The 287,816-nt window shown below is 43.8% G+C and overlaps 1 protein-coding gene across 1 annotated transcript; it reads left to right on the forward strand.

The window, feature by feature from the left end:
- The first annotated feature begins 61,089 nt into the window (after positions 1 to 61,089).
- SYT10 (synaptotagmin 10) lies at positions 61,090 to 226,392 on the forward strand. The gene is made up of 7 exons (XM_040345577.1): positions 61,090 to 62,039; positions 118,967 to 119,324; positions 138,044 to 138,608; positions 210,578 to 210,698; positions 220,280 to 220,451; positions 223,594 to 223,723; positions 225,835 to 226,392. The coding sequence occupies exons 1-7, from the start codon at positions 61,898 to 61,900 to the stop codon at positions 225,904 to 225,906; spliced, it is 1,560 nt and encodes a 519-aa protein (XP_040201511.1). The 5' UTR covers positions 61,090 to 61,897; the 3' UTR covers positions 225,907 to 226,392.
- The last annotated feature ends 61,424 nt before the right edge of the window (positions 226,393 to 287,816 follow it).

A 287,816-nucleotide genomic window follows, 5' to 3' on the forward strand; every position in this document is an offset into this window, starting at 1 on the left:
AAGAGTGAAATTTCCCTTAAGGGAGGGAACAAAGGCCCTGCAGTCGACAGCTCTGTGCAATGATATCCCTTCTCGAATGGAGCTGCCTGGAAGTTATATTGCAACATTATAATTTACAATTACCCTTTAACACAATAAAGAGCTTATACATGAAGTCGCAATTCTGATTCCAGTGATATATGAACCGCGGGGCCTTTGACAAAATAGTCTTTGGCAGCTGAGCAAGTCAAGTAGCAGAGCCTGTGTAATTATACCACTTAATTTGACAGCTTAGTAAGAAAATAAAAGCATTTCCATGGAAATTTGGAGTGTCTTCCACGCTGCACATTTTTTACTTGATATGTCAACACTGTGCCCACAGAATCTGCTGTTTTAATGTCTCAGGGGAAAATAGGGGGCTATTGTTTCTTGGAACCAGTAAACATCTGGGATACAGAGCTCCGTAAGTGAATTATATGTCCTGAGCCTGTAAGCCGTGTCGTGTAATACTCAAACATACTGCAAATGTGCTGCATAACTGAATTCTGCCTTTTATTATATTTTATTATTCATTACATGTATTTATATAGCGCCATCTTTTAGACAGTGCTTTTACATGCTGTACATTCATATTAGTCCCTGCCCTCAAGGCGCTTACAATCTAAGGCCTCATCTCACATTCATACATACACATATTAGGGCCAATTTGAATAGGATCCAATTAACTTACCAGCAGGTCTATGGAGTGTGGGAGCAAATCGGTGTGCCTGGGGAAAACCCAATCTTGCACAGGGAGAACATGCAAACCCCATGTGGGTAGTGTCTTGGTTAGAATTCAAACCAATGTCCCTAGTGCAACATTTTATGGCATTTTAAATATACAGATCAAATAAGGTGGGGTGGTGGCGCTGCCCTACCTATAAGCTAGTACAAACCATGAGGTGGATACAAGGACCCTGAAGGGTATATATAGGTGATAATGGGGATAACAGTTGTCTGTAATACTAAATGAAAGCAAGTGCATAAAATGTGAAAAGTGGCAATCAAACATAAACAAACACAAATGTAAAATAGAAACCACAAGCTAAGGTGGCACCGACAACTGTCAGTTAGCCTGTGCAACCTCAAAAGTGTATATTGAGTGCAATCCACTTAATAGATAAAATAATGTTGATATAGAAAAAATATGTAGAAAAAAAAAATATATATATATATATATATGTGTACAAAGCATAAACACGTGAATAGTCCCATCAATTATAAAAAATTAGATATAAGTGTAGATACGATGAAAAATACTTTTCTCCTGAGGCAAAAATAATAATGATAAAAAATATTAAATAATAGAAAGTCATGTAAAAATGGAGAAACTGTCCAAGGGTAGAGGTGGTTCAACCGGTGCTGTTAAAGGTGCACCTAAAAGGTGAGTGATCAGATATACAGTGGTGTAGTTCCACGCAGTGGTCACGGTGCTCCCCCTCCTGGGTCCCCACTCACCAGAGGCACTAACCCCTGCAGGGGTAAAGTGCACGTAGTTTTAGCCTCCTACAGCTCCTCTGCTCTGCTTAGGACCTCCTTCACTTCCCTGCCGAGCTTTCCGAGTCCAGGGGTTAAGATTCTTTAAGTATCCACAGTCCTTTTCAAAGCATTAATCTTCTCAAGCTTGCATTTTCTACAGGATTTATCTCGCTCTCCCGCACTTTCCACACGCTGAGCAGCAATGGCGGCCAATTTGAATAGGATCCAATTAACTTACCAGCAGGTCTATGGAGTGTGGGAGCAAATCGGTGTGCCTGGGGAAAACCCAATCTAGCACAGGGAGAACATGCAAACTCCATGTGGGTAGTGTCTTGGTTAGAATTCAAACCAATGTCCCTAGTGCAACATTTTATGGCATTTTAAATATACAGTTAGGTAGATTCACAAAGAGTTAGGCCGGCTTATCTACAGATAAGCCGACCTAACTCTGAATCTAAGCCGGCCTATGTTTAAGTGTATTCTCTAACAGAGATACACTGAAACATACCTAAGATAGGCTGGCTTGCGCCATTCTATCTTAGGCTGCAATGTTTCTTTTGCCCGCTAGATGGCGCTGCCATTGCGGCCGGCCTAGATTATGTAAATGAGGGGCTACGCCGATTCCCGACGATATAGCGCGCACCCCTAATTTTGACCCTAAAATCCTGTAAAAAAAACCATTTTATTACATTTAACTATTTACAGTTTTGGTGTCTTGCCCGGCGTCCATCGGCGGCCTCGTTCGGTCCGGCATCCGTCTGCGGCCTCGGTGGTGTCCTCCCGGCTTCTCCCACGCTGTCTTCATGTCGAATCCCTACTTCCCACGCTCAGTTTGAAGCCTCCGCCGACGTATACCGAGCGCAGTACACTCGGGGTATATTTGGCCAGGCTCGGCTTCTCACGCATAAATGTCACAGAGCGTGACTACGAGCGAAGCCGAGCCTGGCCGAATGTACCCGAGCGTACTGCGCTCGGTAAATGTCGGCGCAGGCACTCAAACACGGCGCGGGTATCAGCGTATATTGCGCACCCACGATTTTGCCCTGATTATACGCCGATAAATATGGTAAGTCAAAGCAAAAGCACATACAGTTTGTTTGTAGACGGTCTTCGCCCCAAATTTCAAAAGTCCTCACTGTATTCTTAACAGCTCCCAGCAGACTCCCAGCTCATCTTCACAGGTGCAAACCCCATACTCCTCCACACACCTCTAGCACCACTTCCTGTTTTATGGGCTGTTCTCTGGAAGTGTTAACTCCCTGTGTGCTGACTCCCAGTGGTCAGGGGTGGAGGCTCTTTCCCACCCGAATAGCACTTTAGAGCCTCCGAAATTCCGGGGCCCCAAATGACTCTATCAAGACAGAGAGGACTGCGAGCCAGTCCAGTTCCTGCAGGGGGGAATGTTCTCTCTTGTGGAGAACTACTTTTTTTTTTCATGGGCATGATAGGTGGTTTGTGCACCCCCATGCAGGCAGTCTCATTCATGTCTATTGGGATGCAGTGGCTGTACAGACACAGCTGTTGCTCCCAATCTGACATCTGTGTGAGTGTGGGTACACAGCCCCAAACTCATAATGCCTGTGTTTGTGGCCGTGCACCCACACAGAAGTCCAATTGAGAGCAGGAATTTGTGGCGGAGGTTCACCTTGCAGCAGGACAACGACCATAAACATACAGCCAGAGCTACAATGAAATGGTTTAGATCAAAGAATATTCATCATGTGTTAGAATGGCCCAAAGTCCAGACCTAAATCCAATTAAGAATCTGTGGCAGGGCTTGAAAATTGCTGTTCGCAGACGCTCTTCATCCAATCTGATAGAGCTTGAGCTATTTTGCAAAGAAGAATGGGCAAAAATTTCACTCTCTAGATTTGCAAAGCTGGTAGAGACATCCCCAAAAAGACTTGCAGCTGTAATTACAGTGAAAGGTGGTTCTACATAGTATTGACTTAAGGGGGCTAAATACAAATGCACTCCACGCTTTTTAGATATTTATTTGTAAAACATTTGAAAACCATTTATCATTCTCCTTCCACTTCACAATTATGTGCCACTTTGTGTTGGTCTATCACATAAAATCCCAATTAAATACATTTACGTCGATGTATGTCTCGACGAAACTGAACTACATGATCCAATGCAGTGGTGGCCCGTCCATAGGGGGCGCCCGGGCGCCGCCCCCCCCCCCTGTAGTCACAAAAAAAAAAAAAAAACGGGCCCTTTAAGAATTTTTATTTTACTTGTTCTGTCATTTTACTTTAACTTTAACTGCAGTTGTGGCGGCCGTCTATAGAGGGCGCTGCAGCGCCACCCTCTCTCGCAAATAACATACATTCATGTATTGCATGAATGTATGTTATTATTGTTGCCAGCTGCCTCTGCACTCTATTCATATAACCAGACCTTAGGGCGCCGATTACATGAATAACAGCAGCTGGTTGGCTGAGCGGAAGTGCCTATCAGAGCCACTGGCTCTTATAGGCTTTCCAAGTACAGCCCTCCGGCTCTCGGAAGTCTATGTAAGGAACGCAGCCTACTTGCGTTCCTTAAATAAGACTGACGGCTGTTTCAGCCAATCAGGTTCCCGAATTCTTGTTATTGGTAACCTGATTGGCTGAAGCATCACCAAGGCAGGAGAAGATTGAAGACATCGCTTCCTGTTTTCTCTCTGAAGTATGAGGACGGAGCGGACCAGTGGAAGAAGACACAAGGAGCCTGGAGGACAACACACGCAGCTGAGCTAAGTGATCTATTTGTCTCTCGTTCGGAGGCACACATGGTGCCGGGATGATTGAAGTATCTTTATCTGCTGAATGTTAAACTTTCTAGAATACACACATATATATATATATATATATATATATATATATATATATATGTATATATATATATCTCCACACCACCTTAGAGCTACGCCCACTATTTTGCTGAACCACGCCCATTTCCACCAAGTGGGAGGGGTCAAAAAGGAAGGGCGGGGTCTGGCGCCCCCCCATCCTAAAACTTTACCAGCCGCCACTGATCCAATGGGAACACGATTTTCAGAAGACCCTTGACCTTGAGGAATGGCACGCGATATCAGCGACAGATTCTCGATCGCTCATCAATACCTCTATTATAGAGGCTAACTATAAGGTCTTATTGAGATGGTATTAGGTACCGGCCAGACTGGCCACCTTTGTACCCGGAGCCACCTCAGGGTGCTTTCGGGGGTGCGGCCTATCACATATGGTGGAGATGCCCCAAGGTCAGGAGATTTTGGATCAGGGTCTACAATTTTATATATACCCTTACCCAGATTAACCTGACGAAATCAGAAAAACACGCACTCCTGTGTGGCAGGGTAGCGGAAGCATCCAGATTCAAAGACGGCTTCTTACATTTATATTCATTTCAGCTAAAACAACTATAGCCAGAAATTGGAGGTCCACTGCCCTGCCATTTGATCAGCTTAATCGCAAAATGTCATGACTTATGTTAAATGAAAGGTTAACAGCAATAGTACAAGATAAGATGAAGTTGTTCCACAAAGTATGGGATCCATGGATTAAATATCTGACAAATTACCCCAGGACGCTCACAAACTAGACCTATTCTCATGAGATGGGTCTCTGGGCACGGAGCTGCAGTCCCCCCCCCCCCAACTTTCCCTTCTTTGTCCTCTTCTCTGCACCTTTTCTCTACTTTGTTTTACCCCCCCCTCCCCTCTTTTATTAATTTGTAATTATTGGGTTTTAATTTTTGTTTTATTAGTTATGTTGTTTCTCTCATTCACCCTCAGCGGACCATTGTCTACTTGGGCTATGGAGGGAGACACGACAATAGATGGATGGGGAGCTGGTTCTTCCCAGCGGGTGGAACATGCGCTAAGGCCTAGGATTGGGAACATGCTTTAGGTCATGGACACAATGGTACTGTGTACAGTTTAAGATTCTTAGTTGAGAAAGGCATGTATACCACACTTATTTGAGCAAATAAGTTACAGTCAACGTCAGGAGGTGTTAATGGTCCATGTATGCTATAAGAGGATGATTCCTCAAGTATTTTAGAATATTCAATGTATTACTCCCTAAATACGTTGCATACTGCACAAGGAAAAGCCGAGATCTTTGTTTCTTGTACTGTAAAACTTTAATAAAAACTATTACTACTAAAATACATTTACGTTTTTGGTTGTAACATGACAAAATATGGAAAATTCCAAGGGGTATGACTACTCCCCCCCCCCCCCGATGATGGCCCTGGTAGTGTTTTGGCATCAGGTCCACTTTAATACAAGAGCTATCTTTTCTACATACTTGCGTCCCATTCTATTCACCAAAACTGTTCTAATAAGTCGCTCCGACTTAGAAAAAGGTACTTGTACGACTTCGGAGGAGACTCTGGGCGATTTGCATTGACTTCTATGCAGAAGTCATTTTGCTAATCGCCTCTGAAGTCGTCTTCAGGACGACTTGCCGAGTCGCCCCCGAAGTCGTGCCGCCCCAGTGTGAACCGGCTCTCAAGGCCCTGTGTGTGTCAGGGTTGTTATTTCAGCGATCATTTCAGAGCAGTGTGAATGCAGTCACTTTTTGGCTTGAAAGCTCGACAACCTGGAAGGACATTTTGCTGTTCAATAGACTTCAATAAAAAAGAATCACGAGCCATTTCCATGAACCATAAAGGAGCATTAGCGCGACAATGTCAGATCCTTTTCCTTCGGAAATTCTCAGCTGTAATTTCACCGACAAAAGATCTCATCTGGTAATGGAACAAATTTCTTAACCATACCCCTTAATCCAGTGTTTTTAGGTAACACCTGTGTTTTGTGTTTTTTCGGTAAATAAGATCAGCACATCGAGCTGCGGGGCACCCTTTCAATCTAGACGTAGTTACTTGCAGGTCTTGAAAATGACACTGTTTACCATTTGCTATATTATTAACTGCACATTATAAAGCTCCTACACTTCTTTTGCTCAGAGCCATTTCTTTGTATATTACTCAGCGCTACATAATAAACATTTTGTATGCTTAGTGGCTGTCACATTTGATGACTTTAAATTACTCATCTGTTACATCTTTTGTGTTACTGCAGATTCTGAGGTTTATATCATCCTTTTAAAGCCCAATCAAACTTTGAGCTTAACCACTTAAGGACAGGGCCTATTTTTCAGAATCTGTGGGGTAGATTCACGTACGGGCGCCTAAAATTAGGACGGCCTAGCCTACTTTTTTTTGGGCTACACCGCCTTAAATTATTTAGGTTAAAAGTGATTCTCAAACCACTTACCTTCAAATTTAAGGCGGCGTAGCCTAAAACGAGCGGGCGTAAGCACGCCTAATTCAAATGACTGGGAGGGGGGGCGTGTATTATTGAAATGAGGCTTGACCTCACGTTTTTTGACGTTTTTTACACTGCGCATGTGCCAGGCGACTACATTTCCCAGTGCGCATTGCGGCTAAGTAGGCCGTACTCTGCACTTGGGGGGGGGGGGTTGGGAAATAACACACTAGTTAGGAAAGCAGACACTATGGCCCGGTTTCACAAAGCACTTACCCCGACATATCTCGAGATACGCCGCGTAAATCTATCTATGTGCCGTCGTATCTCTGCGCCGTGCCCACAATCTGAGATACGCCTAAAAATAGGCTTCCTACGACCGACGTAACTTGCCTATACTGTCGTATCGTGGGCGCATTTTTACGCTGGACGCATTTTCCGCTCCCATTGATTTTCTATGCACATATGCAAATGAGGGTGATACGCCGGTTCACGAACGTAGTTGCGCCCGGCGCATAATATACGCGGTTTGCATAAGTCGTACGTCTGGCGTAAAGTTATTTCCCATATAGGAGGCGCAACTCATGCAAAGGTATGGACCAGGGAACACAAGCCGTCGTATCTTTTGTCGTTTACGTTGTACGTGAATATGACCAGGCATAGGTTACGTTCACGTCGTAGGCAGTGATTCGACGTATCTTAGGCAGTTGTTCCTACGTGATTCTGAGCCATTAATTTTAAGTACTCTATGGCGCTTGGCCCATCATTTGCATGAGGTCACGCCTCATTAGCATGGCTCACGCCCACTTCCACCTACGCTGTCTTACGCCGAAAAAACCCAGCATATCTTTAAGAGCGAGTGGGAGCAAGTGCTTTGTGAATCCAGTGCTTGCCTCTGTGCGCTGCGTAGCGTAAAAGCAGGGGCGGACTGACCATTGAGTCACTCGGGCAGTGTCCGAGGGCCCCATGTCACTAGGGGGCCCCATCAGGGTTGCCAGTAGGGTGACCACATTTCCAAACTACCATTCAGGGACACCCTCCCTTCTCAAAAATCACAGCACAGTGATTGGACACAAGAGGAGGGATTTATGATTTCTCCAATCACAAGCAGGGGGTGGGGATTGTGCTCCTCTAGGCATTCCCGGCCAGGACAAGTACTGTCAGTGAGTAAAGCGGTGATGTGGCGGCCTTTTATGGGGCATCGGATTGGTCTGGGGGGTGCCTGTGTCAGTTTCATTCCGGGACACTGTATTGTCCTGAAATTAATGAGCCTGGGACAGACCTGCAAAATGCGGGACTGTCTCGGGCAATCCGGGACACGTGGTCACCCTAGTTGCCAGGCTCAGTAAAACCAGGGACAGTATGTAAAAATCTATGTTTTTTTTTTACATCTGTCCCTGATATGTCTGAAACCAACATGCTTCTGATGTGAAAATCCAGAGATTTTAGCTGCCCCGCCTCTGCACTGCCTCCTGGCGTGGTGGCCATCTGTAAGCCCAGGGGCCCCATATTCTTCTATTGCCCGGGGGCCCCATGAGTTGTCAGTCCGCCCCTGCGTAAAAGAGATACGCTACGGCGGCATAAATATGCGCCGATGTATGTGAATCCGGGCCTATGATTTCATGATACAAAAACCCTTAAAGGGGTTCTAAAGGTAAAAAAAAAATTCCCTAAATAGCTTCCTTTACCTTAGTGCAGTCCTCTTTCACTTACCTCATCCTTCGATTTTGCTTTTAACCACTTCCATACAGGGCATTTTCACCCCCTTCCTGTCCAGACCAATTTTAGTTTTTAGCGCTGTCGCACTTTGAATGACAATTGCGCGGTTGTGCGACGTGGCTCCCAAACAAAATTGACGCCCTTTTTTTCCCACAAATAGAGCTTTCTTTTGGTGGTATTTGATCACCTCTGCGTTTTTATTTTTTTGCTCTATAAACAGAAGAAGAGCGACAATTTTGAAAAAAACATAATATCTTTTACTTTTTGCTATAATAAATATCATAATTTTTAAAAAAAACAAAAATAATTTTTTTCTTCAGTTTAGGCCGATACGTATTCTTCTACATATTTTTGACAAAAAAAAAAAGAAATTGCAATAAGCATATTTGATCGGTTTGCGCAAAAGTTCTAGCATCTACAAAATAGGGAATAGAATTATGGCATTTTTTTTTTTACTAGTAATGGCGGCGATCTGCGATTTTCGGACACTTTTGACATGTTTTTGGGACCATTCACATTTACACAGCGATTAGTGCTATAAAACTGCACTGATTACTGTGTAAATGTGACTGGCAGGGAAGGGGTTAACACTAAGGGGCGCTGAAGGGGTTAAATATGTTCCCTAAAGTGTGTTCTGACATTAAGCCCATGAATTAAAAGTATTAAAAGAATTAAAAGTAGAGGGAGGGGGGTAAGATCTCTGTTGCAATGTGTAACTGTTCTGCAAGACTGTCATGACTGACCTATGATTCTTGAACAACATGGCCGCTAGCTACAGCTTTTCTTGTATCCAGTATGTGATATCATAACGCTCCCCACAATCTTCAAACCAGTCAGTGACATCACAGTCATTTACTTTTCTTTCTCCGGCGGCGGGGGTGCAGATATTCTTCAAGTTGATCAGTCAAAGAGTACTATGAGCCCAGCCTGCATGATGACAACCCCCTTAGGAGTCATGTAAATGACAGGCCGGGCTCCAGGGAAATGGGCAGAATCACTGTTCTGTTCTGCCCTAGGAGGACCAACGGCATTGGACTGAGTGAGGAGAAAGCCAAGGGCACAGCTGAAACATGGAGAGTAAGTAGTGATTGGCAATATATTTTATTTTATATGTGTGTAGCGCTGGGTTACTTTAGGTACCGGTGCTATTTAAATTTACAGGGAGATCAGAGTGTAGTTAAACTCTTATCCAAATGGTTATGTGCAAAACAGGGTCTCTGTCTCGGCTTGGCTGTGCTGTGGGCTTATTCTGTTGTGCTCGAGTGTTCTTCCCACCCCTGTGCAGTAGGTGGCAGCAGTGGAGTCAAGGTTTGGGTGCTCTTCCCCAGAAGCGAATCAGGAGGGTTTGGCCTCGCTGTGAAAACTGGGGGAGGGTATTTATAGGGCAGACGCCATTGGTTCTGGGTTCTCCTTCGTCCAGTGTGGCACCCACCTTTAGGGTGGCCACATCACGGTGCCCTGGCGTTATGGCCTACCTGGCTGGGGCGTGCGTGCCACGCGGTGTTCCTGGTGCTGGTGAGCAGCAACGGGGACCCAGTGAGCGACTAGGTTCCCACTTTTGAGGATCAAAAGCATTAGTGCTGTTCGGTGGGGAGTCGGTCTGAGGAGCGCCATTGAGAGGCTGGCGGTCCAAAAGGGCCTCGACAAACCACCGGGGATCAAGGTAGCCGGACACTGAAGGATTGATCACCTGTCAGTCAGTACCTGGGCGACAAGTTGAAGGAGACCCAGGAGTAATTTACCTAAGGAGGATCTCCTCCGTAACTGCAGTCAGAGAGGGCCTGTGGCAGAGGTGTCTCCCTGAAGTTCACCAAGGAGGGTCTGTGGCAGAGACTTTTCCTCAAGTTCAAGTTCACCAAGGGGGGTCTGTGGCAGAGACTTTTCCTCAAGTTCAAGTTCACTAAGGAGGGTCTGTGGCAGAGACTTTATCCTACAAATGTTCGAGTGATACTCCGGCTGCCAGGTCAGTGAGAGAGGCCTGTCCGGGTACACTAATCCCACTCAAGCAGGAGTGGCGCAGAGAAGTGTTACGCTTGGGAGCAGGACTGTTTCCCTATCATTACGCCTGAATCTGCTGTTCTCCTTTTCTTCTTCAACTTTACTTTCCTCACCACAAGTTTTATTGTTTTTACCCGGCTGGGTAATAAAGAGCACAGCAAAGAGCACCTGTTGTGGACATTCCTTTACTTCTACTAAATGCATCATGCACCCCTAGGAATTTGGACGAGCCATGAGGTAAATGTGCCACCCAAAACAACCAGCAGCTCCTCCGGGGGTAGTGCTACATGTGAATAGAAAAAATATAAAAATAACTTTGGAGTTCATCTTTCAGTAAAATGGTAATGTGCACATAAGCAGTATCCTCTGGATGTTGAATGTGCACAGCAAACTAGGACCACATTATTATTCTGCATGCTGTTGGGATTGGAGTGGTGACAGTTGCCATGGGTTACTGTGCTGTACACATCCTTGTTACCCTCTCCTCTGCCTTACTAAATAAGACTAATGGTTCAAAGGGAAGAGCCAGAGCTGCTGGGCTGCCAGATAAGGCTATCGATAATATAGCTGCAAATCACGTTTTATTAACCTATAGATTTTCTGTCACAGGGAAGAAGCTTCAACAAATGAGAAGGCCGGAGCTTTCACTGGCAAACAACTGCTGAAAGACAGGAGGCATTCACGAGGAAGTCAAACATGATTGAAAAGGGGAAAAATTCATTAGTTTCTTGTCATGCCGCTAAAAGGAGAAAGGAGACAATGAGGAAAGTGCGCCGATCGGCATCCGAGCAGAAGTTTGGATCGAGTCATGATTACAGGGTTCATTTAAAAATGTCCCTTGACGCTGAAACAAAAACTCTGCTGGTCTACAAAGTTTTCTTTAGATACTATTTTTGTACAATGTATTATTTGAAATAAAAAAGAACATTATAGTTCCATGGCTTCTTTGGCTGAATTTCCATTATTTTTCATAGCAAGCATACAGATGAAACATGACAAAGTGGAAAAAGACACTCCGGTAACACACAAAGAAAAAAAGAAAGAAGTTAGATGAAGTTAGATGAAAAATAAACTTGTCAATTTCAACCCACCACCAATAAAACACATACCCACACCCCTTGCACTCAAAAACTAGTTAAAGTAAACAATCACCATGTAAACAACCCATTCAGTTTAACTGCTTGCTGACCAGACGCCGTCATACTGTGGCAGGTTGGCACGGCTGCGTAAACCGCCGTAGGTGTACGTCGGCCACTTTAAGAGCAATAGGTCATTAAGGGGACAAATCCTTCTGGAGCTGAAGTGGTTAAAATAAAAATGAAAGGCAAAACATTTTTGTATAGATAAAAAAATACATTATAAATACATAGGGGTATGTCAGGAACAGTCTGTCTCACAAATTTACGTACACCCGACGCTATTTTTTTACGTTGTTTACATTAGGCTTTTTCGGCGTAAGGTTGCTCCTGCTATTATGAGGCGTACGTAATGTTAAGTATGGACGTCGTTGCCACGTCGAATTTTGAATTTTTTACGTCGTTTGTGTAAGTCGTTCGCGAATAGGGCTGGACGTAATTTACGTTCACGTCGAAACCAATGACGTCCCTGCGGCGTACTTTCGAGCAATGCACACTGGGAAATTCCACAGACGGCGCATGCGCCGTTCGGGAAAAATGTCAATCACGTCGGATCACCAAGAATTAACATAAAACACGCCCCCTCATCCTCATTTGAATTACGTGCGCTTACGCCGGCCCCATTTACGATACGCCGCCGTAACTTAGAAGGCAAGTGCTTTGTGAATACAGCACTTGCCTCTCTAACTTACGGCGGCGTAGCGTAAATAAGATACGCTGCGCCGCCGTAACAATGCGCGCCCCTACCTGAATCTAGCCCAATATTTATAATCCATATATCACATAGTGGAGATTAAAGTGCATAATCCAATTATCACATAATATGGTAATGAAACAATATTGCAAAATATAAAGTGACAGAAATACTGAGGTATTGAAACAGTATTGCAAAATATAAAGTGCCAAAAATGTGTGAAATTATATAAAGTTATAAGGTGCATAAATGCTGTGCTGCACTAATCGCATAATGCGATGCAGCCCAAATCGCATTAAAAGTCCTTCTATGATTTGAGAACTATGATTCCATTGGTGTTGTTCAAAACGGTGCTGTGACATTCACATACAGGTGCCATACAGGGCTGGAGACAGCAGCACAAAGCACTTTGGGACCCAGCAATATATCTAGAATCCATTATGCAATTAGTGCAGCACAGCATTTATGCACCTCAGTACTTTATATAATTTCACAAATTTTTGTCACTTTATATTTTGCAATACTGTTTCAATACCTCGGTATTTCTGTCACTTTATATTTTGCAATATTGTTTCATTACCATATTATGTGATAATTGGATTATGCATTTTGATCTTCACTATGTGATATATGGATTATGAATATTATGTTTATTGAATAGGCATGGTTCTTATAAGTAATTTGTTATTTTATATTTAATTAGTTAGGACCAAGTTAGATAGCGCGGCATTTTGTTTTACATTTGTTACAACAACACACAGCTAATGAGTACATGATTAGTATCACAGCTGCTGCTCATCTACAGTAGTTTATTTTTCTCAGCAATAGCAGGTAGCTTGCAAGTTTTTATACACAGTTTTAAGCGTATATTGATTGGTTTGCGCAAAAGTTGTAGCGACTACAAAATAGGGAATACATTTATGGAATTTTTTTTACTAGTAATGGTGGCGATCTGCGATTTTTATCGATACTGCGACATTGTGGCGGAAACATCGGACACTTTTGACACATTTTTGGGACCATTGGCATTTATACAGCAATTAGTGCTATAAAAATGCACTGATTACTGTGTAAATGTCACTGGCAGGGAAGGGGTTAACACTAGGGGGCGATCAAGGGGTTAACTGTGTTCCCTAGTGTGTATTCTAACTGTGGGGAGAGAGGACTCACTATAGGAGATGACAGATTGTGGTTCCCAGCTTGTAGGAACTCATGATCTGCCTCTCCTCTCCTCACAGAACACACACGTCCCTGTTCTGTCTCTTGTGCCTGCAATCGCTCAAGGATAGTCACAAGCATTGGCACCCCCCTGCACTGCAGCGGGGGCGCACTCACGCTATCCCGCTTAAAGGAACCGACATACAGCTACGGCAGTTCGCGGGATCGTGCCGACATGCCGCAGTATAATGTTGATGGCAGGTCGGCAAGTGGTTAAAAAAAGGCATGAGAAGCTGGGTACTGCTATGAGGAACCTTTGCTAATTCCCCCACCAAAACATATATTGTACAGCGGGGAAAGCGTGCTTTTCACGCAGCTTCATATTCAACGTGGAAAATATGCAAAACCTTTAAATGACAGGTTTGGGGGTGCCTTAAAGGTGTATGGGGTGGCATGGAACTCTATGATTTTCACAGATAGCCCCAATGACAGTATACTTTAAATTGTTGTTAAATTAATCCTGTGTTCTTTAAAACATAACTGAAGGCAAAACTTCAGTAGAAGACCTATCAGGTTTTTATTGCTGTCTGTATCCCAGTTAGGGAGATTCACCCTCTCTATTTGCTATATTTACCATTAACACTGAAAACCAATGAAAAAGAAAATCGCTAATTTTGGGTTGTCCCCAGAACAGAAATAGTAGGGAAATCTTCAATTGAGGGCACTAGTTTTGGTGACCCAGGCGACTACCAGTGATTCCCTGACTTTAGAGGGATTTCCTCTCACTTTTTGTTTTGGCTATGGGGCAGAAAGTGAAGGAAAATTTCCCCAATGGGACACAGTTGACAAAAATAACCTTGCTTACTCTATTCAAACTTTAGTTTATTTTAACATTTGGCTTGGCTTGTAGAAGCTGAAGCAGCAACCTAATCCATTATTATTGGAATCATATGAACGAAATAAAGGCTTTGCAGTAGTTTTAACAAATAAAATACTGTATACCGCGCACTTTTTTGCCCTGAAAATCAGGGCAAAATCGTGGGTGCGCGATATACGCCGATACCCGCTTTCCCGCGCCAAGTTTGAATACTGCGCCGGCATATACCGAGCGCAGTACACTGGTGTCTAGTCGGGCAGGCTTGGCTTCTCTCGCGCTCACGTCCTGGACGTACAGACGTGAGCGCGAGAGTAGCCGAGCCTGCCCGACTATACACGAGTGTACTGCGCTCGGTATATGCCGGTGCAGTATTCAAACTCGGCGCGGGAAATCGGGGATCGAGCGGGGAGGACGCCGCAGAAGGACGTCGGACCCGACGAAGAGGACACCCGAAGCCGCAGACGGACGCCGGACCCGACGAGGCCACCGATGGACGCCGCGCAAGACACCAAAACTGTAAGTACTAAAATCTTTTTTTACAGGAATGTCGGGTCCACTTTAGGGGTGCGCGCTAAACGCCGGAGCGCACAATACCCCGATAAATACGGTACCTGCTTTGAGGAGGATATAAATTTGCCAGTAGTTTGCTTGGGCTGTCCTTGTTCTTTCTAATGCAAAACTGTCCTACCACTGACCAGTCAGCAGGCTTCTGTAATAGTGAGAGTCCCTGCCTTTGGGAAAATGTGTTTAAAATGTACAGAGGACTCTCAAGGAGTCGGTTTGAGAGGCTCCAGTGGAAGTTTTGTGAGCAGAGAAAACTATGTTTTAAGTTTTCTCTGGATTTGGTAAGTCTGGATCGGGGCTGGAAACTTGAAGACTCCAAAGAGCATTGGGTGAGATGCAGTCTTCCGGCTTGAGTCCAGGTTTTCCATAAATGTTGCAGGTTGTGTATGTGTCCAGGCGCACACACTTGTTATAAGGCAGATGTGAGCATAGCTTAAAGGGGGTGGAGTAGAAGTAGGAGTTGGTGTTGGAGCAGTTGCTGCAGCCAAGAAGGAGGTGTGATCCTGTTTAGGAACCAAGGTAATTAGAACAAAAAGGTGAATATATAATTTGTTGGCGGCTGCTCCGTCCCTAATCAAATGGAAAACCAAATGTATCTCGCATGGGACTTTGTTGCAACAAATTTGACACAAACAATATAGATTTTTTTTGTATAAAAGTAAAAAACATTTATTTTACAAGATTAAAAATGTCTCTAATCTATACAATCAAATTTCTGGGGATGGGAGTGGTGATACCATATACATAGTCTGTTCAAGTTCAATAACCACCAAACTGTCCCAACGCATTTTGACTGTATTCAGTCTTCCTCAGGGGATATGTAAGGTGGGAATATTCCTAAATAGATAGAAAAATAACAAGTATATAGATCCAAATATATTACAAAACCATAACGATGGTTTACAAGGTAATCAACTTTACCTCACGTAGGTATATTCCTGTGTGAATGAAAAGGGTCATGTAGCCAACAGGGGATCAGGGATGACCAAGCAGAGGCAGAAAATGCAAATCTAACCATATACAGTACTTGTAAATCTCAGAATATAAACATAAAAATAAAAAACTAGTCTATTGTGGATGTAATAAATAGATTATGATAAGCCAATCAGGTTCTATATAAAACATACACAACCAGTAGTAAGTAGGCATATGTGGGAAGTGGAATATGCTAGAATATAAACAGGGATTTATAATATAAGTGATCAATAATAAGCACTAAGGGCCAAATCCTCAGCCAGGCGGCGTAACTTAACTTTCAGCAGTTAAGTTACACTGACTTAAAGTTTTTACCTAAGTGCCTGATCCACAAAGCACTTACGTAAAAATTTCAAGCCGTGTAAGTTAAGTGCCGCCGTCGTAAGGCGTTCCTCCTCTCCGGGGGGCGTTTACAATTTAAATGAGGCGCGCTCCCGCGCCGGCCGTACTGCGCATGCGTGTGACGTCATTTTCCCGACGTGCATCGCGCGAACGTAATTGACGCCGGGCGGCTTTGTGGATTGCGACGGGACACTAAAGTTGCGACGGGTGAAAAAAAGACGCGCCGGGAAAACAAATAATTAAAAAAAAAAATGACAGCGTCGCTCAGCATGCATTCCTGAGAGGGAGAACTCCATGCCAATTTTCAACGAAAAAACCGGCATGGGTTCCCCCCCCAGGAGCATACCAGGCCCTTAGGTCTGTTATGGGTTGTAAGGAGACCCCCCTCCGCCGAAAAATCGACGTAGGGGGTCCCCCTACAATCCATACCAGACCCGTATCCAAAGCACGCTACCCGGCCGGTCAGGAATGGGAGTGGGGACGAGCGAGCGTCCCCCCCCCTCCTGAGCCGTGCCAGGCCGCATGCCCTCAACATGGGGGGGTTGGGTGCTCTGGGGCAGGGGGGCGCACTGCGGGCCCCCCCACCCCAGAGCACCCTGTCCCCATGTTGATGAGGACAGGACCTCTTCCCGACAACCCTTGCCGTTGGTTGTCGGGGTATGCGGGCAGGGGCTTATCGGAATCTGGGAGTCCCCTTTAATAAGGGGGCCCCCAGATACCGGCCCCCCACCCTAAGTGAATGGATATGGGGTACATCGTACCCCTACCCATTCACCTGTAGGCAAAAAGTAAAATGTAGTAAACACACAACACAAGGCTTTTTAAAATAATTTATTATTCTGCTCCGGATGCCCCCCCTGTCTTCGTTATTAGCTCAATTAGCAGGGGGGGCTTCTTCTTCCACTCTCCGGGGGTCTTCTTCCACTCTCCGGGGGTCTTCTCCGCTCTCCGGGGGGGTTTCTTCTTCCGCTCTCCGGGGGGGGGCTTCTCCGGACTCCGGGGGTCTTCTTCCATCTTCTCCCCTCTTCCGCTGTTGACTCGGCGAACCCCGGTTCTTCTGCAGCTCTCCGGTGCCTTCTTCTTCAGCGCTGGCTGCCTGCTATGTTTGTGTGTTAGCTCGATTTCAAACAGGCAGCCGGCGCGGTTTGAAACCCCCCCCCGGAGAGCGGAGAAGACCCCCGGAGAGTGGAAGAAGACCCCCGGAGAGTGGAAGAAGAAGCCCCCCCTGCTAATTGAGCTAATAAAGAAGACAGGGGGGGCATCCGGAGCAGAATAATACATTATTTTAAAAAGCCTTGTGTTGTGTGTTTATTAACTTTTACTTTTTGCCTACAGGTGAATGGATAGGGGTACGATGTACCCCATATCCATTCACTTAGGGTGGGGGGCCGGTATCTGGGGGCCCCCTTATTAAAGGGGACTCCCAGATTCCGATAAGCCCCCGCCCGCATACCCCGACAACCAACGGCAAGGGTTGTCGGGAAGAGATCCTGTCCTCATCAACATGGGGACAGGGTGCTCTGGGGTGGGGGGCCCGCAGTGCGCCCCCCTGCCCCAGAGCACCCAACCCCCCCATGTTGAGGGCATGCGGCCTGGCACGGCTCAGGAGGGGGGGGGACGCTCACTCGTCCCCACTCCCATTCCTGACCGGCCGGGTAGCGTGCTTTGGATACGGGTCTGGTATGGATTGTAGGGGGACCCCCTACGTCAATTTTTCGGCGGAGGGGGGGTCTCCTTACAACCCATAACAGACCTACGGGCCTGGTATGCTCCTGGGGGGGAACCCATGCCGGTTTGGAATTTACAAATTGCCGTGGAGTTCTCCCTCGGGAATGCATACCAAATGCCGTCGCTTGAATGGGCCTTTACAAGGTGTGACTAACTTTACACTTTGTAAAAGCAGCCCTAGTTTTACACCAGGCAAACTAACACTTACGGCGAAAAAACTAGGCACAAAAGCTTTGAGGATCGCCCTAAGTGCTAATTTGCATACTAGCAGAGGCATTTCGACTCGAAATGCCCCCAGTGGCGGATGCGGTACTGCATCCTAAGATCCGGCAGTGTAAGTCCCTTACAGATGTCGGATCTTCTGCCTAACTTAGGAAAACTGCTTCTGAGGATCAGTTCCAAAGTTAGAACCAGAGATACGACGGCTTACGCCGGAGTATCTCTTTTGTGGATTTGGCCCTAAGTACCTGTATATGAAAATATTATATGGTAGTACGTGCAAAAAGAATGCAAAACATACTGATGGACGAAATACACTTAAGATTGAATGCAAAACATACTGATTGAGGAAATACACTTATGATTGAGGTAGCCCCACATGGACCTAAATAAAACATAAATGGAGTGCAAAAAGTATCCACATGACGTTTGCAAATTGGGACTATTAAGGAACTATAAGCAGGGGGCTGTCCATAGGGCTTACCTTAAGAGATCATCACCAAGTGATCCTGATGGCTGGGGCAGAGAAACTGAACTGCTGTATTTATGCTGGTAAAAAGGTGGTGGGTAGATTTGCATAATTGCCATCAGCTGAAGCCATCAAAACGATCCCCCCTGGTGTCCTGGGCAAATCGCCCAAAGAACGCCATTTCTTCCGGGAGGCGTGCGGCCGCTACTGAACCAAGGCAACAATCTCGAGATGGCACTTCATGTGGGAGAGGTTCCAGATCAGGGGACTGAGAGTGTTGGACAACTGGGAAGGAGAGTCCTAGTCAAAGAAGAGTGAGAAAGCCTGGAGGTATCAGGAAAACTCCTTCCTAGAGGCCAGGAGTGGGCTTGTGCAGCTTGATACTGTGAACGAAGCTGAGTGAGCCTTAAGAACCAGGTGGCTTGGCATTTTTCATTTATTGTATTTCTGCTGGGGAAGAACCCGTGTTTGCAATTCATGCGTGTATGAAATTTCATTTTGTCACTTTTACTAAAAGTGGGCTACCACGCACTAAAATGGAAGTTCTTGTTTACCGTTAACATCACTGAAAAAAGCATCTACCAATGAGCTAAACACCCCCCCCCCATATTGCACTAATTCTTTAAGGCCACGTACACACCACCGGCGACGTGCGCGACGCTGGAAGATAAGTACTTCCACGCATGCATCGAATCATTACGACGCATGCGAGGGAGGGGAGCGGACGGATTGATCCGGTGAGTCTGTACAGACCACCGGATCAATCCGCTGGAGCCGATTCAAGCGGATAGATTTCTAAGCATGCTAAGAAATGTATATCCGCTTGAAATCGATCGGGCCGAGGAATCTCCGCGGATAAATATCCGCTAGGCCGTACAGACGACCGGATTTGTCCGCTGGAACTGATCCGCGGATCAATCCCAGCGGATAGATCCGGTCGTGTGTACAAGGCCTAAGGAACATACCAATCCATAATTTGTGTCTTTGCATTTTGTCCTGATCTTTTTGATAAAAATTTGACCAAAATTGTGAGAATTCTTTTACATTTCTCCTTTTGGCTAAATACATTGGAGCCAATAGAGAAGACAAAATCAGGGTGTTGTTTGGTGGTTTTTAAAGATGCAATGTGGCTCCTGAGGGCTACAGAAGCTTCTTTTAGCTAACCTGGACCTTTTTTTTTGTGTTCCAAAAAATCCCCCTCCTTAGTCTTAGGCCCCATACACACGAGAGGATTTATCCGCGGATACGGTCCAGCGGACCGTATCCGGGGATAAATCCTCTCGAGGATTTGCGCGGATTTCCATGCGATGGAGTGAATCGAAATCCGCGCCGAAATCCTCTGGCGATGATGTGTCATATAAGGAATTCCACGCATGCGTCGAATCATTACGACGCATGCGGGGGATCCCTTCGGACGGATGGATCCGGTGAGTCTGTACAGACCAGCGGATCCATCCGTTGGGATGGATTCCAGCGGATAGATTTGATAGCATGTGATCAAATATTTATCCGCTGGAAATCTATCCCAGGGGATAAATATCCACGGAAACAGATCCGCTGGAGTGTACACACCATAGGATCTATCCTCTGAAACCCATTCGCTGGGATTTTTCAGCGGATGGATTCTATCGTGTGTATGGGGCCTTACTGTTTTACTTCCAGAGTAAGAAAATATATTTTTTTAGAAAAAGAAGGTAACAGTGCTTAACCACTTCAATACAGGGCACTTTCCCCCTCTTCCTGCCCAGGCCAATTTTCAGCTTTCATCGTTGTCGCTGTTTAGACGACAATTGGGCGGTCATGCTACACTGTACCCAAACAACATTGTTATTGTTTTGTTCCCACAAATAGAGCTTTCTTTTGGTGGTATTTGATCGCCTCTGTGTTTTTTATTTGTTGCCAAACAAATAAAAAAAGATCAACATTTTTGAAAAAAAAATGTTTTTCTTCGTTTCTGATATAAAATGATGGAAATAAGTACGTTTTCTGCTTCACTGAGGCTGCACCTGACGGGCACTGATAAGGTGGCACTGATGAGCGTGGTTGAGGTGGTGCCAATGAGGTGTTACTGATGAGGTGGCACTGATGGACACTGATGATGGGCACTGATATGCGACACTGATGGACACTGATAGGAGGCACTGATGGGCATTGATAGGTGGCACTGATATGCAGCACTGATGGGCACTCATAGGCAGCACAGATGGGCACTCATAGGTGGCACTGATGGCCACTGATAGGTGACACTGATGGACACTGAAAGGTTGCACTGATGAGTACTTATGGGTGGCACTGATAGGCACTAATAGAAGTCACTGAATGTGGGCACTGATGGACATGAATGGGCACTGATAGGTGACACTGATGGACACTGGTGAGTGGCACTGATTGACACTGATTGATGGCACTGGTAAGCATCACTGATTAGGAGGTGCTGGTGGGCACTGATTGACATTTATGTGTGGGCACATATTGCAAACCATGGTGGCATCCCTGGTGGTCCTGGGTGGGTATCCGTGGGGGGGCTGTGCTAATAAACAAATCAGCACAGTCCCCCTGTCAGGAGAGCAGCCAATCGGCTCTCCTCTACTTGCATATTTTAGACGCGAGTGAGGAAAAGCCCATTGACGGCTCTTCCTGTTTACATCGTGATCAGCCGTGATTGGACACATCTAATCACATGGTAAAGAGCCTCCATCAGAGACTCTTTACCTAGATCAGAGTTGCAGTGTTTCAGAGTGACATGCCACAACAACGATCAGGATAACACAACCACTTTGCCGACGTAATTTTGCTATATGGCAGGCGACAAGTGGTTAAAGACTACATGTAAAAAAATAGAAATATACAAACTGCAGGCTTCCGAGGGTCGCATACATCGCGTCAAGAGTAGCCGAAAGAAGCCGAACGTCGGTGCGGCTCTATACGGCGCCTCCGCACCGACGTTAGGCTACTTTCGGAAAATCGTGATGCGATGAATGCGACCGTCGGAAGCCTGTCAATCAAATAGGATCGCCCAGTCCCGCAGCCCATACCCGGAAGCGGCGGAGAAGATCTATCTCTAAAACGGTAAGTACTGCTTCGATTTAAAAAAAAAACCACCCGATTCCCCTTGACAAAATGAGCGTCAATCTAACGTTACATTTTTTTTTTTCGGGGGAACTCCCGCTTTAATGTCATGAACATGAGCCAATTCATACAGATTACAGAAAATAGGTAAAATGATATTACAAGTAACTGTCCATATTAAAAAACACACAACTGGCCAGTTTTTGGCATTTTTTCACTACTTTCTCCTTCAGATTATATGTTCCTACTACCCTTGGCTCAGGTTTTTCATCCATATATAGATTTACATGCGTTTTTGTATGCTTACCTACCTTACTATTTCAATTATCTATGTACACATTACATGTTTGCATATGACTTACTTGGAGCATTTACCTGCAGCCTGTTCCTTCATTACCATCTTCACCACACACCTGCACTCTATTCCACTAGCCAAAAGAAGCCGAACGTCGGTGCGGCTCTATACGGCGCCTGCGCACCGACGTTTGGCTACTTTCGGAAAATCGTGACGCGATGTATGCGACCGTCGGAAGCCTGTTGGAAACCTGTCAATCAAATAGGAACGCCCAGTCCCGCAGCCCATACCCGGAAGCGGCGGAGAAGATCTATCTCTAAAACGGTAAGTACTGCTTCGATTTTAAAAAAAAAACACCCGATTCCCCTTGACAAAATGAGCGTCAATCTAACGTTACATTTTTTTTTTTCGGGGGAACTCCCGCTTTAATGTCATGAACATGAGCCAATTCATACAGATTACAGAAAATAGGTAAAATGATATTACAAGTAACTGTCCATATTAAAAAACACACAACTGGCCAGTTTTTGGCATTTTTTCACTACTTTCTTCTTCAGATTATATGTTCCTACTACCCTTGGCTCAGGTTTTTCATCCATATATAGATTTACATGCGTTTTTGTATGCTTACCTACCTTACTATTTCAATTATCTATGTACACATTACATGTTTGCATATGACTTACTTGGAGCATTTACCTGCAGCCTGTTCCTTCATTACCATCTTCACCACACACCTGCACTCTATTCCACTAGCCAAAAGAAGCCGAACGTCGGTGCGGCTCTATACGGCGCCTGCGCACCGACGTTTGGCTACTTTCGGAAAATCGTGACGCGATGTATGCGACCGTCGGAAGCCTGTTGGAAACCTGTCAATCAAATAGGAACGCCCAGTCCTGCAGCCCATACCCGGAAGCGGCGGAGAAGATCTATCTCTAAAACGGTAAGTACTGCTTCGATTTTAAAAAAAAACACCCGATTCCCCTTGACAAAATGAGCCTCAATCTAATGTTAAAAATTAAGTTTTTGGGTGAACCTCCACTTTAATGTATGTACTGTTTTTTACTTGAATTAAACATATACTGCAATTACTCCTGTTATTTTATTGGCTCCATAGTGCTCACCTCACTCAAAGTCCCAAGGGCAATTTTTTCTTTTTTAATGAAGAAAAGTGAGTGATTACTTCAGCAAAAAAATAGCAAATTTCACCACGAAAGTGCCTAGCTTATTTCTAAATATAGCAGAGGAATAATGTCTCTGTTACAAGTGATTTTATTACCTGCCTATAAGAAATTGTTAAAGATTTCATTTTTCTGTCATCATTTGGAACAGCAATATAATGAAATAGTTAAATGAATCACCATGCAAATTAAATCCAAGAAAAAAATTATGCTGGCAACATGACATATCAGCAGCAGCATTATTGCATGATCGATTGAAAACTACTCAAATATTTATGTAATGTCTGTAATATACACTTATTTGGAGTGTGGTTTCTATCACATATATTTATATAAATTAAGTAACATTGCATGCAGTGAGGAGAGGGAAATGAATAATTTATGGTAAACCTATTTCGTTACAACTTAAGAGTTTATTACAGTGACAAGAAACAGACCTGGAGCGTAATTCAGAAAAATGTTACATATGAATATACTGAATAACTCAACTGCATCTACAATATGGTTGGTGCGTTTAACCAGTTGATAATGGGGGAAGGGGGCTTTCAAACCATGACTGTGCTTTTGTAACAGGCGCAGTAAAAAATATTATTCTCCTGATTATAGTTAGGACAGTTTTGTTAATTAATTTATGTTCTTTCTTATAGTTTTTGTATCCTTTTCTTGATCATTATTTGGAACTATCCCTTTACATCTTATAATTTTTTTTCCCAGTTTTTGATTAAGCCCCAGTGCGAATTGTCATGTGATTTGACAGTTTCAAATTGCATGACAAGTCGGACCCTATTTGTGCCTATGGAACCGTTCAAATCGGTACGACTCCGACTTGCACAATTTTTAAAAGGCTCCTGCACTATTTTCGGGGATTTCATGCATAGACATCTGTGCATCTATTTCTAAATCACACTAACCGGCTGCTTTAAAAATCACACTAAAGTTGCGCGATTTCAAAGCCACATTTAGTATGAACCAGTGCTTACTATAAAAGCAAAAAAAAATTTTGGGCATAAGAACAGAACCAAGATAGCTGAAAGGAACTTCTTTAACCGTCAGGAGCATTGAAAACCTGTTAGGCCTCGTACACACCACCCAACATGTCAGATGAAAACGGTCCGTGGACCGTTTTCATCGGACATGTCCGCTGGGATGTTTTGGTCTGATGTGTGTACACACCATCAGACCAAAATCCCTGCGGACAGAGAACACGGTGACGTATACGACACCGACGTCCTCTGACGCGGAAGTTCAATGCTTCCACGCATGCGTCGAATCAATTTGACGCATGCGCGGGATTTCGGGCCGCTGGTTATACGACATGTCCGATGAGTCATACTGACCATCGGAAATGTCCGACGGACAGCTTTCCAGCGGACAAGTTTCTTAGCATGCTAAGTAACTTTTGTCCGCTGGAAACCTGTCCGGTCGGCCGGAAAAATGTCTGCTAGGCCGTACACACGGTCGGACATGTTCGCGGAAACTGGTCCGCGGACCAGTTTCAGCGGACATGTTCGGTCGTGTGTACGAGGCCTTACACTCCTAAAACCACCAAAACACACTGCAGGCAAATGTTTTTTATATATACATTCCTCAATGATCAATGCACCAAACCTAATTGTAAATCCTGTTTTTACTTAGTAAGAGTAGCAGTGGCATCATCACTGTGCTGTACATAGCTTGTGCAGAGCTGTGGGAGGGACTCAGCAAGCCCCACCCACTACAGGCTGCCTGTAGAAAACTACAGGAGGGGGCAGAGACAAGCCCAGTCACCCTGCACAAGTAGAGAGAGCTGCAATGACCGGTCTTTCTTATAGGAAGCTCCTGCACAGAGGTAACATTTCACATTGGATTACTGCACAGATCTGTACTGCACATTCCTCTTGTATATAGACAATATTTTCTGTGTTGATTTGATTTTTAATTTCACTGTTTACACTGACTCAAATGCATTTCTATAAAATGGTGAAATTTCTATAAATTCAATTTTAAAGTAATGTTTCATTAAAATGTTACGCTCACCCCCGAAGGAGCCGCTGGATAATTTGGGGATCGGCGTATTAAGTTACCAAGTTCTCTTGTCTAGGGGTACAACTTGTGAGTGTGGATAGGAAGCAAGTATTCGGACAACAGTGTGAGTTTCTAATGCTTTATTCCAAGGCCAACGTAGCCAACATCAACATGGCACACAATAGGAAAAAGGGTTGATGTGCAGAGAGGAAAGAAACTGTAGTATCAGGCCTTGGATATCAAGAACATGGAGAGCAAGCCTGCTCTCAGCATAGACAGTTCAAACGTCGCCACTCCCGCCGGAGTAGGTAAAGTGCCCCTGGACAGGTGGCAGCCAGAAGGTCACTTGCAAATAAAGTCAGTGGGAGGAAAAAAACAGGGCCCCTGCACAGGCCTGGTATATATTCAAATATGGTTAAATGGTAGAACTAGCGAATCCTCCCAGTAAGTCCAATTTAGGGTCACCAATAGACAGCTGAAATGTACCTGTCATGTGGCGTTGCGACCGGATCCCCGATGGCACGCCCAGACCTCGCAGACAACCTCTGTATCTAGGTTCTCCCGAGCAGACCCCCCATTGTACAGCTCCCAGCTTAGGATCTGGGACCCAGCGAGCCGCATCAAGGTGAGATTTTGCTTGGTGCGTAGCTTCGGCCAAGCAGGCCTTGATGGCGGGGCCCATGGATGCGCGCACCCTGAAGGTGGATGCCGCACCTGGGACTCAGGCCCCGCGTAGAACAGCACAGCACAGCCACAGATATACCCTCCGCCAGCATGCCCGAAGAGGGAAAAACCCTCTGATTAGCTGCTGAGGAAAGATAGGTCCGTCAGAACCCCTCTAGCGCCAACTGTCGCCCAGGGGTGATAACACACCTCTGGCACGCAGACTGACCCACGAGGCAGTACCAAACTGGCAACAGCATAAACGAAACAATTTGTGAGTGGGAGCAACTTAAATCTCCCACTCCTCACTAACTTTAGGGTAACGCCCCACCAACTTTAAAGGGGGGGGGGGGCGCTACAAAAATATATTTTCACTTGTGTTCACATGGCATAACTTAAAGTGTTACTAAGACCACAACAGTAAAATCAGTCTGTATCTGCAGTAAAGCATGCTTGTTATGTTCACTGTGGAACCTAAGGGATTAAACCTCTGCATTGTGTCTTCTCTGATCCTCCTCTTCTTCCACAGTCCCAAAACCATCTCCTGATAGAACAGAGCCTTGGGGGAAAGCTGTTTGGTGTATATTGTTAGAAAGCTTCTTTTTTTTTTCTTGGGAGAGTGCATGTGATCAGCACAGGGCCAATCAACACTGTCCAGACAGAGGGTCAGGGATCCTGCAGCCCCATAGAACAATCAGGGGAGAATAAAAACTCCTTCTACAAACTTTTACCAGACACTAATAGAAGTCACAAGACTGCTCTAACTGCTAATGGGAAAAGGTAATTAGCAGTTTATATTTATTAAAACTATTGCATTACCATGTTCTGTGTACTGTGGGAGACCAGATATAGTGAATGCAGGGTCCTGGGTTTAGTAACACTTTAAAGCTAAAATTTAGGTATAGCAATTTTTACATTGTTACATTGGTCCAACATAAAAATGTATGTGCCAAACTTGTGGTATCCATGTGGAAGCTGAAAATCACTGTGGTAGGCACTGTACTACAGTGAATGCCACTAGCTTCCACATCCTGTGTTGAGCAGCTGCTGTGCAGCATAACTCAATGGGCACTATTCAGAGAAAATGCAAGGTGTTCTCTGATTGCACAAAGTGGAGGTTGTGGTGTCACTGCCCCACCTTTCCACCTCATCCAAATGACAATGCTTTGCATTTATTTAAAAAATGTAAAGTTTTCTCCTAAATAGCGCTTGTGCCAAGCAAGTCAGAGACCACTGTAGTAGTGGTCCAAACTGGACTAATATAAAATCTGCTATACCTAAACTTCAGCTTAAAATACAATGTAAACCTCGGCGGTTGATGTAAGAACCGCGGAAATGAACTTTAAATGCCTGACGGGATGGTACGTCACCCCAGACAAAATGGGTAAATTCAGAGAAGGAGAGTCAGAGGAATGCTGGAGAGGATGTGGGCACAGGGGAACAATGGCCCATTTGTGGTGGAATTGCCCAAAAATAAACATTTATTGGAAAAAAATCCTGTCCCTGATAAAAACCATAACAAAAAAAGAAGTAGAAGATGACCCATGGGTAGTCCTTTTTCATGGGGGGGAGGTGTCAGTTAAAGAGTATAAAGCTTCACTGATCCCCCACTTGTTGAACGCAGCGAAACGCTTGATCCCGCTAAAATGGAGGGAGCCGGATACCCCACAAATGTGGGAGTGGATCGACTCGGTTGAGGATACATATAGGAGGGAGAAATTAAAATTCGGTATAGATAAAAACAAGCAGGAGTGCAAGGGCAGCTTGGTTTCTTGGTTAGAATTCAAAAAATCTTGGAGTTGTGCAGAAAACCTGAAAGAGGATTAGAAAAACAGTCGGAATAAAGGGAATAGTTTCTTCAGGTGGAGTCATGAGATGGTCGGGGGGGTGGGGGGAGGTTGGGGAGAGGGGATGTTTATATATTTTTATTTTTTTTGGCCCACTGAGGATAAATACATTTGGTAACTATGGGCCATATTCTCAGAGAAGTTACGATGGAGTATCTCAGGATACTCCATCGTAACTCCCTTTTTTGGCCAGTGTATCTATGCTCCTGATTCTCAGAATCATTTTTGCATAGATACACTTAAGATCCGCCATCTGTAAGTCACTTACACTGGCGGATCTTAAATGCAATGACGCCGGCCGCCGCTAGATGGCATTTACGTGAAGGAGTCATTTGCATATGCAAATGATCCTTCTACGCCGATTCCCGAACGAGTTCGCGTCGCGTAACCGTCGCTAACGTCATTTGCGTAAGCGGAAACTTACCCCTGCTATATGAGGGGTAAGTTTCCGCAAGTCTCGCGTAGGCCATGTTACGGATGTCGTCGGGTCCCCGTCGTGTTTTTTCGTCGGATACGTCGTTTACGTAAGTCGTTCTTGAATAGGACTTTACGTCAATGACGCACACGTCGGCGTCATTGACGTTTTCCGCCGAGAACTGGAGCATGCGCACTGGGCTTTTTGCAGCCCGGCGCATGCCCAGTTCTTTTGCATCGGGGGCGCGCTTCATTTGAATAGAAGCCGCCCCCTTGGAGATCCGCCAGGCTACGCCGGGACACTTACACTCCGCTGTCCCAAGTTATGGAGCAAGTGGTTGGGGAATACAACACCTGCTCCAGTAAGTTGGGACAGCGGAGTGTAAGTGCCCTAAGCGAAGCAGGCGGAGATTCTTTCAGAATATGGCCCTCTGTCTCTGTGTTAAACGCCTTAGTCCCAAGTAGAGGGGCAATGAAATGATGGACATAATTAAAAAAGAAAAAAAAAAAAAAAAAAAGGAAATAAGATATAAAAAGTAGAACAGCATGCATAATAACATGTATATAAACCACAAATGATGCAAAACCGGAAGTAGAGACAGAATTATGAATAAAATCATGAGCAAGTCTCTTGCTGGGGTTAGTCTGAAGTGGAAAAAAAAAAAAAAAATACAATGTAAAAAATTGCTGCTTACATTTTACTTACACTTTTATGAAAACTCTGAAGCTGAAGTTTGCTTTTGCTATGCTGAGGGCGCTGGGGAGTTATTATTTAACATAATTAAAAAGTCATTACAACCAGACTATGAAAAACTCTCATTACATGCCATAGGCGTGTGCACAGGGTGTGCTGAGTGTGCCTGGGCACACTGGGCCAGATCCACAAAAGAGATACTCCGACTTAAGTGCTGTTCAGTCTGTGTGTAACTTTGGAAACGATCCTCAAAAGGCTTTTTCCAAAGTTAGGCAGAAGATCCGGCATGTGTAATTGAATTACACTGCCGAATCTTAGGATGCAGTACCGCATCCGCCGCTGGGGGCATTTTGAGTCGAAATGCCGTTTCTAGTATGCAAATTAGCACTTAAGGCGATCCACAAAGCTTTCCAGCTTCGTTTTTGCGCCGTGTTATTTTGCAAGTGTAAAATTAGGGCTGGTTCTACAAAGTGTAAACTAGTCACACCTTGTAAAAGCCCATTCCAGCGACGGCATTTGGTATGCTTTCCCGAGGGAGAACTCCACGGCAATTTGTAAAAACAAAACCGGCATGGGTTCCCCCCCAGGAGCATACCAGGCCCTTAGGTCTGGTATGGGTTGTAAGGGGACCCCCCCTACGCCGAAAAATCGACGTAGGGGGTCCCCCTACAATCCATACCAGACCCGTATCCAAAGCACGCTACCCGGCCGGCCAGGAAAGGAGTGGGGACGAGCGAGCGCCCCCCCCCTCCTGAGCCGTGCCAGGCCGCGTGCCCTCAACATGGGGGGGTTGGGTGCTCTGGGGCAGGGGGGCGCACTGCGGGCCCCCCCACCCCAGAGCACCCTGTCCCCATGTTGATGAGGACAGGACCTCTTCCCGACAACCCTTGCCATTGGTTGTCGGGGTCTGCGGGCGGAGGCTTATCGGAATCTGGGAGTCCCCTCAAATAAGGGGGCCCCCAGATACCGGCCCCCCACCCTAAGTGAATGGATATGGGGTACATCGTACCCCTATCCATTCACCTGTAGGCAAAAAGTTAGTTAGTAAACACACAACACAAGGCTTTTTAAAATATTTTATTATTCTGCTCCGGATGCCCCCCCTGTCTTCGTTATTAGCTCAATTAGCAGGGGGGGCTTCTTCTTCCACTCTCCGGGGGTCTTCCACTCTCCGGGGGTCTTCTGCTCTCCGGGGGTCTTCTCCGCTCTCCAGGGGGGGCTTCTCCGGACTCCGGGGGGCTTCTTCCATCTTCTCCCCTCTTCCGCTCTTGACTCGGCGAACCCCGGTTCTTCTGCAGCTCTCCGGTGCCTTCTTCTTCAGCGCTGGCTGCCTGCTATGTTTGTGTGTTAGCTCGATTTCAAACAGGCAGCCAGCGCGGTCTTCTGTGGCGTCAGGGTCTTCTCTTCCTTTCTTCCGATGTTGCCTCGTCGCCTGTTGTCGCTGTAATGATGGAAGCGCGCCTTGCATCCCATTTATATAGGCATCACCGTCCCATCATGCTCCGGCAGGTACCCACGTGGTGGGTGCCTACCCACGTGCACCCACCACGTGGGTACCTACCGGAGCATGATGGGACGGTGATGCCTATATAAATGGGATGCAAGGCGCGCTTCCATCATTACAGCGACAACAGGCGACGAGGCAACATCGGAAGAACAGAAGACAAGACCCTGATGTCACAGAAGACCGCGCTGGCTGCCTGTTCTTCTTTCTCTAAATTTTTCTTTGTCCCCTCCCCCCACCTCTCTTTCTCCAGGACCGGAATTCACATCTCAGGAGCCTATAGGCCAGGGGCGTACCTAGAGCATTTGGCACCCGGGGCGGATACAATATCTGGCACCCCCCCCCCCACGTTAAAATGTAAAAACACCCCACTGTGCCCCCTGCATACCTCTGCATCCTTCAATATCTTTTTGTAACTACTGTGTACCCCTCTCCACAACTGCACCTCTGGACCACTTTACATTGCACAGCACCCTGCATCACTGGACCCCTTTACATTAAACAGCCCCCTGCATCACTGGACCACTTTACATTACACAGCCCCCTTTATCACTGGACCCCTTTAAAATTACACAGTACCCTGCATCACTGGACCCCTTTAAAATTACACAGCACCCTGTATCACTGGACCCCTTTACATCTCACAGCCCCCTTCACCTCTGGACCCTTTTACATTACACAGCACCCTGCACCTCTGGACCTCTTTACATTACACAGCCCCCTGCATGTGACATCGTGGCCACCAGGCACGCGCATCGGCATCTCAGTGATGCGACGGGCATGCGCTCGCCGCCGTCGGCGGCGCTCGCGCGCCCCCCAGTGGCTAAAGGCCGGAGGCCGTATATAGACGGCCTTCCGGCAATTGGCATCCACACTGCAGCCGTACAAAGTCGTACGGCCGGCAGGAAGTGGTTAAAGTGTAAGATCCCACATGCATGGCTCTCCTAAACCTCTTGTTTTGAATTGTAGTGTAATTGTACCAAAATAAATACCAAAATAAACCATCCGGAGCAGCAGCACCATGCTAGTACACTGAACACTGGACTCAATAATAAGACATGTGCACTGTGTAAATATTTTATTGTATCTTTTCATGTGACAACACTGAAGAAATTACACTTTGCTACAATGTAAAGCATCCCTCAAAATGTAAACTCGCCTGCTCTCATTTTGTGAGTAAATTTTGAGGGCTGCCTGGGAGCAGGGGGGTGAACAAGGAGAGGAGAGTCGCGTCGCCGATATGGCTGCAATGGGGACATTTTGCTGCAATGGGGACAATTTGCTGCAATGGGGACACTGGCTGCAATGGGGACACTGGCTCCAATGGGGACATTTTGCTGCATTGGGGACATTTTGCTGCAATGGGGACACTGGCTACAATTGGGACACTGGCTGCAATGGGGACACTGGCTCCAATGGGGACATTTTGCTGCATTGGGGACATTTTGCTGCATTGGGGACATTTTACTGCATTTGAGAACACGTGGCTGCACTGGGGACACGTAGGTGCACTGGGGACACATGCTGCATTGGTAGACATGGGCAGGCTGCATTTTTGGGCACGGATAAAGTTGTTGTTAATATTTATTTTTATAACTTAATTCTGCATAAAACATTTAAGTGTCATTTCATGAGATAATTTATGAGGGCGTGTCTAGGGGTGGGTTTAGGGGGCGGGACATGGTAGGGGTTGGGCGGGGCAACTGGTGGCGAGTACGCCTTGAGGCCTGGCTAGTAGCTCAGGACCTGAAATTTTGAGCCCTGATGTAAAGTAGTGAGTGTACAGCTTGTATAACAGTGTAAATTTGCTGTCCCATCAAAATAACTTAACATACAGCCAGTAATGTCTAAACCGCTGGCAACAAAAGTGAGTACACACCTAAGTGAAAATGTCCAAATTGGGCCCAACTCACCCTCACTCTCTCATACTAGTCACTGGAAGTTCAACATGGCACCTCATGGCAAAGGACTCTCTGAGGATCTGAAAAAAGAATTGTTGCTCTACATTAAGATGGCCTAGGCTATAAGAAGATTGCCAAGACCCAGAAACTGAGCTGTAGCATGGTGGCCAAGACCATACAGCGGTTTAACAGGACAGCTTCCACTCAGAACAGCCCTCGCCATGGTCGACCAGAGAAGTTGAGTGCACGTGCTCAGCATCATATCTAGAGGTTGTCTTTTGCGAAATAGACGTATGAGTGCTGCCAGCATTGCTACAGAGGTTTAAGGGGTGGGGGGGTCAGCCTGTTAGTGCTCAGACCATACGCCGCACACTGCATTAAATTGGTCTGCATGGCTGTCTTCCCAGAAGGAAGCCTCTTCTAAAGATGATGCACAAGAAAGCCTGCAAACTGTTTGCCGAAGACAAGCAGACTAAGGGCATGGATTACAAGAATAAAAACCTCAAATTGTGGGATTTTATAGGCAATTGAAAAAGAGATAATTCATTGTTTTAAAATAAATATATATATATATATATATATATATATATATATATATATATATATATATATATATATATATATATATATATATTTATTTATTTATTTATATTATTACAAGTAGAATTGAATAAAATTCCATATTGGAAGTAATATACAAAACAAAAAGTGATATCACATTACATGAATATTGATATGATCATAAAGTGGTAGTCCCCAGCTACTTGCGGTTTCTTCATCGATGAATTACAAGAGTAGATGGGGATATCCAATGTGTTTCAAAATATGCAATTATAAGAAAAATCTTCTTCAGGGAATAATAATACTTCGGAAAAAAAAAACAATTTAAATTGAAAAACAAAAATATAGAGGTGATTGTATATGACTATATATGGACAAGCATGTGCACATATACATACATACATACATACATGTGCATGCATACCCACATATAGATTTACAATGTTTGAATTTTCTTAAAAGCATCCTTGAAATGCCTAGAGGACCATATGTCATTATATCTTGTACTCTTAATAAGCTGCAGAGACCAAACAAAAAAGCCCAGCTTTGTAATACCCCGAAGGGAGACGGAAGCTGCACTATAGAAAGGATAAAAAAAAGAAACAAAAAAATGATAAATCCCCCGGAAGATAATTAGTATCTATTACATGGGATACTGGGTCAACCTACATGATGTTCATCAACAAGCTGGCCCAGTAAACACCTAAACCCAAAATGGACTTACTTGTAAAAACCTTTTTCCAATCTCGCAATAAAAAGATAGACCCAATACATAGCTCCCAACTGTCCCTGATTTCGAGGGACTGTCCCTCTGTCTCTCATTCCTCCTCATTTGTCCCTGATTTTGGTCTGATCTACTGTATATAAAATGCACTTTTTATCTATCAAAAAGTGTTTTCCAGTGCTAAACCTTTATCTAAAGCTTTCCATACATACTACTCTAAGGCCTTGTACACGCGGTCAGACAAAACCGATGAGAATGGACCGAGGTTCAGTTTCATCGGTCCAAACCGACCGTTTGTATAGCCCATCGATCTGTTGTCCTTCGGTCCAAAATTTCAAAACATGCTTTAAAATCGAACCGATGGACCGCTGACCAATCTGGCCAAACCGATGGTTAGTACACAAAAGCATTGGTTCAAAACCCGCGCATGCTCAGAATCAAGTCGACGCATGCTTGGAAGCATTGAACTTCGTTTTTTTCAGCACGTCGTGTGTTTTACGTCACCGCGTTCTGACCCGATCAGTTTTTGAACTGATGGTGTGTACACACATCAGACCATCAGGCCACTTCAGCGGTGGACCGATGAAAACGGTCCGTCGGACCATTCTCATCGGATGAACCGGTCGTGTGTACAGGGCCTAAGTTATATAATTTAAACACCCAATAGGAAAATAAAGAAAAAGATAAGAAAGGGGGAGAGATTTGCAAATATATAAAAGATACAGCTCTACCGGTGTGTTCAAGAGAAATAACAGAGGATCTGGAAAAAGAAATATCATTAGAGGAAATCCAACAGGCTATCTGCGATCTGGTCCCGGGCAAGAGCCCTGGACCAGACGGATATACTTCAAGGTTTTATAAATCATTTCAAGATATAATAATACCCATTCTTAAAAAAAAAAAACATTTAACTCTATATCTAGAACAAAAATCTTTACTTTACAAAGTATGGAAGCTCATATTGTATTAATACCAAAACCTGAAAAAGATCACACATTATGCAATAATTACCGACCAATTTCTTTGAGAAATTTTAATATAAGATTAACACCTATATTACTGGGGTATATAAACCTAGATCAAATGGGCTTTACGAAAGGTCGAGAAACAAGAGACAATATTATAAAAACGTGTTCACTAGTAGAACATGCTCAGAGAACTGCCATCCCAACATGTCATATTAATTGATGCTGAAAAAGCATTTGACAGAGTGGGAGGAAACATTAGTTCAGATAGGAATAGGCCCAAAAATGCTTAGTAGGATTGTTGCATTGTATTCTAATTCACGGGCCAAAGTAAGAACAAACAAAATGCTATCGGAGTATATAGAAATCTCAAATGGAACCTGGCAAGGATGTCCACTATCTCCCTTATTATATATACTATTGATTGAACATCTTATACAAGCAAAAAGGAAAAAATAAAGATATACAAGGAATTAGTATTAAAGACAAAGAATACAAAACAGCAGTATATGCAGATGATTTATTAACCTCCCTGGCGGTATGATTCTGTCAGAAAAAACATGCTAAAAGCGGTACCATTATTTGCAAGGAAATTTGGCGTTTTATATTGTAGGTCTGTAATTTTTAGAAATAACTCACTTAAATCTGACCAAACAAGCTTCTAATAGGCATCCCGGGTATGACATTTTTTTAAAAACAAAATTATAAATTATAATATAATAAATAATTATAAATAATTATAACAAATAATAATATAATTATAATAAAAATTATTCAATAATGTAATCAAATCAAAATCACTGAAATTTGCTCAGTTGCAGAATTGTTGCTGTCATTATTTTTTTTTTTTTATGACGAATTTCCCCACAAATCGCTATCGCACAATTCTGCAAGTGATTATAATTTATTATCGCTGTTTTTTAGCTGATCTAAAACTATTTTTGACATAAAGGGACACTTTTGGTTGCTATGGACAATCTACAGTTTGCAGGGAGAAAGAAACGTTTTTATTATATAAAATGACATGCATGACACAGGACAGACCACTAGGGACAGGGGGGGTGTGTTTTTTTTACATACAGTACTGTAATCTATAAGATTACAGTATACTGTATGTAAGGTGTTTGTTTACTTTTTTGAATTTGGCGCCGTTCTCCGTCCCCGTGCGTCGTAACGTCGCAGGGAACGGAGATCGGCGTCACACGGAGGCACTGTGTGAATCGAGCGAGGTCCCGCTCGCTCACACAGCGCGGTGGCATCGCTGGATCCAGGGACAAGGTAAGTAACTTGTGCCTGTGGATCTAGCGAGGCAAGCCCGTGGCTGACACAGGGTTACCGCTCGCAGCAGGAAAATCTAACCCCGTGTCAGACACGGGAAGACCGCCAGGCAGGTTAATATACAATACTAACCCCATTATAACAATACCTAATTTGATAAAAGAATTCAAAAGATTTGGGGAATTGAGTAACTTTAAAGTCAATTATGATAAATCTGAAATGCTAAATGTATCACTAACAGAAAAAATACAAATATTATTGCAAAAATACTTTCCGTTTAAATGGCAGCAAATAGCAATTAAATATCTGGGAATTTATATCCCAAGAGACTTGAACAAATTACAAGAATTGAACTACAATGCAACAATCCGAAAAGTAATACAATTATTACAAAGATATGAAAAAATAACACACTCATGGATTGGAAGAATTAATATAGTAAAAATGGATATATTACAAAATTATTATATATATTTCAAACTGTTCCTTTGGTTATTCCAAAGAAATTAATGAACGAATTAAGGAGAGCATTAGGAAGCTTTATCTGGGCCCATAAAACACTACGAATTAAAAGGGAAATTCTAATTAGAACTAAGAAAAAGGGAGGATTAGCACTACCTGATTTCTCAAAATACCTACAAGCAGCCTCTCTGACTAGGATAGTAGACTGGTACCAAAACAGGGAGAACAAACAATGGGTTACATTAGAAATACTGTAGACATTATAGGCATTCAACTCAAAGGGATCCCTTAGATAAAAACTCACTTAAGACCTGGAGATAAAAAACTAACAATTTTTATAAGAGCCACATTAAAAATATGGGATGCCGAATTAAAAAAGGGGAACCTATGTGTTGGAGATGTAAGGTCGAAAGGGGGACATTGGACCACATTTGGTTTAGTTGTCATTTAGTGAGAAATTTTGGGGAAAAAGTTCACTAGATATACTGGAAAGTGTCGGGAGTAGCGAGGATCCTAAACATAGCTATTTCATTGTTATCTTTGATTCCAGACTCAATAAAGAGTATAAAGAAGGATATTTTTCACCATATGACTACGGCAGCTAGAACAATAATAGCTCGCAATTGGAGAGAAAATAAAAGCCCAAATATAGTAGATTGGTTATGTGAAATGAACGAAATACAATATATGGAAAGACAGATAAGAAAAGAAGGATACATAAATAATCAAATGCCAGAAATATGGCAAAAATCTGATACATTTCGGCTCTCGAAAGGAATGAAAGAATATATATAAATGGAAAATCAGGAGAAAATCGAATGTGAAAAGTAAATGAAGCGGAAAACGTGAGAGAAAAAGGGGAAGGTGGGGGAGGGTGTTCTTTTTTTTCTTGTATGAATGGTAGTGAGGATGAATGGATATGTAGATAATAGGAGTATATGTAGATAGATGTTGATTGTTTTAATGATAAAGTAACTGATACTTATGAAGATTCGGTTTATTGACAATTAATGGGAATAATGTGTACTGGAAAATTAATCTTGTGTAAATGTAAAGTTTTTGTATCTGAGAAAAAGACTAATAAAAAGAAATTGAAAACCAGTGCTAAACCTTTCACCTGATTTCTAAATTGCTGCATTTGTAAATTCCAAAAGCCAATATAAAGCAATAGTAGTGGTAAAAAAGCACTTGTGGGTTTAACCAATCGTGTTTGTTTTGTACAATTCTCCTTTAAAGGGGCGTGACAGGGGGTGTGTACTATGCCTACATACTTTTTCTGATAGGTGTCCCTCATTCCCATCTCAAAAAGTTGGGAGGTATGCCAATATATAGGTGCATACGCTGGCAGTAGTCCACTGCAGGATGCTAATGTACGGCTGGCGATCCTATGGTGTATGGCATTACTTCACAGCGGGTGGAACGTCCATACCCTGCACTTGTGGAGAAGGAATGGTGCCAGCTGACATTCCTGGCCCTCCTATATACTGCACAGTATGTAGGAACCCCGGGAAGGTCAGCTGTTGCACTTACAATTAAATGTTCAGTAAACACTATACCTAAAATGTTATAATTAAAAATTCATGTGCAATAAAAAAAAAAAAAATGAATGAGAATCAAAATGAATAATGTCCAATATATATATATATATATATATATATATATATATATATATATATATATATATATATATATATATATATATATATATATATATATAAATATATAAATATATATAAATATATATGTATATATATATATATATATATATATATATATATATATATATATATATATATATATATATATATATATATGTATATATATATATATATATATATATATATATATATGTATATATATATATATATATATATATATATATATATATATATATATATATATATATATATATCTAGTCCAAAAAGTTATTACATGCAAATAAATAATCAATATAACTCAGTCCAGGAAATAAATGTGAAAATAACTAAATCCAAACTTCAAGGAAGGTCCCAGCTCTAGCAGCTATGATAAATTCAGTGATAAAGTGCTCGCAGTGCAATTAGCAATCAAACTGCTCCAGTGTTAATGTGCAACTCTCATGCAAAGCAGCTTACCAGAAGCAAAGATCTCACACATCTAAATGTGCTTGTGAATATAAATGGTAAGAAATTCCACCCACCAGCTCAGGACGCCACCTGCCTCATGAAGATCACAAACCAGAAACTCCAGTTTCACATGTCACTCATAGTAATGTACACTGGTTAAAATGAAAAATATAGGAGAAGCCTCATTGTACAGTAAATTCCAATAACATTTTTATAAATATTGCAATTATAGATTCAGTAGTGTATATAACAGTATATTAAACAGCATCCTGCTCTAAGCACTGTTGAGAGCTCCAACAGCGTGAATGCACAATGACATTGCATGATCATCTTGGCCGACGCGTTTCCCCCAAAAAGGCATCTTCAGGAAAGGAGGCTGGTCTTAGGAAATCATATGCAAGGTATACGTAAACATGTCAGAACCAGAGCAAACCGCTGTTAGCCATTCCAAATTTAAATATTTAAATATGAATATCATTAACATGAATTTAAAATATTAAAAATGTTACATTTAAAATGAATAAAAATAAAAAATAATAAATCCAATAGTTGACCCAGAGGGAAATACAACCTCTAGTGGCCCCTAACAAGAACAGCGATTTACTCCGAAATGTACAGACAATACAGAAAGTGCATGTGACAACCTAAAAAAAAAAATTGCAATTGTAACATTAAAAATGTAATTTAAAAGGCAGACGATGTTCTAAATGTAGCTATTATTATTATTATAGCAATTGATGTCCCAATCTATATTTATCCCCCACTGAGCAAAAGTTTTGAGGTGAATTATCCAAGTGTCTTGTCCGGATATGTGTCCTAAGATCCTAAGATTACTACTTCACCAATGAGGGGGACATTTCTCAATTGCCATTAATTTCAGGAAGGAAGGATCCTTATTGTGACACCTCAGAAAATGTTTGAAGAGACTATGTCCCCTGATTCCGTTAAGGATGCTGGTAAAGTGCTCCCCAATCCTTACACTCAGTGCCCGTGTGGTCTGCCCCACATACTGCAGACCACATGGACACTGAAGCAGATAAACCTCACTCGTAGTAGAGCAGGTAATAAACTCCTGTATGACATATTATTTAGAAGTAGCATGAGAAAAGAAAAGTGCTGTTCGGACGGTCTTACAGTTCCTGCATAGTGTTGAGCAGAATACGCTATATTCGATTTCGCGATATATCACGAATATATAGCCGAATATTCGAGAAATATTCGCTAAATTCGAATATTCGTGATATTTTATCTAAATGAAATTTTTGCGAAATTTCGCTATTGCGAATGCGAAAATAATTGCGAAATTTCGACAACAGCGGAAGGAGCACTCTGATTGGCTCAGAATATTCGTGATATTTTGCACTCTGATTGGCTCAGAATATTCGTGATATTGTATCGAAATTTCGCAAAATGCGAATGCGATATTGATGGCGAAATTTCGGAAGGAGCACTCTGATTGGCTCAGAATATTCGTGATATTGTATCGAAATTTCGCAAAATGCGAATGCGATATTGATGGCGAAATTTCGGAAGGAGCACTCTGGTTGGCTCAGAATATTCGTGATATTTTACAATACAAAATAATTGCGAATATTCGGCAAATGCGGAAGGAGCACTCTGATTGGCTCAGAATATTCGTGATATTTTACAATACAAAATAATTGCGAATATTCGGCAAATGCGGAAGGAGCACTCTGATTGGCTCAGAATATTCGTGATATTTTACAATACAAAATAATTGCGAATATTCGGCAAATGCGGAAGGAGCACTCTGATTGGCTCAGAATATTCGTGATATTTTACAATAGAAAATAAAAAGTGTTTTGCATTGGTGGTGATTCTTTACTCTATCCATCTGTCACAGCCGTTTGTCAATCAAACACCTTGAAGATTGAACACGTTCATGCTGCATGCTTTGGACTTTTTTTCACTTCACATATCAAAGACATTTTTATGAAAGATTATTTTTCTATTATTGGGACTATATTTCTTTATATATTTGTTTCACTGTGTATTTCACAAGTTATTTGCGCTTGCTTATTTTATAATTTGCCCACATGTCTTGTCACTAGACATATTTTTTATTCTTGTAGAGCGACTCCATTTTCTGTCTTGTATTAATTTATGTTGTATAACATTTTTGAGTTGCTGCTGTATTCTCCCCTTTTTTAAGGTATGCGCAATTTTTTCCTTCTTACAAAAAATAATAATATCAAACATACAAATATTCATAACATACACATACACAAAGCCCCCCCCTTTTGCATCAGAGACAATCAGAGTTCTCCTACCACAGTTATCGAAAATTCGCAATCATTTTCGCATTCGCAATAGCGAAATTTCGCAATTTTGTTTTTTTTATATTCGGCAACATAAAAGGATCGCCTCAGCTTAGCTACTCGGCCCAGGGTCTCTAATCATACCAGCAATGCTTTTAGACGTCGATAGGATGTGATCTGTTTTAAAAATAAAATTGAAAAAATGCGAATATTCGGAATAGCGAATATTCACCGCGAAATTCGAAATATATCGCGAATACTCGAATATGCCATATTCGAGCCGAATATTCGCAATACGAATATTCGTGAGCAACACTATTCCTGCATATATTGCAAATTCTACAAGGAAAAAATCCCTTAAGGTTGCCAAACATCTCCATTTTTGGGGTCTGTCCACAAGACTGGGAGTATTAGCATCCCTCAAAGTGTGTGCTTTATTGAATATCACATTAGGTATAGGCCTAATATTTTGTCATCCTTAAAAACACCAGTGTTTTCTCAAAACCCTATTTATTCACTGATGTTGGGTGGAAAACATCATCAGAAAAGCCCATTTGTTTAAACTAGAACCCCCTTGGGCCTTAACTTGGGCCTTAACTTTAGGGGCTAATACAAGATCACAATACATGTTGTATAAAGTCACGATCTCAACATTTGTTCTTTATAACCCTTCTAAAGGAATCTTCCTTTTAAAACCTCGGCCTGAGCAACAAAATTCCTCCTGATCCTCTGGAATTGTCTCGTCGGAATGGCTCTCATCCAGGAGGGATGGAGGGAGGAAAGTTAATTGATGCATCACTCTATTGATCAGAAAAATATATCCCCCCAGGAGCTATTATTCATATCATGCATATACAATTTTGATTATTTAAAGTGACAAGTGCACCTGTTTTATTACATGTAATTGTACTGTCTCCCTTAATTTTGAAAAGTGCTCTGCAAACTGTTGGCGCTATATAAATCCTGTATTATTATAATAATAATACTAATAATAATAATAATAATAATAATAATAGTAAAAATAATAATAATAACATGCATGTTTCAATACAAGGACAAGCTGCCCTTTATAAATTTGTTGTGCAATAAACAAACAATAATAATAAAAAAATATATATTTTAAAATGAATGCATTTAAAAATAGGCCCACTAAATATGTTCAATATATTTTTCTGGAGTTGTTCTTTAAATTCTATTATTTATACTCCTCCTGTTGCTGTGTTTGCTTTATTACCTCTATTGCTCCCTCTTTCTCCCTCTTATCAGATAGAGGTAATGTAGACTGCCTGGAGATATTGACAATCACTTGTGTTTTATTTGCTCCACATTCCCACTGTTTTAAGGTTTTGCATGCAGCTCAATTGCTGATTCTGCATTAAAAAGTTATTTTCTGTAATATTTGCATATTGATGGCGGTGCTTATGCCATAACACTATCAGAGAAAAAATTGTCTTTGCAAAAAAAAAAGTAGCGAAATAATGCTATGGAAATATTACAATAAAATAAAAAGCTTATTTCCAGAAAATAGTAGATATAAACAAAAATAGAAAAATAAGAAAACAGTACAATACAGGGGCCTTTTAATACAGTCATGCAACTTGCCTAAAGTTGGGTACACACGGGCCAAAAATCATCCAAAAATGGTCGGTTTGGCAGCAACTGGCCGACAGCACCCGGTCTGGCAGAAGCTAGTCTCACAAATGACTTCTGTCAAATGAGCATGATGGAAAACCAGCATCAAATGGCTGTGAGCGCTCATCAGTGTGTTTTGGTGGGGGGGTAGTCCCAGGGATGGACTGGCCATAGGGACTACAGGGAGTTTCCCGGTGGGCCGATGGCTCAGTGGGCCATTTTTTAAAACAGAGATGCTGCTTGGAGATTTTTTTTAACGCCCTGGCAGCGCCCCAGTGTGAAAGCACTCAGGCTTTCACACTGGGACTGCAGCGGAAGCGTTTTTCAGTCACTTTACAGGCGCCCAAAAGCGCCTAAAAAACGCCTCAGTGTAAAAAGGGGTCCTACACTCACCCCCTCTCTTTTACACTCACTCTCTTTTTCTTACACTCACCCCCTTTCCCTCAACCCTCCCTCTCTCTCTCATTCCCCTCTCTCTCACCCTCTTGTGATATACAATAATGGATGTAGGGGCCTTTTGGTGGGCGTGATTTTTCGGGGTGGGGGCAGCATTTTATTGAATTCAAGTGGGCCGGTCTGGCTGAAGTCCAGGGCCAAATTTTTGTCCCAGTCCAGCCCTGGGTAGTCCCCCTGAAGAAAACAATAGTTCAGCAAAGAAGATCGCTGCACTAACATCACTTGTGTCAGTACAGCGATCTGTACATTTTTTCTTCACTTAGCCTGCTGGGTTTAATAAAAAAGAACTTATGCTGCATACACACAATCTAATTTTCCATTGGAAAAACCTTGGATGTTTTTTCCGACGGAATTCCGCTCAAGCTTGGCTTGCATACACACGGTCACACAAAAGTTCTTGTCCGTCAAGAACGCGGTGACGTGCAATACTACGATGAGCCGAGAAAATTAAGTTCAATGCTTCCGAGCATGCTTTGAATTGTTTCTGAGCATGCACCAGAATTTTGCGCGTCGGAATTGCTACAGACGGTCGGATTTTCGGATAAGAATTTTTTCATTTTTATCGGCTCGTCGTATGTCTTGTACGTCACCGCGTTCTTGACCTTCGGAATTTCCAACAACATTTGTGTTACCGTGTGTATGCAAGACAAGTTTGAGCCAAAATCCGTCGGAAAAAAATCAACAGTTTTGTTGTCAGAATGTCCGATCGTCTGTATGCAGCATAAGGCACATGAAAAGCAGACAAGAGGACAGGACAAGCACATTAAAATTCAAGAGAGCCAATTTTACCAAAAAAAATAGAAAATGGCAGAGACTGCTCCAACTCTAGTATTCTGAATGACAATTACGTTCACTGTAAAGCATAGGAAAAGCAGACAAGTGGACAGGACAAGCATATAAAGGCGGTCCTCTACTTACAAACATCCGACTTACAAACGACTCCTACTTACAAACGGAGGGAGACAACAGGAAGTGAGAGGAAATCTACCCCTGGGAAGGGAATTTCACTCCTGTAAGAGTTAATATGGGAAAAAGGTGTCTCCTCTGATGCTTTATGACCAATCCTTGTTTGCCTAATAACCCAAAATTATTCAAAATCCAATTGTCATTGGGACAGAAAGTGAGGTGAAATCTTCTGAACAGGCGAACAGACAGCAAAACAAATGATATAGGGGTGATAACCCTTCCCTATGCTATCCAAAAAGCTTAAAAATAGATATTTTGGCTGTAGCTACCCTTAAAAATGTACCAGTTCCGAATTACAAACAGATTCAACTTAAGAACGAGCCTACAGTCCCTATCTTGTTCGTAACCCTGGGACTGCCTGTACAATCTCAAGAGAGCCAATTTTACCAAACTGCTCTCAATACTTCATAACACTAATGCCGTGTACACACGGCCGGAATTTTCAACAACAAATGTTCTATGTGAGCTTTTGGTTGGATATTCCGACCGTGTGTAGGCTCCATCGGACATTTGCTGTCGGAATTTCCGACAACAAATGTTTGAGAGCTGGTTTTCAATTTTTCCGACAACAAAAGTTCTTGTCGGAAATTACGATTGTCTGTATGCAATTCTGACGCACAAAAATCCTACACATGCTCGGAACCATTGAAGTTAATTTTTCTCGGCTCGTCGTAGTGTTGTACGTCACCGCATTCTTGACGTTCGGAATTTCCAACAACATTTGTGTGACCGTGTGTATGCAAGACAAGTTTGAGCGAACAATCCGTCGGAAAAAAATCAACGGTGTTGTTGTTGAAATGTCCGATCGTGTGTATGCGGCATAAGGCTTGATTCAAACCTATCCAGTTTTAGTGCTTTGCAATACAGATTGTGCTCAATAGGAAACCATGTAAAATGGACTGTAGTGCAAATCTGCAAAATGCAAAAAGCACAAAAAAATGCATAGGTGTGAATCCACACAGAGGAAAACAAGGAGCGCTTCAAGAACATTTTAGGTAATGTCATTAGCCAGTGAATTCCAAAGGGCAAGAACTAGGGCTAAATCTGGGTGGCTAAATTCAATAGTGAAAAGGCACATTAGAAAAAAAAACTGTCCCCTAGTAGTAATCATTATATCATTGTATTCAGCCTGCTGGGAAGGCTCCCTGCGCAACCCCCACCTTCCTCCAGTCACTGAATGCAATAGCGCTGTGAGAGGCATTCCCCCCATCAACACTGACTGTGTTGATGGGGCAATCAAGTGATTTTCTTTCCTTTCACCCGTTGGTGAAAATAAAGAAAATCAATTAATTTATAGCTTGCCTAACATGGCGTATATCAGATGTACAGTAGCCTGTTCCCATCATTCCTCTGCCTGAGAACCTTCCCATACCTTAGATCAGGCCTCGACAAAATCCAGGCGCCCGGTCGCAATTGCGACAAGAAATCGTGACCTGGCGCCTGGGGAAGCTTAGGGCTGCAGAAGGCCGCAAAGCCGCGGCCTCAATTACCGCCCGGCGTGGGGCGCGATCGCGGCAGGACCCGCGCCTGCCGGTAATTAAGGCCGTGGCTTTGCGGCCCTCACAGAAGGAAGCTGAGGCCTGCAGAAGGCCGCAAAGCCGCGGCCTTAATTACCGGCCAGCGCGGGCCGAGAGGTAATTGAGCCCGCAGCTTTGCGGCCTTCTGCAGGCCTCAGCTTCCTTCTGTGATCTGGCGCTATCCTGTGGTGGTCGTTGGCATTACAGGTTACATTGCATTCCATTACAAGTAGCAAAACAACAGTTCTAATGTGTTTCACTGTTTTCACTGCCATCTCCTTCCCTCTAATTAGAACCCCCAAACATTATATATATTTTTTATTCTAACACCCTAGAGAATAAAATGGCAGTCATTGCAATACTTCCTGTCACACCGTATTTGCGCAGTGGTCTTACAAGCGCACTTTTTTGGGGGAAAAATACAGTTTTTTAAATAAAAAAATAAGACAACAGTAAGGTTAGCCCAATTTTTTTTATATTGTGAAAGAAAATGTTACGCCAAGTAAATTAATACCCAACATGTCACGCTTCAAAATTGTGTCCGCTCGTGGAATGGCGACAAACTTTTACCCTTTAAAATCTCCATAGACAACGTTTAAGAAATTCTACAGGTTGTATGTTTTGAGTTACAGAGGAGGTCTAGGGATAGAATTATTGCTCTCGCTCTACCAATCGCGGCGATACCTCACATGTGTGGTTTGAATACCGTTTACATACACGGGCGCTACTCACATATGCGTTCGCTTCTGCGCGCGAGCTTGGCGGGACGGGGTGCTTTTTTTGGCTCCTAACTTTTTTATCTGGCTCCTAGATTGCAAGCAAATTTGTCAAACCCTGCCTTAGATTATAAAGGGGTACAGTACTCCACTCACTGGATCCACCCAAAGGAGGGACCATACTAAAAGAAGTACTAACCTCTGCTTGTATGTATATGCTAGTTGCTCACTGCAAAAAAAAAAAGAAACTGCGCTAAGATCAATAAAAACAATCTAGTATGAACACAAGAAATTCCTGGAACACAATTGGAAGCAGCAACTTTTCTGTAAACATCAAAACCAGTGAACAAGTGAAAAGAAAAAAATAAAGTTGCGTTAAACCTAAAACATAAACCCTGTGTATGGGTGATGTGTAATAAATCAAAACGTCACATAAAAACACATGATACCGTGAATGACCCTAGATTCAAAGTGATATGAAATAAATGTGATAAAAGGCTGAAAATCAATGTGAAATGGATCAATAAATTAAAATCAATGAATTGAAAGCACATAAAGTTCATAAAGTTCATAAATGGATGGTCTGGGTGTAACACCAATAAATAATGAAAAATTTAAAAACACCCGTGCACAAATCCAGTAAAGTCCAAACTCTTCAGATGAGGACTGAAGCCAAAGTGATCTCCACCACCAAATGACAAGTTAATCCGCTTACCAGAGCCCTGTGGTCCCCTATAACGGATTACCCGGTGACGCTTGTAATGTGTCTCGGCTGGATAACAGTAGCACCTTGAATCCACAGCCTCGCTAGTCAGCATACTCCATGACAGCAAACCAAATTGCAATGGTGAGGCATGTAAGAAAAAAAAATGCTTCGATAGTGTAAAACTTATGGTATTTATTTATTAAAAACATAAAAAATATGTTGCACTCACAAATGTAGTTGACAAAAACAGCCTTAAGCCTGCTGCGCCGACCGGACGCAAGCAGGCATATCCGTCCGTCTGGAGATCAAGCAGTGGTGGGTGGTGACGTCAGCACGCTGCTCGTTCCGCCCTACGCGTTTCATGATAGGTCACGTTGTCCTGCCCAAGAGGCTCCTCCCCTCATCATCTTCAGTACAGACTCCTTCTCCTCATCCTCTCCAATTACAGGCTCCTCCTCGATCCTCTCTGGTACAGACTCCTCCCCCAATCTTTCCTGAAACAGACTCCTCACCTAATCTTCCTCAGTATAGAGTTCTCTTCTTCAGTATATATTCTTTCCCTCATTCTCTCAATTACACTCTCCTCCACCCAAACTTTCCAGTACAGGCTCTGCCCCCTATGCTTACCAATAAAGGATACCCCCCCATCCTCACCGGTACAGAATCCACCATTCCCTATCAGTACAGTCTCCGCCCCTATTTTCTTCAGTAAAGATTCTACCCACCATCCTCTACAGTACAGACTTCTACCCCAGTCTATTTCTCCTATCTTTACAAGTACATGCTCCTTTACCATCCTTTCTAGTACAGACACATCCCCCTATTCTTTCTACTACAGGCTTCTCACCCCATGTTTTCCAGTAGAGGCACCTCCCCATCATTTGCAGTCCAGGCTCCTCTTGCAACCATTCCAGTTAAGGCTCACGCCATCCTCCTCAGTAAAGGCTCATCCCCTTATCCTCTCCAATACTGGCTCCTCGTGCCATCCTTTCCAGTTAAGCTTCGTTGCCCCATTTCTCCATCTTTCCCAGTATTCCTTTACTCATTACAAACTGAACCTCCAATGTACTGGCCCCTTCCTTGGCAGACCCTCTGCTGCATCAACTCATTCTGCTTCTGCCCAATGCATTATCCTTATCTGTCCATGAGTATCTCTACATTCCCCTTCCACAGTTTTTTCTGAGATATTAGTATTCTATAATGCTCGTAATAGCGTACCATTTTATAGAAAACAAAATAAAGATGTTTTCTGAAAGTGTCCTTGTATAACCTCCTCACCTGTCCATCAGCATCTCTACATCTGCCTTTCACGTTATACGATGTAAGCATAATGCTCATAGCAGCGTACCCAGTTATAGAAAAAAAAAAGGAAGATGTTTTTTGAAAGTGTCCTTATATAACCATTCCTATTTATTGAAAGCTGTAAGCTATACACATAAAACATGAAAACTGAGTCCAGTTACAAAGTTCTAAATCAGCAACTATACAGAAAAAAGGAACACTTGCTGCGTTTAATAGGCTACAACAACATATATAGTGGAGAGTATGCAACATGCCACTTAAAACACAATTATAGAATACCAAAGAGAAATATCCTGCACGTAACCCACTCTTAGTGTGAATTAATCAATTATGTGAAAAACATTAAATGTGAAAAACATAAATAATGACTAAGAGAGCTACAACTCGTTGATCTCTCATTATTACCATCATTTGTGTAAAGAAAAAATATATGTGAAAATAATCACAGTGACCGTTTAAACATTGCTCAAAAAACATATAAATATAAAACATGTGACCAGAAAGTAATGACCAAAAAGTCACTACAGTATAAACATAGTCTTTGGTATCATAGAAAAACAGTTATAGACCTTTGGCACTTCCCGGCCTACAAACGAAGCAAAAACACACCGGATCCTAATAGATATCTTGTGTCTGCCTGTGTCCAAAAACAAAGACGAGAGTGACGGTGATCAGATGAAACCTCACAGATTCCGAGATCTCAAGTTATAGAGATTATACACGCTAATGCTGTAACTCAAGACTGCATCTGCAACAAGGGAGAACTATTCCGCTGTGTGGGTGTGCATATTAATCTGAGGATATCAGACCAACAAGTTACCATTTAGAAAATACTCCCAACATATATAGAGAGAGAGTGGAAGGCTTTAAAGAGTAACCAGTTAAAAATAAATGAAAAAAACATGTATTCAAAATTAAGTTGCACTTACAATTATGAAGTTAAAAATCAGCAAAACAATAATAAAGCTCAGCAGCGGTCAGCTCTAGCCTGCTCGTGTCGGATAACGTCTCAGAAATGGCTCCACCCGACGCATTTCCCCATACTAGGCGTCTTTCTCTCTCTATATTATGGATGAGGCCACAGTTTGAGTGTTTTTTTTTGTTCTAAAACAAACCAAACATATGGGGCATTCGTGGGAAATGCGAGAACGCAGTGCATTGCTATATGATGATTGGCCAAAGCATGCACCTGACCTGCATGCTTTGGCCAATCAAAGCGCTCTGCTGAGAGAGCCATAATTGGCCAAAGGCAGGGTGCCTTTGGCCAATAATGGCTCAGGGGGACTCTGCCCTGTCGGCGCTGTGATTTACGAGGGATTTACATTGCGGGACACATTTATTTATTTTTTTGTTAATAAAGGAATTGTCAAAAACTGCCTGCTGTTGTTTTTACTTTTTGACAATTTTACAATGTACCCCTACCCATTCACATAGGGGGGCCGTGATCTGGGGGCCCCCATGTTAAAGGGGACTTCCAGATTCCAATAACCCCCTTGCCCACAGACCCCCAAAACCCCCTTGCCCACAGACCCCCAAAACCACCGGGCTAGGGTTGTAGGGATAAAGCCCTTGTCCCCATCAACATGGGGACAAGGTGCTTTGGGTGTTTTTTTATATTTTGGCGTGGAGTTCCCCTTAATATCCATACCAGACCAGAAGGGCCGTTTTTTTCAATGATTTTTTATATATATTGCCGGGATCAGAGAATACATTAAAGCCGCAAGCATTTTTGAATTACATTTTTTCCTTTAGAAATAAAATGTTGCTGAGGTACTGTTATAAACATGGGAAAGAGGCGCTACTTTACAGGCAGACTAAGGGGACCCCCAGGCACGATATTTAAAGGAAAATTAATTTTTTATTGTTTCACTTTAGGCATTATTAAAATCACTGGGCCAAATTCTCAAAAAGTCTGCGTAACTTAAATTTCAGCAGTTAAGTTACACTGACTTAAAATTTCTACCTAAGTGCCCGATCGTCAAAGCACTTAGGTAGAAATTTCAGGCCGTGTAACTTAAGTGCCGCCGTCGTAAGGCGGTCCTCCTCTCCTGGGGGCGTTTAAAATTTAAATGAGGCGCGCTCCCGCGCCAGCCGTACTGCGCATGCGTGTGACGTAATTTTCCCGACGTGCAGCGCGCGTACGTAATTAACGCCGGGCGGCTTTGAGAATTTCGACGGGACACTAAAGTTGCGACGGGTGAAAAAAAAAGACGCGCCGGGAAAACAAATAATTATAAAAAAAAATGACAGCGTTGCTCAGCATGCATTCCTGAGAGGGAGAACTCCATGCCAATTTTCAAAGAAAAAAACGGCATGGGTTCCCCCCCCAGGAGCATACCAGGCCCTTAGGTCTGGTATGGGTTGTAAGGAGACCCCCCCACGCCGAAAAATTGACGTCGGGGGTCCCCCTACAATCCATACCAGACCCGTATCCAAAGCACGCTACCTGGCCGGTCAGGAATGGGAGTGGGGACGAGCGAGCGTCCCCCCCCCTTTTGAGCCGTGCCTGACCGGCCGGGTAGCGTGCTTTGGATACGGGTCTGGTATGGATTGTAGGGGGACCCCCTACGTCGAATTTTCGGCGGAGGGGGGTCTCCTTACAACCCATACCAGACCTAAGGGCCTGGTATGCTCCTGGGGGGGAACCCATGGCGGTTTTGAATTTAAAAATTGCCGTGGAGTTCTCCCTCAGGAATGCATACCAAATGCCGTCGCTGGAATGGACCTTTACAATGTGTGACTAACTTTCCACATTATAAAACCAGCCCTAGTTTTGCGCAGGCAAATTTGGAACTTACGCAGAAATCACAGTGCTGAAATGCTTTGAAAATCTGCTTAAGTCCTCATTTGCATACGCAAAGCTGCATTTCAATGAGAAATGCCCCCAGTGGCGGATGCGGTACTGCATCCTAAAATCTGACCGTGTAAGTGTCTTACACATGTCAGATTTCCTGCCTAACTTTGGAAAAAGCCTTTTGAGAATCGTTTCCAAAGTTAGGCACAGGGATACGCAGGCTGAACAGCAGTTAAGTCTGCGTATCTCTTTTGAGAATCAGGCCCACTGCTCCTAAAAAAAGGCAGTTTTTAATAACTTTTTTGGCATTGATACCGGGTCCCCAAACACTTTTTATGGCAAATCTTTAATATGAACACTTTTAATTCTTCATGTTTGTGCCCCATAGACTTTAACGGTCTTCACATGTTCGCACAAATTTTTGTCTGTTCGCATGTTATGGTGCAAACCGAACCGGAGAGGGGGGGGGGTTGTTTGGCTCATCCCTACTCTATATATATTGGGAGTATTTGATAAATGGTATCTTGCTGTTCTGATATCCTCTGATTATTACACACACCCTGCTTACAGCGAAACAGGTCTCCCTCTTTGCAGCTGTAATCTTGAGTTACATCTTCAGCGTGTATAATCTCTATATCTCCATTCCTATTATTTGAAAGCTGTAAGCTATACACATAAAACATGAAAACTGAGTCCAGTTACAAAGTTCTAAATCAGCAACTATACAGAAAAAAGGAACACTTGCTGCGTTTAATAGGCTATAACAACATATATAGTGGAGAGTATGCAACATGCCACTTAAAACACAATTATAGAATACCAAAGAGAAATATCCTGCACGTAACCCACTCTTAGTGTGAATTAATCAATTATGTGAAAAACATTAAATGTGAAAAACATAAATAATGACTAAGAGAGCTACAACTCGTTGATCTCTCATTATTACCATCATTTGTGTAAAGAAAAAATATATGTGAAAATAATCACAGTGACAGTTTAAACATTGCTCAAAAAACATATAAATATAAAACATGTGACCAAAAAGTAATGACCAAAAAGTCACTACAGTATAAACATAGTCTTTGGTATCATAGAAAAACAGTTATAGACCTTTGGCACTTCCCGGCCTACAAACGAAGCAAAAACACACCGGATCCTAATAGATATCTTGTGTCTGCCTGTGTCCAAAAACAAAGACGAGAGTGACGGTGATCAGATGAAACCTCACAGATTCCGAGATCTCAAGTTATAGAGATTATACACGCTAATGCTGTAACTCAAGACTGCATCTGCAACAAGGGAGAACTATTCCGCTGTGTGGGTGTGCATATTAATCTGAGGATATCAGACCAGCAAGTTACCATTTAGAAAATACTCCCAACATATATAGAGAGAGAGTGGAAGGCTTTAAAGAGTAACCAGTTAAAAATAAATGAAAAAAACATGTATTCAAAATTAAGTTGCACTTACAATTATGAAGTTAAAAATCAGCAAAACAATAATAAAGCTCAGCAGCGGTCAGCTCTAGCCTGCTCGTGTCGGATAACGTCTCAGAAATGGCTCCACCCGACGCATTTCCCCGTACTAGGCGTCTTTCTCTCTCTATATTATGGATGAGGCCACAGTTTGAGTGTTTTTTTTTGTTCTAAAACAAACCAAACATATGGGGCATTCGTGGGAAATGCGAGAACGCAGTGCATTGCTATATGATGATTGGCCAAAGCATGCACCTGACCTGCATGCTTTGGCCAATCAAAGCGCTCTGCTGAGAGAGCCATAATTGGCCAAAGGCAGGGTGCCTTTGGCCAATAATGGCTCAGGGGGACTCTGCCCTGTCGGCGCTGTGATTTACGAGGGATTTACATTGCGGGACACATTTATTTATTTTTTTGTTAATAAAGGAATTGTCAAAAACCGCCTGCTGTTGTTTTTACTTTTTGACAATTTTTTGGTGAATGGGTAAGGGTACAATGTACCCTTACCCATTCACATAGGGGGGCCGTGATCTGGGGGCCCCCCATGTTAAAGGGGACTTCCAGATTCCAATAACCCCCCTGCCCACAGACCCCCAAAACCACCGGGCTAGGGTTGTAGGGATAGGGCCCTTGTCCCCATCAACATGGGGACAAGGTGCTTTGGGTGTTTTTTTATATTTTGGCGTGGAGTTCCCCTTAATATCCATACCAGACCGGAAGGGCCGTTTTTTTTCAATGATTTTTTATATATATTGCCGGGATCAGAGAATACATTAAAGCCGCAAGCATTTTTGAATTACATTTTTTCCTTTAGAAATAAAATGTTGCTGAGGTACTGTTATAAACATGGGAAAGAGGCGCTACTTTACAGGCAGACTAAGGGGACCCCCAGGCACGATATTTAAAGGAAAATTAATTTTTTATTGTTTCACTTTAGGCATTATTAAAATCACTGCTCCTAAAAAAAGGCAGTTTTTAATAACTTTTTTGGCATTGATACCGGGTCCCCAAACACTTTTTATGGCAAATCTTTAATATGAACACTTTTAATTCTTCATGTTTGTGCCCCATAGACTTTAACGGTCTTCACATGTTCGCACAAATTTTTGTCTGTTCGCATGTTATGGTGCAAACCGAACCGGAGGGGGGGGGGGTTGTTTGGCTCATCCCTACTCTATATATATTGGGAGTATTTGCTAAATGGTATCTTGCTGTTCTGATATCCTCTGATTATTACACACACCCTGCTTACAGCGAAACAGGTCTCCCTCTTTGCAGCTGTAATCTTGAGTTACATCTTCAGCGTGTATAATCTCTATAACTTGAGATCACTGTCACTCATGTCTTCATTTTTGGACACAGGCAGACAGACACAAAATATCCATTGGTTTTTTTACTTTGTTTGATAATTGTCAAAGGACTATTTTTTATTCTATGATACCAAGGACTATGTTTATATTGTAGTCACTTTTTGGTCACTACTTTTTGGTCACAAGTTTTATATATTTATATGTTTTTGAGCAATGTTTACATTATCACTATGATTATTTTTACATACGGTATATTTTTTATTTACATATATTATGGTAATATTGAGATAAGCGTACTAGTTTCACCTTGTTTTACATTTATAGAATAAGCTAGCATGGTTTGCCAAAAATCAATACTACATATAGAATTTAAAAACTAGCATACACAGCTTGACTACTACAATAAAACAGAAAAAAAAAATATTACAAAATAAACGTTTACCACAGCATAATCTACCAAAAACAAAACAATATATGAAATAAAGAAATACAGTATATTTTGTAATATAATATGGTGGACTCAAACCATATCCAAATATGTTCTTGGTGTCACTATAGTTGGGGTGTGATGGAGTTTTCTTCTTTCTTCTTGAGCTTGAGTTTTGGGATCTGATTTAATTGTTTTGCGTTTTTTGTCTCCATTGATTGGCAAAAGTGCCTGCTAGTCTAATTGGTTGGCATGTTGCAAACTCTATTGTTTTTTGCACTCATATACCCCATGGCATCTAATGGTTAAAGTCTGTTTCCTTGTGACATATATTTTTGTTCCCATAGCCTGATGTCTGTAATATGTAAGGCCCCTTTCACACATGCGGACCGTTTGTCCGCTTTTTCATCCATCCGTTTACGGATGAAATGGGAACATACATTAATCCCTATGGGATAGCGGGTGTCAGCAAATGAACATCTGCTGACACCCGATCTCATCGGTGTCCGCTATGCTCCGATTCTGCAGATGGAGGAAAATCCTATTTTCTATCCGTCTGCAGAGCCGATTGGGTGAACATGGTCCGTGTTCATCCGATCCCCCCATAGGGGAGAGCGAAGATCTGACAGGGCGGTCCCTGCACAGTGTGCAGGGACCGCCCTGTCATCTGCCGGCTCAGCGGGGATATACGGATTGATTCCCGCTAAGCAAGCGGATGAGACATGTATGGATCCTCACGGGATCCATACGTCTGAAAGGGGCCTTATATTAAACTGGAAGAAGCCTTGAGCGATCGAGTTTGGAGGTCAAAGTCTCCTATAAAATGTTCTAATTACACCAAAGGTGGGGCTTTTTAATGGAAGCTACCTGTTTACACATACTACAACCTTGGGGGACACATGACAATGTTGGTCTGCAGAGAGAGAGTGAGAGAGAGACTGTGGGATTGCAGCCTTGTAAGTACAAGAAAGGAAGAAATAGATCCTGTTAATGCTTTGCCATTTAGAAAACCTACAATTGCAGCATCATCAAAGGCTGCATTTTTGTGTAGCCAAGTGTAGTCAGAGAAGGAGACACAATACCAGAGCTGCTGTCTATCATACTGGCAGTGCGGCAGGGCCGGCCCTACCATGGGACCCAATGGTACCATTGTACCAGGCAGCACTTTCAGGGGGGCAGCAAATTTCCTGCCCGCACGCCATCCCATTCCGCCAGCTCCACTCTCCACTCCACTGTGGGGCTAATTGCCGCCCGACCGCTCCCCCCGTTCCGCTCTCCGCTCCACTGTGGGGTTAATTGCATGAATAGAGCCATAACAGGTCCTTTTTATACTCCTATATACATGTATAGAGCCATGATAGGTCCACTTTAGTTATCATGATATAAAATAATGGATGTGGGGGCATTTTGGTGAACGTAATTATTTTTTGGGGGGGGGGTGGGCAGCATTTCATTCTTGGTACCAGGCAGCACAATGTCTTGGGCCGGGACTGCAGTGCGGATGTCTTTGGGGGTGTGGAAGTAAAGAGGAGATATACAATCTGCACACAAGGGCCCTCTAGCTGCTGTGCATATGTTGTGATTTTTTTTTTTTATTGCTGTCTTGGTCACTTTTGGAAAAAAATGATCTCACATCCTGTGCTGAAATAGTAGAAAGCAAGGAAAAATCTATATATTGGTGCTTACACAATTCATGCTGAGAGGAGGAGAGAACAGAGTGATAGAAAGATAAGGTCATCACTGTGCCACGTCTTCTTCACTGTCCAATCACAGGCTGGGGATAAGTCCGGGGCAACCTGGGCTTAGTGGATGTGGGTTGTCCAATGTTGGCCATAAGACTGAGGACATCGTATGGCAGAAAAAAAGTACTGCAGGGAAAATCTCAAGCTTGAAGGTGAATATTGCAGCAAGTTGGTTTTATAATTAAATTTTTAAATTGGATATTCATTATTATCTTATTTTGATTTCTGCTATAACTACTGTACCTTTCTTCCTCTGCACTCTCTGTCCTCTTACCTATCTCTCTCATCATTCTCTCTTTTTATTTTCTCTATCTTCTTTTACTGTATATTCTATCTCTCTCACCATTCTCTCTTTTTTCTCTCTCCCTCTCTTCTTCTACTGTATATTCTCTCTCCTTTTATGAGGGGGTTTCACTATCCCTGCTTTGAGTTCCAGAGTCTTTATATTTGCTGTAGCCTTTATGAGGGGTTCTGACCATCCCTGCTTTGAGTTACTGGGTCTTCACACTTGCTGTGCCCATAATGAGGGATTTCCACCATTTCTGTGCTGAGTTCCCAGATCTGCACCCCTGCTGTACCCATTATGAAGAGTCCCCACCATCCCTGCTATTAAATTATGGAGACTGTAACAGGAGAATTTGGAACACACAAATGTGAGCAAGAACAGCCAGAGCCCGAAAGGTGTGCAGGAACATATGCATGAAATATGGGCTAGAAGTCTTGCTGTTGGAGTATCCGTGATATATAAGAAGCCAGTAATCATCATGCTAGGCTCCACCTTTAACCACTTAAGACCCGGACCAAAAAGCAGCTAAAGGACCTTGCCCCTTTTTGCGATTCGGCACTGCGTCGCTTTAACTGACGATTGCGCGGTCGTGCGACGTGGCTCCCAAACAAAATTGGCGTCCTTTTTTTCCCACAAATAGAGATTTCTTTTGGTGATATTTGATCATCTCTGCGGTTTTTATTTTTTGCGCTATAAACAAAAATAGAGCGACAATTTTTACTTGTTGCTATAATAAATATCCCTCAAAAATATATAAAAAAAAATGTTTTCCTCAGTTTAGGCCGATACGTATTCTTCTACCTATTTTTGGTAAAAGAAAATTGCAATAAGCGTTTATCGGTTGGTTTGCGCAAAATGTATAGCGTTTACAAAATAGGGGATAGTTTTATTGCATTTTTATTAATTTTTTTTTTTACTACTAATGGCGGCGATCAGCGGTTTTTTTTCATGACTGCGACATTATGGCGTACACTTCGGACAATTTTGACACATTTTTGGGAGCATTGTCATTTTCACAGCAAAAAATGCATTTAAAATGCATTGCTTATTGTAAAAATGACAATTGCAGTTTGGGAGTTAACCACAGGGGGCGCTGATGGGGTTATGTGTGACCTCAAGTGTGTTTACAACTGTAGGGGGGTGTGGCTGTAGGTGTGATGTCATCGATTGTGTCCCCCTATAAAAGGGATCACACGATCGATGATGCCGCCACAGTGAAGAACGGGGAAGCCATGTTTACACATGGCTCTTCCCGTTCTTCAGCTCCGGGGACCGATTGCGGGACTCCAGTGGCGATCTGGTCCGCGAGTCCCGCGGTCACAGTCACGGAGCTTCGGACCGGGTCGCGGGAGCGCACCGCGGGCGCGCGCCCGCGACCCCACGGCTGGGCTTAAAGGACAACGTACATATACGTTGATGTGCCCAGCCGTGCCATTCTGCCGACGTATATCGGTGTGAAGGGGTCCTTAAGTGGTTAACAAAAATATAGCTTTTGCATGACACTTTGGGGTTGATTTACTAAAGGTAAATAGGCTGTGCGCTTTGCAAAGTGCAGTTGCACTCTGTAAGAGAAGTTGTTCCAGAGCTTAGTAAATGAGCAGAAATTCTGCGGACTTCCATCGTCAAATCATGTGCAAGCAAAAATGCTGTGTTTTTTTTCCTTACATGTGATTGGATATTCTTTGCAAAGTGAACCTTTACCTCATTTACTAAGCTCTGGAGCAACTGGACTTGCAGAGTGCAACTGCACTTTGAAAAGTGCACAGTCTATTTGACTTTAACCTTCTGTCCACCGCCCGCCATCAAATGATGGCGGGAGGAAGACTCTCTTGTTCTGGGCGGACGTCATATGACGTCACGCCTTCACAAGACACTAGGGGGTGCGCCCGCCGCGTCACAAATCCACATCCTATCAGGGAGAGGAGACCGATGGTGTGTCCCTTGTACATAGGGACAACCATTGGTCACCTCCCTCAGTCAGTCCCCTCCCCCCACAGTAAGAATCACTCCCTAGGGAACACATTAACCCCTTGATCGGCCCCTAGTGTTAACCCCTTCCCTGCCAGTCATATTTATACAGTAATCAATGCATTTTTATAGCAGGTATTGCTGTATAAATGTAAATGGTCCCAAAAATGTGTCAAAAGTGTCTGATGTGTCAGCCGCAATATCGCAGTCATGATAAAAATCGCTGATCGCCACCATTACTAGTAAATAAATAATAATAAAAAAAATGCTATAAATCTATCCCCTATTTTGTAGCTGCTATAACTTTTGTGCAAACCAATCAATATCCGCTTATTGCGATTTTTTTTTACCAAAAATATGTAGAAGAATATGTATCGGCCTAAACTGAGGAAAAAATGTGTTAAAAAATAAATAAATGGATATTTATTATAGCAAAAAGTAAAAAATATTGTGTTTTTTTCAAACTTGTCCCTCTTCTTTTGTTTATAGCGCAAGGAATAAAAACCACAGAGGTGATCAAATACCACCAAGAAAGCTCTATGTGTGGGGAAAGAAATTATAAAAATTTCATTTGGGTACAGTGTTGCATGACTGCGCAATTGTCATTCAAAATGTGACAGCGCTGAAAGCTGAAAAATGGCTTGGTCAGGAAGGGGGGGAAAGTGCCCTGTAGGCAAGTGGTTAATAAATCAACCCCTTTAAGTCTTTCTATACAATAAAACTATAGTGGGGGAGATTTATGAAAACGGGAGCACTCAAAATCTGGCGCAGCTGTGCATAGTAAGCAATTGACTTCCAAAAGTTGTAGTCCTTGTTCACGCTGCTGCTGCTTCAAAGTTGCACAACTTTGGCTCCATTCACACCTAGGCGTTTTTTCGCCTGTAGCGCGACGCTATTGCAGCCTGAAATATGCTGGAGGGGTGATTTAACATTGTCAGCTACGGAGATGGTTCACATCTCCACGCCGAACACCGAAACGCCATACGCCTGAAGCTCAAAACAAGTCCCGGACCCTTTTTTTCAGGCGGCTTTCGGTGTTCGGCATAGCCGACAATGTAATCACCCCTCCAGCGTATGTTAGGCTTAAAAAACACTGCGCTTTGCCGCGGCAAATCGCGGGACAAAACACCGCAATTTGTCGCGGCAAATCGCGGTAAAATACGCCGCGTTCAGGTGTGAATGCAGCCTTAATATCCAACAGACGTCAATGGAAGTCGTGTTGAGGTCGCACCAAAGTAGTGCAGGAATCTTTTTCGAAGTTGGAGCGACTTGAGTCGCACTGATTAGAACCGTTCTATTGACGTTAATGGAGCGTGACTTGCCATGTGACTTTTAACTCTCGGGTCGCATGACAAGTCACGGCAGTGCGAATCAGGGCTTATTGTCAAAGCTTAATTGAACAATCTGAAGTTAGAAGCTGATTGGTTACTATGCACGTTTGCATCAGATTCTGTATGTACCAGGTTTAGTAAATCAATCCCAGTGTGTGAACAGCATTACCCATATTTATTCTGGTTTGTGTCCTCGAATTCTACAGGTTTTACACACATTAAAAAAAGAAAGAATCTGTCCAGAGCAGACATTCAGAGCATTCAGAACCCCAATGCACTTACCTGCTGGCTATGTGATGTCCTGAATCACATGGACAACTTTTAGCATATCCTGAATGTATTTTGTTGTAAGTATCACCCCATATGAGCTCATGCAGTTACAACCTTTCTGTACGAAATTCTTTAGCAATTTACACCCCTTTGTATTAATTTTTTAGGCATTTCTTCCCATGTAGAGTCCTATAGATACCACACCTCCCTCCTGGCATCATCTCCCATTTTATAGGATCCAGGTGTAATTATCCAGAGTAAGACCCTACATAAGTATAGTCCTTTACTAATGATCACATCACCCTCTTGTACTCAGCTCCTTGTATAAGATCATATATGGGAGAGAGACACCCCCTTCCTCCATGACCTGCCCCCCCCCACTGAGTCACCCCAATGTATAGCTATATAGCATGTGGCTCCATCCCTGCCTCTCTGCTTGCCTGCCATTGGCCAGCTGTGTAGTGTGCCGGCGCTGCCGGGAGCCTCTCTGCCTGCTATAAAGCGTTGCTAAGTACCGACTGTGAGTCTCCGAGGATGTGAGTACCGGTCCTCTCTCCATCCTTATCATACTTCTACAGCCACTTCCAGAGGATGTGTGCAACAGGCTCTCTCCATCCCTGAGACCCTCCTGTAGCCAGCATCACCCCTGCAACCCTCATGCAACTGGCACTATCCCTGTGCCATCACTGATACCTTCTAGGAGCCTGTACCATCCCTGATACCTTCATTCAACTTGCACCATCCATAATACCCTCCTGTAGCCTGTACCATTCCTGATACCCTCCTGGAGCCATCACTGACACCCTCTTGGAGCCTGTGCCACCCCTGATACCCTCTTGGAGCTTGTACCATCCCTGATACCTTCATTCAACTTGCACCATCCATAATACCCTCCCGCAGGCTGCTCCATCCCTGATATCCTCTTTCAGCATGCACCATCCATGATGCCCTCCTGCAACGTGCACCATCCTTAATACCCTCTGCAAAAAAAACAAAGGCTCTGATACCCCCGGCAGCCAGTTACAGGGGCTGTGAGCTCCAGCCTCTCCATCCTGCTCTTCTTCTGGAGTCTGACATTCATCTCTGTTGCTTGTGTGACTTTCAGCTCTGATGCGGTCTTGCCCAGTTCTGACCCAAACCACTTTCAAGGCTCTGAGTGCCAGTGTGTTTTTCATCAAGGCTCCAAATCTAGCATCAGTGTTGAAGCCAGTACTTATCCAGTCCTAAGTCCAGAACCAGCGCTAACCCACTCCTGCAGCCAGAACCAATTCTGCAATACCAATGAGCTCTGACCCACGTTTACAGACAGAACAACCTTTGACCCACTCCTGCAGCCAGAACCAAGTCTGACCCAGTTCTGCAATACCAATGAGCTCTGACCCACGTTTACAGACAGAACAACCTTTGACCCACTCCTGCAGCCAGAACCAAGTCTGACCCAGTTCTGCAATACCAATGAGCTCTGACCCACGTTTACAGACAGAACAACCTTTGACCCACTCCTGCAGCCAGAACCAAGTCTGACCCAGTTCTGCAATACCAATGAGCTCTGACCCACGTTTACAGACAGAAACAACCTGTGACCCACTCCTGCCAGCCAGAACCAAGTCTGACCCAATTCTGCAATACCAATTAGCTCTGACCCACGTTTACAGACAGAACAACCTGTGACCCACTCCTGCAGCCAGAACCAAGTCTCATTTACACTGTCAGCTTCTTTCTATCCACTACTGCAACAGGTTCTGTACATCAGTCTCAGCAGCTAAGACTTACTTCTGCGCTCATCGCCATCCCTGATCCGCTCCTGCAGCCACAAGCAATTTGGTTTTATTTCAGCAACAAGTCTGCTGCGATCCTCTCCAACAGCCAGGAGGTCCATTCCTTACATTTTGCTCCACAAGTCACCCTATGACTCTGGTCACCGATCTGCCGGATTGTGATCCACTCTCTGAGCCAGTACCAGTTGTGTGCACCACTCCGACCCACACTGCCCACCTGTGATCTCCTACAAGCTGTTGGCATCTGTCTCCCTGACTTTGAGCTCTTCTTGCAGCCTGTGCCAGCTGTGCCCCTCTCCTGCAACCAGCACCAAGTGTGCCTACTCTCCAGCAGGGAGTGCCAGCTGTTCCCCTCTCCCCTGCAGCCAGTGTCAGCTGTGCTCCTCTCCCCTGCGGGCAGTGCTAGTCTTGCGAGACTCCCTGTTGGCATCCAGTGCCATCTGTGTCAGTCTGATGTGTGCCGGTCTCCGTATTTTATCCTGTGCTGGCTGAAAGCAACAGTTTCTACTGGAAGAAGACCCAGTGCCCTTCGGCTACCCTCTCCAGGCTGCATCCCGCATGCTGCCGGTGGGTTTCTACTCGTGTCCGGGACTGTGGATGACCATGACATAGAGCTCTGGAGAGCCAGCCACATTGGAGATGAGTTTCCATAAAGAGGACGGTGTGAGCTTGTGCCAGAAAGCTTTGCAGATCGTGTCGGAGCTTTGCCTAGGAGGGCAGGTGGAATGGGACAAGTGCACTGGAATCTTTCCCTCTACCAATCATGGAGCAGGCAGTACAGGTAGGTGACCCCACTACTAAACCTCGGGGAGATCCTTGCTCTTCAGGGTGCAACCAATACTGACCCCGCTGCTAATTTGGGCAAACTTATACCATTCACTGCTGCCAGCACCAACCCAAAAATGAGGGAGACCCAAGCCCTATATTGTGTACCCAACATTGACCCGACTGCTGTTCATGGGTGAGACCCCTACTCTTCACTGTGTACCCAACACTTACTGAAAATCCAAGGGAGAACTTCTTCACTGTGTACCCAACACTTACTGAAAACCTAAGGGAGACTCTCTTTGCTGTGTTGTGTACCCAACACTCATTGAAAACCTTAGAGAGACCCATGCCCTTCACTCTAAACCCCAGACTAACACCACTGCTGAGTCTGGGAAAGACCCCTGTCCTTCAATCTGTACCCAAAATCGACTCCACTGCTGAGCCTAAGGGAGTCCAAGGGAGAACATATACCCATACCCAAAACTGAAACTTAACTAATATTGCAACCCAGTTTCTCCATCACCACACTGGCAGGACCCTGTTTTTCCAATTATTGTAATGTTACAAGTTCCACTTCCTTCATGCCTTGCTAGCCAAGGAATGCTGGAACATTTCCTTCATTGTCAAGTTGACAGCTAAATGTTGTCTTTAGGTTAATCTTTACATTTTCAGACGCTCTTATCTGACACTAGCAGTATATGACGCCTCAAAATGTAACCCCCTAATTCTGGTACCCCCAAAACCCCCTCTTCATTCTTTAATTCTGGTCTCTGAAAACTCTAAACTTGATACCCGGTTGTGTGATGGCCACCATACCCCAGAACCTTATCATTAACTTTCTGATACCCCCCCCCCCCCAAAAAAAAATATATATATTTTAAGTTAATTCCTCCTGTTGTTCCCCTTAATTTTGTCCCCCCACTTTAATTATCTCAGTATCCTCTATCACAAATCCTTGTTTATCCCATTGTATGGGTTAGCTGCCAGTTGCACACCATAAACGTAACTGACACCACTGACTCCCCACTACCAGAACTCCTAGACTATCCATGGACTCCATGGTAACTGTCTTTCTCCGAATCCTCCATATATCCTAACCCCTAACCTCCATACTCTAGTTAGTGAGGGTATAAGAAGCATTTTTTGTTGAACCCCACCCACATAACTCTCCACCTCTAACCTTTCCACTAAGCCAAAACTAGCATTTAAAACACAAATTTCTCACAAATGCAAAGCCTGAGATCATTTTGCTTTGTTTTCTTTCCAGAAGCAAAAGGATTTAAGCATTGCTGGGCAACCGATTCACACATACTGGAAACAAGTAGGTTTTCTGCCAATAGCAATCATTCAGATTTTGCATTTAATTTTATAGGAAAAAACAAGAATTATGATTGGCTGCTACTCCTCATTTCCTAATTAACCCTTCCACCTAACCAGCCTGTTCCCAACACCCCCCCCCTTCCCCCAATACCACCTTATTGATCTATCTCCAATTCTCCATCCTTCCCTTGGTCCCCTCTCCTCTTCAAGCTCTCAGCTCCTCCATCCTGGGTGTCTTGCTGGATGCTGTGTGGTCCCTGTCATCCTCAGTCAATAGAGACTGGAGGAGTCTGCGATCTGGATTAATAAAGCTGCAGACTGTGTGGGCGTTAAGACAGTTCAACTTTTTCCCCTTCCACATCCGAGGAATCTCCTGAAAGGAAATTATTTCACCTGATATGTCAAGGTCTGAGCGTGCTCTGCTTTGCTGATAGAGCACAGCGGTTTGCCCATAGAATACCCACCATCCCAGTGTTTTCCATCACTGTGCACCTATGTATGTATCACCCCCAACATTATGCTACTGTGTACCTCCAGAAAATATACATAGCCACGATAAACCCCCCTATGTACCCCAAAACATGTCACTTATTTTATGTATCATTCACCAAACATTCACTGTAGGTGAATCTTCCTGCTGCCTACGTTTTATAAATATACCCCTTAATATTACGCTACAGTTTGTTCCAATAACCCACTGCTATGTATTCCAATAAATACAAATCACCCCAATATTACATTATTGAAAATCCTTGCAATGTACATATCATCCCAGTATTATACTGCTTGTTCCCCAGGGAAAGACTCATCACCCCTTTATTATGCTGCTTGTCCTTTTTGAACATTCTAAACACCCCAATATTACCCTGTTGTTCGCACTGAATGAACCAATCACTCAAATACTACATTCTGCTCCTATACTATTAAGCCTCGTACACACGACCGAGTTTCTCGGCAAAAACCAGCAAGAAACTTGCTGTGATTTTTTTTTTGCAGAGGAAACCGGTCGCGTGTACATTTTTCGACGAGAAAACTGTTGAGGATCCCGTCGAGCCAAAGAGAGAGCATGTCTTCTTTTTCCTCAACGGGAATGGAGAAACTTGCCTTGTCGAGTTCCTCGACAGCCTAACAAGGAACTCGACGAGGAAAACGATGTGTTTCGCCCGTACGAGGCTTTACTGTTTGTTCCCATTATTATTACCCTAGCATTAGCCCCATCATAAATTGTTCATGTTGAATGTATTGCCTGCTATAGGGAGGTGAAAATGTATGGGGTGCTAAAGGCCATTGAATGTCAGCCTGTAGGAAAACATCTACAGCATGTGTGGTCTCAAAATTGCAGGTCATATTAGCAAAGGTGTGCACAACCTATTGCATTAGGGTGTGCAGCCCAAAGATATGGACCTGGCACATTGATCTCCCTGCCAGCACAATGAAAGAGACGTGCATAAGAACTTTGCTTATGGCAGAGCCAGTAAGAGGGAGATCTTTGTCATCTCCCTGCTGCTACACAGAGCAATAATGCTAAAGGGCACTGGTTGATTGGGGTGTGCCCAGGCACATCCGGCACACCCTGTGCGCACGCCTTTGCATATTAGTTGTAATCATTAATTTAGCAATGCTACAGCTATAGTAAAATAATAGCTTAGAGTCAATTCCTATGGGGCCAGTTTTAATATGTATTACTTACCATTGCCATAAATCAAACTAAATGCTTACTACCCTGTTTTCATGCTTAGGAAGCCCCGTATAAGACAAAAGTTGGGTCCCCTGGCAGGGGCGGCACTGCCCGAGGGCCCCATGTCACTAGGGGTCCCATCAGGGTTGCCAGGCTCAGTAACACCAGGGACAGTATGTAAAAATCTATGTTTTTTTTACATCTGTCCCTGATATGTCTGAAACCAACATGCTTCTGATGTGAAAATCCCTAGATTTTAGCTGCCCTGCCTCTGCACTGCCTCCTGACGTGGTGACTATCTGTAAGCCCAGGGGCCCCATAGTCTTCTATTGCCCGGGGGCCCCATGAGTTGTCAGTCCGCCCCTGTCCCCTGGATTATAGCATGCAGCACTGCCTGAGAGCTTCTCCTATGTAATTATGTTGTGATTACAGATTTTCTGTATCACTAGAACACTTGTTGCTTTGTAGACTGAGTCACTTCTTCTGCAGTCATTGCTGTGCGGTGTACACGCCAGGTCTGATCACAGAGGACCTTCTTGCCCACTCCACCATTACTATAGAGGTTTGCAGTCATCAAAGCCAGTTTTGTGAATGGAAGGCAGAGAGAGTCAATGTAACAATGGAATGTACATTTTTCTTCCACTGGAGCAGAGGCTGTGTAGGAGTCTGCCAATATCCATTCATACTTCAGGCTCTGTTCTCCTAGTACAGGTTAGAGAATGAAAAGGCGTTTTTTTCATGTACTGTATATCTTGGTTTTCAGTCTGGCATTGTCACATATTGTTAATGGTAAAGTAGATGTAATCTAACGGAAAAACATTATTTTGCTAAAGCAATGCATATCAAAAACAATCACCATGTGCTTTAAATAATAAACAATTTTCAATTATTTTTTCATCCTGAAAACAGAAAATGGTAACTTTTAAAGTGGCTGCAAACCCACTTTTGCAAGTTACACCTACAGGTAAGCCTAGATTAAAGCTTACCTTTAGGTGTTGGCAATATCTCCTAAACCTGCACGGTTTAGGATATATTTGCTGAATGACAGGACCGCTGTCTACGGCGCAGGCACACTTGCAAAAGCCGCGGTAAACACGGCAATGCCGTGTTTGACAGCTCCCGCGCGCATGCGCGGGAGTGACGTCATCGCCGCTCCGGTCAATCACAGCGCCGGAGCGGCGATTACAGGAAGAAGCTGTGCATACTAGCTCATTATGACTTTATCTTGCAGGGTATTTAAAAAAAAGAAAACAACAAGGGTTTACTTCCTCTTTCATGCACAGTATTTTGTAAAGCTGTTTAAATCTATTTAAAATTGACACAGTGGTTGCAAAAACAAATAAACAAAAAATGACCCCAGTAAAAGAAGAGGTAGAATACTTAGATACATACAAGAAAGTTTGACCAGCTGACCCTCAGCTTACTTATCTTACCCTTTCTTAAAGAGGATGTCCGCTGAAAAAAAAAATTAAAAGCCAGCAGCTACAAATACTGCAGCTGCTGACATTTAATATTAGGACACTTACCTGTCCTGGAGTCCAGCGCGGTCCGCAGCAGAGGACGAGCGATCGCTCGTCACTCTGTTGCCCCCCCCGCCATCCTCGGTGAGGGAACCAGGAAGTGAAGCGCTCCGGCTTCACTGCCCGGTTCCCTACGGCGCATGCGCGAGTTGCGCTACGTCTGCCGCTTGCCTCCTGCTGTGTACTGGGAGCCGAGTGTTCCCAGAACACAACAGGGGGGGGGGGAGGTGACGTCATGCCCGCAGTCAGGCTCGGCTTCACTCATGCTCACACATAAACATCACAGAGCGTGAGCACGAGCGAAGCCGAGCCGGCCCGAATGTGTACTGCAGTCGGTATATGTCGGCACAGGCATTCAAACTGAGCATGGGAAGCGGCTATTCAACGTAGAGACAGCGCGGGAGAAGCCGGGAGGACACCACCAAAGCCGCAGACGGACGCCGGACCCCACGAGGATGACACCACCGAAGCCGCAGACGGACGCCGGACCCGACGAGGAGGACAACAGCGAAGCCGCAGACGGACGCCGGACCCGACGAGGCCGCCGATGGACGCCGCGCAAGACACCAAAACTGTAAGTACTAAAATGTTTTTTTTTACAGGAATGCGGGTCCACATTAGGGGTGCGCGCTATACGCCGGAGCGCGCAATACCTCGATAAATACGGTACATAGTAGGTGAGGTTGAAAAAAGACACAAGTCCATCAAGTCCAACCTATGTGTGTGATTATATGTCAGTATTACATTGTATATCCCTGTATGTTGCGGTCGTTCAGGTGCTTATCTAATAGTTTTTTGAAACTATCGATTCTCCCCGCTGAGACCACTGCCTGTGGAAGGGAATTCCACATCCTTTGCCGCTCTTACAGTAAAAAAAACTCTTCACAGATTAATGTTAAACCTCCTTTCTTCTAATTTTAATAAGTGGCCAAGTGTCTTATTAAACTCCCTTCCCAGTATGGTATTTGTAAATTGAAATCATATCCCCTCTCAAGAGAGAATAAGTTCAGTGCTCGCAACCTGTCACACCGGGTATGATTGAAAGAATTGGGATTTCATATTCCTGATATGTGCCTGCTGTACCATGTACTTGTATGAGAAAGTATCCTGTTCTTTTTGTATTGTTTCCTTTGTGTGAAATCCCTGGTACTCCTGCCAGTCCCTCTGCTTTCCTATTGAAAACTGACCACACTAAGCAGAAGAACACATCATGGTCAGTTCTCTAGCTATGCTGGGAACTCAGTGTGCTCTCCTCCAATGATCAGACTTTTCCTGACACGCCCCCGCTGCACAGCCATTCACTGGGAAGTTCAGTGTGCTGTTGCTTCTCCTCCCCCAGCTCTTATGCAGCTGAGAACAGAGGAAATGTGATCACTTATAAAAAAGGGAAAAAAGGTTATTTATAATCATAGGTGTGCACAGTCTATTGCATTAGGGTGTGCACCCCAAAGCTCAAACACATTTGCTTGTCTGACAGCAACGCAATGGACGGTGTCAGTAGGGCAGTAGACGATGTCAGTAGTTTTAATTTTTATTATTTTATTTTTTATTTTTTACAATTATATTTTTTAGGGGGCTTGGGTGAAATATCAGCTGTCTGAACAGGGGGAATCTGCACCACACTGGGTGTTTAGGGTGTGCCTGGGCACACCTGACACACCCTGTGCGCACGCCTATGTTTATAATGTATTTTTATATCTATATATAAATGTTTTGCCTTTCATTTCTATTTTAAACTGTTTTACAAGGTGATCGTTTACAATCACTTTAAAGCCCATCTTGCTGAAATCGTGCTGAAAGTAATACATTAACTATTTCTCAAATCGCACTACTTGAAATCGTACCTATAAAGACACTGCCATAGAAACACATTAGATGCTACTTCAGGTATGATTTGTAAATTGCAAGTCGTTCCCGAAGTTGTGTCAGGTACGACATATACCAAAAACATATAATATGAGGCCAAACCTAAACAATTTCAATTTGTATGCAATCAGGCAGGCCCTTAAGCCGCGTACAAACACCACCATTTTTCATGTCATGGGAAAAACAACATTTTTCTCGATGTGATTCTTGTCAAGCCTGCCCTGCCTACACATGATCGTGAAAAAAAAATGCTGGAGCAAAGCGCGGTGACGTACGACCAGGGGCGGACTGAACATTCGGGCACTGTCCGAGAGCCCCATGCCACTAGGGGGCCCTATGAGGGTTGCATTGTATTGTGTGTGTGTGTGTGTGTGTGTATACTGTGTGTGTATATTGTGTATACTGTGTATGTATACTGTGTGTGTGTGTATACTGTGTGACCCCATAATCTGTTGCCTGGGGCCCCATAATCGCCTATTGTCCGGGGACCCCATAATCTCCAATTGCCCGGGGGTCCCATAATCTCCTATTGCCCGGGGGGCACAATAATCTCCTATTGACCGAGGGCCCCATAATCTCCTATTGCCTGGGGGCCCCATGAGTTGTCAGTCCGCCCCTGCGTACGATGGCACTATAAAGGGGAAGTTCCATTCGGATGGCACCACCCTTTGGGTTGCTTTTGCTGATTTTGTGTTATTAAAAGTTTGGTGAGAGACGATTCACGCTTTTCAGTCTTCGTGCTTTTCAGTCTGTTACAGAGTGACGAATGTGCTATCTCCATTACAAACACTAGTTTTACAAGAACGAGCGCTCCCGTCTCATAACTTGCTTCTGAGCATGCACGTTTTTTCCCGTCATAAAAGCCTACACACGACCGTTTTTCACAACGTGAAAAACGACGTCGTGAAAAATGACGAGATAATTTAGAGCAGGTTCTAAATTTTTAATGCCCATTTTTCATGTCGAGAAAAATGCTCTGGAGCCTACACACGATCGTTTTTAATGAGCAATTTAAAAAATTGCATTTCTCACGTCACGTGTGTGCGCGGCATTACACTACATAGTTGAAGGTAAATTTAAAGGAAATTGAATAAGAGAATTTTATATTGTATGGCCAGCTTTACTCATAAGTTTACTCTTGTAATATATCTTGTGGGCATGAACCACATGCACCAAAGCGTAAACCATCTATCAAATGTGTAGAGATGATCAGCACTTTCAGGTAAAAGTTCAATGCAATGCTTTATATAATCCATTAAAAGCAATGTATTTTGGTGCAGAAAAATGCATTTGTACAGAAATGGCATTTCAACCCACCAAGGAGTCAAAATATACCCTATTTTTAATGGTTGAATAGAAACTTAAATTTACTAGTGCTAATCATCTTTGCAAGTTTGATATGATCTCTGGTCAGGTGAGTCTTCATTCCAATATGCTAAAGCTTAAAGCGGAGTTCCACCCAAAATTGCCCCTTCCATGCCACATTTGGCATGTAATTTTTTTGGGGGGGAGTGGGGGCTTCAGGAGGAGTTGGACTTCCTGTCCCACTTTCTCCTTTCGCCGAGAGGTTGGTTAGGCGATTAAAGTGGGGGTTCACCCTAAGAACATCAAGCATACTAGCGCGAGCTAGAGTATGCCTTTATTTTATTTTTTGGCCCCGTACTCACAGTTTAATGCCGTGGTGAAGTTTCAGACTCCCTCGGGAGTAGGCGTTCCTATCAAGAGGGGAACATGATTGACGGCCAGCCATGGCGCGTCTCGCTTCTCCGGAAATAGCCGAAATAGGACTTGGCTCTTCACGGCGCCTGCGCCTAGTCTGTGCGCAGGCGCCGTATGGCGCCGTGAAGAGCCGAGACCTACTCCGGCTATTTTCGGGAATCGTGACGCGCCATAGCTGGCCGTCAATCATCTTCCCTCTCCATAGGAACGCCCATTCCCCGCGGGGAGTCTGAAACTACACTATGGGATTAAACTGTGAGTACGGCGCCAAAAAAATAAATAAAGGCATACTGTAGCTCACGCTACTATGCTGTATTTTATGGTAGAATGTTGTTATTTAGGGTGAACCACCGCTTTAAGCTTAATCGCCTACAGCAGCCCCTCCCTGTAGGCGATCGCCTAGGACACGTCACAGGTCCTAGGCGATCTCCTGTCCAATCAGACGGCGCAGCGCCGGGCCGCGCTGCGCACGCCTGCGCAGTGCCGCGCACGCATGCGCAGTGGGTGCCCGGCCGTGAAGCCGAAAGCTGTCACGGCCGGGTGCCCACAGTTGAAATGAAGACGCCAGCCGGGGAGGGGGGGAGAGGAGCGGAGCCCCGGCCGGCACGTCGCTGGAACGCTGGAGCAGGTAAGTGTATACTTATTAAAAGCCAGCAGCTACACTTTTTGTAGCTGCTGACTTTAAATAAACATAAAAATTGGCTGGAACTCCCCTTTAATGGTGACTGAAGCATCTTCAGCATCAACTCACCTTTGGCTGTTTTTCGGATTCATGAATCCCACTGTGTGTTGTGGCTTCCTCCCCCAGCCCCTATATCATTCTTGTTTCTATTTACTTCGGTGATCAAGTGTTGTGGTTAGAGATAGAGATGACCCCTAAAACCTAGATGACGTAATATGTTACCAGTTTCCTGGCCACCAGCTCTAGTTGACTCCTCCATCCACCTGTTCCTCAATATTAACCACTAGAGAGACTGCTCATCACAGTGATCGTATCTAGTTTGTGCTGGAGACGGCGCTGGACTGACTAGATCAGTCACTGGTAGTGGATGGGTGGGTGGTTGTGTGGGCAAGTAGGTAAGAATTCCTTCTGTAGGTTGTGCCCAGTTTTAAAGTGGATGTAAACCCAAAAAATGTTATTTATTTTTTTGATGTCACAATGTAGAGTATAAGATTTCCTATCATCTGTGCCCAGTCTTGCCACACATAGTTAATCCAGCTCTGAGCAATCCTCTTTTATTGTTCAGTGAAAATTAACAGACTTCTAGATAAAACCCTGTCTAAATAAAAAGTCCTTTCCTCTCTCCTTGCTTTGAGTGACAGGTTATTTAAATATCTAGCTTGGACATGTTTATCATATGTTATGTTATGTTTATCATAATATGTGGTGATCCACAGTATAAAAAGAGAGAATTCCACCCCTCCCCCACATAACACATCCTGGTAATATACAATGAACTGTGGATCACCTCATATTATGATAAACATAACATAACATATGATAAACATGTCCAAGCTAGATATGTAATCAACCTGTCACTCAAAGCAAGGAGAGAGGAAAGGACTTTTTATTTAGACAGGGTTTTATCTGAAAGTCTGTTAATTTTCACTGAACAATAAAAGAGGATTGCTCAGAGCTGGATTAACTCTGTGTGGCAAGACTGGGCACAGATAATAGGAAATCATATACTCTACATTTTGACATACAAAAAAAAAATTGGGTTTACATCCACTTTAAGTGATGGTAATGAAACCTCTTGGGGTTTGGGCTGCTGGCTTTTGGTACAGCCTTATGGTCATTTCCACATATACTTGAAAAAGTAGGAAGGAAAGAGCACCTGGTGTCCAAAAGAATGTGGATTTTAAGGTAGGTTAAAATGTATTTATTGGGGGAAGTGGAATGTTAGGGGTGGGACGGGGTAGATTGAATGGTGGCTGATGGTAGGGGGGAGGGGGGGGGTTGGTTGGTGGATGGGATGAAATGGATGATGCCTGGTGCTGAGGTGGTGGTAATGCTGGAAACTAGAATATTGTGAAGTCGCTGCAAAATGACTATAAAATCACTGTACAATTGCCGTAGAAAGCATTGTAAAGGAAGCGTTAGCTGGGGGGGGGGGGGGGGGGGGTGGATTTAGGTACCAAGAAGTGACTGGGTAATGGCTCATGTGGGGGAAAGATAAAATGTTTTCTTGGTGGGGGGAGAGAGGAAAAGTGAATGTAAGCAGTACAAATAATCAGTAGCCATGAAACTGCTACTTCAGAAAGGAGGATTTGTCATCCCACTGAATTAGCGGTCACTGTGATGGGATAATTGTAAGGTGCAGGAGGAAGGTGGACAAAGCTGAGGACTATGTGAGGTCATTGCTAGGGATGGATTTCCATCATTGGAGTCACAACCTTGTGCCCATAAAACCTCTGTTCTAGGATCATCTTTTTTTTTGTTTTACTGCTATCCTTCCACCTTAAGACTGCATTCACACATGAGCGTTTTCAGCTCATAAAACGCTTGTAAAAAGGCTCGAAAAAACGCCTGGAAAAAACGCCTGGAAAATGCCCAACAAGCAAAATCCAATTAATTTAAATGGCTTCATGGCTGGGCACTCAGTGCGCATGCGCGAGCGGCGCTGCGCACTGTGATTGGTCAGACGATCGCCTCGGACCTGTCACGTGTCCCAGGCGATCGCCTACAGGGAGGGGCCGCTGTAGGTGATATGACGTATTGCCTAAGCGGTCCCTGGGCAGAAGGAGGAAGTGGGACAGGAAGTCCAACTCCTCCTGAAGCCCCCCTCCCCCCAGAAAAAAAATTACATGGTGGAACTCCGCTTTAAGGGCTGATTGAACAATGTTGACAATGCAGGTGTGACCTACGTCATGCTAAATGATCGAAGTATGGATCCCTGATTACTTTGAATACTGTACAAAAACACGCTGAGATTCTTTTGTTTTGTTTCGAAAATCTTTAAGAAACATTATTGAAACAAAAAAAATTTAGCTTGTCTTGCAAAACGCTCTCAAACCAAGTTACTCTCAAACCAAGGTTTTACTGTAGCTGCTCCATAGGTCTATAGTACCTTATGGCAACAGTTGCTGGTCATTTGTTTGTGTTTCGGAGCATTCTGGCCATTGGGGCTCCCCGGTGCTAAACTGACTATTCAGTAACAGGCATTTTGATGTGATTTCTGCCACCACAGACAAACTTGAAAAGAGGAAATCAGGATATACTGCATTAAATCATGCCATATTGTAAATGTAATATAATCTATCAATAACTGCTAAACTGATTACGCATGAATCGCTACAGCAATATTTCTGCAATAATTAGAAATTCAGATTACGTTGTATTTGATTACAGTGGCTGGGTAGAAGGGATTACATAGAGAGGTGTTCTAAATAGGACTAATTTAAATTCATATGGTAGTTAATCCTTGCTTGTGAAACAGGCTGGTTTTTACTTAATAACAGTGTGCAAAAATCAACGGTGATATGCAAAGTGGGGCATTGCTGTAGCTAAATTGATAAACACTCCATTCTTGCCTTGAGTGCAGGTTTCAATTCCTGCATGGAGTTTGTATGAATTACCTGTATAAAAGTGTGTGTGTGTACATTATTTGGGCTTCCTGAAGGTGTGCTGGTTTCCTTCCCCAATACAAGAACATACTAGCAGGATCATTAGCTTCTAAACAAAGTGCCTCTGGATTGTGCGTGGCAATAGTAGTGAGAATATTGGGGCATTAGACAATGTATATGGAATCTGATCTATTGGTTTATTAGAGCACTGCGGAGGCTGCCTTAATTCCCCAAGCAAATGTAAGCACAGTCTATTGTCGTTAGAACAATTAGAAAGTATTTAAATTTTTGTCAAATCGTTTTTTATAATTTTTTATCTACCTTCCTACTGACCATTATTATAGTAAACGGTCAGTAGGGGGGGCTGTTGTTCTAAGTGGACCTTTAAAAACATCCTGAAGTTTACAGTGGGTGCGCACAATGCCTATGACTAGGTAAAAGGCACAGAGATGATATAACGTTAAAACGGGGGTTCACCCAAAAATAAATTTTTAACAAGTCACGAGTTGCCGAAAGAAGCCGAACGTTGGTGCGGCTCTATACAGCGCCTGCGCACCGATGTTCGGCTTCTTTCGGCAACTCGTGACGCGCAGTATGCGACGGTCGGAAGCCTGTCAATCAATTAGGAACGCCCAGTCCCGCATAAGACATACTCGGAAGCAGCGGTGAAAATAAGGTATGTCCGAAAAAAAACCAAAAAAAACAGCCGATTGTCATTAGGACAACTCGGCTGAATGTAATGTTAAAAAAAATTTTTTTTGGGTGAACCTCCGCTTTAATTTACAGTGTTGCATGACTCAGTAAATGTCAGTCAAACTATCATAGCATTGCACTCAGTGGGCCAGATTCAGAAAGAGATACGACGGTGTATCTCCTGATACGCCGTCGTATCTATGCGCCTGATTCATAGAATCAGTTACGCATAGATATCCCTAAGATCCGACAGGTGTAAGTGTCTTACACTGTCGTATCTTAGGCTGCAATTTCACGCTGGCCGCTAGGTGGCACTTCCGCTTGTTTACGCGAGAAATATGCAAATTACTATTTACGTCGATTCAGAAACGAACGACCGCCCGGCGCTTTTTTTTTACGTAGTTTGCGTTCGGCTTTTTCCGGCGTAAAGTTACCCCTGCTATATGAGGGGTATGTGCGGCGTATCCTATTTTAAGTATGGTCGTCGTTCCCGCACTGAGTTTTGACATTTTTACATCATTTGCGTAAGTCGTTCGCGAATACGGCTGGACGTAATTTACGTTCACGTCGAAAGCAATGACGTTTTGCGGCGGATTTTCAAGCATGCGCACTGGGATGTTTTCACGAACAACGCATGCGCCGATAAAAAAAAAACGTCAAATACGTGGGGTCAAGCCAAATTTAAATAAAACACACCCCCTGCATGCCCATTTGAATTACGCGGCCTTACACCGCAACACATATGTTACGCCGCCGTAACTAAGGGCGCAAGTTCTTTCTGAATAAAGAACTCGCGCCCAAAGTTAGAGCGGCGTAACGTATCGGAGATACGTTACGCCGGCCGGACAGATACGCTCAGGTATCTGAATCCGGCCCACTAACTCTAATGCCGCGTACACACGATCATTTTTCGGCATGAAAAAAACAACGTTTTTAAAAAATGTCATTTAAAATGATCGTGTGTGGGCTTCACAATAACGTTAAAAACCTGCGCATGCTCAGAAGCAAGTTATGAGACGGGAGCGTTCGTTCTGGTAAAAACTACCATTCGTAATGGAGTAAGCACATTCATCACGCTGTAACAGACAGAAAAGCGCAAATCGTCTTTTACTAACAGGAAATCAGCTCTAAAGCAGCCCCAAGGGTGAGTTATCCGCATGGAACTTTCCCTTTATAGTGCATCGTACGTGTGTACGTCACCGCGCTTTGCTAGAGCATTTTTTAAAACTGATCCTGTGTGGGCAACGTCGTTTTAATGATGAAGTTGGAAAAAACTAAGTTTTTTTCTAAATGCTGAAAAACATTGTTTTTTTCATGCCGAAAAATGATCGTGTGTACGCGGCATTAGTCAACCTATCACAGAATAATTGCCAGTGAACTATAACAGCACTGATAACTGAAAAATCCCCTGGAAAAGAAGGGGGTTTTAAAGGGGAACTACACTGCACCTGAGCACCACAAACCAAAAACAGTATTTAATTCATCTTTAACCACTTAAGGACCAGCCCATGTACATATACGTCCACAATATGGCACGTTACAGGCACATGGGCGTATGGGTACGTCCTCGCCTATTAGCGGGGGGGGGGGTCCCGATCGGACCCCCCCCGCTACATGCGGAGGTCGGGTCCGCTCGGGGAGCGATCCGGGACCACGGCGCGGCTATTTGTTTATAGCCGCTCCGTCGCGATCGCTCCCCGGAGCTGAAGAACGAGGAGAGCCGTGTGTAAACACGGCTTCCCCGTCCTTCACTATGGCGGCGCATCGATCGCGTCATTCCCTTTATAGGGAAGACACGATCGATGACGTCATTCCTACAGCCACACCCCCAAACAGTTGTAAAACATACTAGGTGCACCCTAACTCCTACAGCGCCACCTGTGGTAAACTCCCCAAACTGCAACTGTCATTTTCACAATAAAGAATGCAATTTAAATGCATTTTTTGCTGTGGAAAATGACAATGGTCCAAAAATGTGTCAAAATTGTCCGAAGTGTCCGCCATAATGTCGCAGTCACGAAAAAAAATTGCTGATCGCCGCCATTAGTAGTAAAAAAAAAAAAAAATAAAAATGCAATAAAACTATCCCCTATTTTGTAAACACTATAATTTTGCGCAAACCAATCGATAAACGTTATTGCGATTTTTTTTTACTAAAAAATAGGTAGAAGAATACGTATCGGCCTAAACTGAGGAAAAAAAATGTTTTTTATATATGTTTTTGGGGTATTTATTACAGCAAAAAGTAAAAAATATTGCTTTTTTTTCAAAATTGTCGCTCTATTTTTGTTTATAGCGCAAAAACTAAAAAACCGCAGATGTGATCAAATACCACCAAAAGAAAGCTCTATTTGTGGGGAAAAAAGGACGCCAATTTTGTTTGGGAGCCACGTCGCACGACCGCGCAATTGTCTGTTAAAGCGACGCAGTCCCGAACTGTAAAAACACCTTGGGTCTTTAGGCTGCATATTGGTCCGGGGCTTAAGTGGTTAATATTTAAAGCAAACTTACTCATCCATTCATGTCGCCTTGCTTTATTTGGCTGAGAAATCACCTTTAACCCCCCCCCCCTAGAAATTTTGTCTGTGGGCAAGTAAGCAGATGATTCATATAGCATTTATTTCCTGGAATCCATCTGCCCTTAGCTCAGGCATGCAGACAGGAGGGTATGCTTAGTTCTCGATCGGGAAAACGACGGAGGCGACATCTAGGGGCGAAAAAAAAAATTGCATTTAAGATCCGACAGCGTAAGAGCCTTACGCCAGTCGGATCTAATGGTTATCTATGCGTAACTGATTCTAAGAATCAGTCCCATAGATACGAAGGCCCAGATTAGGACTTACGACGGCGCACATGGCGTTGCGCCGTCGTAAGCCCTTTCAGAATCTGGGCCATTGTGTATAATAAACAACTGTTTTTTTTTTTTAATAAAATATCTTGGGGAAATCATAAATAATTTTGATGACACTACAGATTCATGTACAGTGAGGAAAATAAGTATTTGAACACCCTGCTATTTTGCAAGTTCTCCCACTTGGAAATCATGGAGGGGTCTGAAATTGTCATCGTAGGTGCATGTCCACTGTGAGAGACATAATAAAAAAAAAAAAAAATCCAGAAATCACAATTTATGATTTTTTAACTATTTATTTGTATGATACAGCTGCAATAAGTATTTGAACACCTGTCTATCAGCTAGAATTCTGACCCTCAAAGACCTGTTAGTCTGCCTTTAAAATGTCCACCTCCACTCCATTTATTATCCTAAATTAGATGCACCTGTTTGAGGTCATTAGCTGCATAAAGACACCTGTCCACCCCATACAATCAGTAAGAATCCAACTACTAAACATGGCCAAGACCAAAGAGCTGTCCAAAGACACTAGAGACAAAATTGTACACCTCCACAAGGCTGGAAAGGGCTACGGGGAAATTGCCAAGCAGCTTGGTGAAAAAAGGTTCCACTGTTGGAGCAATCATTAGAAAATGGAAGAAGCTAAACATGACTGTCAATCTCCCTCGGACTGGGGCTCCATGCAAAATCTCACCTCGTGGGGTCTCAATGATCCTAAGAAAGGTGAGAAATCAGCCCAGGACTACACGGGAGGAGCTAGTCAATGACCTGAAAAGAGCTGGGACCACCGTTTCCAAGGTTACTGTTGGTAATACACTAAGACGTATGGTTTGAAATCATGCATGGCACGGAAGGTTCCCCTGCTTAAACCAGCACATGTCAAGGCCCGTCTTAAGTTTGCCAATGACAATTTGGATGATCCAGAGGAGTCATGGGAGAAAGTCATGTGGTCAGATGAGACCAAAATATAACTTTTTTGGTCATAATTCCACTAACCGTGTTTGGAGGAAGAAGAATGATGAGTACCATCCAAGAACACCATCCCTACTGTGAAGCATGGGGGTGGTAGCATCATGCTTTGGGGGGTGTTTTTCTGCACATGGGACAGGGCGACTGCACTGTATTAAGGAGAGGATGACCGGGGCCATGTATTGCGAGATTTTGGGCAACAACCTCCTTCCCTCAGTTAGAGCTTTGAAGATGGGTCGAGGCTGGGTCTTCCAACATGACAATGACCCGAAAGCACACAGCCAGGATAACCAAGGAGTGGCTCTGTAAGAAGCATATCAAGGTTCTGGCGTGGCCTAGCCAGTCTCCAGACCTAAACCCAATAGAGAATCTTTGGAGGGAGCTCAAACTCTGTGTTTCTCAGCGACAGCCCAGAAACCTGACTGATCTAGAGAAGATCTGTGTGGAGGAGTGGGCCAAAATCCCTCCTCCAGTGTGTGCAAACCTGGTGAAAAACTACAAGAAACGTTTGACCTCTGTAATTGCAAACAAAGGCTACTGTACCAAATATTAACATTGTTTTTCTCAGGTGTTCAAATACTTATTTGCAGCTGTATCATACAAATAAATAGTTAAAAAAATCATACATTGTGATTTCTGGATTTTTTTTTTTTTGATTATGTCTCTCACAGTGGACATGCACCTACGATAACAATTTCAGACCCCTCCATGATTTCCAAGTGGGAGAACTTGCAAAATAGCAGGGTGTTCAAATACTTATTTTCCTCACTGTAACTGACGCAGACTGACGCAGACAGGTATGTGAATCTGAGGCATATACTGAGTGTGAAAATGCACTGAAATTGGAATGTCCATATGGACACCGCAGCTGCTACGCTACATAGTAACTGAGAAAAATTGAAGCTGGGTGGGCATAGGATTCCTTCTCCTTTTCCCCCAATCACAAGAAGAGAGTAGACCTGATGGGGAACTGATAAGTAACTTGCAGCTCAGCTTCCCCATAAGACTTCACCCACTACAGCATCACTGTTTGCAAGAAGGCTGTCAGTTGTGAAGCTGACAGCATCCTTAACCACCAGTGTAAGTTAGGAAGGGGATAGTGGCGGCAAACATGCCGCTCATCTACACTGTGTACAGAGACAGGCATTCTGCCTATCTCTGTATGGCAACATATAGTTGGCTGTAAAGCGTAACTAAACTATTGATTTAACCGATTCCCAAAACAGTTACATTTTAGGCATGCCCGAGAATGATAAGTGTCACAATTGCCAACAGGGATGGACTGGCCATTGGGACTACAGGGAGTTTCCCGGTGGGCCGATGGCTCAGTGGGCCGGCTTCAGTGCCGCCCCCCTCCGCTCCTCTCTCTCCCTTCCCGCAGCGCTCACCTGGGTGGAATAGAGAAGCACGGGGAGGACCAGAGGAGCAGGGACGACGACAGATGAGCATGGGGGGAGGGGACAGACAGCTGACTCAACAGCTATAGCCTGGGAGTTTCTCACTTCTGCCTTATCTTATCCCATAAGGGGGGGAAACCGAACTGATTCTTTGCCCCGGGTGAAATAATGTCTAGCTTCCCCACTGGTACTGCCTATAAGAGTACCAGTACCAGCCGTTCTACTCTAATAAAGTAGAATGGCTAGTGGCTAGTGAAGGGGGGAAAGGGGGCTTGGGGGGTGCGGGAGTTGTCCGGCCGCCATGGGAGAGACCTGTCAAAGTGGGCCAGTCTGGATGAAGTCCAGGGCCAAATTTTTGTCCCAGTCCAGCCCTGATTGCCAACCAATCTGTCAAACCATCAACTGTCTGGTGTCATAAATGGTCACAAGTGCAGTATCATGGCAACTGCAGATCAGAGGCTAAGAAGATGGCTTCCCTGTTCGTTATAGGACAGAAAAATTTAGTTCCGCTTTAATTACCTCCAGTTTCGTTATCTATGAACTGGCGGCAAATATTTTTGAATCCAGTACATCAACCTGAGCTAGGAAACTACCAGAATCTGCAGCATGTGTCGGTAAAGTTACTGACACAAGGGTCACAGAGTCTGTAGGGATTTAAAGTGGAGTTCCACCCATAAATATAACATTACATCAGTAGTTTTAAAAAAAATTCATAGTCCTTTAAGAAAAAAATGTTTTTTTAGATGCCTTCAAAGTGTTGTTGCTAGGCAGAAGAGTTAATCTTCCCTCTTCCTGCACCTAGGTGCTTAAGCTTCCTAACCTACACCGCACAGACTCCTGGGAATGTTGTGGGTGTAACTTTCCAGGAGTCTGTGCACTCCCCAGTCTCGAAGAATCATGTGACTTGGACAGTACAGGTGCTGAAACCTGATCTGAAACCTATTACACTGCTTGTGCAGCACTGAGCATGTGCGAGATCTGCAAGGCTGAAATCCAGGAAGTCATACAGCCTGGCTTCATGATGCCCACACTTAGATGGCCCCAGTCAATTTCTATTTTATAAAGTGTCTAAATGCTGTAACAACCTAACAAAACGGACCTTAGTTTACAGACTAACTTTACTAGAATACATTAAGCTTGTGTATTACAGGGGTATTTATATTTAAAAAGTGAAATTGTGGCCGGAACTCCCCTTTAATTACTTTTCCCAACTGCTTTAAAAAAATGTTGTCATCCTTTGTTACATCCCAGGGCTGCTAATTTTATACATTCTCTATGCAGCCAGTTCTACAGGCACTGCAGCGAGTCTCCTCCTAATGGTGACAACAGTGGACCATGTCTGTGTAATTAAACTGTCACTTGTAGTCTCCATTGGAAACCTGAGTGACACAATGACAATGTAGGAACACAGATGGGAGTCATGGATAGAGTGTTGTTTGGAGACTGGAGATTTGTCTCTGCAACGTCTCCTGTTGAGTCATACTCATACCTCTGCAATCAGCAAATCTAATGCTCATTGCTGATTGGAGAGCTCTAGCTTTGACTGAGCAATTGGCATGTTTGACCTCTGCAGGGAGACCACTGCTTCTACACAGAATAAGATCCCTTTTCTGTAGCATGTGACAGGGGACAGGTTTTTCTACTCAGGTTGTAAAATGCACTGGTAAGACTTTGCAGATCATTTATTTTGATGCAGCTGAAATATATTTAGCCTATTTAAACTTTAACAACTTCACGCCTAGCCTATAGACAAATGATGGCTGGGCAGTGGATTTACATGCTGACTGGAAATCATATGACTTCCTGTCATGAAGTGCCGATCGTGGGACTAAGCTGATGACTGATCAGAGTACTGGCTCGCTGCCTGTACCATGTGACCGCTGTGACGAATCACAGCAGGTCACATGACAGTTGTACATTATGGATAGCTTCCTTTCATGTCATCCATGGTGTACAATTGTGTTGCAAACTGTGATTGGTCAATTTGATTACATGGTACAGACAGGGCCAATCACAGCCTATCTGTACCATGTGATTACTTTTGGCCAATCACAGCTATTCACAACAAAACAGACTGAATTATTTCGGCTTCATTCAGTAAAATGCTTGCTTATATCAATGTAATGCACTGCTATAAGCAAATATATTGCTAAACTTTATTTATTTTTTCAGGCTTTAAAAAAAAAAAATATATATATATATATCTATATATCTATATCTATATATATATATATATATATATCTATATCTATCTATATATATATATATATATATATCTATATATATATCTATATATATATATATATATATATATATATATATATATATATCTTGATCACTTCTCCAGATCAGTTACAATGGTACTATGGCAACATTATATTGCTCTGATCAGTGTGTTAAAAATAAAATATGAAAAAAAAAAATTGAATAAAAAATTTGAAATTAATAAAAAAAAAAAAATTATAACATTTCTTAAAAAAACAGTGGTGGTGATTAACCACTTAACCCCCGGCCATATTGCTGGTCAAAGACAGAGCACTTTTTGCGATTCGGCACTGCGTCGCTTTAACTGACAATTGCACGGTCGTGGCAACGTGTCTCCCAACAAATTGGCGTCCTTTTTTCCCCCACAAATAGAGTTTTCTTTTGGTGGTATTTGATCACTCTGTGGTTTTTAGTTTTTGCGCTAATAAACAAAAATAGAGCGACAATTTTGAAAAAAATAATATTTTTTACTTTTTGCTATAATAAATATCCCCAAAAATATATCAAATTTTTTTTTCCCTCAGTTTAGGCCGATACGTATTCTTCTACATATTTTACGTAAAAAAAAAATCGCAATAAGCTTTTATTGATTGGTTTGCACAAAAGTTATAGCGTTTACAAAATAGGGGGTATTTTTATGGCATTTTTATAAAATTTTTTTTTACTAGTAATGGGCGGTGATCAGCGATTTTTTGGGGGGTACTGCGACATTATGGCGGACTCTTCAATTTTTGGGACATTGGCATTTTTTATAGCGATCAGTGCTATAAAAATGCATTGGATTACTATAAAAATGCCACTGGCAGTGAAGGGGTTAACACTAGGGGGCGGGGAAGGGGTTAAGTATGTTCCCTGGTGTGGTTCTAACTGTAGGGGGGGTGGACTGACATGGGGAAATGACTAATCTTCTGTTCATACATTGTATGAAACAGAAGATCAGCATTTCTCTCCCTGACAGGACCGGAGAGCTGTGTGTTTACACACACAGCTCCCGGTCCTCGCTCTGTAACAAGCGATCTCGTGTGCCCGTCGGCGATCGCCCAGCCAGGCACACGCACGGGAGTCGGGGGCGAGCGGGGGCCCACGCGCCCCTAGTGGCCGACGTATAGCTCCGGGCTCTCGCGCAGGGGAGCCGACCTGCTGCCGTAAACGACGGCGGTGGTCGGCAACCAGTTAAATACCACAAAAGAAAATTCTATTTGTGTGAATAAAATGATAACAAATGTTGTTTGGGTACAGTGTTGCATGACTGCGCAATTGTCATTCGAAGTGCGACAGCGATGAAAGCTAAAAATTGGCAGGGGTAGGAAGGGGGTAAAAGTGCCCAGTATTGAAGTGGTTAAATAAAGCCAGAGCAGCATTACACAATTAGTACAGAGGGATTTAAAAATACTGGTTACTTTTGATGCATTGCTTTGTTATTATCTGGCCCTGCAGATCCCTGATGAAAAGACTTATTGGAGTTTTATCCATCCTATGAAATTAGCATACAATGTACAATGATTGATATGTAGAAATGCAATTCATGTTTATGTGGCTGCTATGGAAAACAGAACTTGTAACGACAGGCAGTTTTCATTGTCAATAAGTTGCTCCAAGCGCTGGGATTTTCCGCTAGATACAATTACTTCTTGAATCTTCCCCCCTTAAACTACAAACATGTTACATAGGGAACAGTAGATTTCGAAACAAGCTTATGATTTGTTAACCAAAAGGGAGCTTCCATCTTAAGGCTGCATTCACACCTGAGCATTTTCAGCTCTTAAAATGCTCGTAAAATGCCGGAAAAAACGCCTGAAAAATACCCAACAAGCAAAATCCCATTAATTTCAATGGCACCTGTTCACATCTCAACGTTTTATCACCTGAAACAAAACGCCTGAAAAACGCCCTAAGCTTAAAAAAGAAGATGAGCTTCTTGTGGAAAATTACAGGTGTTTTTCTGCCTTTTACATTGGTGACCTGAACAAAATCGCGGCAAAAACCCGGCAAAATAATGATAAAAATGTGTCAAAATCAACTTTGAAGCGCTCAAGTGTGAATGCAGAACAACTGCACTACAGAAAAGAAGAAAATAAAGAATAAGTTCCATGTGTTTTATTCAGATATAAACTTTACCATCAAATGAGCTAGGGGTTTTAACCATTTTATTGGGGACTTTAATGTGGTAGACCAACTATAGGATGGGAAAAAGTTGAGCCAGCCATATACAGTTCGAATTTTTGGATGAACTTCTGAAATTCACTTAGTGCAGTGGTTCTCAACCTTCTAGTGCCGTAACCCCTTGATAACATTTCATAAGTTGTGGGGACCCCTAACAGTAAAATTATTTTCGTAGCGTGGGTTGGCAGCACCCAAGGCAAGATAAGTCATTTGCGCCCCTAACCCACAGACATTTAGCGCTCGTTAAGTGCCTTCCACTCATACAGTATTAAAACCCATTATGGTACATTTTAGGATGTACCACTCTTTCTCTTCGTTCTCCTTTCTTTCCCTTTTATCTCTATCCTAATTCCTTGTTTTTTTCCTCCATCTTTCCCTCTAACTATCTTTCTTGCTCTCTATTTTTTCCCTTTTGCTCCCTTTTCTTTGTTCCTCCCCCTCATAACATCTCCCTTCCTGGGAGAACAGTGCGGGCTTCAGGAACAGCCCAGAATTTGGTGACCCCTGGCAAATCATCATTTGACCCCTGAGGGGGTCCCGACCCCCAGGTTTAGAACCACTGACTTAGTGGGAAGCTCTGCCTGCTCCCTCCCACCTTTGATTGGGAGCCATGTGAAAAAATAGTTAGCATAAGGCTGCATTCACACCTGAGCGTAGCTTGTTTGGTCGCGCAAATTCATGCGTATTTGCGCGTTTGCATACAGCGTCGTCCGACGTTTTTGTAGTTTTTTATTTTAGCCAATAGGATAAATTATCATCTTTTCATCACTTGTTGCTATGTTGGTAGATTTTATTTATCTTCTGCCTGGGTGAAATGTTCTATTGATTAAAGCGACAAAACGCCCGTAGCAAACGCTCGTTGTCGCGCTAGTCGCTTGAATCAAGCGCTTCCATTACTTTCTATGGGAAATACAAACGCTCAAAAACGCCCAAACCACCCGATTCGCGTGACAAAAAAGGGTCCGGAACTTGTTTGAGCTTCAGGCGTTCTGCGTTTTGGAGTGGAGATGTGAACCATGTCCATTGAGAATAATGTATTTTTTCCCCTTTTTGGAGCGTCGCGCTTCAGGCGCCAAAACGCTCAGGTGTGAATGCAGCCTAACAGGTGCAGCTGGAGATTTGCCCATTCACACTTTATTCGTGTGGATGGAGGCATCAGTTAGATTTTTTTTGTTCGGCCCACATTCTAAAGAAAAAATAAAATCTAATCTAAAATTCCGACATTTGCTCTCTCTTACCCCCCTCCTTCCTCCGGACTGTTCGATGCACAAAGTTGCTAATGCCCAGGACCAGGCAGGGAGCCGTTTAGGTGGCATCAACATGGCGGCACCCTGACTTAGAAGCGATTCATGCACCCCAGTGTCTCTGTATCAAAACCTGAAGCTGTATACAGGTGCCTCCTGGTCCCACTATACATACACCTGTTCAGGATGCAACATTCCAGCTATACTCCACCACCCACCTCTCAATGACAGAGCGGGTCCCGCAGGAACCAGCGCAGGCCCTATGCGTGCGCATAATTAACTCTTCCAAACCATACTGATAGGTCCCTAGGCTGTCCACTTCCTTCACTATGTTTGAGACCCGTCACCCCTGCCAGTACCATTCTCCTGTTTTCTGGCTGTCATATCAGCCTTCTTTGGTGCCTCTAGCAATGGCATGTCACCACTTTACGCCATGTGGGTTCATTACAGTCTCATTTTTCTATATGCCATTACCACCGTTCCCCAAAAAGGGAAGCTTTTTTGCCCCCCCCCCCCACTGCCACATGTGGCACTTTTTGGGGGGGAGTGGGTACCTGGTTTTGACAGGTATCCGCTCCCACTTCCAGGTCAGATCACTGGGGCAATCTGTGCAGATCTTTTTTTTTTGGTCAAGACTGGAGCGCCTCTTTAAATAACTTCAGACCAGGTATGGAAATGTTTCAAAAGCTTTAGGCCATGTTCACACTGATCCGACACGAAAGTCACAATCTGTGACTTTGGATCTGACTTCCAAGCAACTTTAATGAACAGGATCCTATTTTGATCCGACTTTGAGATGACTGTGACTTGTCCTTTGATCAATCAAAACAATTCCATTGGCTCTAAAATCTATACCAGACCCTTATCTGAGCTTGCAGCCTGTCAAGTCAGGAACGGGGGGGACAAGCGAGTGCCCCCCCTGAACATACCAGGTCACATGCCCTCAACATGGGGGGGGGTTGATGGGGACCAGGGCTTCTTCCCCACAACCCTGGGCTTTGATTGTGGGGGTCTGCGAGCAGGGGGCTTATCAGAATATGGAAGCCCTATTTAACAAGGGGGTCTCAAGATTCCGACCCCCCCCTATGTGAATATGTACCCATTCACCCAAAGTAGTGTAATTGTAGCACTACCCCCGAAGGAGCTGCTGGTTTGTTTTGGGTGGCATGTTACCTCATGGCTCCTCCGCGGTCTAAGGGCGTATGGTGGATGAAGCATTAATGGAATGTCCACGACAGGTGTCTTTTTCTGTGCTCTTTATTACCCAGCCAGGTAAAAACAATAAAACTTTGTGGTGATAGAAGAGTTGAAGTAGAAGGAGAAATAGCAGATTCAGGCGTATCAAAAAGGAAACAGTCCTGCTTCCAACAACACTAATGCCGCGTACACACGATCATTATTCGGCATGTAAAAAACAACGTTTTTCAGCATGTAGAAAAAACAAAGTTTTTTCCAACTTCATCATTAAAACGACGTTGCCCACACACGATCGTTTAAAAAAAATGCTCTAGCAAAGCGCGGTGATGTACAACACGTACGACGGCACTATAAAGGGGAAGTTCCATTCGGATGACGTCACCCTTTAGCTGATTTCGTGTTTGTAAAAGACGACTTGCGCTTTTCTGTCTGTTACAGCGTGATGAATGTGCTTACTCCATTACGAACTGTAGTTTTACCAGAACGAGCGCTCCCGTCTCATAACTTGCTTCTGAGCATGTGCGGGTTTTTAACGTCGTTTTAGCCCACACACGATCATTTTTTACAACCCAAAAAACGACATTGTTAAAACGTTGTTAAAAAATGCAGCATGTTCGAATTTTTTTTTTTGTCGTTTTTCAGAACCCGAAAAATGATGTGAAGCCCACACATGATCATTTTAAATGACATTTTTTTAAAACGTCGTTTTTTACATGCTGAAAAATGATCGTTTGTACGCGGCATTAGTCTTCTTCGCCACTCCAGCCGGCGTGGGTATAGCGTACCTGGACAGGCCTCTCTCACTGACCTGGCAGCCAGAGTATCACTCGGAACTTAGAGGAAAATCTCTGTCACAGACCCTCCTTAGGATTGAGGTAGCGGAGGTAATCCTCCTTAAAAGACTTTGGCCTGGATCTCCTTCAGGTAGTTTACAGGTGACCGACTGACAGGTGACCAAGGTCCATCCTTGCAGTACTCGGTTCCCTTGATCCCCGGTGAATTGTCAAGACTCTATTGGATTGCCAGCCTCTCTTGGCTCTCCTCAGATGGGCTCCCCACCGAACAGCTATCTCGCTTGGGAGTTTCTCAGGATTGGGGACCCAGTCTATTACAGGGGCCCCGCCACAGCTTTAAATGTTCAGGACCAACATGGTCCCGGAACCAGGAACACCGCGTGGCACGTGCACCCTAGCCTGGTAGGCCATTTCGCCGGGGCGCCGTGATGCAGTCACCCTAAAAGTGGGTGCAGCGCTCGAAGAAGAAGACCCAGACCAATGGCATCTGTCTCATAAATATCCTCCCCCCAGCATGCACAGCGAGGAGAAACCCTCCTGATAGTCTGCTGGGGAAAAGCACCCAAACCTCGACTCCACTGCTGCCACCTATCGTCCTGGGGTGGGAACAGCACCCCAGAAGCAACAGAATAAGCCCACAGCACAGCCAAGCTGAAACAGAGACCCAATTTGAATAGATTAACAGGATCAGAGCTAACTAACTCTTTGATCCCCCTCTAAATTTAACAAAGCACCGGTACTTGGAAGTAACCAGGTGCTACACAATAAAAACATGAGATGGTTTTTGACAAGTCCTTTAGAAATTACTAAAGTCCTTCATGACAGCTCCAACATGAATCATGATGTCTTCCTCTGCTGCAGCCAACATCCTCCCACCATGCTGTCAGCTCTGGTGTCTGACAGTTCTCATATAGCTATGGTGCGTGGCCAGATAGTGATGTACCTCTGAGACCCTGCCTCCTTGTGACATCACATACCCCTTATGCGTCACATGATTCCAATAAGTCCACTGCCTGCAGACCCCTAAAACTACAGCCCAGGGTTGTGGGTAAGAGACCCTTGTCCCCATCAACATAGGGACAAGATGCTTTGGGATGGGGGGGCAGAGTCCCCCTGCCCCCAAAGCACCCCCTCATTGTTGAGGGCATGTGGCCTGGTATAGTTCAGGGGGGGGGAGGGGGTGCTGGTATTAATTTTGGGGGGGGGACCCAATGCTGTTTTCTTTATAATATTGGTGCGGGGTTCCCTTTAAAATTCATACTAGACCTAAGGGTTTGGTATGGATTTGGGAGAGCCGGGGAGCCACTCCATTTTTTTCCATTACATTTTGCATTGCTAAAGTCACAAGTCAGATCAGTTAAGATGCTGATCCGACTTGGATGCAAGTTCAATTTAATTCTATGTAGACTGTATTTTCTTTTGGACTAGACAGTCACTGAATCTCTTAATATACCCTTACCAAATGTATCAGCGCTGCAGTTTACACAAGCTATTCTTATGATCTTTCCAATGCTCGATAAGTTGTATATCCTGATTACATTCTTATTTTATTTTGAGATTTGAAAGTTACAATCTTTACCATTGTGCTTATTCATGTTAATAATATTTTTTTTATTTATTTGACCAAATTTTCCGTTGTACTTTGCATGCACAATTTTGTTCTACTTTTGCTAATAAACTCTTTTGTAAAAGAAATCTCAGGAAAGCTTGGTGTCCAATTGCAACACTGAGCTCTCCAAGATGCCACCTGGAACACATAGAAGAGTACAAAATAGACCTGTCTTTATAGAAAAGTTTCTACACCAGTCTTTCTCAACCAGGGTTCCTCCAGAGATTGTGGTGGGCTCCTTAAGTAATAAACAATGTCAGCCTCTCAGATAAATAACCACTAACAACAATGATATTTTAGGCTACCCATATAAAAGGGATTATTTCTAATGACTGCAATATAAGGGGGAATTCTTCCTTTCGACCATTACCGTGAGATGTAGATATGAATAGCAGGGTTTCCCTGAAAGTTATTTCAAAAGTTCCAAAGTATTAATAACTTTGAGAAGGGCTGCCCTACTTATTTTTTTAATTGTGGACATGTAGAGACATCTAATGTCGTTGCAGCAGAATTTCACCAAGGAATTACAAAGGGGTCCAAACACCTTGCTACACAGTACTGAACGTATCTCTGTCTCTGTTGACATGATTCTGGTTGTGTCAGCATGGTTGACTGTATTATTGTGGATATGTTTGGCGTTGTTTCAGTGAGGAAAAGATTGTGTCTCTGTTGAACTGTTTCTGGTTATGTACAGTACTGAGTGTGTTTCTGCTAAGGTTTCCAGTTGTATCGGCACAGTATTTACGTTGTCTCTGGGGACATGTTACTTACTGGTTGTTTTGGTTCAGCTCTTGTAAGAATGGGGATGATCTTACTGAATTTATATTCAAAGTCTTTGTGATTTAGTTTGCAATTGTAGCGCTATGCAAGTTACTCACTCACTCACACTCACTCAATGAACACATGATATATAGAAAAATTTGAACTTGTATATGCCATTATGATAATTTTCTTTGGTACACCCAGGGGTACGTAAACCTACAATTTACCAATGACAGGTAATAACATATGAAACGAGGAAGACATAAAAGGCACAATAAATTGAGGGAATACAAACATTGAGACAGAAATGTAATATAACTGTGAACATGAAGAATGTACACACCGCTACAGGTGGAAAGAAACCAATTATCAGCTGCTCTCTTGCATTTCAGGGCATTTAACGCAACCAGATTTCTATGTTCCTACCTAAACTCTACTGGTAAAATATCACAGCAAGCATGCCTGAGAGATATAATAAACCAGTGGAAGATTCCATTGGTCCGGGTCCAAACAAGACTGAAATGGCACTTTTCCATGGACCTGTTTTTTACGAACGAAGAAAAATAGATTTTAATAACTAAAATCATTTACTCACCCGTTAATTTATATTTATACATTTTCAGACAGTATTTTTTTTCCTTTGGCATTTGCAGAAGATAAAGTGAGTTAATGAGGTTTTATTAAGTGTATATCCCTGCACCCAGTATAGAGCCTTGGCTGTCGTGACAGCAAGATCGATTGTTAATGAGCAGACCTTTAAATAAACCAGTTTTGAAGTTCGAGGAGCTGGTGATAATTCTGTTATGACAAGCATTTGGTGAAAATGTGAATTACTTCAAGTTCCCCAGGCAACAGGTGAGAGATGGAGAGAGGGGGCAAGAGAGAGAGGGACCGAGATACCAAGAGAGTGAGAATGGCTTTGCTAGATTGTTAGTGAAATGTACTTCCTCAGAAAAAAAATTGGTACATGGATAATGCACTGAAAATTGCACTGTCAAATGAAAGGAAAGACAACATTTCTTTAAAGCAAGGGTTCACCCTAACAAAAATTATATACCATCCCATCCAGCATACTTGCGTAAGCTACAGTATGCTGTTTTTTATTTTTTTCGCTGTAGTTACTGTTTAATCGTTCATTTTCTTTTCTTCATCCCTCGGGGAAAAGGCGTTCCTATGAAGGGGCGTCGATGATTGACGTGCGGCTAAAGCGTGTCACGCTTTCAGAAAATAGCCGGACTAGGACTCGGCTCTTCACGGCGCTACACGGCGCCTGCGCACAGACTAGGAGCTGACTGCACAGGCGCCGAATATAGCCGAGTCCTAGGTCGGCTATTTTCAGAAAGCGTGACGCGCCTTAGCCGCACGTCAATCATCTACACCCCTTCATAGGAACGCCTATTCCCCGCGTAGAAGAAAAGAAAATGAAAGATTAAACTGTAAGTACAGCGAAAAAAAAGAAACAGCCTACTATAGCTGACGCAAGTATGCTGGATGGGATGGTATATAATTTTTTTAGGGTGAACCTCCGCTTTAACACTGTTTTACAGAATCCCCTATCTACAATATTGCCCCCCCCCCTTTATTTTATGGGTATATACTGTATATACTACTTTTTTGTGGGTATATTTTATGGGGATAGATAGATAGATAGATAGATAGATAGATAGATAGATAGATAGATAGATAGATAGATAGATAGGTAGCAAAAGAGCAATATTAACTTCCCAGTTAATCCACCATAACTGGCATTCACTGGGGACCCATACCTCAGATGTGTCCCCACCCATCAAATTCCAGAAGTCTATTTACCAATGCCTCCAAAGACCCAACCAGCCTTGTGTCCCCAAATGCAGCCATGTCCCCAAATGCAGCCTTGCGTCCCCAAATGCAGCCATGTCCCTAAATGCAGCCTTGTGTCCCCAAATGCAGCCATGTCCCCAAATGCAGTCATGTCCCCAAATGCAGCCATGTCCCCAAATGCAGTCATGTCCCCAAATGCAGCCATGTCCCTAAATGCAGCCTTGTCCCTAAATGCAGCCATGTCCCTAAATGCAGCCATGTCCCTAAATGCAGCCTTGTGTCCCCAAAGAGAAAGCCAAGCCCCCCCGCCGCTGTCATCTAGTTGATTAGCGCTCAGGGAACATAACAGCTTTCATTTGAATAGCTGTGTGTTCCCAGCCGCACTTCGTCATGTATAGACACTCCCCCTTGCTCGGGCACTTTGATAGACAGATCACCCATCCAATCGGACGGGTGATATGTCTATCAAAGTGCCCGGACAAGGGGGAGAGGCTATACATGACGAGGCGCGACGCGGAACACAACTATTCAAATGAAAGCTGTTATGTTCCCCGAGCGCTAATCAACTAGATGTCGGCAGCGGCGGGGGTGCTTGGCTTTCACTTTGGGGACTAGGCGGCAGCGGCAGCAGGTCTCCTCTCCTTCATACCCGAGGACTGCTCTGCTCCAGCCGCTCTCCGCCCCCTCTCCACGCGCTATCCGCCCCCTCTCCACCCGCTCTCGGGGGGGGGGAGTATCGGGGGAAGCATCGGGAGCATTTGCGCGAGTACAAGTACTCGCGCAAATGCTCAGTATCGGTCCCGATACCGATACTAGTATTGGTATTGGGACAACCCTAATATATACTATATGTATTTAGTCAACCTCCCCTTCCCGGTCATGCTCTTCAGCCTCCTTCTATCCTCTTGTCAGATAGATTCAGCTTCTGAAGGGAACAAAATAAGATCACTGAAGGAAAAAAAAAAATCCATCGAGAATATTTTACAGGAATTCCCTTGGTTTTCTCAGTTGATAATAGTGACCTTTCCACCAAGCAGAAAATGAAGTAAGGCAATGTGCTCTACAGATCATGTTATTGTTTCAACAACTGTTTATTTTTTTTCCAGGAAAGGGTATATTAACAATCATGCCCACACATGGGCTGTTTGTTACATAGTTACATAGTTATGTACATAGTTACATAGTTAGTCAGGTTGAAAAAAGACACAAGCCCATCCAGTTCAACCATAACAAATAAATAAATAAATAAATAAATATCGTACAATCCAATATACCCAATTCTATACCCACAGTTCGTCAGCAGAAGGCTTACACTATAGACTATTAAAGCCCGGCAAAGTAACAGACAGTAACATTTTATGTTTCAACTTGTTCGAAGGGCGGCGTTGAACATTTTCATGGCCATTGGGGGCCTTCTACTCACAGATCAGGTCATTTTTCAGCATAATGCATGACCCATCTGTGGTTTCATGATGGATATTATGATAAAAGAAGGATGGGAGCCAGGACATTCTATAATAAATGCCCTCACTGTTGACAATTGCCTCGGAATCTGCAGAGGATCAGCTGCTTTATGTGTTTCTAGGAAACCAACCAAGACTATTTGTGGCTGGTTTCCAGGATTCTATAACCGAAGGCTTGAGGAAAACATTCCAGACCTTAAAGGGACACTCCTGCTAGATGTGAAAGTGGATAGGATGAAGCTGTGCATAAGATACAAAAATTAAAATGAGCAGCATATAGCTGAGAGTAGAAGCTGTCAGTATGAATACATACAGTGGCAGGAAAAAGTAAGTGAACTCCTTGGAATTAACTGGTTCTCTGCAGTAATTTGTCATAAAATGTGATCTCATCCTCGTCACAGCAAAAGACAAACACAATGGCCCGGATTCACAAAGACTTATGCCGACGTATCTAATGATACGCCAGCGCAAGTCCACGGATGGGCCGTCGTATCTATGCGCCTAATTCACGTACAAGATACGCCTGAATTTTGACTTCCTACGACCGACGTAAGTCTCCTACGTTGTCGTATCTTGGGTGCATATTTACGCTGGCCGCTAGGGGCGCTTCCATTGATTTACGTGTTGAATATGTAAATGAGCAAGAATACCCCGATTTCACGAACGTACTTACGCCCGTCGCAGTAATCTACGCCGTTTACATAAGGCGTACGTTCCGGCGTAAGTTTACCCCTCATAAAGCAGGGGTTAAGGTCAATGTTAAGGTATGGACGTCAGAAACGTCGAAACAGCCCTCGTATTTTACAATCGTTTACGTAAGTTGTACGTGAATGGGGCCGGGTGGCGTAAGTATACGTTCACATCGTACGCATTGAGCCGTCATATCTTCGGGAGTATATTCAACGTGATTCTGAGCATGCGCGCGCATGCGCCGTTCGTACGGCCATTCATTTACATGGGGTCACGATTCATTTTAATACAACACGCCCACTACCTGCCTACTTTGAATTAGGCGGGCTTACGCCGGCCTATTTACGTTACGCTGGCGTAAATATGGGAGCAAGTGCTTTGTGAATACTCAGCTTGTCTCTCAATGTAACGTCGGCGTAGCGCATATGAGATGCGCTACGCCGGCACAAAGATACGACAATGTACCTGAATCTGGCCTAATGTGCTTAAGCTGGTGTAACTCCTGGTTACTTCCAGAACCAGTGCTAGTGTAAATTTAGAGGGGGTCAGAGAGTCAAGTGACTCTGACCAGGTGGATTTGTTCAAATTCTTGAGCCTCTGTCTCAGCTTTGGCTGCACTGTGGGCTCATTCTGTCCTTTCTGGGGTGCTGATCACACCCCAGGTTGGCAGGTGGCAGCAGTGGAGTCAAGGATTGGGTGCTCTTACCCAGCAGCCTATCAGGAGGAGTTTGCCTTGCTGTGCATGCTGAGAGAGGGTATTTATGAGGCAGACGCCATTTTCCTGGGTCTTCTCCTCGTGTGGCGCCCACCTTTAGGGTAGCCACTTCACGCCGCCCCTGCAAATGGCCTTCCGAGTCAGGGTGTACGTGGAACGCAGAGATCCTGGCTTCGGGACCACGTTGGCCCGGAGCAACTGATCTGCCGCTAGGGACTGAGTAATCGACTGGGTCCCACCTAAAGAGGTCCTGGGCTGCCCGTCCTGTTGGGGAGGAAGCTGTTCGGTGGAGAGTCTGCCTGAGGAGTACCAAGAGAGGCTGGTGTTTTAATAGGGGCCTGACCATCCATCGGGGACCAGGGGAACCGGACACTGAGAAGCTGGATGTTGGCCACCTGTCAGTTGGTACCCTAATGCAAAGCTACCTGATGAAGATCCAGGTGTTAAGTCTGCTAAGGAGGATTGTCTCCGTTGTTTCAACTGTGGGGAGGGTCTGTAGCAGAGACTTATTTTCCCAAGTTCTGAGTAACATTCTGGCTGCCAGGCTTGTGAGAGAGGCCTGTCCAGGTGCGCTACACCCACTCATTCTGGAGTGGTGAAAAAGAAAGTATTGTTGGAAGCAGGACTGTTTCCCTATTGCTCACACCTGAATCTCCACTTTCGCTAAACCTCCATTCTTCACCAAGTTTTATTTTTTTTACCCGGCTGGGTAATAAAGAGCACAGAAAAGACACCTGTTGTGTGGACATTCCGTTACTACAACTTTCACCAAATACCCCTAGACGGCGGAGGAACACGAGGTAACATGCCACCCAAAACAAACCAGCAGCTCCTCTGGTAACACACAAACAATTCTAATTTCTTCCATTAAACATTCATAGTACTGGAGGAAAAAAGTAAGTGAAACCTTGGAGTTATCAGTTAGTCGAACCACCTTTGGCAGCAATGATTTCAAGAAGGCGTTGTCTCTGGATAAGACCTGCACAACATTCAGGAGTAATTTTTGACCATTCTTCTTTACAAAACTGCTTCAGCTGAGACTCATGTCTGGTGTGAACGAATCTCTTGAGGACATTTCACAGCATCTCTATGGGGTTAAGGTCTGGGCTCTGACTGGACCACTCCAGAAGGCATATTTTCTTTTTCTGAAGCCCGTCTGTGGTAGATTTACTTTGATGCTTAGGATCATTGTCCTGCTGCACATCCTATAGGTGTAGGGTATATTGGTAAATTCAGGAATTCATTTTCAGCTTGATGATGGCAAGTAATCCAGGCCCTGAGGCAGTGAAGCAAGCACAACTCATGGTGTTCCCTCCACCATACTTCACTATTGGGATGTTTTGATGTTGGTAAGCTGTGCCATTCTTGCACTATATATAGTGCAATGTATTCTTGCCGATCAATTCAACTTTTGTTTCATCAGTCCATAGAACATTTTCCCAGTAGTGTTATGGTATGCCAAGGTACTCTTTGGCAAACTTCAGGCACACAGCAATGTTTGGTTTGAGAGTAGTAGCTTTCTTCTTGGTATTCTGCCATGGACATGCTGCCTGTTCAAAGACTTATGTATGGTAGACTCGTTGTGAACAAGGATGTTCCCAGTTCTAATGATGTTTTCAAGCATTTTAACTGTTACTTGTGGGTTCTTTATACCACATTAAAGATTTCTGCGCTTGGGACTCATCTTGGCTGGGTGAGCCTGAGCCAACGTCTAAGGGTAGGAGTAGCCACAGTACTGAAACAGTCACTCCCAATTATCGACAATTTGTTAGAACTGATTCGACTGATGTATAGCCTTAAAGGTGGATGTAAACCCCTCACATATACCCAGTGAAGCTGAACAGCCTCAGATGATACACAGAGATTAAACAAATCCTCCTACATAAGTTTACCCGTATATCTGCTTCACTGTCCCCCCCCCATTTCTATATTCTTTAGAATTTTTAGCATTATGTAAAAAATAGATCTTTACTTCTTCATTCTGCATTCAGTGTAGCTTGGATTACACTGGCAGATAGCTGATTGGAGGAAAGGCACACACCCCCTCTCTATATGGGCAAAGACTTGCAGAGCTGTGCTGTGAATCGTGCAGCTCTGTGCTAATCTATTTATAGCAACCGCCCACGACACAAACTTCAGGCTCCCATCTTTAAAAACTTGTCAGAGATTATGCTGATAACAGAGCTACCAAGCAGGAGGAAGCCACGGAACTCAGTGCTTTGGAGAGAGAAAAGAAAACACTACCGATATATATGTTCCCAGCTCATATTTCATGAATCGGGTTTACATCCATTTTATCACTTCCAGATTGCTTTTTATCCTTTTCCAACCTTATGCAAATCAACTACTCTTGATTGGATGTCTTCAGAGAGCTCACTTTTTGTTAAAATGTTGTTAAAATGTGTGTCTTTTATCAATCAAAGAAGCTCTAAATCACACCTCTAATCTCATTTCATTAATTGGACTCCAGGTGTGCAAATTACTGACTTCAATTAGCTTTTGTAATTAGTCTGTCAGTTCACTTATTTTTTTCCTCCAGCACTGTGAATGTTTAATGGGTGTGTTCAGTAAAGACATAAGAAATTAAAATTGTTTTTGGCTTAAGCATAATGGGGGTTATTAACCAAAGGCAAATCCACTTTGTACTACAAGTACAACTGAAAGTGCACTTGGAAGTACAGTCGCTGTAGATCCAAAGGGGACATGCAAGGAAAATAAAAAAACAGCATTTTAGCAGAGCTTCCCCTCAGATTTACAGCGACTTCACTTCCAAGTGCACTTTTAGTGCAATTTCAAGCGCACTTTGCACTTATAGTTTGAACTTGTAGTGAAAAGTGGATTTGCCTTCAGTAAATAACCCCCACTGTTTTTTTTTTATATTATTGTGACTTAGATGACGATCAGATAACATTTTATGGCAAATTACTGCATAACACCAGTTAATTTCAAGGGGCTCACATAATTTTTTTGCCACTGTATATTGTTGCGGAAACTCCAAATCCAACTCTAAATGGTGCTCTTCAAAGCTGCTATGTCATTAACCATTTTTTCAATCGTTACTTGCATAAGCATTAACACACCTACAACATTATACATTGTTCAGACCCTGGACATTGCACTATTAAATGAGAGCAAGGTGAAGCAGGTATAATCTCCCTTACTAGGAACAAGATCAACTTCAGGTAGTCTTTGCAGCAACAGATATGTGCTGACAGCTTGTGCAGTTCACAGGGCAGAAACACTGAGAAATCCGTGGACATCTCAGCATTAGAGTTGGGCAAATGGTTTGGGCCAAGCCAAAGTTTAATTTGAGCATCACCTGTTCGGCCATTTGGCGAAGACCCAAATTTGCAGGCAAACATCCTGTCAAGCGCCCCCCAATGCACCCCCCAATGCACTTCACAGTAAGTTTCAGGGCCCTAATTGGATAAAGCAATGCACTTGACCACTGGTCAGGTGTAGGGCTTTGCCCAATCAGGCCACAGTCATATTGACTTTGCCAAATCATGGCTCACTGCTCAAAGTCCCACCCCAGACTATAAAAGGTTCCTTCCCACAGGAAACTTTTGCAGTGTGTTGTTGGAGGGGAGATATATAGAGCAGGGTTCAGTTTGCTACTAGTGAGTTAGTGTGTTAACTTATTGTGACACTGAGTGTAGAGTGTTAGTGTCAGTATAGTGTGTCAGTATAGTGTAGTGTCAGTATAGTGTGTCAGTATAGTGTAGTGTGTCAGTATAGTGTGAGTATAGTGTGTCAAAATAGTGTGAATATAGTGTGACAGTATAGTGTAAGGGTACGTTTAGTGTGTTAGGGAAGTGCAGTGTTTAACACAGCAGTACATAACATTTAGTACTGTATACAGTACTTTATACCCTTTATATTGTCAACCACAGTTTTTCTAACTGCAATGCTGGTGTTCCCCCCCCCCTTTTTTTTTTTTTTTTTTTATAGTTTTTTATAGTTTTTTTTAATAGTTTTTACATTCCTGTCAGCAGCAGTCCTCAATTTAAATTGCACCAAACACCACTTTTCATTCAATAAAGTGCATCCAATCACACATTTCCCAGTTTCTATTCAATTTGGGTAATAAGTCCCCCCTCCATTATGTCTGGAAGGCCAACAATGAGAGGCAGACATTCCCATGGCACTATGAGGGGGCCAGCAGCGTCTGTGTCCACAGGCAAAGGTGGATGTGGTTTGGATGTGACAGGGCATGTTTGTCTCTGTTTAGTGTTGTTGCCCATGCTATTCAGCCACAGCATGCAGGAGGTGGTGGTGGACTGGCTTACTAAACCATCGTCATCCTCCTCATCCTCTATGACCCAAGCTGACAGAAATGCACAGTTCACCACAGGCTTATTCTGCCTCCTTGTCCACAGCTACTTCGGCCAAAGCCCCAGCATCATGCATGGAGGAGTCAGCTGAATTATTTGAACACAGCATCAGCCACTTGCCTCCTGAGGATGCATAGACTTTACTTGATTCTGATGTTGGTTCTGAGGTACAGGAAGGGAGTAACATGAGCCTACAGAGAGGGGAGAACACAGATAAACAACAAATTGACAGTCATGTTCCCCCAGCCGCAGTGTATTGCCAAGTTGGCTCCAGTGATGAAGAGGATGGAGGGGATAGTGATGATAAGGTCACTGACGTGACGTGGGTGCTGGATAGAGCAGAGGAAGAAAGTGAGGGGAAGGCACAACCCCAACAAGGCAGGATGACTTCCAGAGGCAGCCATCATGGGAGATTAGAGAGCAGCCTCCCTATTTCATCAGATTGTGGAGCTGTTATCCCCTGGCCCACTTCCCACCTTTCAGTTGTGTGGGATTTTTTTATCACTTTTGATCGCACTGTTGGGATTTTACAATCTCTGCCGCAAGCAGATCAAGCGTGGCAAAAACACCAGCCATTTGGGTTCCAAATGCTTGGCAAGGCATTTAACCTCCCACCACTCCCGTTGGCAAGAGCACCTGAAAGCCACACACAAGTGACACAATTGTTCTTCTCCTCACTCCTCACTCCCCACATTTTATGTCTACCCCTGCTATATCTCATGACCTCTCAGCAGCCTCCACTGAGAGGGATGATGGTATAGCAAAGGGTGTCACAGGTTTTTGCAACATGTCTGCCAGCAGCACACCACCAGCTGTAGAGTATAGCAGGCACATTTCTCTGCCCCAGCTGCTGCATCGAAAAAATAAAAATACACTCCCTGCCACCCACCAGCCCAGGATCGAAATTCTAGCTTCTCGAAATTGCTGGCTTTCCAACTCCTGCCTTTCCGTCTGGTGGATTCTGCCCCTTCCATGAATTTTCAGAATGTGCTGTACCATAATAGCAGGTTCCCAGTCGCTATTTCTTTGCATGTAAGGCCATTCCAGCTCTGTACTTTCACGTGGAAGGCAATTTTTTGGCAAGGTCCAGATTACTGCTGACACGAGATCCAGCAAGCATGGTCAGGGATGATATATTTCATTCACAGCACACTGGTAACTCTGTTTGCAACTAGGAAGGATACAGGGCAGAGATCAGTGCTGGAGCTTGTTTTTCTGCCATGTCGCCATACAGCTAGTGGTGATGATGCAAAATCTGTCAGCTCCACTCCTCCTCCTCAACGCCCTCCTCTGCTGAATTGTCTTATGAACCACCAATTCCCCCTGAGCGTTCAAGGGGCTGTTCAACAAGTCAGGCTAAAAGATTGCATGAAGTGCTTCAGCTGGTCTGTCTAGGGGAAAGGATCCACACTGGAGCAGAGATTCTTTCAGCTCTGCAGGGGCAGGCCCAGAGGTGGTTCACACCACGGAAGCTTGAGCCAGGAATAATGGGGTGCGATAATGGCAATAACCTGGGGTGCGATAATGGCAATAACCTTTGACAGGAAAATTTTACCCATGTACAATGCCCAGCACATATCCTCAATTTGGTGGTGCAGTGTTTCTTAAATGGGTACCCACAGTTGCAAGATCTTCTAAGACAGACCAGAAAAGTCTGTAGCCATGTCAGGCAGCGGTCATACGTAGCCAGTGTTCGGTTGGCTGAAATTTTGCAGAAATTCCATCTGCCCCGTAAATTGCCTGTTTTGTGACATGCCCACCAGGTGGAACTCAACTTTGGTAATGCTGCAGTAGCTGCACATGCAACATAGGGCCATCAATGAGTTTCTGTGTGATTATGGCACAAGAACAGGCTCAGGGCAGCTCGGCTTATTTTCCCCACGTCAATGGCTGCTGATAAAGGATGCATGTACGGTGCTGTCACCATTCAAGGAGGCGCCAAGGATGGTGAGCCGTGACAATGCATGCATCAGTGACACAATCCCTCTTGTGTTCCTGTTGAAGCTTACTCTGTGTGGCATTATGAACTGGGCACTCGAGGTAGAGCAGAGGGAGGAAGAGGAGGACTTTGCCATTCTTGTGACGCCACAGAACACACAAGAGGAGAGGGAGGAGAATTCTGGAGGTTTCAGAGGCATTGAAGCAGAGGAATACATACATCAAACCTTAAGAGATGATTTTCAGTCCCCAGAAACCCTAGGAGTAGTACATGGCTGGAAGGAGACAGTTCCAGATACTGTAATCCTCAGCGAACCCGAGGACTCTGCTTCTCATGCCTCTGCAAACTTGCTTTGCATGTGCTCCCTTATTCTTCAAAGCCTGCGAAAAGACCTTGGAATTCGTGGCATCAAGAAGAAGGATCATTATTGGTTGGCAACTCCTTGACCACTGTTACAAGGGGAAAGTCTTGGAATGCATCCTGCCCTCACAGAGGGAGCACAGGATAAAATAACTTGAGCACGCCTTAAAGAGGAGTTTATGCAACACCTTTCCAGACTCTGGTAGGTTACATTCTCACGGAAAAGGTAGTTTTGAGGCTTCTGTTGGTCTTAAGAGGAGCGGTGGAAAAGAAGGTCCTCTGCACCCAGGGTCATGAGAATAGGACACTGTCTAGAACTTGCCCAGTATGCAATTGAGCCAATGGGTGCTTTCTGCACAGTGATTCAGTGCTGCTGGAGGTTTTGTGACAGATAAAAGAGCACGTCTGTCCACAGACTCTGTTGACTCCATTGACTGGCTGACATTTGTCAAAGTGAATTTAGTCATGGATTAGCAGCAGCTATCAAGCCCCTGATGCCGATGTCGCTGATTAAGTGTTTCTGGAATCTCTGCAAGACTGTCTCGGCTGCCTAGCTTTGTGGGTGTTAATTTTATCTTAAAGTAATTTTTTGGGATAGGTTTCCTGGGCACAATTAACACCCAAGGACCAATTATTTTGTTTACAATAAGGCCAATTCTTGCTTCCATCAAGAGTATCTCTATAGGGTTACAGTATGAAGGCACCACCAACACCCAAAGAAAAATGTATCTGCAACTGTTTGACAGGGGCATCAAATATTTTTGTTTACAATAAGACCAATTCTTGCAAGAGTTCCTCTATAGGGTTACGGTATGAAGGCACCATTAACGCCCAAAGACCAATTTTTTCTCAACTATTTGACTGAGGAATATAATTATTTTTTTTGCAGCAAGGCCAATTCTTGTTTTTATTAAGAGTACCTCTATAAGGTTATGGTGTGAAGGCACCACCAACACTCAAAGCCAATTTTTTCCGCACCTATTGCTTCTATCCAAAGTCTGTGAAAGAGACACCAGACTTTATCCACTTGACAACTGGGCACTTAGGGCCAAATCCTCAGCCAGGCGGCGTAACTTAACTTTCAGCAGTTAAGTTACACTGACTTAAAGTTTTTACCTAAGTGCCTGATCCTCAAAGCACTTACGTAAAAATTTCAAGCCGTGTAAGTTAAGTGCCGCCGTCGTAAGGCGTTCCTCCTCTCCGGGGGGCGTTTACAATTTAAATGAGGCGCGCTCCCGCGCCGGCCGTACTGCGCATGCGTGTGACGTCATTTTCCCGACGTGCATCGCGCGAACGTAATTGACGCCGGGCGGCTTTGTGGATTGCGACGGGACACTAAAGTTGCGACGGGTGAAAAAAAGACGCGCCGGGAAAACAAATAATTATAAAAAAAAATGACAGCGTCGCTCGGCATGCATTCCTGAGGGAGAACTCCATGCCAATTTTCAATGAAAAAAACGGCATGGGTTCCCCCCCCAAGAGCATACCAGGCCCTTAGGTCTGTTATGGGTTGTAAGGAGACCCCCCCTCCGCCGAAAAATTGACGTAGGGGGTCCCCCTACAATCCATACCAGACCCGTATCCAAAGCACGCTACCCGGCCAGCCAGGAAGGGAGTGGGGACGAGCGAGCGCCCCCCCCCCTCCTGAGCCGTGCCAGGCCGCATGCCCTCAACATGGGGGGGTTGGGTGCTCTGGGGCAGGGGGGCGCACTGCGGGCCCCCCCACCCCAGAGCACCCTGTCCCCATGTTGATGAGGACAGGACCTCTTCCCGACAACCCTTGCCATTGGTTGTCGGGGTCTGCGGGCGGAGGCTTATCGGAATCTGGGAGTCCCCTTTAATAAGGGGGCCCCCAGATACCGGCCCCCCACCCTAAGTGAATGGATATGGGGTACATCGTACCCCTATCCATTCACCTGTAGGCAAAAAGTAAAAGTTAATAAACACACAACACAAGGCTTTTTAAAATATTTTATTATTCTGCTCCGGATGCCCCCCCTGTCTTCGTTATTAGCTCAATTACCAGGGGGGGCTTCTTCTTCCACTCTCCGGGGGTCTTCCGCTCTCCGGGGGTCTTCTCCGCTCTCCGGGGGGGGCTTCTCCGGACTCCGGGGGGCTTCTTCCATCTTCTCCCCTCTTCCGCTCTTGACTCGGCGAACCCCGGTTCTTCTGCAGCTCTCCGGTGCCTTCTTCTTCAGCGCTGGCTGCCTGCTATGTTTGTGTGTTAGCTCGATTTCTAACAGGCAGCCGGCACGGTCTTCTGTGACGTCATCTTCTCTTCTGTTCTTCTCCCCTCTTCCGATGTTGCCTCGTCGCCTGTTGTCGCTATAATGATGGAAGCGCGCCTTGCATCACATTTATATAGGCATCACCGTCCCATCATGCTCCGGTAGGTACCCACGTGGTGGGTGCACGTGGGTAGGCACCCACCACGTGGGTACCTGCCGGAGCATGATGGGACGGTGATGCCTATATAAATGTGATGCAAGGCGCGCTTCCATCATTACAGCGACAACAGGCGACGAGGCAACATCGGAAGAGGGGAGAAGAACAGAAGAGAAGATGACGTCACAGAAGACCGCGCCGGCTGCCTGTTAGAAATCGAGCTAACACACAAACATAGCAGGCAGCCAGCGCTGAAGAAGAAGGCACCGGAGAGCTGCAGAAGAACCGGGGTTCGCCGAGTCAAGAGCGGAAGAGGGGAGAAGATGGAAGAAGCCCCCGGAGTCCGGAGAAGCCCCCCCCGGAGAGCGGAGAAGACCCCCGGAGAGCGGAAGACCCCCGGAGAGTGGAAGAAGAAGCCCCCCCTGGTAATTGAGCTAATAACGAAGACAGGGGGGGCATCCGGAGCAGAATAATAAAATATTTTAAAAAGCCTTGTGTTGTGTGTTTATTAACTTTTACTTTTTGCCTACAGGTGAATGGATAGGGGTACGATGTACCCCATATCCATTCACTTAGGGTGGGGGGCCGGTATCTGGGGGCCCCCTTATTAAAGGGGACTCCCAGATTCCGATAAGCCTCCGCCCGCAGACCCCGACAACCAATGGCAAGGGTTGTCGGGAAGAGGTCCTGTCCTCATCAACATGGGGACAGGGTGCTCTGGGGTGGGGGGGCCCGCAGTGCGCCCCCCTGCCCCAGAGCACCCAACCCCCCCATGTTGAGGGCATGCGGCCTGGCACGGCTCAGGAGGGGGGGGGGCGCTCGCTCGTCCCCACTCCCTTCCTGGCTGGCCGGGTAGCGTGCTTTGGATACGGGTCTGGTATGGATTGTAGGGGGACCCCCTACGTCAATTTTTCGGCGGAGGGGGGGTCTCCTTACAACCCATAACAGACCTACGGGCCTGGTATGCTCCTGGGGGGGAACCCATGCCGGTTTGGAATTTACAAATTGCCGTGGAGTTCTCCCTCGGGAATGCATACCAAATGCCGTCGCTTGAATGGGCCTTTACAAGGTGTGACTAACTTTACACTTTGTAAAAGCAGCCCTAGTTTTACACCAGGCAAACTAACACTTACGGCGAAAAAACTAGGCACAAAAGCTTTGAGGATCGCCCTAAGTGCTAATTTGCATACTAACAGAGGCATTTCGACTCGAAATGCCCCCAGTGGCGGATGCGGTACTGCATCCTAAGATCCGGCAGTGTAAGTCCCTTACACATGTCGGATCTTCTGCCTAACTTAGGAAAACTGCTTCTGAGGATCAGTTCCAAAGTTAGAACCAGAGATACGACGGCTTACGCCGGAGTATCTCTTCTGTGGATTTGGCCCTTAAACACCCTTAATAACCAGACCAATTTTCAGCTTTTGGTGCTCTCACGTTTTGAATGACAATAACTCAGTCATACAACATTGTAACCAAATGAAATTTTTGTCCTTTTTTTCCCACAAATAGAGCTTTCTTTTGGTGGTATTTGATCACCTCTGCGGTTTTTATTTTTTTCGCTATTAATGAAAAAAGAACGAAAATTTTGTAAAAAAATGAATTTTTCTTCATTTCTATCATATCATTTTGTAAAAAAGTAATTTTTCCTCATACATTTGGCCTAAAATGCATACTGCTACATATTTTTGGTAAAAAAAAAAAAATTTTGGATATTATTTAGTCTGGGTGAAAGTTATAGGGTCTACAAGCTATGGTACCAATTTCTGAAAATTGAACAATTTGATCACACCTGAAGTACTAACAGCTTCTCTCATTTCTTGAGACCCTAACAAGCCAATAAAGTACAAATACCCCCCAAATGACCCCTTTTTGGAAAGTAGACATTCCAAGGTAGTTAGTAAGAGTCATAGTTAGTTTTTTGAAGTTGTCATTTGTTCCCACAATTCTTTGCAAAATTAAGATTTTTTTTTTTTTTTTTTTCATACCAATATTGTCATTATAACAGGTTATTTCTCTCACATGGCATGTATATTCCACAAATGACACCCCAAAATATATTCTGCTGCTCCTCCTGAGTATGGCGATACCACATGCGTGAGACTTTTACACAGCGTGGCCACATACAGAGGCCCAACACCGAAGTAGCAACTTCAAGCATTCTAGGAGCATAAATTACACATCTAATCTCTCACCCACCTATTACACTTTTGAAGGCCCTGGAGCACCAGGACAATGGAAACGCCCACAAAGTGACCCCATTTTGGAAAGCTAACACCCCAACGTATAATCTATGAGGCATAATGAGTCTTTTGAACAGTTCATTTTTTTCCAGATGTTCTTGGAAAATGTGGAAAAAAATAAAAACGCATTTTTTTTTACAGAAAGTTGTCCATTTATAGGATATTTCCAACACATAGCATGTACATAGAAAAAATTACACCCCAAAATATATTCTGCTGCTCCTCCTGAGTATGGCGATACCACATGTGTGAGACTTTTACACAGCGTGGCCACATACAGAGGCCCAACACCGAAGTAGCAACTTCAAGCATTCTAGGAGCATAAATTACACATCTAATCTCTCAACCACCTATTACACTTTTGAAGGCCCTGGAGCACCAGGACAATGGAAACGCCCACAAAGTGACCCCATTTTGGAAAGCTAACACCCCAACGTATAATCTATGAGGCATAATGAGTCTTTTGAACAGTTCATTTTTTTCCAGATGTTCTTGGAAAATGTGGAAAAAAAATAAAAACGCATTTTTTTTACAGAAAGTTGTCCATTTATAGGATATTTCCAACACATAGCATGTACATAGAAAAAATTACACCCCAAAATATATTCTGCTGCTCCTCCTGAGTATGGCGATACCACATGTGTGAGACTTTTACACAGCGTGGCCACATACAGAGGCCCAACATCCAAGAAGCACCATCAGGTGTTCTAGGGACATAAATTACACATCCAATTTCCTTACAATCTATCACATTTTTGAAGGGCCTTCATATTTCTAACACAGCATGTACATACCAAGAATTACACCCTAAAATACATTCTGCTGAGTAATGGGTAAAAAAAAAAGAAGATTACCTGTGGTTTTAGTAGTGCAATTGTCCACAGAAGGAGAGCCCCGATCCAGGCAGCAGGCAGGGACGTGGTCACTGGTCAGCGACAGTGAATGGAATTGTCCAGGCAGCAGGCAGGAATATTGTCCATAGTCAGTACAGTGCCAGCAGTGGCAAAATATTTGTCCTGGTAGGAACATGGTCCAAGTAGCGGGCCATGGGTAGGGGAATGGGGACAGGGGTAGAGGCTTCTCCCACCCAAATCTCTTTGAAGCCTCCGGGCAACCAGACCCTAATCCGGGAATGAGAAAACTAAAAAATTAGTTTTTTCATCCAGAAAAACAATTCTGGAGCCCCTCACATATGTGAGACCCCTGTGTTCCCACTAGTATAGCAGGGTAAAAGATCAATCCAAGGGGCAGGCAAAAAACGTGGTCAAACAGTCCAGGGTCAGTTCCAGAGCAGGCAGAGGTAGGTACAGTTTAGGGTTAGGCAAAAGAGTGGTCGTATAACAAGCCAGGGTCAGTTCCAGAGAAGGCAGAGGTATGTTTAGGGTTAGGCAAAAGAGTGGTCGTATAACAGGCCATGGTCGGTTCCGGAGAAGGCAGAAGTATGTTTAGGGTTAGGCAAAAGAGTGGTTGTATAACAGGCCATGGTCGGTTCCGGAGAAGGCAGAGGTATGAGTGCAGTGGCATAAGGGGTGTAGGGGGGAAATTACAGGAAATTAGAATTGCGTTTACCATACGTCCCTAATAATGAAGAAACGTATGGTAACGGCGGAAACATGTTCCAATACAGAGGCCTGGTTGGGAAGGACAATCGGGACAGTAATATGTGGTGTCTTTTCGAATTCCTCTTCTGGAGCACACCCGGCACCTCTTCTGATGTCTGTTGCCTGTTTCACGGGAGGGGGTTTGCTCAGGAAAGTGACGCTCGTGCAGTCTGCTCACAGAATCAGAGCGAATATTTTCCGGTGGGTTTTCAGGGTACAAAAGGGCGGTGATGACTTCTTCTTGATAGTCCAGATATGATACGGGGTTCTCGGATGATTTTTTGTAAATTACATAGGAATTGTAGAAGGCCAAACTAAAAAAATAAATGGACACTTTCTTATACCAGTGGCAGGATTTTCTTGTGGGCAGGTAGGGTTCTAACATCTGGTCATTGAAGTCCACTCCCCCCATGAACAAATTATAGTCATATATGCATTTTGGTTTTTGGATTGGGCCGGTTCTTTTGGGGACTTCCACGTGGGTGTCATTGTGGATTGATGAAAGCATGTGGACGTTCCGTTTGTCCCTCCACCTGACAGCCAATATCTCCTGGTTCCTCAATGCTGCAGACTCCCCTCGTCTGAGCTTTTGATCCACCAGTTTTTGCGGGAAGCCTTTCCTGTTGGGTCTTATTGTGCCACATGCTGGGGTATTCTGAAGGTAAAGACAGCGAAACAGGGGCAAGCTGGTGTAGAAATTATCCACATAAAGGTGGTATCCCTTTCCAAAGAGTGGATACATCAGATCCCAGACCACTTTTCCGCTGACTCCCATATACTCTGGACATTCAGGGGGATGCAGTTGGGAGTCCTTTCCTTCATACACCATGAATGAGTAGAGGTACCCTGTGGCTCTGTCGCAAAGCTTGTACATTTTGACCCCATATCGGGCCCTTTTGCTGGGGATGAACTGCTTGATGCCCAGCCTGCCTGAGAATTTGACAAGGGACTCGTCCACAGATATGTTCTGGTCAGGGGTATATAATTGGGGAAATTGTTGAGCGAAAAAATTTAGAAGTGGCCGAATTTTATATAGCTTGTCAAAAGCAGGGTCATTTCGGGGAGGGCACTGGGCGTTGTCGTTAAAGTGGAGGAACCGCATAATAATTAAATATCGTGATCTTGGCATAAGGGAGGAGAAGAGTGGCATGTGGTGAATGGGTTTGGTGGACCAGTAGGAGTACAATTGTTTTTTTTTTGAAAGTGCCATAGTAAAGGTTAGGCCTAAGAACATTTTAAATTCGTCCACGGTTAGTTCTCTCCACTCAAAGGGGCGGGCATATCTGGAACCAGGGTTACTTCTTACGTACTGTTGTGCGTAGAGATTGCACTGGGCCACAATGGAGGAAAGGAAATCTTCGGTGAAAACTAAATTAAAAAAATTTATCATAGAAAAGTTTTCTGTGTTCACCTGGACACCTGGCTGGGCAGTGAAGGGGGGGATATTTGCTGCTCCGGAATTGGGGGGAAGCCACAGGGGGTTTTGAAGGCCATAGGGAAGGCTGGCATGGCCCCTATCCCTTTGGGGCTGAGATGACACCCTACTGGTGCCTGGGCTTTGTTGCAGTGGCACATCGCTTGAGGTGGACGGCACAGCTCTTGAGGTGGACGGCACAGCTCTTGAGGTGGACGGCACAGCTCTTGAGGTGGACGGCACAGTTCCTGGGGTGGACGGCACATCGCTTGGGGTGGACGGCACAGCGCTTGGGGTGGACGGCACATCGCTTGGGGTGGTAGGCACAGCGCTTGAGGTGGACGGCCCTGCGCGTCTGGGAGTAGGCCGCTTCTCCACGCCAGCACCCCTTTTTTTCCTGGGCACATGTTCTTCTTCAGACTCTGAATCGGACCCACTGTCTATAACGGGTTCATAGGCCGAATCAGAATCGGACAGAGACTCCTCGCTGCTCTCATCGCTCATGGCAAGTAGAAGATGTACGGCCTGCTCGCCGGTAAAGAATTTTTTTGCCATACTGGTGGCTGGTGAGGCTGTACTGCAGAGTACTGTGGTGGCACTGGTGGACACAGGTGGGCACAGGCGGCACTTATGTGCACTGTAGTGGCACGGGTGTGGCTCTGGTGGGCACAGGCGGCACTGGTGGGCACAGGCGGCACAGGTGGCTCTGGTGGGCACAGGTGGCTCTGGTGTGCACCGATTAGCAGCACTGGTGGACACAGGCAGCACTGGTGGGCACAGGCAGCACTGGTGGGCACAGGCGGCACTGGAGGGCACAGGTGGCCGTGGTGGCACAGGCGGCACAGGCGCCACTGGTGGGCGCAGACGGCACTGGTGGGCGCAGACGGCACTGGCGGGCGCAGGCGGCACTGGCGGGCGCAGGCGGCACTGGTGGGCGCATGCGGCACTGGTGGGCACAGGCGGCACTGGTGGGCACAGGCGGCACTGGTACGGCACTGTTGTGGCAATATTATAGGACTCTGGTGACTGGTGCGGCTCTGGTGACACTGGTGCGGCTCTGGTGACACTGGTGCGGCACAGATGTGGCACTACTGGGCACAGATGTGGCACTGTTGGGCACAGATGCGGCACTGTTGGGCACAGATTGGGCACTTTAGGCACAGATTGGGCACTTTAGGGCACAGATTGGGCACTTTAGGGCACTTTAGGGCACAGATTGGGCACTGATGTGACACTATGGGCACTAGAAAACTCACAGTTTATCTCCTCTTCTCTCCCGCTGATACTGTGTGAGGAGAGGAGAGGAGGTAAACTTTCCCTGACCTCCTGTGTTTACATTGTGATCGCGCCGTCATTGGACGGCGCGATCACAAGGTAAATGACCGTTGTTGCTGGTCATTTACCTAGATCTGTGTAGCGCCGGGTCTCATAGACCCGGCGCGCACAGAAATTTCTGTGTGCGCGCCCGAGGCGGCGCGCATTGCTGCTTCTGCGGGGCGCCGTTTCAGAACGGCGACCCCCAGTTAAGCAACCACCTTGCCGCCGTTTCCAGACGGCGGCTGGTGGGGAACTGGTTATCTAATAAAAAAATGTTAATGTTGGCCTGAGTGTACTATAATTTGGCTTTTTCACATAAGGCTTGCTGTAGTGCAAAACTTTTATTTCCATCCAATGTCTGTGAGACACCAGAATTTATCCCCAAAATTTCTAATCTTGTTCTGAGCGTGCTAAATTGTGGCCTCATCATAAAGACTGGCTCCCCAAGCTGTAGTTTACAAAATAAAGAAAGCTTGCAGGGAAAATCTATTTAAATGTCAGTTTTGCTGCAGCAGGTTCTATACACGGTACGTGCAAAAAAGTGGATTGTATCACTCAGGGAAACTCTAAAGAGCAGAGAGTCCCCGGGGATATAAGGGGCTACTATAGGCAATAACGGACAGTGATCAGGGTATATATAGAAAATATATTTAAATTTATTGTATGAAAATCCTTAGGTAGATAAAATTACAACATAATGCTAGAAATAGCAAATCACAGAAACTAGCTACTAATTGCCGGCAAGTGTTGCACCAATAAATAGAGCTTATTGTATATGTGCAGACAAACAACACATAAGGACATAGACTAAGATAAAACAAAATAAACAGAAGCAGTCCGGACGCCTAGATGTCCGCACTTGTTGGGTTCCCAAACGGAAATACACTGGGCCAGATTCACAGAGATCTGCGGCGGCGTAACGTATCATCTTTACGTTACACCGCCGCAAGTTTTCAGCGCAAGTGCCTGATTCACCAAGCACTTGCGTATAAACTTACGGCGGTGTAACGTAAAGCCGTCCGGTGCAAGCCTGCCTATGGGGCGTGTGTCATTGCACATGCTCCGTGTGAAAATTTCCCGCCGTGCTTTGCGCGAAATTACGGCGCCCCAACGTATTTTTTGAACGGCGACATGCGTTACGTCGTTTCGTATTCCCGGACGTCTTACGCAAAAAAAAAAATTGAAATTCGACGCGGGAACGACGGCCATACTTTAACATGGCTGTTCTAAATGTAAGCCATGAAAAAGCAGGCTTATGTTTGCGACGGGAAAAACCGACTAGCGACGACGTAAGAGAATGTGACGAACGCGCGTACCTTCGTGGATCGCTGTAAACAGCTAATTTGCATACCCGACGCTGGAAAACGATGCAAACTCCACCCAGCGGCCGCCGGAAAATTACACCTACGATCCGAAGGTGTACGAAGCCGTACGCCTGTCGGATCTAGCCAAAAGCCGTCGTATCTTTGTTTGTGAATTACAGATAAAGATACGACGCGGCAAATTTTAAAGTACGCCGGAGTATCAGTAGATACTCCGGCGTACTTTTTCTGTGAATCTGGCCCACTGTGTATCTTAATTAAATAATAATGGTGATAGTATAGGGAACAACCAGCATGTGCGTCCCCGCGGGGGATAGTTGAGGAATAACGGCTGTGTAGAGATGGAGCTTAAATGCTAATGTCCATTTACTGATGGGTGTGACACTAAACAGGTATGACAGGAGCAACAATCTTGTGGCAGTCCTTATTCAGTAATGCTGCAGATAGTCACAGTGATTGGACAGTTTTGTATAGAGATGCTATTCAACGATAGAATGTCCCTCTGTATATGGATAGCTCCAAGTACTCCAAAGACTGGCATCTGGTAGGCAGTAAGTCACTAAAAAATCAGCAGCACTCCTATGCAGGAGTTAGTATCGTGACTGGGTAGGTATGCTGAATGCTGACTGCTATTAAGTGTCGCTACTAACGGCAAATACCCTTCGGGTTAGTCCACTTGCCTGTTAGACTTGGATGTCTATTGAAAATCCTCATAGTGATGCACTGAACTGTACATGAACACTCAAACATCAGCCTGATAACAGAAAATGCATTCCACCTTACCGCCTCCGCATGTCATAGGGCTATGCTGTGCAGACTCATCCCCTACCTCCAAAGTGGGATGTGCCCCGTACACCGGGGTATATCTTGTCTTGATACACTTCTGCTGGGGGGGTAGGTGAATTGACGAGCGCTGGGTTGTATATCGCGCTTACTTGCAATCCTTTCTCCCATATGCCGGGCACGTATTACCGTATGGTGTCACATTGAAGCCGAGCCTCTATGTATCTCCCACTAAGCTGTGGAATAGCTTCAGCTGCGTCCTGGAGCTGCGTGACGTCAACGCGCTTCGCAAACTTGATCGCGTAGCTTCGTCTGGACAGAGAGGAGGAGGTGTGCATTGCTCCCTTATATCGTATCGGTGCACACCTACTCCTCATTACAATAAGTATTACAAACAAAATCAAGGAGTTATAGCGAATAGGTTTCTCCCTTATGTGGTGGTTGTCACGTTCCCTTGACAGATGAAATATTCGATACTGCATATAGAGTCATTCCTGCACATACTTCTTACGTATTGCTGGCACAAGAACAACAGCTGCAATGAGCATAGAATGTTACCTTTCATTACACATCCGTTATTCCTGTGAAAGGGATAATGACTTCACATTTAAAAACCGATTTATAGAGGCATATTTCAAATGTCACGTGTAAAACTCTCTAGATTTCTTCATTTCTATCTTCGTGGGGAGAACTATATAGAACAGTGCTATGTACATGCTCATCGATACTCCTCCCAGTTACAGGAGGTACATCAAGGTTTGTTGCATATATGTTATTATCTCATTTGAAGTGACATTTACATAGTAGACAACAGCGCAGTGGACCAATGTGGAACAGGCTTTTAATTATTCTAAAAAAGATTGCACGTTCAGTTCCACATTCATCCCTAGCGGTGCAAGGGATTTTAAAGTAAAAATCCACCACTTTTCTTTTTGTAATAGGATTTTGTCAAAGTCCCCTCTTCTGGCTGGTAGCTTGAGAGCATAGATGCCTTTTACCTTGAGGCTGTCCGGTTTGCCCTGATGGTATTTTGCAAAGTGATTTGCAACCAGACTTTCTTGGCCCTTCTCAGAATCTCTTTCCTTTTCTTTTTTTATGTCCCTAAGGTGCTTCCCTATTCTTACCCTTAGTTGTCTTTTTGTCTTACCGACATACATTTTCTGACAGGGACAGGTTAGCATGTAAATTACTTTGTCCGTAGAACAATTGATCAGATCTCTGATCTCATATTCTTTCTGCCCCATTGCATCTTTAAATACCTTAGTTCTGTCGACATATAGACATATTTGACATTTGGATCAGGGAAACATTCCCACTCTCCGAGGATACTCAGATAGCCAGGACGTGTTCTTCTGTCTGGTGAATTCCGATTAAATATGTATGTCGCCTACGTTTTTGGCTCTCCGGGCTACCATCTTAGGACCTTCTCCCAGAATGTTTGCTAGGGTTTTGTTACTGGTGAGAATACCCCAGTGTTTTTCTAATGTTTTTCTCACGGTCCCCCATTGGGAGCCGTATGTGGTAATTAATCTCACTGGGCCGTATTATTTCTTTTTACTAGTTTCATTTGAGTCCATGAGGAGCAAGCTATTTCTGCTACGTTTCGCAGCTTTGCGTTTTGCATATTTCATTTGTTTATGGGAGTAGCCCCTTTCACGGAATCTCCCATATAGTTCCTTCCCCTCCATATTCAACATGGAGGGTTCTGAGCAGATTCGCTTGATCCTCATGTACTGGCCTGTGGGGATCCCGTTTTTCTGCCATGGTGGATGATGGCTGTCTGCCTGCAGTAATGTGTTGGCCGCCGTTTCCTTTCGAAATGTGCAAGTTGTAATTTTCCCATTTTTTAGGCCTATCTTTAGGTCCAGAAAAGAGATTTGTGCCTTATCATATGTATACGTTAAACGTATGTTGCGGTCATTGACATTGAGTTTATAAATGAAGCCGTGGAGGGCGTTGATGTCACCCTTCCAGATGACCAAGACCTCATCTATGTACCTCAGCCATGTATGAACATGGCTGAAGTACTGTGGAAGACAAAAAACATCCTCCTCTTCCCAGAGTCCTAGATGCAGGCAAGCATATGCCAGGGCCCATGCTGCTCCCATCGAGGTGCCCTTAATTTGCTGATAGTAGTGGGACGAAAATTGGAAGAAGTTGTGAGAAAGGGCAAATTGAAGCAGCTCAATCAGAAATTCGTTCTGATGCTTCTAAAGCCTAGTAGACACAATCAGAAAATCGGACATAAAATAGTGCTTTTCGAAGCGACCGATGATAATCTGATTGTTGGTACACAGCTTTCGAGAGCCGATCACAACAGTTCATGCAGAATATTTCCTTATAATAACAAGGGACAAACATGAAAAACATGAAAACAAAACATTTTATGCTCGGGAAAGAAAGAATACATTACAATACAATACAACACATTACATCACTTCTGAAGTTGTATTCTGTCGTACGAGAATTTTCGTAAGTTTAATAAGCTCTTCATTTTAGATATGAGACTAGCATGCAAAAAAAACAAACAAAAAAATGAATGATCATTCATTTGATATTTTCATCATGTGTACGATACACTTGTAGTCATTGGAAAGAATTCACCTCTTAGGCCCCGTACACACGAGGAGACATGTCCGATGAAAACGGTCCGTGGACCGTTTTCATCGGACATGTCTCCTGGGAGCTGTTGGTCTGATGTGTGTACACACCATCAGACCAAAATCCCCGCGGACAGAGAACGCGGTGACGTAGAAGACACCGACGTTCTCAAACACGGAAGTGCAATGCTTCCACGCATGCGTCGAATCAACTGGTTACACGTCATAACCAGCGGACATGTTCGATTAGGTGTACTAACCATCGGACATGTCCGACGGACATGTTTCCAGCGGACAAGTTTCTTAGCATGCTAAGAAACTTTTGTCCGCTGGAAACCTGTCCGCTAGGCCGTACACACGGTCGGGCATGTCCGCGTAAAACTGGTCCGCGGACCAGTTTCAGCGGACATGTTCGACCGTGTGTACGCCGCCTAACAGATGACTAAAAATATCAATGCATAAAATTGGGGGACCAGCTACACTAGAGCCTGCCTAAAAAACCGGACTCCCTCAGCAAGGGAGACAAAACAACATTTATCAAAAATAGTAACTTTATTAATACAGATTAGGAACAAATTCATAAAAACAGAGTCTTATCAGTCTATAAGAGATCCACTTATATTATAATACTGTTACATTATCTAATACTTATTCACACACTTATAGCCTTCTGGTACCTAGGTAGAGGTTTTCTTTGTAATATTTATGTGTGGATCACTTATAGGATGATAAGCCTCTGTTTTTATGAATTGTTAATCTGTATTAATAAAGCTACTATTTTTTTATAAATTTAGTTTTGTCTCCAATGCTAAACCTTTAAAGTCCAGTTATTGGTGTAGCTGTTCCTGCAATTATTTACATGTTCTGGTTTGGATGTGGCTTTTAGCTAAAATGTACTTCCTAAAAACATTAATGATGTCAGTGGGAAATTATCTGGGAGGCAGAAATTGCTCATTGCTCAAGGAACCCCTAGCAACCTCTGGAGGAACCCTACGTTTCCATGGAACCCTGGTTGAAAAACCCGGTTCTAGACATTAGTACACTGCTTGCTTTTGCTATTTTATATTTCTGGTTTCTGAGCAACTCTTTCATCCATAAAAATTTGATGTATTCCACAGTAAGCAACAAAGTGCCTAATTAGACCATTTGATGACAGCAGAAAAGGTCAGCAAAATAAACTGAAGGGGAAATAGCTAATAGTTAGAAGATGAAATTGGTAAAGCTGAAAATGACTTTCATAGTGATGGTTGTGAAAAAGTCATTATGTGCAAGACAAGCTGGTCCTGTATTTCTGCTTATACAGAGCAGGTGGGATATAAATCTATCCACTGTAGGACAATAATAAACACTACCCAATTATGCTAATATATTAAAATGTCACAGGATATACCTGTAATATAGCACTATGTATAAATTGTATCTCTGCTACCCATGCTCTGGTACCCAAATATGTTTAGCCCTATTGTTTCATTGTTTTAACATTATGATAATGGGTTGATTTACTAAAGGCAATTAGACTGTTCACTTTGCAAAGTACAGTTGCTCCAGTGCTTAGAAAATGAGGTGAAGCTTAACTTTGCAAAGAGTACCCAATCACATGCAAGGGGAAAAAAATAACTGTATTTTTGCTTGCACTTGATTGGATGATGGAGGTCAGCAGAGCTTCTGCTCATTTACTAAGCTCTGGATCAACTTTGCAAAGTGCTCAGCTTATTTGCCTTATTTGCCTTTAGTAAACCCTTATGTGCCTATATTCTGTCAATAACCTTTAAGGTACGGTAATTTACTTCTTTGAAATGTATTAACACAAGTGCGTCAACATGGGGTATGTTGTGTGTTAAAGGGGTTGTAAAGGTACAATTGTTTTTCCCTAAATAGCTTCCTTTACCTTAGTGCAGTCCTCCTTCACTTACCTCATCCTTCCATTTTGCTTTTAAATGTCCTTATTTCTTCTGAGAAATCCTCACTTCCTGTTCTTCTGTCTGTAACTCCACACAGTAATGCAAGGCTTTCTCCCTGGTGTGGAGTGTCGTGCTCGCCCCCCCCCTGGACTACTGGAGAGTCAGGACACTCTCTACGTTGTAGATAGAGAAAGGAGCTGTGTGTTAGTGGGCATCCTGACTCTCCTGTAGTCCAAGGGAGGGGGCGAGCACAACACTTCACACCAGGGAGAAAGCCTTGCATTACTGTGTGGAGTTACAGACAGAAGAACAGAAAGGGAGGATTTCTCAGAAGAAATAAGGACATTAAAAAGCAAAATCGAAGGATGAGGTAAGTGAAGGAGGACTGCACTAAGATAAAGGAAGCTATTTAGGGGAAAAAAATTGTACCTTTACAACCCCTTTAAATTATGTTGCATAAAGGCAGCCAATGCATCCTAACTTGCCTGAAATTTCACATGATTATTTTCTGTAATGCAACATATGGCAACGCACTACCAGGAACTTTGCGATGATGCCGGTAGTAACAAACACATTACCAGAATGCGGAAGTTTGAATCCAACCGTAATCAATTTATTAGTAAACTTGTACTATGTCCCCCATTAGAGTTTGGCGAATGGTTCGGCCCGAGCATTGACTGTTTGCCAAATGCATTACACGCTGCATAGTGCATTTTGCACCCTGACTGGGCAAAGCTTTTCCCAATTAGGGCGCAATATAAGCTGGTTGGTAATGAGTCATCGGCTGTCAATGGGCTTCCCAGCTAACAGCTGAGTAAAAAAAAATTGCCAGTAAAAAAAACAAACGGCGTGGAGTCCCCCAACAAAATCCATACCAGATCCTTATCCGGGCATGCAGGTCATGAAAAGGTGGGGGGATAAGTGAGCACCCCCCTCCTTAACCATACCAGGCCACATACCCTCAACATAGGGAGGAGGGTGCTTTGGGACAGGGGGGAGGGGGCAAAGCACCTTGTTCTCATATTGATGGGGACAAGGGCCTCATCCCCACAACCGTGGCCAGTGGTTGTAGGAGTCTGCAGGCAGGGGGCTTATCTGAATCTGGAAGCCCCCTTTAACAAATTGTTAAAGGGGGCACCAGAACCTGCCCCCCATGTGAATGAGTATGGGGTACCCTTACCTATTCACAAAAAATTAGTCAAAAAGTAATAAAAACACACACATACTTACCTATATAAGAACTGTCAAACGGCTTAGCCTGCAGTAGGTGGCCAGCCTTCATGTTGGCGAGACCGTTTTTATGTTTTTAATTTTTTTGGGTTCGGCATGATTGATGGATTCATTTACATTGGAGAATGCTGTTTTTTTTAAATAAAGAAATTGTCAAAAACGAATCGGCTCCCATAGACTTCAATGGGGTTTGCTGTTTTTTGGGTTAGAACTTTTCCCCTGTTTCGGGGTTCTGCTGCAAACTTACTGGGGGGGGGGGTCAGCTGATCTCTAGTCCCCATACAAAATAAAGGATTTTTTTTCTTTATATATGCAAGCAAGACCAGCTGCTTATACTTATACTAACTCCAGTGGTGACATCTTGGTGAATTTTTTTTGACAAAATGATCTAGCACAACGAATCACAGTAGCTGGCGGGGAAACAGCTACTGTCGCATCTATCGCGTCGCGATTTTCCGAAAGTAGCCGAACGTCGGTGTGCAGGCGCCGTATAGAGCCGCACCGACGTTCGGCTTCTTTCGGCTACTGGTGACGCGATGTATGCGACCGTCGGAAACATGTCGGAAGCCTGTCAATCAAATAGGAACGCCCAGTCCTGAAGACCATACCCGGAAGCGGCGGAGAAGATCGCTCTCTAAAACGGTAAGTACGGCTTCGATTTTAAAAAAACTACCCGATTCCCCTTGACAAAATGAGCATTAATCTAAGGTTAAAATTATTTTTTCGGGTGAACTCCCGCTTTGAAATACAAAGGCTACCTGTATGTAAGTATATTTATATATCTTTTACACCCTGTGGTTTGATAGGGTTGCTTTAAATTGTTCCTGAGGGTTTTAGAAACTTCTTTTTTTTTTTACTACCCAGGACCTGTTCTTGTGGCAAAAAGTCCCTTATTGACCTCATTATTTGAAATTTTTTTGTCATAAAAAGAAAAGAACAGACAGACAAAATTACAAATACAAGGGATTCAATGCTCAAAAAAGGCAAAAGGCAAAAAACACAACAGAAAATAATAAAAAAAACTACCCTAAATACACCCCTAAAAACCACGCCCTCTAAATAAAGAAACCACAAAAAGTAGATTGATCACTTAGGTACCCAGCCCCCCTCAAATAAGAAAGTGCCACACGTAAAAGACTTCCAATATAGCATCCAATATAGCAGCACCAAGTGCAGTGAAATTTTCAAGGAGACAGAAGCATTTAAAAAAAACATTTCTCTTTTCACAGATATATCTGTCAGCCTCCTTGCCGTGGTGGTCAGTTTCTGTGGGTTGGCACTGTTGGTGGTCTCCCTCTTCGTCTTCTGGAAGCTGTGCTGGCCGTGTTGGCGCACTAAACCGCTTACTTGCACCGTGCAGGCTGCCCCTCCCTGCATCCCCAGCGCCCCACCTGAAATGGTGGAAACCAACGAGAAGAAGGAAATTAAGCAGAATGGCAAGCATTCAGTGAAGGTGCAAGAGGCGGCAATGAAAATCAGCCACACTTCACCCGATATTCCTGCTGAGGTCCAAAATGCCTTGAAGGAACATTTGATGAAACATGCACGAATGCAGCGTCAAATCACTGAGCCAACATCCTCTTCAAGGTAAGAAATGTATTATTTTGTGTATTTATTCAGCAGTGAAATACTACACAACTATTTGCTGGGGAAACTGCAAATCTAAATAACAAAGTCTAATATTTATGTATGTATATCTATATATGTAAATATATATATAGGTATATATATACAGTATATGTATATATATATATATATATATATATATATATATATATATATATATATATATATATATATATATATATATATAGATACTGTATATATATATATACCTATATCTATATATACACACTATATTGTCAAAAGTATTGGGACACCCTACTTTAGACGCACATGAACTTTAACCACTTTAGCCCCGGGCCTGTTTTTCAGAGTCGGTGTTTACGAGACTAAAACATTTTTTTTTGCTAGAAAATTACTTAAAACCCCCAAACATTATATATTTCTAACACCCTAGAGAATAAAATGGCAGTCATTGCAATACTTTTTGTCACACCGTATTTGCGCAGCGGTCTTACAAGCGCACTTTTTTTGGAAAAAAATCACTTTTTTAAATTAAAAAATAAGACAACAATAAATTTTGCCCAATTTTTTTATATATTGTGAAAGATAATGTTACGCCGAGTAAAATGATACCCAATATGTCACGCTTAAAAATTGTGCCCGCTCGTGGCATGGCGTCAAACTTTTACCCTTAAAAATCTTAATAGGCGACGTTTAAAAAATTCTACAGGTTGCATTTTTTGAGTTACAGAGTAGGCCTAAGGCTAAAATGATTGCTCTCGCTCTAACGATCGCGGCGATACCTCACTTGTGTGGTTTGAATACCGTTTTCATATGCGGGCGCTACTCGCGTATACGTTCGCTTCTACGCGCGAGCTCGTCGGGACGGGGCGCTTTAAAAAAAATTTTGGGGGCTTTTCGCATTTATTTTTATTCATTTTACAATTTTTAACACTGAAATAAAAAAAAAATGATCACTTTTATTCCTATTACAAGGAATGTAAACATCCCTTATAATAGAAAAAAGCATGACAGGTCCTCTTAAATATGAGATCTGGGGTCAAAAAGACCTCAGATCTCATATTTGGGCTTAAATGCAAAAAAAAAAAAAAAAAAATTTGGAAATGTCATTTTTTCAAATGACAAAAAAAAAAATGTTGCTTTAAGAGGCTGGGCGGGACTGACGTTTTGACGTCACTTCCGCCCAGCAGAGCTATGGGGACGGGCGAAGGAGATTTTTCCTTCAGTCTCGTCCCCGCTCAGCTGCCGAATGGTCCGGGGCCCCTCTCCCGCCACCGATAACGGCGATCTCGCGGCGAATCCGCCGCGGAGACCGCCGTTATCGTGTACCGGACCGCCCACTGAAGAGATGAATATCTCGATTGTGGCAGCAGCTGCTGCGGTTACCGAGATATTCATCTTTAAAGTGATGACGTATAACGGCGGTGGGCGGTCGGCAAGTAGTTAACCACCTCAATACTGGGCACTTTCGCCCCCTTCCTTCCCAGACCAATTTTTAGCTTCCAGCGCTCTCGCACTTCCAATGACAATTGCGCGGTCATCATGCTACACTGTACCCAAATTTAATTTTTATGATTTTGTTCACACAAATAGAGCTTTCTTTTGGTGGTATTTATTCATGACTCCATATTTTTTTTTTTTTTTTTTTTCGATATAAGCGAAAATTTGGAAAAAATATATATATTTTGTCTCTATTTAAAAAAAAAATCCAATAAAATCTAATTTTGTCACAAATTTAAGCCAAAATGTATTCTACTACACGTTTTTGGTAAAAAAAAAAATCCGTTAAGTGTATAATAATTGGTTTGTGTGATTACGGACAGATGTACGCAAATGATCGTGTACAGATGTGCGCAGGTGATCGCGGACATATGTGTGCAGATGATCATTGGGACATGTGATTTTACTGTTACATATGTGGGGAGCAGGTGTTTTTACTATGTGGTGACATGTGTTTTGGGGACATGTGTTTACTTTTCTGTGTTTTACACTGTGTGGGACACTAGACTGGTGATCAGTGAGTAAAAAGCTGAAAAAACAGCTCATACTCACTGATCACCAGTCAGCTGCAGCAATCCACCCTCCTCTCCTCACCGACGACTGTGTTAGGAGAGGGGAGCCGATCACCTAGCAACCGTCTATTTGTTTACATCACATGACGGCTGTGATTGGACACGGCCGTCATGTGATCAGGAGGGCCAATCACAGAGCGCGCACGATCCCCCTCCTATTGAGGGACGTTCCTGAATGTCCACTCAGAAGGAGAGAGCGCACACCCGGCCGTATATGTGCAGTGGCCGAGTGGGAAGTAGTTAATGACATCCCAGTCTTAGTCCGCAGGGTTCAATATTGAGTTGGCCCACCCTTTGCAGCTAAAACAGCTTCAACTTATATAGGAAGACTATCCACAAGGTTTAGGAGTGTGTCTATGGGAATGTTTGACAATCTTGTTGCACTGATGTTGGATGAGAAGGTCTGGCATGCAGTCTCTGGTCTAATTCATCCCAAAGGTGTTCTATCAGGTTGAGGTCAGAACTTTGTGAAGGCCAGTCAAGTTCCTCCACCCAAGCTCACTCACCAATGTCTTTATGGATCTTGCTATGTAATGCTGAACAACCCATGAGGGTAATCCAGTTGAATTATATGAACTTTTCTTATAATAAAAATGGGCAAAACAGCTTGTAAATTAAGTTTTGGTGAGAAGACTGTTAAACTCTTTTTATGATTCTACCATTCACGCAGGCTTTGCTCCAAAGGACCTTACAGGCCAATGTTTCTAGTCACATTATATTGTAAACACTATTATTATTAATTATTATTAATAATATTTGTTCAGTAAATAAGCCACATTCTACTGAGCTTCACAGTAAACATGGAGCTATTTGCAACGCTCCACGCCCAAGAGGAGTTACTGTTTCTTTTAAAGCCGTCATATCGTCATAAATACAGCCCTGATTCAGATTAAAGAGTGCCTAATCAACTGGGTTTGCCATATGTTTTGAACAATAAGACATTAACCCAAATCCTGCTATAAATTATATATATATAAATACTTCCTTCATCTATTTTAGCAGTGGCAAATGAGATTTACATGCAAGAATTCCAATTTATTACAAATATTTTAAACCTGAAGATGCATTAAATTCAACAAGGAGCAGTGGCGGCTGGTGCTCAAAATTTTTGGGGGGCGCAAACGAAAAAAAAAATTGTAGCCTCACTGTGCCCATCAAATGTCACCACTGTGCCATGCCATCAAACGCAGCCTCTGTGCCATTAATTGTCATCATTGTGCCATGCCATCAAACGCAGCCACTGTGCCATCAATTGTCACCACTGTGCCATGCCATCAAATGCAGCCACTGTGCCATCAATTCGCACCACTGTGCCATGCCATTAAACGCAGCCACGGTGCCATCAATTCGCACCACTGTGCCATGCCATTAAACGCAGCCACTGTGCCATGCCATAAAACGCAGCCACTATGCCATCAATTGTCACCACTGTGCCATGCCATCAAACGCAGCCACTGTGCCATGCCATCAAACACAGCCACTGTGCCATCAATTGTCACCACTGTGCCCTTTAATTGTCACCACTGTGCCCTTTAATTGTCACCGCTGTGCCCTTTAATTGGCGCCGCTGTGCCCTTTAATTGTCCCCACTGTGCCTATTGTCGCCACTGTGCCCATTGATGTCGCCGCTGTGCCCTGTAAAGTGCCCCTCCCCCCCCCTGCCCGGCACTTACCTTTACTGGAGTCAGCCATCCACGTCCCTCGATGTCTTCTACCGCCCTCGATGACTGACAGGCGTCTCAGCCAATCAGGTTAAACTAGCCAGAATAGGCCAACCTGATTGGCTGAGACGCCTGTCAGTCTTATACATGGAGCACATCCCTAGTACGTTCCTTGTATAAGCTTCCGGGACCCGAGGGCTGTACTCGGAAAAGCCATTGGCTCTGATAGGCACTTCCGTACAGCCAACCAGCTGCCGTTATTCAGATGGCTGGACATGATCGCCGACCATCTGAATAGAACAGCGGCAGTGGCGATAATATCATAGATTCGTGCAATGCATGAATCTATGTTATTAGACTCAGTGGCGGTGAGAGCCAGAGGGGGCGGCGCTCCAGCGCCCTCTATGGACGAACTGCCACTGACAAGGAGCATGCTAAATAGCCACCCATATTACAATGCAATTACCAAATCTTATTTTTTAACCACTTTCTTAGCCTTTTTGGCTTACTATCCACTCTGATACCATGCTATTTGCAAAGCAGACTGACTTGTTCTAAACTAGTTGTGCTGCAGCATCTGTTTGATGTAATTGGAAAATAATGTATCGCTTCTGTGTGCTGTGAGAATGAATGGCTGTTTAGTATTTTATTTAGAAAAAAGTACACTTGCCAATCTCTTGATTCTTGTCATTATTATTAATACCATTGGTGTCAGTACAGAAGAATCACAATATATTATAAAGGCATTAGTGGCACGTTGACCTAAAGAAAGCTGCAAAAAGTACATTCACTCGAATGCAGTAAAAGGTTCATGATGACTCACTGACTGCTATGGTTGGAAATGAAAACATATGTTTGTATTCAGAGTAATTGTATTTGTGATAACGATATAGCAGGGAATGCCTGAAAATCAGTGGGTGGTTATATTATACGTTAAAGGTATATTCCTATACTGAGAAATCCTGGAGTGAAATGCTATGGTCTGATAACATACAATAACATACAGCTGTTTTTTTCAACTTACTGCCTGTGAAACCATGACATCAAGGCCAGTGGCGGCTGGTGCTCAATATTTATTTTTTTTGGGGGGGGGGAACCGACACCAACCCCCACCGCGGAAGATGGATGGGAATGTGGCGATTCGAACAAGTCCTAAAACTCCCTGGCCAATCGGGTCTCAGGAACTGCTTCCTGATTGGCCAGGAGGAGAATCAGGAAGACAATAGTGAATAGTAATTCGGTCTGGCCCCCCTGTTTTACTCCCCTGAGCCCATTCGTTCCCTCAGTGGAGACGCGCTCTACCTCTTTGCCTGTTGTCTCGTCTCTTGATTGGATAGATTGATAGCAGCACAGCCATTGGCTCCCACTACTGTCAATCAAATCCAATGACGCAGGTGCTGGGGGCAGTGCCGAGTCCGACATTCTGGGCCAGATTCACAGAAAAAGTACGCCGGAGTATCTGCTGATACTCCGGCGTACTTTCAAATTTGCCGCGTCGTATCTTTATTTGTAATGCACAAACAAAGATACGACGGCTTTTGGCTAAGATCCGACAGGCGTACGGCTTCGTACGCCTTCGGATCTTAGGTGTAATTTTCCGGCGGCCGCTGGGTGGAGTTCGCGTTGTTTTCCAGCGTCGGGTATGCAAATTAGCTGATTACGGCGATCCACGAAGATACGCGCGTTCGTCGCAATCTCTTACATCATCGCTAGTCGGTTTTTCCCGTCGCAAACTTAAGCCTGCTTTTTCATGGCTTACATTTAGACAGCCATGTTAAAGTATGGCCGTCGTTCCCGCGTCGAATTTAAATTTTTTTTTTTTTTGCGTAAGACGTCCGGGAATACGAAAGTTCGTTACGCACGTTGCGGTTCAAAAAACACGTCGGGCGCCGTAATTCCGCGCAAAGCACGGCGGGAAATTTCCTAACGGAGCATGCACAGAACGTTTGGCACGGGAACGCGCCTAATTTAAATGGTGCCCGCCCCATTTGAATTAGGCGGGCTTGCGCCGAGCGGATTTACGTTACACCGTCGCAAGTTTACAGGTAAGAGCTTTGTGAATCAGGCACTTGCGCTGTAAACCTGCGGCGGTGTAACGTAAATGGGATACGTTACGCCGCCGCAGCGTAACGTATTTGTACCTGAATCTGGCCCTCTGTGTCTATAGCACGCTCGCACAATACCCCCCTGAAAAAGAGCTTCTCCTGAGGGTTTCTAGATGCGGGGAGAAGCTGCGAGCGCCACCGGGGGACCCCAGAAGATGAGGATCAGGGCCACTCTGTGCAACACTAACTGCACAGTGGAGGTAAGTATGATATGTTTGTTATTTTTTAAACAAAAGTTTAGTCACCCTTTAAAGCAATATTAAAGCCAAATGCACACATTCTTAGATGTGATGGCTTAGCTTCCTTTTTTAGACTTTCTTTTTTCATCTGGTGATCCAGCCAGCAAGTCTGCTGTGTTTCATTTTCTCTCTAGCAGAATGTATTCATTTACATGGATGAGACAAACCACTTATTTTATTTATTCATGCAAAACCTTTACCCCAAAAGGAAAAAAAAATAACAATTTGTTATAAAGTGTGATCTGGAGTATGGCTTTAATTTGTAAGTGGTACCGAAATCTGCTAATAGATTTAACACTACCCCCCCCCCCCCCAGACAGACAATGCTGCAGTCTGCTGTGTCTCCTTTTCTCACTCATCCAGAGTTGTGTCTCACTACCTCACTAATATTAGGTGTGTTACTGGCTCGCTAGATCATTAGGTGAAAACAGAGGCAAAAAAAGCCAAAGAGAAAACAACTTATGCAGCCACCTTATCTAATGACTGCTAGGTATGCTACAATATAATACATTTCTGTTTTTTGGGTTTAATACCAATTTACGTTTACTTTTAGCCTGAACATTATTGTTCTTCTGCAATCCCAATGACTGGTTGACCTTAATTTCCAAACATTGACATTGAGTTTTGTGGAGGGAAGTTAAAAGGGACATATTATGGGATCTGACTACAAAAAAAAAAAAATGTTTTCTGCAACCATTCCTCACTGTGATTCATTTTTAGGAATAGTCAAAACATGTCATTTTTTGCTGCGTTAGTCAGTCTTAAGTGGTTTTTTGGGTTGTTGTGCTTTGAAATGTTTAGCAAGAAATTATTTGCAATCTCTTACCTGAACAATTTAACGCTTGTACCCAACTGGGTGATGTTTTCCTAAGAGTCTTTTTCCATGGATATATTTAAAGGTGGATTTCAAGCATGGACAAAAAACCCTTTATTACAGTGCTGCTTACACGATCTGCAAATAATGATTTTTTTGCATTCAGAAAAAGACTGTAAATACCTTAATTTTTATCATAAAGTCCTGGGAATATGCTTTTTTAGGTGCCATTTACTTTACATTGTCTAAGTTGAATGATGCCGCTGCTACATCACATTTCAGTGACAAGCAACTCGGATAGAGCAAAATTGTATGATATTATATTATACAATATATATATATTTTATTATATATTATATTATATGAAATAGATTTTGCTGTGAAATTACCAATTTTGCTAAAGCAGAAACTCTCAATTTTGCTCATTGAGCTACTTAGGAAAACTGCCAAACCCGCAGGCCAAAAAAAAGATAACCAGCTGTCTTTTTTCCCATCGGGATTCCTGATGGACTTTTTCCTGTCGAAAATACAGAGCGTGTGTACGGGGCATGAGGCAAGTTAGTTTAGCGCCCCCATAAAGCGGCTGCACTGCTTCCAGTATGTGGGTGGTTGGCATTCCGCAACTATGGGGGGGGGCACCACTTCTAATTTTGACTGTCCTATCATCCTGGACCACAAACCTTCCTCACTGATCTATATGTTTTCTGCTGCATCATTGGCATGGTTATATCTTCTTAGTCCTCTCTATAAAATTATCAGAAATTTGTGCTTGAAGTAGAACTATAGGCAACACATTTTCACTTTTTTTTTCATTTTGGATAGAGTAAGGGAGGGTTATAGCCCCTGTCCATTTTTTTTTTACCATCCCTGTCCCATTGCAGAGATTTCCCTTCACTTCCTGCCCCATAGCTAAACAGGAAGTGAAAGGAAATCTATGCAAATTAAGGTAATCCATTGCCCCCCCCCCCCCCCCATTGCCCTAAGAACTAGTGTTCCCACTTGAACATTTCAGGGCGGGTCTTAAACAGCAAGGGGTGTGGCCTTGACAGAAAGGTGTGGGTCATATTTAAATTAGAGGGTGCACAAGTTTAGTCAGGCCTAGGGCAGCACAAAACCTAAATAATTAAGTAAAAATAATGGAATCCAACCTGGGGTGTATTATTTATATTCCAAACCTCTGATACGTCTATACAAGACGGGATGCCTCCCAATAGACACTGAATAACAGGTAAAAAAGAGAAGGATGAGACAGAGGTCTCAAATAATGTCTTTGAGGGAGAATCAGCAACAGGGTCAAATGGAATGGTAACAAAAACTTTATTGATGAATACATATACAGTTTAATAAAAGGGCAGCACAACATCTAAATACACTACTGTCTTGAGGGGTATACAGTGGGATAGCTGTGGAAGAGCTCAGGGGATCCAGTGACGACTGGGATCTGGAAGTCTAGTGAGAGACTGGGAGCTCAGTGAGTGAAGATCTACAGTGGGATACTGTGAGATATGTCAAGGACTTTTCTGTGTTACCGAGAGTTATGTACAACTACCTTTAGTTGCAAGATTAGTTGGCTCTCCCTAACCTGTGAGGTTACCATTAGGCCTCTGGGGCCCTGGTACCTTGCTACATTTGGAATGACAAAAATTTGGTGTTTTGTGTGGATTTTCAGGGTTCAATGGGATTTTATCCTTATGCCGCGTACACACCATCACTTTATGTGATGGAAAAAAACGACATTTTCTGTGAAGTAAAAAACGATGTTTTTGAAACTTCAATTTTCAAAAACGACGTTACCTACACGCCATCGTTTTTTCACAATGCTCTAGCAAAGCGAGGTTACGTTCACCACTTTTTTCCATTGAAGTTCGCTTCATAACTAGCTTCTGGGCATGCGCGGGTTTAAAAACGTCGTTTTAAACGTCGTTTTTTGCTACACACGGTCAATTTTTGTGAAACAAAAAGCAACGTTTTGAAAAACGACACAAACAATTGAAGCATGCTTCAATATTTTTTTGTCGTTTTTCACAAGGCATAAAACAACGTTTTCCCCCACACACGGTCATTTAAATTGACGTTTTTAAAAACGTTGTTTTTTTTCATCACATAAAGTGATGGTGTGTACGCGGCATTAGGGTTATGAATTCTCCTTATATATTTATCAACAACCTTTAACAGAAGTATTTTTAGGTGCATTTCAAGGTCTCTCAGAAAGGCATGTGGTGACAGCTTCCAATCGCTGACATATGATTACCATATTTGCACTGACATGGTGATGAAGGACTGTGTTGCTTAAAAAAAGCCACTGATCATCAGCAATAAGACATTTTTTTTACCAGAATAAAGCCACAGATCACCAACCTGGTGCTGACGTATTGATCATATTGCTTTATTAGTAAACAAAGGGTAATGGTTTAGATTACAGTAAAACAAAGTCCATTCAGCATTATGACCTCTTAAGGCCTGTGGATAATTAAAGGTCCATGGTGGGTTGGTACTGCAGAGCCAAGTAATTGAATGAAGAAGATGCCACCACACCAAATTTACTTGCAGCAGAACCCTTGAATATACTTAACAATAAAGACCAACCAGTTTCGAATAGGGTTAGCATCATGGTAAGCATTAGGGTCCTTGTTTAAAGCTTGGCAGTGCAAAATAAAAAGTGAGCATGCACAAAGTGAACCACAAAAAAGTGCAAAGGGTGTACACCTGGTCCTCCCTTAAAATGAAAGCACTCTGGCCCTGATCACCTGGGGCGCAAGACTCCTGACGGGGACTGGACTACTCATTGTCCACCTAGCCGAAACTAAGCAGATCCCATTCTTCAGGAGACCTGCCAAGCCAAGGTCCACCAAGTACTAGGTGGGGCTCCCCTCAAGGGTAACCCCCATGGGATAACCTGATCATGAGGCTACATGCTCCCCCACAAGACTTCCAGGGCAAGCCCGAGGAACTACACTCTATTAAAGCATTAGAGTTAGTATTCTGAAAAGCATTAGTGTTGGCAAAGGCCTTACAGTATCACTAGGAAAAGCATTAGGGTTAAGGTTATCGTTAGGGTTTTTTATAATTCTTTTATTTTTCAAAGAAAGTTACATATAACAGCTGAAGAAATCAATGATTACAATATCACAGTCAAATAACAAAGAGGTACTCGAAGGCCGAGTCAGGAAACAACAGGCCCAGCATTGCACGGAATATGTGGTCATGACAACGAGTACGGTTGTGAAGATAGTGCTCAGTGCATCACGCTGGGATGTCCAGCACACATTTATATAGAGGACCAAGGCAAAAACAAAACAGCAGTACACATGTACAGATGTAGTAAACAGACAAAAGTAGAAATAATAATATGAACGTGCCTAATGTATACAGTGCAAGTGGGGGAGGGAAACCGACCTCCGATCTTCGGCATTACACATTCCAGCAGCAATAGCAATGTCTCAGATAAACTATGTAGTTTGCAGTACTCTGATACTGATATCTTACTTAAAGCGGAGTTCCACCTAAAAATGGAACTTCCGCTTAATCCACTCCTTCCCCCCTTACATGCCACATTTGACATGTAATTTTTTTGGGGGGGTCAGGAGGAGTGGGACTTCCTGTCCCACTTCCTCCTTCCGCCGAGGGGCTGGTAAGGCGATTAGCCTAATCGCCTTATTGCAGCCCCTCCCTGTAGGCGAGCGCCTGTCCAACCGGACGGCGCCGCGCCGCTCGCGCATGCGCGGTGCCGCTCGCGCATGCGCAGTGGGTGCCCGGCCGTGAAGCCGAAAGCTGTCACTGCCGGGTGCCCACACTAGGAATGAAGACGCCGGCCAGCGAGGGGGGGCGAGGAGCGGAGCCCCGGCCTGCGCGTCACTGGAACCATAGAGCAGGTAAGTGTCTGTTTATGAAAAGCCAGCAGCTACACTTTTTTAGCTGCTGACTATTAATAACCTTAAAAAAAGGCTGGAAACACCCCTTTAACTGTACAAAAAAAATGAGAACGAGAGAAAAGAAAGAAAGAAGGGTGGGAAAGGGAAGGGAAACAGATAGGATAGGACACCAAGGTACCTCGAGACTCTGTCGCCGGCTCATAACGGGTCCTCCGAGAATGCCACAGCTCCCCAGATACCGTTGTGTTCATCCAGTCGTTCCTGTATCCTGGCCCTAATTTTTTCCATTAACTCTATGTCTTTGACCCTGGCGTAAAGGGTCTCCTGAGGATGGGGGCACTGTTTTGTTCCAGTGAAGGGCTATTAAGCACCTTGTAAGAATGTTGTAAGAACATGCCTGGAGTCGTTTTTTATAGGGTTTAGGTTATTTTTGGTTGAGAGAAACCTAGGAGGAGGAAGAGTTTCGGGGGCAGGGGTATGTGTGCTTCAAGAGGCGGTCAGTAGTCTCTGTTTTGAGGTTCAGAACGGGATTATCAAGGGGTAAGTCCAATAAGTATGCAAAACAGTTCCCATGGCTTGCTGTATGCACACACTCCTGCATGCATATTGAACGAAGTGCGGAAGTAAATGCTACATGAATCATTTGCCCTTACTCATGATGGCCACAGAACAGAAATGCTAGGGGTGTTTTTCAAAGTGATTTCTCACCAAAATAAACATCACAATGTCACTTCCGGTTTACTCAGCTGCCAATGACGCAGATTTTTAAAAAATTACAGTATTCAGAGTCGTTTTTGGCAATCTGAATACTATGAAGTGCAAAGGAGGGATTTGGGGTCTTTTAGACCCACGATCCCTCCATAAAGTGTCCCAGTCACCACCTATTACTGTCACAAGGGATGTTTATATCCCTTGTGACAGCAATAAAAGTGATCAGAATTTTTTTTTTAGGTGACAATGTAAAAAAAAATATATAAAATAAGAAACATTGGGCCAGATTCAGGTAGAGCGGCGTACATTTGAGCGGGCGTATCGCAGCTCATTTGCGCTACGCCGACATAAAATAGAGAGGCAAGGCCAGTATTCACAAAGCACTTGCTCCCTAAGTTACGTCGGCGTAGCGTAAATGGGCCGGCGTAAGCCCGTCTAATTCAAATTAGGATGGTAGTGGGTGTGTTGTATTAAAATTTGCCGTGACCCCATGTAAATGACTTCCCGAACGAACGGCGCATGCGCGCGCATGCTCAGAATCACGTCGAATTTACGCCCTAACATACGACGGCTCAATGGCAACGACGTGAACGTAACCTACGGCCCAGTCCCATTCACAGTACGACTTACGGAAACGACGTAAAATACGACAGCTGTTTCCATCGTCCATACCTTGCATGGGTTGCGCCACCTATAGAGGTGTTTTATCTTTACGCCCGACGTACGCCTTACGTAAACGGCGTAGCTTACTGCGACGGGCGCAAGTACGTTCGTGAATCGGCATATCTAGGTCATTTACATATTCAACGCGTAAATCAACGGAAGCGCCCCCTAGCGGCCAGCGTAAATATGCACCCAAGATACGACGGCGTAGGAGACTTACGTTGGTCGTATCTTGCCACAATTCAGGCGTATCTGATTTAGAGAATCAGCACATAGATACGACGGCGCACAATTGGACTTACGACAGCGTCATCCGCATGGAACTTCCCCTTTATAGTGCCGTCCTACGTGTTGTACGTCACCACGCTTTGCTAGAGCATTTTTAAAAAACGATGGTGTGTGGGCAACGTCGTTTTAATGATGAAGTTGGAAAAACAACGTTTTTTCTTCATGCCGAAAAACGTTGTTTTTTTTCATGCCGTAAAATGATCGTGTGTATGCGGCAATAATTGTACCTGGTAACCGTTAAATTTTTTTAAAGTGTCGCCTATTTTTAGGTACCGTAGTTTTTTGCCATTCCACAAATGTGCACAATTTCAAAGCATGAGATGTTAGGTATCTATTTACTCGGCTTAAAGCGGGGGTTCACCCTTAGAGGGCACTTTTCCCCCTTAGATTCCTGCTCGTTATTACTAGGGGAATCGGCTATTTATTTTAAAATATGTGCAGTACTTACCCGTTTACGAGACGCATCCTCTCCGTCGCTTCCGGGTATGGGCTTCGGGAATGGGCGTTCCTTCTTGATTGACAGGTTTCCGAGAGGCTTCCGACGGTCGCATCCATCGCGTCACGATTTTCCGAAAGAAGCCGACGTCGGTGCGCAGGCGCAGTATAGAGCCGCACCGACGTTCGGCTTCTTTCGGCTACGAGTGACGCGATGGATGCGACCGTCGGAAGCCTCTCGAAGAAATGTCAATCAAGAAGGAACGCCCGCTCCCGAAGACCCATACCCGTGAAGCGACGGAAGAAGATGCAGCTCGAAACGGGTAAGTACTGCACATATTTTAATATAATAGCCGATTCCCCTAGACCGAACGAGCAGGAAGCTAAGGGAGATTTTTTTTTTTTTTATAAATGGGTGAACTCCCGCTTTAACATCATCTTTCACATTATACCCAAAAATTGGGCTAACTTTTACTGTTTTGTTTTTTGAATTCATGAAAGTGTTATTCTTCCCAAGAAAGACCACTACGCAAATACCGTGTAACATAAAATATTGCACGATCACCATTATTATTCTCTAGGGTCTCTGTTTAAAAAATATATATATAATGTTGGGGAGTTCTAAGTAATTTTCTAGCAAAAATACGGGGCAGATCCACAGACAGAGTACGCCGGCGTATCTACCTCAAACAAAGATACAACGGCATCTGGGTAGATCCGACAGTATACGTCCTCGTACGCCTTTCAGATCTAAGATGCAATACTTTGGCGTCCGCTGGGTGGCGTTCACGTCGTTTTCCGCGTCGGGTATGCAAATTAGCTATTTCCGACGATCCACGAACATACGCGCGGCCGTCGCATTCTCTTACGTCGTCTCTAGTCGGCTTTTTCCGGCGTATAGTTAAAGCTGCTTTTTTGCGGCGTATAGTTATAGCCATGTTAAGTATGGCCGTCGTTCCCGCGTCGAAATTTGAATTTTTTCTTTTATTTGCGTAAGTCGTCCGTGAATCGGGATGGACGTAAGTCACGTCTAAGTTTAAAAAATTACGTCCTTGCGACGTCATTTCGCGCAATGCACGGCGGGAAATTTAGAAACGGAGCATGCGCAGTTCATTCGGCGCGGGGACGCGCTTCATTTAAATGAAACACGCCCCCTAATCGCCGATTTCAATTCCGCCGCCAGAGATACACTACACCGCCGTAACTTACGGTGCAAATTCTTCCAGATTCGAAACCAGCCAAAGAAGTTACAGCGGTGTAACGTATCTCTGATACGCTGCGCCGATCTATTTCTATGTGAATCTGCCCCACGGATTTTAACTTTGTTAGCAACAAATGTCAGAAATAGGCTTAGGCATGAAAGGGTTAAAAATGTAATTAATAAATAATGTTTTGGGGTTGCACTCAGATGCACTGAAGATAATTTAAGAGAATTTAAGATAATGGAAGGATAGATCCCACTGCTCATCATTACTCTTCACACTGGTACCCACCTCTGAGTAGTCTAATGTCGTATAACAATGATAAATCTGTACACTATCACTGCTGAAGTCCTAGGGCCGGATTCACGTACATCCGCGTATCTTTGTGCGGGCGTAACGTATCCTATTTACGTTACGCCTCCGCAACCGTATTCTCAAAGCACTTGCTCCGTAAGTTGCGTAAATAGGCCGACGTAAGCCCGCTTAATTCAAATGTGGGACAGGGGGGGGCGTGTTTTATGTTAATGTTATGTGACCCGTCCGTGGACATATCCCAGTGTGCATTGCTCCAAATACGCCGCAAGGACGTATTGGTTTCGACGTGAAGGTAAATTACGTCCAGGCCCATTCACGGACGACTTACGCAAACGACGTAAAATTTTCAAATTTCGTCGCAGGAACGACGGCCATACTTAACATTGGTACGCCGCATATACGCCTCATATAGCAGGGGTAACTTTACGCCGGGAAAAGCCTAACGTAAACGGCGTATCTGTACTGCGTCGGCCGGGCGTACGTTTGTGAATTCCCGTATCTAGCTGATTTTCATATTTCTAAGCGTAAATCAGCGTACACGCACCTAGCAGCCAGCGTAAATATGCAGTTAAGATCCGACGGCGTAACAGACTTACGCCGGTCGGATCTAATAGAAATCTATGCGTAACTGGTTCTAAGAATCAGGCGCATAGATACGACGGCACAACTCAGAGATACGACGGCGTATCTGGAGATACGCCGTCGTATCTCCTTTGTGAATCCGGGCCATAGTGTCTTCTTTATTGGTCTCTATATCTATAAGGCTAGGGGGATGGTAGGGTAGAAGGTTATGGCAAGCTGCTGACAGACACAAACCGTTTATGAAAAGTAATTACTCTAGAACTCTACGAGTTCAGACAGTGTGATAACGACGAGAGGTAATTTATGCAACACACAGACAATTTCTGTATGCAAATTTGGCAGACAAAAGAACAAAATTAATTGAATCTGGGAGAAATGTCATGTCAACCTATATATAAGCATTGGAAAATGATTTCATATATAATGGGCTTTATACATTCCACTTTCGGAATGATTTTAACTGGCTATCGTTAAACAAAGTGTGACATGTTCATTGAAGAAGCGGGATGCGGTTCATGGGAGGTAAACAGGAAAATGAGATGGAAAATGAGAAAAGATCTATGTTTTATATTTAATTAATCATCTTTAATATTCCAGAGTGCTTTTCTTTGTTATGTCTGATGTAGTCAGTGACAGATGATCAGTGCAACACAGAAAGACATGAAATCAAGAATTGGTCAACAGTTTGCATCTGAAAATAAGCCAACATATATAAAAATATCATATAAGCTTTAATACATAAATGTATTTTTTATTTTTAGTATCTTTAACCACTTTCCCTACCGCTGGACGTCATATGACGTCATGGACTTTAGAAGGGGGATATCCGGTGTTTCTTCGGGCTCTCCCGTGCCATCGAGGACCCGGAGAACAAATCGGCAGGCGCCAGATGACCGTCGGATGCCTAGGCGCGACGTTATGATGTCGGAAGTCGGAAGTACCCAGAAGTAAACAAAGCCACAATCGCGGCTGTCAGCATGAGATGGGTGATTTTTTTTTCCCGATCTCATGCTTTCCAGCCTGGAGGAGAGATGTGGGGTCTTATTGACCCCGCATCTCTCCATAAAGAGGATCTGTCACAATAGATTCCTATTACAAGGGATGTTTAATAAAGTGATAAAAGTGATTAAATAATTTAAAATGTAAAAAAAAAGTGTAAATAAATAAATTTAAAACACCCCTGTCCCCAGTAGTTCGCGCTCAGAAGTGAACACACACATAAGTCCCGCCCACATATGTAAACCCCGTTCAAACCACACATGTGAGGTATCACCGCGTGCGTTAGAGCGTGTTCAACAATTCTAGCACTCGACCTCCTCTGTAACTCTAAACTGGTAACCTGTAAAAAAAATTAAAGTGTCGCCTATTGAGATTTTCAAGTACAGAAGTTTTGCGCCATTCCATGAGTGTGTGCAATTTAAAGCATGACAAGTTAGGTATCTATTTACTCGGCCTAACATCATCTTTCACGTTATACAAAAAAAATGGGCTAACTTCACTGTTTTGTTATTCTTTAATTCATAAAACAGTTTTTTTCCCCCAAAAAAAGGCGTTTGAAAAATGATTGCGCAAATACCGTGCGAGATAAAAAGTTGCAATGACCACCACTTTATTCCCTATGACTTTTACATGAAGGAGAGAAGTGACAGAATAGGCTTGGTAGGGAAATGGTTAAATCTACAGATTTCCGTGACATTTGTTAATGTTCAGTATTTGAAGTGTCACTAAACCCACATCATATAAAACTATTAGGGATGGGCCAAACACCCCCCTGTTCGGTTCGTACCAGAACACCACGAACAGTCAAAAAGTTCTAGCGAACATGCAAACCCTATTAAAGTTTATGGGACACCAACATCAAAAATCAAAAGTCCTAATTGTAAAGGCTTATATGCAAGTCATTGCCATAAAAAGTGTTTGGGGACCTGGGTACTGCCCCATGGGACAAGTATCAATGCAAAAAAAAGTTTTTAAAACAGTTGTTTTTTCAGGGGCAGTGATTTTCATGATGCTTAAAGTGAAACAATAAAAATTAAATATTCCTTTAAATATCGTGCCTCGGGGTCCCCTAAGGTCTCGTACACACGAGAGGATATCCGCTGGAAACGGTCCGCCGGATGCGAGGGATGGGAGCGGACGGACTGATCCGGTGAGTCTGTACAGACGACCGGATCAGTCCGCTGGACTGGATTCCAGCGGATAGATTTCTTAGCATGCTAAGAAATTTTTATCCGCTGGGAATCCGTCGGCTGGATTTTTATCCGCTGGGAAATGTCCGCTAGGCCGTACACACGACCGGATCTATCTGCTGGAACTGATCCGCGGATCAATCCCAGCGGATAGATCCGGTCGTGTGTACGGGGCCTCAGTCTGCCTGTAAAGTGGTGCATCTGTACCATGGGTAGAACATTGCCGCAGCAATAATGGCATTTCTAACGGAAAATATGTCATTTAAACTTGCTCACAGGTGTAATGCATTGGCACCTCTCGGCAATATAGGTGAAAAATCAATGAAAAAACGGAGTGCCCCCCCAAGTCCATACCAGGCCCTACAGGTCTGGTATGGATTTTAAGGGTAACTCCACTGCAAATTTTTTAAAGAATTGTCGTGGGGTACCCCCTAAAATCCATACGTTTTTTTTAATGTCATTAAAAACGATCATGTGTGGGCACCAGAGCATTTTTCACGATCTAAAAAATGGACATTGAACGTGTTCTTTTTTTCACGACGTTTTTAACGTTGTCGTTTTTAAGGTTGTAAAAAATGGTCATGTGTGGGCTTTAACGACGTAAAAAACCTGCGCATGCTTGGAAGCAAGTTATGAGATGGGAGCACTCATTCTGGTAAAACTACCGTTCGTAATGGAGTAAGCACATTCATCACGCAGTAACAGACTGAAAAGCGCGAATCGTCTTTTACTAACACGAAATCAGCTAAAGCAGCCCGAAGGGTGGCGCCATCCGCATGGAACTTCCCCTTTATAGTGCCATCGCACGTGTTGTACGTCACCGCGCTTTTGCGAGAGCATTTTTTTTTCACGATCGTGTGTTGGCTGAGCCGTTTTAATGATCAGATTTGAAAAAAAACGTCATTTTTTTAGAACCCCGAAAAACGGTTGTGTGACCTGAAAGTCTCGCAAATTTCCAAAAAATTTTGCCACCTTTGCGTGATTTTGACGCAACTTGAAGCAATGCCTGTGCAATGTTGAGGTCTAGGGACCTCAAGTCGCATCAAACTCGGACCAAAGCGGTGTAGGGACTACTTTGATGTCGCTGCAACTTGAAGTCGCACAGATATGAATGGTACTCGTTGAAAATCATGGAGTACGACTTGTCATGCGACTTGCAGTCCCAAGTCGCAGGACACGTCGCACAAGTGTGAAAGGGGCCTAAAGGGAAAAAAAAAAAGTTTGCTGTAACTGCTAACAAAGTATTAGCTGGAGTTTGGCTTCAATTTGTTGGTGTATCCAAACTTACAAGTGCAACTAACACTCCCCTTACCCCAGACTGACAATGTTGCTGTCCAAAGGTACTCCTGTACTCCGTCATCCAGGGCATTGTAATACAGGAGGTGCGTTACTGGCCAGATCACCAGGTTAATGCAGAGGGAAAAAGCCTAAATAAAAGAAAACTAATCTAACCACATTTGATGATTGGTAAACTGCAATATATAAAATATTTGTTTTGGGGTTTTGGAGTACATAACAAATTTCTAACACAACCAAATTTATTTTATTACAATTGTTTGTTCCTCCTTCAGACACAATTCCTTCCGGAGACACTTGCCACGACAGATGCAGGTGTCCAGCGTGGACTTCAGCATGGGTGTGGAACCATTACAAAGAGGAGAGACTACCACCAGCATCGGCCGAATCAAACCGGAACTCTACAAACAGAAATCCTTTGACTCGGAAGACAATAAGAAAGAGGACGCTAAAACATGCGGCAAACTAAACTTCACCTTACATTACGACTATGAGAATGAACTTCTTCTTGTGAAAATCGTAAAAGCCCTGGAATTGCCAGCCAAAGACTTGTGTGGTACCTCAGACCCCTACGTGAAAATCTATCTTCTCCCAGACAGAAAGAAGAAGTTTCAGACAAGGGTTCACAGGAAAACCCTGAACCCCAACTTTGATGAGACTTTCCAGTTTCCCGTGGCCTATGACCATCTGAGCAATAGGAAACTGCATTTCAGCGTTTACGACTTTGACCGATTCTCCAGACATGACATGATTGGGGAGGTCATTTTGGATAATTTATTTGAAGTGTCAGACCTCTCCAGAGAAACCACGGTGTGGAAAGACATCTATTGTGCCACAACTGTAAGTACATCATCTCTAGATCCTTGTCATGGTTGTACTAGTGTATTTGGTGTCTGCAGCTAGTACTAGTTAGTTTCATTTAACTAGTCTTATTCTGATGGAGAAGAGAGTTCACCACTCATCAAGTAGATTTCTCGGTTCTAATATCGAAAGCATACCCCAGCGATTGCAGCCACACAGGCCACTCAGTCATTTTAAAGACCTTCTTCCTGCATAATTAGTAGTCCTGCTATCCCACCCACTGACCTCTATCCCATTCTTTATTCTATTTTTGAAAAAAAAAACTGTTTCCTAAACTTTTCTAGTGCCACTGTCAGAGTCTTCAGGACCTTGAGAGAATTTAAATGATGGGCCCAATGGGAGACGTCCACAACTCCACATCACCAGTCAGTGATATGGACACCCTAAAAAGACCCTCCCACTCTGCAATCTAGAAGTCTAGTCTGCATCACAGAATAAGTCTTGTTGAATATAATTAATAGAGTAGTGTCAAACTGAAATGTCTGTGTTTTTGGAAGTTAGTATTCCCACAAAGTTTCCAAGGTAAAGGGACCAAAGGCTGTTCTAAAGTCTGTTTCTGCCATTTATCTGCTTCTGCTGTTACCTAATCACCCTTAGCTTGACTGCCAGTACCACTAGGTCCCACCCTTATATCTTAGTATCCTGGCTGTTTTACCATCATCTTATCAGTTTAGGCTGCCAGCTTTCCAAATCTTTCTGCACAATCTTTATTTGCTGCCATGTAATACACTTTATTTCGGAGCCTGGTTATTTATTTATTTATTTATTAAAATGCTTATAAAACAACAGCGCAGTCTTACACACGTGCCTCGATGCGCTGGCGGGATAAAAACAGGACAGAAAGGGGCAGAAACTACATCGATCAAACAAGTAACAATAAAACAATAACAATCAGCGAACAAGAAAATATATAAAAACATACAAAGTTAAAAATATAAAATTTAGAGCTATTAGAATGTTTAATTTTTAAGTCACCCCGAAAGCCTGGATATATAGCCATGTTTTTAACAATCTCCTAAACTTTAGGAGATCATTCTCAAGTCTTATATGAAAGGGCAAGGAGTTCCAGAATTGAGCTCCTTGAACTTCCAGGGTCCTGCCACCGCATTTGTTTTTGGCAAATTTGGGGATGTTCAACAAAGCCAAATTCTCAGACCGCAGCGATCTGGTAGGCACATGTCTGACTAAGGGTGGGTTCACACCACGATTTTCTATACAGTTTTTGGATACGTTTTTTCTTTAAAAAAACGTATGCAACCGTACAGAAAACCGTGGCCATAGACTTTACATTAAAAACCGTATTTGCCATAAATCATACGGTTGTATCCGGTTTTCAAACCATACAGTTTTTAACTTTTTTTTCCCTGGAAAAAAAACGTGGTCTACCACGGTTTTTGGTCCGGTTCAAAAACCGTATTTCAACCGTATACGGTTATTTTAACATAGGACTCTATGAGAACTGTATGTCGTTGCGGTTCTGTCCGTTTTTTTTCTATACGGTTTAACTGGACAAAAAGTGAATCAAAAGCACCAAGCCTAGGCCGAATGGCATTCACCGGGTGCACCCAAAACCTACGTGAAAATCTCCTTCACATAAGCTCCCTCTGACGCTCCCGCAGCTGTACCAGCTTTAGGCGCAAAATGGGCACAATAGGCATGGTTAAATGACTGAAAATACACACCAAATCACTAGCTGTAAAAATAACCTGCGCTCTCTCTCTCTCCAACCTAGCAAGGCAAGGCTAGTTGGCAAACCCCTCCTACTTCCCTTGAAATTTCAATAGAACAACTGAAACTTTATTGAAAAATAAAAATAAAATAAAAAAAATTCCGTTTAAAAAACGGATGCAACCGTATACAACCGTATGTAACCGTACTACTTATTTGTAACCGTTTATGGTTTTAAACCGTATACGGTTGCTTTTTGAAGCATACGGTTGAGTACGGTTGGGTCCGTTTTTTAGAATACGTTTTTAAAAAAAAAAAACGTATCCAAAAACTGTATAGAAAATCGTGGTGTGAACCTACCCTAACTGGGGCTTTTAGTTTAAAAGATAAGTATGGTTTATTTTTTGTTTTATTATTCACACTTACCTAGGTGAATGCAGCATCGATCCGAAGTAAGCAGAGACCTGAATGTAGCATAGCGAGTAATAGGACCTACGGCGTTTACACCCAAGGGGCACAGAATTACAGCAAAACTTTACTAATCCTAGCATGTAATCATCCCAGTAAATTGCTTTTTTTAAGCGTAATTGCAATCAAATGGGATATTTTTCAGGTTAATGCTTACACAAAATTTCTGCTACACTCTTATCAAATCTTCAATTTCTCAGTTAATTTCAACTTTAACCAGAAATTTTTAAATAAGCCTATAGGTTATTAAAGGGTGGTTTGACTTTCATGGTTTATTCAGACACTTTTGAGGGTCAGTATTTTCTGAAAAAGTATATTTACATGAACAGGCAGCTCATCCAAATACTGGGATCAGAAACCTCTTGTAGACAGAGGGTTGTCACCCAAATCAAATAAAAACAGCCCATACCGCTCTCATTCCCTGGATCTTCGCTTTTGTGCATAGCTACAGTCTTACACCTCTGTATGTATTGGATGCTTGTGTACCTTATAAGGCAGGCATGTCCAAAGTCCGGCCAATTGCGGCACCCCTGGTGATTTGATATGGCCCCCCTGGGGATTTGGATATATATATATATATATATAGCCATTGCAGCCTCACATGTGCCCTGGGGGCCACAAAAGATATATACCGTATTTATCGGCGCTGCCTCGGAGGGGACAGGACGTGCTTCGTCAGATTACATAAAGACAATCTCCTGTTTATTCGGCGGCATCTGTAATAGGAAGTCCCGTTTCCTGGGATGCCATTGGATGTTCTGTTTATCATAGGAGGCGGGACTTTGTATTAAAGAGGCCACAAGTAGACAAGAAATTCTCCTGTTTGTAAACTGACAGCATTTATCCCTCCCCCTCCCTGTCCCCTCCGAAGCTGCAGATGGGCATCGATCAGACTGCACTGATAGCAATGGTAAGGCTGCATTCACGGCACATGTGAGGCTGCATTGATTGCAATGGTAAGGCTGCATTGATTGCAATGGTAAGGCTGCATTCATGGCAATGATGAGGCTGCATTCATGGCAATTGTAAGGCTGCATTCATGGCAATTGTAAGGCTGCATTCATGGCAATGGTGAGGCTGCATTCATGGCAATGGTAAGCCTGTGCGTGTTATATGCTGATAAATACGGTATATCCAAATAACACGCCCAAAGCTCAACCTTAGTCCTGAGCAGCGCTCAGGGATTTGTTGGGGCCACAAAAGAGATATATACAGTATATCCAAATAACACGCCTAAGCTCATCTCTTCACCACACACAGCTATGAAGGCAAGAGAATTCTTGTTGGGCAGTGTATTAGTGCTCGGGCAAACACACTTAGATCAAATTCTATTGGTTCAAAGAATGTCAGGCAAAATGGTCGGCCCTCGAGCATGTTCACTTCATCAAATGTGGCCCTCTTTGAAAAAAGTTTGGACACCCCTGTTATAAGGGGTAGGTGGGGTGTGATAGCCGTCATGTTTTCCATGTTTCGCCAAGCAAGGGCCACATGAGAGGCCTATCCCAGGTCGGATTCTTTGGGCTATGCCAGGTGATGAACAGGGTCACTGACCCTTGCACATTGGGTAACACTTCGCCCGAAGGCATGCTCACCAGTGCCCAGGACCAGGTAGGAGCCACTGCCATGAGAAGAATCAAACATTAAGGTGACTCAGAGATGAGACATTTTTGTGCAGTATCCAAAGTAGGGAGTTCCTATTTAAACTGCTTCATACCACGTTCTACACACTTTTGTACTGGTTTATGTGTTGCATTCAGAGGGGCAGGCTGAGCCTCTGCCTACTCCACCATTCAGTGTACATCTGTTACCTCCAAGGATGAGCTCCGGCGTGTCCGCTCAGTCCATGTGCTATACTCTTATCAAATCTTCAATTTCTCAGTTCATTTCAACTTTAACCAGAAATTTTTAAATAGGCCTATAGGTTCTCAAATGGTGGTTTGACTTTCATGGTTTATTCAGACACTCTTGAGGGTCACTATTTTGTGAAATACTGCAGCTGCTGACTTTTAATATTAGGACACTTACCTGTCCTGGGTGCCGATCTGTCCCTTGGCTCTCAGGTGGAGGCGCCATTATCTTTGTTAAGGGAATCAGGAAGTAAAGCTTTGTGGCTTCACTTCCCGGTTCCCTACTACGCACGTGCGAGACACACTAGGCGATCCCACTGGTCTCTGCTCTCTCCTAGGACCTGTGTGTCTCCCAGAAGACAGTGGGGGGGACGAGGTGCCACACACTGGGGGGGAGAGGTGTCAGGCCAGTGCCTTCCCACGAGTGAAGCATTGACAGTGGGGCGGGCTCAGGCAGCGTAGTGGCGCTGTAACAGGGCAGGGAAAGCCTGGAGAGGCAAGATGTGACAGGGTGCAGAGGTGTCCAGGCTGTGTGTGGACTGTACCACTACCAGGGTGACCCCAGAGCTGGCCACCAGACTGACAGAGTGGAGCAAGAGAAAGAAAACACTCTCTCTTCTCCTGTAGCGCTGCAGAGAGAGAGAGAGACAGTGAGCAGCGCTGAATACAGGAACTACTGGAGTTAACTTTTTATATAAGCCAGCAGGTGATTGGTTGATAGGTGGTCCTAGCAACCAATCATTAACTCCAGCAGTTCCCGCCCTCTGTTCAGCGCTGCTGTGTCTCTCCCTCTGCATGATTAAGGTAGGAAGGGGCAGAGCTGTGGGGGTCTGTGTGACATGCAGGGGGTCCAGAGCTGTGGGGGGTGTCTGTGTAACATGCAGGGGGTCCAGAGCTGTGGGAGGGAGGGTCTGTGTAAAATGCAGGGGGTCCAAAGCTGTGGGGGGGGTCTGTGTAAAATGCAGGGGTCCAGAGCTGTGGGGGAGGGTCTGTGTAACATGCAGGGGTTCAGAGCCGTGGAGGGGGGCTGTGTAATGTGCAGGAGTCTGGAGCTGTGGGAATGTGTAATAGGCAGGGGTCCAGAACTGCAAGGGGGGCTTGTGTAATGTAAAGGGGTCCAGAGGTGCAGGGGGCTGTGTAATGTAAAGGGGTGCAGGGTGCTGTGTAATGTAAAGGAGTCCAGCGCTGTGGGGGCTGTGTAATGTGCAGAGGTGCAGTTGTGGAGAGGGGGTACACAGTAGTGACAAAGAGATATTGGGGGATGCAGAGGTATGCAGGGGGCACAGTGGGGTGTTTTTACATTTTAACGTGAGAGGGTTCCAGATATAGGTTCTGCCCCAGGTGCCAAATGCTCTAGGTACACCCTTGGATATATGTGCTGTAGGTCTCTTAGACCCTGTGCTTGTTTCCTCTGCCTCCTTCTCCTCCAGGCCATTCACAAAACACACAGCCCCAGGCTTGGTTTTCTGAATTACCAGGAGAAGAAAGCAGAGACCTGACTGTAGCATAGCGAGTAATAGGACCTACAGCGTTTACACCCAAGGAGCACAGAATTACAGCAAAACTTTACTAATCCCAGCATGTAAATGAATACATTTACTGACTGTACAATCAGTAGTGTATTTAGGTTTTGTGCTGCCCTAGGCCTGACTAAACTTGTGCCCCTAATTTAAATATGACCCACCCCTTTCTGTCAAGTCCACACCCCTTTCTGTTTAAGACCCGCCCTGCAATTTTCGAGTGGGGACACTAGTTCTGAGGGCCTGGAGGGGGAGGGGGAATGGATTCCCTTATTTTGCATAGATTTCCTCTCGCTTCCTGTTTGGCTATGGGGCAGGAAGTAAAGGGAAATTTGTGCAATGGGACAGGGATGGTAAAAAAAAAATTAACTGACAGGAGCTAGAACCCTCCCTTACTCTATCCAAAACGAAAAAAAAAAAAAAAGTGTTGCCTATTGTAACGGAACCCCCAAATGGGACAGGGGTTAAATCCATTTAAGATATTCCATTCCGAACCCAAGACAGCTATCGACACTCCACAATCCGGCGAACAAGACCCATATGGATTCCCCCAGAAACGAGACACACAGCTCTGTTCTCTGGTTCAAAACGAATAGCCTCGTTAATGAGAAAATCAGGCTCTTTATATAGTCAGTAACCAAATATGAATAAATAACTCAACTCCACCCACAACATGACACAAGGAGCTCAATACACATCTTTTTGGTAGACCTTCTGGCACCAGCTTTTGATCTAATTTACATGAGCTAATTAACTAATCATTTACCCAGACAAGGTGACTCCGAGATATGACCTTTCAAGATAGACACCTGATATACAATACACATTCCTTTAGTAGACATAATTTACATGAGCTAATTAACTACAGCTGATAAGTCAGACATCTGACCTTTAGACTGTATTAACTCACAATCCACATTTATCATCAATAGAACTTCACACAATACAGTGTCCATTAGCACAACACTAAGATACTAAGATTCATTTACATCACAGTAGCAGACGACATTAACACCTAACAGTCAGTGTTCCCACATTGAATGAGTCACTCTTTCAATTAACCTGTAGAGTTCAGAATCAACAACCTGTAAATAGTTATTACAGACATTCTTGAATATATTGTGGATTACAGACCCATGTTAAAGCAATCCAAAATATGTCCATTATTTCCTGGCTCATACTTTGTAAGAGCTTCTGCGTCCCACGGGCCTTCCCGTTACATGTCTCCCCTTTCAGCGGGAGACTAACACAGGAGGAGACCCCAGACAGGTTGACTCCGAAGTTAGTCCATAGTTCCATTCCTCTAATGCCTGGACAACCCATCAGCATTGCCATTTTGCTTACCAGGTCGGTAGCTGATGGTGAAGTTGTAAGGTTGCAGCAGGGTGAATAATGGAATTCAGTTCTGGAACAGTCACTTGCTTTGCTCTCTCAATGGCTCCCAAAACTTGTTGCTGATGCTCTTGGAAGAGATAAGGCACAATCTGGATGCAAATCCCATTTAACCTTTTGACAATTTCAGCCTGTTTGTGCATTTCAATGTTCAAGCCACGGGACATCTCATAATACATGACGTAGTGTCGTTGCATCTCCGATTTCTCACTGGCCAACTTGTCACATTCCAATTTTAGACTGTGATATTGTGCCTGATCTAAGGTACATGTCGGGGAAGAAAGTCTTACCCGGGTCTCAGCAGCAAGCCGGGTTGATCCAGCAGCACGGGTCTGGGCACAGGTAGTCACTGGGTTGGCTTCAGCGGGGCACATCGGGGCGTAAGCAGAAACAAGGGGGGGCCAAATCATTCCCTAGTAGTACATCCACTGGCAAATCCTTCATCACCCCCACATTCACGTGTCCCGAACCGACCCCCCAATCCAGGTGAACATGGGCAACGGGTTTCCCGGAAGACGGTGCCTCCCGATACTCTTACGGCTACAGTGTCTCCGGTGTGCTGGCTCTCTGGGATGAGGTTCTTCTGTAGCAGGGTCATGGTGGCACCAGTATCACGTAGGCCATTGGCTACCTTTTCATTGACCCAGACAGTCTGCCTGTGTTGCTGCCTGTTGTCCTGGTTAGCTGCTTGTATTGGATCTGCCTCGTGCAGGACGCCCCAATGTTCTTCCTCCTCAACGCAGTGGGCCGCGGGCATGGATGTGTGGGGGTTCCCCCTTTCTGGCTGTCTCCATGACTGTAACTGCCTGGGTGGATTTAACGGACAGTCTAGCTTTTTGTGCCCTAGCTGTTCACAACCCATCAAGTGTTTTGAGTGTAAGTAACCCTGGGAGTTGGACCTGGGCTGCTGAGAATAAGTGGCTGCTGGAGGTGGTGCTGTAGGACGGTCCGACTGGGGTTTGTAGGCAATAGGCGGCGGGGGTGTCGCTGATCGATAATCCACCCGAGCTGTTGTCTTGACACCAGAGTTATCCAGTTTGCGGACATCTGTGTATTCGTCCGCCAGGCGAGCTGCTTCAGACAAGGAAAAAGGTTTTCGGTCCCGGGCCCACTCTCTGACTTCCAGCGACAGTTTGTCAAAGAAGTGCTCCAGCAGGAACACCTGCAGCACCTCTTCCCCGGATTCTGCTTGGCATCCATCGACCCAGTGGGATGCAGTGCGGTGTAGGCAGCATGCCCACTTGGTATATGAGTCTCCAGTCTGCTTGCTCGTCCCTCGGAACCGCCTCCGGTATGCCTCTAGTGTGACAGCATACCTGGCCGAAAGTGCTTCTTTTACCAGTCCATAGTTCATAATATCCTCGTCTGGGATGGCCCTGAACTCTTCACTGGCATGGCCGGACAATTTCCCAGACAAAATGGTAACCCATTCCTCTGTGGGCACCCGGTGTAGGGCACATTGCTATTCAAAATCAGCAAGGTACCCATCAATCTCCCCTTCAGTTTCAATGAAATTCTTAAAAGCAGCAAAATGTATCTTTCTCCTTTCAGTTGGTGCTGCTGTGACTTCTGCTGCAGAATCTCTTTGCCATAGCCAATTTGCCTCCATAGCAGCTATAAATCTGCCTATGATCTCGGGTGGAGGGTTAGGACCATAGTGTGCCAGTCTTAGTTTAACAGCCCGATCAAAACTTTCCTCCTCGGGTGTCCTGTCTGTTACGTTGGGCCTTCCTGTTAAGTTGGGTCTTTCAGCTCCATCCATTTGGACTAGTTCTGTGATCATGTCTCTCTTCTTACGGTTGCTGGCCGGTCTGCCACGGTTCTCCAGTAAGTCCTTGAGGGTAGTGAGCTTTAGCCGTTCCTACTGTGTCTCCATTGTCCTGTGTCCTCTTGTAGCTGTTCTTCTGGCGATGGGAATCATACAACTGCTTGCCAACAATTGTAGCGGAACCCCCAAATGGGACAGGGGTTAAATCTGTTTAAGATATTCCATTCCGAACCCATGACAGCTATCGACACTCCACAATCCCGCGAACGTGACCCATATGGATTTCCCCAGAAACTAGACACACAGCTCTGTTCTCTGGTTCAAAACGAATAGCCTCTTTAATGAGAAAATCAGGCTCTTTATATACAGTCAGTAACCAAAAATGAACAATGACTCAACTCCACCCACAACATGACACAAGGAGCTCAATACACATCTTTTTGGTAGACCTTCTGGCACCAGCTCTTGATCTAATTTACATGAGCTAATCATTTACCCAGACAAGGTGACTCCAAGATATGACCTTTCAAGATAGACACCTGCTATACAATACACATTCCTTTAGTATACATAATTTATTTTTTTATCTTAATTTTTCTTTATTGTTTTCCAAAGAATAGACATATCTACAAGTTTATATGTTTACATATCAATAGTTTACATTGTCTGGTACAATTACATCATGGGGGTAATCCACAAAGCCGCGGCGCAACGTAACTTTTCAGATTTAAGTTACTCCGCCGCAAAATTCCCAAGTTAGGTGCCGATCCACAAAGCACTTACCTGGAACTTTGCGGCGCTGTAACTTAAATCCGTCCGGCGCAAGGCGTTCCTATTCAAATGGGCGAGTCCCATTTAAATTAGGCGCGCTCCCGCGCCGGACGTACTGCGCATGCTCCGTCGGGTAACTTACCCGACGTGCATTGCGCTAACTGACATTGCTCCGACGTCATTTGCTTAGACGTTAACGTAAATGGCGTCCAGCGCCATTCACGGACGTCTTACGCAAACGACGTAGAATTTAAAATTCGACGCGGGAACGACGGCCATACTTAACATGGCTTAAGACAACTAGGGCTTAGCCCTAGTTTTACACGGCGGAACTCGACGTAAACGACGTAGATTTAGAGCGACGGGCCCGTCGGAGCGTTCGTGGATCGCCGTAACTGGTCATTTGCATATTCTACGCCGGCCGCAATGGCCTCGCCACCTAGCGGCCGGCCTAGAATTGCATCCTTAAGATCCGACAGTGTAATTCAATTACACATGTCGGATCTTCGTCCTAACTATGGGAAACTGAGTCTGTGGATCAGTTCCATAGTTAGGACCAGGGATACGACGGAGTAACAGCAGTTACTCCGCCGTATCTCTTTTGAGGATCTGGCCCCATATTTCTACATATAACCAAGCATATATTATTTAAATTCCTTAATTTACCCCATCCCCTCCCTCTCTTCTCCCCCCTCCCACCCTCCCTATTAATATTATAGACATGTTATAAAAAAGTAGAGGCAGATATCTTAGTCTACATTGTCTTTTGATTGGTTGACAAGGAATAGAATAAAGGGGTAAAAAAAAAAGAAAGAAAAGAAAAAAAAAAGAAAAGAGGAGAAAAAAAAGAAAAATAGAAAAAAAAAAGCGACAGAGGGGAAAGAAGAAGGAAAGAAGAGAAAAGAGAATAGAATGGAAAAGAAAACAAAAAGAGAGAAAAAAAAAAGGGAGAAAGGGTCCAATCTCAAAGACATGGAAAGGGAATCCAGCATGTCCAGAACTGAAGAGAGCAATATTAGATTAATTTCTCCTTGTCATTCGGCTTTACCAACTACTGGGATAAGGGGGGGTTTGTGGTCCCCCTATAGAGACTATCTCTCCACGGGTATTCCCATTTCTATCAGCCAAGGCTCCCACACTCTTCTAAACCTGTTGTAGTTTCCTTGCTTAATAAAGGCCACCCTCTCGCACCAAATCAGAGCATTGATGGTTTCAACCCAGTTCTCGACTGTTGGAGGAACATGCGCTTGACATCTCTATGCTATTAGCTTCCGAGCTTGGAAAAGGCACCTAAGCACGCTTTCCAAAGCTCCTGCAGGGATTCTATGATCTTCCATGTCTCCTAGCAGGCAAGTTCTGGCCTCCGGCTCTAAAGAGGTCTTAAAGATTTTATTAATCCTATTTATCACTTCTATCCAATATCTAAAAAGCTTGGGGCATCTCCAGAACATGTGGATAAAATCCCCTGTTGCTTTGCACCTGGGGCATTCATCACTTACATTCCAGCCTAGTACGAACATTTTTTTAGGGGTGTAATAGACCCTGTGCAGTAGGAATAGATTGGACAATCTCTGTGCAGGGGCAATTGACACCAATGTTCCTCTCTGCAAGATTTGGTTCCACTGCTCAGAGGTTAACAATCCAATGTCTCTTTCCCACCTTTCTCGGCTTTTAGAGACCCCGGTTTGACTTATGGCTTTAGCCCCCAATTTCCCATACAGTACAGAGATTTGACCTTTTGTGATGTTAGTCTGAATCATTTTAAGAAGCGCAGGGGTATGGGTCCTAACCATCGGATGAATCTTAAAATGGGTTTGGAGGGCGTGCCTGACCTGTAGATAATTAAAGAATGTTTTATTTGGTATGTTGAATTCACCCCTCAATTTCGAAAACGTTTTAATTAAGTTTCCCTCATACATGTGTAATACCCGTGTTATCCCCTGATTCTCCCAGATCTTAGGAATTTCAATATCTTTAAGTTCTGTCAAGTTTTCATTGTGCCCAAGGGGGGCATACTCAGTTACACCAGTATATCCCAGCAAAGCTTTAGTAGTTTGCCACACTTTGTTGATTAGCTTTACAGTTGGGCACTGATGGTGAAATTAGTTTGCCTCCAGTAGTGTTGCTCACGAATATTCGCATTGCGAATATTCGACTCGAATATAGCATATTCGAGAAATCGCGCTATATTTCGAAATTCGCAGTGAATATTCGCAATTCCGAATATTCGATTTTTTTTTTTGAACCAGATCACATCCTAGATATCTCCATCGACGTCTAAAAGCATTGCTGGTATCATTAGAGACCCTGGGCCGAGTAGCTGAAGCGTTCATTGAATTTTCCAGAAAGATCGCAATGCGATTATTCGGCAAACGCAATATCGCGCGATTACTTTCCTCGCCCCGATCTTCCGCATCAGAGCGATTTTTACAGTTTCATTTGTAAAACAGATCACATCCTAGTGATCTCCATAGACGTCTGAAAGCATTGCTGGTATGATTAGAGCCATTGGGCCGAGTAGCTGAAGCGATCATTTTATATTGCCGAATATTCGCAATGCGAATATTCGGCAATAGGAATATTGCGCGATTATTTGCTCCGCCCTTTTGCATCAGAGCCAATCAGAGTTCTCCTTCCACACTCGTCACAGGTTAGCAACCAATAGGAACCTGCCTGCATGGACATTATATAAGCTCACTCCCAGCACCATTTCATTGCAGATTCAGAAGCTGGCTATAGAGTGTGGAGGCTGTTTCTGTGTTCCTGGTTTCCTGTGTCTTTGTTCTTGATTGATTTAGATCATCACCAGCATTGCTATTTAGTGATTCCAGTGGATCTTTTCCAGTATATCAACTGCTTTTTTCAAAGCAATAGACCCAAGAGCTTTTTTCAAAGCTACGTTTTGTGCTGTTTTGTGCTGTTTTTTTCATTTGTGTTACTGTTTGATCCTGCAATCCTCCCTGTTCAGTGATATTTGCAAGAGATTTCAGAACACATTTTGCTGAGCTTTATAAAAGAGCTTTTCTAAAAGCTAAGTTTTGTTCATCTTGTGTTACTGTTAGATCTTGCAGGTTCGCTGTTCAGTGATATTTGATAGGCATCTCAGTTCACATTTTGTTTAGTTTTCCCTAAAGAGCTTTTATAAAAGCTAAGTTTTGTGTTCAGTTTAGTTAAATTTTGTGTAGTAAGTGTACACACTGTTAGTGTACATTTATTTCATCTAGCTTAGCTTAGTGTGTGTTTAGTGTCTGTGTTTTGTGTTTAAAAAAAAAAAAAAAAAAAAAGTTAGTGTTTGTTTAGTGCTTTTTTTTTTTCTTTAATTTTGTAGTCCTTGTCTGGTGTACTACTTTTCTTATAGTTTAGTAGCTGTCTGTGTACGTCTTTGTCTGCGTGCCTGTCTTGTAAAAAATACACAAAAACACATTTTGTTCACATTTACCCCCCCCAATAAAGTTTACCCCCCCCACACACATATCAGCAATAATGAGCGGCATCCGTGGCCGTGGCAGCAGGGGTAGGGGAGTTACTCCCAGTGCTGGATCGCTGCCAGCACGGGGTACCTCTCGTGCCCCTACTAGTGGTAGAGGATCGGGTGCAAGGGGAGTACGCCTGATCCGGGAGTTCTTCCCATCGGGCAGCCGCCCGATATTGCCATCTCAGGCTCAAGTAGTGGTGGACTACATGGGGCACAGCAGTGCCACTGAGTCGTCGGTCCCGACTCACAGTAGTACCACCATTACACCGGTGCCTGTACTACCCCCCCCCCAGCCCCCAAGAGTCCAGCATCTTACTGTTCGACAGCGACAGTGAGAGGGATCTCTTGGGGGAGGCCATGCATCAGGCAGACCTCCAGCTCTGTCCTGATGGTCAGGACCTTTTTGAAGGGATGGATGAGGAGGATGGGATACCTGCTGGCAGTATCCCAGAGACATCCCTTCAAACTGGTGCTGCTGTTTTGGTGCAGGAAACAGCAGCACCTAGTCAGACCCAGGCGTGGGTGAGGGGACAGCGGAGCCAGGCTAGAGGCTCCATGTCACGTGGTTCCCTCAGACCAACACATCTCAGCCCTTGGTCTGACATCTCTGGGGGCGAAGAGGGTGACCCATCATGGTTGCCATCTGACGCGTCGGCTCACTACGTCAGTGACGACGGGGAAGGTAGGCACCCTGGTGAAACGGTGCGCCAGGTCACCACCAGGGAGACCATCGTCAGGGTCTCCACTGGTGATGGCAGCAGGAGGTGTCAGGAGGAGGAGCAGCAGCAGCAGCAGCAGCAGCAGGCAGCTCCACCTGTGCGCACCGAGTCCCAGCAGGTGCAAGTAAGCGTCACCCCATCTGACAGGAGGGCGGTGCTGAAGTCACCTGTCTGGAATTTCTTTACCCTGGTGGCAGACAACCCTACCGTGGCCATCTGCCGGATTTGTAAAGTGAGGGTGAAGAGAGGGAAGTGTTTGGCTCGGGTGGGTACCACAGCCCTGAACCAGCACCTGAGGATAAACCACTGGGCGTTGTATGACGAGATGAAGCGTGGTGGTGGTAGCAGCGCCACCACCACAAGTGAGCAGGGTACAGCAGCCCCTGCCACATCTTCATCTCTTTCCAGCAGGTCATGCCCCCCGCTCCCTCTAGTAGAGGTACTGGTACCGGCAGCCAGACCTCTACTTCCACAGCACCCTCCACGTCTGTGTCCCGCACTGCCGTCCGGCGCCAGGCGTCGATTTCAGACGCCTTTGACCGCACCACTCCCTTCCCCCCTGGAGACCGACGTGTGCGTTCCCTCAATGGGCTCCTGGCAAGGGTTATTGCCCAACATCTGCTGCCCTTCAACATAGTTGACAGCAACCCCTTCAGGCAGATGTTGGAGCAGGCCCAACCCCAATGGCGTGTCCCCAGCCGCCATTTCTTTGCCAGGACTGGTGTCCCTGCCCTACACCAGCACATTGTGCAGAATGTAACCCTGTCGCTGGATCACGCTGTCAGCGACAGGGTTCATCTGACAATGGATGGCTGGACCAGCAGGCATGGGCAGGGACGCTACATCAGCTTCACGGCCCATTGGGTTTCCCTCCGAGGCGTCGGTGAGGGATCGTCGGCAACCGATCTTGTGGTGCCGCCCCGGGGTGTCCAGGGGAGAACTGCTGGTCTCCCTCAAGCCTCTGTCTCCGCAGCTGCTGAGCCTCCCAGCAAGCGCCCCCGTAGCTACTCAAGTGTGGGGCACGTGCGCTGTCAGGCCGTGCTCCAGCTTGTTAGTTTAGGGGACCGGAGACACACTGGAGAAGAAGTGCTGAAAGCACTTCAAGCTCAGGTCCAGAAGTGGCTGACACCCCGAAGGCTCCAGCCAGGTATGGTTGTCTGCGATAACGGCAGCAACCTACTCGCCGCCCTCCATGCTGGCAGTCTGACGCACGTGCCCTGTCTGGCACATGTCCTCAACCTGGTGGTGCAGAAGTTCCTGCGCACTTATCCAGGGTTGAGTGACATTGTGGCAAAGGCGCGTAGGATTGCCAGCCACTTCAGGCGCTCCCCAACCGCTACCGCGTCCCTGTCCAAATTGCAGCGGAAGTACAATCTGCCCCTTCACAGGCTGATTGTGGACAGTGTGACGCGGTGGAACTCCACCCTCCACATGCTGAAGAGGTTGTGGGAGCAGCAAAGGGCGGTGAGGGAGTACCTGATGGAACTAGGCACTGAGAGGGCTTCACCACAACTCCCTTTCATCGCCTGTGCGGAGTGGGGGCAGATAAACCAGGTCTGCCAAGTGTTGTCCTCCTTCGAGCAGGCGACCAAGATGGTCAGCAGTGAGCAAATTGGCCTCAATAGCGTGCTGCCAATACTGTTCATGCTGGAGAGGACACTAGATCGCCTGCTCGAGGCTGGGGAGAGTGCCTTGGTGGAGCAGGAGGAGTCAGCAATGCTCCACCGAGACCAGGGCCAGGACGAGGAGGAGGAGGAGGAGGATGATGATGAAGAGGAGGAGGAGGTGGTTGCTGGTGTCGTCCCGGAGTCAGGGCCTGGTCAGGAGGGAGAGCCGGTGTTGGGGGCACCGATAGTCCGGGGGTTGGGCATGTCTGAGTTTGACCAGCAGCGCCTCAGGGATGAAGAGTCGCACCTCATTCACCTGGCCAGCATTGAGGAGTCACAGCGGGCTGTGCTCTTCCCCATGGCTGCCCACATGCTGAGATGCCTCAGGAGGGACCCCCGGGTTAAGACCATCAAGACGAGGGATGATTTCTGGATGGCCACCCTTTTGGATCCCAGGTGCAAGGGGAAACTGGAGCAGTTCATCCCAGCCAGCCGGAGGCAGCACCGGATGGAGGAACTGCAGGCAGCCATTGTCAGACGGTTGGAGCAGGCAACTCCCCGGCCTCCAGTTGTCCCCCCTCATCTCACCCAGCAGGTGGCTGCACCCAGCTGCAGCCGAGCAGGGGACCTAATGGAAGAGATGAGGATGTTCTTCCAAACCGAGCGACCCAGTACCACCACCAGCAGCAGCAGCAGCAGTCACCACCAGCGGCTGGCCCACATGGTGGCAGACTACATGGCGTCCGTCGGTGCTTCTGACAGTATGAGCACCGACGACCCCATGGAGTACTGGGTTGCCAGATTGGACACCTGCCGCGAGCTCGCTCAGTATGCGCTGGAGGAGTTATTGTCTTGCCCCCCCTCCAGCGTACTATCTGAGCGGACATTCAGCGCGGCAGGTGGGGTGGTCACGGACAAGAGGACCCGTCTGTCCACAGACTCCGTGGACAGACTCACATTCATAAAGATGAATGAGTCCTGGATCGGCGGTGACTTTCTGGCACCCGTCGTCGGTTCAGGGCGCTGAAGGGTCCCTTGCCATGCATTCCCTGATGAAGCCCCGGACCTGATGTATTTACAGTGCTGAATATAACTATTTCAACATCAGAGAAAATCAATGTTAATATTTGGTACAGTAGGCTTTCTTTGCAATTACAGCGGTCAAACATTTCTTGTAGTTTTACACCAGCTTTGCACACACTGGAGGAGGGATTTTGGCCCACTCCTCCACACAGATCTTCTCTACATCAGTCATGTTTCTGGGCTATCGCTGAGAAACACAGAGTTTGAGCTCCCTCCAAAGATTCTCTATTGGGTTTAGGTCTGGAGACTGGCTAGGCCACGCCAGAACCTTGATATGCTCCTTACAGAGCCAATCCTTGGTTATCCTGGCTGTGTGCTTTGGGTCATTCTCATGTTGGAAGACACAGCCTCGACCCATCTTCAAAGCTCTAACTCAGGGAAGGAGGTTGTTGCCCAAAATCTTGCAATACATGGCCCCGGTCATCCTTTCCTTAATACAGTGCAGTCACCCTGTCCCATGTGCAGAAAAACACCACCAAAGCATGATGCTACCACCCCCATGCTTCACATTAGGGATGGCGTTCTTGGCATGGTACTCATCATTATTCTTCCTCCGAACACGGTTAGTGAAATTATGATCAAAAAATTATATTATAGTCTCATCTGACCACATGATTTTCTCCCATGACTCCTTTGGATCAGTCAAGACAATTATGTCAGCAGTTATTTCACACCCTATATACTCTTATTAAGACTGCTGTACATCATGGCAACTCCTGCCCATGTGATATGACTCTGTATCAACTACTACTGTTAATACTACTACTGCTGCTTCAGCTGCTGCTGCCGCCCAGTCAATACACCTATGTCAGCAGTTGTTTAACACTCTATATACTCTTATTCCTACTGCTGTTCATCATGGCACCTCCTGCCCATGTGATATGACTCTGTATCAACTACTACTGTTAATACTACTACTGCTGCTTCTGCTGCTGCTGCTGCCGCCCAGTCAATACACCTATGTCAGCAGTTATTTCACACTCTATATACTCTTATTAAGACTGCTGTACATCATGGCAACTCCTGCCCATGTGATATGACTCTGTATCAACTACTACTGTTAATACTACTACTGCTGCTTCTGCTGCTGCTGCCGCCCAGTCAATACACCTATGTCAGCAGTTATTTCACACTCTATATACTCTTATTAAGACTGCTGTACATCATGGCAACTCCTGCCCATGTGATATGACTCTGTATCAACTACTACTGTTAATACTACTACTGCTGCTTCAGCTGCTGCTGCCGCCCAGTCAATACACCTATGTCAGCAGTTGTTTAACACTCTATATACTCTTATTCCTACTGCTGTTCATCATGGCACCTCCTGCCCATGTGATATGACTCTGTATCAACTACTACTGTTAATACTACTACTACTGCTGCTTCTGCTGCTGCTGCTGCCGCCCAGTCAATACACCTATGTCAGCAGTTATTTCACACTCTATATACTCTTATTAAGACTGCTGTACATCATGGCAACTCCTGCCCATGTGATATGACTCTGTATCAACTACTACTGTTAATACTACTACTGCTGCTTCAGCTGCTGCTGCCGCCCAGTCAATACACCTATGTCAGCAGTTGTTTAACACTCTATATACTCTTATTAAGACTGCTGTACTTCATGGCAACTCCTGCCCATGTGATATGACTCTGTATCAACTACTACTGTTAATACTACTACTGCTGCTTCAGCTGCTGCTGCCGCCCAGTCAATACACCTATGTCAGCAGTTGTTTAACACTCTATATACTCTTATTCCTACTGCTGTTCATCATGGCACCTCCTGCCCATGTGATATGACTCTGTATCAACTACTACTGTTAATACTACTACTGCTGCTTCTGCTGCTGCTGCTGCCGCCCAGTCAATACACCTATGTCAGCAGTTATTTGACACTCTATATACTCCTATTCCTACTGCTGTTCATCATGGCACCTCCTGCCCATGTGATATGACTCTGTATCAACTACTACTGTTAATACTACTGCTGCTTCTGCTGCTGCCGCCCAGTCAATACACCTATGTCAGCAGTTATTTCACACTCTATATACTCTTATTAAGACTGCTGTACATCATGGCAACTCCTGCCCATGTGATATGACTCTGTATCAACTACTACTGTTAATACTACTACTGCTGCTTCTGCTGCTGCTGCCGCCCAGTCAATACACCTATGTCAGCAGTTATTTCACACTCTATATACTCTTATTAAGACTGCTGTACATCATGGCAACTCCTGCCCATGTGATATGACTCTGTATCAACTACTACTGTTAATACTACTACTGCTGCTTCAGCTGCTGCTGCCGCCCAGTCAATACACCTATGTCAGCAGTTGTTTAACACTCTATATACTCTTATTCCTACTGCTGTTCATCATGGCACCTCCTGCCCATGTGATATGACTCTGTATCAACTACTACTGTTAATACTACTACTACTGCTGCTTCTGCTGCTGCTGCCGCCCAGTCAATACACCTATGTCAGCAGTTATTTCACACTCTATATACTCTTATTAAGACTGCTGTACATCATGGCAACTCCTGCCCATGTGATATGACTCTGTATCAACTACTACTGTTAATACTACTACTGCTGCTTCAGCTGCTGCTGCCGCCCAGTCAATACACCTATGTCAGCAGTTGTTTAACACTCTATATACTCTTATTAAGACTGCTGTACTTCATGGCAACTCCTGCCCATGTGATATGACTCTGTATCAACTACTACTGTTAATACTACTACTGCTGCTTCAGCTGCTGCTGCCGCCCAGTCAATACACCTATGTCAGCAGTTGTTTAACACTCTATATACTCTTATTCCTACTGCTGTTCATCATGGCACCTCCTGCCCATGTGATATGACTCTGTATCAACTACTACTGTTAATACTACTACTGCTGCTTCTGCTGCTGCTGCTGCCGCCCAGTCAATACACCTATGTCAGCAGTTATTTGACACTCTATATACTCCTATTCCTACTGCTGTTCATCATGGCACCTCCTGCCCATGTGATATGACTCTGTATCAACTACTACTGTTAATACTACTGCTGCTTCTGCTGCTGCTGCCCAGTCAAGACACCTATGTCAGCAGTTATTTGACACTCTATATACTCCTATTCCTACTGCTGTTCATGATGGCACCTCCTGCCCATGTGATATGACTCTGTATCAACTACTACTGTTAATACTACTGCTGCTGCTTCTGCTGCTGCTGCTGCCCAGTCAAGACACCTATGTCAGCAGTTATTTGACACTCTATATACTCCTATTCCTACTGCTGTTCATCATGGCACCTCCTGCCCATGTGATATGACTCTGTATCAACTACTACTGTTAATACTACTGCTGCTTCTGCTGCTGCTGCCCAGTCAAGACACCTATGTCAGCAGTTATTTGACACTCTATATACTCCTATTCCTACTGCTGTTCATCATGGCACCTCCTGCCCATGTGATATGACTCTGTATCAACTACTACTGTTAATACTACTGCTGCTTCTGCTGCTGCTGCCCAGTCAAGACACCTATGTCAGCAGTTATTTGACACTCTATATACTCCTATTCCTACTGCTGTTCATGATGGCACCTCCTGCCCATGTGATATGACTCTGTATCAACTACTACTGTTAATACTACTGCTGCTGCTTCTGCTGCTGCTGCTGCCCAGTCAAGACACCTATGTCAGCAGTTATTTGACACTCTATATACTCCTATTCCTACTGCTGTTCATCATGGCACCTCCTGCCCATGTGATATGACTCTGTATCAACTACTACTGTTAATACTACTGCTGCTTCTGCTGCTGCTGCCCAGTCAAGACACCTATGTCAGCAGTTATTTGACACTCTATATACTCCTATTCCTACTGCTGTTCATCATGGCACCTCCTGCCCATGTGATATGACTCTGTATCAACTACTACTGTTAATACTACTACTGCTGCTTCTGCTGCCCAGTCAAGACACCTATGTCAGCAGTTATTTCACACCCTATATACTCTTATTAAGACTGCTGTTCATCATGGCACCTCTTGCCCGAGTGATTTGACACTGTATTGTCAATGTCTACTACTACTATTACAGCTCAGTCAAGACACCTGTGTCCCAATTTTTTGGTACACTATTGACTACTATGACCACTACTGATGCTGTAAAGTATTCCCCAAGTGTTTTTATGCTATGTATTACTATTACCACTACTGCTTGTAAATCATGCCTGTGTGATACTTAGTGGGAATGCTTTAATAAGCATTCCTAGTATGGATACCCGTAAATGTATTAATCTTAATTAGTGTGAATGCTTTAATAAACATTTCCAGTATTGATATCCGTAAATTTAGTAATCTTATTATTCCTTACGTTTTTTGGTTCTGCGTAACTTCGGCATACTTTCAGCTATTGAGACCATTCAACTGTAAAAATGTTCGTCTCGTTCAGCTAATGATGGGACTTCTTCAAGTTTTTTTCTACTTTTTACACTTTTATAAATTTTAAGCTTTTAGACCCTTTTTTTAAACATTGAAGTCAATGAGAACATCCTTTTCCCCTTTGAATTCACATGCCATGCCAAAAGTTTCAGCTACTTCATACTTTCACTTACAGACACTGAAAAAACTTTAAAGCGGTCACAAAATATTTAGCTATCCGGCTATGACTTTTCAGATCGTTATCGTTTACAATTTTTTGGTGAAAACGCAATTTACGTTTTGCGAATTTTTCACAAAAATGCAATAGGTTATAATGTAATCCTATGGAGGGGATTTAGAGTCTGTCATGTGACCTTAACATTGGAGATCTTTGTAATTAAAAATATCTTTACAAAAAGGGGAAACAAATTGGTCTCACGCCCACAAGATCTACTTTTCATACACAATTTTTATATCAAAACGTAGCTATGCTTGTCTGGTTTATGGCAATGTGACCAATTCTGCGATACGTATTTTAGTTTTAATTATTGGAGCAACAGCCAGAAATTATGTCTCATAGACTCTCATGTGAAATTATCTAAAAAATGTTGCTGCAGAACTCACAAAGACGCTCTTTTCTAAATCGCAGACATGGCCACATTTTTAAGTTTATCTACATAAATTTCATATCGATGCGTTTACAAGGGCCGTGTATTTCAAACGGTGTAGTCGTTGTATCAATTGCATGTACGTTTGAGGATTTATTAAGCTTTGTTTGGAGGCTTAAATCATGTATTAGATCTGTGAATTAAAAGCGTTTGTAATGTTATTTCTTTCCATAAATAACTTTCCTGACCTCAGTGCAATATTCCTCCTCACTGACCTGGGGGGGAGGGGAAACCTATTGAGGGGGGAGGGGCGACCAGGAAGTCAGCATACTCTATACTTTGCAGATAGAGAAAGAAGCTGTGTGTCCTAAAGATAGTGTAGTGGTTATGGTGAATGTCTTTGGCAAGGGGCTCACCAATTAAGCTATTCAGCATTCCCACTCGCATTTTCCTCAGGAAATGCATTGTCTAGTTATATTATATTTTAATACTCCTGCTGCTGCCTCCATGCTGAGTAAAGCTTCATGACCTCTCTGGCACAGCGGATCCACCAACAGCCTCCGCTACAAGCTACCAGACCGGACTACCAGACCGGATCTAAACAGCAAGTGTAACTATAACAATGAACCTTATGTTAAACCCTGTTTTGCGGCATTTATACTGCAACCATTGGGCTGACTGCAAGAGCTCATCTGCATTCTCTCTCTTTCTTGCTCTCCCTCTCTCTCTCTTTGTATATATAGATATATTGTTGCTTTTGTTATGTTCATTTTTCAACAGTTTATTTTGTGTTCGTCGTGTCTGTGTCGTGTGCTTTAGTTTGTCCTAGGTTAATGTTAAATAAAATAATAGTATAAAATGTTTTTGCTTATTATGAAGTTAAATGTGTTGATGTTGATTTGTTTGATGTGAAGTTAGATGTGTTGAAAAACCTACAACTCTATCTCAAAAAGAAATGAAACATTTCCAAAAAATAAGTTTTTTTAATACAAAAATAAATTTAAATATAGCTCTCAATCCGTTTCTGAATGCGGTGCATTTCCGCAATCTGACCCGATAGCTGCTGCTCTAGCAGAGCATTTTGTTGGGTGAGGTAGCTCATCTTCCGCTGGTTTTGAAGGATCTTCTGGTGCGTCTTTTCGATGAGTCTGTTTTGCCTCCTCATATCTCTTGATGCTTTTAGGATATAATAAAAAAACATTTGGATTTCAAATAACGTTACCAAATAAATAAATATTTTTTTTTGCTTATTAATCAATCATTATCATGTGTATACACTTGTTATGTGTCTAACACATCCCGGGAGTGCAGAATTATTAGGCAAATGAGTATTTGGACCACATCATCCTCTTTATGCATGTTGTCTTACTCCAAGCTGTATAGGCTCGAAAGCCTACTACAGATTAGGCATATTAGGTAATGTACATCTCTGTAATGAGAAGGTGTGTGGTCTAATGACATCAACACTCTATATCAGGTGTGCATAATTATTAGTCAATTTCCTTTTCTTTGGCAAAATTGGCCAAAAGAAGGATTTGACAGACTCTGAAAAGTCCAAAATAGAGAGATATCTAGCAGAGGGATGCAGCACTCTTAAAGTTGCAAAGCTTCTGAAGCGTGATCATCAAACAAAAGAAGCGTGTGGAAAAACAAAGGTGCAAAATAACTGCCCATGAACTGAGAAAAGTTAAGCGTGCAGCTGCCAAGATGCCACTTGCCACAAGATTGGCCATATTTCAGAGCTGCAACATCACTGGGGTGCCCAAAAGCACAAGGTGTGCAATACCCAGAGACATGGCCAAGGTAAGAAAGGCTGAAAGACGATGACCACTGAACAAGACACACAAGCTGCAACGTCAAGACTGTGCCAATAAATATCTCAAGAAAGATTTTTCTAAGGTTTTATGGACTGCTGAAATGAGAGTGAGTCTTGATGGGCCAGATGGAAGAGCCCGTGGCTGGATTGGTAAAGGGCAGGGAGCTCCAGTCCAACTCAGACGCCAGCAAGGTGGTGGTGGAGTACTGGTTTGGGCTGGTATCATCAAAGATGAGCTTGTGGGGCCTTTTCGGATTGAGGATGGAGTCAAGCTCAACTCCCAGTCCTACTGCCAGATTATGGAAGAGACCTTCTTCAAGCAGTGGTACAGGAAAAAGTCACCATCCTTCAAGAAAAACATGATTTTCATGCAGGACAATGCTCCATCACACGTGTCAAAGTACTCCACAGCGTGGCTGGCAAGAAAGGGTATTAAATAAAAAAAAGTAATGACATGGCCTCCTTGTTCACCTGATCTGAACCCCATTGAGAACCTGTGGTCCATCATCAAATGTGGGATTTACAAGGAGGGAAAACAGTACACCTCTCTGAACAGTGTCTGGGAGGCTGTGGTTGCTGCTGCACGCAATGTTGATGGTGAACAGATCAAAACACTGACAGAATCCATGGATGTCAGGCTTTTGAGTGTCCTTGCAAAGAAAGGTGGCTATATTGGTCACTGATTTGTTTTTGTTTTGTTTTTAAATGTCAGAAATGTGTATTTGTGAATGTTGAGATGTTATATTGGTTTCACTGTTAAAAATAAATCATTGAAATGGCTATCTATTTATTTTTTGGTTAAGTTGCCTAATAATTCTGCACAGTAATAGTAGTCACCTGCACACACAGATATCCCCCGAAAATAACTAACACTAAAAACAAACTAAAAACTACTTCCAAAAAAATTCAGCTTTGATATTAATGAGTTTTTGGGGTTCATTGAGAACATGGTTGTTGTTCAATAATAAAATGAATCCTCAAAAAATACAACTTGCCTAATAATTATGCACTACCTGTATACTTCTAGCATCAATACCATATTATGGTTCTACAATCTGACAGGTGCGCTTTATATGTTGTCCATTTTTATATCTACATTTTGTTGTTGAAATGTTATTAATCATTGTGCACATATTTACCTTCCTGAATGAGGCTCACAGGACCGCTCTCTTCCTCCTGCTCTTCTGCTTGAGAAGTTGGGGTGGTGGGGGAGGGAAGCTCCTCAGCTTGCTCCTCAACAGGAGCTGGGGTTGGGGAGTGGGAGGGCCCTGGCTGCTCCTCCTCATGCATCTCCTCCTCTGCCGCATCCTCCTCTGCCGCATCCTCCTCCTCCTCCTCATCGGCCTGGCGCCTTCTGCGCTTGGCGCGGACAACTGGCATTGGAGCTCCTATAATAACACAATGTTCATATATTATAAAAATGTTTTCTAATGACGTATGCAAATTCTGTGTACTCTGCTGTATTGTATATGAATACAAATTGATTTATATAGACAGTTAACCAATGGGACAATGTTATATTAAAGGGTCTTGTGGGCACTACAGGGGACTGAGCGTGAGCTGGGATGCAACCATGTTAAAATGAGCTGTTTTTGTCTACTTTGTTTTGTTCAGACCATCTCATGTTAAAAAAAGGGCCTGATGGAGCACACGGGATTACTATAACAACCCCACTCCTAACACAGGAATTTAGTGGTAATCTATATATATAAAACTCAACGTGTGTGTGTGTGCATAAATGTATGTATGTATGTATGTATGTATGTATGTATGTATGTATGTTCCAGCATCACGTACAAACGGCTAAAGATATTTATATGAAACTTGGCACACAGGTTACTTATATGTCAGCCACAAACATAGGATAGGTGGTTTAAACCTTACCCACCCCCACTTGCCATGGTCGGGGTTTTTCTTTAAAGTCCCATGCAAAGCAATGGGAAAATTATGTTCCCACATAACTTCTGTGTTCCTGTCTGCTGTCCCATGTCTTTTTTCAACAGTACTATGAATACCTTGGCTGGTGGTGATATATGTTAGCACAACATGGCATCTTGGTTAACAACATCTGACCTTACATGAATTACATATGACCTTACATAACTGTCACCAAAGGAGCTGTGGTGGCTCCACGCGATTGCCACTGCGCTGACAAGTGATTCACCTCTGCAGCTAGGGGTTCGGATCCCGCTCTCGGCTACCTGTGAATTGAGTTTGGTGGTCTCAGCCCCGCCCCTGGTGGGTGTGCTATGCGAGTTTGGGTTGGGAGGACCCCCTCACACCCGCCATTGCCAACCGGGGCATGGAGAAAGGTGGCAGATTGCCTCTGGGGGAGGCCTCCCAACTCCTGCAGGCCGGCTCCTCTCTCTTTCGAGTTCACGCACAAAATACACTTTTTAAAAAAAAAACATAACTGTCAACAATAACTTACCTGGATGATATTTAGCCCGAAGACGTCTGACCTGATCCATTTGGCGCCTCTTCAGGTCAGACCACTTCTTCACAATTGCATTGTGGTCGTGTTGGCCGCCAAAGTCAGCGATTAGGGCGCTGACCACAGCCCTTTTCTCTGGCTGCCTCCGCAGCTTATCGTATCCTGTTTCCAGGAACTTCTGCAAGATGAAGAACAAAGTATATTGTAATACTTCTGTTGACAGCCTTATGGATATATGACGTAAATGTATGCTATTCAACAATTGGAAGCATTCTCGCCTTATTAATCAATGACAGGGGTAACATGACAGATTTTATATCCTGCCATTTCGGTCGCCACCTTTTTTGCATAAATATAGCAGCCATTATCATTTGCATAATTATGAATATATTATTAACAACACAGGATACACGTATAGGGGAGATATGCGTTGCTAACTCTTTTCCCTGTCAGGAGCCTAACGCCCCGGGGGTCAGAGACGGGACCTTTTCGGAGGGCCACTGACGTATGTACCCGTCGCAGTTTTTTGTGATGTCACTCTTTAGGTGTGTGCACATTTTTCACTGCATCCGGGTGGAGTTTTTGGGTTGTGTTTTGCACGCCACAGGCTTTTCAACAGGAAAAAAACAGCTGGAGGCAGAATGGTTGCAAAACACTACGGGTTTGTTACCTAACTCTGGGTTTCAAGACCAGTCCACCTCCAGCTGTTGCAAAACTACTACTCCCATCAGCCACGGTCTGTCAGTGCATGCTAAGAATTTTACTTTTGCTGCATCTAGGGTGCCACAGTTTAGAGACCCGTGCATAAAGGCCTGAAAAACGGGGGCCTGCAGAACTTACAATACTAGAAGTGCCAGCATTCCCAGGCATGCTGGAAGTTGTAGTTCTGCAACATCTAAAGGGCAATATGTATTCGAACGTCCTTGGGCCTTGAGGACACTGAAGTCAGGACGTTCGCATACGTCCTATGTCCAAAAAAATGTTAAATTCATTATGCTAAATAACAAGGAAAAGTGCCTAAATACACATTTGCCAACCAGGGTGTCTGCAGCTGTCCAGGCATGCTGGGACTTGTAGTTTTGGAAAAGCAGGAGACACATTTTTTGTGAAATACTAATATCTGATCATATATACTAACTTTTAAACTAGACTGAAATGCAGTTGAAGATAATGAAATAACAGTGGTCGAAATACTTACACAAATCAGCAAATTTTCCTCAGATACAGTGAAATTACTTCCAACCATCTTGCTCTGCGATTGCATTGCGATCAAAAAGTTGGAAACTGGCAAGGGTCCAGGAAATGGTCGCGTGTTGTTCGCGTGTTGATTGCGCTGCTTGGACCGAGATGGGTCCATATGGCTTCGGCTGTATGGACCACAGTAACTCTTTTCCCTGTCAGGAGCCTAACGCCCCGGGGGGTCAGAGACGGGACCTTTTCGGAGGACCACTGACGTATGCAACCGCCGCAGTTTTTTGTGATGTCAGTCTTTAGGTGTGTGCAAATTTTTTCTTGCACCGGGTGGAGTTTTTGGGTTGTGTTTTGCACGCCACAGGCTTTTCAACAGGAAAAAAACAGCTGGAGGCAGGATGGTTGCAAAACACTACGGGTTTGTTACCTAACTCTGGGTTTCAAGACCAGTCCACCTCCAGCTGTTGCAAAACTACTACTCCCATCAGCCACGGTCTGTCAGTGCATGCTAAGAATTTTACTTTTGCTGCATCTAGGGTGCCACAGTTTAGAGACCCGTGCATAAAGGCCTGAAAAACGGGGGCCTGCAGAACTTACAATACTAGAAGTGCCAGCATTCCCAGGCATGCTGGAAGTTGTAGTTCTGCAACATCTAAAGGGCAATATGTATTCGAACGTCCTTGGGCCTTGAGGACACTGAAGTCAGGACGTTCGCATACGTCCTATGTCCAATAAAATGTTAAATTCATTATGCTAAATAACAAGGAAAAGTGCCTAAATACACATTTGCCAACCAGGGTGTCTGCAGCTGTCCAGGCATGCTGGGACTTGTAGTTTTGTAAAAGCAGGAGACACATTTTTTGTGAAATACTAATATCTGATCATATATACTAACTTTTAAACTAGACTAAAATGCAGTTGAAGATGATGAAATAACAGTGGTCAAAATACTTACACAAATCAGCAACTTTTCCTCAGACTTAGTGAAATTGCTTCCAACCATGTTGCTGTGTGATTGCGCTGCGATCATAAGTTGGAAACTGGCAAGGCTCCAGGAAATGGTCGCGTGTTGTTCGCGCATGCGCGATCGAAAAATCGCAATCGCAATATGTTTTTTGGTTAAAATATCATACATATTCGATTTCAGAGTGCTGCTACAGCAGTTTTCGAAATATCTGCAATCAATTTCGCATTCGCATGTTGCGATATTTCGATAAAATATCAGGAATATTCTGAGCCAATCAGAGCGCTCCTCCAGCATATCTCGAAATTGCGCAATAAATATCGCATTCGCATGTTGCGATATTTCGATAAAATATCACGAATATTCTGAGCCAATCAGAGCGCTCCTCCAGCATATCTCGAAATTCCGCAATAAATATCGCATTCGCATGTTGCGATATTTCGATAAAATATCACGAATATTCTGAGCCAATCAGAGCGCTCCTCCAGCATATCTCGAAATTCCGCAATAAATATCGCATTCGCATGTTGCGATATTTCGATAAAATATCACGAATATTCTGAGCCAATCAGAGCGCTCCTCCAGCATATCTCGAAATTCCGCAATAAATATCGCATTCGCATGTTGCGATATTTCGATAAAATATCACGAATATTCTGAGCCAATCAGAGCGCTCCTCCAGCATATCTCGAAATTCCGCAATAAATATCGCATTCGCATGTTGCGATATTTCGATAAAATATCACGAATATTCTAAGCCAATCAGAGCGCTCCTACCGCAGTTATTAAAAAATCGCAATTATTTTCGCATTCGCAATAGCGAAAAATCGCAATCAATTAATTTCGATAAAATATCACGAATATTCGAATTTAGCGAATATATCTCGAATATTCGAATATATATTCGAGATATATCGCGAAATCGAATATGGCATATTCTGCTCAACACTAGCCTCCAGGGCTTCTATTAGGATTTTATGTGGGGACCTTAATAGGATTAATCTAAAGTCGTTGTTACCCGGATTTTGAATACCACAACCCACAACCCACCATGTGTTGCAACTGAGATGCCAGAAAATATGTTCTCGGGTGTGGGACCGCCATCCCCCCCTCCTTCGCCAGGAGCTGCATAGTCTGCAGTCTAATTCTGGCCTGGCCTCCCTTCCACATTAACTCCCTGAATAATGTTTCCATTCGTTTGAACCATATTTGGTTCACCCAAATTGGAGAGTTGTGGAGAACATATAATATCTGGGGTAGCCAGATCATTTTTATCAGGTTGCATCTCCCAGCTACAGAGAGGGGGAAGCGGCCCCAGACATCCTTCTTTAATCTCAGTCTCAACAATAGTGGAGCTATATTATTGGTGGTGTACTCCTTAACTTCACTAGTGATCCAAACCCCCAAATATTTCAATTTTGTAGACAATTGCCGAAATGCCCCAGCTGAAATTATCAACAAAATAGTATACATAATTTACATGAGCTAATTAACTACAGCTGATAAGTCAGACCTTTAGACTGTGTTAACTCACAATCCAGATTTATCATCAATAGAACTTCACACAATACAGTGTGCATTAGCACAACACAATGGAAGGTTCTTAGGAGCCATACTAAGATTCATTTACATCACAGTAGCAGACGACATTAACACCTAACAGTCGGTGTTCCCACATTGAATGAGTCACTCTTTCAATTAACCGGTAGAGTTCAGAATCAACAACCTGTAAATAGTTTTTACTGACATTCTTGAATATTTTGTGGATTACAGACCCATGTTAAAGCAATCCAACATATGTCCATTATTTCCTGGCTCGTACTTGGAAGAGCTTCTGGGTCCCACGGGCCATCCCCTTACACCTATATTTAAGCAAAAATTTCTGATAATTTTATGGAAAGGACTAAGAAGATATATCCATGCCAAATGGTGCAGCAGAAAACATATAGCACAGTGAGGAAGGTTTGTGGTCCAGGATGATAGGACAGTCAAAATTAGAAGCAGTGCCCCCCCTCCCCCCCACAGTTGCGCAATGCCGACCGCCTGCATACTGGAAGCAGTGCGGCCGATTTATGGAGGCGCTAGACTAATTTGCCTCTCAGCCCATAAGACTGACTAACAGTGTAGCGCAAGCCGGCGAGGACTCTTTCCATGCTGCCCCCCTGCAAAGTGCTGCCCTAAGCCTGGAACTTGTTGGCCTAGGCCAGAATACAGCGCTGTGTACAATAAAACCAACATGTCAGGAAAGTGGGGGTAGCATGTGCCTTTGTGGCAATGGAATAGTTACAGTACTTGCTTTAACTTGGGTAGGTTTATTGTACCCTTAGTTGGACTTGAATATGTGCAAACTTGCATTTACCACTCCTCTTCCATGTATTAACGCAGCAGCACAGAAAAAAGAATAAGCTGCCATCACATGAAATGCAAAATAACAAAGACGGATTTGGTGCTTTTTTTTTTAATTATTACCCATTTTCATAACAGCTAGAGCATATATTACATACTTCGGGGAGGAACAATGGATCTAGAACAATGCATTCCTGCTTTTTTCCTATAATACAATTAACAGGAAGATTCCAGAGGATAATATACAACGTCTACCTTTGAAATCTTTTCATTCTCACGTAAACCCATATCATAATTACTTCCTGTATTTCACAGGAATCTCATGGCGCTGGTAATTGCGTTCAAACCCATGTGAAACTGTTGCTAATTAATCTCACAAATCCCAGGCCTGAGATGCATGAAGTAAATGATATAGATCCTGAAAGTGGTATAAATGTTTAATGATAAAAGAATATTCCTTCGTAAGTTTGTGATAACATATTAGAGCCTAATTCCAGACAGTTTATTTTCATTTAGTGTAGTGGGATAGATTTAACTTTACTGACAAATTGACATTTTTGTCTGTAGGCAGGTGGACCTGTGTTTGTCTTTAATTCTTAGTTCCCTGTTTTTAGTCACTTCCTTTGGGTAGGCCCTGCCTCTTACCTATAAAAAGGCTCGGGAGGAGTTTCTCCGGGGTCTTTAGGAATAGAGAGTTTATTCCTCACCATAGAATGGCGCCCCTGCGCCTTGAGGGATACAAGTGCAGCACTACCCCCGAAGGAGCTGCTGGTTTGTTTTGGGTGGCATGTTACCTCATGGTGAATGTAGCATTAATGGAATGTCCACGACAGGTGTCTTTTTCTGTGCTCTTTATTACCCAGCCGGGTAAAAACAATAAACCTTTGTAGTGATAGAAGAGTTGGAGTAAAAGGAGAAATAGCAGACATAGCAGGCATAGCAATAGGGAAACAGTCCTGCTTCCAACAACACTTAGTCTTCTTTGCCACTCCAGCCGGAGTGGGTATAGCGTACCTGGACAGGCCTCTCTCACTGACCTGGCAGCCAGGGTATCACTCGGAACTTAGAGGAAAAGTCTCTGCCACAGACACTGCTTAGGATTGAGGTAGCGGAGGTAATCCTCCTTAATAGGCTTTGGTCTGGATCTCCTTCAGGTAGTTTGCAGGTTACCGATTGACAGGTGACCAACGTCCAGCCTCTCAGTAATCGGTTCCCTTGATCCCCGGTGGATTGTCGAGATCCTATTGGATTGCCAGCCTCTCTTGGCTCTCCTCAGATGGACTTCCAACCGAACAGCTTCCTCTCACTGGGAGAGCGCTTGGGATCTTCTCAGGCTTGGGGACCCAGTCGATTACTGGGGCCCCGCCACAGATTTAAATGCTCTGGACCAACATGGTCCTAGAACCAGGAACACTGTGTGGCACGTGCACCCCGGCCTGGAAGGCCATTTCACCGGGGCGCCGTGATGCAGTCACCCTAAAGGTGGGTGCTGCACTCGAAGAAGAACCCAGACCAATGGCGTCTGTCTCATAAATACCCTCCCCCAGCATGCACAGCGAGGAGAAACCTTCCTGATAGGCTACTGGGGAAAAGCACCCAAACCTTGACTCCACTGCTGCCACCTATCATCCTGGGGTGGGATCAGCACCCAGGAACAACAGAATAAAAGAACAACAAAGCATCAGTACTTGGAAGTAACCAGGCGCTACACAAGAGAAGGGACTAGTGCAGGCCTCTGGCCTATTGGGACTATGAGAAGCCTGTAATAAACAGTATACCACAGCACCCCTCCTGGAATTGAAGCAGTAAACGTTGAACTTAAAGAGCCACTCAGGGACTACATTATGCCAGAGAAAGGCCCAATTCATATTAGGCAATTTGAAGTCACAAAGTTAGTCAGGTTGAAAAAAACAGTCCATCCAGTTGAACCAAAAAAAATAAAAAATCCCATATACACAATCCTTTACCCACAGTTGATCCAGAGGAAGGCAAAAAACCCCAGCAAAGCATGCTCCACTGTGCTACAGCAGGGGGAAAAAATGACTTCCTGCTTCGGTGTTTACTAGTGATAGCTTGTCTCCCAACAGCTCCCACAGATCTGATATCCTGAACAGCTCCCACTAAGAGCAGGATTGGAGCAAGGGAGATGGCGACACCCCCACTAAATGACCTACCTGCAAGTGAGAGAGGAGGAGTCACCTACATTTTGTGGGGAGGTACTAGAGCCGGCTGGGTGCTTTAGCTTAATACAGCAACAAAAGTAAGAGATGTGGTGGAGCTTTTAAGGGGAGGGGATGGGTGAACTGGAGGGAGAGTCACATGCAGAGGTCAATGCTGAAGAGGGGTGAAAGTAAGATGTGGATGGGAGATGCAGAGGTAAGCAGCTGTGCAGGAAGGCTGAACTCTGCATTCTATGTGTAGCGCACCCTAAACTCTGTATGCAGCGCAACCCCTGAACTCTGTGCTATGTACATATCACACCCCCAAACTCTGCATGTATTGCATCCCTAAACGCTGTGTAGGGATGTACCAAGCGCACCCCGGAAACTCTGCACGTAGCGCACCCCTGGGGGGGGGGGCAGTTTTGGGGGGTTGTGGTTAAGTTCCTGCACCTATTTTCTGAGAAAAAAAAGCACTGCTTTTAAGCCTTTCACTGCCATTGATGTAAAGCTTATGCTGGTAGCAGTGCAGGTTTTTAAACACACTCCTGGCTGTTATACATGGAGTGTATTCACACTTGTCAAGCTGACTGTGGCGATCCTGTATAGCCATCCCATCAGTTCCTCACGCTCCCCAAGTGACACGGGGGCTATTGGCTCCCTATGTGATATCAATAAATATTAAGTGCTAGTTCACACCAGATGCAGTTCCCTGCACTTTTTTCTGCACTAAAATATCATGCACAGTGTTTTCCGTGTATTCCAATGGCTCTAGTTCACACCAATGCAGTGAGTTTCCGGTGCAGAAAAAAAAGTAGAGCGTGCTGCATTTTTTCTGCACAGAACTATACTGGAACCTAGCAAATTGTATCAAAAACGTACTGGAACTATGTGTGGTGTGAACTGTAAGCAAAGACTGATCCGGAAAATATGAGTACATTTTTGTGGTGTGAACTGGCCCTAAAAATTCCATGTATTCCAAAGGCTCTAGTTCACACCATTGCAGTCAATTCCAGTCAGTTTCCGATGCAGAAACTGACTGCAGTGGTGTGAACTAGAGCCATTGGATTACAGGGCACAACACTTAGGCCTTGTACACACGACCGAACATGTCTGTTGAAACTGGTCCGCAGACCAGTTTCAGCAGACATGTTCGGTCGTGTGTACGGCCGATCGGACAGGTTTCCAGCGGACATTTGTCCAGCCGACCGTTTTGCAGCGGACATGTTTCTTAGCATGCTAAGAAACATGTCCGCTGGAATCCTGTCCGTCGGACATGTTCGGTCGTCTGTACAGACTCACCGTACATGTCCTTGCATGCATCGAAGTGATTCGACCCCTGCGTGGAAGCATTGACCTTCCAGCGTCACGCACGTCGCCGCGTCATCGTCTGCGCGAATTTCGGTTTGATGGTGTGTACAACCATCAGACCGAAATCTCCCAGCGGACATGTACGATGAAAACGGTCGGGCGGACCGTTTTCATCGGACTGTCCGCTGGTGTGTACGAGGCCTAAGACAAGTGTAAATCAAGGAATATGTGAACAAATTAAATGTTGTGCAGCACTCATAAATTCATGTGAATTCATATATGTACAGTCTAATATATAATGTGAAATGACAACAAAATAAAACAGTAAAAAAGTGATGTGAAAATAAATCCCAAACTAAAGTCTGTGTTCTATCATATAGAGGTTTTTAAACCATGAATACAACAGTCCATAGATAACCAGTAAGAAAAACGATATAGCCAGAAAAGGGATTCCACATGCCATCGACGAGCCCTGCTGATGTCATTGCATTACCCATAACCATTTGTTTTCAAAGTGCTTGATCCACATTCTAAATGTGAGTGTTTACAATTTTTAATACATTTCTGTGTTTATACGGATTCACACTATGTGGAGTATTTTATTTTTTGGTCATGCTATTATTATGAACACTTGAGACAAGTTGGCCGCTTCTGAGGCCCCGTACAAACGACCGAGTTTCTCGGCAGAATTCAGCCAGAAACTCGATCAGAGCTGGATTCTGCCGAGAAACTCGGTCGTGTGTACACTTTTCAGCGAGGAAGCCGACGAGGAACTCGTCGGGCCAAATAGAGAACATGTTCTCTATTTCCTCGTTGTTCAATGAGGAAAGTCGGCCCGCCGAGATCCTCGGCGGATTCAACACTGAACTCGACGAGGAACTTTATGTGTTTGACACGTCGAGTTCCTCGGACGTGTGTACGGGGCCTCAGGACTGATTCTCTGTGACATCATCTGAACAATTGGACCATCTTCCATCCTGACCTAGAGCCCAGATGTGGAGGTCCCATATATTGGTGTTTACACCACATGCCTTGTTGACTCATTGAGCATATGCCCATTTGAGTCTTCTTACTCCGATAAGCCGCCTTACTAACCGGTAGTGGTTTCATTGTCACGTGGAATCCCTTTTCTGTCTATATAGTTCTTACTGGTTATCTATGGACTGCTGTATTCATTGTTTAAAAACCTCTATATGATGGAACACGGACTTTAGTTTGGGTGTGATTTTCACATCACTTTTTTAAACTGTTTTATTTTGTGGTAATTTCACATTATATATTAGACTGTACATTTATTTTTTTCGCATACTTCACTTTCAGCAATGACATCTATTTCTATTTTTTGGCTACTGCTATAGGAAGTAAAATGGCACCCCAATATGCAAACTTATTTATGACTGACCTGGAGGACAAATTCCTGAACAGCATACAACAAAAGCCATACAGATATTAGTGTTTTTCAGGAGGGATTTTGGTCCACTAATTTTTACAGATCTTTTATAAATCCTTAAGGCTTCTTGGCTGTTGCTTGGCAACTTGAAGTTTCAGCTCCCTCCATAAATTTGCTATAGGATTAAGGTCTAGACTCTAGAGACTGGATAGGCCACTCCATGACCTTAAAGTGGATCTAAACCCGATTCATGAATTACTTATCTCTCTTCAAAGAATGTCCCATAGCTGTCTCCTGCTCTGTTCTTCTCTTATAAGCCTGATAACTTCTGACAAGTTCTCTGTCAACTGAGATAAAAGCAGTCTGAATTTTGTGTTGGGGAGGATGTTATAAATAGATTAGCAGAGTGCTGAACTATTCAATGAACAGTTCTGAACGTCTCTACCCAGTGCCGATCCTGACCTCCCTGGGGCAAAATGACATGGCACATTAAAAATGAGAAGCAGGAGATGCTGACGACAGTGACATGTCACATTAAAGAAAGTTGAGAAGCGGGGGGAGGGGGTGTTATGCTGTCGGAAATGACATCTTACATTAAATTGAGAAGCAGGGGGTGCTGACTTCTTACCTCTTCTCCCATGCAGCCAGCGAGTTGAGAAGCGGGGTGAGGGGGCAAAAATGACTTCTCACCAGACGGGGCCTCTAGTAATTTGGGGGGCCCTTCGCAGCTTTGCGAGGCCCTAAGCGGCTTGCATAGTGAGCCTATAGGGCGGATCGGCCCTGTCTCTACCTATGAGAAAAGGGGATGTGTGCCTTTCCACCAATCAGCTGTCTTGACTGTATGCTCAGGCTTTATTGCAGTGCTGAACAGGAAGAGAAAATCTCCTAACACGATCTAAACTTTCTAAAGGATTTATAAAGCTGAAGACAGCAGATATACATGTAGAACTTATGTAGGGAGATTTGTTTAATCTGTTTATCATCTGAGGCTGTTCTCTTCATTGGATATATGTGAGGGTTTACATCCACTTTATGTTCTTCTTCTTCTTCTTGAGCCATTCCTTTGTTGCCTTGGCGGTATATTTTGGGTCATTGTCATGCTGAAAAACCCATCCACGACCCATCTTCAGTGTTCTGGCTGAGGGAAGAAGGTTCTCATCTAAGATTTTTCAATACATCGTCCCATCCAATTGCCCATCAATGTGGAAAACTTGGTCGGTACCTTTAGCAGAGAAACAGCCCCAAAGCATCATGTTTCCACCTCTGTGATTGACTGTAAGGATGATATTCTTAGGGTCAAAGTCAGCATTTTTCTTCCTATAGAATATCCTATAGAATATATATGGAGGGAGCTGAAACTTTGAGTTGCCAAGCGACAGCCAAGGAACCTTAAGGATTTAGAGAAGATCTTTAAAGAAGAGTGGACCAAAATCCCAGTCCTGAGATGAGTGCAAACCTGGTAACCAATGTAGCAGAGCGTCCCAGCAGAGCCGGGAAAAGTCCTGTTTAGGGTTTATACGTCCCCCAGGCTCCTCTCATATACATTCAGGGATCTCTGATCTTTGATCCAATTCGGGTCTTGGTCCTCTCTCCCAGTCTAATTAAAGCTTACCTGAGCAGACAGCCTTTGCGCTTGGCCTGGGAACCTCAGACAACTTCTGTCTAGGAGAGCAAAAGGTTGGTGAAAACTTATGTGGAAGCTGACAAACTGTAGGCTTGCTCAGCCTGGTAGTTAGGATCTGTAAATATTATATAGTTAGTGCCGAGACACGGCTAGGTTTTTGTTTGGCTGTTTTCATTCCTATTTGTTTTTTTGGAACTCTGTACAGCACCTGTATGTAGACTTGTATATATCACAAATAAACACTGCACTGTTTGTCACTATTTCACTGGATTTGGTATCTGTGCCTGAAAGACTGCTCATCCCTGGGAGCTGTGCACCTGCTACCTGTCCCCCAGTTTACACCAACTGCAAGAAACGTCTTACCTCTGTGCTTGCCAACAAGGGTATCCCCACCAAGTACTAAGTCATGTTTTGCTTGGGGATCAAAAGCTTGTTTTACTCACTGAACTGCAACTCCATTTATAACATTTGTATTATGTGGGGGTTTTTTTCTGGATTTTTGGTTGATATTTTGTCTCTATCATTTAAAATGCACCTTAATTTCTTTGTAAGTGGGCAAGTTTACAAAATCTGCAGGGGATCAAATAATTATTTTCCCTGATGTACCGTATTTATCTTCATATAACGCGCCTCGGCGTATAGCACGCACCCCCAACCTGGAAGGAAAATTCCTGGAAAAAAAAGAAATACTTACAGTTTGGATGCCCCTCGTCAGTGTCTTGCCCGGCATCCATTGGCGGCCTTGTCCGGTCCGGCGTCCTTTTGCGGCCAATGTGGTGTCCTCCCCAGAGGCGTTGCTAGGGGGTGCGGGGGGTGCGGCCCGCACCGGGTGACACCCACTAGAGGGGTGACACCATTTAAAAAAAAAAAAAAAATTTTAAGCTGACATGTGGGGGGGGGGGGGGGGGGGCGGAACCCCCTCCGCGACTGCAGCGATGAGCGGCGCGGAATCGGAGCGCCGAGCGCCGTGGTACAAGAGGAGGGGAGGTTGCGGGGTGACACCGCAGCATCATCCATCCCCTCCTCTCACAGCCACGGGCTGTTAGCGGTGCTCGGCAGTCGGCACACAGGCACGGCCCCCTCCTCTCTGTTTGTGTGTACAGAGGGGGAGGGGCCATGTGCCGTGGCGCTGCTTGCGATGATCTGAGGTACTGAATGGGAAGGGGGGGTGTTTGCACCTGGGGGGATTTCACTGAAGGGGGGGTGTTTGCACTGAGGGAGGGGGGTTGTACTAAGGGGGTGTTTGCACTGAGGGGGTTTTCATTAAGGGGGGTTTTCACTGGGGGGGTTGTACTAAGGGGGAGGTTTGCACTGGGGGTGTTTGCACTGGGGGGTTTGCACTGAGGGGGGGTTGCACAAAGGGGGGTGTCTGCACTGAGGGGGTGTCTGCACTGAAGGGGGTCTGTGTAACATGCAGGGGTCCAGAGGTGCAGGTGGCTGTGTAATGTAAAAGGGGTGCAGTGATGCAGAGTGCTGTGTAATGTAAAAGGGTCCAGAGGTGCAGGGGGCTATGAGATGTAAAGGGGGCCAGTGATGCAGGGTGCTGTGTAATGTAAAGGGGTCCAGTGATGCAGGGTGCTGTGCAATGTAAAGGGGTCCAGAGGTGCAGGGTGCTGTGTAATGTAAAGGGGCCCAGAGGTGCAGGGTGCTGTGTAATGTAAAAGGGTTCAGAGGTGAAGGGGGCTGTGAGATGTAAAGGGGTCCAGTGATGCAGGGGGCTGTGTAATGTAAAGGGGTCCAGTGATGCAGGGTACTGTGTAATTTTAAAGGGGTCCAGTGATGCAGGGGGCTGTGTAATGTAAAGGGGTCCAGTGATGCAGGGGGCTGTGTAATGTAAAGGGGTCCAGTGATGCAGGGGGCTGTGCAATGTAAAGGGGTCCAGAGGTGCAGTTGTGGAGAGGGGGGGTACACAGTAGTAACAAAAAGATATTGAAGGATGCAGAGGTATGCAGGGGGCACAGTGGGGTGTTTTTACATTTTAACGTGGGGGGGGTGCCAGATATTGGATCCGCCCCGGTAGGCTCCTGAGATGTGAATTCCGGTTCTGGAGAAAGAGAGGTGGGGGGAGGGGACAAAGAAAAATGGAGAGAAAGAAGAAGGGATAGAACGAACAAGAAAGATGGATAGGGAGAGAGAGAAAAGGGGAAGAAAGGAGAACAGAGAGCAAACAGTAGGGTAAAAAATATTTGAAAATGTTATTGGGGGGGGGGGGGGGGGACACCATATTTTACCGCACCAGGTGACACCAACCCTAGTGACGCCACTGGTCCTCCCCGCTGTGTTTTTCAGCCGATCCCCGCTTCCCGCGCTGTGTTTGAACCACTCCGCCGACATATACCGAACGCAGTACACTCGGGTATACTCGGGCAGGCTCAGCTCCTCTCGCGTAAAGGATGTACAGGACGCACAGGACGTGACCGCGAGCGGAGCCGAGCCTGCCCGAGTATACTCGAGTGTACTGCGCTCTGTATATGTCGGCGGAGTGATTCAAACACATCGCGGTGAAGCGAGTGTGACGGTATTAGAATGATATCCCTGTCAAAGATTCCCTTCTCCCCATAAAAGAACATCCCATCCTGGAATCGCCATAATAAGCCACACATGAGTCAGTGCTTACTGCTGGAACAACACACTTTAATGGCAGCTTGCTGCTGGTATATATACAGTTTTCAAGCTAAATCCTCAATCAAGGAACAATAAAATCTCCACCCCCTTCTCACACACAGTGGGGGCTCTCATACAGATCATAGGCAGACATTTCAGAGCCGACCTGAAAACACATTTTCTTTAGATAATGACATCAGTGAAGGTAATTACTAGTTGTACAGAATACATTATCTAGACAGCTTGGCCCCACATATAGAAGAGATAATTACCACAATGAAGCAATCAGAATAATTAACATGAGTCACTTCTAATCACAGTAAACAGTAAACACAGGGCTCCTTCACACACACAATTACCATTTGCAATAGGACTGGCTGAGGAAGGGTCATTAACATTTCAAAAGCCTGTTTAGCAGAGGGGTGAGTCACACCTGAAATCACCTGTTACACTTAACACACAGCAATATTACTTAGCAGGGAGAATTTAAACTGAAGCATCCTTCACAGCGAGTATCAGCGTATATCGCGCACCTACGATTTTGCCCTGTTTTTAAGGGCAAAAAAGTGCACGGTATACACCGATAAATACGGTATATCGATTATATTTTCATTATATGGACAGAAGGTGAAGAAAATCTAAAACAGTTTTACTCATCGATCAACATTTTTCACCCATCTATTAAACTAAAATTGATTATTTCAACAAACATGTCAAACTCCTAGATACCCTAGTATACATCAGGGATGACAAGCTTCACACTTAGCTATACAGGAAACCGACAGATGCAACTATCTCCACAGTTCCAGTTTTCACCCCCAACACACTAAACGGGCCATCATATACCACCAAATATGTTCAGACACAGAAGACAGAGATAAACATCTCAGAACACTAGAAGACTTCTTTCATAAGAAAGGTTATAAACCCGAAGAGAAAATCTCCTCCAATACAAAGGGAGAAAAACAAATTACTGTGTACCTCTAGTCACCACATACAATCCAGCACTAGAAGGGATAAAAAAGATAATTAAAGATTTACAACCCATTATAACTGAGGATGAAACTCTGAAAGAAATATTCCAACAGCCCCCAATATTGGCTTTCAGACAACCACCCAACCTCAGACAAATTATTTAAAAGGAAAATTCATTCGGATTATGAAGTCACAAATAATGGAAGCAAACCCTGCAATAAAAAATGCTGCAAACTGTGCAACCAGATCAATCTATCTAAAAACATCACATACACAAATAGGACCTTCAATATCATGGGATCATAAAGCTGTACCTCCAGTAATGTTGTGTACTTTATTCAATGCAAAAAATGTCGCAAAGCATCTTATGTTGGTGAAACAGGGCAGAAGTTGCAAGCAACGATGAATTTGCGCAGACATGCCTACAAGGAGCATAAAAAAGATTTCTGCATACGTGTGGCACATCATTTCTCACAACTGAATTACACTATGGAAGGCCTAAGGCCCCATTCACACTGGGGCGGTGGGTGCACTTTACTGTCAATTTCGCAGCGCTATTCGGCCGCTAGTGGGGCGCTTTTAACCCCCGATGGCATCCGAAAAAGGATTAAAACCACCCGCAAAGCGCCACTGCAGCCGGTATAGCCGCAGTGCCCATTCATTTCAATGGGCAGGAGCGGTAGAGGAGCAGTTTACACCGGTCCTTCACCGCTCCAAAGATGCTGCAAGCAGGACTTTTTTTAGCGTTCTGCCAGTGCACAGCTCCAGTGTGAAAGCCCCTCTGGGCTTTCACACTGGAGTGTGAGGAGCGGCTCTTTTTAGGGCGCTTTGCAGGCACTGGGCCAGATTCAGAAAGAGATACGACGGCGTATCTCCTGATACGCCATCGTATCTCTGAGTGCGACTGATTCAAAGAATCAGTTACGCATAGATATCCCTAAGATCCGACAGGTGTAAGGCCCCATACACACGAGAGGATTTATCCGCGAATACGGTCCAGCGGACCGTTTCCGCGGATAAATCCTCTCAAGGATTTGTGCGGATTTCCATGCGATGGAGTGTACTCACCATCGCATTGAAATCCGCGCCGAAATCCTCTGGCGATGACGTGTCGCCGCGATTATGAAGCGGCGACGTGCGCAACGCTGTCATATAAGGAATTCCACGCATGCGTCGAATCATTACGACGCATGCGGGGGATCCCTTCGGACGGATGGATCCGGTGAGTCTATACAGACCAGCGGATCCATCCGTTGGGATGGATTCCAGCGGATAGATTTGATAGCATGTCATCAAATATTTATCTGCTGGAAATCCATCCCAGGGGATAAATATCTGCGGAAACAGATCCGCTGGAGTGTACACACCATAGGATCTATCCGCTGAAACCCATTCGCTGGGATTTTTCAGCGGATGGATTCTATCGTGTGTATGGGGCCTAAGTGTCTTACACCGTTGGATCTTAGGCTGCATATTTACGCTGGCCGCTAGGTGGAGCTTCCGTTTGTTTACGCGAGGAATATGCAAATTACTATTTACGTCGATTCAGAAACGAACGACCGCCCGGCCCTTTTTTTACGTCGTTTGCGTTCGGCTTTTTCCAGCGTAAAGTTACCCCTGCTATATGAGTGGTATGTGCGGTGTATCCTATGTTAAGTATTGCCGTCGTTCCCACACCGAGTTTTGATTTTTTTACATTGTTTGCGGAAGTCGTTCGCGAATACGGCTGGACGTAATTTATGTTCACGTCGAAAGCAATGATGTTTTGCGGCGGATTTTTGAGCATGCGCACTGGGATGTTTTCACGAACGGCGCATGCACCGTACAAAAAAAAAGTCAAATACGCTGGGTCAAGCAAAATGTCAACGCCGCAACACATACGTTACACCGCCGTAACTTAGGGCGCAAGTTCTTTATGAATACGGAACTTGCGCCCAAATTTAGAGCGGCGTAACGTATCTAAGATACGTTATGCCGGCTGGACAGATACGCCATTGTATCTGAATCCGGCCCACTATTTTTAGCGTTATAGTGCCTGCAAAGCACCTCAGTGTGAAAGGGGTCTTTATGTTTTGGTTCTTAAAGGGAATTTCAGATTTACCCAGGACAGGAAAACTTTTGAACTCAGAAAGATTCTTAGTTCTTCTTATTTCTATTTGACACAAAAAATAACTATGTAAATTTAGATATGGGTTTCCTTACTCATTATCCTACAGTTTTAGGACCTCCTCTGTGAATATAGGATTCAAGTCTGGGGTCTGGCTGGGCCATTCCAAAACTTTAACCTTCTGATGAAGCCATTCCTTTGTTGATTTGGATCTATGCTTTGAGTCGTTGTCATGCTGAAAGATGAAGTTCCTCTTCATGTTCAGCTTTCTAGCAGAAGCCTGAAGGTTTTGTGCCAATATTGACTAGTATTTGCAACTGTTCATAATTCCCTCTACCTAGACCAGCTGAAGAAAAATAACCCAAAAGCATGATGCTGCCACCACCATGCTTCACTGTGGGTATGGTGTTCTTTTGGTATTGTGGAGTGTTTTTGCACCAAAATGATCTTTTGGAATTATGGCCAAAATGTTCAACCTTGGTTTTATCAGACCAGAACACATTTTCCCACATGCTTTTGGGAGACTTCAGATGTGTTTTTGAAAAATTTAGCTGGGTTAGGCTGTTTTCCATCGGAAGAAAATGCTTCCATCTTGCCACTCTACCCATAGCCCAGACATATGAAGAATGCATGAGATTGTTGTCACATGTACCACACAGCCAGTACTTGCCAGATATTCCTGCAGCTCCTTTAATATTGCCGTAGGCCTCTTGGCAGCCTCCCTGAGTGGTTTTATTCTCGTCCTTTTATCAATTGAGGAGGGACTTCCAGTTCTTGGTAATGTCACTGTTGTACCATATTTTCTCCACGTGATGATGACTGTCTTCACTGTGTTCCATGGTATATCTAATGCCTTGATAATTCTTTTGTACCCTTCTCCTGACTGATATATTTTAACAATTCAATCCCTCTGATGCTTTGGAAGCTCTCTGCGGACCATAGCTTTTGCTGTAGGATGAGACTAAGAAAATGTTAGGAAAGACCTACTAGAACAGCTGAACTTTATTTGGGGTAAATCAGAGGCACTCTAAATGATGACCGGTGTGTACTGACTCCTATTTAACATGAGTTTGAATGTGAATGCTTAATTCTGAGCACAGCTACATCTCCAGTTATAAGCGGGTGTGCCGCTCAATGCTTCTCTATGGAGCGTTGGATGTCAGCGGTTACATGTCGGATGACATTTGATCCGATCCGCTAAAATCAGATGGATGGCGATACATGCTGTCCGATCTCTCCTTAGGAGACAGCGGCGCTCGACAAGCCCCTCCCCGCTCAGTGAGCAGAGAGGGACCTGTCATCCGTCGGCTCAGCGGAGATCAACGGAGAGATCTCCCGCTGAACTGGCGGGCCGCTGCCAGCGCATCCGCAATGTGTGGAAGGGGCCTAAAGGTGGAAAAAGTTCTAAATTTTTTTGTCTTTGTCTCATTTTTTTAAGAGAGAGACAGAAACCTGACATTTTAACAGGTGTGTGTTGACTTTTTATATCCAATGTGTGTGTGTGTATATATATATATATATATGTATTGTAAGATTGGGGGTTTTTAACTCTTGTGGTATGCATTTTTTCAGTGATTCACACCAGTCAGGAACTATGTTTTAAGGGCATGGTAGCACATTTTTATTAAATAAAAAGTTCAAAGGTTTCCCACGCAGGGGGTTCTTCTCCATCAAATGCAAACAGAAAATTCTAGCCCACCTGGCTCTCTGTAGCAGTACTTCTGCACGTTATCCTGGTCACTTAGACCTCAACATAGGCGGCTTCCCTTCAGTGTCTATAGCTGTGCCTCTTGTAGTTACCAACTTTCTGGCTGTCTCCTACAGCTAGGGTTGCCACCTCATCCCTTTAAAAAGGAACACATATTAATTACACAGGTTCTGTGGCTAATTAAGGTGGTAATTAGACTCATTTGGTGCCTTACCTGCATTAAATTAGCCTCAGAACCTGTGTAATTCATATGTGTTCCTTTTTAAAGGGATGAGGTGGCAACTCTACCTACAGCCTCTCTGACTTCTGGAGACCCCCTGTCTCTTCCAGGAGATGTCTCCAACTGGGAGCCATGAGATCTTCCTACACTCTCATTATAAAGGGCTGTGCTCACCTGAGCACACACCCTGCTGGTAATGAACAAAGTCTGGATACAGGGTTGGAGATTCCGTCCCACCCCAGACACTGTGGAATCTCCAAACTACAGAGCCCCATTTCAAAATACCAAAAACCTGGAGAAAGCTGCACAAGCTGTCTTCTTCAGTCCACATCTACGCTCTATAGAGTTGCACCCAGCAAATGTGCATACCCTGTGTCCATTTTAACACTATTTCTACTGAAGAGCCTCGCTCTGCCACAATATATATATATTTTACTACACCAACATAATGACTAAAAATTAAATATATAGATGCATAGGTAAACCCAGCCATGACTGCTTCTCTGTAAGTGAAAAGTATACCTCCCGAAGGAACTGGCCTTAGAAAAACAAGCTCTACTGGGCAATGAAGCGATTGAAAAATATATGAAATTGGATAGGAAATGTAGATTTATCTGAGCGCGGCATGTAATTCAGCATCAATCCACCAGTGAACGTCAGGGAAATTCCACAAGGAGATAATATGATTTACATACAAATGCGCTCAGATTGAATTAGAAGGCGACCATATGTTTCTGTGATAAACACACTCCTCAATGTTTGCTGATAAAATATGCCCAGACTTTTCTATTTTCAAGCTGATTAGGAAATTATGAATGTTCTTCCAGGCACGAAGTTGGCAGCTGTCGCTGAAAGTTCCGCCACTTGTTGTTTTTCTTAAATGCGCTGAACAAATGTTATGCCTTTGATTTTATTGAGACTGAACCCCAGTTTATCCACTTAAGCTCTTATACCTGTTTACCCCTTATGGACCAGAGTAATCTTTATATTTCTACAATGGGCCTATTTGGCAACAACTTTCTCATTAATTAAAAGCGAGGCATGGCCAAAGCTTTTTTTGTGGGTCACAAGAGCCTGTGACCCTGAGTCAGCTGATAGCAGCAGGCTATTGCCCACAATCAGTTGACGAGGCAGAGCAGCTCCATGCTTTGGAAGGATCCTTACAATATTGTTGGGATCCACCCGGGTGCCTGATTGGTTGCTGGCTTCGCCTCTCAGAGCATGGCTGAGATCTAAAAACAGCTGCATCCCTTCCTCCCCAGCCTGGTATTCCAATTAGAACTGGAGTAACAGAGCTGAGAGCGGTGACTGTCAGTCCCCGCTCTCTGCTCAGAGTAGACCAAGAGCCAAGTGGTCAGCAGTCATGTAATTGCTCAGTTCTCAGTCTTAAAACCTATATGGGACAGCTGCAGTATCACATTGATGCTGCGGCATAGAGGTGAATATGGATGTATAGTATAATAAAGGGGTTAAATAGGAAAAAATGTGTTTAACACCTTTTGATCTACATATGAATAAAATAGTAAGAACAATGAAACAATACCTTGTTACATTTTCAGTTGAACTTGCAGGTATCATTTCATGCAGGACAGGCTACATTTTGACAACCACTCCTGTAATGTACGGTAAATAAAATTTCCAGTTACTTATTTGACAACCAGAAAACGGTGGTAATAGTGGTGGGGGGAGAAGCAGCAGGGGGTGAGGAACAAGATGTTAGAGATGCACTGTGGAGACTTTGATGAAGTTTTTAGGATGTATCTCATAGATTAAAGTGCCTGCAGTCCTGAATTCTGGTCAGCCAACACAAAATTACTCATGGTAGTCCCATCTGGCTGTATAGTGAGGATATAATGCCTATTAATCTAGGGCAGTGGCGGCTGATCATGCAAGGTACAGGGCGCCGCCCCCTAATCCCTGCGCCCATCCACTAATCTACATGCAGGGTGTCGGATGTATGAATTCCAATGTTTTGTTTTTTTTGAAGCACAGATTATAGCCGGAGGTTTCAAAAAGGGTGGGCTCACAGAGCGCTGCGCCTGGAGCCCACCCTGTTGTGTGACATTAGCGAATTAATATTCTGCCTTCTGGCCGTTTCTCCTCCTGGCCAATCAGGAAGTGGGTCCTGGGCTGTCTCAATGAGAGGGCACACCTGGGCACTGCCCAGGGGCCCCAGCTGCATGGGGGGATTATAGCCAGCTGCGTTGCCCCCCCCTACCAAGATAATTGAGCACCAGCCGCCACTTATCTAGGGGGTATGTACATAATAAACAGTATAACATACACTGTATGTGAGGACATATGCACATTCTTGAGCCAGAACAGAGGAGAGCAAAAAAGACACAAAGCGGCGCCTTCTAAGCGTAGCAGGTGAGGAATTTATTTTAAAATGGCAAACGATGTATAAAAAACCTACTCACAAACCGAGTGCTAGGTTAGGCATGGAAACATAATAGCTGTCATCTGCGGGAGTCCCAGTGGAGGCAGTAGTCACTCGTGCTGGAAATAGCTGTGTCCTTGCCACAGGCGGCAGCGGCGGTGGGGACCGAACGCTCTCGGAACCAAAGAGAAGGGGGCTGGCTTCCGGGCGCGGGAGGATGCGCGCGTTCAAAACATTCGTGTCTCTTCATCAGTCGCCTGATGAAGAGACACGAATATTTTGAACGCGCGCATCCTCCCGTGCACGGAAGTGACGTCAGACACGCAGCACACCGTGGAAGCCAGCCCCCTTCTCTTTGGTTCCGACAGCATTCGGTCCCCACCGCCGCTGCCGCCTGTGGCAAGGACACAGCTATTTCCAGCACGAGTGACTACTGCCTCCACCGGGACTCCCGCGGATGACAGCTCTTATGTTTCCATGCCTAACCTAACACTCGGTTTTTGAGTAGGTTTTTTATACATCTTTTGCCATTTTAAAATAAATTCCTCACCTGCTACGCTTATGCCTAATACACACGATAGGATTTATCCGCGGATGCGGTCCTCCGTCCGCGGTGACGTGTCGCGCCGTCACCGCGATGATGACGCGGCGACGTACGCGACGCTGTGATATAAGGAATTCCACGCATGTGTCGAATTATTACGACGCATGCGAGGGATGGTTTCGGACGGATCGATCCGGTGAGTCTGTACTGACCACCGGATCGATCCGCTGGAGCCGATTCCAGCGGATAAATTTCTTAGCATGCTAAGAAATTTTTATCCGCTGGAAATCGGTCGGCCCGAAATATATCCGCGGATAAATATCCGCTGGATCGTACACGCCAGCGGATCTATCCGCTGAAACCGATCCGCAGATCAATTTCAGCGGATCGATCCTCTCGTGTGTACGGGGCCTAAGAAGGCGCCGCTTTGTGTCTTTTTTGTTGTTCTACAGATCAGTCAGCTGGCTGCCATCTAGCAAAGCTTAATTTTTACTATAATAAAAACTATAATAACACATAACACTACTATTATAGTGTTGATTGATTGATTGATTGATTTAATAGATTTATAATGCGCCAAATACTGACCCGTCAGGGCAGTGTTGTTATGGACATTTGACACGGACTAATGCATATCCATTAACTATTTATCTGGACTCTGGTCAGTTCACTATCCACTCCTCCCCTCTTCCCCCCCCCCCCCCCAGTATGTATCACATATAGGTACACTTTTGGGAGTGCGCTCAATTATTTTGTTTTTTTGTTTCCCAGAACAGAGGAGAGTAATGCCTTGTAACAAGAGGTCTTGGAGGTGGAAAGAGGGTGGCTACTACAGGGATTTTTTTTTTTCTTATCGCTGAGTTCAGCTTTAAAGTATATCACAAGACATTTTTTTCACTGGGATAGAGCAAGGGACAGCTAAAACCCTTATCAGGGTTTGCTTTCGCCATTAATGTTCAGTTTAAAAAAAAATCACTTCAATTCCTGACCCATAGACACAATAACAACAAGAGGAAATTTTCTCAAAGTAAATAATAATAAATAGATAACATAAAATATATTACATAACCATGAAATGACAAAAAAAAACTATAAAGTCAGACAGAGCATGCTAGTGTAAAAAGATGAGTTTTGAGACACGATTTGAAGATTGATAGGAAATCATGTTACGGATGTCAGATGGCAGGGTGGTCCAAAGTCAGGGGGCAGAGCAGCTAAAGGCTCCCAGTCCCATAGTTGTCAAGTGGGCAGTGTTAATTTTGGCAGAAAATTTCAATTCAATTTTAGTCTTGTGCCGCGTACACACCATACGAAATTCCGACAAGAAAACCGTGGATTTTTTTCCGACTGAATTTTGGCTCAAACTTGAGTTGCATACACACAGTGACACAAAATTCCAACTGTTAAGAACGCAGGGACGTACAACACTATGATGAGCCAAAAAAAATGAAGTTCAATGATTCTGAGCATGTGTAGGATTTTTGCGCGTCAGGATGAGCACTGCCAGAGCCCTACAAATTGACCTCCAGCAGGCCACTGGTGTGAATGTCTCTGACCAAACAATCAGAAACAGACTTCAAGGGGATGGCCTGAGGGGCCGACGTCCTCTAGTGTGCTCTGTGCTCACTGCCTGACACTGTGGAGCTAGATTGGCATTTTCCATGGAACACCAGAATTGGCAGGTCCGCCACTGGTGCCCCCTGCTTTTCGCAGATGAGAGCAGGTTCACCCTGAGCATATGTGACAGACGTGAAAGGATCTGGAGAAGACGCAGAGAACTTTATGCTGTCTGTAACATTGTTCAGTATGACCAGTTTGGTGGTGGGTCAGTGATGGTCGGGGGAGGCATATCCATGGAGGGACACACAGACCTCTACAGGCTACACAATGGCACCCTGACTGCAATTAGGTATCAGAATGAAATCCTTGGACCCAGGGCCGGATTCCAGACAAGGCCAACAAGGCCAGGCCTCGGGGCGGCAATGGGTGCAGGGGCGGCACTACAGCTGAGAGGAGAGGCCACTTTTATTTTGGGAGTCCCCCCCTGTCATGTCACGGATGGTGAGAGGAGAGAAAACAGAGGGAAGAGGAGGTGAGATGGTTCTCAATGTAATTTTCGGCAGCAGCACCCCCCAATGATCAATGTTATTTTTGGCAGCAACATCCCCCCCCCCCCGGTTCTCAATGCCATTTTCGGCAGCAGCCCCCCCCCCCCCCCCCGCCTCTCAATGTTATATTCGGCAGCAGCACCCCTCCTGCTTCTCAGTGTCCTGCCAAAAAAGTCCCCCAGCGGATAATGTCCCCCCTGTACTGCGCAGGCGGGGGCGGCATTGAAGGACCCGGCCTTGGGGCGGCAAAGGGAGTAAATCCGGGCCTGCTTGGACCCATTGTCAGACCCTACGCTGGTGCAGTGGGTCCTGGGTTCCTCCTGGTGCACGACAATGCCCAGCCTCATGTGGCGAGAACATGCAGCCAGTTCCTGGAGGATGAAGAAATTGATACCATTGACTGGCCCCCATGCTCACCTGACCTAAATCCAAAAGAACACCCCTTGGACATTATGTTTCGGTCCATCCGGTGCCGTTAGGTTGCACCTCAGTCTGTTCAGGAGCTCAGTGATGCTCTGGTCCAGATCTGGGAGGAAATACCCCAGGACACCATCCGTCGTCTCATTAGGAGCATGCCCTGATGTTGTCAGGCATGAATACAAGCACTTGGGGGGCCATACAAACTACTGAGGACCATTTCGAGTTGTTGCAATGAAATTTCAGCAAAATGGACTAGCTTGCTGCATAATTTTTTCACTTTGATTTTCAGGGTGTCTTTGAATTCATCCCTCTGTAGGTGGATAATTTTCATTTCCATCAAATGATGTGCCATCCTTTCATTCCTAACACATTACCCAATCCAAATCAGTATAGATATCCAGCATGAGATTTTTGCCTATTGAGATCTGATATGTTTTCAAAGTGTTCCTTTAATTTTTTGAGCAGTGTGTGTGTATATATATATATATGTATATATATATATATATATATATATATATATATATATATATATATACTATATTGTCAACTATAGTGGGACGCCTGCTTTTACATGCACATGAACATTAATGCCATCCCAGTTCTAGTCCGTAGGGTTCACTCTTTGCAGCTATAACAGCTTTAACTCTTCTGGGAAGGCTGTCCTCAAGGTTTAGGAGTGTGTCTATGGGGATGTCTGACCATTCTTCCAGAAGCGCATTTGTGAGGTCAGGCACTGATGTGGATGAGAAGTCCTGGCTCATAGTCTCTGCTCTAATTCATCCCAAAGGTGTTCTATCAGGTTGAGGTCAGGACTCTGTGCAGGCCAGTCAAGTTACTCCACCCCAAACTCGCTCATCCATGTCTTTATGGACCTTGCTTTGTGCACTGGTCCAAATCATTTGGTGGAGGGAGGATTATGGTGTGGGGATGTTTTTCAGGGGTTGGGCTTGGCACCTTAGTTCCAGTGAAGGGAACTCTTAAGGTGTCAGAATACCAAGAAATTTTTGGACAATTTCATGCTCCCAACTTTGCGAGAACAGTTTGGGGATGGCCCCTTCCTGTTCCAACATGACTGCGCACCAGTGCACAAAGCAAGATCCATAATGACTTAGATAACCGTGTTTGGGGTTGAGAAACTTGACTGGCCTGCACAGAGTCCTAACCTCAACCCAATAGAACACCTTTGGGATGAATTAGAGTGGAGACTACGAGCCAGGCCTTCTTATTCACATCAGTGCCTGACCTCACAAATGCGATTCTGTTGCCATTAGGTAGGTTTGCTGTCTCTTTTTGTTCTGATGACCGTTGTCACTGTGAAAGAAAGTGAATGGAAATCCAAAATTATAATGTTGCCACCAGATCAAGAGGTGAAAGCGTCTTCCAATGGGGACTCGTAGCTAAAAGGATTTACTTGTAGAGATTTTCTATCGCTTCCTGTTTTGTCTCCTGGACAGGAAGTGAAAGGACGCCTCCCTTTTGGAAAACAGAGAGCAAGAAGTAAAACCCTACCCAAAACTGAAAATAAAGTTTTGTCTATACACACACCATTAAAGTGGTATAAAGGCTTATTTGTAATATAAACATACAGGTAAGCCTATAATAAGGCTTACCTGTAGGTACAGTCTATAGCTCCTAAACATGCACCATTTAGGAGATATTTACTTTAGCAGCACCAGTGATGTCAACGGCGCATGTGCACTGCACTCTCAATAGATGGAAGTCCTGTCAGCAGTGACAGGGTGCTGCTGGAGGGCTTCGTTTTTAGGTAAGTCTTTCATAACGTGCTAGTATGCAATACATATTAGCACATTATGACATTCATTTACAGGGAGAAGATTATTATTTTTTACTGGTTTTAGCGGTTTACTACAGCTTTAACCGCTTGCCGACCAGCAACCGCAGTTATACTGCAGCAGGTTGGTTCGGCTGTCCGAATCGGCGTAGGTGTACGTTGGGCGCATACACAGCAATCCGTAGGCACGCGCATGTCCATTCGCTAGCGAGGGAGCCAATCAGTGGGTCCATCGGACTCAATGTCAGTCGGCCACCCGTGATCAATCTACAGAGAGCCAGAATGGGGATCTGCCAGTGTAAACAAAGCAGATCTCCGTTCTGTCAGGGGAGTTTAGAGTGATGGTCTGTTTCTAGTGATTAGGAACAGCGATTTCTCTGTACTCCCTGACAGTGCTCTTTTTTTGTTTTTAGTGCAAAAAAACGCAGAGGTGATCAAATGCCACCAAAAGGAAGCTATATTTGTTGGGAAAAAAATGACATCAATTTTGTTTGGGTGCAATGTCGCATGACCGCGCAATTGTATGCTAAAGCGACGCAGTGCCGTATTGCAAAAAAATGACCTGATCAGGAAGTGGGTAAATCCTTCTAGGTCTGAATTGGTTAAGAGACAGGGTCAGATCTATAACCAATCTCCAACCCCTTCACTGGATGCTTCAGAATATTGCACACCTATAGGGATGAGCTTCGTTTTCAAGTCGCTCATGTTCGACTCGAACATCGTATGTTCAATCGTTCGTCGAATTACGAACGCTTTGGGCCGTTCGCGCCAAATTCGAGTGGCGTGTCACGGCCCATAATTCACCGGAGAGCCATAATTGGCCAAAGCCAGGGTGGCTTTGGCCAATTATGGCTCAGGGGGTTTAGTACACGCCCCACACTAAAAAAGTGTAGTGTGTAGTGTGTTGTGGTGGTTAAGAGAGAGAAGACAGAGAGAGAGAGAGAGAGAAAGGGAGTGTAATTTTTTGTAGGTAGATAGAGCAGGCAGGCAGGCAGGCTAGTCAGTTAAAGTTACAGTGTGTAGAGGATATATATGCATCCCAGGTGTTGTATATATATTTATACACAGTATATTTTAGCTAGATCTGCTCTTCCTAATTTACTGACAGGCAGACAGGTGATTGTGCTAGCTGCAGTATTCTCATGTGGTGTACTGCCTGTGTCCTCTGCAGTATGCACCTAAAGCTATGTGGTGTGTACTGCCATTGTCCTCTGCAGTGTGCACCTCAAGCTATGTGGTGTGTGTTCTGTCTGTGCTATTTTTCTCAATGATTTTCATCCATATGGCAGGGTCCAGACATTACATTAAAGCCGCAAGCAGTTTTAAATTACTTTTTTCTTATAGTAATCTCATTTTGTGCAGGGACAGTTCTAAACACGTGCCACTTCACAGGCATACTATAGACACCCAGCAGGTACGATATTTAAAGGAATTTTTCATTTTTTTTTTTCACTTTAAAGTGGAGTTTCCATCCAAAATGTTTTTTTCATTATTGTGCTCATTAGACCTAAAAAAGAAAAAAAGAAAAACATTTTTTTTTTTACTCATCTGTTGCTATGCAGTCCCACGAAATATGCCTTTGGAATCACCTAGGATCCTGACATCATCTCCCTCTGAGGCCGCGTACACACGGTCGGTCCAAACCGATGAAAATGGCCTGAAGTCCAGTTCCATCGTTCTGTTGTCCTTCGGACAAAAATTAGAGAACTTGCTTTAAAATCGAACTGATGGACGGCTGACCATCGGTCAAAACCGATGGTTAGTACTCAAAAGCATCGGTTCAAAACCTGCGCATGCTCAGAATCAAGTCGACGCATGCTTGGAAGCATTGAACTTCGTTTTTTTCAGCACGTTGTGTGTTTTACGTCACCGCGTTCTGACACGATCGGTTTTTGAACTGATGGTGTGTACGTACATCAGACCATCGGTCTGCTTCAGCGGTGAACCGATGAAAACGGTCCGTCGGACCATTCTCATCAGATGGATCGACCGTGTGTACGCGGACTAATGCGCCTGGGAAATGTGAATATTGCACACCTATAGGGATGAGCTTCGTTTTCAAGTCGCTCATGTTCGACTCGAACATCGTATGTTCAATCGTTCGTCGAATTACGAACGCTTTGGGCCGTTCGCGCCAAATTCGAGTGGCGTGTCACGGCCCATAATTCACTGCGGCATCGCAGTGCATTGCTGGCTGATGATTGGCCAAGCATGCACTATGACCCGCATGCTTGGCCAATCACAGCTTGCAAAAAACGGAGAGCCATAATTGGCCAAAGCCAGGGTGGCTTTGGCCAATTATGGCTCAGGGGGTTTAGTACACGCCCCACACTAAAAAAGTGTAGTGTGTAGTGTGTTGTGGTGGTTAAGAGAGAGAAGACAGAGAGAGAGAGAGAGAGAGAAAGGGAGTGTAATTTTTTGTAGGTAGATAGAGCAGGCAGGCAGGCAGGCTAGTCAGTTAAAGTTACAGTGTGTAGAGGATATATATGCATCCCAGGTGTTGTATATATATTTATACACAGTATATTTTGGCTAGATCTGCTCTTCCTAATTTACTGACAGGCAGACAGGTGATTGTGCTAGCTGCAGTATTCTCACGTGGTGTACTGCCTGTGTCCTCTGCAGTGTGCACCTAAAGCTATGTGGTGTGTACTGCCATTGTCCTCTGCAGTGTGCACCTCAAGCTATGTGGTGTGTGTTCTGTCTGTGCTATTTTTCTCAATGATTTTCATCCATATGGCAGGGTCCAGACATTACATTAAAGCCGCAAGCAGTTTTAAATTACTTTTTTCTTATAGTAATCTCATTTTGTGCAGGGACAGTTCTAAACATGTGCCACTTCACAGGCATACTATAGACACCCAGCAGGTACGATAGTTAAAGGAATTTTTCATTTTTTTTTTTTTCACTTTAAAGTGGAGTTTCCATCCAAAATGTTTTTATCATTATTGTGCTCAATAGACCTAAAAAAGAAAAAAAGAAAAACATTTTTTTTTTTACTCATCTGTTGCTATGCAGTCCCACGAAATAAACCAAAATAAACCTTTGGAATCACCTAGGATCCTGACATCATCTCCCTCTGAGGCCGCGTACACACGGTCGGTCCAAACCGATGAAAATGGCCTGAAGCCCAGTTCCATCGGTCTGTTGTCCTTCGGACAAAAATTAGAGAACTTGCTTTAAAATCGAACCGATGGACGGCTGACCATCGGTCAAAACCGATGGTTAGTACTCAAAAGCATCGGTTCAAAACCTGCGCATGCTCAGAATCAAGTCGACGCATGCTTGGAAGCATTGAACTTCGTTTTTTTCAGCACGTTGTGTGTTTTACGTCACCGCGTTCTGACACGATCGGTTTTTGAACTGATGGTGTGTACGTACATCAGACCATCGGTCTGCTTCAGCGGTGAACCGATGAAAACGGTCCGTCGGACCATTCTCATCAGATGGATCGACCGTGTGTACGCGGACTAATGCGCCTGGGAAATGTGTGTCATCATTTCCCAGGATGCAGTGCGCTACCCAATTATCACTCCCAATCCAAGACTTCCAGGAAGTAAGTGCTTGTGGGCTTCACAATGCCCACAAGCAAAATGACAACGGTGTGGATCTTTTTTGAATAACTATGCGGAGCGGCGGCGGATTGTAAAATAGTAAGTGACCGGATTTATATTATAAAAACGCATGATGAAAGGACATACATTTAAAAAATCCTAATTGTGGTTGGAACCCCGCTTTAAGCCCTGGTTCACATTGATGCTACTTTGAAATTGTGCTACTGCACTCGAAAAAGCGCAATTTCAAAGTAGCAAGGTCAGCGCGATTTCAGGTGCTACTTGCTAGACATCTGTGTGGCTTCATACACAGGTGTCTATTGAAGTCGCACCTGAAATCGGCAAAAAGTAGTACAAGAACTACTTTTGAAAAATCGGTGCGGCGCTGCAAAATCACACAGATTGGTCTCTCAAATTGCATGACAAATCACTCCAATGTGAACCTACACTAAGCATCATTAAAATCACTTTTTTTTCCATTGATACATGTTCCCTGGGGCAAGACCCGGGTTCTCAAACACGTTTTACGACAATAACTTGCATATTAGGCTTTAAAATGAAGAACTTTAAAACGTTCGAACTCAAAATAAAATTTTGAGTTCGAACGTTCGAGTTCCATAGACGTCAATGGGGTTCTAAATGTTCACGCAAACGGTCAGTTTGTTCGAAGGTTCTGGTGCGAACCGAACGGGGGGGGGGTGTTCGGCTCATCCCTACACACCTACATCATCACTGTTCTATGGTCTGGAATATGTGAATCATTATTTAACCACATTATGACCTATTTACTTGCTTCATCAACAAATATAAGAGCAGTGAGCAGGATACAGTACAAACAGCAAACAATTATCCTGACTAGTAAAACACTTGATAAAATGTAAGCAATTAGCCTCCATTCACTGTGTCGCAAAGAATCTGTGGAGGACCGAGATGCGGAAGACTTGCATAATGTTAATTAGGTTTTATAGTCCCCGGGGAAGCATTCCGAAATGTCACCATCGTTAGCTTTCATCAAACTCGTCTTGCGCTGCTTACAAAGTTCATTCTCATAAAACCAATTGTCCTGATTCAGTCAACAGATTTTCTATGTGAGCAGTGGTCTCTCCTCTGGGAGTCGTCAGCGGAACCAGGAGAGTTATTTGTACACATGACCACTGGTTGGCACATCTGTAATCAGTCAGTACAGACGACATGGCAAATCTAAAACTAACTATACCAACTTTTTTAGATGGGATCGAGGGACACCTATCAGCAAAAGTATGCAGGCATAGGACACACCCCTTGCCACGCCTCCTTAAAGAAGAATTGTACAAAAAAACAAGATTGGTTAAACCCACAAGTGCTTTTTTACCACTACTATTCCTTTATATTGGCTTTTGAAATTTACAAATGCAGCAATTTAGAAATCAGATGAAAGGTTAAGTGCTAGAAAACACTTTTTGATGGATAAAAAGTGCATTTTATATACAGTACAGACCAAAAGTTTGGACACACCTTCTCATTCAAAGAGTTTTCTTTGTTTTCATGACAATGAAAATTGTAGATTGACACTGAAGGCATCAAAACTATGAATTAACACATGTGGAATTATACATAACAAAAAAGTGTGAAACAACTGAAAATATATTTCATATTCTAGGTTCTTCAAAGTAGCCACCTTTTGCTTTGATTACTGCTTGGCACACTCTTGGCATTCTCTTGGTGAGCTTCAAGAGGTAGTCTCCTGGCGCAGCACCCCATCACTCTCCTTCTTGGTCAAATAGCCCTTACACAGCCTGGAGGTGTGTTTGGGGTCATTGTCCTGTTGAAAAATAAATGATGGTCCAACTAAACGCAAACCGGATGGAATAGCATGCCACTGCAAGATGCTGTGGTAGCCATGCTGGTTCAGTATGCCTTCAATTTTGAATAAATCCCCAACAGTGTCACCAGCAAAGCACCCCCACACCTCCTCCTCCATGCTTCACAGTGGGAACCAGGCATGTAGAGTCCATCCGTTCACCTTTTCTGCGTCGCACAAAGACACGGGGGTTGGAACCAAAGATCTCAAGTTTGGACTCATCAGACCAAAGCACAGATTTCCACTGGTCTAATGTCCATTCCTTGTGTTCTTTAGCCCAAACAAGTCTCTTCTGCTTGTTGCCTTTCTTTAGCAGTGGTTTCCTAGCAGATATTCTACCATGAAGGCCTGATTCACACAGTCTCCTCTTAACAGTTCTAGAGATGTGTCTGCTGCAAAAGGTGGCTACTTTGAAGAACCTAGAATATGAAATATATTTTCAGTTGTTTCACACTTTTTTGTTATGTATAATTCCACATGTGTTAATTCATAGTTTTGATGCCTTCAGTGTGAATCATGAAATCATGAAATTCATAGTCATGAAAATAAAGAAAACTCTTTGAATGAGAAGGTGTGTCCAAACTTTTGGTCTGTACTGTACATCTATATAGATCAGACCAAAATGAGGGACAAATGAGGAGGAAAGAGGGACAGAGGGACATTGCTCCAAACCAGTGACAGTCCCTCGAAATCAAGGACAATTAGGAGCTATGCTATACTATAAGGACTCATACACACCAGATGCGTTAAGCTTCCTTGGTCTGCATTGGTCAACGCAGGCTCAACACAAAGGTATACCTCCCAACATTTTGAGATGGGAATGAGGGACACCTATTAGCAAATGTATGTAGGCATAGGACACGGCTCCTTTCCACACCCCCTTAAAGGAGAATTAACCCAAAAAAAGGTTAATTAAAGTGGAGGTTCCATCAAAAAAATTTTTTTTTTACTCATCTGGAAATGCCTGTTGCTATGCGATCCCACGAAATTTGCCTTTGAAACCACCTAGGATTCTGACATCATCTCCCTCTAAGGCAGTGGTTCTCAACCTTTAAAGTGCTGTGACCCCTTGATAACATTTCCCAAGTTGTGGGGACCCCCTAACAGTAAAATTATTTTCGTAGCGTGGGTTGTCAGCACCCAAAGCAAGACAAGTAATTTTCGCCCCTAACCCGTGGACATTTAGCGCTCCCTGAGTACCTTCCACTCTTACAGTATTAAAACCCCTTATAGTACATTTTAGGATGTACCTCTCTTTCTCTTTGTTCTCCTTTCTTTCCCTTTTATCTCTCTCTATCCTTATTTCTTGGTCCCCCCATCCCCCCAGCCCTCTCACTAGCCATCTTTCTTGTTCTTTCTCTTCCTTTTTCTTTGTTCCTTCACCTCTTTTCTTCACCTTCCATGTATTCCCTATTTTTATTCCTTCTCTTACTCTCTTGGGATCAGTGGCAATGCTGGGGAGAGTTCTGATCGGCCAACTTCTGTGCTCTTGATCAAGGTCATCTGCTGATCTGAGAACTGTAGTGGGGAATTTTAAAGCGGAGCTCCACCCTAAAGTGGAACTCCCGCTGATCGGAAACCCTCCCCCCCTCCGGTGTCACATTTGACACCTTTCAGGGGGGTGCAGATACCTGTCTAAAGACAGGTATTTGCACCCACTTCCGGCCACAACAGTCTCGGGCAGACTGCGGGCATGACGTCACCTCACGCCGCCTGCCCCCAAAAACCCCCCCGTTGTGTGCTGGGAACACTCGGCTCCCAGTACACAGCGGGAGCCAATCGACAGGTTCAGCGTGACTCGCGCATGAGCCGTAGGGAACCGGGCAGTGAAGCCGGAGCGCTTCACTTCCTGGTTCCCTCACCGTGGATGGTGGGGGGAGCAGCAGAGTGACGAGCGATCGCTCGTCCTCTGCTGCGGACAGCACTGGACTCCAGGACAGGTAAGTGTCCTATTATTAAAAGTCAGCAGCTGCAGTATTTGTAGCTGCTGGCTTTTAATTTTTTTTTCATGGCACATCCGCTTTAATGGGAACTATAATCACAGGCAGTGTTACTCACTGTGTCTCCGGGTTTACTGTGTCTCTGACTTTGTAGTGTCTCGTAGCAGTGACACCTCTACAGAAATCAGGAGATAGGGTCTCCTCCAGCCCCTCTCACTTCACATTCCTCACCAGTCAGCGGACCTCTAGTCTATGCCCTTCAGCCATGCCGTGAACTGAATGGGTGGCTGCAAAGAGGCTGAGTGGGTGGCCACGGGCTCCAGGAACAGCCCTGCTTTGTGACTGCAAAAATGCTGGGAGAGTGGTGCAGGCTTCAGGAACAGCCCAGGATTTGGTGACCCCTGGACAATCATCATTTGACCCCCAAGGGGGTCCCGACCCCCAGGTTGAGAACCACTGCTCTAAGGCCTAGTACACACGAGAGGATCGATCCGCGGAAACGGTCTGGAGGACCGTTTCCGCGGATAAATCCTCTGGCGGATTTTGATCTCATGGTTGTACTAACCATGAGATCAAAATCCCCGCGGAATTCCCTCCGCGGTGACGTGTCGCGCCGTCGCCGCGATGATGACGCGGCGACGTGGGCGGCGCTGTCATATAAGGACTTCCACGCATGCGTCGAATCATTACGACGCATGCGAGGGATGGAATCGGACGGATTGATCCGCTGAGTCTGTACAGACCAGCGGATCAATCCGCTGGACTGGATTCCAGCGGATAGATTTCTTAGCATGCTAAGAAATCTTGATACGCTGGAAATCCATCCCCGAGGAAAATAATCTGCGGAAAAATATCCGCTGGATCGTACACACCAGGGGATCTATCCGCTGAAACCGGTCCGCGGATCAATTCCAGCGGATCGATCCTCTCGTGTGTACGGGGCCTTATGCTCCTGGGAAATCTGTTTCATAATTTCCCAGGATGCAGTGCGCTGTCCAATTATCACACCCCATCCAAGACTTCCAGGAAGTAAGTGCTTGTAGGCTTCACAATGCCCACAAGCAAAATGACAACGGTGTAGACATAGTTTTATAAACTATATTTTTTGAATATCTATGCGGATCGGCAGCGGAGTGTAAAATAGTAAGTGACCGGATTTATATTATAAAAATGCAGGATGAAAGGACATACATTTACAAAATGCTAATTGTGGTTGCTTTTGTTTTTGTTTTTTACCACTACTATTCCTTTATATTGGCTTTAGAATTTTACAAATGCAGCAATTTAGAATTTGGATGAAAGGCTTAGCATTAGGAAACACTTTTTGATAGATAAAAAGTGTATTTTATATTCAACTATACAGGTCAGACCAAAATGAGGGAAAAATAAGGAGGAAAGAGGGACAAAGGGACATTGCTCGAAATCAGGGACAGTCCCTCGAAATCAGGGACATTTGGGGCCTATGCAAAGACAAATAAAAAACATTTGTTTTCTGTGTGCCATGTTCACCTTATAATGCTGTGTAAGTCCTAGTTCACACTTATGCAGGTTGCAGTTTGCATATTCCAGGTGCATTTTTTTTTATACACATTTTTTCTCCATTTAAGTCTATGGAACCAAAAAACTGAAAAAAGTCCCTGGCCCTTTCCATAAAATGCACAGATGTGAACTACATCCATAGGAAACCATGTTAAATTGACTGTAGTGTGTTTCTGCAAAACTGAAAACGCACTAAAAATGCATAGGTGTGAACCAGGCCTTGAGCCAACATTCCGTCGGGAAAAAAAATCCACAGTTTTGTTGTCGGAATGTCCAATCTTCTGTACGCGGCATTAGAGTGCCCCTGTCTAAAGCCTCTACACACAATTGGATTTTCCGCAGACAAAGGCTTGGACTTTTGTCTGAAAGGCATTGGCCAGGAACTTGTCTTGCATACAAATGACACACAATTGTCGGCCAACAAACGAACACAGTTACGTACTGTAACGGAATGACCCGTGACAAACAGAGACTTTGGAAGGATGAGGGGTACTCCTGTACCGGCGTCACCAAGGAGTCTTATGTCTAGGGTCACCTTATGTCCGATAGGGCCATAGGGTGACTGAGAAATGATATCCTAAATTACAGGACAGGGGACATTACTGATAGTTCATATTGCAGGAGATATTGCAAAGTGTTGGTTTATTCTATAACTCATCTCTTTGTGTAGACTGTAGACATGCTAATTGAGTCTGGTCCAGGATCTCTCATTATGTATGCTAAATACTGTTTTGTGTGTGGAATGGAACTTGTCAAGCTGTATGCAGAGACAGAACGTCTGTCTAAAGATGTGGTTTGAGGGGAATTCATTGTGTGATGGTGTTTTGTTTGAATTCTGTTAATGAAGGAATGTGACTTCTCAGGTGCAGTGATTAGGTCATGTTAATTATAGATCGGCGCTGGAAAGTCTGGAATGTTTAGCAATTAGCCATCTGAAGGTGTATTGAAGCCCCCCCAGGGTGTGATGGGTGGGTGGAGAGTTTGATTGTTCCTGTGATCACTGAACCATGCCTTGAAAACTGTATATAAACTTGAGAGCTAACCATTAAAAGGGTTCATACATTTTGAAGCAGAGAATAGAGCGGTCAGTCTCATTTTCTGGGGAATGGAAATGGGTCGTGCCTGCTGGTTTGTCTGTGTGTCAGATAAGCTGTCGTGGGTTGATGGAAGGTCGTAAACGGTGGTGACCGTTACAAGTGGTGGCACAGCAGTGGGATGTTTCCATCGTCAGAAGGACGGCTACAAGGACACAGGACAATGGAGACGCTGTATGAACGGCTGAAGTTCTCTTCCCTCAAGGACTTACTGGAGAGCCGGGGCAGATCGGCCTGCAATTGTAAGAGAAGGGACAATATTGCAGAGCTTGTTCAAATGGATAGAGCTGAAAGGCCCAGCGTAACAGAAAGGCCCAGCATAACAGACAGGACACCCGAGGAAGAGTTTTTTGACCGGGCTGTTAGACGTGGACTGGCACAGTATGGACCTTATCCTCCACCGGAGATCATAGACCGGGTTATAGTGGCTCTGGATGCCACTTGGCTACAGCAAAGAGGTGCCGCAGCAGCAGAAGTCACAGCAGCACCAACTGAAGAGAGGGGAGAGGTATAGATGCCAGTCACAATGGAAGTGGAGTTCCAGGGAGCCGGGGCAGTTGGCCCCTCTCGCCAGCAACAAGCTGTGGTGGTAAAGCTTTTACTCCCAGCTGAATCACTGGCAGCAGGGCAGGATGCTACTGGCTGCTGCACACAACTGCAGCTTGAGCTGACATCGGGGGATGGGACTGTGGTCTCCCCTCACAGCAACACAGCGGAAGAGCTGGCAACAGAGCAGAGTGCCACAAGCCTCTGTCTCACCTAGCAGGAGAGGAAGTTCCTGTGGGAGTGGATGAGACTGTGGTCTCCACTCAAAGCGACCCAGCGGAAGAGCTGGCAACAGAGCAGAGTGCCACAAGCCTCTGCTCACAACTAACGGAAGAGGGAGTTCCTGGGGCAGTGGATGGGACTTCAGTCTTCACTGACACAACCCCAGAAAATGGTGCGTCACCGAGACAGGAGGATGTCGGCTTTGCTTTGCAAGCATCGGGGGATGTTCACCTACCAGTGGATGGGACTTCAGTCTCCACTGGTATACCCCAGGGATGGGGGCCAGTTGGCCCAGATCCCCAACAGCATGATGGACTGAGCCCAGGCACCCTGTCTTCTCTCCAGCGGCTGAAAGGACTCCAGGGAGAAGGGCCAGTCCAGGCCTCTCCCCAGCGGCAGGCAGGTTCTCTGAGAGAGGCAGAGGTTGGCGGGGTGAGTAATGCTCTGTTTGGAGCAATTTATTTGGGGTACGGTATGGATACCAGCATTGAAGGACTGGTACTACTGACTAACTTCGGAGTCAACCCGTTTGGGGTTCCCTCCTGTGTCAGTCTCTCACCGAAAGGGAAGAGATGTAACGGAATGACCCGTGACAAACAGAGACTTTGGAAGGATGAGGGGTACTCCTGTACCGGCGTCACCAAGGAGTCTTATGTCTAGGGTCACCTTATGTCCGATAGGGCCATAGGGTGACTGAGAAATGATATCCTAAATTACAGGACAGGGGACATTACTAATAGCTCATATTGCAGGAGATATTGCAAAGTGTTGGTTTATTCTATGACTCATCTCTCTGTGTAGACTGTTGACATGCTAATTGAGTCTGGTCCAGGATCTCTCATTATGTATGCTAAATACTGTTTTGTGTGTGAAATGGAACTTGTCAAGCTGTATGCGGAGACAGAACGCCTGTCTAAAGATCTGGTTTGAGGGGAATTCATTGTGTGATGGTGTTTTGTTTGAATTCTGTTAATGAAGAAATGTGACTTCTCAGGTGCAGTGATTAGGTCATGTTAATTATAGACCGGCGACAGAAAGTCTGGAATGTTTAGCAATTAGCCATCTGAAGGTGTATTGAAGCCCCCCCAGGGTGTGATGGGTGGGTGGGTGGAGAGTTTGATTGTTCCTGTGATGACTGAACCATGCCTTGAAAACTGTATATAAACTTGAGAGCTAACCATTAAAAGGGTTCATACATTTTGAAGCAGAGAATAGAGCGGTCAGTCTCATTTTCTGGGGAATGGATATGGGTCGTGCCTGCTGGTTTGTCTGTGTGTCGGATAAGCTGTCGTGGGTTGATGGAAGGTCATAAACGGTGGTGACCGTTACACATACTACGTGGTTTTTCAGCTCTTTAGTGCCACCCTTTGGGCACCTTTTGCTAATGTCTTTACTACTTGCCAACCAAGTTTCGTATTTCTGCAGTTTTCTGCCATATTTTGTTGTGACTTTCTATGTGATGTTTTCTGCGACAGTGGTACACATTTGTGTTACTTTTGGTGTAATTTTTAATAAAGGTAAAAGTCATAAAAATAAAAATTGGATAGGTGTTTTTGTCCAGTTAACCAATGCTGCTTAATTTGGTTAATCTGGGCATCTATAATTCAAGGAGCTCCAATTAGGAAAAAAAAGATAATTTTTTATTTTTTTACATTTACAGTCTTCTTTTCTTTACCTATACCCAAGTGCCAATTTCCATTGAAATATTATTTAATTTGATAAAACAAAAACACATACGGTACTTACTGGCTTTTAAATTTTTAGTAAAGTGAAATTAAACTCAAAACCAAACGTTTATTATATTGCAGCTTACCAATTTCTAGATGTGATGGGCTGCAGTCGTTTTCTATATTAGTCTTTCTTTCTTCATCTATTTTCATCTGATGATCCAGCCAGGCAGTCTGATGTTTTTCAAAAGAACAAGCTCTCATGAAAATGTATCAGTTACAGGGATGAGACAAACCATTTAACACCGACAGGGGTTCTTACAACGATAATATTTTATTTATATATGTAAAACCTTTATCCCAAAAGAAAAAAAAAAAACAGTTTACTGTAACTACTTTTAAAGTATTAGCTGGAGTTCGGCTTCAATTTGTTAGTGTATTTAAATCTGCTAGTATATCTAACACTCCCCTCCCCCCAGAAGGACACTGCTGCTGTCTAAATTTACCCCCTGTGCTGCTTCATCCAGAATAGGGGGAACCTATAATAATACAGGAGGTGTGTTACAGGCCAGATCACCAGGTTAAAACAGAGGGGGAAAAAGAAAACAAATGCAGCTACCACATCTAAGGATCAGTAAGCTACAATGTTTTCCAGTTTCTTCCACCCCAATTCTGGCGCTATTAACTTTGAATATGGGGTTTTTGGCAATTTTTAGCCTGTTTGACCGAACTTCTGACAAATCTGCTGATATAGACACTGATTATAGCTGCATTAAAGTAACAAGAGACACATTACAATACGACAGCTTTGGCACTTTGAGATGAGCTAGAAGTGCATAATGGAATCTGTTCCCATTCTAATAACCCTCTACTTCCAAATTACAGTAAGATTAGACTAAATGAATGACGGCATTCATATATTTAAAAAAAATAAAATAAAAAAATGCTCTGAAAGGAAATAAAAAAGCCTAGGGGATGTCCATTTTTGGAAGCGACATTTTATTTTGAAATAACGTTAATTAGCGTTACACAAGCTACAGATGACAGCTGTGACAGTAAGCAGCGACTATCGCCGAGTATTATGTCACTTGCTGCAAGACGCTTCCCTCCTAAATATTACATGACTCCAAATTTTCATTAACTCGCCAACAGCGAAATGAGGCAATCGGAACAAATATGGAAAAAAATAATTCTGAGCCTTCGCGCTTCATCCTTAACCATTTCCCGCCCGGTCAATAGACAATTGACATCCGGGAAGTGGTTGTGAAATCCTGACTGGACGTCTATTGACGTCCTGCAGGATTTCATGCCGGCACGCACCCGTGGGGGCGCGCAGCGCGGCGATTGGTGATGCGGGGTGTCAGTCTGACACCCTGCATCTCCGATCTCAGTAAAGAGCCTCCGGCGGAGGCTCTTTACCGCGTGATCAGCCGTGTCCAATCACGGCTGATCACCATGTAAACAGGAAGAGCCGTTGATGGCTCTTCCTCACGAGTAGAGGAGAGCCGATCGGCGGCTCTCCTGACAGGGGGGGTTCGCGCTGATTGTTTATCAGCGCAGCCCCCCCTCGGATGCCCACACTGGACCACCAGGGAAGCCCACACTGGACCACCAGGGAAGGGGGCAGTAAAAAAAATGAGAAAGAAGCCAATCAGTGCTCACAAATGGGCACTGACTGGCAACGTGGGCACTGGGATAAACAAGTGATGCCCAGAAATGCCCTCAGTGCCACCCCTCAGTGTCCATCAGGGCCACCCCTCAGTGTCCATAAGTGCCACCTCTCAGTGCCCATCCATGCTCAGTGCCCACCCATGCCCAGTGCCCACCTATCAGTGCCCACCTGTGCCACCCATTAGTACCCATCAGTGCCACCCATGAGTGCCCATCAGTGTCGCCTAAGAGTGCCCAGTGCCGCCTATGAGTGCTCATCAGTGCCGCCTGAGTGCCCATCAGTGCCGCTTATGAGTGCCTATCAGTGCCGCCTATCAGTGTCCATCAGTGCCGTCTATCAGTGCCCATCAGTGCCACCTCACCGGTGCCCATCAGTGCCAGCTATATCAGTGCCCGTAATTGCGCAAAAAATTAAAATCGCAGAGTTGATCAAATACCACCAAAAGAAAGCTCTTATGGCACAATTCGGGAGGGAGCGGGTACCTGTTTTTGACAGGTGCTCATCCCCACTTCCACCAGAAATTCATCCCCTTCCACCGTCGCAGGGCCATTCACAAATCGCATGTGAAGTGGGGAACCGACTGTGAAGCCGCAAGGCCAGTTTCCCTCACAAGGAATGGCAGCAGCACCTGAGAGCCGATTGAAAAATTGGCTGGGGTGCCGACATCGCAGGATCTCTGCACAGGTAAGTGTCCTTCTATTAAAAGTCAGTAGCTATAGTATTTGTTGCTGTTGACTTTACATTTTTTGGTGGGGGCGGCTGGAACTCCTGCAATGCATTCCTGGAATTCAGCTTTTAGCATTAGGGCTAAACGATATTCAGGGGCATGGGTGTTTTCAGGAACATCATTGAGAAATGTTACTATTCTGCCGCCATTCTGCAAAGTCCACATTGAAATATTGATGACTTTCATCAGCTGTTTCTATAAATACTTGACTTACCGTGTGCAGATTATGGCAGATCCTCAGTTCAATGGCTGTGTTTGGCAGGACTTTCATTAGAGTCAAATTACCAGCCCTACATGAGGTAACAGAGGGGATTTCCTGACAATTTGTTTCTGTGATTGCTTCTACCAGCTGATTGGATGGCTGGTATCTGCAGAACAAGAGTGCTGATTAAAATGCAGGATTTTATTAAGGCTTGGTTCACACTGCTGCGAATTCTTTTGCGAATTTGAGCAGTTGCGATTGCTCAAATTCGCAAGTCATTAAAATAACATTGTTTTCCATTAGTGCCATTCACATCAGTGCGTTGCGAATATAATCTGTGGGGAAAAAAGGGTCCTGTGCGAGTTTGATCTGCGTGCGATGCAAATTCAGCTCTATAGACTGGCATTTCCTGAAATCATGGCCGCAAAATCGCGGCAAATTCGCGACAAAAACGCAGCCGCAAAATCATGGTAAAATCGCAATTTTACAGCGATTTTAAATTTACAGCACCGTGAACCTAGCCTAAAGCTGAACTCCAGGATGATATAAAAGACACAAATTAATACAACCCTGTGATCTTTAGAACATTTATAAATGTATTTTTAAACAGAAGCAGTGTAAGTGCCGAATTCGACCTCCTAACAACCTCTTGCAATCTCTGTACAGAAGAGCTTAGACTGAGGGACGTGAGGAGCAGTACAAATAGCAAATTAGTTCATGTGCTGGCAAGAAGCATTCTGATTGCTGGAGAGAGCAGAGTGACAGGAAAATGAGCTCATCACAGCTGCTTCTTATTTTACCATCCAATCACAGGCTGATCCAGAATGATCTACGCTCAGAAGAAGCGGGTTGAAAGTGGAAAAATCTCTATTGCAGCTCCATTTTGGTTTTGTTATTTTTATCTTTTAATCTGCCTTTTACCTCTTTATGTCGGAATTCTGCTTTAATTCACAAATAGAAGGAAAAGTATATGCTCAGCAATTGATTTAGCATTTGATTTAGCATTTTGAACCCAATTACAGTTGCAAAGAAAAGTATGTGAACCCTTTTGGAATAATATGGATTTCTGCACAAATTGGTCAAAAATGTGATCCGATCTTCATCTAAGTCACAACAATAGACAATCACAGTCTGCTTAAACTAATAACACACACATTTTTTTATGTTACCATGTTTTATTGAACACATCATGTAAACATTCACAGTGCAAGTGGAAAAGGTATGTGAACTCCTAGACTAATGACATCTCCAAGAGCTAATTGGAGTGAGGTGTCAGCCAACTGGAGTCCAATCAATGAGATGAGATTGGAGGTGTTGGTTACAGCTGCCCTATAAAAAACACACACCAGTTCTGGGTTTGCTTTTCACAAGAAGCATTGCCTGATGTGAATGATGCCTTGCACAAAAGAGCTCTCAGAAGACCTATGATTAAGAATTCTTGATTTGCATAAAGCTGGAAAGGGTTATAAAAGTATCTCCAAAAGCCTTGCTGTTCATCAGTCCACGGTAAGACAAATTGTCTATAAATGGAGAAAGTTCAGCACTGCTGCTACTCTCCGGCCGTCAGGAGTGGCCGTCCTGTAAAGATGACTGCAAGAGCACAGCGCAGACTGCTCAATGAGGTGAAGAAAAATCCTAGAGTGTCAGCTAAAGACTTACAAAAGTCTCTGGCATATGCTAACATCCCTGTTAGCAAATCTACGATATGTAAAACACTAAACAAAAATGGATTTCATGGGGGGATACCACAGAGGAAGCCACTGCTGTCCAAAAAAAACATTGCTGCACGTTTACAGTTTGCACAAGAGCACCTGTTTTTTTCACAGCAGTACTGGCAAAATATTCTGTGGACAGATGAAACCACAGTTGAGTTGTTTGGAAGAAACACACAAACCCAATCCCAACTGTGAAGTATGGTGGTGGGGGAATCATGGTTTGGGGCTGCTTTGCTGCGTCAGAGCCTGGACGGATTGCTATCATCGAAGGAAAAATGAATTCACAAGTTTATCAAGACATTTTGCAGGAGAACTTAAGGCCATCTGTCCACCAGCTGAAGCTTAACAGAAGATGGGTGTTGCAGCAGAACAACGACCCAAAGCATAGAAGTAAATCAACAACAGAATGGCTTAAACAGAAGAAAATACGCCTTCTGGAGTCGTCCAGTCAGCGTCCTGACCTCAACCCGATTGAGATGCTGTGGCATGACCTCAAGAAAGCGATTCACACCAGAAATCCCAAGAATATTGCTGAACTGAAACAGTTCTGTAAAGAGGAATGGTCAAGAATTACTCCTGACCGTTGTGCACGTCTGATCTGCAACTACAGGAAACGTTTGGTTGAAGTTATTGCTGCCAAAGGAGGTTCAACCAGTTATTAAATCAAAGGGTTCACATACTTTTTCCACCTGCACTGTGAATGTTTACATGGTGTGTTCAATAAAAACATGGTAACCATTAATTCTTTGTGTGTTATCAGTTTAAAGCGGGAGTTCACCCATTTCTAAAAATTTTTTTTTTCTTCCCCTAGATTCCTGCTCGTTCGGTCTAGGGGAATCGGCTATTTGTATTAAAATAGGTGCAGTACTTACCCGTTTTCGAGCTGCATCTTCTTCCGTCGCTTCCGGGTATGGTCTTCGGGAGCGGGCGTTCCTTCTTGATTGACATTCTTCCGAGAGGCTTCCGACGGTCGCATCCATCGCGTCACTCGTAGCCGAAAGAAGCCGAACGTCGGTGCGGCTCTATACTGCGCCTGCGCACCGACGTTCGGCTTCTTTCGGAAAATCGTGACGCGATGGATGCGACCGTCGGAAGCCTCTCGGAAACCTGTCAATCAAGAAGGAACGCCCATTCCCGAAGCCCATACCCGGAAGCGACAGAGAGGATGCGTCTCGTAAACGGGTAAGTACTGCACATATTTTAAAATAAATAGCCGATTCCCCTAGTAATAACGAGCAGGAATCTAAGGGGGAAAAGTGCCCTCTAAGGGTGAACCCCCGCTTTAAGCAGACTGTGATTGTCTATTGTTGTGACTTAGATGAAGATCAGATCACATTTTATGACCAATTTGTGCAGAAATCCATATCATTCCAAAAGGGTTCACATACTTTTTCTTGCAACTGTATTTCATATTTTTACATTCTTGCTTTTTCATATTTTTTGATATTGTAATAAGTTTAAAGATCTGTAGTTTTGCCATAAGAGGGAGCTCTTGGATGCTCCGTACAATTACTCTCTTTCTCTCTTAAAGGGTATGTAAACTAAGGTGACCTGATTTTTTAAATGAAATCCGGGGACATATTTATTTTTTATTAGTAATGGCGGCAATCAGCGATTTATAGCGGGACTGCGATATTGCGGTAGACAAATTGGACACTAAGTGACACTTTTGACACTTTGTAAGAACCAGTGACACTAATACAGTGATCAGTGCTAAAAATATGTACTGTTACTGTACTAATGACACTAGCTGGGAAGGGGATAACATCTAGGGCAATCAAAGGGTTAAATGTGTGCCTAACCAGTGTTTTCTCACTGTGGGGGAGGTGTTTTGACTAAGGGAGGGCATAGATCCTGTGTTCCTGCTTTACTTTGCAGGAACACGGGATCAATGTCTTCCATACTGACAGAACGGCGAACTGCCTTGTTTACATAGGCAGACCACCGGGGACGGACTTGGTCTGGGTACTGTCCCCGGAAACCGGGGACATCTGGTCACCCTAATGTAAACCCTAACAATTAGCTTCTCTTATTTGGTCTAACTTGGTCTGTTGAATATACTAAACAAGTGATGTATTACATTTGTCCAATAAGTGAAAAAAAATAAAAAATCTATTGATCTTACTGGAGGAGCAATGTGTAAGGTGTAGGGCAAATTTAGTCAGTAAAGCATGTAGTAGTGTAAAGCCTTGTACACATGGCCGAATGTCGGGTGGCATTCAATAGAAACCAGCCAACGTTCAACCTGCGGCCCTACGGAAACCAACTGTTCAGTGGGCTTCTGTCGAAGGGTCATAACCAAAAAGGTCTGCCGACCAGCACTTTCAGACGATGTCTGAGAGCGCTGACCGAAGTGTTCTAGCTGGAGGGCCATCCCCCTTTCAGAACAGCTCAGCAGGGGAGATCGCTATACTGACATCAAATAGTTAGTACAGCAGTTTCGACCTGAGCTGTCAGTTTTTTTCATTCAACTCTCTGGGTTGAACGGGAAAAAAAAGGAGTTCTTTAGGCTGGATTCACACCTATGCATGTTGCTTTTGAGCGTTTTTTTGCAGTGCTTTTTGCGGTGCTTGCTGCGTTTTTCGACACACGTTTTTACCACGATTTTACAGCGATTTGCGTTTTTTATTTTTTTTAGCCGCCAATTTTAATTTTTTTACATTTCCTTTAGCAACCAGCTATAAACAGTTACAAAAAAAAACTGCAAACTGTGGCAAAATCGCAGTAAAAACGCGGTACTTGCGTTTTGGATGCGGGTCCATTGAATTCTATTATATGCAAAACGCTGCTTTTTGCAGGAAAAAAAGTCCCTGACCCTTTTCAAAAACGCAGAGGCACAAAAAAGCATTGATGTGAACATGTTCCATCGGAAACCATGTTAAAAAATGTCCCTGCATTTCTGCAAAATGCATCAAAAAAATGCATTAGTGTGAATCCAGCCTAAAGCCCCGTACACACGGTAGGACATCCAACAAAATTTCCCTTGGATTTTTGTCCTAATTGATTTGTCCTGCCACACCCATAGCATACACACAGTCAGACTTTTCTGCAAACTTTTCTAAAAGTTTCCTAACATCACATGTTTTTTTTTTTGCTCTTTACCGCCACCCTTTGGTTAACTTCTGCTATTGTTTGTTGCTTTTAACATTGGTTCTGAGCATTCGTATTTGCACTTTGTCCAAAAGTTGGTTGGATTGCTGTACACACAAAGCACCATCAGACTTTTGTTGCCGAAAAGTTGGTCCGTTCGCAGACCCAACTTTTTGTCGGATGAAACCCGAAAAAGTTGGTCCGATGGAGCGTACACACGGTCGGACAAATTCGAAAACTTGCAAATTTTGAAGTTGGTTGGCCAAAAGTCCGACCGTGTGTATGGGGCTTAAGAGAGTCTATCAATTCCGATGAGTGCGATGGTAATGAAGAGGCAATGGGGTGGATTTACTAAAGGCAAATAGAATGTGCACTTTACAAGTGCAGTTGCTCAAGTGCTTAGTAAATGAGGGGAAACTCTGATGACTTCCATCAACCAATCATTTGCCAGCAAAAAAAATGTTTTTTTTTTTGTTTTGTTTTTCTTCTTCTTTGCAAAGTAAATCTTCATTTTATTTACTAAGCTCTGGAGCAACTGCATTTGCAAACTGCAGTCTATTTGCCTTTTTTAAATCAACCCCCATATGTATTAATTTTAGGAGACAACTTGCAACAGGTGTAAACCTGCAAGAATTGGTGGAAAAAGCAATTTTTTTGAACAAATATTTATTCATGTAAATGTGTGTTTTTTTTTTGTTTTTTTTTAGGAAAGCGTAGATCTTGGGGAGATCATGTACTCGCTTTGCTACTTACCTACTGCTGGCCGAATGACACTCACCGTTATCAAGTGCCGGAATCTGAAGGCAATGGATATCACAGGCTCATCTGGTATGTTGGTAATATTAAAGCAGAAGTTCCGCGGTCCATCGTTTTTTTTTTTTAAGTCCATTCAATGTGGTTTCATATAACAATTTAGTACTCACTCATCTGGCAATTAAAATCATTGAAAAGGGTGTATATATGTCTGCGCTGTGAATTACACTAGTGTTGGGGGGGAGGGGAGGGGGGGGAGGGGAAAGGGTGGGGTATTGTGGACCTGGGAGGTGAAAAACTATACAGACAAAAAATAGAAGGGACCTACGTGGCAGTCTCTAGGTGCAGTCATAAATGGAATGTGTTAAAAGTCTATAGTGGAAATTCTTCAGTGAAAAGCCAAATATATACATAAAAAAGAAAATGTAAAATAATAGGAAAAGTCCCGGATTAATCCAAGTAGATACAAAACATTTCCAAGTGGAGTAAATGGAATGGGTGGATGATTGAAAGTGAAAATAAAATCCAAATGTAAGTGGGTGGAAATGTGCAGTCTGAACAGATCCACAAAAGCATGCAGCCCACACCACAAGTGATCTGGTCAGCTTACCTCCCAGCTGTCACTTAAAACCAAAGACAGTTACCAATGTTCCAGATTCCTGTTGGGTAGGTATCACTCTGTATAATCTCGGTGATTGGTCATACATAAGGGAGAGAAAATATAAGGTGTAACCTGGTCCTCCTGTCACATATAATAAAAAAGGTTGTAGCCAAGGTGGGTAAGTATACACTTACACTACTTACACAACGTGTAAGAAAAGGAAGCCTATCTCCACGAGCGCCGAGCTCGTCTCTCTAACTTCTCTCCGTCTCAGCCTCTTAGTCCCTCAGTGTCCTCCAAGCCGATTACTCGTGGTGAAATGGAAGAAACCGGGGTAGGGAGAAGTGAGAGAGGGGGGGGGGGCACATCGCGTAAATGGCCATTTATACTTACCCACCTTGGCTACAACCTTTTTTATTATATGTGACAGGAGGACCAGGTTACACCTTATATTTTCTCTCCCTTATGTATGACCAATCACCGAGATTATACAGAGTGATACCTACCCAACAGGAATCTGGAACATTGGTAACTGTCTTTGGTTTTAAGTGACAGCTGGGAGGTAAGCTGACCAGATCACTTGTGGTGTGGGCTGCATGCTTTTGTGGATCTGTTCAGACTGCACATTTCCACCCACTTACATTTGGATTTTATTTTCACTTTCAATCATCCACCCATTCCATTTACTCCACTTGGAAATGTTTTGTATCTACTTGGATTAATCCGGGACTTTTCCTATTATTTTACATTTTCTTTTTTATGTATATATTTGGCTTTTCACTGAAGAATTTCCACTATAGACTTTTAACACAGTCCAGTTAGGACTGCACCTAGAGACTGCCACGTAGGTCCCTTCTATTTTTTGTCTGTATAGTTTTTCACCTCCCAGGTCCACAATACCCCACCCTTTCCCCTCCCCCCAACACTAGTGTAATTCACAGCGCAGACATATATACACCCTTTTCAAACACTTTCACTGTCTGTATTGGACAGATTTTCTTTGTTTGCTGCAGTGTCCACTTTCACCCACTGGCCCCCCATCACCTCCCTCCCTTTCCCATCTATCCAACACAGCGCAAGAGGTTCACCTAGTTTTAATTAAAATCATTGTTTAAAATCGTTTAAAAGAAGCACTTATATAAACTGATACTGGGATTTGCCATTTTGCTTGTGGGCATTCTGAAGCCCACAAGCATGGACTTCCGGGTAGCGGTTTCTCGAGAAATTTCACTGGCCGGCCCTGCGCTTTGTCTCCTAGGAAGCATGACACTTTTCTCCCAGGAGACATTGTGGAGACCCCCCAGCATACATAGCGCCGCCAGGGAAAGCAAAGTATACGCCTACTCCCGTGGGAGGAAAACCCGGAAGTCCTAATTCAGACAGCTGATTCAAGGTAATTAGAGCCGGGGAAAAAAAAGGTTAGGCATATGTGTATATAAATGTTGCAAGGATATGGATAAAGTAATGTTGAAAATTAGGGTGAACCTCCGCTTTAAGTGCAAATTATGCTAAAATCTAGAACTCTCTATAACAAGAAACAAAACTGAAAATGTTTGAGGGTCAATCCACCCAAAATAATATTTTAGTAACAGGTGGAGCCCAGTGTTCTTGGTCAGTTCCTTGGATGTTATCTACCAAAAGTAAGATCTCCCTGACATAACTTCCGATTCTCCTTTCTTTCACCTAGAAGTTTTGGGTGTCCCCACCAATTGTTGTGTGTTCCAGCTCTTCCTGTTACATTCTCCACCATTTTAAAATGGGATTATTTTATTTTTTAGCAGAGAGAGAGTTGGAACCCTTCATAATGGGCACAGCAGGTATGGAGAAAAAACTGTAAGGAGATTTAACAATCTAGGGGCAGATCCACAGACAGAGTACGCCGGCGTATCTACTGATTCGCCGGCGTACTTTCAAATTACCTGCGTCGTATCTTTGGTTTGAATCCTCAAACCAAGATACAACGGCACCTGGGTTAGATCCGACAGGTGTACGTCCTTGTACGCCTTCGGATCTAAAATGCAATACTTTGGCGTCCGCTGGGTGGCGTTCACGTCGTTTTCTGTGTCGGGTATGCAAATTAGCTATTTCTGACGATCCACAAACATACGCGCGGCCGTCGCATTCTCTTACGTCGTCTCTAGTCGGCCTTTTCCGGCGTATAGTTAAAGCTGCTATTTTGCGGCGTATAGTTAGACTTGCCATGTTAAGTATGGCCGTCGTTCCCGCGTCGAAATTTGAATTTTTTTTTTTGCGTAAGTCGCCCGTGAATCAGGATGGACGTAAATCACGTCTAAGTTAAAAAAAATTACATTGTTGCGACGTCCTTTAGCGCAATGCACGGCGGGAAATTTAGAAACGGAGCATGCGCAGTTCATTCGGCGCGGGGACGCGCTTCATTTAAATGAAACACGCCCCCTAATCGCCGATTTGAATTCCGCCGCCAGAGATACACTACGCCGCCGCAAATTCGGCGCAAATTCTTCCAGGATTCGATTTAAAGCCAGGTAAGATACGGCGGCGTAGCGTATCTCTGATACGCTGCGCGGGTGCAGATCTCTGTGGATCTGCCCCCTAGTGTTTACCAAAAGAAAAACGAAGGACCGGTTCACATCACAATTTCTGCATTCTGAATACGTTTTTGCATGAGCAATTTTAATGCGTTCCGGTGAGTTTTTAGTGCATTCCAAAGTGTTTTTTCTCCTTTTTCTTCTTCACCTCAATTAACAACTTCAATACAGGGCACTTTCACTCCCTTCCTGCCCATTCCAATTTTCAGCACTGTCACATTTTGAATGACAATGTTGCGGTCGTGCGACGTTGTACCCATATTAAATTTTGATAATTTTTTTTTCCACAAATAGAGCTTTCTTTTGGTGGTATTTGATCACCTCTGTATTTTTTATTTTTTTGCGCTATAAACATAAAAAGAGCGTCAATTTTGAAAAAAAAACACAATATTTTTGACTTTTTGTTATAATAAATATCACATAAAAAAACAAAAAAAAAAACGTTTTTTCTCAGTTTAGGCCGATATGTATTCTTCTACATATTTTTTGTAAAAAAAATAGCAATAAGCGTATATTGATTGGTTTGCGCAAAAGTTATAGCGTCTACAAAATTGGAGATAGATACGTCATTTTTTTTATTTATTTTTTACTACTAATGGCGGCGATCTGCGATTTTTATCATGACTGTGACATTGCGGCTGACATATCGGACACTTTTGACACTATTTGGGGACCATTCACAATTACCACAGCGATCAGTGCTATAAAAATGCATTGATTACTGTATAAATGTGACTGGCAAGGAAGGGGTTAACACTAAGGGGGCAATTAGGGGTTAATTGTGTGTCCTAGGGAGTAATTCTAACGGTAGGGGGAGGGGACTGATGAGAGGAGGAAACCGATCGTTGTTCCTACATACAAGAAACATACAATCAGTTCTCCTCTCGCATTGAGTACACAGTGATGCGAGCTTGCCAGAATACCGGGAAAACAAGGACGTCATATGACGTCCACCCGGAGAAATGGTGGGCGCCTGCCGCCGTCATTTTACTATACGCCGGTAGGCAAGTGGTTAAGGACAGTTGAGGACATGTGTGTTCCGGTAGATGTACTCCACACAAAGAAAATGCAACATGCTCTACTTTTGTTGACTGCATTGGAATGCACTGCACTGGTGTAAACGAGGGCCTTTGGAATCCATGTTAAACACTGTCCCTGTGTTTTTGATGCAGAGTAAAAAATGCACAATGGCCTGCATCTGGTGTAAATCAGCCCTAAATATCTGTTTCAAGTAGACTGGTGTGTTAAGAGAAAAAGTTACACTTCTAAGCAGGAATTTCAGCAGGGGAAAGATCAGAGGTTTGAATAATTACTTTATCAATTGCATGGGGTGTGCCTTCAATGGGCGTCTATACACTTAAACAACAGTTGGTGGTTTGTAATGGGCACTTAAATGATTAGGAAAGCAATAAAATAAATACATTTAATGTAATTAAATAAAAAAAGTGAAAAAACATTAAATAAAAAAAAATAGTTAAAATATAACAATTAACCACTTGCTTACTGGGCACTTGTAAGCAATACAATTGTGTACAAAAGGTCAATGCGTTTCTGGACTCCTGACAGACCCTTGCATCTTTCATCCAGTGCTGCACTGACGTTTCTGGATTTTGAGTCATGGGGAAAGTCATTTGGAGTGATGAGACCAAAATTGAGCTTGTTGGCCACAACCATAAATGCTACATTTAGAGAGGAGTCAACAAGGCCTATGATGAAAGGCTACGGAGGTGGATCGCTGATGTTTTGGGGATGTGTGAGCTACAAGGGCACCGGAAATTTGGTCAAAATTGTTGGCAAGATGAATGCAGTATGTTATCAAAAAATCCTGGAGGAACATTTGCATTCATCAGCCAGGAAGCTGCGCATGGGACGTACTTGAACCTTCCAACATGACAATGATCCAAAACACAAGGCCAAGTTGACCTGTCATTGGCTACAGCAGAATAAAAGTGAAGGTTCTGGAGTGGCCATCTCAGTCTCCTGACCTCAATATCATCGAGCCACTCTGGGGAGATCTCATAACGTGCAGTTCTTGCAAGACAGCCCAAGAATTCACAGGAATTGGAGGCTTTTTGCCAAGAGGAATGGGTAACTTTACCATCTGAGAAGATAAAGAGCCTCATCCACAAATACCACAAAAGACTTTAAGCTGTCGTTGATGTTAAAGGGGGCAATACACAGTATTAAGAACTGGGGTATGTAAACTTTTGATGAGGGTCATTTGGGTTGTTTCTGTTGCCATTATAAATTTAAAAACACAGTTAATTGATAATAAATGGCTTTAGCCAAACACTAACCATAAGTGAAAGAAAAGTTTTTGTGTTATAATTCATATTCTCTGAAAAATGGCCAAGCAATCATAAATTCTGCCAGGATATGTAAACTTATGAGCACAACTGTAAATGTGTAATGGAATGGCTGTGTACATTGTGGCTTACCAGTGTAGTTATTTTGCCGTGTAATTAGTTCCCTTTAAACTTCACAAGCTAAATAAAATAAAAACTTGAAAAACCTTTTCCAATGGCACGCAAGTGTTAGCGGAAAGCGAAGGAACCAAAAGATAATAAGAGATGAAAAACTTATCATCCACGGCTCAGCCCAAGATCAGATTGACAATAGATTTCTGATTACATAATGCCAGTGCATCCAATTACCGCCTCTACTGCAAGGAGAAAAATGACTTAAATCATTCTGAAAAGGTCCACGGGAGCAAGAACAATTTACGTAATCAATGATACAGGTAATTACAGGGGATTCAGGACTGGAGAACCTGGAGACTTTCTATCTGCGAGGACGGCAGCGTTCACCGTTGGGTAATTTAACATGGGATTCTTGCAATAAACATTCTCTTCCCTTCAGTTCTGACCTAATGGGGGGGGGGGGGGGAGTAATGGTACTTTTAGAGTTGTTCAGTCACAAGTCTCAAAATCTGCACAAAAGAAACAATAAGAAAATATTCATCATAAAAGGTTAAAAAATCTGAATTCAAAATTGACCTCCAGACAAATAAGCTAATTATAGAGCTGAATTCTGTTTATGGGAGCTTATTTACCTACTGAATGATTTGCATTTCTGTCCAGCAAGTCCTGAGATATAGCCAAGCCGGTGATAGGTTTTTCTGCAGCCTTAACCAATTCAGCCTGGCTGTGATTGGACAGTAAATGAGCAGAAGCAGGCTTTTGAGTCAGCACTCTGCTATCCCTCTCTTGTTTGCATGTTTCTTGCCGGCACACCTGATTGGTTTAAAAATGCTGCACCTCCCTTTCCCTGTCTGATTGTATCTATACTAAGGATATAACGAGGTTAGTTCTATCTCAGATTCAGGCACTTAAACTGGTTGGATTTAAAAATGAGTTTAATTGGCTTTATTCAATATATAACTACATGCAGTTATTATTCTAATTTGAGCTATAAAGTGGATGTTAACTTCCATGCATGACTTTTACCTATAAGGTAAGCCTATAATAAGGCTTACCTATAAATAGTGTAAATAGCTCCTAAACTTGCACCATTTAGGAGATATTTACTGTACATACAACCAGTGAAATCACTGGTGCATGTGCTCTGAAAGAACGGCCACCTCTGCCGTTTCTTCAGAGCCCTGTGCCGTGACTGGTGTAGGCTACGGGTCTATGCGTTTTGTCATACACTGACATTTACATTATGTGCATTCATAATTAAATGGTCATGGTGTTGGCCGGTAAGCGGTAAGAAGCCTGCCTATTGATTTCCAGCTTGGGACACATCTTCTATTTTCTTTCCATCTGAACTTTTTTAATGCTTATTATTTGCATACTGTGTATGGACATTGCTTTACATTACCGTATTTATCAGGGTATAGCGCGCTCCTGCGTATAGCGCGCACCCCTAAAGTTGCCCCGAATCCTGTGGAAAAAAGTTTTTTTTGTACTTACAGTTTTGGTGTCTTGCGCGGCGGCCTCGTCGGGTCCGGCGTCCGTCTGCGGCTTCGGGTGTCCTCTTCGTCGGGTCCGGCGTCCTTCTGCGGCGTCCTCGCGTCCTCCCCGCTCGTTTCCCGCGCCGAGTTTGAATACTGCGCCGACATATACAGAGCGCAGTACACGCGTGTATTGTCGGCAATGCTCGGCTACTCTCGCGCTGACGTCCTGTACGTCCAGGGCGTCAGCGCGGGAGGAGCCGAGACTGCCCGACAATACACGAGTGTACTGTGCTCTGTATATGTCGGCGCAGTATTCAAACTCGGCGCGGGAAAGCGGGTATCGGCGTATACCGCGCACCCACGATTTTTCCCTGATTTTCAGGGCAAAAAAGTGCGCGGTATACGCCGATAAATACGGTATATGCATGTTGCACATTCGATTGTAATATTTGACACAGTGCCATCTATGTGTATTTATCACTTGAATTATTAATTACTTGTTATGTCACTTTATGCACATACTACTTTATGTATTTTCTATATGAATTGCAGATTTTAGAATTTATTACTCAATTTTAAGATTTTTTGCACATTGGTATGAGATAATCACTTTAGAACTCAGCGCTACTTTTTTATATTTTGTTACACTTCGGAAGTCTTTGATTATCAGAGTAGCAGCAGGTTTTCACATATTTTCATAATTTTTTATTTTTTTGTAATTTCTTTGGTTGGTCTTGCCTCAGGCCTCGTACACACGACTGAGTTTCTCGGCAAAAACCAGCAAGAAACTTGCTGGGAGATATTTTTTTGCCGAGGAAACCGGTCGTGTGTACATTTTCGTCGAGGAAACTGTCGAGAAACTCGACGAGCCAAAAAGATATCATGTTCTCCAGGGCTCAAGTCCTGCGGGAACGCGTGGGAACGGAGTTCCTGCACTTTTTTCACAGCGGGAACGCAGTTCCCTTTGCAGGACTAGAGCAGCCTCAAGCAGCCGAGCCGCCCGAGCCAATCCTTCACTAAGCGGCGATGCCCAGCTGGAGTCACTGTCAGGGGCAGGCGAACCTTAGTAATCCTTTATGTTACTGGCCGCTTCCTGTATATGGATTCATGGGGTAGTGTGCGGGTCACTTCCTCGATGCCGCAATGTCTCCTGGGAGCTTTTGTCATTGTTCCAAGGAGATATTGCTGAGGTCTGCCGCGAGTTATCGCAGGATTTAGAAAGAACTTGTTTAAAAAAAAAAATATGCGGTTTAGTAATTATGCATATGAGGGTATCATTTTTTTTTTTGGTGGGGGAGTGGATCTTGGGTGGGAGTTCCCACACTTTTTCCCCCAGGACTTGACCCCTGATGTTCTCTATTTCCTCGACGGGAATTGAGAAACTTGCCTTGTCGAGTTCCTCGACAGCCTAACAAGGAACTCGACGAGGAAAACGTTGTGTTTCGCCCGTCGAGTTCCTCGGTCGTGTGTACGAGGCTTTACATAAGATGAGCAGTGTACTGCTTCTCCTCTTGTTGTCAGGTCATATACTAAGGGGAGCTGTAAGTGGAACTTCAGGAGAAAAAAATAAATGCAAATAGGCCACCTGCCCTACCAGACAGATTTCTGGCACGTGCCGGAAATGTAACACTCCCATTGGTTGTGCTCTCAACCAAACTATCAAACCATCCAATGACTGGTGCCATAACTGATCACATGTACAGCATCATGGCATTTGTAGATTAAACGGAGGCAAAGATGGCACCTTCGCTGAAAATGATAGCAGGGTTTACTAATGCCCTGTACACACGGTCGGACTTTTGACCGGCCAAAATCACATAGGAATTCTGTCGGTATTCCATTGGAGTAAAATAGAACATGTTCTCTATCTAAACTCTGACAGAATTCCTCAGAAATTTCCGATGAAAAAAGTCAGATGGGGCATACACATGGTCGAAAATTCCGATCGTGTGTACAGGGCATTACACATTAAGTCTTTCACCATCTCCAGAAAAGACAGCAAAACTCCTTATTATGATGTTTGACCCCTTAATACTGGAGGTCAAACAACGCTTGTTATCATTTGCATGGCTCACACTCGTTTGGCTCACAAGACCTCCCAAGGTACCCACTCCAAAATGTCCTCTCATCCAGCACAGACCATGAAATTAAAGATCAAAGGGTAATATAGTATAGTATAATACCATTTGATAATTCCAGTTTATTGTCAACAAGTAGCGTGCATCAGCGAGTGTACTCACATAGAGCAAACAGTGTACATACAAATTGGCAAGCAATACACATTGGCACCCAGTGTGCATGTGCGAAAACAGGATGATGTCAGACTACTTGCTTTGTCCAACGCATTTCATTAAAAATAAACGTCTTCAGGGGACGTAGAAGCACCACATATAAATCATTTGGCAGAAAAGACAATTTCCTAACATGTATTTTATTTGCGTAGTTAGCTATTTGCCTGGTGTTTAATGCTTTAAAAATGATTTCCATGTTCCAAAATGTAAAACGAAATCAAACTTGACCAATGTGTTTGCTGTTTCATGTTTGGAGGTTGTATACCAGACATTTCACAGATAATATTTGTATTTCTTAGATCCCTATGTCAAAGTCTCCTTAATGTGTGAAGGGCGGAGACTGAAAAAAAGGAAAACCACCACAAAAAAGAACACATTAAACCCTGTCTATAATGAGGCCATCATCTTCGACATCCCTCCAGAGAACATGGACCAGGTCAGCCTTTCTATAGCCGTCATGGATTATGACAGGTTAGTATCTTGGCCTCTGAGTTTGACCTTTGACTAGGAGCCTTTCCTGAGACATTGACAGGGCTAAACTCTGATAAATGTTATGCTTGACAATCATTTGATCCTCTTGCTTCAATAGTCTGATTCACTGATAGGGAAAAAACCTTTCAACTCTTCTGATGTGCATATTTGATTTAGGTAGCGTGACTCAGAAAGTACTAAAGCAACTGAATCAATGTAACAGCCAGAAAAACGTTATTTTCACAAGGGGTCAGCACTGATAGCTCCAGTGTTCTTACTTTACATAATTCCTTAACCACTTCAGCCCCGAAAGATTTGGCTGCTCAATGACCGAGCCATTTTTTGCGATTCGTCACTGCGTCTTTTTAACTGATAATTGCGCGGTCGTGCGACGCTGCACCCAAACAAAATTGACGTTCTTTTTTTCCCACAAATAGAGCTTTCTTTTGGTGGTATTTGATCATCTCTGCCATTTTTTTTTTTTGCGCTAAAAACAAAAAAAAAAAGCAACAATTTTGAAAAAACACAATATTTTGTACTTTTTGCTATAATAAATATCCCCAATAATAAAAAATAAAAAAGCAAATTGTTTCTCAGTTTAGGCCGATACGTGTTCTTCTACATATTTTTGGTAATAAAAATCGCAATAAGCATATATTGATTGGTTTGCACGAAAGTCATAGCATCTACAATATAGGGGATAGATTTATGGCATTTTATTATAATTTATTTTTTACTAGAAATGGTGGTGATCTGCGATTTTTATCGGGACTGCGACATTATGGCGGACACATCGGACACTTTTGACACATTTTTGGGACCATTGGCATTTATACAGTGATGTGTGCTATAAAAATGCACTGATTACTGTAAAAATGTCACTGGCGGGGAAGGGTTTACCTGTGTTCCCTGACTGTGTGTTCTAACTGTGGGGGGAGGGGACTGACTAGAGGATATGACAGATCATGGTTCCTAGCTATTAGGAACTCAGGGGGTAATCCACAAAAGGGATACGCCGGCGTATCTACTGATACGCCGTCGTATCCCTGTTTCTATCTATGCGACTGATTCACAGAATCAGTTACGCATAGATATTCCTAAGATCTGGCAGGTGTAAAAATTTTACACTGTCGGATCTTAGGATGCAGTACCACGGCCGCCGCTGGGGGCATTTCTCATTGAAATGCCGCGCCGGGTATGCAAATTAGCTCTTACGGAGATCCACAAAGCTTTTACGCTTCGTTTTTTCTCCGTAAGTATTAGTTTGCAATCGTAAAATTAGGGCTGCTTTTACAAGGCCTAAACTGTTTACACCTTGTAAAAGCAGACCCTTCTACCCCGCGTCGCTGTCTTTTTTTTTTTTTTTTTTTTTCGCCGCAACTCGTATTTTTTTTTTACGCCCGTCGCGATTCTTAAAACCCAGCGCAACGTAAAACCGTGCTAAGCACCGTCCAGCGCGGGAGCGCGCCTAATTTAAATGGGACTCGCCCCATTGAATTAGGAACGCCTTGCGCCGGACGGATTTAAGTTACACCGCTCAAAATTTCTAGGTAAGTGCTTTGTGGATCGGGCACTTAGATAAAGATTTTGCGGCGGTGTAACTTAAATGCCAAAAGTTACGGCCGCTCTTTGTGGATTACCCTCTCAAGATCTGTCTCTCCTCACATCCCTGTTCTGCCTCTCGTGCCCACGATCGCTCGCTGCCATCGGTCATTGCAACCGCCGGTCATGAGCATCGACACCCCCCGCGATGCAGCTTAAAGGGACCGACGTACAGCCAAGACGGTTTGCAGGATCTTGCCGACCTTGCTGGTTGGCAAGTGGTTGAAGTGTATGTAAACAAATAGACAAAATAACATTTTCTTTCTGTCGGGCTATTTTCTTTTCACCTGGTGAACCTGCGATTAATACACTTGCTTGATAGCTTGGAAGATAGATAACATTGTGTGTGACTTAATTTCACCCAATTGACAAGGACACATTTCTAGAACACATTAACATGTACTTCCTGAAAATTTACTTCTTGGACTTTAAAAATGAAAACAAATTTAGCTACCACCATCTAAGGACTGGTAAGCCTGCCCCATCTCCTGGCTGGAGGGCATCCATTATCACCTAGCTCCCCTCCAGCCTGGCTGTTCCTGGCCTGCTCCATTCATCAATTGTATTATAGTTCTTTTAATCATGGAGGCTCATCATCACTTGTGGACATTATCTAGAGCTGTGCACATGCAAAATTAGCCTGCCTAGGAATGCCCACCTTTTAAGAATTACATCCACCCATCAAGGCATCCTGATGTTTGAATAATTCCTCCCAAGAGCCAAAACACTGCTTTCATCAGGCTTTTGTGTTAAAAGAGTTGTAAAGAATTTTTTTTTTCACCTTAATGCGATCTATGCATTAAGGTGAAAAAGCATCTGATGATGCCGCCCCCCCCCCCCCCCAAGCTCCCGTTTCACTTACCTGACCCCTTGAAAGTCCCGCGCTCGGTCCCGAGATCCTCTTCGCCGCTCAGCCTGGCCGTTGATTGGCTAGAGCGGATGGATTGAGAGCAGCGCAGCCATTGGCTGGCTCTGCTGTCAATCACATCCAGTGATGCAGCGCGCCGAGGGGCGGGGCTGAGTCATACAGTGAGCAGCTATGGCCGCTCGCTGTATCACGGGAACGCACCCGCAAGGACTCATCACCATGCGAGCTCTCTCGCATGACTGTGGTGAGTTCTTGCAGGTAGGACCAGAGACAGCCGCCGAGGGACCCCAGAAGACATGGAACGGGGCCACTCTGTGCAAAACAAACTGCACAGTGGAGGAAAGTATAACATGTTTGTTATTTTAAAGACATTTCTTTTTTTTCCTGTAGTAACCCTTTAAGTACTGTGATGAGTACTGAGTCAGAATGCTGTGATGTTTTCAGTAAACTATGAACAGCACCCTGCCGGCCCCTCCCACCAGGCATTATCTGCCTGCATTGCATAGAGCAACATGGAGATGCAGTGATGACAAGAGGAAGTGAAGAAGGCAAAATATAAGGACTTTAAACTTTATTTCAATTTGATTTATCCGGGAAAATAATCTTTTGCATTTTCCTTTTGCTTGCCAGATAGTTAAGTGGAACTCTAATTAAGTGATTTTTCTTTCACAGGGTGGGCCACAATGAGGTGATCGGAGTGTGCAGAACTGGCATTGATGCTGAGGGACTTGGCAGGGACCACTGGAATGAGATGCTGGCTTATCCCAGAAAACCGATCACACACTGGCATGCTCTCACCGAGGTAAAACTCTCTTGCCTTGCAAAGACAGTAACTGCAGCATCTTAACCCAATAACTGCACCATTTTTAGAGATTACCTAACACAACATATTAAAGGGGTTGTAAATATTTGTTTTTTATTTTCTAAATAGGTTCCTTTTTAGCTTGTGCATTGTTGGTTCACTTACCTTTCCCTTCCATTTCCCTTCTAAAGGTTTTTTTTTTTTTTGTTTTCTTTGTCTGAATTTCTCACTTCCTTTTCCTCCTCAGTAAGCTGTTCTGGCTGACTATCCACCGCTCGGATGATGGTGGAAAGCTTACTGAGGAGGAACAGGAAGTGAGAAATTCAGACAAAGAAAAAAAACATTTAGAAGGGAAATGGAAGGAAAAGGTAAGTGAACCAACAATGCACTAGCTTAATGGAACCAATTTAGAAAATTAAAAACAAACCTTTACAACCCCTTTAAGACATGTCTGCTCCTTTTACCAGGGTGAGTTAAATGAGAACCGAAACTCGGCTGCCTGTTAGCATTCTTTAAATGAAAAATTCAATCAGTTATATTGAAGGGGCAGTTCCAATGTCCAAGATGACACAAGTATATTTTGGATTAATACTGGTCATCCAGGATAAGCCAAACTTGGTCAACTTCCAGTTTATCCATAAAGTGTCGTAAAATTCAATCTGAACTCAATGGCATTCAAATTATCTTGCTTGTTCAACTAATGAAGCGTATTAGGAACGGCCCCAACCCCCCCCTTTCCAAAATTGCTACCGTGGGTAGGGATAAGGGTACTTTCACACTGAGAAAGTACCGCCAACGTCGCGGGCGTTGGCAGTAAAGTGCCGCTATTTTTTAAACCGAAAAATAGTTAAAACCACCTGCAAAAAGCCGCTTAAATTCAGTGGGCAGGGGTGCTTTAGGAGCTCCTACAGCGCCTCAAAGATGGACTTTTTTTAGCGTCCTGCCAGCGCAACAGCCCTCGGGCTGTCACACTGGAGATGAAAGAGCGGCTCTTTCAGAGAGCTTTGCAGGCACTATTTTTAGCGCAAAACACCTGCAAAGCGCCGCAGTGTGAAAGCAGCCTAAAGCCGCGAACACACAACCATTTTTCATGACGTGAAAAATGCCATTTTTTAAATTGGTCGTAAAAAACGGTCGTGTGTAGGCTCCAGGGCATTTTTCTCGTTGCAAAAAATGGGAATTAAAAATTTAGAACATGCTCTATTTTTTTTCGTCATTTTTCACGTCGCTGTTTTTCTTGACGTGAAAAACGGTGGTGTTTACGCTTTAACGATGGGGGAAAAAAAAGCTTGCTCAGAAGCAAGCTATGAGATGGAAAATTTGCATAATCAGCACAAAGGGTGGCGGCATTCTAATGGAACGTCCCCTTTTTAGTGCCATTGTACGTTTTGTACGTCACCGCGCTATGCTTGAGCATTTTTTATCATGATCGTGTGTATGCAAGGCAGGCTTGACAAGAATCAAGTCGAGAAAAACTTAGTTTTTTTCTGTGACATTAAAAATGGTCGTGTGTACGCGGCATTAGAGTTGTGGTGGATTGAAGGACAGTCTTATGAAGTAGGTATAGCCATTAAGGTGTTTCTAAGGCCACAGATACCCACCAAGGGGGAACCTTGGAAGTACAACAGAAGTACGTCAGTCAAATGACCAGGTGTGGTAAAAAAAGTTTGTTATTCAACGTCTATAATAAAAATGTTTTGAGGGTTGCAAAAAATCCCTTTTCCTTGGGGCTTCTAGTGCTGTGGCCTCTGGTCCCTTTCTTTCAGAACATTATGGAAATCCTAACCATCAAAATGACACTCAAATTAGAATTCAGATTTGACAACCAGAATTTGTTGACTGCCATCAGAAATGTATGATCGACTCTAGTCTCTCACTGTCCTATTGCCTGGTTCAACCAACCAAATGATCCCAGTGAGAATGGGTTTGCTTATGATGGGTAGGCCCCCCTCAGATCCATGTTTAATGAAAATATAATACAACATGCAATAATCTCAGGCAAGTTATTATTATTATTATTATTATTATTAGGTTAGAAACACTTTGCTAAAAAAATTAAAGTGACATTTGAATTTTGTGATTTATTCGTTTATTTCTCTTTTGAAACCCAGCTTCCAGGTCGGGCTACCAGCTTTGACAGTCAAGGTTCATGCTCCTCACCGAAGCCTCCTCTAACACCGTAAAAGTTGCCGGCATGGGTCTTTTCACCTGTAACTTCGGCAAATGCTTACCTATGACGCGAGTGTCCTTATCATAGTCTGTACAGCAGCCAATCAGAAAATGGTGTGACAACGCTCACTTGGGTTACGCAGCTTCCTAGATGCACAAGCAGAAGATGGGTCTGAGGCTCACACAAAAGCCTACCCTACTCTTTGTGAAGAGTTAACCCAGAAGCGTGATCTATAACACAGACACACTCAGGAGTAACATTTCTATGTAATCTTATAAATACGCAGGTGCCACCCAACATGGCAGGGGAGAGGGACACCTGACAATGAAGCAGTGCATTGTGGGTGCCATGCCCTACTTAATCCCTTATAGACCTCTTCCCAAATCTTATGGGGCCTAAATCGAACCAGCAGTTAAACAGCAACGAATGAATTATACACACACACAAAAAAAGTTATTAAATACGTATGCAGAGTAATTATGCCTAAAAAAAAAAAAAAGAAGAGCGATCTTACAAAGCAAAACATTTAAATATTTATATTGCTATTTACATATTTTTGTAAATTTCCATTTGGTGTTTCAATATAAAAGGGCTGGGCTGTAGAGAAGTATTTATTTTGTGTTCTTATTTGACAACTCCCTATAGAATGCCTGTATTTTGGTTACTTAAAAATAGTTTTTCTGCTGTAGAAATGGTTTATTTACAGCTGATAAAAAACAATCTTTGGATTAACATTAAGGGAAGAGGACTACAATGATGTTTACGAGTCATTCTGCAGTGATTATTTGATGTATTTTATTAAAGCTGAATTCCAAGCAAGCAGCTAAATACAGGGGTTAAGCGCATATAGGTGCATTTATTAACCCACCAAAAGAGTGTAATTCTGCTCAGCCAGTCTTGTGATCCAAACACCCCAGGCTAACAGCACAGCCAGGTTGGTGACTTTTTTGTCTGCTGCAGTTAAGCAACATTGCTTAGAAGCTGACACGGCTGTAAGCCTAGAGCAGTGATGGCTAACCTTGGCACCCCAGATGTTTTGGAACTACATTTCCCATGATGCTCATAAACTCTTCAGTGTAGTTGAGCATCAATGGAAATGTAGCTCAGAAACATCTGGGGTGCCAAGGTTCGCCATCACTGGCCTAGAGATTAGACAAATGTAGAAACATCAAAACATCACCAAGTCGAGGAAGTAACTGCTTAAACTGCCTTAAATTCAGGGCATTGTGCACTGCAGTTTGACTGGCCTATACAGCTTTCTAATCTTGCTGTTCTATGGACTAGATAGTTAAAATTCAGATATGTATTCTAAATGTATTTACAACTGAATGCCTGGAGTTCTCCTTTATAAAGAATAGGAATACGTGGTAAAACAAGCAAAAATTGTTTGATATTGAGTAATATATATATATATATATATATATATATATATATATATATATATATATATATATATATATGCAACTTGGGATTTCACAAAAAAAGATAACATTAAATTAACAATATCCAAAGCACAGTAAATTGGAGGAGAATTTGTAAAATTTACCACAGCAACCAACAACAGTCAATTTAATATGGTTGCCTAGACAAGTGCTCCAGTTGGTTACACTTTTTGTAAAAAAATAAATACATAATATATATATATATATATATATATATATATATATATATATATATATATATATATATATATATATATATGTATATATACACAATGTATACTTATTTTATATATATATATATTATATACTGGAAAACAAGAACTGGTTTATTTGATAAGGAAAATACATGCATAAAGCAAAATTCTTTCCCATTTCACCACTTCCCATTAACTACTATCTATTTTAGTTTCAGATTTACATTCTATATGTGATTATAATTACTATTCCCTCGTACATATGCGATTTTTACGTTTCTTTATAGTTGCCTTTAAACTGTGTAAGCTGGTATGATAAATGGTTGGTGCACCTCAAAACTTTTGGTTGTATGTAGAATCTCTTGGGTTTACTTTTTCCAGTGGTTGCATTAATGGATCTTGCAAAATCTCTACTTTGAAAATTCTTTCATCCTTCCCTATGTAACACAGCGAACATGAGACACCCTCCCTCCTCCCCCATATATAGTTGCATCTGGGCACTACAGTGTAATGGTGTAATCGCTGAGGCCCCCATATAAGAAGTCAATGGCATATTCACCCTGTTTTTCTGCCATATGAGCTCAGGGAAGACTGACCTTTAAATGTCCATCTCCCTTTGTCAGTTTTTGGCTTTGTTTTTCTGGCAACTTGATGCTTGTTGGAAGCACAAAAATGAAAAATTTAAATGAGCAATACCTCCCCTAGAACGTTGATTTTTTTTTTGCTACTTGTAAAGTAAAAACAATATGACAAAGTCTTTTTTTTTTTTTTTTCCAACTGCTGTTCATCTTGGTTGAAGACTTTCACATGCTTAACAGTCTTTGATCACTTATAATGTTGTTATATGGATCCAATGCTGATGAGTTCCCCTCAAAAGTCCAACCATGGAAAATAGCAGGTTGGAAATCTCCTCTTCCTAATACACTGGCGGCAGGGGTTCCACTTTTCTTTATAGGCCTATGCATGAACAGAGGTCCAAAGCTGCCAGCTTTTTTAAGGGAGGTACTAGAAAGTACACCTGAAGCCTCCCCGTGTATTCTAATGCAGTGCTTATTATATAAGCATTTAATCAGCATATCCGAAGGATGCCATTTAGGGGATAGGCTAGTTTACTTAATCCTGTGCAAGCTTTTAACAGTAGCTGAGTAAAGAGAACACCTTATGGTACCTACTTTGCGATGGCAGGCTAAAGCTAGCCATTGACGTCTCAAATTAAATCAACCAAAATTCAAGCAGCCTATAGCTAGATTTATACTTATCACCGTGCGAGTACCACCTGGCTCAGGCCAAGTCAATTTAAACATCAACTGAGCCAGGTGAAAAATGTTCAGCTCAACAGTGACTGCATCCCATCAGATGCAGTCACTGTCTGGGTATTCAGGCACCTGCTGGTGCTCCCACTGTTTGAATACAATTGCCATCTGTAGAGAGTCCTCCATCTACACTATTAGCATTAATGGGAGTGTTGATTGACTTTTTTCATTTGGTCCATGGGACTAAACAAGAAAAGTTGAGCCATGTATTGCCAGCCTTTGTTTACTTTTTATTTGCCCTTCACGGTTACTTTCAACACCTACCACACCACCATGGTCAGAGCAGTAGAGCTGGCAATAGGCAGCACTCTCTATCTCTTGATATTTATTCCAAACAACAAACAGGTTAATTTTTAATTAGATTTTTTTATTTCTTTTCATATATACACATTGTGATTGTTACAAGACACAATTCGTTTGACTGGCTCATTACAGGAAAAAAACAAATGTGTTAAAAGATTTCAGGTGATTTCTCATTGTTTTGTAGAGTGCAGGGGTAACCTGGTACATTTGGAATACAGCTAAAATGTGCATAGTTAGGGAGTATTACAAGCTTCTGGTCATCTGTAAACAGGTGGATGACCTTATACCAAATAAAAGGTCCGTTAGACATGGCCAGATCTGCCTTCCTGCTTAATTCACTGGATTCCAAAGATTGAAGTGTTGAGCGCTGGACACTAGGGTAAAGAATAATATGCAGGCATTTAATGAGGACAGTTCTCTATAAAACAGGGGAAGCCAACAGAGGTCATTGTAGTTGTGATGCAAAAAAGATGGTAAAGAAGTTAGAGTGTCAACTAAGTGCAATAGGTCCTTTTAACTTTTCTTGTCAAAGTGAGAGTTACACAAGTAGCCAACACATCCTGGGGGCTCAATCATCCCACCCCCTCCTCCCCTCACACATACACACACACACATATATATATATATATATATATATATAGATCTATATAGATATATAGATCTATATGACTATAGCCCTATATATATATAATCCTTTAGCCCTGATGAAGATAGATTAGTAAGCCCCTGAAATGCATTGGATACCCCTGTGACTCTCACTTTAGCAGATCCAAATCCACTGGACCTGGATCTATTACATTTAGCTTGTGCTCTCATTTCTAAACTGTATTATTTGCTCCATTCATTGAGACCTAATCTTGACAGGTCAGTGGCAGATGACACTCATCAATGTTTCCAGTCATTTGTTCAGGAAAGCTTATAGCTCCATGGATACACTTGCAATGGAAACAGGCTGTACCTTTTACACTGCCCTCTGTTGGGTGTGAAACTCTAGCATATGACATAGCAATTTTGTATCAAAACACTTAACAAAGCAAGTTTTCTGTTAGTAAAGTTAAACAATGTTAAAGCATATCTAAACCCAAAGACAAAAATGTAATATATTTTTTCAGCCTTCTCCCAAATACTTTCCTTTAGGTGATCCTGTCAGTAACAATCTTCCTGCCTCAGAGTGACAACACTTCACTATAAAGAAACAGTGTTGTCATGCCATGTTTATCTAAAGCCTGATAACAATGTTTGAAATTTCACTTCAGACTACAGGAAGTTACAAACACTGCATTTCTAAGGCCTCATTCACACTACGGGCCGTTCGGGTCCGTCTGTCACGGACCTGAACGGCCGCTCCATGCATCGCTATGGAGCGTCGGATGTCAGCGGAGACATGTCCGCTGACATCCGACCCGATCCAACCCGCTAAAAACAGACGTATGGGGGCCACGTCCCCATCCGTCCATGCGGATTGGATTGGGTAAGATCTGATGAAAACGGACATGCTGTCCGTTTTTATCAGATCGCTCCATAGGGATACAGCGGTGCCCGACAAGCCCCTCCCCGCTCAGTGAGCAGAGAGGAGCTTGTCATCCGTCGGCTCAGCAGAGATCTGCGGACTGATCTCCCGCTGAGCTGACGGGAGCAGGGGGACTCCGTAGCGACAGGATCAACATGTATTTTTCTGTAGGAGCAGATAGTATACTTAGCCTTAAAAAATAAAACTAACGTAGCCAGCACATTTAAGTAAGCTGCAATATATTACATTTTGTTCTCAGTTTTAGATATCCTTACAGGGCTACCATAACCAGGTCAAATTCCACCAACTCGGAAACACTTGTGTGCCAGATTTCAGCGTGCCTTACTCCTTGACACTATACATGGACGCGTGTCTCCTCTTTTTCTTAATTCATTAAAAAAATATATATTTTTCTCCAACACATAGCTTTGCTTTCCTGTAGCGAATTAAGTTGTTTGTGCTGCATCCTAAATAGAAAGGTTGGGAGGGGGGGGGGACATCAAGTGCTATTTTTGCAGCTGCTGACCTTCCGTTTTAATGGCACTTTCAAGACAGTACATTAGAGCTAGAGCCTATTATAATGTTGTTGAAAGAGCCAATTAGTACAAGGACAGTCTGTTGCTATGACACGGACCTCTCAGTCTCTGCACAGTTTGTCAGACTGGTACAGTAAACACATTAGTACATTGGAGGCCTATGCTACCAAAGGTGAGATCCCACATAAGCAATGTGCACTACCCCCTGGCAATAGACAATGGTTCTCACCTGTACGTGCATCACATCAAGTACACCCATGTTCGGTAGTAAATCTCTGGAAAATACCTTACTGTGAATGAGAGAATAACACAAAATAAGTGACACATAGTTCACTCCATTTATTAAAAATCTGTTTAAATTTAAAAAATTACAGTTAAATATAAAATAAAACTTCTTAAAATGTATTTCAGGAATACATCCAAAATTAATATTCCTATTAAAATAAAGATTTTTTTTTTTCATTTAAAACTGAATTCCAGGTAGCTAAATAAACAGATGAAATCCATATGTGAGGGCTGTTTAACCTGTCAAGGGATCTGTATGTTTTTCCATCCAGTCCTACCTGACAGGGTAAGATATCTGCATTTCCTGTGCTGTAGTTAAAGTGGTTGTAAAGGCTGAAGGTTTTTAACTTTACTGCATTCTCTGTATTAAGGTAAAAAAACTTCTATTGTCAGCTTCCTAACCATAGCCCTCCAAATACTTACCTGAGCCCGATCTTAATCCAGCACTTTGTCAGAGAGCAGCGGTGCCGCCCACTCTCTCCCTCCTCACTGGACTGCTGTCAATCAAATCAAGTGACAAAGGAGTGGGAGACAGGGGGCCAAGCCGCACTGTGTATGTCACAGTGCGGAGTGAGTCCGCATGTGTGTCACCATAGGAAGCGGCTTTCTATGGTGGCATATGGAGAAGAGGAGGTGCCTAGACCACTCGCAGGGGACCACAGAAGAAGAGGAACGGGATTGCTCTGTGCAAAACTTTTATATAGAGGAGGTAGGTATGATATGTTTTTTATTTAAACAAAAATTAACTTTACAATCACTTTAAGAAATACAGCTACTGTAGGTATTGTCCCTCCCTCAGCCAATGAAGAGCTCAACTCTCTGTCACTATGCTCTCCTGCCATCATCATGTTGCTTGTTAGCATATAAGCAATGCAACACACCTGATACGCTCCTTAACAGAGGGGTGCAGCCAAGAGGCTCTTCTGCCCAGAAAATTTGATAGTTCTGAATAATTTGAAAGGCAAGATTTTAGGGGCTCATGCACACAAGCCTTGCTCTCTGAAGAGAGCTCTGCATTCAGATAGCTCTTCAAAGAGCCTTTGACTGTGGTAAGGAGACGTTGTATTGCCTCCTTACTCTCTGCTTGAACCATGCTCTACTGCATTACAATGGGTTGCAGAGCAACCCCATGCACTTAAATGGGTCACGTTCGGTGGGTGGTACGGCCTGCCGAAAGTGATAGTCAAAATTCCTGCTGCGGCTGTGAAAAAAAGCATTGTGGCCATGGCATGTATACACCCCCAGCCTCTGCAATGTAACCGTGTTTTTTACTACCTTTATATAAATAGAAATAATAATAGAGTTAATTGATCAATGACTGGTGTTGAGGAAGGGCCGAGAATTAGGGTTTGTCTATGCCCAAATATGAGCTTTAAGTGCTTTACATTTTGAGCATCCTAAAGGAATGCAATTTTTTATGTGTGAATATATATTTTTTTTAATTGTAAAAGCAGAATTACAAAGCAGGAATTAAAAAAAAAAATTAGATGATAGTATTTATTTAATCATAATGACAAATAAATGCCTCAATAATTAGAAATAGTTATGAAACGATCACCCAAGATTAAAGTTGTGCTAAAAAAATTGTTAAGATAACTCAGTTTAGTCCCTATCTTTCTCCTCTTGTGAAGGTGAAGTAGACCCAAGTAGATCCAAAGAAGACTCGACTAGTGTGCATTCTTTTTCACAAAAAAAGTGTGCAGGCTTTTTCACAAAAATAAGCGCTACACTTTTTCATATTGACTAGTGTGCATTCAACTAGTAAATGTATAGGTGTTTGATTTCAATCCAAAACGGGGTAAAGCATTACTACTGCACCGCAGGACATTGAAGAAACCAGCTTATAACCTTAGTAATTTGAAACCCAAGAGAGAGCTTTGTAGATCTCCTTTGACAACAAAATTGACAACAAAATTCAGAACAGTTACAAAAAAATTGAATAAACAAATAAATAATAAAATAAAATGTTTGCAAAACGAATGCTTCATTTTAAAAGCTAACACCTGGATCGTTCCCACAACACCAAATCATGCCCCTTCTCCCTAGAGGTCCCCGCATGTACAGTATGTTGTGATTTTTTTTAATACCTTTTCCTGAAGTTTTTAAGCTGATTCAGATCTTCTTTGGCAGTGGGTTGTCCTCAAAGATGCTGAAAGTATCAGCCCCACTCTCCACTTCATCACATCGTGAGCACAGGGGGCTGTAATGATGCCCCCTCAGGGGCAAGACTATGATGACTTGAAGTTACTCCCGAAATGCGTTTTTATTTTGTTTTGCTAAAAAATGCATTCGTCCGAAAATCCGAATTAATTATAGTCGAATCTGTCATTGAAGGCTTATGACGTCTGTCGAATGTTCTAAGAAGATTTGACAGAGCAGCTAAACTGTATGACGCCGCAATTGTACATTTCCGGACGAATGGTACACCTACAAGCTATAGAAGAATTCTAATGTTGTATGGCACTAGTAATAATTATATTTATAGATTATTATTACTAGTCAACCAACAGTCAAATTCTTCTATAGCCTATGGGCCGAGCATTTGACCGGAAATGTATCATTGCAGCGTCGTACAGTTTAGCTGCTTTTCGAATCTTCTTAGATCTTTCGACAGACACCATGAGCCTTTAATGACAGATTTGACGTTTGTATGTTTTTTCGCTGCTTCGTCGAGTCTTCGTCGTTCATGTCGAATGGTCTATCCCAACACTGTCTCTATAATGTCAAATCTTTTTTCTCTATGTCAAATCTTTCCTCTCTATGTAGAATAATCTTGGACTAATAGAGTTAAGGTTAGGTACATTCGATCGCAGATTTGATAGACACAGAATGCTACTGTAAGTGTCATGTCAAATCTCCTATCTATATCGAACTGTTGTACCAATGAAAATAAAGCATTTTTTTATGTCGGATCTTTCGGATTTGGGATTCTGCACGTTCGTTTTTGTTTGTTAAAATGATAACGAAAATACCTGAAATTCGGACGAAAATGCATTCGGATGAAAACAAATGCACATGTCTACATTTTACTATTTTATAACCCAATTAAAAAAATAGCCCAGAAAGTAAAAATACCAAATTATTCATTGATCTTTAAAAAGAAAGTTACTTACAGATTAAGTTATCTGTAAAGTCTTTTTTTTATGTTTCTCGGAAAATTTCTTTCAGAAAATTGGTCTACCTGACTTGTATCAATGAATGTTTCTTTTAAACCATCAATGTAAGTAACTGTATAACTTTATTTAAATGATGATGTGATCATTAACTCCTTCAATGTATCTAGGCAGATCAAACAAGTTTGCAAATATTACCTCCATCCTTTTTCCCCTTTTCTTGCTGTTCATTGGGAGCTTAACTGGAATTATCATAGCTCCAGACAGATTATATTTCCACCTATTTCTTGATATTTCTTTCTGTAGACATGATTCAAAGAAAGCTTACCTAGTGATCTTTTTAATATGTGTGCTTCCCTGGTTAGTTTAGACTTGACTGGAAAGAATTTCTTATATATATAAGTGGAAATATTTTTTTTACCCCAGAAATTTTGGCAAATATGAAAAAGCCATTAATTACTTGAAAATCCACCACAAATGTAAGTACATTTTTTACAGTTCCTATGCCTAGTGCCAAACAACTGAAATCTGTAATGGTTGTGTAAGATATCTATTTGATAAAGATTTTTTTTCATCCAGCAAAGCAAAAAATGAATAATAAAACCTAAAAATGAAATGATATTATACTTAGATAATAAATTATGAAGAGGATTCAGCACTTCTGTTTTTCCTGCCCACGACACTTTATGCGAATGTAACCTTGTATAGCTAGCACTTGAATCGTGAAGTGCTTTAAACACCACAATACTTTTGTAGTAGCAATATCTCAAGACTGTTATTAATTCCATAAAAAACTGTGGAATTTACCAATACAAGTTTTACAATAGTTTGATGTACAAATTAAATATAATGTTTATTTGCTACCAGGCAATTATATTGACAAAACAAGCACAATTCCTATTTTTAATTTTCCCTATAGTATCTGTAGATGTTTTTGTTCCTTTCAGGCATTTTAAAATATACTTTTAGCTTAAGGTCTTTTGCTACTTTTTGTTAACAGTTTTGCCTTGGTTTTTTTATTGTCATTTTTAATATGTTATACAAGACGTTTGCAAAGCAGACAACTCACTAGCAGATGCTAGAGAAGAACCTAGATTAATGTATAATTAAAATATGGTTTAACTCAATGTTAAAAAGCCTTTGAACCTTAATAAAAGTAAAAAAAAAGTTTATAAACCCCTTTGGCGATGATGCCCCCTGGCCCTTTAAGGGGTTTTGGATGCCAGGAGCAGGGTGGGGTTTATGATCATGTGACCGCTTAGATTGGGTATCATGGGGCTCTTGGCACAGCTGTTTTTGCAATATTGCACACAAATATGCAGCCGCTCATTGCCAAGGCCCACCCACCGAGAGGCTGCATATTTGTGTGCTGTTGCCGCCAAGAGGTTAAAATACAACCAAAGCATCTTTTTAATTCAAAAACTGTAAATTTTAAATAAAGAAATTGTGAATGAATGCACACTTGCAAATCTGTTTTAACATCATATTATCCATATTCTATATTTTCTACTCTGTCAATCGGCATTAAAAGTAGAGGGTGATGGTGGTGCTACCATTTGAGGGAATATTCTCATCAGTCCCTCACAGAAAGTTCAATGTGGGTATTTTTTTTTTTTACCAGAGCTTTCTATATCCACGCTAATCCTCCCTCTTGCCTACTATTTTATGTATTTGCTAAATGAAGCTGTCTTTCATCTCAGAATGGAAAGCGCAGGGCAGGACTGGGAATGGACACATCATATTTTGCAGTGTTGGTCTCTGCCCCTTATGCAAATATAGGAGCATAATGCCACACTAGTAGGGAGGTGTGGAAAGCCTATGGACTCAGAGCATTGCAGCCAGTAGACCACACAGCAGCCTCCTGGAAAACCCACGAGACACCTAGTTTTACAAGTATGCATGCATGCACTATTTTTTACTTTATTTTTTTTACTTTTACAGTGTTTGCATTAAAAAAAAACAAAAAAACAACGTAACTTCTGTTTTAAACCTAAAAACATATGAGTTAAACGTCAATGTTCTTCTAGAAGATATTTTTTCTATGCCCAGTTCCTATTTCAGCCTTTACGTAGCCTGGGATGGTAATTACAGTCAGCTACATTTAGGTGCTCTGCAAACATGAATACAATGTCAAAACCTCTAAAGTAATGTACTCTTATGAACACTGTTGCATTTGTGAATATTGTTGCTTGTGGCTCTTTTATGTAAAATTTGTCTCGTGAGTTCATTATTGTAACTGCTTTAAGTAAAAAAAAAAAAAAAACTCAGTGTGCTTTTATAACCTCTCTTTTTTTTATAAATGTCTTTAAAATGATTGCACTTTGAAGGGTTAAATTACTCAAAATAGAATATGTATCAACCCTTTAAATAACAATAGTTATTATCACTTAAAAGAAATATCCAATAAAAAAAATACTAAACCTGTCAAAAGCTGGCCATGCACTAGTAGATTTTCATATGAATGCTTGTACAAACATTCGTACAAACATTCTCAGTACATGACAATTTAAAAGTACTTTTAGTTAGCTTTTAACATTTGATTTTGGAACAAATTAACTTTCCTCAATGGAAAACACAGTCATCATTAGAAATTAGTTTGTTCAAGAAAACACCATTAGCAATTAGAAAATCAAATGAATGTTCTTAAAACTACAATTTTCACATTAAATTCTACTAGTGTATCGTCAGCTTAATGGGGATGGGCAGAGTAAATAGGTAAAAGTTGCTTGAAAAGAGAATTACACATTTTTGTTCTTAATTTTTCTTCATTTAAAGGGTGTGGTATTTTGTTGTTTATTTTTTGGGTGGGGGAGAATTAAGTAATTTTATTTTATTTTCTTTTTTTTTATGTACCTAATTGTGTTTTATGTAAAAATAAATCACCAATGAGGGGCAGTTGTTTGCTAGAAAAACAGGCCCAGAATAGCTGAAAGCAGTTTCCATAACCTCAGAAGCTATTTAAAGTGCACTGCACCTTTAAAAGCTAACAGTTATTTTGATACCAATACATTGGCCAAATTTTACCAAAAGCTCATGATTCTCGCAAAATGTTCTCTTTTCCCTTGTTGTGTTTTTGTACACCTACATTTGAGACCTTTTATTTTTTTTGCTTGTTTAATGCTTGGGGTTTTATTATTACAAAGCTAATATTATCCGTGCTGACAAAAGTTGATTCGGGCAATAAAATAAAATGTTGTTCTACTCTATGTTTTGCCACGTGTGTGACTCCGTAGAAGAAGATGCCTCATTCCAAGACAAGGAATTGTCTGAAGTATTTTTTATTTTGAAAAAAAGAAAAAAAAAACACAAATAGAATAGCACTAACACAAATAGCACTATAAAATATTTAATTTGATGATTAAGGATAGTTTAAACAACTAACTACAACCATGCCCAACCCTCCTGAATAGGGCCACCTCTGAAGCTCCTCCAGTCAGTCTTTCTAAGTTTAGTGAGCTTATAGGGTTGACATTCAGGGGGAAGGGGAGGGTGCTATTGGATACAATAAATCAGAAGGGCTAGGCCTGATGGAATGGTAAACTGTTATTTAAATTACCCTTTAAAGCCTGCTCTATTTGCCTGCATCCATACAAATGAAGTCCACAAATGCTCACTGTAAAAAAAGAAAAAAAAAGTCCAAGCCAAGGGCTTCCCACCAATGGCAAATAGGAGCTGGAAACTACCTTTTTTTATTTTCTTCAAATAATGCCAGTAAGACACCTCTTAGCTAGACATAACTTTCAGAAATATTGCTGTACTTGAGTGATCATGGATTCACTTACAAGGATGCTTTAAATTGCTCCGATTTGTAAGCTGAAACTTTGTTGGTCTGCACAATGTATAAGTTTTTATTACTTTGGGATGTATTTCCCCATTCAATAAATAAAATGCAATAATATAGAGTGATTACTATGAAGTCAACATGCCAAGGATCTTTAATTAACTTGCTACATCTAGCAGTTGACATAGCGTCTTAAGGATCAAGCGCATAATTGGGTTTAGCGAATCATAAACAACATGATATGCCTTGATTATTATTCAAAGTGACAATTTAATAAAAGAACAGTGAATGAAATCAAGAAGGATCTGTAGGACAACATCAAATGAGCATTGTAAGAATGGAAGCTAGTTTTGAATTTCAGTACACTCTTTACAGTGCAGGCTGAGCTTGCATGCTTTTATACAGCCATTAACAGTTCAAAAGCTGCAAAAAACAAATGTAATACATTTTGAGTAGTGTTTGTATCCAGTTATGAGCAAACACTACTGAGATTTGGATCACAAAAAACCCTATTCAGCTTCACTCTACTTGAGATCCACCACAATCCAGCATCATGATTCATTTTTACAAATGATATATAGATCATTGATGTTGAAGGCATCTGAAACATAATTTCTTTAGAGTGGGAGTCTCCAAACTTTCTAAACAAAGGGCCAGTTTATTGGGAACCGAAATTATCCTAGCATCAGTGGAAGTAAACATTGCCACGTTTGGTATTAGGGGAAGAAGTAATGCCCCATCATTGGTATCATTGGGAGGAATAGAGCCCAAAGGGCCAGACAAAGGTAAGCAAAGGGCCACATCGGGCCCCTGGGCCACAGTTTGGAGACCACTGCTTTAGAGCTGGGCTCCCAGTGAGTGAATGCACTAATAAGAGTTCTCCTAAGATACAAAAATGGTTTGTCACATGGCCGTATAGGTGAACAGAATCATCTAGACATAGTTGCTCAAAAAGGACATATTAAAGATAAATGTAATTATTTAGTGATGGCAGCGCACACTTGCAGCACAGGCTATGGAAAGATAGGACACTTCTAAAATGAAGTGAATTGATAAAAGGTCCAAAATATTCACTTAAAGGGGTTGTAAAGGTAAAAACAAATTTCCCTAAATAGCTTCCTTTACCTTAGTGCAGTCCTCCTTCACTTACCTCATCCTTCGATTTTGCTTTTAAATGTCCTTATTTCTTCTGAGAAATCCTTACTTCCTGTTCTTCTTTCTGTAACTATACGCAGTAATGCGAGGCTTTCTCCCTGGTGTGGAGAAAGCCTCTTGAGGGGGGAGGGGGCGAGCAGGACACTCTCTACTTTGCAGATAGAGAAAGGAGCTGTGTGTTAGTGGGGGTCCTGACACTCCTGCTTGCCCCCTCCCCCCTCAGAAGGCTTTCTCCATACCAGGGAGAAAGCCTTGCATTACTGCGTGTAGTTACACACAGAAGAACAGGAAGTGAGAATTTCTCAGAAGAAATAAGGACCTTTAAAAGCTGGATGAGGTAAGTGAAGGAGGACTGCACTACGGTAAAGGAAGCTATTTAGGGGGGGGGGGAAATTACCTTTACAACCCCTTTAAGGCTTCAATTAAGCTAATTGGTTTGCTTGGTAGATAAGCAATCTGCATATACAGTACATCTAATCTGGTATGAATCATCTTTCAGGCTAGCCCATCTACTCATAACTTGTTGAGATGATGGTGAGATTATCTAGCCAAATGGAGGCTAACTTAAAGGAAAATCTCTTTGTGGCCTACCATCTGTGTAGAGCATCTACAAATTCTTAATTGAGGTGAACAAGCTCTGGTGCTTTCAGACCCTGCTCTCATTACAATTGCTGCCCGTCTGTGGCACCCACTACTGGCCAACCTTGTTAAAATGAGAATTTCAAACATGCCTTTTGTTTTTCAGTAGTGCATAACCTACAAATTTTCATCTGCAAGGCATATTGGAAAGCCAAGAATTTCATACCTATATGTGTGTGTATTCTGTCAGATTTCTTGGAGGTTGCCTTAAGTGAACTTGAAGTGGTGTTCGCTATTGGTTCATTTACATGAAAGAGAAAAAAGAATAAGAAAAAAAAGATAGAAAAGAAGTATAAATAAAATTACCCAATCAATCAGAATTTAGCCAGTTTACAACAGTTTACAAGTATAGAGCAGACAGAGTAGAGAGCGGTGACTGCTGATGGGTTTATTTACCATAAGCTTTAATATTCTAATCTACACTTGACAAGTGAATAGTTTAAATAAAACCAATTATAAATAATAATTTGAACATTAAAAGTCAGCACAAAACATTCTATGCTTCCTAGCTTAAAGGGGTTGTAAAGGATTTTTTCCCCCCCCTAAATAGCTTCCTTTACCTTAGTGCAGTCCTCCTTCACTTACCTCATCCTTCAATTTTGCTTTTAAATGTCCTTATTTCTTCTGGGAAATGCTCACTTCCTGTTCTTCTGTCTGTAACTCACCACCGTAATGCAAGGCTTTCTTCCTGGTGTGGAGAAAGCCTCTTGAGGGGGGAGGGGGCAAGCAGGAGTGTCAGGACGCCCACTAACGCACAGCTCCTTTCTCTATCTGCAAAGTAGAGAGTGTCCTGACTTGCCTGCTCGCCCCCTCCCCCCTCAAGAGGCTTTCTCCACACCAGGAAGAAAGCCTCGCATTACGGTGGTGAGTTACAGACAGAAGAACAGGAAGTGAGGATTTCTCAGAAGAAATAAGGACAAAATGGAAGGATGAGGTAAGTGAAGGAGGATTGCACTAAGGTTAAGGGAGCTATTTAGGGGAAATGCTCACCATAATGCGAGACTTTCTCCCTGGTGTGGAGAAAGCCTCTTGAGGGGGGAGGGGGCAAGCAGGCAAGTCAGGACACCCTCTACTTTGCAGATAGAGAAAGGAGCTGTGTGTTAGTGGGCATCCTGACACTCCTGCTCGCCCCCTCCCCCCTCAAGAAGCTTTCTTTACACCAGGAAGAAAGCCTTGCATTACAGTGTGTAGGTACAGACAGAAGAACAGGAAGTGAGCATTTCTCAGAAGAAATAAGGACATTTAAAAGCAAAATCGAAGGATGAGGTAAGTGACGGAGGACTGCACTAAGGTAAAGGAAGCTATTTAGGGAAAACAATAGATTTCCTTTACAACGCCTTTAAACAGCTGACATTTTCTTCGTGTATTATTTTCTCCAATTTTTTTTATCAATATGTTCACTAGACTTTGGCTTGTATCTGTATTTATTTAATGTGGTAAAGCTACATTTTGTTCTCTCTCTCTCTCTCTCTCTCTCTCTCTCTCTCTCTCTCTCTCTCTCTCTCTCTCTATATATATATATATATATATATATATATATATATATATATATATATATATATATATATATATGTATATAAAATATCTTTAAATACCTTTAAAAGAATGCACAAAACTTGAATGTTTTAATTAACAAAAAAAAATGCCTTGAGGCTTAACGTGGCCATGCGGTTATGGGGAATTATTGTGTTTATTAAAGTGTATCTGTTGACTTCATACAGTAAAGGTAGACATTGTTTAGACCAAAATTAAGTTTAGTCTTTCGGTAGGAACATCTACTAAGAGTTTAGCTCCTGATGTGGTTATCTAGAGGCCCGTCGTCCCTATAAATATTTACAAAACTAACCAAAATGTACACCTCCATTGTGTGTTGGCAACAGGTACCTTTTTTCAGTGCCTTGATTTCCCTTTCAGGGGTGCCACATGATGTAGCCCTGTTGTCCATCCATGACAACAGTAGAACTTTACTTTTTTTTTTCAATTCCATATCCAGCAAAACATATCTCCAATATTTAGAATTTAGGAAGTCAAATTATTTTGTAAGGTATTTCCTTTTCTTCCAACTGTAGTGTTACTTTTTTTTTCTTAAGTAATTAGTGTACCGATGAGATTGTATATATTTGTTGATGTACATAGTTAAATGGTGAGATCTATAGTAACAACAGTATTATAGAAAGGGCAAGAAAAAATACTTTAGGTTCATGCAGCCATGTAATCTGGCCAGTTATTTTACCCATTTATATATTTTTTTAAAGTACATATGCTGTTGTTACAGAATTATTAGGAAATTGATAATGTATAACAAACATTTGTAGACAAATGCCTTATAATACATTCCCTTTCTGAAGGCAAAAATCTCTTATTTTGTTCTGTAGAATAAAGAAGAAGAAGAAAAAACAAATAAATATAAAAAAACGCAGCAAGATAAACTGTGGAAATAGAACAAAATATATTTTTCCTATTTGTGCAAAATCAAGAACTAGATCTGTGTAGTTGTTCCATTTTAAAAGCAAATTTTGTACAAGGACCAAACCTATAGAAAACGAATATTTACATTAAATACAACTTTAAAAAAAATCCATGTTGAAAAAAAATTGTAATTTTTAGATTACAATAGGACATTTTAAAGTATTTCAGGTCAACAATTAAAAATAAAAATATTTCAAGTTTCTTTTCAGAAAGCCGCCTTGAACAATATGCAATCCAAAAACATATTTTTGGTTGAATTATGCAAAACAATTTATCATTAAATTATGCAAGCTATATAAAAACACTTGAAAGAAAAAAATAGATATTTAAGCCACCAAGGTCTATGTAGGCTTGATGCAATGTTTATATATTTAAGTTTTGCTTGAGGATGTTAAAGGCCTTCTATCAGTTAAATTGGACTTGCCAGGTTACACCGCTGCAATACCTATATATTGACAGGAAAATGGTATGGTTAAGAAAGTTTTTCTTTAATGATATGTGGGCATGTAATTTGTAGCATTCAAATCTTATGTATAAAAGACATCCATAGGGAAAGCCACAAAAACAAAACAAGCGGGCTGTTGATTATCTGTGCTATACTATATGTCGTTAGCAAATTGATCAAAATACTTGAGCGTTTTGTAAACATTTTCCTTGTGTCCAGAATAATGTGAATTTTTAATGGAGTTTGTGATTTGATACTTGCCTATTGTTAAAGTCAGTATCTCCAGCTTCTGTACTATTTAAATAAAAAAAAAACTTTTTGAAAAATTGTGTATCTGGCTTTTTGTATGCGCTGACACAAATGTTTGTGAATTTTGAGCTATGAAGAATATATATATTTATTGTACTATAAATGGTTCATGTTTTTATTTTATGTACTTGCACTGGCCTGAAAAAATATATATTGCATTTCAGTATTTGAAAAAAAATGTCTGCTCTGGAAAGTGTACAAAAATGTTTGTCATTACAAATGAGTACTGTAACAGCCAAACCTCAAAATTATTTGTCATGGAGTGTACAGTTTGTGATAATTTTTCTAAAATAAAAAATGAAATATTTAAGTCTAATTTAAATTTGTTTCATATGTATTTTAAATAAAGTATAAAGGTATTCCAAACGGATGACTTTGTCCTGCCTTTTTATAGTAAAATTTCCTTTAATGCACTGAAAATGCATAATTAAAGTGAACCTGTACTACATTTTAAACATTAGCAGTTCTGCCTGTGAGGAAATACTACAAGATGCTCATTATCGCAATAATTAGACAGAAAAAGCCCCCCTCTGATTATTGTAACATTGTGACTGTGCCCTAGCTTTGCCACTTTTCATGGGTCAGCTCCATCAACTGCCTCCTCTCTGTCCAATGACAGGGCCTTGTGAGCAACTAAGGGTGCTCTTATTAGACAATAGAAATTCAGTTGGCAGAGCTTAGTCATGACACAAGGAAAGTAAGGTCCCACTAATGAAGTGAACTTATATCTGAGAAGGAAATAGGATAAGCTTTTGGGGTAATAAAGTTACTCAACATAATGTGGGGTCTTTGTTTAGCCAAGACATTTAAAAATGAACGTACTGTTCCTCTCTAGGGATATTCTGTGCAATGTGTTTGTGTCATTACAACATTGGAGCTAATCTTTTAATTTCAGCTGGTAGACACTAGGGATGAGCTCCGCGTTCGATTCGAACGTATGTTCGACTCGAACATCGGTCGTTCGATCGTTCGTCGAAACTCGAACAAAACGGGTCGTTCGCGCCAAATTCGAGTGACGCAAAACGTCCCATAATTCACTGGGGCGTTGAGCGCTGATGATTGGCCAAGCATGCTGTATGTCCCGCATGCTTGGCCAATCACAGCGCTCAAAAAACGAAGAGCCATAATTGGCCAAAGCCAGGGTGGCTTTGGCCAATTATGGCTCAGGGGGATTAGTACACGCCCCCCACTATAAAAGGCAGCCTGCACGGCTGCCTAGTGTAGTGTGTTGGCGGTTCTAGAGAAGATCAGTCAGTCAGACAGAGAGAGATAGAGAGATAGAGACACAGTGTCTTAACCAGATAGATAGATAGATAGATAGATAGAAAGATAGATAGAGTAGGAAGTGTAGTCAGTATAGTTAAAAGTACAGTTTGTAGAGAATATATTCACATCCTTAGGCGTTGTCAATATATTTATAAACTGTACAGCTCAGCTAGTTTATCTATCAGGCAGGAGATTGTTCTACATGCAGCGCTCTAACGTGTTGTATTGCCTGCATTAGGAATTTACTTTAAATATAATTATTCTGTGTTATTTAACGTGTGCTAGTTAATTGCACACACAGACGCATTACCTGTTACTGCACGTGTGCAATTTATTTGCACAGAAGCGCAGTCGCTGTTAATGCAACTGGGCTATTGAATTGCACAGAAACGCAGTCGCTATTACTGCGTGCGTGCTGTTTAATAGCAACTAAAGGCAGTTGGTGTCACTGCGTGCGTGCTGTTAAATCGCATTTGACCGCAGTCGCTATTACTGCGTGCGTGCTGTTTAATAGCAACTAAAGGCAGTTGGTGTCACTGCGTGCGTGCTGTTAAATCGCATTTGACCGCAGTCGCTATTACTGCGTGCGTGCTGTTTAATAGCAACTAAAGGCAGTTGGTGTCACTGCGTGCGTGCTGTTAAATCGCATTTGACCGCAGTCGCTATTACTGCGTGCGTGCTGTTTAATAGCAACTAAAGGCAGTTGGTGTCACTGCGTGCGTGCTGTTAAATCGCATTTGACCGCAGTCGCTATTACTGCGTGCGTGCTGTTTAATAGCAACTAAAGGCAGTTGGTGTCACTGCGTGCGTGCTGTTAAATCGCATTTGACCGCAGTCGCTATTACTGCGTGCGTGCTGTTTAATAGCAACTAAAGGCAGTTGGTGTCACTGCGTGCGTGCTGTTAAATCGCATTTGACCGCAGTCGCTATTACTGCGTGCGTGCTGTTTAATAGCAACTAAAGGCAGTTGGTGTCACTGCGTGCGTGCTGTTAAATCGCATTTGACCGCAGTCGCTATTACTGCGTGCGTGCTGTTTAATAGCAACTAAAGGCAGTTGGTGTCACTGCGTGCGTGCTGTTAAATCGCATTTGACCGCAGTCGCTATTACTGCGTGCGTGCTGTTTAATAGCAACTAAAGGCAGTTGGTGTCACTGCGTGCGTGCTGTTAAATCGCATTTGACCGCAGTCGCTATTACTGCGTGCGTTCTGTTTAATAGCAACTAAAGGCAGTTGGTGTCACTGCGTGCGTGCTGTTAAATCGCATTTGACCGCAGTCGCTATTACTGCGTGCGTGCTGTTTAATAGCAACTAAAGGCAGTTGGTGTCACTGCGTGCGTGCTGTTAAATCGCATTTGACCGCAGTCGCTATTACTGCGTGCGTGCTGTTTAATAGCAACTAAAGGCAGTTGGTGTCACTGCGTGCGTGCTGTTAAATCGCATTTGACCGCAGTCGCTATTACTGCGTGCGTGCTGTTTAATAGCAACTAAAGGCAGTTGGTGTCACTGCGTGCGTGCTGTTAAATCGCATTTGACCGCAGTCGCTATTACTGCTTGCGTGCTGTTTAATAGCAACTAAAGGCAGTTGGTGTCACTGCGTGCGTGCTGTTAAATCGCATTTGACCGCAGTCGCTATTACTGCGTGCGTGCTGTTTAATAGCAACTAAAGGCAGTTGGTGTCACTGCGTGCGTGCTGTTAAATCGCATTTGACCGCAGTCGCTATTACTGCTTGCGTGCTGTTTAATAGCAACTAAAGGCAGTTGGTGTCACTGCGTGCGTGCTGTTAAATCGCATTTGACCGCAGTCGCTATTACTGCGTGCGTGCTGTTTAATAGCAACTAAAGGCAGTTGGTGTCACTGCGTGCGTGCTGTTAAATCGCATTTGACCGCAGTCGCTATTACTGCGTGCGTGCTGTTTAATAGCAACTAAAGGCAGTTGGTGTCACTGCGGCTATTTTGTTACTTTGCACTTGAGCCAAGTCGCTCTTACTGTGTGGTTGCTGTTTAATACCATCTGAAAGCAGTTGGTGTGACAGCGACTAATTTGTTACTTTACACTTGAACCAAGTCGCTCTTACTGTGTGATTGCTGTTTAATACCATCTGAACGCAGTCGGTGTGACAGCGACTATTTTGTTACTTTACACTTGAGCCAAGTCGCTCTTACTGTGTGGTTGCTGTTTAATACCATCTGAACGCAGTTGGTGTGACAGCGACTATTTTGTTACTTTACACTTGAACCAAGTCGCTCTTACTGTGTGATTGCTGTTTAATACCATCTGAACGCAGTCGGTGTGACAGCGACTACTTTGTTACTTTACACTTGAGCCAAGTCGCTCTTACTGTGTGATTGCTGTTTAATACCATCTGAACGCAGTCGGTGTGACAGCGACTACTTTGTTACTTTACACTTGAGCCAAGTCGCTCTTACTGTGTGGTTGCTGTTTAATACCATCTGAACGCAGTGGGTGTGACAGCGACTATTTTGTTACTTTACACTTGAGCCAAGTCGCTCTTACTGTGTGGTTGCTGTTTAATACCATCTGAACGCAGTTGGTGTGACAGCGACTATTTTGTTACTTTACACTTGAGCCAAGTCGCTCTTACTGTGTGGTTGCTGTTTAATACCATCTGAACGCAGTCGGTGTGACAGCGACTATTTTGTTACTTTACACTTGAGCCAAGTCGCTCTTACTGTGTGGTTGCTGTTTAATACCATCTGAACGCAGTTGGTGTGACAGCGACTATTTTGTTACTTTACACTTGAACCAAGTCGCTCTTACTGTGTGATTGCTGTTTAATACCATCTGAACGCAGTCGGTGTGACAGCGACTACTTTGTTACTTTACACTTGAGCCAAGTCGCTCTTACTGTGTGGTTGCTGTTTAATACCATCTGAACGCAGTGGGTGTGACAGCGACTATTTTGTTACTTTACACTTGAGCCAAGTCGCTCTTACTGTGTGGTTGCTGTTTAATACCATCTGAACGCAGTGGGTGTGACAGCGACTATTTTGTTACTTTACACTTGAGCCAAGTCGCTCTTACTGTGTGGTTGCTGTTTAATACCATCTGAACGCAGTTGGTGTGACAGCGACTATTTTGTTACTTTACACTTGAGCCAAGTCGCTCTTACTGTGTGGTTGCTGTTTAATACCATCTGAACGCAGTCGGTGTGACAGCGACTATTTTGTTACTTTACACTTGAGCCAAGTCGCTCTTACTGTGTGGTTGCTGTTTAATACCATCTGAACGCAGTTGGTGTGACAGCGACTATTTTGTTACTTTACACTTGAACCAAGTCGCTCTTACTGTGTGATTGCTGTTTAATACCATCTGAACGCAGTCGGTGTGACAGCGACTACTTTGTTACTTTACACTTGAGCCAAGTCGCTCTTACTGTGTGGTTGCTGTTTAATACCATCTGAACGCAGTGGGTGTGACAGCGACTATTTTGTTACTTTACACTTGAGCCAAGTCGCTCTTACTGTGTGGTTGCTGTTTAATACCATCTGAACGCAGTCGGTGTGACAGCGACTATTTTGTTACATAACACCTGAACGCATAACTATGGCTGGAAGGACAAAGAGAGGCAGAGAGTCACGAGGGCAAGCAGGCTCTGCATCTAGAGGTAACGCTGGTGATGGATGTGGTGCATCCTCTTCAGCACGTGGCCGTGGCCGCTCGTCCTTCTTTTCGGGAGCTGGCCGTGTTGAGCCTCAACATGCTGAGAAATTAGTTGAGTGGATGACCAAGCCGTCCTCATCCTCCTCATCCTCTCTCACACAGACTGATTATAGTTTGTCTGGCAAAGCAGCTGCCAAGGCGTCCTCTACCCTCTGCACAATGGGATCACACAATCCTTCCCTAGTCCCACCGTGTCCTCCTGAGGAGTCCCCCGAACTGTTTCAACACAGTGTTGGGTACATGCTAGCTGAAGATGCACAGCGTTTTGAAGACTCCGATGACGGAACACTGATAGAGGAAGGCATTGATGTGAGCCCAGGGAGAGGGGGTGGCCGAGAGGGACAACAATCTGTGAGTGATGTTCCCCCAGCTGGAGCATACTGCCAGGTTGTCGCCAGTGATGATGAGGAGGGAGGGGATGATGAGGTCATTGACTCTACCTGGGTGCCTGGTAGGAGAGAGGAGGAGGAGGAAGAGGACGAGGCACAGGCACATCTTCAAAGAGGCAGGAAGCCCTCCAGGGGTCAGCTTAAGGGCAGTACACCAACTGCATTACGTGGCGCTGCTGTGTCTCAACGGTACAGCAAAAGTTCTTTGGTGTGGGCCTTTTTTGAAACCTGTCCATCAGATGCTACCTTTGCTGTTTGCAACATATGTCTCAAGCGTATCTCGCGTGGCCAAAACATCACCCGCTTGGGCACCACATGCTTGTCCAGACATATGTCGACCTGCCATGCAGCTCGTTGGCAGGCATACCAGAAAGACCCACACCAAAGACCAAAGCGGTCCTCCCCTTGCCCTTCTGTGACCTCAAACCCCACTAGACCCCTAGTCCTCTCTGCAGCCTGCACCGAAGGTGTAGAAATAGGTGTGTCACAACGTAGTAGTGGTAGTACATCCGGCCAATCTACTGATATTACCAGACAAATTTCCCTGCCCCAGCTGCTGCAGCGCCGAAAGAAGTACGCTCCCAGCCATCCACATGCCCAGCGGTTGAATGCTAGCTTAGCAAAATTGCTAGCACTTCAACTGCTACCTTTTCAGTTGGTAGATTCTGCCCCCTTCCGTGAGTTTGTGGAATGTGCAGTACCTCAGTGGCAAGTACCCAAACGCCACTTTTTTTCACGGAAGGCGATTCCGGCTCTCTACCGGCATGTGGAAGGCAATGTCCATACCTCGCTGGACAGGGCGGTCAGTGGTAAGGTGCATCTTACCGCTGACTCATGGTCCAGCAGGCATGGACAGGGACGTTACCTGTCTTTTACGGCCCATTGGGTGACTCTGCTGGCAGCTGGGAAGGGCGCAGGTCAAGGCACAGTAGTTTTGGAGGTTGTTCCACCACCACGCCTCCAAAACACTACAACTGCTTGTGACACACCTCTCTCCTCCACCCCCTCCTCTTCTTCTTCCTCTGTGGCCTCTTCCTGTGGTGATGTTGGCTCAGAACCAGCCGTGCTCCGTAGGCGTACGACGGGCTACGCAGGAATGCAGGCCAAGAGATGCCATGCGGTCCTAGAGCTGGTGTGCTTGGGAGACAGGAGCCACACTGGGGAAGAGGTTCTTTCAGCTCTGCAGGGGCAGGCTCAGAGGTGGTTGACGCCACGCCAGCTGAAGCCTGGAATGGTGGTCAGCGATAATGGCACCAACCTCCTCTCTGCCCTGCGACGTGGAAAACTCACCCATGTGCCCTGTTTTGCGCATGTTCTCAATTTGGTGGTGCAGCGGTTCTTGGGCAGGTACCCTGGCTTACAGGATGTCCTGAGGCAGGCCAGGAAAGTCTGTGTGCATTTCCGGAGGTCATATAATGCCACTGCTCGGCTGACAGACCTCCAGAGGGAATACAACCTGCCCAAGAACCGCCTAATCTGTGACATGCCCACCAGATGGAACTCTACGTTGGCCATGCTGCAGCGGCTGCACACGCAGCAGAGGGCCATCAATGAGTACCTGTGCCAATATGGCAGCAGAACTGGCTCAGGGGAGCTTGGGTTTTTTTCACCACGCCAGTGGGCCTTGATCAGGGATGCATGCACTGTCCTGTCACCATTTGAGGAGGCCACGAGGATGGTGAGCAGTGACAGTGCATGCATCAGTGAGACTGTCCCGCTTATTCACATGTTGGAGCACACCCTACGTGGAATAATGGACAGGGCCCTTGAGGCAGAACAGAGGGAGGAAGAGGAGGACTTCCTTACCTCTCAAGGCCCCCTTTATCCAGACACTGTTCCTGCTTGCCCACCTGGAACACAGGAAGAGGAGGAGGAGGATGAGGAAGAGGAGGAGGAGGAGGATTGTATCAGCAGCATGGAGGTGGAGCCTAGCACTCAGCATCAACAGCAGCAGTCTTCAAGGGATCATTTACAGTCCCAAGGAACACGTGGACTTTTACGTGGCTGGGATGAGGTGGCTGAGGATCCTGTCGTCCTCAGTGACCCAGAGGACTGTGCCCCGAATGCCTCTGCAAACCTACGCTGCATGGCCTCCCTGATTCTGCAAAGCCTGCGTAAGGATCCTCGTGTACGTGCTATCAAGGAGAGGGATCATTACTGGCTGGCAACTCTCCTTGATCCACGTTACAAGAGTAAGGTAACGGATCTTATGTTGCCATCGCAGAGGGAGCAGAAGATGAAACTACTGCGGGAGGCCTTGCAGAAGGGTCTGTGCAATGCGTTCCCAGAACCGGGGGGATTACCAAAACCTGGCCCTGGACAACGTCTTGCTGAGGCTTCGGTGAGTCAGAGAAGGAGCGGTGGAGAAGGTGGCCGTCTGACCGATGCGTTCAGACAATTTTTTAATCCGCAGCCCCAAGGTCTGACCGGTTCCAGCAACCATCGCCAGCGTCTGGTTTACATGGTCCGGGAATACCTAGCAGCAAGATCCGACTTGGACACCTTCCCCACGGAAAATCCTCTGGCTTACTGGGTCTTGAGGATGGATCACTGGCCAGAGCTTGCACAGTACGCAATTGAGCTACTGGCTTGCCCTGCATCCAGTGTTCTTTCAGAACGTACATTCAGTGCTGCTGGAGGCTTTGTGACCGATCACAGGGTACGCCTCTCCACCGACTCTGTTGATCGACTGACCTTCATCAAAATGAATCAGGCTTGGATCAACACCGGCTACCAAGCACCTGATACTGATGTTACTGAATAAGAATTTTGTGTTGAAATATCAGATCCCTTTGAGACTGCTGATGCTGAGTGACTGTCCTGTTGTGCTGCTGATGGAATATCCTTCTCCTCCTCACTTTTCATGCTGTTAGCTAGTAAGAAATTTTGTTTTTCTGTGCTCCGCCACCAGTGCCTAAGGCCTAATTTTTCTGCCCCTGTTTAACAGGGGCGCCTAATAACAATTTTTGATGCAATACTTTGCACGTGGCCTAAGGCCTAATTTTTGTGCCCCTGTGTAACAGGGGCGTCTAATAACAATTTTTGATGCAATACTTTGCACGTGGCCTAAGGCCTAATTTTTGTGCCCCTGTGTAACAGGGGCGTCTAATAACAATTTTTGATGCAATACTTTGCACGTGGCCTAAGGCCTAATTTTTGTGCCCCTGTGTAACAGGGGCGTCTAATAACAATTTTTGATGCAATACTTTGCACGTGGCCTAAGGCCTAATTTTTGTGCCCCTGTGTAACAGGGGCGTCTAATAACAATTTTTGATGCAATACTTTGCACGTGGCCTAAGGCCTAATTTTTGTGCCCCTGTGTAACAGGGGCGTCTAATAACAATTTTTGATGCAATACTTTGCACGTGGCCTAAGGCCTAATTTTTGTGCCCCTGTGTAACAGGGGCGTCTAATAACAATTTTTGATGCAATACTTTGCACGTGGCCTAAGGCCTAATTTTTGTGCCCCTGTGTAACAGGGGCGTCTAATAACAATTTTTGATGCAATACTTTGCACGTGGCCTAAGGCCTAATTTTTGTGCCCCTGTGTAACAGGGGCGTCTAATAACAATTTTTGATGCAATACTTTGCACGTGGCCTAAGGCCTAATTTTTGTGCCCCTGTGTAACAGGGGCGTCTAATAACAATTTTTGATGCAATACTTTGCACGTGGCCTAAGGCCTAATTTTTGTGCCCCTGTGTAACAGGGGCGTCTAATAACAATTTTTGATGCAATACTTTGCACGTGGCTCCTTGTTGCGCTCCAATTACAGATATTGGGAGGGGTTGCAGTGTTATGTTGCGCCTACGGACACATTTTTATGCCCCTGTGTAACAAGGGCGCCTAATAACAATTTTTGATGCAATACTTTGCACGTGGCTCCTTGTTGCGCTCCAATTACAGATATTGGGAGGGGTTGCAGTGTTATGTTGCGCCTACGGACACATTTTTATGCCCCTGTGTAACAAGGGCGCCTAATAACAATTTTTGATGCAATACTTTGCACGTGGCTCTTTGTTGCGCTACAATTACAGTATGTTTGAGGGGTGCCCTTTTTTCTACAATTTTGCTTTCCCAAAAAGATAATGCCACCCCCCCACCACCCCTAAAATAATCGAGATATTGTTCCCACACAGCACGTGCGCAACCAGTATTAAATTACTTTGTTCTTATAATAATTTAATGTTGTGCAGGGACATTTCTAAACATGTGCCACTACTAGAGACACACAGCAGGTGTGATATTTGAAGGAATTTTTCATTTTTTTTTTTTCACTTTAAACATCATTAAAATCGCTGCTCCGCAAAAACGTCCGTTTTTAAAATATTTTTTTCGATTGATACATGTTCCCTGGGGCAAGACCCGGGTTCTGAAAGACGTTTACCAACATTAAATTGAATATTGGTCTTTAAAATGATCGTTTTTGAATTCGAACGTTCGAGTCCCATAGACTTCAATGGGGTTCTAAATGTTCGCGCGAACCCGCGGTCTGTTCGAACGTTCTGATGCGAACCGAACCCGGGTATGTTCGGCTCATCCCTAGTAGACACATTTTCTTTGAGGAAGTTAGTCTGTCTTAGTATCTACAGATGAGAAGGTAGTTAGAATCTGCATATGCATGTATGAAGGTTCTCAAGCATTTTAAAATAGAAAGCTAGAATTAGTGTTTTAAAACGATTTATTGATGACCTTCTCATTATTTGGAGGGGAACCAAAGAAAATCTATGTTACTTTCTAGAGCAATTAAAGAGTCACTAAACCCACATCATAAAAAACTATCAATAAATGTATTACATGCTGTTCATACTAACTCAGTCACTATGAGATTCGTTTTCTGTATTCTACAAAAAACCTGGTTGATTCTGCTTTTCTCCATCTCCACCTTCTGTTCATGTCCCCAATTCAGCTACGATTTTTGCAGCTGTGGCGGCAACTCTGCACGTGTCAGTTTTCAGAGAGTTTCTATGCTGAGCATTTCCTCCTATCACATTTGAACAGCCCATGTGACTATCGAGTCGTATACACAGTGGAAAATGACAGCCCTCTCCCTCCCTCCTCCATGCCCACTAACCAGCTCAACACAATGGGGGCGGGATATTACATGTAGATTTTTCTAGGACACATGCTGGAGTGGCGTGACTGACGGAACTCCACCCACACCATGTTATTTCCACAAAATAATATATGCTAATTTCAAACAGTTTATTGATAATATTTATTTATTTTTATTCTGTATTCCAAAGCCTGTTTTTATTTTTAACACGTGACTAGCAGCAGAGGGCTAGAAGCTCTGTTTTTTTGCAGACCAGCTGGGAAAGACCTGGGTCATGTGAGGCCTCGTACACACGATAGGATCGCCAGAGGAGAACGATCTGAAGGACCGTTTTCATCAGTCCAAACCGATCGTGTGTAGGCACCATAGGTTATTTAACCTTCGGTCAAAAAAATGAGAACTTGCTTTAAAATTGAACCGATGGACGCCTAACCGATAGGTCAAAACCGATCGTTAGTATGCAAAGCATCGGTTAAAAACCCGCGCATGCTCAGAATCAAGGCGACGCATGATTGGAAGCATTGAACTTCATTTTTTTCAGCACGTCGTTGTGTTTTACGTCACCGCGTTCTGACACGATCGTTTTTTTAACTGATGATGTGTACGCACGACGGACCATCAGTCAGCTTCATCGGTTAACCGATGACAACGGTCCTTCAGACCGTTCTCCTCTGGCGATCCTATCGTGTGTACGAGGCCTGACAGTTGTATATCGATTAGGAAAAAGGTGCATTGATTTTTTATTTATTTAAATATATACAGTGCCATCATTTACATACAGAAATAGAAGGACAATGTAAATGAAACAATATGTGTTTAGTATCACTTTAAATCAGAACAATAAGAGATACTGCGGCCTTTTCCCTTCCATTTCCTTCCTTGCCTTTTAATGTCTTCTGCACAGTAAGCATACACACCTAGCCAGCGGGGCAACGTTAAGCGGCTGGGATCTTCCTCTCTGCAGCCAATGCACGGGTCTGCCCTGTCCTTTTTGCTGAATGGGACTGCACGTCATGCATCCCAGGAGGCACCGGTGGGCACCACGTCATCCGCCTAAGCAAATCCCTGAAAACGGAGGATGAGCCGAGCCATTGATGTGAAAAAAAAGTAAATAAACAAAGTAAACAAAAATAAAAAAAATCATTGGAGCTGCAGGGGGAGGCATTCTAACAGGTGGGGGGCAGTATGACAGGAGGAGAGCGGTATGGCAGGAGGAAGGCATTGTGACAGGTGGGGGCAGTATGCCAGGAGTGGGGCAGTGTGGCAGGTGGAGGGCACTGTGAAAGGTGTTGGGCAGTGTAACAGGAGGGGGCAGTTTTTCAGGAGGGGAGGTACTGTGACAGGAGGGGATACTGTGACGGGGCAGGGGAGAGGAGAGAGGCATTGTGACAGGAGGGGGGCACTGTGACAGGGGGCAGGGTGAGAGGAAAGGTGCAGTGTGGCAGGAGGGGGGTACTGTGACAGGAGGTGGGAAGTGAGACAGGAGGGGGTACTGTGATGGGAGGTGGGAAGGGGCACAAGAGGGGGCACTGTCACAGGAGGAGGGCAGTGGGACTGGGGGCACTGCAAGTGAAAGGGACAATGTGAGAGGAGGGGGCAGTGTGACAGTAGGAGGGCATTGTACCAGGTGGGGCAGTGTTATAGGAGGAGGGCAGTATGGCAGGAGGAGGGCATTGTGACAGGAGGGAGGCAATGTAATAGGAGGAGGGCAGTGTGTCAGGAGGGGGCAGTGTGACAGGTGGGGAGCAGTGTGACAGGAGGGGGCACTGTGACAGACGGGCAGGGTGAGAGGAATTGGGCAGCTTGAGAGGAAAGGGGCAGTGTGACAGGAGAGGGGAAGTGTGACAGGAGGGGGGTTATGTGACAGAAGAAGGGGAGTGGGACAGGAGGGAAGCATTGTGACAGGTGGAGGGCATTGTAACAGGTGGGGGGTAGTGGGACAGGGGAGGGCAGTATGGCACAAGGAGAGCATTGTGACAGGTAGGGGCAGTGTGACAGGAGGGGGGCAGTGTGGCAGGTAGAGGACACTGTGAAAGGAGTTGGGCAGTGTAACAAGGGGGGGGGCAGTTTGACAAAAGGGGATGTACTGTGACAGTATCGGGGGACTGTGGCAGGTCAGAATGAGAGGAGGGTGGCAGGTTGAGAGGAGAGAGGCATTGTGACAGGAGGGGGAAACTGTGACAGGGGGCAGGGTGAGAGAAAGGGCACAGTGTGGCAGGAGGGGGGTACTGTGACAGGAGGTGAGGTCAATTGTGAGTGAAGTAAATTGAGGATGTATGGATGGTATGGAAGCCAAGACCAGAAACTTGTCCTCTATCTAAAAGGAAGTGCAATGCAGATGATCTCTTGCAGCCAAAAAGCAACATACTGACATGAATAATAGATGGATACGCCGGTCCAGGTGAGATGAACCAGCTTAATAGACTCCACACATGGGTGCCCGCCCCATTTTGCCTCTGCAATGCATACAATCCAAGAACAAAGGATTGCACACTATGGCAAGTCCTTGCACCATTTATTTAAAATCTTCATAAACAAAAAGCACAACCAGGACACAAAACAGCTGCTGCTAGTTGACGCGTTTCACACAGACTTCGTGCTTACTCAAAGCACAAAGTTTGTGTGAAACGCATCAACTAGCAGCAACTTTTTGTGATCTGGTTGGGTTTTTTGTTTATGAAGATTTCACAAAAAACGGTGCAAGGACTTGCCATGCTGTGCAGTGGACTCCCAATTGCAATAGGCACAGTGAGATATGAAGAATCCTCTCAAGACACATTTAATGGGGGTTCGTATTGTCCTGGAACTGAGCCATCACAAAATAACAATGAGCGATCAAATGTGTGATGTCCTTGAGGCATGTAAAGTCATTCAACAGATTGTCATTTAAGTGCTACTAGCCAAAGTGGCAAGGTCTATCCAAAAGATCCATCAAAGTATAGACTTGGCATGATCAAACAGGAAAATTGAGTCCAAACGTGCTGATGGGGAACAGTTGATTATGTCGAGGAAATGAAATATAGTCTAGCCTACTGTATCAATGGAGGGGCTGAAAATAAGCTATAATCTTTACCCTGGAAGTTGAGTAAACACCAGACATCACAGAGGTTGGAGTCATGGAAGGCCCGTTTCAGCCTGTTGAGAGCAGCATGTGAGAGAGGGGAGTTACCAGATGATGAATCATAGGCAGGGTCTAGGACCACGTTTAGGTCACCTCCCATAGAGACATTAAACACAGCAAAAGGGCAGAGATGGGAGGGAGACAATAGTCCAAATTATACGTAACCATGGTTAGGAAAATATAAGTTAGTAATTGTATACATTGTATCTATAGAATTGTATAAGGAGAACTTGACAAACAAGCTTCTGCCTACATCATCACCTTGGATTTCGAGGATGGTGCACAAGAGATGCTAATGAAACTCAATTGACATGGCTCATGATTTGGAGACTGGGTTGGAACAATTGCTCCACTATACTATTTGCGGAAGGAGTGTGGCTTTTAAAATAGTTTTTTTGTAGTAGCAAGATATCAACTCTGTTTTTTTATGCGATTAATACAAAATCTTTGAGTGTTTCTCAGGAAAATCAAACCCATTCACATTAAATGAGCAGATTTTAAAATGGGCCACAATTGGGTAAGAAGTTTGAAAATTCTGGGGAGAGGAGAGGCAAACTAGATGGACGTTGGGGAGGGATGAGGTAAAATAGTACTAAACATCTCACTAGGAGAGCTGGGTAAATAAACATGATTAATATCCGGAGATTAAAACATCATTAGGGCATCCGATCTTAAACACTGAGAACAAAGAAACACAAAGTCAGGTAGAGCAGGGCAAGTCACTGTGCAAAGAAATTCAGGTGGCGACTAGTAGATTTTTTGAGACGGGACCCGAAGATGGTGTTGTCGCCTGGCAGTACAGATGTCTGGGCTGTGCTGTGAGAAGTTAGATAAGAAAGGTTTCCAGAGCCAATCAAGAAGTGGAGTGTGGCAATTCAAACGTGCTGAGAAAATAGGGTAGGTCCCCAAGGTGTCAGAAGACTGGTGTTTTCCCGTTATTTGGAAGCAAATAGTACTTGAATATTGTTCCTCCTGCTCTGGTTTTCCAAGTCCTCTAGATAGTAAATGAGGTCTTGGCTCTGCACGGTATATTCATGGAGCACTTGTTATGGAGCTCGACCATCTTTTGGAGTGCATGGCCGGTGGCAGTTCCTTGACTTTTGAGTCAACTCGAGTAAGAGGCTTTTATGAGGTTCACCTCTTCTTTATAAGTGTTCTAAAGTCAACAAACGTAATGTTCCAGGTCTGACCTAGTAGGTAGGGACTGAATATAAGTTTTAAGGTCCCTGTCATCTTCTATAACCAAGGCCAACACCTGAGATCTGAAGTTCCCCTGGGATCTGGGCATGGGACTCTTTAATGATGGTGGTGTGGCTGATACTGAGAACGCCTGTGCAGGGGGAACATGCGGATAGGACATAGTGGCAGGGGTGGAGGCTAACCCCACTACATGCATGTCCCATAGAGGTAGACTCCCATACTGTTTCCATGGTTACTGCAGAAGGAGCAGAAGGAGAGGTGGTAGCTGAGAGTGAGGAGGGAGCTGGTTCTGTGGTCCCAGGTGGGAGCTCAGAATTGTCTGTGTAGTCTGGCAGAGAGGCTACTGCCATGTGCTAATGAGCGGAGGCAGTGGATCCAGGCAGTGGCTTTGAGGCTTGATTCCTGCCCTGTGCTGTAGCAAGCACCTAAAGGCTCATGGAGTGGAGAAGTAGGGTGGTGGCTGATAGACTGGGAGGTTGATTTCATGGCTACTGCGATGTCTGCCCAGTCAGCAGAGACAGAGAAGTGGCTCTGGATGAAGAGCACACGGATCCTGCCTGCACTTTATTTGGTCTAGGGTACCGCAACCTTGCGCAGCATTTTGCCTCCCCATCAAACCCATTTAGAGAATAAAATAAGCCCTTATATGGTTTTAGGAGAGCCGGAGCAGGGACAGAGCTGGGAGAAACACGTCCTACCCTGCCATCAGCAAGCCAACCCCCCATCATAAGAGTTGTTCCCTTACAGTCTCTGAAGCTGTATGTTTTTCAGATATTTGTGTCTTTTATTCTTTTTTGGTTTTATATTTTGATGTTTATTAATACCTGTCATTGTAAAATTCTTTTTTTTACCTGCATCATAAGGGTTAATGGGAGCTGTTTTCTTGCAGTCTCTGGTTCTGCACATGCCACCTGGATCTATTAGAATGTATTTGCTCTGAGAGTCTTAGGAGAGAATTTGGGTATATATAGCGTGATTACACACTGTTGGGACATCCTCTTGATGGAGTCGCCATAGCGATGAAACGCGTTGAAGCAGACCGACAGTGTGGGTGGAAGCCAGTGTCTAGAAGTCCCAGTACACACAAAGCAAAAACAGCTGTTAATTCCTCTATACAGGGGGCTTTTAGTGTACTGGGGTCAGGATCAGATTTATGTCTTGATTCCTACTTTTATTTACTTGTTACTTATGAGTATAGTAGTTGTTTTAATAATTTACTTTATAAGACATTATTACACTACGTAAGAATATTCTTTCTGTGGGCAAATCATCCTCCTTTGGAGTCTGAAACAGCAATCTACATAGGCAGGGAAGGCTTACTTGAGAAACAGCTTGAGCTTGGTTTCACTCTATTGAGGAGGGGAGACACTACAGTTTGGGGTCCCGAGTAGCCATCCAGGCTGACAGAGGAGGATTGCTTGAGGAGACAGCTTGAGCTTGTGTGCCCTTTCTTGAGAAATATAAACAGTGCAACAAAAAACATGTGCTTCATTATCGGTACATAAATAATTCATAAAAATCGTATAAATCATGAAAAAGTCCTCCAATGATATGTGCAAGACCGCTATAATAAAGTGCATCAAAGAAAGCATGTGTGCTTCAATATCAATCTGTGTGTAAAAAGCCGTGCTCCATCACCTAATTACGCTGCCTTTTGCCTCTCACAAAGACTTGAGAAAGAAAGGCTTTTTAGTCTGGTGAGTGCAGATCTCCAAATAGTAGAGGAACCTTTTTATGTCGAAGCGACTTGAGTCGCTCTGATTAGAACAGTTCCATTGCACTGCACTCTAAATGTTTTTTTTATTGTGATGTATATATCACTGTGCTGTTCTATATGAGCTATTATAGGCTTCATTTATTCTATACAGGTATACATTTTGCTAAAATCCTTGTAGGGTACTTAAAGTGAACCTTTCAGTAAAATGCAAGGTCAGTTCAAATTACCCAGGCTCCTTCCACTTTGCAAATCTCCTCTGGTTATTAGGTATAAAATGTACATGTAAAAAAAATAAAAATATTTATGCTTATCTGCATTACCATATATACTTGAGTATAAGCCAAGTTTTTCAGCAAATTTTTTTGTGCTAAAAATACCCCCCTGGGGTTATACTCGAGTCACCTTTTTCGTCTGATCTCCCCGGATTTGAGGACCCGGTACTGGCCGGCTGTAGGTCCCCTGGACCCCAAACTTGGCACACATGTAGCATGGGCACAGTGAGTCATGGACACATTGAGGCATGGACACAGTGTGGCATGGACACAGTGTGGCATGGACACAGTGAGGCATGCACATGGACACAGTGAGGCAAAGTGAGGCACAGTGAGGCATGCAGATGGACACCCTAGGCTTATACTCGAGTCAATACGTTTTCCACGTTTTTTGTGGTAAAGTTAGGTGCCTCGGCTTATATTCGGGTCGGCTTATACTCGAGTATATATGGTATATTTTTTTAACACTGTACTATTTCCTTTTACTCATATTTTTGGGATTTTGTCATGTTTATATGAATTAAATATTGAGGTCTCCATTGTCTATAAGCATGTGGCACGTTACATATTTATTGTTTGTATTTCTCTATTGTAGCACCCATCACTTTAATTTTGCACATTAATTGTGTTATCACTTAGAGCGCAGCACTATCTATTGATTTTGATACATTATTTACTGTGGTTTATGGATTGACCATTTTGGTGCTTGTAGCAACTAGTATCTTGTCTTACTCTCTTTCCTTTGGTAGCGTGGGAATGTCTCTTTATTTTATTGTTAAGCTTGCAGTAACGCAATTAAATATTCAGCGTTAAACGTGCAGTAACGCAAGAACTGTACAGCGTTAAACTTGCAGTAATGCACAGAACTATGTGGCGTTAAACTTGCAGTAACACACAGAACTATATGGCGTTAAACTTGCAGTAACACACAGAACTATATGGCGTTAAACTTAATAAAATATATAGTGTTAACTTGCAGTAATGCAATGAAATATACATCGTTAAACTTGCAGTAATGCACAGAACTATATGGCGTTAACCGCTTCCCGACCGCCGCATGTAGATTTACATCGGCAGAATGGCACGTACAGGCACATTGGCGTACCTGTACGTCCCTGCCTTTCCGCGGGTCGGGGGTCCGATCGGGACTCCCCCCCCCCGCTACATGCGGCGGTCGGATTCCCTCAGGGAGCGATCCGGGACGACGGCGCGGCTATTCGTTTATAGCCACTCCGTCGCGATCGCTCCCCGGAGCTGAAGAACGGGGAGAGCCGTGTGAAAACACGGCTTCCCCGTGCTTCACTGTGGCGGCGTATCGATCGAGTGATCCCTTTTATAGGGAGACTCGATCGATGATGTCAGTCCTACAGCCACACCCCCCTACAGTTGTAAACACACACTAAGTGAACACTAACTCCTACAGCGCCCCCTGTGGTTAACTCCCAAACTGCAACTGTAATTTTCACAATAAACAATGCAATTTGTGAAAATGACAATTGTCCCAAAAATGTGTCAAAATTGTCCGAAGTGTCCGCCATAATGTCGCAGTCACGAAAAAAAACGCTGATCACCGCCATTAGTAGTAAAAAAAAAAAAAAAAATGCAATAAAACTATCCCCTATTTTGTAAACGCTTTTTACCAAAAATAGGTAGAAGAATACGTATCGTCCTAAACTGAGGGAAAAAAAATTGTTATATATGTTTTTGGGGGATATTTATTATAGCAAAAAGTAAAAAATATTGCATTTTTTTCAAAATTGTCGCTCTATTTTTGTTTATAGCGCACAAAATAAAAACCGCAGAGGTGATCAAATACCACCAAAAGAAAGCTCTATTTGTGGGGAAAAAAGGACGCCAATTTTGTTTGGGAGCCACGTCGCACGACCGCGCAATTGTCTGTTAAAATGACGCAGTGCCGAATTGTAAAAACCCCTTGGGTCATTTAGCAGCATATTGGTCCGGTCCTTAAGTGGTTAAACTTGCAGTAACGCAATGAAATATACAGTAGTAAACTTGCAACAATGCAGTGAAATATACAGTGTTAAACATGCAGTAACGCACAGAGCTATATGGTGTTAAATTTGCAGTGACCCAATGAAATATACAGTGTTAAACCTGCAGTAACCCAATGAAATATACTGTGTTAAACTTGCAGTGATGCACAGAACAATATGGCGTTAAACTTGCAGTAACGCAATGAAATTTACAGCATTAAACTTGCAGTAACGCACAGAACTCTATGGTGTTAAATTTGCAGTAACGCAATGAAATATATATGGCGTTAAACTTGCAGTAACGCACAGAACTATACAGCATTAAACTTGCAGTAACGTACAGAACTATACAGCATTAAACGTGCAGTAACACACAGAACTCTATGGTGTTAAACTTGCAGTAACGCAATGAAATATATGGCATTAAACTTGCAGTAACGCACAGAACTATACAGTGTTAAACTTGCAGTAATGCAATGAAATATATGGCGTTAAACTTGCAGTAACGCACAGAACTATACAGCGTTAAACTTGCAGTAATGTACAGAACTATATGGCGTTAAACTTGCAGTAACACACAGAACTATATGGCGTTAAACTTGCAGTAACGCAATGAAATATACAGCGTTAAACTTGCAGTAATGCACAGGACTATACAGCGTTAAACTTGCAGTAACCTACAGAACTATATGGCTATTAACTTGCAGTAATGCACAGAACTATATGGCGTTAAACTTGCAGTAACGCAATTAAATATATATAAAAAATGTGTAAGAAGGCATGCTAAGTGGTCAAATAATAAATTGTGTGAATAAGCAGCAAAACTCTTGTAAGATAAGAGCACAATAATGAATGAATGAATGAATGAATGAGGTGGTATGGAAGCCTTTCTGTCCCTCCAGGTGCGCTGTCAGTTCCCAGGCTGGGAAATAAAATATTCAGTGTTAAACTCACACTGACTGAACTATCCCTACATTCATACTAATGTAAAGATTAGGGATGAGCTTCATATTCAAATCAAACTCACGTTCGACTCGAAAATCGTATGTTTGATCGTTCGACGAATTACGAACGTTTTGGACCGTTCGCGCCAAATTCGAGGGGCGTGTCATGGCCCATAATTCACTGCGGCATCGCAGTGCATTGCTGGCTGATGATTGGCCAAGCATGGACTATGACCCGCATGCTTGGCCAATCACAGCTTGCAAAAAACGGAGAGCCATAATTGGCCAAAGCCAGGGAGGCTTTGGCCAATTATGGCTCAGGGGGTTTAGTACACTCCCCACACTATATAATGCTGCCTGGAATTCGGCCTTGTGTAGTGTGTTGGTGGTTTACAGAGAGAGACAGAGAGAGAGAGAGTGTCATTTTTTGGAGTTAGATAGAGCCGTCAGGCAGGCAGGCTAGTCAGTTAGAGTTACAGGGCTAGATCCAGATAGATTAGCGGATCTTTATATCCGCGTAATCTATCTGATTTACGATCCCCAGCGCAAGTTTTTGAGGCAAGTGCTGTATTCAGAAAGCACTTGCATCTAAAGTAGCGCCGGCGGATCGTAAATCCCCCGGCGGAATTCAAATTCCGCGGCTAGGGGGAGTTTATTATTTAAATCATAATACTGCGCATGCGCCGCCAGATAAATTTCCCAGCGTGCATTGCTCCAAATGACGTCGCTAGGACGTCATTGGTTTCGACGTGAACGTAAATTACGTCCATCCGTATTCGCGACCGACTTACGCAAACAACGTGAAAAATTCAAAATTCGACCCGGGAACGACGGCCATACTTAACATAGGATACGCTGCATATAGCAGGGGTAACTATCCGCCGGAAAAAGCCGAACGCAAACGACATAAAAAAGTTTGTTTCTGAATCAGCGGAACTCCTCATTTGCATATTCCTCGCGTACAAAAAAAACGAAACGCCACCTAGCGGCCGGCCTGGAATTGCAGCATAAGATCCGACGGTGTAAGTCACTTACACCTGTCGGATCTTAGGGAGATCTATGCGGAACCTGATTCTATGAATCAGGCGCATAGATACGACGGACGGAACTCAGAGATACGACGCCGTATCAGGAGATACGCCGTCGTATCTCTATCTGAATCTGGCCCACAGTGTGTAGAGGATTTATATGCATCCCAGGTGTTGTATATATACTTATACACTGTATTGAGCTTTGCTAGATCCGCTCTTCCTAATTTACTGACAGGCAGGCAGGTGATTGTGCTAGATGCAGTATTTTCAGGTGGTGTACTGTCTGTGCCCTCTGTACAGTGCACCTAAAGCTACGTCAATAGATTTGCTGGTGTTTCTAATATTAATTCCTAAAGGCAGTAGAGCTGCACGATTCTGGGAAAAATTAGAATCACGATTCTTTTGCTTAAAATGAAGATCACGATTCTCTAAAAAATGCATGGTGCTTTTGTTAGCATGCATTTTTGTGATTTTTTTTTTTTTATTCACACACACATTATATATATATGTGTGTGTAAATAAAAAAAAAATCACAAAAATAAAAATGCATGCTAACAAAAGCACCATGCAATTTGGTGCAGCGGCATTAAAAAATAAAATAAAAAAAAGGCCCATGCACTTTGGTGCTATTGAGGGGTGGCAGGCAGTTCATTCTCAAATTATTAGGCTGTTCTGCAGCAAGGCACATACTCTGATGCATCGCATAGATGTGAAGTTGAACCTTTAAAACACAGTCAGGAGGCCGAGGGGCACCAAAAAACCCACATTTTAAAAAAATCATTTGTCATTGGGACAGAAAGTGAGGTGCAATCTTCTAAACAGATGCGCACAGACAGCAAAACAAATGTTACAGGGGTGATAACCCCTCTCTATGTTTTGCAAAAAGCTTAAAAAATAGATTTTTTGGCTGGAGCTGCACTTAAAGTACCAGTTCAAAATTACAAACAGATTATACTTAACAACAAACCTACAGTCCCTGTCTTGTTTGCACCGCCTGTATACTGCTGTTCAAAGTATATAGGGCCAAAAGGGCTGGTAATGACCTGGAGGGAGGGGGGCGGGGAAACCTATGCTATTTTTCTCAATGATTTTCATCCATATTGCAGACATTACATTAAAGCCGCAAGCAGTTTTAAATGACGTTTTTCTTATAGTAACACCCAGCAGGTACGATATTTAAAGGAATTTTTCAATTTTTTAAGACTTTTTTTTTCCCATTGATACATGTTCCCTGGGGCAAGACCCGGGTTCTCAAACCCGTTTTATGACAATAACTTGCATATTAGCCTTTAAAATGAGCATTTTTGAATTTGAACGTTCGAGTCCCATATAAATAGATATGATAAATTATAAACAAGCGCGCAACCAAAATTTCAATAAAGTGTCATTATAGAAATCCCTATGTGTCCCCTCTTCCTCTTTTTGTATTTGTCCTCTATTGGACATGGCATGTATCTATGCAACATTTTGAGGAGCATTTTGTGTAGTCTACTTATTATATGAATTGTATAATTTTATGTATACTTACTGTTATGTATTTAAAGTGGAGTTCCACCCATAAATATAACATTACATCAGTAGTTTTAAAAAAAATGTCATTATTCCTTTACAAAATTTTTTTTTTTTTAGATGCCTTCAAAGTGTTGTTGCTAGGCAGAATAGTTAATCTTCCCACTTCCTGCGCCTAGGTGCTTAATGCTTCCTAACCTACACCACACAGACTCCTGGGAATGTAGTGGGTGTAACTTTCCAGGAGTCTGTGCACTCCCCAGTCTCAAAGAATCATGTGACTTGGACAGCACAGGTGCTGAAACCTGATCTGACACTGCTTGTGCAGCACTAAGCATGTGTGAGATCTGCAAGGCTGAAATCCAGGAAGTCATGCAGTCTGGCTTCATGATGCCCACACTTAAGATGGCCCCAGTCAATTTCTATTTTATAAAGTGTCTAAGTGCTGTAACAACCTAACAAAACGGACCTTAGTTTACAGACTAACTTTACTAGAATACATTAAGCTTGTGTATTACAGGGGTATTTATATTTAAAAAGTGAAATTGTGGCCGGAACTCCGCTTTAATTCTTAAAACTTCAATAAAACATTTGAAACAGAAATCCCTATGTGAAATAGTCAAATCAGTAATGATTGTGCATATAAAAATATACGCAAAAAAACTGTGAATAACAACAAGAGGCAAATGTATTCAAAGTAATCTATGTGCTAAATGTTCATTGTGTGAAAAAAGAACAAAGTCCCAAAGCATAAAAATAGGACACTTCTAGGATTTAATCCAATAGCTACTGCAATATTCAATGGAGTATCTGGAAGGAGCCTTGGTCTTATTTTCAGCCAAAAGAGTGTAATATTACTGCTGCTTACCGGACTGAGAGGACCTCAGGTTATAGAGATCTGTGCATCAGCCTGCCGGCCACGATAAACGACCACCTCGATCAAGGAAGGATGCTTCCGTCTTGTTGGATGAGGATATCACCTTCAGCTGTTCATCAGACCGTATCACACCACACAGGAAGGATCACACAGGAAGGAAAAACAGGCAGAATCCACTCAGATTTACCAGGCACTAGATCTGGGAATAGTAGGCTCAGCAAAAAAGGGACAATAGAGTCTTCATGGTGAAATATATCAAAAATTGGAGGTTTATTTAATAAAAAAACACAGTCAAGTGTCACAACAACCAAAAAATAAGGTGTCCACAGAAAAATAATATAAAAGGCACAACGATAAAAAAAGAGTTCCTTTGCACATCAGCCAAGGATCAAACCTAAAGCTGAATACTATGAGCATGATGGCGTTAGGAAATGGTGCTACACCGACGCGTTTCCCCAAAAATTGCTTCAACTGGGAACGAAGTCCCATAGACTTCAATGGGGTTCTAAAAGTTTGCGTGAACGTTCGGTCCGTTCGAAGGTTCTGGTGCGAACATTTTTCCCTAATAAAGATGAATGGTCGCACTACACTCACAATGACTGAACTTTCCTTACATTCAGACTATTGTAAAGATAAATGGTCACACTGAACTATCACTAGATTCATACTAAACTGATATTCTACACTGACAATAGAATCAGAATAGCACACTATAGCACACTAACTGTCTAATAGCACTGAACAGAGCCCTGTTCTATCTCTCTCCACGCCGCTATCACACTACAAATGGCCACTATGGAAATAATACTTTTATAGTGTGGGGCAGGATTAAGAGCAATGAGCCATGATTGGATACAGTCATCATGACAGCGTCCAATCAAGGCTCGGACAGTGCTCTGTGCTCTTAGTGGGCAAGGCTTTTATTGCTTCAGCCAAACAGGGCTTTCAATGCACTGTGCAGCAGTGCAGTGCATTGTGGTCTTTCGGCAGGAGAATGTCCGAACAGCCAATGTTCAGCCCAAACTCGGGCTGGACTGTTCACCCATTCCTACTTACTAACAGGGATGAGCTTTATGTTCGAGTCAAACATGAGTTCGACTCAAACATTTGCTGTTTGCCTGTTCGCCGAACAGCGAACAATTTGGGGCGTTCGCGGAAAATTCGAAACACCCTTTAAAAGTCTATAGGAGATATCTAAAGTGCTAATTTTAAAGGTTAATATGCAAGTTATTGTCATAAAAAGTGTTTGGGGACCTGGGTCCTGCCCCAGGGAACATGTATCAATGCAAAAAAAGTTTTAAAAACAGAAGTTTTTTCGGGAGCAGTGATTTTAATAATACTTAATGTGAAACAATAAAAGTGAAATATTCCTTAAAATGTTGTACCTGGGGAGTGTCTATAGCATGTCTATAAAGTAGCGCATGTTTCCCGCGTTTATAACAGTCAGCACAAAATGAAATTTCCAATGAAAAAAAGGTCATTCAAAACTACTCGCAGCTATAATGAATTGTCGGGTCCCGGCAGAACAGATCAAAGTAATTGAAAGTCATTGAAAATTAAAAATGCGTGGGGGTCTCCCTACATTCCATTACCAGGCCCTTCAGGTCTGGTATGGATATTAAGGGGAACCCTACGCCAAATAAAAATATGAAAAATAGCATGGGGCTCCCCCCAAATATCAATACTATGCCCTTCAGGTCTGGTATCGATTTTAAGGGGAACTCCGGCCCATAATAAAAAAAATGGTGTGGGGTTCCCCCCAAAAATCCATACCAGACCCTTATCCGAGCACGCAACCATGACGTGGACGGTGACCCTGCCCCCTCTGACGCAATGGGGGTTTCCCGTGACATGTCATAGGGGCTGGGGTCACATGTCACGGGTGGCCCCGCCCTCGGTTATAAAAGAGCTGTCAAATAGCTTGCATGTCATTCGGCCGAGCGCCTCCGGTACAGGCAGAATAGTGCATCGTTCCTCACTGGAGAGCATCGCTGGAGAATGGATCATCACTGGACATTGAGAATGGATTACAACGCTGGACATCGAGACTGGATGACTGGATTACATCGCTGGAACTGGTTTCTTATTTTTTATTTTTAATAAGGGGCTTGTCCCAAGCCGTCTCCTGTCGGTTTTAAAATTTTCACACTTTTTTTGTGAAATGGTAGGGGTACAATGTACCCCTTACCAATTCAAATGGGGGGGCCAGAATCTGGATTTCCCCTTTGTTAAAGGGGGCTTCCAGATTCCTATAAGCCCCCCCACCCGCAGACCCCCACAACCACTGGGCAAGGGTTGTGGGGATGAGGCCCTTGTCCCCATCAACATGGGGACATCCTCCCCATGTTGAGGGCATGTGGCCTGGTACACTACGTGCTCGGATAAGGGTCTGGTATGGATTTTTGAGGGAACCGCACATCAATTTTTTTTAATAATGGCACGTGGTTCCCCTTAAAATCCATACCAGACCTGAAGGGTCTGGTATGGATTTTTGGGGGGAAACCCAAGCCATTTTTTTTTTATTTGGCGTAGGGTTCCCCTTAATATCCATACCAGACCTGAAGGACCCGACATTTCATTATAGCCACGAGTTTTATAGTTTTAAATGACTTTTTTCCCTTTTATTGTTTCACTTTAAGCATTATTAAAAAATCACTGCTCCTGAAAAAACAGCCGTTTTTAAAACTTTTTTTGCATTGATACATGTCCCCTGGGGCAGAACCTGGGTCCCCAAACACTTTTTCTGACAATAACTTGCATATTAAAGGGGTTGTAAAGGTTCGTCTTTTATTTTCTAAATAGGTTCCTTTAAGCTAGTGCATTGTTGGTTTACTTACCTTTTCCTTCGATTTCTCTTCTAATTGTTTTTTTTCTTTGTTTGAATTTCTCACTTCCTGTTTCTCCTCAGTAAGCTTTCCACCATCATCCGAGCGGGGGAAAGTCATTTAGAACAGCTTACTGAACACCTTACTGAGGAGGAACAGGAAGTGAGAAATTCAGACAAAGTAAACAAAGAAAAAATACATTTAGAAGGGGAATCGAAGGAAAAGGTAAGTGAACCAACAATGCACTAGCTTAAAGTAACCTATTTAGAAAATAAAAAACGAACCTTTACAACCCCTTTAACCTTTAAAATGAGCACTTTTGATTTTTCATGTTCGTGTCCCATAGACTTTAACGGTGTTCGCGCGTTTGAACACATTTTTTGCCTGTTCGCACGTTCTGCTGCAAACCGAACCGGGGGGGGTCGGCTCATTCCTACTTACTAATAGTAATTTGTTAAGGGGGAGGGGGTCTGGGCAGTGTAAGTGACCTTACATTTTAATGCAAGCCCTGCTTTAGCTAAAAAATGGTTTCTCCTGTGAAAATGAAACTCTATTCTTGTTAAAGCGGGGGTTCACCCGTACAGAACACTTTTTTTCCTTAGCTTCATGCTCGTTTTGTCTAGGGGAATCGGCTAGTTGTTTTAAAATATGAGCTGTACTTACCGTTTACGAGATGCATCTTCTCCGCCGCTTCCGGGTATGGGCTGCGGGACTGGGCGTTCCTATTTTGATTGACAGTCTTCCGAGAGGCTTCCGACGGTCGCATCCATCGCGTCGCGATTTTCCGAAAGAAGCCGAACGTCGGTGCGCAGGTGCAGTATAGAGCCGCACCGACGTTCGGGTTCTTTCGGCTACTAGTGATGCGATGGATGCGACCGTCGGAAGCCTCTCGGAAGACTGTCAATCAAGAAGGAACGCCCGCTCCCGCAGCCCATACCCGGAAGCGACGGAGAAGATGCATCTCGAAAACGGTAAGTACAGCTCATATTTTAAAACAACTAGCCGATTCCCCTAGACAAAACGAGCATCCATCTAAGGGGATTGTTTGAAAAAAAATGTTTTATGGTTGAACCCCCGCTTTAAAGTGTAACAATTTGTAACTTGCCATACCCTCAGGACCCCTTGCAAAGGAAGCTCTCCCTGCTGGCTATAAATATAAGTATGAAATATTCACATGCATTTATGAGATAAATTATTTCATATTTGCCTAACTAAAATTGTAAAAAAGAAAGAAAGGAAGACATTATAAATGAAAATGCACTTCTGCATATAATGGATACCTTATTGGCAATAGATCTCTTTCTAAATCTTGACTACAAAGAGAAATCTTTGCTTTTCAGAACAGGCAACATAAAAGGGGTGAGGCTGAGGAGGAGATATATTTCACTATATAATATAACCTGCTGTATTTAAAGCTCAGAACTGGCTGCCTAGCAATATGAACACCCTGTAATTTAAGAAATAAATTTTGATTTGGCTCTGGCAGTGTAGGAATGCATATTTAGCATCTGGAGAGAAAAAAACAGGTTTGAGAACACATGAAATATGGTTTAATATTATAAGAGGTCTCCTTTGAAGGCACTTCAATCCCGATCTGTAGTTTTATGATGTTAAGGCATCTTGCACAATGGCAGTAATTAGAGGCAAAGGGTAACACCACAAAACAAACACAGCTCCACAATGGCCTGGTAATGACACACAAATCTTCTGGGGCCAATTATCTGACACTTCCAATTTGGAAAATATCAATAACCATGACTTGGAGGAAAACAAAAGGATCTGACTGTCATTTGATACAGCTACTGAATATTAAATAGAACTCAAGCAATCAATGATCACTGTGTAATAGCATGATTTCAACCACTAATTTCCTTCACACATCATTAAGCATGACAGTTTGACCCATGGAAAAGATAACCTTTAATAAGCAGCGAAAGCATGGAAGCAAGGTTAAAATAAAGGTACAGTATAGGATTCCTGGAAATATAACAGAAAAGCTAGCATAAATAATCAGAACATTATGCTAATCTATTGTTAGGATGTTATGGCCCCACGTAAGAACCAACATAGCTGTTACATCAGCTATGGTTTCAGCTGTCACCTACAAATTGTTTCTTTCAAAGGTTTAGAGAAACAATAATCACTTCCAAATTTGTATTGCATGTGTGTCAAATTAAAGGGAAACTTCTTTATGCCCCCCCTCCTTCCTCTTCTATTATTGGCACTTTTTTTAGGGGGGGAGCAATTACCTGGTTTTGATAGGTATCTGCCCCCCCTCCAGAAAGATCACTGTGGCGATCCATCAGAAGTTCTCCCCCATGTCACAGGCCTCAGAAGGCTGTGGGACCATTCACAAAGCGCACAAGGGAATCTGGTGACTGGCGAAGAGCACAATGCTGGACAATGTCCTTTGATTAAACATCAGCAGTTACAGTATTTGTAGCTACTGACTGTGCTTTGTGGTAAAATATTTTACCCCCTATCCAAATAATGAAGTGACCTCACAACATTAACCACCTCGTCCCTCAACTTAAAGCGGGGGTTCACCCTAAAAAAAAAAAAACTGTTCTATCCAGCATACTGCTGACATCAACAGTATGCTGGATTTTTTTTTTTTTTCGGTCTGTAATTACCTTTTTCCGTCGTTTTCACCCGGCTTCCGGGTTCTCGCTCCCCCGGGGAGTAGGAGTTCCTAAGCTCTGCATAGATGAGTGACGTGCGCGTCATCGCCTTCCGAAAATATCCGAGTGGGACTCTGCACCTTACGGCGCCTGCGCAGTCAGCTCTACACGGCAGGCGCAGGCGCCATATAGCGCCGTAAAGAGCCGAGACCCTGTCGGATATTTTCGGAAGGCGTGACGCGCACGTCAATTATTTATGCAGAGCTCCCCGTCGGGGAAAAGGAGCGACACGCCCACTCCCCACAAGGACGATGACCCGGAAGTGCGGCTGAAGACAGGTAAGTGTACACAAAAAAAATTGACAACGCTACAAGCCTTTATTAAGGCTAGAGATAGGTTAGGGAAAAAAATTATTTTAGGGTGAACCCCCGCTTTAAGGAATGAATGGTCTGTATGTTTGGTATAAGGGCATCTTAACATGTGATAGACATCTACATATCTGCAGAATACCAGCTGTCTCTATGCTGGAGCCAATGACTAAACTGAAACTAAAGGACACAAAACTGATTTCACATTCTTGGCATGTTTGCATGCAGCCATTACACATCTGACTTGGGTTTTGCTTTATTTGACAGTTTCTGAGAAAGAAATGACAGATCTATCACCTGAAAACTAACATTTCTGTGTACTCAAGATTGGAAAAAAGAGAAAATTGCTTATCAGGAGCCTGTTTACACCATGCTGGAACATTCGTGTTCTCATCTTTCATCTGTCTGGATAAAGTTCACTGCCGTTTACTGATGAGAATAATAATTAGGGCACAGCTATGAATACACAGACTGATGAAGGACAGCAAGAGGATAAAGAGAAATAAGTGCAAGAATAATGGCATGAGTTACCATTTTAACATTACAAAAAAAAAACAGTGCCCATTATCTAATGTTAGAGGAATGTTAACAACCACAGAGTTCTGTTATGCCCCGTACACACGATCGGAATTTCCGTCGGGATAAACTCTGGATTTTTCTGACGGAATTCCATTCAAGCTGTCTTGCATACACACTATCACACCAAATTCCGACCGTCCACAACGCGGTGACGTACAACACTACGAAGAGCCGATAAAAATTAAGTTCAATGCTTCTGAGCATGCGTTGACTTGATTCTGAGCATGCATGTTTTTTTCTCCGTCGGAGTTCCATACAGACGAATTTCCGATGGAAAAACTCTGATGGGGCACACACACGGTCGCAATATCCGATGAAAAAACTCTGTCTGACTTTTTCCATCGGAAATTCCGATCATGTGTACAAGGCATAACTGACACCATTATGTAAACATAAAGTGGACCCTTTGGAAACATTAAAGGGGTTGTAAAAGGTTTGTTTTTTATTTTCTAAATAGGTTCCTTTAAGCTGGTGCATTGTTGGTTCAGCCCCAGCCAGAACGACTCGGATGATGGGGGCAAGCTTACTGAAGAGAAACAGGAAGTGAGACCCCTAAAGTGGACCCGCATTCCTGTAAAAAAAACATTTTAGTACTTACAGTTTTGGTGCCTTGCGCGGTGTCCATCGGCAGCCTCGTCGGGTCCGTCGTCCGTCTGCGGCTTCGGTGGTGTCCTCCTCGTCGGGTCCGGCGTCCTTCTGCGGACCCGACGCAGAAGGCCAAAATGTATTCTGCTACATTTCTTTAGTAAAAATAACTCAAAACAGTGGATATTATTTAGCCTGTGTAAACCTTATTATTTAGCCTGCGTAGTCCACAAACTATGGTATACAGTCTCATTACATGCAAAGCAAGATAGTTCAAACCGTGATTTGTCATACAGTAATTGTGATGATTATGGCTCACAGCTCATGAAAACCCCAAATCCACAATCTCAGAAAATTTTAATATTACATGCAATAAATAAAACAAGGATTTACATAGAACAATATCGAACCTCTGAAAAGTATAAGTGTGACGGTATCGGTATGATATCCCCGTCAAGCATTCCCTCCTCTCCATACAAGAACATCACAGGATTCCCCACACATGAGTCAAGACTGGATGCTGGAACCAAGACACTTTATTGACACAAAAAACTCAGCTTATATGTGGTTACAGCCTGTTAGGAACGCCCCCCTCACACAGTGGGGTTTCCCATACAGATTATAGGAGACAAGTCGGAGCCGACCATGCAGACACGTTTCTTTAGATAAAGACATCACTGGAGTTAATTACTACACTGAAGCAATCAGAATAATTAACATACTACTTCTCTAATCATTTAGCCTGATGATACAATACACTCTTTTAAGGGTAAACACAGATCTTCTTTACACAACACAATAGATCAATTAACCTTTAGAATAGTGAGGGGACATTAGCACGTCAATAACCTGTCAGAGGAATGAATCACACATGAAATTCCTTTCTACCTCTAACCCATATGGCTAGCAGGGAGCATTACACTGAGACATATAGGCAAATGTATCACAATGGCCCCCCTTTTGCTCCCTGCTCCGGCAAATCCGGTTGGACCTTCCCTGGTCCAGTAGGGTTGACGGGTTCAGAGATTTTAGTCCGAGGTTAACTCAGTTTGGCATGACTGACTTCCCTTGACAACTGCTTCAGACTCAGGTATGTCACCGGGTCGTCAGATCACACGCCGGTCAGTCCCCAAGTCTTTGTGCGATCTGCAAAGTCACCAGAAGTCAGTGTGAAGACAGCGAATGGGTCTGTGCGCCGCCGTCTAGGTGTCCCGCTATGGGAGGGGGCAGGTTATGGCTCTGAAGTGACAATCACAGGAGATTCATAAAAAGGAAAAGTTATATTTGTTGTAGCACTGGTGCTCAGAGTCCGGGGGGGGGACAGGGGACTCAGAGCCCCATAAGGTTAGCCACCCCCTGCTCCCTCCGCAGCCGCCGGTTCTCCTCTTGGAGCTTCTCCAGCTCCATCTCCAGTTCATGGAGCCTGGGGGGGTCAGCCTGCTGTGACCTCAGGTGGTTGTTCTCCTCCTCCATGCGGCTTATGCACTCCTCCAGCTCTATGTACTCACGGATCAGCTCCTGCTTGCTCATGTCCTGCAGGCTCTCCACGTGGTCCTTCATCATCAGGAACTGGGTGGTGGTGTAAGGGGCCACTGGTGGGCCCTTGGCGAACATCTCGGCCCGCATCTGGGACGCCCGCTGCGACTCCCTCTCCTCCAGTCGCTTCTTCTCCTCCCAGGTCCGCTGGTTATATGACTTCCAGGACCTCTTCTTCTTGAAGGGTGGCCGGCGGTGCCTCTTTCTGCCCAGCTCCCTCCAGGGCCCCTCCGGCTCAGGGCTGGAGCCCATGACCAGCTGACAATGGTGTTCCCTGTGGTCCGTAATAGCAGATTGTACCATGAGGGCTTCGTAAGGGGTGCCCAATGGTTCTTCCCGACCCCGCTCCTGGGGATCCCAAGCCGAGTCTACACAATGGGCTGCTGCTGGAGGGCGGTACCCAGGTTGAGACCAATTTGACCTGGTGTTGTCGTTCATGGGGCAATTCTGCTTGAAGTGACCCAACTGTTTGCACCGGAAGCAGCGTTGTTCGTTGTCCTCCTGGCGTGGGTAGCGAGGGCTAGATGTCACCGGTCTGTTAGGAGGTTGGTATCTAGCGGCTGGTGGGTGTGAGGGCGCCGTTGGTCGTGGAGGTTGTACCCGTGGTGTGACCTGGTTTGTCTTGCGAGTATCCGCATATTCATCCGCCAACTTCGCGGCCTCTGGTAGAGTCATGGGCCTGTGATCTCTCACCCAATCTTTGACATCCGTCTGGATGTGATTGTAAAATTGCTCCAGGAGCATTAGTTGCAAAATGTCCTCTGCGGTGGTGGCCTGGCTGCTGTTAACCCAGTTAGAGGCCGACAGGGACAGCTGGCATGCCCATTCTGCGTAAGAGTCTTTCGTGGTTTTGCGTGAGTCCCTGAACTTCTGTCGGTGGGACTCTGGGGTTACTGCATAACGAGCCAGGAGCACTTCTTTAACCCGGGCGTAGCTATGGATATCCTGATCTGGCACGTCCGGAAAGCATCAGAAGCTTTGCCTGACAGTTTGCCTGACAATATTGCAACCCACTCTCTTCTAGCTATTCGGTGCAGGTTACATTGTCGCTCAAAATCCGCCAGGTAGTTATCAATTTCACAGTCCTTTTCATCAAAAGCTTTCTAAGCGCTAAACGGAATCTTCCTTGCGTCTGCTGTGCTGTACTCACTGTTTCGGAGAAGGTGCGGCTGCTTGTTGGACTGCTGCCAGTTTTAACTGTAGTTCTGCGACACTTATTTGTTTATCCTTCTGGAGCTCTGCGTCTCTTATTTCTTTAGCCTTCTGTAGGTTCTGCGTCTCTTATTTGTGTTGAGCCTCCTCCGCTAACAGGTCCATCACTTTCAGCACCACATCCGGCGTTGGGTTCGGGCCGAACCACACTAGCTTCTCTCTCATTAGCTTGTTGGCTGGCGATTCCTCCTCCTGAATCACTGGTGTATCCATCTCTTGTACTGCTGGCGTTGCTGCAATCCCGTCCTCCTGGTCTATCTCCATTGATTCCGCTATGATGACCCGCTCGGTTTTGTTGCTAGCAATCCGTCACAGTAAGTTCTTCCAGTGTCTGCTTGGAATCCGGTGTGAAGGAGAGTAGAAGGGAAGATCCCGCTGCTGCCAACCAATTTGTGACGGTATCGGTATGATATCCCCGTCAAGCATTCCCTCCTCTCCATACAAGAACATCACAGGATTCCCCACACATGAGTCAAGACTGGATGCTGGAACCAAGACACTTTATTGACACAAAAACTCAGCTTATATGTGGTTACAGCCTGTTAGGAACGCCCCCCTCACACAGTGGGGTTTCCCATACAGATTATAGGAGACAAGTCGGAGCCGACCATGCAGACACGTTTCTTTAGATAAAGACATCACTGGAGTTAATTACTACACTGAAGCAATCAGAATAATTAACATACTACTTCTCTAATCATTTAGCCTGATGATACAATACACATCTTTTAAGGGTAAACACAGATCTTCTTTACACAACACAATAGATCAATTAACCTTTAGAATAGTGAGGGGACATTAGCACGTCAATAACCTGTCAGAGGAATGAATCACACATGAAATTCCTTTCTACCTCTAACCCATATGGCTAGCAGGGAGCATTACACTGAGACATATAGGCAAATGTATCACAATAAGCATGCATATGTACTCAGTACTTGGCACTCCAAATACTCCTTAAGCGTCACCCCACTGGCTGGGTCCCTGGCTTGGTACCTGCTAAAGTTTCCAGATTCTTCACCATCCCCTGTTGGTGAGAATACTGCTCCGGTACTTGCTTCAGATACTCACTGTGGTTCCTGGTAACAAGGTGGTTGGTCCCTTAGTGGCAACAGCTTCCCCTCTACCTCTGGCCAGCAGAACCCAAATATATACCTGACCTCACCAAATATATAGGTTCTCCAGCAGGCCAGGAGATTTAGCAAAACCCCTGCCCATTGGCTGAGATACCCCATATACTTCGAATCTGACCTTGCTTTTCCCTTGTCTTATCTATTGTCACTAGGTATCCCAGCCACCTAGCGGCAGAAAAGAGAAGTGCAGCAATTCCAGACTTAGGGTGAACTCAATTAATCACCTAATAATTGGCCAAGGCAAATACACCTGGCAGGTAAATTTAGAAGCAACCCTGCCTAAACATCAGGGTGCTACACAAAATTGCTGAATAAATAGAGTTACATAGTTACATAGTAGGTGAGGTTGAAAAAAGACCATTAAGTCCAACCTATGTGTGTGATTATTTGTCAGTATTACATTGTATATCCCTGTATGCTGTGGTCGTTCAGGTGCTTATCTAATCGTTTTTTAAAACTACCGATGCTCCCCGCTGAGACCACCGCCTGTGGAAGGGAATTCCACATCCTTGCCGCTCTTACAGAATCCTCTACGTAGTTTAAAGCTAAACCTCTTTTCTTCAAATTTTAATGAGTGGCCACGTGTTAAACTCCCTTCCACTAAAACATTTTATCCCTATTGTGGGGTCACCAGTACGGTATTTGTAAATTTAAATCATTCAAGCGTCTCTTCTCCAGGGAGAATAAGTTCAGTGCTCGCAAACTTTCCTCATAACTAATATTCTCCAGAGCCTTTATTAGCCTTGTTGCACTTCTATGTACTTGCTCCATTTACAGTACATCCTTCCTGAGGACTCGTGCCCAGAACTGGACAGCATACTCCAGGTGTGGCCGGACCAGAGTCTTGTAGAGCGAGAGAATTATCGTTTTATCTCACTTGAATCCCTTTTACTGCATGCCAATATTCTGTTTGCTTTGTTAACAGCAGCTTGACATTGCATGCCATTTCTGAGCCTATCATCTACTAGGACCCCCAGGTCCTTTTCCATCCTAGATTCCCCCAGAGGTTCTCCCACCAGTGTATAGTTGCATTCATATTTTTGCCACCCAAATGCATTATTTTACTTTTAGTTGCCCACCCCATTAATTTGTTCAGGTCTTTTTGCAAGGTTTCCACATCCTGCGGAGAAGTTATTGCCCTGCTTAGCTTCGTATCGTCCGCAAATACAGAGATTGAACTATTTACCCCATCCTCCAGGTGGTTTATTAACAAATTAAATAGGATTGGTTCCAGCACAGAACCCTGGGGGACCCCACTACCAACCCCTGACCATTCCGAGTACTCCCCATTTATCACCACCCTCTGAACTTGCCCTTGCAGCCAGTTTTCAATCCATGTACTCACCCTATAGTCCATGCCAGCAGACCTTATTTTGTACAGTAAATGTTTATGGGGAACTGTGTCAAATGCTTTTGCAAAGTCCAGATACACCAAGTCTACGGGCCTTCCTTTATCTAGATGGTAACTCACCTCCTCATAGAAGGTTAATAGTTGAGGTTTAATCTCCAGCTAGTGACTTTGCCTTGGGTAAAATTATGCAATTAGTCTGCTGCAGGCAGGAGAAAGCATTCTTCAGTTCCCGCTTCCCCAGTGATCAGACTGCAACATTGTAACTTTCTGCAAGACTCAAAGTGTGAGGCCTCGTACACACGACCATTTTCCTCTGCAAAATCCATCAAGAAAAATGCTGGCAGAGCATTTTTGCCGAGAAAAACGGTTGTGTGTATGTTTTTTGTCGAGAAAACTGTCGTGGATCTCGACGAGAGAAAAGAAAACATGCTCTCTTTTTTCTCGTCGGGAGTCTCAATTTCCTCATCAGGAGTCTCAATTTCCTCATCGTGTTTCTCGTCGGGCTGGTTTACGATGAGAAACACGTTTGTGTGTATGCTTACAAACCTGCGCATGCTCAGAATAAAGTATGAGATGGGAGCGCATCTTCGGTAAAAGTAGAGCTCGTATTGGAGATCATTCGTCACGCTGTAACAGACTGAAAAGCGCAAATCGTCTCTCACTAAACTTTTACTTAACAGGCAGTAACATGAGATTAGCAAAGGCAGCCCCAAGAGTGGCGCCAGTGGAATCAAACTTATAGTGCCGTCATACGCGTTGTACGTCACCGCGTTTGAGAACGACGAGATTCCAGCCTGGGTTTTTCCAGCCTCTGTGGCAGTCTTGGTTCCGGTCCAGATGTTGTGGTCCACTTGAGTCCACGTTAAGGCACAGAAGAGCTCTGGCTTGAGACTCAGAAGGGAATCTGAGAGAGAGGAGCTCTGTTTGGATTTTAAAAGGTTTGCTTTACCACATGTTTTGTGGGAGACGGGGACCAGCCCCACACCGTATAGAGAGGAGTCTACTGTTTAGTTTAGCGCCGGACGGCAAGGATTTACTCTACTGTTTTTTATTTGCTTTTATGACTTTTCAAACCTCTTCTAAATAAAGCTTTCAACCCGCCAGATTTTTAAAGAAACTGCCTGCACGCTGACCTTAAGCCCTGGTTCAAATCGATGGCATTTGCAGGCAATGGCACCGTCCTAATCGGTGCGACGTTGCATCTGCGGCAATTCACCGATTTCAAAAAGTTTCTGAACTACTTTTTGCAATTTAAATTTGCGATTTACATTGACAAATCTGTGCATTGACAAACCTGCACAGATGTTTCTGAAATCGTATATACACATAAATGTAAAGTGCTAGTGCATACAATAAAAAGACAGTAGTCCATACATGCAAAACAAAGTGCCAGTGTTGATGATCTTTCTTGTGAAAATTCAGGTCCCACTCCGTGCTTCCCTCCTAAATTCCCCACTCACCAACAGTATGGTTCAAAACAGCATGGTATATATCATAAGCAAATGGGTGTATATGATTCCTTCTTTCTCCTTTCTCCGCCTCGGCGTGCGCTCCAACTGTTAGATTGATGTCACTATCTTGTCCTCCGCATGATGTGCTTCACTCCTCCCTGCTTCTGTTCTGTAGCTGTACAGCTACAGAACAAAAGCAGGGAGGGGTGAAAAGTATCAAGCGGGGGTGGGATAGTGACATCAATCTAACCATTGGAACGCACCCCGAGGCGGAGAAAGGAAAAAGAAGAAACTAGCAGACGTAGAAGATGGCCTGTGACTTTTGTTCCTGCTAGAGCACCTCTGGTGCCGCATTATGCTACCAGTTCCGCATGGGCCTTTCTGAGCCCCTCAAGGACGAACTTGCCCGAGTGGAAGTTCCTTTTAGCTTGGAGGTTCTGATTGAGTTATCCATCCAAATTGATGGCCGGTTGAGAGAACGAAGGTCAGAGAGGGCTGCGGGCCAATCACGCCCAGTATGGATGCTACCACGGGTTCCCAGCCGCTTCGACCCCACTCCACCGGCCCTGCTGCTGCCACTCCCGACACACCAGAACCGATGCAGCTCGGCCTACTCCGCCCCTCTCTCACCATTGAAGAACGCCAATGCCATCGCCAGCAGAATCTTTGCCTTTATTGCGGAGGATCAGGCCATCATGTGAGGTCTTGCCCAGTTAAACCCCATAAGTGCCTCTCAGTTACTTCTCCTTCTGCAACTTTGAACCTGCCCAGCAATTCTGCTCACCTTGCTCTCTCCATTTCATTACAGCTGCCAGGAGGGACCATCCAGACTCCCGCTATAATTGATTTCGGGGCCTGCAGCTGCTTTGTGGACCTATACTTTTCTGCAAAACCGTGTATTACACTTCAACCCAAAACACAGAAACTTTCCGTCCATCTGGCCGATGGTTCCACTATTAAGTCCGGGGCAGTTGCGCACAAAACTATTCCTCTACCTGCCATCATTGCCAAGGATCACCGAGAATTTCCTGCGACTGGATGCCATCGCTTCTCCTTTGTTCCCAATCATCCTCGGCATGCCCTGACTGATAGCCCATAACCCCTGCATCAATTGGGCCACAGAAGAAATTACGTTTCTTTCTTTCTACTGCGTCCAGCACTGCTTACGAACTCCTTATGACTAGCCTTCTTTACTATGCCTTAATACAGATTCTGAGACTCGTCAATCCGTACCCACCGTTTATCACGATTTCCTGGACTTATTCAGCAAGAAAGGGGCAGAGACTCTCCCTCCTCATCGGCCCTACGATTGCCCAATCAAACTCCTTCCCGGAGTCGAAGTTTCCTTTGTGAACTTGTCGCCCTTAAGCACTTCCATACAGGGCATTTTCACCCCCTTCCTGCCCAGACCAATTTTTAGTTTTCAGCTCTGTCGCACTTTAAATGACAATTGCACGGTCGTGCGACGTCACTCCCAAACAAAATTGACGCAATTTTTTTCCCACAAATAGAGCTTTCTTTTGGTGGTATTTTATCACCTCTGCGGTTTTTATTTTTTGCGTTATAAACAAAAGAAAAGCGACAATTTTGAAAAAAACACAATATCTTTTGCTTTTTGATTTAATAAATATCATAATTAAAAACAAATAAAAAAAGTTTTTTCCCTCAGTTTAGACCGACATATTCTTCTACATATTTTTGGTCAAAAAATCGCAATAAGCGTATTTGATCGGTTTGCGCAAAAGTTCTAGCGTCTACAAAATAGAGAATGGAATTATGGCATTTTTATTTTTTTACTAGTAATGGAGGCGATCTGCGATTTTTTATTGTGACCGTGACATTGCGGCGGACATATCGGACACTTTTGACAAATTTTGGGACCATTCACATATACACAGCGATTAGTGCTATAAAACTGCACTGATTACTGTGTAAATGTGACTGGCAGGGAAGGGGTTAACACTAGGGGGCGCTGAAGGGGTTAAATATGTTCCCTAAAGTGTGTTCTAACTGTAGTGGGAGGGGGACTCACAAGGGGAGGAGATCGATGTGTGTTCCTCTGTACTGGGAACACACATCAGTCTCCTCACCGCTGACAGGACATGGATCTGTGTGTTTACACACACAGATCCATGGTCCTGCCATGATTGCGGGCAATCGCGGGAGCCCGGCGGACATCGCGCACCGAGTCCCGAGCAATGCAGCACGCCCCCTAGCGGCCGGGAATGCAAGGACGTCATATGACGTCCAGTCTGAAAGATGAAAGGTTCCCGCCGACGTCATTTTACAATGACTCTGTAGGGAAGTGGTTAAGGACTATATTGATGATAACCTGAAGAAGGGGTTCACCCGCCCTTCAATGTCCCCGGCTGGGGCAGGAATCTTCTTTGTGGAAAAGAAGGACCATTCTTTACGTCCATGTGTGGATTATCGTGAACTGAATAAAGTTATGGTTAAAAAACGTTATCCCCTGCCATTAGTGCCTGAACTTTTCCAGAGAATTGGTGCTGCCACCATATTTACTAAGCTGGATCTTCGGGGTGCCTACAACTTGGTCCGTATACGGGAAGGGGATGAATGGAAGACGGCTTTACGGTTTGGGCACTTCGAGTACCTTGTGATGCCCTTCGGACTCTGCAATGCCCCCGCTACTTTCCAGCACTTTATTAACAATGTCTTCCGAGATTTCCTGGACTTGTTTGTTGTCGTATACCATGATGATATACTAATCTTTTCTTCCTCCCTAGACAACCATCGCAGGCATGTCAACAATGTACTGAGTCGCCTTCGGCAACATGGACCCTACGCTAAACCCGAAAAATGCGAGTTCAAACGCCAAAGCATCCAATTCCTGGGCTTGATTATATCCACCGAGGGTATCAAGATGGATCCCCAAGAGTCCAACGATTTGTAGGTTTCGCAAACTTTTACCGAAAATGTATCAGAGGATTCTCGGCAATCATCTCTCCCATCACTCAACTTACTAAACAAGGTGCCAGATTCCATTGGTCTCCTGAGGCTCAGACTGCCTTGGAGACTCTGAAAAAGCTGTTCACCTCCGCATCTGTCCTGAAACTCCCCGATTCGGCCCAGCCATATGTCTTAGAGGTGGACGCATCGGAAACGGCGGTTGGAGCTATACTTTCCCAGAGGCAGGGACCCAAGGCTCTGCTGCACCCAGTTGCCTTCTTTTCCTGCAAGTTGTCTAATACTGAAAAGAATTATGATGTCGGGGATCGTGAACTCCTAGCGATCAAAGCTGCACTGGAGGAATGGAGGTACCTATTAGAAGGGGCTGTAGACCCGATTTTAATCTATACAGACCACAAGAATCTAGAATGTCTGAGGACTGCAAGGAGATTGAAACCCTGGAAGGCCAGGTGGGCACTTTTATTTTCTAGATTTATCTTCCATTTAACATACGGGCCCGGATCAAAAAAAATAAAACCCGATGCGTTGTCACGCATGTTCAGCAAGTCACAAGAAACCTCCCTGCCAGATAACATCCTGTCATCCGGGAACTTCCTCCTATTACAAGGAGACTTGATGACCCAAATCAAACAAGCTTCAGTAGGAAACCCCTCGCCACCCGGGACCACCTTATTAGCAAGAGATGGGCTACTTTGGCACGGAGGCAAAGTCTTTGTACCAGAGGGTCTGCAAATCTCCACCTTGGGCTTGTGCCATGACCATATGCTTGCAGGACATTTTGGCATTAACAAGACGTCCGAACTGGTGCAACGAACATTTTGGTGGCCTGAAATGGAGAAAGACTATAAAAAGTATGTAGAATCATGTACTTCTTGTATTCGCAACAAAAACAACAGATCCAAAGCTTGGGGTCTGTTAAAGCCACTTCCGGTCCCGAGTAGACGTTGGCAGATGATTTCCATAGACTTTATCGTGGAGCTGCCCCCATCCGAGGGCTACAATACTACTTTTGTGGTCGTCGACTGCCTGTCCAAGATGGCCCATTTTCTCCCCATGAAGGGCACTCCCTCTACACAAGAGACTGCACAAACCTTTATCAAAGAGGTTATAAGGCTTCACGGAGTTCCGGCAAACATAGTTTCCGATAGAGGGGTCCAGTTCACCTCCAGGTTCTGGAGGTCTTTGTGCAAATCTCTGGGAATTGAACTCTCATTCTCATCAGCCTATCATCCGCAAACTAATGGACAAACGGAAAGGACCAATCAAACACTCGAACAATATCTCCGCTGTTTCTCTTCATTTTTACAAGACGACTGGGTTCCTTTACTTCCTCTGGCCGAATTCTCCTATAACAACTCTGTTCATTCAGCCACAAAGCAATCGCCTTTCTTCGCAAATTATAGTTTTCATCCTTCCTTTCTGTTCAACACAATTCCAGAATGCACTGTACCTGCTGTTCTTGAAACGATGGACTTCTTTAATACCAACAACAAATTGTTACAGAAAACTATGGCCAAGACCCAGGCCTATAACAAAGAAGTCTTTGACAAGAAGAGAAGGGGGGAATTGATCTTAAACCCAGGTGACCATGTTTGGTTGGCAACCACAAACTTAAAACTCGCTTGTCACTCAAAGAAACTGGGACCTAAGTTTGTGGGGCCATTCCCCGTGAAGAAACGGATCAATAATGTTGCATACGAGCTTGAACTACCGGACTCTTTCAGGATCCATCCCGTATTTCATGTAACCCTACTAAAACCCGCTATTCCTGATCCGTTTCCTGGTCGAGATGTTGGTCCACCTGAACCCGTGGTGGTAGATGGTGAGGAGGAGTTCGAAGTGGAAGCGGTATTAGATTGCAGGAAGAGTAAGTATCAGGTTCAGTACCTAATTAAGTGGAGGGGATACGGACCGGAGGACAATTCTTGGGAACCGGAGGGCAATATTCATGCCCAAGAGCTCATCCAAACCTTTAAGAACGCTCATCCTGACAAAGTGGCCAGATTGGGCATCCGGAGGCTGCCCGTTAGGAGGGGGCAATGTCAGGAAGGGCATGCCAACATCCAGGATGGCGGCCGTAGAAGATGGCCTGTGACTTTTGTTCCTGCCAGAGCACCTCCGGTGCGCATGCACGTGCCCGCGCGTGTCTGTGCGCGTGCGTGCACGTGCACATGCGCACACCATGGTGTGCCCCCCATGACGATCTGGGCGCCAGACAGGTTATTTAAACTGGGTCAGTACCCAGACTCAGGTGCTGTCCGTTCTACAGTGTGTGTGTATCCAGACCTTAGTATCTGATTCCTGTTCCTGTTATCCGACCCGGCTTGTCCCTGACGTTCCTGTTTTCCACCTGCACCCGATCCGGCTTGTTTGACCTTGCACCTGCCCGCTCCTACGGCTACCTCGCTGCCAGCTCAATACTGACCCGGCCTGCGCTTTGACTCCGCTCCAGCCTACGCTTCTGTTTCTGACTTGTCCGCCAGTGTATGACCCGGCCTACCTGCACCTGCTATCTCTCCAGCCCTTCTGAGCCCTGTTGAGCATCCGTCCATCTGCAGCTTCATCTGCTCTCCTGTCTGTGGTGTTCCTGCATCAAGCCAGTTCCTGCTATCCGCTGACAGCTGCTCCTGGTCTTCTCCTGTACCGGTGTTCCTCCACAGTCTCTTCAGGGGTTCCAGTCCAGCAACATTATCAGCGATCCTGCCAGGCACTCGTGCGACTTTGCACTCTTACGCCTCCTGTCTGCTCTACCAGGGGCCTGGAGTCAGAGCTGTAAGAGAGGCCGTCCTCTGCATATCAGGCTCTACCGCCAGGTACGTGACAAAACCAGATACTTCCATTTGCTTAGAATTAGGGTTGTCCAGATACCGATACCAGTATCGGTATCGGGACCGATACCGAGTATTTGCGGGAGTACTCGTACTCGCGCAAATACCCCCGATACCTAAATAGAATACTTCCCCCCCCTTTCCCCCCCCCCCGCCGCTTCCGCCGCATCGCGCCGCCGCATCGAGGGACATGGCTAGAGGGACATTGCTGCATATGTGAGGGACATGGCTAGAGGGACATTGCTGCATATGTGAGGGACATGGCTAGAGGGACATTGCTGCATATGTGAGGGACATGGCTAGAGGGACATGGCTAGAGGGACATGGCTGCATATGTGAGGGACATGGCTAGAGGGACATGGCTGCATATGTGAGGGACATGGCTGCATATGTGAGGGACATGGCTAGAGGGACATGGCTGCATATGTGAGGGACATGGCTGCATATGTGAGGGACATGGCTAGAGGGACATGGCTGCATATGTGAGGGACATGGCTGCATATGTGAGGGACATGGCTAGAGGGACATGGCTGCATATGTGAGGGACATGGCTGCATTTGGGGACACATTTAAAAAAAGTATCGGTATTCGGCATCGGCGACTACTTGAAAAAAAGTATCGGTACTTGTACTCGGTCCTAAAAAAGTGGTATCGGGACAACCCTACTTAGAATATATACCGTGCTGTTTTGAACCACACTGTTGGTGAGTGGGGAATTCAGAGGGGAGCATGGAGTGGCACCTGGATTTTCACAAGAAAGATCATCAACACTGGCACTTTGTTTTGCACTTATGGTCTACTGTCTTTTTATTGTATGCACTAGCACTTTACATTTGTGTATACATGTAAATACTGTATATATAATATATGTCTTTCAGTATGTGGAAGCAGTGCTAAGTTTAATCTAATTATTTGTGAAACATGTTCTCCGTTGATCATCGCAGCACACTGAGAAGCTGTCATTGACTGTAACAGAAATGGCTAGTTTTTGATGGTGTGATCTCAGCACCTCACTGACTATCTCTGTGAAAATTCTCGCTCACAACTTTTTCATTCTCCCGTCATGTGATCAGGAGGGCCAATCACAGAGCCCTCCTGCCGATCGGAGATGCGTGCACGATCCCCCTCCTTCTGAGGGATGTTCCTGAACGTCCACTCAGAAGGAGAAAGCACCCACCCGGACATATATGTGCAGTGGCCGGGTGGGAGGTGGTTAAGGTAGGGTATACAAAAAGTACCCAACTTCAAATACCTTTGCAAGAAGACAAGCCTTAGAACTAAAGAGAATTGAGACCATCAGTGGGTCCACACGTCACTACACTTCTCCTATAGTGCTAGTCCAAATGTAGAAGGACTCCAGCAGAATGCAAGTGGACTGCCCTACCCTTAACTGGAGTGCTAGACCGAATTGATTCCCACTTAGCCAGTGGGCTGCCTCACACATGTAGTCTGCATCTCTGTGGTATGAACCAGCCTTAAAATCCATAGCCATGCTCAGTGTTACAAGCAATATACAATATATTGTCCTACATAGAATTGGCCCATCCCAGTTGAATTGGCCCACCCTTTGCAGATTTAACAGCTTCAACTTTTTTGGGAATACTGTCCACAAGGTTTAGGAGTGTGTCTATGGGAATGTTTGACCATTCTTCCATAAGTGCATTTGTGAGGTCAGGCACTGATGTTAGACAAGAAAGCCTGGCTTACAGTCTCCGCTCTAATTCATCCCCAATGTGTTCTGTTGTGTTGAGGTCAGGACTCTGTGCAGGCCAGTCAAGTTCCTCCACCCCCAAACTCACTCATCCATGTCTTTATGGACCTTGCTTTGTCCATACGTATCATTTGGTGGAGGGGGTATTATGTTGTTGGGTTGTTTTTCTGTAGTTGGGCTTGGCTTCTTAGTTCCAGTGAAGGGAACTCTTAAGGCATCAGTATACCAAGACATTTTGAT

This window comes from Rana temporaria, chromosome 3 (genome assembly GCF_905171775.1).
Source record: "Rana temporaria chromosome 3, aRanTem1.1, whole genome shotgun sequence".
NCBI lineage: Eukaryota > Metazoa > Chordata > Amphibia > Anura > Ranidae > Rana > Rana temporaria.

Coding starts and splice junctions, on each gene's coding strand:
- SYT10 (XM_040345577.1), top strand. CDS start 61,898: ATGAGTTTCCATAAAGAGGACGGTGTGAGCTTGTGCCAGAAAGCTTTG. Junction 62,040..118,966: donor TCATGGAGCAGGCAGTACAG/GTAGGTGACCCC, acceptor CTCTTTTCACAG/ATATATCTGTCAGCCTCCTT. Junction 210,699..220,279: donor GGATATCACAGGCTCATCTG/GTATGTTGGTAA, acceptor TGTATTTCTTAG/ATCCCTATGTCAAAGTCTCC.